This window comes from Schistocerca piceifrons, chromosome 9, assembly GCF_021461385.2.
Source record: "Schistocerca piceifrons isolate TAMUIC-IGC-003096 chromosome 9, iqSchPice1.1, whole genome shotgun sequence".
Classification (NCBI taxonomy): domain Eukaryota; kingdom Metazoa; phylum Arthropoda; class Insecta; order Orthoptera; family Acrididae; genus Schistocerca; species Schistocerca piceifrons.
The window spans coordinates 151,042,318-151,303,429 of record NC_060146.1 but is presented as its reverse complement, the minus strand read 5'-3'; the positions used below and the strand labels follow the sequence as shown (position 1 = coordinate 151,303,429).

General features: G+C 42.3%; 1 protein-coding gene across 3 annotated transcripts; it reads right to left on the bottom strand.

Annotated features, from left to right (window-relative positions):
• Positions 1–40,328: 40,328 nt before the first annotated feature.
• On the bottom strand, positions 40,329–258,725 carry LOC124717223 (nuclear RNA export factor 1-like). Of its 3 annotated transcripts, XM_047244011.1 has the most exons (16): positions 258,596–258,725; positions 257,472–257,527; positions 238,257–238,406; positions 233,705–233,973; positions 191,171–191,280; positions 183,205–183,294; positions 133,705–133,818; positions 119,953–120,079; positions 115,020–115,219; positions 107,498–107,604; positions 102,743–102,779; positions 86,442–86,668; positions 59,060–59,228; positions 57,188–57,358; positions 46,009–46,145; positions 40,329–41,228 (listed from the first exon to the last, which is right to left on the bottom strand). In XM_047244011.1, exons 2-16 carry the CDS (start codon positions 257,495–257,497, stop codon positions 41,123–41,125), a joined length of 2,040 nt encoding a protein of 679 aa, XP_047099967.1. In that variant the 5' UTR covers positions 257,498–257,527; positions 258,596–258,725; the 3' UTR covers positions 40,329–41,122. The 3 variants fall into 3 exon arrangements, with proteins under 3 accessions (XP_047099967.1, XP_047099969.1, XP_047099970.1); XM_047244013.1 differs by lacking the exon at positions 238,257–238,406; XM_047244014.1 differs by lacking the exons at positions 40,329–41,228; positions 46,009–46,145; positions 57,188–57,358; positions 59,060–59,228 and adding an exon at positions 68,533–68,777.
• Positions 258,726–261,112: the final 2,387 nt, after the last annotated feature.

The window sequence follows — 261,112 nt, the reverse complement described above, 5'->3', positions numbered from 1 at the left end:
ACGGTTATCAGAGAATAACTGGAACTGTGATAACGGTTACTCCAGAATAACCGTTTGGCCCACCTCTACAAACTACACTACAGAAACGTCAATTACCAGTGGTGCTGCCAGTGTTCGAAGTGCAGTGCATTGAACATTGCAGTGAACACAAGATGAACGACTTTTATGATCAAATCTACAGAATGGCCCTAGATTTGATCATATTTATTTGACGACAGGCGAGATTTTACAAAGTTCCCAATTACACGACAAATTTCTTTGACATAAATAATTGACATATCAACTCTGACAAAGAAATATGGTAGTGTAATAGCAGACTAAGTGACAGCCACAGCAACAACAGCAGTGTAGCAATTCACTCACTATGTTGCGTTAAGACTCCTACACATGCAACGACCTGTCTGCACAGATATCTGTGCAAATGTCTATGCATGAAATAGATCATTGCAAATTTGGTATGTTCACATGACAAAAGTTCCAATACACTGCTCGCTCATCACCTCTTGGTGTAGAAAAGAAATGTCATTGGCAAGCCACTATACTCTTGTACGATAATCTCAAAGAAGAAATGGAGGAAATTTCTATTATGGTCTGTGTCACACTTGTGTTAAAAAAAAAAAAAAAAAAAAAAAAAAAAAAAAAAAAAAAAAAAAAAAAAAAAAGTCTACACTGTGACTGCTAAAGTAAAGGCAGTTTTCAAATGGTTCAAATGGCTCTGAGCACTATGCGACTTAACTTCTGAGGTCATCAGTCGCCTAGAACTTAGAACTAATTAAACCTAACTAACCTAAGGACACCACACACATCCATGCCCGAGGCAGGATTCGAACCTGCGACCGTAGCGGTCGCGCGGTTCCAGACTGCAGCGCCTAGAAACGCATGGCCACTCCGGCCGGCTGGCAGTTTTCACATCTAGATTTACTTCACAACTTGCAGCATAAACTCGACGATTGAGGTAATTATTTCAGGATGAATGTAGAAACATATATCTTTTTTCACTCATAGCTCCTAGTACAATACAAAAAAAAAAAAAACCTTGTATGAGGAAAGCAGTTTCTCCACATGAGCAGCTGATGGTGACAAGATTCCTGGCAATAAGAGCTACTGTAATGTTGTGGACGTTTGGAGCTAAAAGACGCTCAATGCCGAAGTTGTCAGCGCCCTTACGCCTATTAAAATAATCGAATGTGGATAAAGTTACGAAAATTGTTATAACACACTGAGGAGAAAACCTATCAAGCGACACTCATTCACTCACTCTCACCTCACTTGCATTGACCCATACAACAACTCCAACGCACACGCCCTAAGGCAATGGAGAAAGGGTGAAAAGTACTATACATGGGATAAAATGGAAGTAAAACAACAGAATATCTGAAAGGAAAGCGCAAGGAAATGTGACTGGCTGACCACTTACAAAAAACACTCTGACCACATTTATTTGAATGTTACTTAAAATGGATGACAGATCAAATAGCAAATCTGCTGCAGCCTGCTGGTTGGAAAATACAGCACAATCCAATAAAATGTGACGCACGCTGATCTGTATGCCACAAGCACCACACACTGGAGGGTCATCTCACTGCTGGAGCTAGAAGCCAAGCGTCAAAGTGCTGTGGTCTATGTGAAGATGAAGGAAACTCTCGTCCAGTCAATATGGCTGGAATGAGGTACTCCACGGCCGCATAGTGGGCTTTAAAATGTGGAGCTTATTGTCTGGCAATTCCAGCTACTCTTCCTCCCACTGACGCAATACTCTGTATCTCAACAGTGAGGTGACAGCATGCATTGCGGTGATGCATCGAACTAACAGCATCCTGACATGCCTCCTTGGCTGCTACATCTGTCCTTTCATTCCCTGTGATACCTATGAGTCCTGGTACCCAGCAGAAAGACACCTCCACCCCCAGGTGCTGTAGTTGTAGAAGGGTGTCCTGTATATTCTAGACTGCTTTATCTGTTGAGTATAGGTGCTGTAGAGAGTGAAGGGCAATCAGAAAATCGGAACTGACAAGGAATTTAACAATTCTAATCTGCTCCAGTGCCCGCAAGATCGCATGTAATTCCTTGTTGAAGACAGTAAAGTCTTAAGGGAGTCAGACCTTGAGGCCATGATCAGGGAAAACAACAGAGCAACCAAGAGTCCCTCTGTTTCAAATCATCCATAAAGACAGCTGTACAGATGTGGTGCTCCGTTAAAATAGGAGAAAAAATGCGTTAAATACACATATAGGAGTACAATCTTTCCTGTACTACAATTAATCTAAAAATGCTCAGGGCCTATGCAGTAGCCAAGGTGGCAAACGGTTAAAGCCCTGGATTTGGAGCTGTATGTGGTCCACACCAAGTTACTCCAGCATACGCCACATGCAGATCTGACACGGCGTTGTTTCTTGTGAATGATTGGAGGAAAGGCGTTTTAAAGGCGGACAAGGAAAATTATGGTATGCGGGTGAAGATGGAGCTGTTAGTAACATGCTTGATGCACCATGAAGAGCTGCCACTGGATGGTGAACAGTGGTTCCCCTGTCTCAGCACAGCAATTGGGTACGATGCTGGTCCTGTAAATACATGCGGCCAGCCTAAGCCCTTCACTCTGGATGGTGTCAATAATCCTTAGGTAAGAAGGCCTCGCTGGCCCATACTCTGTTCATCCATAGTCTAGCTGTGAAGGCACAAAAGCCCTATAAAACAAGGGCAGACGCCCCCAGTCTGCTCCCCAGTACCTGTGGCTAAGGCATTTTACAATATTCAGTGTGTTCTGAGTTCTGGCTTTCAGGCCTTATAGGTATGGTAACCATGACAGTTTGGAGTAAAAGATGAGGCACAGAAAGCTCACTGAGGCTTTAAAATGTAGAATGGTGTCCCTCTCATGCAAGTCAGGTAAATTAAAAATAAGAAGAGAATGGTTAAAATTAACACACAAACACACTGATCCACAGAGAACTGAAAATCCATCTTTGCAGCTCACTCCTCTAACTGCTGCACTGTGAGCTGCAACTGACAAATCACGGTTGCAACACTGGAGGAGGAACAGAAACAGCAAAATCGCCCACAAATAAGGACCACAGGACTCGTTACCATAGATGTAATACCATTTATGGCTATGGCAAAGGCATTAACAATTAAAACACTATTCTGGGAACCACCATTCTCCTGCTCAAAAAGAGGCATCCATTGAGTGTATGAGGCGATTTTGACGTTTTTTCGCCCTCACCCTTCCCCCCTAATCTCACGTGAGAGTTTTAAAAATGTGTATTTTTATGTAACGTTCTTTAAAAAAAATAAAAGCCTTATGATTACTTTGAGTGGAAGTGTCACGTTCTATAAATAAGAAAACATTACGATTATGTTGGATGAATGTCTGAACTGTGGAATAGGTACTGAATTCGAATTATTATGTAGCGTGTTGTAAGTGCAAGTGGTGTGCTTACTCTGTGTTATTGTCAGCAAAATTTTATACGTACTGATTCAGCAATGCAACTCCCAATACATTAGAGAAGTAGAGTCACTGCAAAATACATTCAGCCCTTTAGGTAATGCATCATATGGCCCAGTTCAAATCTAATTAAACTGTCTTACCTCTACAGCAGCAATGGAGTAACGGAATATATTCTGGTCTCTCACAAAAAAATATAAATATGCTAACTAGAGGTTCAGCGATGTGTAATGCTGGTGGTATTACTTTGAAATGCAAATGAAGTCCTTTTGTCTGATAAACGAGAACATTTAACAGAATCCAACTTCTTTGAAAAACATGTGCCCTGGACAGTGAGGCGGTAGTGACTGTGGTGAATTACTAATGCTGATTTTTTTTTTTAAGCAAAATTATATCGCAAGTTAAGTTTGTCTTTTAAAAAAATATCAGACAATTGAAGTTACATTACTCACAACTGATTCACAAACAATGATATTTAAACATAAAGTATTATCTAACCTTACTAATCCAACATAAATGCAAATCATCAAATTACATATAGCTCTGTTAACAAATCTTAGAAGCATTACACAAGTGAAATATTTAACTAGGATTTTTATCAAAACAGTTTACATACATTCTGGGGTTACTCAACAATTACAAATTATCAGCCAACTCATCTATACTAACACACTGGCAAAAACAAAAATCATTATTATTTAACACCTTTACGTTGCTGGCATGAAGACTCCTGCTTCCAAATTCAACAATACTGAGATACCTAAATTAATCTAACACTTGGTGGATTCACACAGCTTACTCCATCGTGTTTTACTCACAGACAGTTACCTACAACTGTGTGCCAAGTGCTTTCTTCCTCCAACACTATAATAATCTCAGACCAGAAGCAGTATCTCTGGATCTGCGGTCTTACACAGTCAGCGATATAAAGCTTATCAAAGACATACATCGTTTATAAAATCATGTTTGGGTGCCACATACAAATGTCCCCCAGTAGACTCCTTTCATTTAGCATAAGTACGTTAATCTGTGCTTCACTGCATTGCAGTATATGCAATCAATCTACACTACTGGCCATTAAAATTGCTACAACAAGAAGAAATGCATATGATAAACGGGTATTCATTCAACAAATATTTTATACTAGAACTGACATGTGATTACATTATCATGCAGTTTGGGTGCATAGATCCTGAGAAATCAGTACCCAGAACCACCACCTCTGGCCGTAATAACGGCCTTGATACGCCAGGGCATTGAGGCAAACAGAGCTTGAATGGCGTATGTAGGTACAGCTGCCCATGCAGCTTCAACACAATACCACAGTTCATCAAGAGTGGTATATTGGCATATTGTGACGAGCCAGTTGCTCGGCCACCATTGACCAGACGTTTTCAGTTGGTGAGAGATCTGGAGAATGTGCTGGCCAGGGCAGCAGTCGAACATTTTCTGTATCCAGAAAGGCCCGTACAGGACCTGCAACATGCGGTCGTGCATTATCCTGCTGAAATGTAGGGTTTTGCAGGGATCGAATGAAGGGTAGAGCCGCGGGTTGTAACACATCTGAAATGTAACGTCCACAGTTCAAAGTGCCATCAATGCGAACAAGAGGTGACCGAGACGTGTAACCAATGGCACCCCATACCATCACGCCGGGTGATACACCAGTATGAAGATGACGAATACACGCTTCCAATGTGCGTTCACCGCAATGTCGCCAAACACGAATGCGACCATCATGATGCTGTAAACAGAACCTGGATTCATCCGAAAAAATGACGTTATGCCATTCCAGGTTCGTCGTTGAGTACACCATCACAGGCGCTCCTGTCTGTGATGCAGCGTCAAGGGTAACCGCAGCCACAGAAGCGTCTCGCGGGCCCCGAGGAATCATGATGTCATATCATGGCATGATGTCGTCTCTCATGCTAGCCAATATCGCTGGTAGTTTTCGAAACGCGGATATTCTTTGAGCATGACATGCTGATGCCTTGTGGATTTGTGTATGATGGCGGGATTTGTGTGCGTTAAAGCTTTTCAATCACGGAAAAAATTGATAATACTTGCTGCAAAAGCACATGTTCGCAGAGGAGAAAGGATAGTTTATATTCCAGACAATGGACGGTAGTAACTTCCATTAGTAATCTTATCATGCGCAAGAAAAGTAAAATGTATGGTAAATCTACAGAAATTTCATTCTTTGTGCAGATAGTATTCTGATGCATTATGTTGCCCAGTAAAGTTTCTTTCAATGCATCTATGTGGATTATTTGTGGTAACGGCGTATTCTCATAACAAATGGCTTCGATATTTTTTCCTGATCAAAAATTGTGTAGTAACTGTATTCTAACTTCAGTAACCTGCACATTTGAAAACTTTTGAATGTTCACAATTAATCATTGATCATAGTCAGTATTTTTGACAGTAAAATAGATATGAATTGCAGTGACTGAATCCAGATTTGTGAGTGGTGTAATGTGTTTTTGTAATGGATGTTTCAGAGTTTCAGAAGTGAAAGTCCAAGGAAGAGAAAACAACGAGAAGTAGCTTTTTTGTCTGTTTCATGGTTTATAGGCGTACTAGGGAAACTCGCCATGTAAAAAAATGAGTAACGCATCCAGCTTGGTACCTCTTTGGTGATGTGGAAATCCGAGCATCGTTAATAAAGAAATTAATTCTGTGTGTGTCTTTCTTTTGATTCATTTATCATGTTGCTTATAGTAGAGCAAATTTAATTAAAATACCCAGGTGATAATTTCAACATAAATTGGATTATGTGCATAGCTGCTTCTCACAGGCAAAGTATAAATATTCACCATCCTCTGGCATGCGTGTTCACTATTCAGTTATGGCAAAAGAAATCACTGACTCAAAGCATAATTTGCTTGGTAGACATAATTGGAAATGGCCTTTGTAGTTATAATTTTACATTATTAGATTATAGTACTCCCTGACAGATTATCTTCTGCATTTCCTGGCCCTGACATGATTAGTAATAGATGTTTCACCACCAGGTCTGGCATACAGCATTAAGTGTGCTGCTCTGCTGTCAGCAGCATGGTAGTCAATGTGTTAAGCAGTCATTTAGGAACTAGTGTGAAGTATATGCATCTGTACAGCCTTGGCTAAAAAGATACAGCTAGAATGCTAATTACTGTTTCAGGAATTATCCCTTACACAGTTAAATATCTTATGTTAAATATGTATCTAAAACTGAATTCATGAATAACTTTATAGTCATTTAATCATTTGGTTTTGTAAGATATTTAAATAAAAATACCGCAAACCGAAAAATCGTCTGGAAATGGTAAGGGATATCAAATATAAGTAAATGTTTTTCCTCACTAAGATTAAAGTGTAAAATTGCTGATACCTGGTTGTTACCATGAGATCACTGCTGGCCCCAGCAGAGCAATCTGCTTTGACCACCAGCTGTGACCACCAGCACCTTCATGCCAGCCAACAGGTTAATACACAAAACAGGGCAGTGCAAGACTTGGTCCGTAATTGTCATTGGTTGAAGCAACTAAAATTAATTTTCTGAGGTATGCTGGAAATGTGTTATTGGTATATTCCCCAGCATGATTTAAAATTTTTGCATTGAAATGGCACTGACAGTGTGTAATATATTTTGCAACTGAGAATAGATACTTAAAAATTTTTGTGGGAATATATTTCAAGAAAACCTTTCAAACCAAACCTGACAATTATATTGACACTGGGTTACACAAGCATTAGCTGTAGGTGTAGAATAGGTAATTTACACAGAAAACTTTTCATACAAATTTTATTGCCAAGCACACTAAAGTTAAGGGAAAGATGCAATGCCTAGATGAGATAAACATGGACACACAATAACTCGTTTTGCTCAGATACATGAAAAATTAACTGTAGTATTATATGACGTATGACATATAACACATCTGAGGTGCAAATTTGTGGAGAGGAGAGATTGCATTGAATCTGTTGTGTATGGTGCACATTTTGTTGCAGTGCTGGGATGATGTCATCCAGATTTCAAAATTAGGAGTCTTGTAATGAAACTGTCATCAGTTTTAATATTTAAAAATAAACAAGCCTGAAAAAGGAAGATGAATAGGACTTTAAATTAAATTGCAAAAATTTCCTTGTTTTGCACATTCATTGTGGCTGACACTTAAAAGCTCGTGGCTAGTAGCTCTTATTGACCTTTGTGTCAGCCACAGTGAACATGTTGAAGATTTTAAAGTAACAAAGTAGTTGTTGACATTCTGGTATTAATGGATGGCAGCAGGAAACACAGCAATGAAATAATGTGAATTACTTAAACCAGGAATTAAACAAGTCTACATAGCTATGAACACAGTCAAAAAACGGTTGGTTCAAATGGCTCTGAGCACTATGGGATTTAACTTCTGAGGTCATCAGTCCCCTAGAACTTAGAACTACGTAAACATAACTAACCTAAGGTCATCACACACATACATGCCCAAGGCGGGATTCGAACCTGCAACCGTAGTGGTAGCGCCATTCCAGACTGTAGCGTCTAGAACCGCTCGGCCACCCCGGCCGGCGAACGCAGTCATTTCACACTTCTTATTCACTGCATATTTGTGTGCTATATCTAATACAGTAACCTTTTATTTTCTCGTCTTTGAGTTGGACACGTGTCACATCTTACTTGTTTTCCTAGAGCAACTCTAGGTTTACAAGATCCACATTTTAGAATTCTGGTAATTGCTAGTCCTACCTCATGCTGAAAGTGTGGGTTGATAGCTGTCTCTTCAGATATGATCTCATCAACTGCCATTTCAGAAACTTGAAGCAAAAATGTGATTATTCAATTTTCTGTCAGTGGTGAATATATCACTAATGTATAGGTATGTTCATGATGGTATAGAACAGTGCAGGGCCATCTTCTGGAACACCTGCTGGGTAGACTAAACTGTGCACTTCACATCCAGTGCATCAATTTCTTCATAGATCTAACATTACTGATAGGTAATACAGGGTTCCCAGGACTTTGTACTGGGACAATTTCTTTTGTTGATTTGTGTAAATGACAAAATACTGCTCCTCAAATTCAAGGATCGTTCTGTATGCTGATGCTACACCCATTGCATGCAAGTGTAAAGATCATGAGCAACTACAAAAGCTATGAAACTGTATTACAAATGAAATAATTCAGTATTTCTATGAAAGTCATCTCATTGTCAGCACAAGATAGCAGCAGTAACAGATTTTCACCCCACAAGAGAGATTTTGAAATTCAGTTGGGCACTGGAACTGATATTGTCATCAAAGAAAACTACTGCTTGGTTACAGTTAAACTTTCTATATTTAACATGTTATAACATGGAAACTAATTACCGTACAAGAACATAATTTGGTAGCATCAATGACAAGGACATGTGGAAGAGAAATAATGCAGAATCAATTCAATTGAAACACTTTTAATGGGCTGTTAAAGTACACCATACCATTACATACCAGTACCATTACTGGTGATGGTGATGGAGGCTGTTATGAAAAGCTAGCGATATCATTCAAATCTGATATGGCAAGTTAACAGAACTTTTGATCCATGTGAGTAAAATTATTGTGTAAAATCGATAGTGCAGCTTCTTACAGAAGTCTCTTCAGGGCCTTCGGAGTCTTTCATTTACATGTCAACATATTTACTCCCTAATAGTATTTGTTGTTCATAATAGGGGTAATTTTACTCTGTTCAGTGAAATGAACTGGCAAAATATTGGAAGGAAAAACAATGTCCATGTAGACTATACATCCCTGCCTACGATTCAGAATGAAATTTCAAATTCTGATCAAAAGTCTTTAACAGGTTGCTGCTAGACATCAAGCAGAAAACTGAAAATCCTAAGATATTAAAAAAATACAGAGTAAAATAATTATTTTATTAGCCTCTCCTCAAGGATGCATATGCTAGTTAACACTAAGGTTCAAATTAACAGTGTTTTAATGTTACCATTATATGTCGGGCTGTCAGTACTCATTGTAAAATTCTGAAATGCTTTGCACGAAGTATGAGAGAAAAACAGCACTTGAATAAAAAAAACCATTTCTAGCTTTCAGGGTCAATACTTCCTTCCTCTGGGAAGATGAATATGTTTAGTGATTGGAAATGAGGGGAAGATCACTTAGACCACCCGTATAGAATACTTATGTGACACATTCATGAGTACTGCTCCAAAAATTTGAGATCCAGGTCAGATTTAAGCAACACATTGAAGAAACTCAGAGGCTGGATGATAGATAGGGTACCAGTAGTTTCAAACTGTGTGCGAGTATTATTTTGTATAACACTATTGAGAAAATTTAGAAGGCATGAGAAATCAGGGCTCGGATGATAGACAGCATTTCTTCCCTCTCTCTATTTGCGAGTGGAACGGGAAAGAAAATGATTTGTAGTGGTACAAGTTACTCTCCACCAGGTACCATTTGGTTGCTTGTGTAGTATGTACACTCCTGGAAATGGAAAAAAGAACACATTGACACCGGTGTGTCAGACCCACCATACTTGCTCCGGACACTGCGAGAGGGCTGTACAAGCAATGATCACACGCACGGCACAGCTGACACACCAGGAACCGCGGTGTTGGCCGTCGAATGGCGCTAGCTGCGCAGCATTTGTGCACTGCCGCCGTCAGTGTCAGCCAGTTTGCCGTGGCATACGGAGCTCCATCGCAGTCTTTAACACTGGTAGCATGCCGCGACAGCGTGGACGTGAACCGTATGTGCAGTTGACGGACTTTGAGCAAGGGCGTATAGTGGGCATGCGGGAGGCCAGGTGGACGTACCGCCGAACTGCTCAACACATGGGGCGTGAGGTCTCCACAGTACATCGATGTTTTCGCCAGTGGTCGGCGGAAGGTGCACGTGCCCGTCGACCTGGGACCGGACCGCAGCGACGCACGGATGCACGTCAAGACCGTAGGATCCTACGCAGTGCCGTAGGGGACCGCACCACCACTTCCCAGCAAATTAGGGGCACTGTTGCTCCTGGGGTATCGGCGAGGACCATTCGCAACCGTCTCCATGAAGCTGGGCTACGGTCCCGCACACCGTTAGGCCGTCTTCCGCTCACGCCCCAAAATCGTGCAGCCCGCCTCCAGTGGTGTCGCGACAGGCGTGAATGGAGGGACGAATGGAGACGTGTCATCTTCAGCGATGAGAGTCGCTTCTGCCTTGGTGCCAATGATGGTCGTATGCGTGTTTGGCGCCGTGCAGGTGAGCGCCACAATCAGGACTGCATACGACCGAGGCACACAGGGCCAACACCCGGCATCATGGTGTGGGGAGCGATCTCCTACACTGGCCGTACACCACTGCTGATCGTCGAGGGGACACTGAATAGTGCACGGTACATCCAAACCGTCATCGAACCCATCATTCTACCATTCCTTGACCGGCAAGGGAACTTGCTGTTCCAACAGGACAATGCACGTCCGCATGTATCCCGTGCCACCCAACGTGCTCTAGAAGGTGTAAGTCAACTACCCTGGCCAGCAAGATCTCCGGATCTGTCCCCCATTGAGCATGTTTCAGACTGGATGAAGCGTCGTCTCACGCGGTCTGCACGTCCAGCACGAACGCTGGTCCAACTGAGGCGCCAGGTGGAAATGGCATGGCAAGCCGTTCCACAGGACTACATCCAGTATCTCTACGATCGTCTCCATGGGAGAATAGCAGCCTGCATTGCTGCGAAAGGTGGATATACATTGTACTAGTGCCGACATTGTGCATGCTCTGTTGCCTGTGTCTATGTGCCTGTGGTTCTGTCAGTGTGATCATGTGATGTATCTGACCCCAGGAATGTGTCAATAAAGTTTCCCCTTCCTGGGACAATGAATTCACGGTGTTCTTATTTCAATTTCCAGGAGTGTATGTACATCAAAATATGGAAGAAAATTGTGACTGCCTACTACATTAAGAAGTAATAGTTGAACTAACCTAAGCTTTGTGATTTACTTCAAATGTTTTGTCCCACTGATATACTCTGACAATCAGTGACTTGCATCTATAGCAGTCTTACAATTTGGAGATGTCAGTAGGCTTACTGCTTGGATCTATTAATATTCCCTCATTGAGCTCTTTTTATCTTAAGATCACATAAACTGGATTTTTGAGAAACTACATACAGGAAGATGTGATTGGCATATAGCTGTTTGTTTACAGGAAAACAACGATCAAAATTTAAGCATATCGGTAACACACACATGGCAAGAGCACATATCTGGGCTAGAGCACTATACTGGATTTTGCTCCCTCCCCCCCTTTTCTCTAGAAACCTTGACTGGAGTAATAACTTTATTTGTAGCATAGTCTGAGGTCTACATTAGGTTGAAAAGCGATAATTTTGTTGGCAGTTGTGGAACACAGCGAATGAGAAATAAAGGTTGTGGTAACAGACAGACGTGTGTCTTTGCCTAATATTTGTTTGCGGCATATTTAAATGCACTTTCCCACATTTAACGCATTTCTCATAATAAAAAAATAAAACTACTAGGTCATCCCCAAAAAAGATATATTAGAAAATGAACAAGCATCCGACGCGTTTTGATGCATATTACGTACAGATATCGTACACAAACTGGAAAAATGCAATGGGCGTTCCACTAAGCATCCTTTACCATATTTGATTCGTTTTTCAGCATTTGCTACTCCTGGTATGGGTTCCAAGACAAATTCGTGCTCAAACGTCTCAGTGGTAGTTAGCCTACATTAGTAAGCTGCAGTTAATGCGTTAAAAACATTTAGACACATTGTCCGCAATGTGTAATATGTGTTATGCTATAAATCATTCTGCCTTTCGACCAATAATTTGTAATCAGTTGGCTTCAATCAATTACGTACGACTCTAATATGTAACTTTGACTACGCAGCGGATTTATCATGTCACCATAATCCAGATTATTCGCATTTAAACCTTCTTTCTACATTTTATTCTGTTAACGGAAGGTTCATTCAAACAATCTGGATTGCTTTGACATTCCAAAACAACAGCTGAAGGCAGGTCTGTATAAACCATGGAGGTAATTCTTACCTCCATGGTGTAAATGCTGTAGCCAACATGTGACGTCACTTACGTCAACAGAGTTGTTTACAGGTCTAGTCACGAGGCAGCACTGTCACGCCTTCAGCCTTTCTGATGACGTCATGAAGCGATTCCTTGGGGCCCGCGAGACGCACGTCCGCAGCCACGGTCTCCGAGCTGATAGTCCATGCTGCTGCAAACGTCGTCGAACTGTTCGTGCTGATGGTTTTTGTCTTGCAAACGTCCCCATCTATTGACTCAGGGATCGAGACGTGGCTGCACGATCCGTTACAGTCATGCGGATAAGATGCCTGTCATCTCGACTGCTAGTGATACGAGGCCGTTGGGATCCAGCACGGCGTTCCGTATTACCCTCCTGAACCCACTGCTTCCATATTCTGCTAACAGTCACTGGATCTCGACAACGCAAGCAACAATGTCGCGATACGATAAACCGCAATCGCGATAGGCTACAATCCGACCTTTTTCCTTACACGAGGCTTCACAACAACATTTCACCAGGCAACGCCGGTCAACTGCTGTTTGTGTATGAGAAATCGGTTGGAATTATTTGCATATCACAGCATCTTCTTCCTGTCGGTTAAATTTCGCTTCTGTAGCACGTCATCTTCGTGGAGTAGCAATTTTAATGGCCAATAGTGTAAATATACGCTGATATGTTGTAGCTGTATTTCCAGCATATCTCACTCAAGAATTTCACCATTGTTTTTTATTTTTGCCAGTATCTATTAATTTTTGATTTTAACAAAGAAATTTACGAAAACCAAGACTGCAGCCGCCCCCCTGCTCAAGTTCAAGAATGGAGTTCTTGCTGCTACTCCGCTACGATATTGTAGCAATAACAGTTTCGAGGAGACTTAAGCCAATATTATTAAACAGTTCAAGTCAGCTGCTGTGGCGTCGTGCCTTTCGTTAGTGCGTTAACACTTTCAGTCTGGTTACCAATCGTGTGTTTCTGTACAGGTATTATGGCTTAAAATTAGGATTGAAGTTTTTTTTAAAACAAAATATGTGACCCTGAAAGCGACAGTGATAAAGAAATAGACAAGAGAAAAAGCTGGGGGAAAAAAGCTGGGAAAAAAGAGGGGCGAAAGCTCAATGAAACTGCTACACAGAAACCAGAAATACCGAAAAGAATGAGAACAAAATCCATAAATCTGTGATTGGAGTCGACCTTTTAAAGACGATGTTTTTGTGGGCTGTGTGTGTTGTGCAAATCTGTTTTCACAGACGAACTGTCGGTGGCGATAACTCATGCGAAAAGTGCTTCAGTATTCTGCCTCCGTATTGTGATCGTGAGATGTCTTGTCTATAAAATCGAAAGCCTACGTTATTAAGGAATGCCAGAGTAGTCCAGACTTCTCTCTCTATCGCTTCTTTCAGGAGCTGTTGGATCTAATGCTGAATGTGCAGCACCAAGTCTTTCTTTTTTGGGAACTTCTGTTTAGCTGCTTTCGATAACTTTTTCACTTCTTCCTGCCAGCACTTCTTCGTCTTGTAGGCGTGTCTTTTCGCATATGCAACATAATAATCATTGTAACTCATTGTGAATGACTGACAGCGTTAACCGAGCTGTCGAGTGACGAAACATTTACGAGTGTAAAAACAGTTAGTTGGGACCTGCCCAAGTGGCACTGCCACCCAGTTCGCACTCTGCAGCTTTCGTTGAGCCGCACGTTTTGCTGAGGAGCTACTGTGCTGCTTTATGGTGTTCTCATAACGGTAATAAATATTATTGTGTAGGAATTAGTCATATTTTAGTGGAGAAATATGTAATACATAATTTAACACAGTTTTCTCTCCATTTTACACTGCTTCTTGCAGAAAGAAAATTACATGTTTGCTGAGCGGTCCCTCTCCCTCATGTGAGATTGGCTGAGATTCAACTAGACCCCCTCCCCCACCCTATGTGCCGCATGTAATTAATGGACGCCCCCAAACGATCCAACAGCATGTCACCAACTCTGGACATAAATTAGACAGGAAGACCATATGAAGTTGAGGAGGTGGCCACAAAACCTCCATTGATGCAATTGTGGTGCAAGATTATTATGCCTCCAAATGGTATCATATGCCTTACTGGTATCAAAGAATAGGCTGATGCAGTGGTGGTTACATTGGAAGGCCTGCTGAATAGTCACCTATAGCTGGGTCCGTTTGTCGAAAGTGGACCGAATTCTCTGGAATCCACACTGAGAGCTGTTAAGGAATTGCTTGATTTGGAAATTTGTGGTAAGGTTCCATGGAACCAAACTACTGAGGTCATCAGTCCCTAGGCTTACACACTAATTAAAGTAACTTACGCTAAGGTCAACACACATACACTCAAGCCTGAGGGAAGACTCAAACCTCTGACGTGGGGAGCCACGCGAACCATGAACAAGGCGCCCCAGACCATATGGCTACACCGCGTGGCTGCCTGATCTCCAACAACCAGACCAAACGACAGTTAACCATTTGTTCCAGGGTCTTTCCTGCACAGCTCGTTAAGGCGATACTCCTGTAACTACTGGGACACATGTGGTCCTTTCCTTGTTTGAGGAGAGGTGTCAGAATTGTCTTCCTTCCGCCGGTCTGCTACATAAGATTAAAAGATTTGAGGAGGATTTCCTTTGATGCTGACGGCAAAGCAGTACTTGATTGGTTGTGACTGGGTGCAGTATCATGAGTCTCAGACAGGGTCGATTCCAGCTCGCACATTGAGAAGGGGAAGTTATAAGACTCAGTATTGTGGTATCAGAAGTCTAACTTGCCCCCCTCTGCAGTCGTACAGTAGCGGCAAAGCAGTAGATCCTGGATGGCATCAGCAGCAGTCACTGCAAAAAAAATGCTGCCATTATCTGAGTGATATTTCTGAGCGCTGTTTGGAGACACCAATGTTTCAGCACCACTGCTATTGGTAAACAAACGTGTTTACTGGAAATCCTCCTGATGGCTTCCTATACTTCTGTGGAACAAGTGAAATGATTGATACAGTCCAAGAACGCTTGACATGATCTTTTCTTCTTTCCTTAATTACGCATGAAGCCATGGCACTTCTAACCGAAAAGGCTGTGACATTGTCTGCTGTTGAGCTGTACTTAAACCATTGATGAGCTGTACAACTGTTCCAAATCGTTAAGCAGCTCTCACTGGTCCACCAATCAACAGGCTGCCTCCCAAGATGACCTGAGGACATTGGGATTGATAAGTCAGTGACATGAATCACTTGTGAGATGCAGTCCACCCATTACTGGATGCTTCCATGGTGTTCAAATACAGCTAGCTGGCTGAACAGTGTCCAGTTAGTCCTGCTGACCATTCATTTTGGTGGATTCTGTGAAATTAATGCTCCATCCAGGGGATGACTGCGGAGTGGGAAGTGGGCACTGGAATGAAGGTCGTCAATGACTTCCCACTGAGCAGAAGCCGCAAGAGCAGAAAGAGAGGTCAATGGCTGAGAATGACCCTGTAGCAGCACAGAAATGAGTGGGAATGCCTGTGATGAAAGTGCACAGTTTGTGTGATGTTATGAGGCTCCTCAAAACCTGTCCCTTAGGGTAAGTAGATGTTGAATCCCACAATGTGTGATGAGCATTGAAGTCTCCCAGTAGGAGAAATGATTGGAGGAGTCGTTATATAAGATGTGTTAGAGCCTCAGAGTCAATCGCATCACATGCAGGTAAATGTAGCGAATAAACTCTGACATGCATGGACTGCAAAGCGACCACTTGCAGGTCAGTAGAGAGGGGGAGAGCAGAGGAGTGGTGTACATTATTGACAAACAGAGTGACCCTTCCTTTGACCCTTTCCACAACCAGGTCATCCTTGCAACAGAGTGTGTAGCCCCTTATGACAGGGGCATCTGACGTTTCAAAATGCATTACACACAAACACAACCACAAGGGCCGTTTAGGGGATAGCAATTTCAGTTCTTCCACATGTGTCCTGCACACATTAATGTTCCACTGTAGGATGGGAGCCATTTATTATGGGAGTAGCACTTTCATCATGACTTTCTGCCAAGGAGGGGAGTCTGCAATGGGAAGAGACTCAGTCTTGGGGAAGATGATTACCCCAGTCCAACATCAAGGTCCATCACTTCTAAAGAAGAATCGAGAGAGACATCAGAGAGGGTAATGTTGACATTGTCTGACCGTTTACTTCCCGATGCCATCAGTGGTGAACGCTTTGCCCCAGGCACAACTGTGGCTGTCGTTGTGGTAGCAGAGGACAGCGTCCCATACTGAATGTTTGGAGGGGCAGGGAAACGTCACAATGTCAGCAACCACGGCTTTTTCTGAAATTCTGTGGGGAGAGAGAGGTTTCGAGATAACTACAGCAGCACAAGTGCATGGACAAACACAGGTACTAGTGCTGACACTAGCTACCTCTGTTTGTGTAGTATCATTGATGTTTAAGGGCCGAAACAAAGGAGGTAGCGAACATTGGGCACAGCATGACTTTATACAACTTTTTGGCCTCATTATATGGGATGCACTTTGTAGTGTTAAGCTTTTGTATCTTTAGTTCTACAGAATATACGTTGCAGTCCCGACTCCAGACAGGGTGAGCTCCAAAGCAGTTCCATACCTCAAAGGAGACATACAAGCGACTCCTACATGGGTGGCCTTACCACGTTTGCCACAAGTGGCTTCTCCATGACACCCAAGAGTAGTATGCCCTAGTGCTGGCATTTAAAACAGCGCATTGGGTTGGGGACACAAGGCCACTCACTTAAGGGAAGGAAACCTGCCTTAACGAATGTAGGTAGTTTCATGTTATTAAATATCAGGATAAAGGAGTTGGACTTTACAAGATCTCATCCACCTTCGTCTTGATATTTTGCACATTGACTATACTTTCAGGAGCCCACTTATCTTTCAATTCTTCCTTGGGAATGTCCACCTGGTACTCCACCAGGTCCTTGCAATTCACAACACCTTTGCTATAATTCTAATTGGTGTGTAGCTCAGTTTCTCTGGCTTGTTCCCCAAGGCACTGAATTTTTTGGAAGTTATTAACTTGGTGAGAACTAGATGTTTCCACCAACAGCATCCCATTACTTTAACTTGATTAAAACTGCCAGCAACACCTTCTAATCCTTTCTGTATATAGAAAGGCGAAACCTTCTCGAAGCTGCCCCCTTTCGTTTTTACTGTTAAAAACAAAATCCGATTGACAGCATGTGTTCTGTTACTAGATCCAATTTTACAATTTACTCCTGAGTCAGGAGTATTGACTACACGAGCTCTCTTACTTGAATAGGTGCTAGTACCACCTAGCAGCCCAACCAGGTGAAAATCAGCACAGGATCTATCTTTGTTGATTTGGAGGAAAAAGTTAGAGACATAGGAGAACTAAGAGTTGAATCAAAAGTTGAAATGACTGTCCACATACATTTTTCTCCAAAATTAGCTGCTAATAAGTAGACTTGGGAAGAATTATTTAATTCTGATGCAAGTTTACAGTTAAACTGATGGAACACTTGACAGAATTTTGTCGTTAGTTTCATAGTGACTGGAGATTTAATTTGTCTGCTTACTTTTACCACCATAGTAATTTTAGTACAATTCTGGATGAACTATTTAATACTTTCACGAGATTAAGTTTAGGAGACATGAGATTGTTTTTACTGGAATCATTTGTTATGAAAAGAACGATGTCAAATTCACTTAAAGATGTAAGTGTAGATTCTACACAAACGCACTAAAATGTCAAGTGAATTTGTCACCTGGGCAGAGTAGCTGTTGCAGTTGTACATGCTATCCTATTTGTGGCTTCCTTCAACCATCAAGTTAAAAAAAAATTTATAACCATGAATAGATAAACATGTGGGAAGAGAAGAAATGAAGTAGAAAACTATTGAGTATTGAAAATCATTTAAATATACCTTGAACCCTTTTCATATGCAACCCACCAGTAAAAACATATATGAGCAAGGATGAAATCAAGGGGGAAGCCCGGACCTCCTACCACCAGCATGAAATTACTCACGACCTAGTTAACATGTGGAACTGAAAGATAATACGTATGCTTGTGTGGCCATATTCCACAGCAGCTGTTAACATCTGTTATTATAGGTTATCTGTGTTGAACTGACTGCAATGTAATTAAAAAGAACTACACCAGACGCGTTTCACTTTTATTTAAAAGCATCCTCTGTGGTATTCTGTAAATTGGATACACACGTTTGTACATTTATTTGATTCTTTTAGGTTAAAAACAGCGTTTTCTTTATGAGTTGGTCTGTAAGCTACCTACAGTGTTTCTTTATGAGTTGGTCTGTACCTTCCCCTCTTGCTAACAGTGGTTGACGTCGACAGGTTTCATTTCACGTCTGTAGTTTTTGGCATCTTGCATTGTTTCCTGTGCTGCACTATTTATAATTGACTTTTCATTTATCACTGCTACAGTTTTCATGCCTATCCATTTGTTTTCTTTCATGTTATGAGTGTCTCCAACCTATGAAATGATTTTGTGTGTGTGTGTGTGTGTGTGTGTGTGTGTGAGAGAGAGAGAGAGAGAGAGAGAGAGAGAGAGAGAGAGAGAGAGAGAGAGAGAAATTGCCTTGTATGTAGGTAGAGATGTGAGAGGGGTGGTGTTTTTTTCCCAAAGGGGCGTGGGGAGGAACAACAGGGATGGCCTGGACAATAATTATGGGACAAATCTGGGAGGAAAATAGTAGTGGTAAATGGAGCCGGTAGTTATATTTGTACTTTTAATATTATATTAAGTGGTCAATCAGTTTAAAGAGTGTGTGGTTTGACAAGTTGGTCTGATCATTTATGAGTTGTTTCTTTTCTGTTGTTGTTTTTTGGATGCTGTAGTTTTTTCGTAAGGTGAGGAGCTGTTTTTTGTTGTTGTTTATCCTTATGATTTCCATGTCAGTGTCTCTGGTTGTAATTTTATGTTGGTGTTGGTGTTGTAAGTGTTCTGCAAAAGATGAATTATTTGTCCTATACTTCCATGATCTTACATGTTCTTTGTATCTGGTGTCAAATGCCCTCATGGTTTGATCTATGTATCTTCCATCACATGTATTGCATTTCAGTTGGTATATTCCTGATTTCTGATGCCGATCAGTTTCTCCTATTGTTTTTGGGAAATATTTCTGAATTGAGTTGTTGGTTTGGTGTGCTATTTTTATGCCTTGTTTTTTGAAAATATGGGATCTTCTGTGTGTGTGAATGTGGTTGTATGCCATTGTGTACCATGTTTTACTTTCTGTTCTTTCACGCTTTGTGTTGTTTCTAGTCTTGTCTTTTGTGTATTTGTTCGTGTGTGATTTCGTCCTTGTGTTGGTGACAGCTGGGTGTTTGTTCTTTTCTGTTTCTTGTTCAGCTTTGTTACTAAGTTCTCTTTGTATCCATTGTTTGTGGCTATTTGTATTATAGTATTAATTTCTTTTTTGTAACTGTCTGTATCTAATGGCACTGTGTTTAGTCTGTGGAGCATGTATCTAAGAGCTGCCTGCTTTTGATAATTGGGGTGTTGTGAAGTCTCATGGATAATTGCATCTGTTGCTGTCGGTTTTCGGTGTATGACAAATGTGTGTTGATTGTTTTGAACCTTTATGGTGATGTCCAAGAAATTTAACTATTTTGCTGTTTCCCTATTGTAAAATGTATCCCATCATGAACAGAATTTATGTCTGTGTGTAATTGGTCAATTTTATAGTTTGGTTTGTCTATCAGGCACAAGGTATCAACCATATATCTAATCCAGTATAGAATGTTGTACCTATTTGGCATTATTTTGTTAAATATAATCTGTTCTACATGGTTCATAAATATGTTTGCTATGGTTCTGGACACTGGAGATCCCATTGGTTATCCTTCCCTTTGTAAACAGAATTCATTATTGAACTGAAAATAATTCTGTTCTGTTATTAGCTCTAGAAGCCTGACTGTTTCTTGGATGTATTCATATGGAAGTGTGTGTTTTAAGATTTTGTTCTGCAATGTTTATTGTTTCAGCTATTGGTATATTGGAATACATATTCCCTACATCAAATGACAGGAGGGTGGTTGTGTCTTTTATGTACTGAATAAATTGTGTGGTGTTACTTATAGTCCTGTCTTCTTATAATCTGTAGTTTTGTGATAAGATTTTCAACATGCATCTTGCAAGTGGGTAACTGGGAGCATTTCTATAATTCACAATAGCTCTGACGGAGAGATCTTTCTTGTGTAGCTTTGTAACTCTTTTTCCAACAAACAGCTCAGTTCCTACATACAATACCAGGAACAAAAATGATCTGCACAAAGATTTAAAAGCACTTACTTTAGTTCAAAAAGGGGTCCACTACTCAGGAACACTCATCTTCAATAATTTGCCAGCAAACATAAAAAATTTAGTTACAAATAAAGATCAATTTAAAAGGAGCCTGAAAGACTTACTAGTGGCCAACTCCTTCTACTCCACTGACGAATTTTTTAATAGAAACAAATGATGTATTGTATATATACATACTATTAGTATTGTTATTTCAGCTAAAAAAAGTTGACATGTTCCACATCCACGAGGATCTCCTCAGCATGGATCTATGGAACGAAAAACTAATCTAATCTAATCTCCTGTATGTCAAATGAAAGAGCAACTCAAACAGTTTTGTTTGGCACCAGTGCGCATGCGCAATTCGCTAGACAGCGGTAGTTTGCAAAGACCAAATCTGTAGTTACTGTGGAAAAGTGCGTTCCGGCTGTAGTTCGGTTGTGATCCTCCAAGTGATAACAACATTCGTAGATGGTATCATCAATTTGAAGATACCAGCTGCCTTTGTAAAGGGAAGAGCACAGGACGACCAGGAGTTAGTGAAGAGACTGTTGAGCGAGTGAGAGAGTCGTTCACTCGTAGCCCAAAGAAATCAGTCCGGAAGGCTAGTCGTGGATTACAAGTTCCCCTGTCGACTGTTTGGAAAATTTTAAGAAAATGCGTACAACTACGTTCTTACCGTTTACAGATATTACAGGCTCTAAAGCCGGCAGACCATGGATTACGTGCCAACTTCAGAAACAAAATGTTGTCGTTTCATGACGATGAAGATTTTCTGGATCATGTCGTCTTCAGTGATGAATCGACCTTTCACCTTAGTGGACATGTTAACACTCACAATGTGTGCATCTGGGGTTCAGAAAATCATCATGAGGTGGTACAAATGTAACGATATTCCCCTAAAGTGACTGTTTTTTGTGCCGTATCCCGGCGGAAAGTATATGGGTCTTTTTTATGTGAACCTACTGTAACTGTCACTTCTTTCCTTGATACACTAGAGCAATGGCTCTTCCCTCTGTTGAAAGAAGATGAGCCAGAGAACTTAATTTTCCAGCAAGATGGTGCGCCACCTCAGTGGCATAGCGAGTACGCAATTGGTTGAACTTCACTGTACCCAAGCGCTGGATAGGCCACAAGGGGCTCAATGACAGGGCTTGCTTTGCATGGCCTGCACGCTCACCCGACCTAACGCCATGTGATTTTTTCCTTTAGGGCTTCATCGAGGATCGTGTGTACGTGCCTCTGCTACCAGCAGACCTACCTTCAGAAACCAAAATGAAGCAGCTGTTGCTACAATCACTGAAGACGCACTTATCAATGTTTGGGAAGAACTCGGCTTGATAAAACTGTTTGAGTTGCTCTTTCATTTGACATATCATTTATAACTTCAAGTTTAATATAATAAATATTATAAAGCGTTAAAACCCCGATATTCATTTATAAACACCCGGTATATTACATACATACATGTTTACAGTCAGATTACGGAAACTTATGTAAACAGTGATCTTCCTCTTGTTTCACAGTAAAGTGTTCAAAATTTCATCAATATCGAAATAAAATTGTAGGTCTGTATGAGTTACACACACACACACACACACACACACACACACACACACACACACACACTGAGAGAGAAAGAGAGAGAGAATGAAATATTTTACAGATCAAATATTATTTGCATGAAGGCCTCGCGAAAGCAAATTATGTACATAAAAAAAAGTGTTTTCAGAATGGTTGAAAAACATGAGCCTTCCTAAAGTCCTCTTTAACAAATTGAGACCCCCTCCCAACCTTTTGACAAAAACTTGGCTATACCATTGGTGTGAGGAAAGTAAAAAAAACCTACATCATAGATAATAAATAGTACAGTCAACAATATCTATTCAACAACAGTTACAAGTGCTAGACGTTAGCACAGTCACATTCAGCTGGGTGGGTGGCTGGGTGGGTGGGGGGGTGGGAGGTGGGGAGGGGGGAAGAAGAAGGTGGTTACCCACATTGGGAAGTAGGTGATCAGTTAACATCTAGGTATTCACAGTAGTGGTGGTAGTATTAGTAGTAGTAGTAGTAGTAGTAGTAGCTTTATCCATACGTAGATCTCTTTTTACAAGGATATAGGACATAACAAAGTATTTGCAAGTTTAGAAAAATTTAAAATAAGCTAATTTGTATACACATAAATTTGCAGACTTCTAGTTACAGACAATCATTAGATTTACTCCTTATTTAATAATGTGATGCCACACTGTCCACTCATATCTCATGATCAGTCTCTGCACACACTATACACACATTGTTTCATAACATTTCACACACACACACACACACACACACACACACACACACACACACACCACTGGTGACCTCTAGGCCATTTTCTGTATCACAACTTTCCATTTGCTATCCCTCTATAATGAGAGAGATTTTGAGTTCAGAAAGAGGAAGAGGTGTTAGTATTGTGCAATGTGTAGCTTTGGGGCAAGTTTTTCTAGAAAAGGAAAAAAAAGAAGGGGAAAAAACATAGTGTGAAGGTGTTATGTGGAATGTTGGATGTTTTATAATCATTATTATTATTTATTTGCAGTGCAGTGCAAGGATAATGCACAAGTATAAGTCTGTAATGAAGTGAACTTGGGGTAGAGTACGATGGCAAGCTAGGCAGTCCAGAAGTAAGTTCTAGCTAAAAAGGGAGTAACGTACCTTGAGAAGAAAAAAAGTGACGGAAGAGAAAGAACTTCATGATGTACAAGGTAATGCACCTCAATATAAATTGGTTAGGTGAACCTCATAGAGGGAGGACCTATATCATAATGAAAGAGGAAGGAGATAAAGGACCATTATTGGTGTAGCAAAATAGGATAATATAGGAAGTATTTCCCTGCATTAAGCAGCCTGTTTAACAGTGAAGTTCATGTTTGACAAAATGAATGAATGAGGACATGTGTGCCAGAGCTTTGTTGTTCACATAAGGCACAGGGAACATGAGCAATGCGTAAGGGGCAAAAAGGATTGCAAGTTTCTTATGGCCTGTAACTCCTCAAGAGAATGATTTGGTTATGTAAGTAATGTCATGCATGTAAGACTTGGGTCACTTCCAACCATAGTGTAACCATGAATAGTTGTTGAATCTATAAAGTGTCAAAGAGAGGCACAAATTTATGAATATACACATCTGAATGGCGAAATGCATGTGTTCTGGCTTATTAGCTAACCATAATCTTGGTTACATGCTAGGAATAGAGGATTTTATACAGTTTTGATGAAAGTATGGGTTTTATACAATGTGGATAACAGTGCTGAATTACATGGTTGGGTTCATAAATGTCCTTATGGGAGGGTCTTTACTTTTAACACGATTATTCCTTTTTGCATTTTCAATGTGCTAGTGACTTTAAACAACCTGAATGACAAGATTAGTTTTTTATTCTGTGGAATCACCCTCTTTCATGAGTAACCAGGGTAACATTTAGGAGTTGAAACCGGAATGTATTTGATGAACTATATAGTGTGTGTATAGAACACACATTCCTGATACAAAACTTAAACCACACAGTGTGAAGAATAGTAGTGTGAAAATAGAATTTTTCTTACTAAATTTGCAAGTAGGTGAATATGGATTGGGGCTAAGAAATGAAACAGGAAGCCGCCTGATAGAGTTTTGCACAGTGCACAACTTAATCATAGCTAAATAGCTAACACTTGGTTCAAGAATCATAAAAGAAGGTTGTATACATGGAAGAAGCCTGGAGATACTGACAGGTTTCAGATAGATTATATAATGGTAAGACAGAGATTTAGGAACCAGGTTTTAAATTGTAAGACATTTCCAGGGGCAGATGTGGACTCTGACCACAATCTATTGGTTATGAACTGTGGATTAAAACTGAAGAAACTGCAAAAAGGTGGGAATTTAAGGAGATGGGACCTGGATAAACTGTAAGAACCAGAGGTTCAGGGAGAGCATAAGGGAACAATTGACAGGAATGGGGGAAAGAAGTACAGTAGAAGAAGAATAGGTAGCTTTAAGGGATGAAGTAGTGAAGGCAGCAGAGGATCAAATAGGTAAGAAGACGAGGGCTAGTAGAAATCGTTGGGTAACAGAAGAAATATTGAATTTAATTGATGAAAGGAGAAAATATAAAAATGCACTAAATGAAGCAGGCAAAAAGGAATACAAACGTCTCAAAAATGAGATCGACAGAAAGTGCAAAATGGCTAAGCAGGGATGGCTAGAGGACAAATGTAAGGATGTAGAGGCTTATCTCATGAGGGGTAAGATAGATACTGCCTACAGGAAAATTAAAGAAACCTTTGGAGAAAAGAGAACCACTTTATGACTATCAAGAGCTCAGATGGAAACCAAGTTCTAAGCAAAGAAGGGAAAGCAGAAAGGTGGAAGGAGTATATAGAGGGTCTATACAAGGGTGATGTACTTGAGAATATTATAGAAATGGAAGAGGATGTAGATGAAGATGAAATGGGAGATATGATACTGCGTGAAGAGTTCGACAGAGCACTGAAAGACCTGAGTCGAAACAAGGCCCCGGGAGTAGACAACATTCCATTGGAACTACTAACGGCCTTGGAAGAGCAAGTCCTGACAAAACTCTGCCATCTGGTGAGCAAGATGTATGAGACAGGTGAAATACCCTCAGACTTCAAGAAGAATATAATAATTCAAATTCCAAAGAAAGCAGTTGTTGACAGATGTGAAAATTATCGAACTATCAGTTTAATAAGTCACAGCTGCAAAATACTAACACGAATTCTTTACAGACGAATGGAAAAACTGGTAGAAGCCGACCTCAGGGAAGATCAATTTGGATTCCGTAAAAATACTGGAATACGTGAGGCAATACTGACCTTAGGACTTATCTTAGAAGAAAGATTAAGGAAAGGCAAACCTACGTTTGTAGCATTTGTAGACTTAGAGAAAGCTTTTGACAATGTTGATTGGAATACTCTCTTTCAAATTCTAAAGGTGGTAGGGGTAAAATACAGGGAGCGAAAGGCTATTTACAGTTTGTACAGAAACCAGATGGCAGTTATAAGAGTCGAGGGGCATGAAAGGGAAGCAGTGGTTGGGAAGGGAGTGAGACAGCGTTGTAGCCTCTCCCCGATGTTATTCAATCTGTATATTGAGCAAGCAGTAAAGGAAACAAAAGAAAAATTCGGAGTAGGTATTAAAATCCATGGAGAAGAAATAAAAACTTTGAGGTTCGCCGATGAGATTGTAATTCTGTCAGAGACAGCAAAGGACTTGGAAGAGCAGTTGAACGGAATGGACAGTGTCTTGAAAGGAGGATATAAGATGAACATCAACAAAAGCAAAACGAGGATAATGGAATGTAGTCGAATTAAGTCAGGTGATGCTGAGGGAATTAGATTAGGAAATGAGGCACTTAAAGTAGTAAAGGAATTTTGCTATTTGGGGAGCAAAATAATGGATGATAGTCGAAGTAGAGAGGATATCAAATGTAGACTGGCAATGGCAAGGAAAGCGTTTCTGAAGAAGAGATATTTGTTAACATCGAAAATAGATATAAGTGTCGGGAAGTCGTTTCTGAAAGTATTTGTATGGAGTGTAGTCATGTATGGAAGTGAAACATGGACAATAAATAGTTTTGACAAGAAGAGAATAGAAGCTTTTGAAATGTGGTGCTACAGAAGAATGCTGAAGATTAGATGGGTAGATCACATAACTAATGATGAAGTATTGAATAGAATTGGGAAGAAGAGGAGTTTGTGGCACAACTTGACAAAAAGAAGGGACCGGTTAGTAGGACATGTTCTGAGGCATCAAGGGATCACAAATTTAGCATCGGAGGGCAGCGTGGAGGGTAAAAATCGTAGAGGGAGACCAAGAGATGAACACACTAAGCAGATTCAGAAGGATGTAGGTTGCAGTAAGTACTGGGAGATGAAGAAGCATGCACAGGATAGGGTAGCATGGAGAGCTGCATCAAACCAGTCTCAGGACTGAAGACCACAACAACAACACAAATTTGCAAGTTAAATCCACAGGCTCATGTAAGTACATGAACATATGGCTCTGAAAACAAGGTAAGATGGTCAAAGATTGTTTAAAACTAATTCACTATAAAGTAAGGTGTTATGAAGTAAAACTTTTTGGTATTATTAGTGTGACTTATTGAAGATGTGAGTTGAAAATTAGTTAACATTGATTTAGTTTGTGTAACAGATCAATTTGACTTAAAGTGATGTGTTACACCTTACCTTTTCAATCTGACAAATTGTGACCCACCTTCTGTGTGCAGAAATTTTATTTGGTTTATACACATACTGTGTGCTGTGGGAATATAGCGTCTCTGTGAAATGGTAGTGGGTGGCAATATTATGGCGCATTGCGGAACTCGCTGCAACAAGAGATTATTCCGTGCAGTTTATGTCGCACCTATAAGATATACTCAGATCCATGGAACCCCCAGAGAATGGGAGACTTGGTTGACAGCTCTAAGAAGGTGAGTTGGTAATGGTTGACAGCCAGAGTATACAAGAGACATTATACAAGGCAAATGTTTTATAATTTGGAATACAACCAATTGTACATCTACATCTATATGGATACTCTGCAAATCACATTTAAGTGCCTGCCAGACAGAGGGTTCACAATAGTTCTCTATTATTCCAATCTCGAACAGCGCACAGAAAAAGCGAACATCTATATCTTTCCATGCAAGCTCTGGTTTCCCTTATTTTATTATGGTGATTATTTCTCCCTATGTAGGTCAGTATCACCAAATTTTTTAGCACTCGGAGGAGAAAGTTGGTGACTGAAATTCTGTGAGAATATTCCGAAAAATGCCTTTGTTTTAATGATGTCCACATTTTCTAAGTGTCCTGCAAATAAAACAAAATCTTTGGTTGTAAAAAATCAATGTAGTTGTTATTCGCTTGAAACGCAAAGTGGATGCATGTATAGCAAAGAAAGAGTTCCAAATCATTCAGCAGTAGTTGGCATCTTTATTTACTTTCCCGGCTGACACAGGCATTTGCAATGGGAGAGAAAGGAGAGGAGGAGGAGGAGATTAGTGTTTAACGTCCCGTCGACAACGAGGTCATTAGAGACGGAGCGCAAGCTCGGGTGAGGGAAGGATGGGGAAGGAAATCGGCTGTGCCCTTTCAAAGGAACCATCCCGGCATTTGCCTGAAGCGATTTAGGGAAATCACGGAAAACCTAAATCAGGATGGCCGGAGACGGGATTGAACGAGAGAAAGGAGCCTGAAGCTAAGATATCTGGGCCACAGTACTTCTGGAACTGCTTCCTAGAGCCAGAAGGTAAAGTTTATAACCTAAAGCAACTGTAAAATACATGCAAATGGACCATTACTGACGCATTATACATCACAAGATGTGACGCTACACATATTGTACATTTCAACTTTAATCTGTAGCTGTACTTATTCCTATGTAAAGTTCACTTTCTGGCTGTTTGCATTATCCAAGCATGGCCGTTTTTGCTGTGAAACACACAGTTAGAACAAGGGAAGTTTGCAAGTGTCTTCCTAAATAAAGATGCCTTGGAGATATAAAAGAACTCGTATTCAAGCTAGATAAGGACTTCATAAAAAAAACTCTTTTCACATATAGATAAAGAAAAACATTTCCTATAAGTTTAATAATCTTAGATTATAGTTTATCACCAACTGCTGCAAGATGACATCCAGACGAGCTATCAAGTGGCCACACTTCACTCTCACTCGGATATATACTCACCCTGCCCGGGGCTTCAGCTGTACATCCTATGAGCTTCTATTTACTCATGTTTGGCAATAATAACTGTACTGTCCCAAACAATACTAAACATATTTTATAGTGACATACACCAGTGAACCAATATACTGTGATCACCTGCTTAATCATCGGAACACCAGAGGCATTGCCCACATTTTGAAAATATTGTAATACAGTCAGTTTCTACAAAATTATTTTAAAATTTTGAAAAAATATTTACTGTTCTTAATGAATTCTTCTACCATATTCCATACATATTTTAAATTTTTCAGTTAAACTTAACACAAAAATTCTTGATAGGTAATTCAGTTTCCCCCATGAAGGTCGTATTCAATATTTCCAGGCTCAGGGCCATACTTACGTATCAATATCTCTATAAAAAGTATATTTAGAGTAAAAGTGAACAACATTAATAAAACTACATTTTTTATGTTGGTCACAAAGTTGGTAGTGCACATTATTGAAACCAAGTTGATATTGCTAAGAGTGTGCTAAAAGGTATTTTCAGATTCTGGACCCTGATTTCACACAAGTACCTCTTTAAAAAGTATGTTGTTAATATAACTCAACAACAATTAACGAATGTTTCAAGAAATTTTCTTTTTAGGGTATACTCCCCCCCCCCCCCCCCCCCCCCCTCCTCACGGCGATGCACGTTAAGGAAAATGCCTAGGCATCATTAGGGTTAATAGTGTATCATTGGTCAACCTTTAAATTCAGTATGGCAGGAATTGTGTGCAGCACAGATTCGATGAGTCACAGGTAGGTTGCTGGAGGTTCGTGGCACCAGATGTCTATGCTGGTAGTTTGTTGTCACGGCTGGGGCCCCATACTGTCCCACATGTGTTCCATCGGGTGCAGATCGGGTGAATTTGGTGCCCGAGATGTCAGCACGAGTTCACTATCCTGCTCCTCAAACCACTATAGCACAATTCTGACCTCAAAATACAAACAATAATCCTGTCAGAACGTGCCAGCAATGCCAGGAAAGACATCAAATACAGGTGGGTGCGTATTATCTGCAACAATGTTCATGCAGTCCACAGTTGTGGTGCCTTCAACTACTGCTGTTCATCCCGTGGAAGCCCAGATGAATGTCTGCTGTAGTGTAATACTGTCCCCACCTCCAACCGTAGTGTGATGCAGATTTCGAGCAGCCATTTGCCTGTTCGACGGTGCATCTGGACACGATCGTGGAAGTGGTGTAATGAGAAATGTGATTCTTTTGACCAGGTGACACATTTCCATTTGAAATAATGCACTGTAAACCACTAGCTGTACCAATACTAATTTATTCCTCTACTGGTTTTGCTTCACAGAACCATGATCTTGGAGGGCTGTAACGATGCAATAAACCCAATGTACAATAGACAGACAAATACATAAAAATGTTCTGAAAACTGATAGTTGGAAGGTTACTTACAATGCTGGACATTGATGATTCATACATTTGTATAAGTACAATGGCACCTCACAATAAACTTGCCCATGTTCATTCACACAATATTTGGTAATCATTATGGCAACTTATGTCAGTAAATCCTGATCAGAAACTTGAAATATGATAGACATAATTGTCAGGTTACATCTTATATCATGGCTGAGTGCCAGAGATAGTTTAAAACAAAACTCACAAAAATATATGATCATCAAGGATTAAAGACTGTGGTCAGGAATGACCATAGACCGTATAGTCTGCTACTCCATGTCAACAAATATGGCGTATCTATATAATTCCTAATCAGTATATAACTGGCAGTTAAAAAAGACAGCTGCAAAAAGTCAATACAAAATGATTTTGACCTAAAATAATCACAAACAGACTACCAATACATTTTTGACTATAAACAGGAACAAATAATTAACAGTATGCAATATCACAACTAGCTAATGCACCAAAGGAAAAAAAAAGAAAAAAGACGCACCACGGAAGAATAATGTGAATGGGATGGAAATTGGTAGATGTGATGTACACATACAGAGAAATGCTCCAAACGTTCTGAATCAGGGATAGAGATAGGCACTCTGCTCCTGAATTGATTCGAAGAGTCAGATCTTTCTAGTGGATAATGGATGATTCAGAAAAAATGAATGGTAGCTCATCTGATTACTAAATGCATTTCTGGTGGCTGCAATGAGTGGGAAGAAAATTCTGCAGCGGGCTGCTGCAATGGTGTCCCACATCACATCCTTAAGAAAGAAAACGTTTCCCAAGCTACAAAAAAAATGTGTTATAGACCATGTGGCAATGTGGATTTGCAAACCCTATTAATACATGAAGTTTTTCTCATCTATGAAAACAGAAAATAAAGAACGCTCCGTTTCTTTCCAATTTGTTGGCTGTCGGGCAGTATCCATTCAGCCATTTCAATAGTAATACTAATTATGGCATTATGAAAGCACAACGTAACACCCAGTCTGTGGGTGGAACAAAAATTTCTTGACTTTTCTGGGAATCGAACCTAGGAACTTCCATTTTCAATTCACCGCGCTGTCCACACAGCTACCGAGGCAAACAAAAGTCGAGGTCTTCAGAATGATACATTAATGCAGAAAACACCTCTGGCATGTGTCTGTTCTTGATTTCAAAAGAATATCAATTTACTTCAGATGCTCAATAAACGTTTACATGCTTTTGAGCAAGTTGCTACTTTTTATCCTTTGACTTAGCATTGCACTCATAATGTGTTGCCAGCAATCATAAAATGCTGCGGCCTTCAGCCACCGCGTGGTCGGAGCCTGTTGCAAAGCGATCCAGGCATCACTCCCCACCCAACAGCTCAGCGCTCCCCACCACTCTCACCGATCGGACCGTAGGATCTCTCACTAGCTCACTGCTCCCCAGTCTCAGGGATCAGATTGCATGGTAGCTCATTAGCTCACTGCTCCCCATGAAGGAAACTACCTCTCGTAACCATAATAGCACGGAGCAGACCACACGATGACTTGAGGTGTCAGTCTGTTCTCTGTGTTCTGGGCACAGCGAAACAGCTTGCAACTCACTTTCATGACTGAGCACTTCTCCATCCGAGTTCAGCTCTTAATTCTTTATATCCTTACTTGACCTGCTCTAATCGTCATCATCTTGTGTTGTGTTGTTGCTCTTCGGTTTTTTGTTGTGTAAGTGTTCTTATTAGGTTTACTATTATGCCTTCTTCTATGTCTGTTGTCTCTATAGTTGCTTTTGTTGGTTTGTCAATAGCCCCTTCTTCTTTTTTTTTTTTTTTTTTATGGGTGAGATACTGAATGTAACGGTTATTTTAACATACACGATAGTCCATGTATACAGGTTGTCTCAAGATTAATGGTCAATATTCGGAGATATGACAGGAACAATCATTTGAAGCAAAAAAACTGAACATGGACATACGCCCTATTCCAAATAGTTTCTGAGACAAAACATATTTAAAGCTCCTTTTTCTTGAATAACATGAAATCTGCAACCTCTAATGAAAACTTGTCGCAGTACAAAATTAAACTACATTAAATTTCCTTTTAAAAGGGTCCTATTCATTTTTTCTCAAGGACTTTTAGGTTGCGTGGAGAGAGCGAGAAAATATGGAAATTCTTGCACAGTGCACTTGTTTGAGTTGTAGGTAAGCCAATTTGAGGTAGTTTCTTGACCTGATAAACCAAGTGTCCTACATCAAATAATTCGTCTGCACTGTTATGCTAATGCTACATTGTAAACAATGACAATGTACTGAATAATAAAGAAAATAAGTAACAATATACATTAAATGTGTTCTATCTTGGAAACCATTTAGAAGAGCGCATATGTCCACATGAAGTTTTTTTTGCTTCAATTGGTCATTCCTGTCATATCCCAGAACACTGACCATTCATCCTGTCACAACCTGTATATTATGTTTATTTTTTTATTTATTCATTTAACCTGAACAGATTAATGCCCTCAGGAGTCCTCTTACATCAGACCAGATGTAATTACAAAACATATTAAAATCACAGTTACTTACAAAATCATAATATTTTTAAAATGATATCTCTTCTTCTGCTCTCTGCACATAGTAGGCATTTGCCTGTTACTCTTTCTTGGCTGAAGTTGTTGATTTTCCTCGGGCTTCCTAAATATCTGCTGTGCATTGAGAAATAATTATCAACAATTTTGGTAATCTTTTGTCTTCCATTCTTTTGACATAACCCTTCTAGTTGTTTCTGTATTCTTTAATCTGCTCACTTAAGTTTTTCACTCTCAGTTCTTTTCTTATGTCTACATTCACTCCCCCCTCAGACAGAATGTACCCAGCTACTCTTCTTAGCAATCGGATCTCTAGTGCTTCTATTCTGATGGGACTGAGGGTATCTACTGTGTTGTCCAGGAAAGAGCTTCAAGGTCTAGGGAGCAGTAGTTATTATGAGCAGTAGTGGATCAACAATAAGCTTGAGTATTTGGACTGCAATGCCATCCTGTACAGTAAATGCTGAGCTGAAGGATTTTTCGACAGCGTTGTCGGCTCAAGAAAGAATTTTTTTTGCAATTACCATCATTTACCTCTGTGAAATAATCAGTAAGACCATGTTTTGTTTACAGTTCAACGAAGTACTCTAAAGTACTGGTTTAGTTCCTTGGTTGGGACAATGAAATCAGCTGCAGCTTCTACTTTGCTTACTCTTCCCTAGATCACACAAGTTTTCCATAGAGCATCTGGTCTTTATGTTTTAGATTAATGTATTGACACGTCTTAGTTATCGTTCCTCTCTGTTTGCTTTCTGCATGTAATCAATTTTATTTTCAAGTTTAGGAGGTCGTTCGAGAGTCTGATGTGCAATGACTCCGACATTCGTGGACTGTTTTAGCTCTTCCATTAGCCAAGGTGCAGGTTTTCCCTTCAGGTTTCCTGTCTTTGGTGGAGCATATTTATTATGTAACAGAGTTAGTTTGGTAATTATGTTGTGAGCTGATATTACAGGTATGAATTTCTTTGGTTTGAGGGCCTGACTATAGGCTGCATTATGGGTAAGTGCAAGCTGAAATTTGAAGAAGAAATTACACAATTGAATTTCACAGTGAAGGGGCAAAATATTTATGTTAGTGTTCCTAGCATTATTTGTGCGATCCTGAGTCAAATTAAATTCTGAAAGGTCCATTTTGAAACAGGCAATCCTGCCTACTTTCAAAGATCTGTAGAGGACGCACATTAGGCAATTTTTTCTTTTCTTTTTTTTTTTTTTTCAAGGGATTTGATATTGACAAACATATATTTGTCTTGTTTGTCTTCAATAGTATTGGATGTGAGTAGCATGGTTGGTAATAAGTCAAAGTGTTTGTATGCCATTGCTCCGCCTTCTCATCTGTTACTTCTGTGATGCCTTAGGACAGTGGAGTCTATATTTAGCGAACTGGAGAGAACACTTGGCTTGAGCCAAGTGTCCAAGTTCATTAGAAGAAAGACATGGTTGTTGATATTCTGAAATATATGGTGGAATTTGTTGAAATGAGTTGAAAGTGATGGCCAACTATGTTCTACAGTAAAAATACAAACACACTGGTAGAAATAATGGCTGCACGAGAGGACAAGTTCGTAGTCCCTAAAGTACGGACTTTAGAGTTCATTTGCACTGTTTCTCTCCAGTCTTTATCTGCACCATTGTCCTGTCATCACTTGTTCACATCCTGTGTAGCCCAAATTCGGGTATCGCACGATTCAAAATTTTTATCCTTCAGCAGTGAAATCCTCGAATATTGTCAGGCTTGTCTTCATGAGTTTCTTAATCACCATGACTGTTACAGACCTTTTTGTCTATGATACAAACTTCACGACTGTCGGTCTAGGTTTCGCAGATCACAAATTCCTACATCCTACTCTATAACTTCTGATTATACTATGTGCTGCATGTATATTTGTTCTCACTTTAAGCTTTTACAATGTAGAATGGCTATGTTAATAACAAATGTTTTAACTTTACCAGTGTACTTTCAGTGCTACACAACAATATGTTATCCACAATGCCTTCACCTAGAAGAATTATGAGTGATGTTCAGTACCATTTTACCAAAATGGAAGAAAAAGGGAAGTGCCGCTAACTGTCAGCAGATAATTGTCGTGGCATCTGGCTTGCCATAAAACCTGAAGAGTCTCATAAAATCGAAATAGTCTTCAGTACCCCTGGAACAATGTGGGTCGTCACAAACCCGATCGAGATTGTCATCAATTGATGCAGAAATTCGAGAAATCATTTCTCGTGAACTATCCTCCCTCTCTGCTTCCACCTCGGGTGAAGGTATCCTCCCAATAAGGCAAACTGAGTCTCAAGCACTATCCAGCCCATCAGTGTTGTCAGATTCTGGACCAAGTCCTGATTTATCTCCTTTGTGGAGCCCTCACCCTCAAGTGCTTTTCATTTACAACAACCAATAGGTATTTTTTTAAATATTATAAAGCTGTTCACATTAAGTAAATGTATGCCATTAGATGTACAGTTTTTAAAAATGATTTGCAGTGTAAATTAAAAATTTTTGGCCACCGAAAAGGTAGTCTGCTGTACATCTGATGCGTGGATGAGTGCAAGTAACATTAGTTTGAGAAGCGTGAACTAAAGTCGTATCTTTTAGAGTTCTCATAATTCGAAGACAGACAGATTGCAGAAAACATCTCAAACTCAATAAAGCCTGTTATCCAAACACAATATCAATTTTAAAATCACTTTCATAATAACAGAAAATGTGTCAAATATTAAATTAACTACCATGCTTTTAAATTTACATATATCCCATGCTTTGCACATTCTTTAAATCCCACTGCACAACACAAATTTATAAGTCCATACAGAGGCCTGTTGATGAGCTCAAATGAGTTTTTGTGTTTCTTAAGGAGAAACCCTTTGTTTCAAGCAAACTTTCTGAAATGTAAGAAAATTTAAAGACCAACTGAAATTAAAACAAGATGTCTCAACCAGATGGAACTACTTACAAAATGTTGAAAAGATTCACTTTAAATAAAGATCTCATAATTTCTTACCTCACGATTTTAGGTGGAAAATCTGTCACCTTAAACTTAAAAGATACAGGCTGGGAGATAATGCAACAGGGTTTACAGATTCTGAACATTTTTGATGACGTAACCGAAGAGGTGCCCTCACACGAAACAGTCTCAGTTTCAGTAATGAATATCTTGCCAAGATTAATGAAATAGCAACAAAAAAAGAGTATCCTCAAGAAACAAACTCACTGGCTGATAATTTACTTAAGGGTTACCAGAGTGGTTTGGTGTTATTTCCAGCAACAAAATGGTCAGCCAGGCAGCATTACTTGACTCCCGATTCAAAGGCAAGGATTTTCAGATGACAAAACATTTCAGAACTGCAACATGATGGCTGTTGCAGAAATGAAAGTGTTGGTTGTTCAGTAAGAAAAAACAGAGCTCATGTCTCTACCAGTTACCACAATTACACACGAGACTTCTTCGATCTGGTAGGAGTACAGTGAAACTATTAGTCAACTTCTAGCAAGTCACAACCAGGAAAATGCAGATACACTTCAATTACAGTTGTTATAATGCTTATATAGTATTTTTCCAATAAAAATATCAAAATATAACAAGAATCAGTCTTCATTCTTAAAATTTTTCCACTTGATAAAAAATATTTATTATTTTGTTATAATATTTATAACTTTTGCAGCAGATGAATTTTAAAACTGTTGTATCTGAAAATTACTAGGGATGTAACACAAAATTATTGCTCCTCTTTATATGTTCTTTCAAAATAGGGCCAAATCAGAAAAAAATACAGGTTTAGTGGCTGAATTAAAAAGGCAATGTACCTTCCTTTTACTTATTTTTGTGAGTGAACGGTGAGTGGCTAATCACGAAAAAGAATTGGTTCATTCCAGTGAATGGCCAGTTCTGATCCAAACTCTGAAAAGAACAGTTTTGCCCATGTCTAATTAGGGAGAGATCTGGTGACATTGCTGGCCAAGGTAGGGTTTAGCAAGCTTAAAGACATGCAGTGGAAACTCCCACCCTGTGTGGACAGGCATTGTCTGCCTGAAATGTAAGCCTAGGATAGCTTGCCATGAAGGGCAATAAAATGGGGCACAGAATATTGTCCCTGTGGTGTAAGGGTGCTGCGGGTAACAACCACAGATGTCCTGCAATGGAAAGAAAAGTATGGCAGGCAACAGTGAGGTTGGTACCCCACCATTATTCAGGGCATCTCCAGATAGTTTTCAGCCTGAAATCCCACTGACTGGAGTAGAATTGTCTTCAGTGATGAGCCCCATTCGAACTGAGCCCTGATGACCGGCGCAGATGTGTCTGGAGATGACAACAAGGAATGATGGTCTGGGTGCAACTTCTTCCCATAGCAGGACACCTTTGGTTATCACCCGTAGCACTCTTATAGCATAGTAGTATGTCGACGAGATTCTACACCACATTTTGCTGCCGTTCCTGGCAAGCCATCCTGGGCTTATATTTCAGCAAATAATGCCTGTCTGACACAGTGAGAGTTTTTACTGCTCGTCTTGGTGCTTGCCAAACACTTTCTTGGCCAGCAAGGACAACAGGTCCGTCTCCAATTGAGAACTTTCTGAGCATTAAGGGCAGGGACCTCCAACCACCTCAGGATTTTGATGGTCTGACATGTCAATTGGACAGAATTTGGCACTACAGCCCTCAGGAGGACATCAACCAACTCTATCAATCAAAGCCAAGCCAAAATAACTGCTTGCATAAGGGTCAGATGTGGGTCAATGCATTATTGACTTGTTGGTTTGTGATGTTCTCCCTTTAAAATAAATCATCAAATTTTTCTGAAATTGTAATTGTTGGTTTGTCTGTACATGAACATCACTTTTACCAATTTCCACCCCATTCAGATAATTCTTTCATGGTGCATCTCTTTCCTTTTTGTCTTAGAATGTTTATCGGTTTATGGTCCAGGTATTATTTGACCAGTTAGTCTAAAATCTTACACATCTGTACTGCGCTCTCTGTCTGAAAATAAAAAACTTTTGTTTACAACTGTTCAATCTCGATGGTCCCGTTCCCACTGTAATCGTCAGGTAAATATGGAGATGTCGTCTGCTGCAGAGGTTCATATTTGACAATGCGCACTGAACAGAATGTTCCGAACCACTTGTGCCTGCTCCAGCACTGAACTCGGTCATCAGATCTCCTACAGATTGCAGCCGGTCCTGTTTTACAGAGGTGGGCAAGCTTCTGACCTCCACGTTCTGAAATGAGGCACACACATCCTACAGTTTTTCACCTACTCCTCATTTCACTGTCATTCAACCACTGTCCACACAGGCTCACAACAGTAGCAAGCAAACAGCTTTGCTGTTTCTGTTATGCTCATTAGAAGGTGCCTGGCCATAACAACTTGTTCTTTGTTAAAGTTGCTTATGTGTGTATATCTCCCCATTCGGCTCTGTTCCACTTACAAGATATGATCAAAAAGCAATGGGAATCTTTTAATTTCACAGGCTTTATACATCCTATTTTCAAATTCTTTTTTATCTTGTTGGTACATGTGTTCTTGATGTATCTATGCATTTTCAGCTGTTTTGAATTTTCAGTTTATTGTTGTCAGTTAAAAAGATTACATGTATTTTTGAGTGCCCAGCGAACTTTTACTTTCGAAAAAGATGGATCTGCATCTACATCTACATCAATTACCTGCAAATGACACTTAAGTGCCCCCGGCATAGGGTTCATAGAACCACCTTCACAATAATTCTCTATTATTCCAATCTCGAGCAGTGCGCCGGAAGAAGAAGAAGAAGGGGGGGGGGGGGTTCTCTCTATCTTTCGTCATGAGCTCTGATTTCTCTTATTTTATTACAATGATTGTTTCTCCCTATGTAGGTTGGCATCAGCAAAATTTTTTTGCATTCGGAGGACAAAGTTGGTGATTGAAATTTTGTGAGAAGATTCCAACATAACAAAAAACATCTTTGTTTTAATGATGTCGAGCCCAAACACTGTATCACGTCAGTGGCATTCTCTCCCTTATTTCGCGATAATACAAAATGTGCTGCTCTTCTTTGAACTTTCTCAATGTCCTTCGTTAATCCTATCTGGTAAGGATCCCAGACCCTGCAGCAGTACTCTAAAAGAGGACTGACAAGTGTAGTGGAGGCAATCTCTTTAGATCTGTAACATTTTCTAAGTGTTCTGCCAATAAAACGCAGTCTTTGGTTTTCCTTCCCCACAACATTTTGTATGTGTTCTTTCCTATTTAAGTTGTTCATAAATGTAATTGCTAGGTATTTAGTTGAATTTATTACCTTTAGATTTGACTGATTTATCGTGTAACCGAAGTTTAACAGAGTCCTCTTAGCATTCATGTGGATGACCTCACACTTTTCATTATTTAGGGTCAGTTGCATACACATATCTTTTATAAGTCATTTTGCAATTCGTTTTGATCGCCTGGTGACTTTACTAGACGATAATCGGTAGTATCATCTGCAAACATACTAGGCGATAATCGGTAGTATCATCTGCAAACAACCTGAGATGGCTGCTCAGATTTTTCCTAAATCATTTATATAGATAAAAAACATCAGAGGGTCTATAACACTACCTTGGGAAACACCTGAAATAACTTCTGTTTTACTTGATGACTTTCCTCCAATTAATATGAACTGTGACCACTCTTAGAGCAAATCATGAATCAGGTCACATAACTGAGTCAATACTCCATAAGCACATTATTTCCCTACAAGCCACTTTTTAAGTATGGGGCTATTGCATTAGTACACTCTAAAACTTGCAGTACAATTTGCTCAAAAAAAGGAATAAAGTGCAAGACACATTCAAAATGTTGACTGTGGCTTTTGGCAAATATACTATGAGTAAGACAATAGTTTACAGGTGGTATAAACATTTCAAAGAGGGTCGAAATGATGTTGAAGGCAATGATCAGCCTGGACGCCCTAACACATCAATTACTGGTGACAATATGGACAAAGTAAAGAATATTCTGGAAAATCACAATCAGAGAGGTTGCTGATGATGTCGGCACATCCTTTGACTCATGTAAAGCAATTTTTCAGATTTTTTGGGCATGAAACATGTAGAGCAAAGTTTGTTGTGAAATTGTTGAATTTTCACCAAAAACAATGTTGCACAGACATTGCTCAGGACTTGGTCAATGAGTCTGACAATGATCCAGAACTTCTAACAAAGGCTATAACTGGTGACTAAACATGGCTATAGAGGTATGACATCTAAACTGAGGCTCAGTTGTCCCAATGGAAACTGCCCGAAGAGCCAAGACTGAAAACAATTCGACAAGTTCGATCACATGTGAAGGTTCTTTTCACAGTTTTCTTCCATTACAAATGGACAGTGCATCAGGAGTTACTGTCTTATGGCTGTATGATCAATAAGGAATACTATGTGGAAGTTATGTGCCATTTGCCTGTAACAAAAAAAAAAAAAAAAAAAAAATGAGAATTTTGCAAAACCATTTGAGGAAATTACATCACAGTAATGCTCCCATTCACACCTCAATGTTTGTTTATGATTTTCTTGGAAGAAAACAAAAGTGTTACATTGCTTTAGCCACTGCATTTGCCAGACATGGTTCCTTGTGACTTCTTTCTATTCCTGAGGCTGAAAAGAACCATAACAGGACATCATTTTGCCACTATTGATGAGACAAAAACACAGTCACTGAAGGAGCTAAACACCATAACAAAAAGTGAGTTCCAGAAGTGCTTCCAGGATTGATAAAAGTGCTGCTACAAGTGTATGGTATCAGAAGAGGTTTACCTTCAAAGAGACAATGTTGATGTTCACGAATAAATAAAGAATCTTTAAGGAAAAAAAAATATATTCCCATCACTTTCTGATCATGCCTCATATACACTTGATACATTTCTTACCATGTCATGTGTCCGCACCACCACCAGGCAGCATTTGATTTCATGCTGGACAGTGGTCAGTGTTTCGGTTCATTAGTGTTAAGTGAACTTTATTCGCAAAATTATCTCTCTGCTCCGTGAATGACATTGCTCAGAAATATTGGATAAATTATGCAGGATGTGTGGAAAGACAGAGAGAGAGAGAGAGAGAGAGAGAGAGAGAGAGAGAGAGAGAGAGAGAGTGTTTACACACAGATAGTACAGCACAAACATAACTCAAAAAACTGGGAAATCAAGTTTTTTTTAAAGGATTTCCCAAATATATTCTTACGAACTTGAGATGAGAGCACTGGAATATGTTACACACACATTCATATACTATGAATGTGAGTAAAAAAACCAATCAATGTTCACACTAACACTTGCCACTTCCACATTATATACCAGAATTGTGAAATTACGTTTTCCTAAAGAGTTGTAGCTTAAGGACTCACCATTACAGACCAAGTGTCCACTTTTTCCTCCTAATTTACCCATTACTGAAAATTACAAGCATACAGACAGCTTAGTGTATAACCCACACTGGAATGGTTGTATTTAGAGTGTGTATGCCACACATAACTGCCACCCAACACCCAAACTTCTGCATACCTCGAAATACACACACACTCGCAGTCACAACAATGTTTTTTCACACGTACTTGCTTTCGTTGTATAGTCAACAACACATGCACACAGCACTTGATTGTTTTTGTAGAGCTGAGTAACTTTACTGTCTTATATTGAGTTGACGAATGCCGATTTTGGAATTTTGCTTGTCTCATAAAGTTCCACAAAAATTTCGAGGGCTTCCTTCAAATCCCAATCAGTATCCTCCAGGCATCTGAGAAAACAGGAAGCATTACTTTCTAAAGTCAAGCAAATCCAAACAAGGTTGAAAAACATCAAAGTCGCTACAGGATGAAAGCAGATCAAAATTAAATTTCAACAGACATACTCAAGAATGGCTAAATGCAAAATGGAGCAAGTAATATTCATAGCTGCCACATTGGAATGAAGCACAGCACTCAGTCCTCATCAGTCATAAGAGGGCAAGGTGAAAAGTTCTCAGATTTGCAGGGAAATTGTGTTTCTAGGTAAAAACGTACTGACTTTTCAATGTAGTTCTTCCCTAAGGCAATGCACTCTGTCTAGTGATTGGCTTCCACCACTGAGATGTTATGCTGAAGTTGGAAAGTGCTCCACCTGGTGAATGGGCAATAATAAATGATTCACTTGTGTAAATGTTTAGGAGTAAAGGAGACCATTCAACAAATAACTGAAGTACTGAAACATCAACAGACACAGAAACACCTTGTCACATTTCATCTTTCTGTCGAGTTAAAGTGTGTACACACACAAAACTAACTCTCCCACCCACTCTCTCTCTCTCTCTCTCTCTCTCTCTCTCTCTCTCTCTCTCTCTGTGTGTGTGTGTGTGTGTGTGTGTGTGTGTGTGTGTGTGTGTGTGTGTGTGTGTGTGTGTGGGCGCGCGCCGGCTGAACACACAGTACTGAGATTGCCTTTCAAATGCAATTTTGGCATCGTGTCTTCAGGCAGCAAAAAGCGTAAGAATGCAGTTGTGTGTGTGTGTTTTTTTCTTTTGTGTCTTCCCGTTGACGACTCACCGCTGCTTCTACTATGTGGTGACTGGGCTCCTTTATTCCTAAATATTTACAATCTACCAGAACCTTTCTTACTATATTAATACTTCACTTTTCATATTCCCAAAGCGTTTTTGAGTGTCAGTGAATTATCTTGTGATGAGATCTCCCTCCCCCTTTTAATTTAGGGCTCTTCTTAGGTATGTTTTCACACATTTCATGCGGAATACTTCTTAGTATATTATAACCTTTGCAAGGAAACTCTTTCACTAGCCACAGCCATTCAAACACAGTCTTTTTCACTGAAGATCCATCAGGTTAAAATTACATAGATTGCTGCTTCATTTGCGGTGCATAAAATCAGATAGATCTGCATAAAATGGTCCAAACACTGATTAGGTATTCACTTTATCACTTTCAACACATACCTTACATAAAGCTTTCTCACAGTTAGGTCTATTGAAAGCACTGTACTCTTTGTTTCCAATATCCCTCTGACATTAATTTTGCACACTTTCAACCCTGATTCTGTCCAGTTTCAGATTGTACAATATCTTTATTCTTTCCCAGTGTTGATGGAAAGTGCTGGATTGTTTCTCGGTATGAGAAAAATGATTTTTAAAATGGTGTTTTACGTGCCCATTTGATTGAGAGGTCCCACATTAGTCTACTGCGATACACACTGAGGGCTGAACTGGGAGCTAGCCAGTACCAGCCAGACCTCAACCGCCAACCACATAAATAGGCAACTAATAATTAAGGTTGAGGTAAACTTTTAGTTTTGATGCCTAAGTTAAAATTTCCTCCAAGTCTCTATCTTCATTCAAGCAGAAGATAAAGTCTTGTATAATAAGACCAATTTTTCAGAAACTGCCTGTACCTTCAACTATCCTCCTTCGAAAGCTTTTCCTACACCAAGGAATGTTTTCTCTGTGCACCTGGATTCTTTTCGTTTCAACATAGTTCATAGTGTCAATCTTTATTCTTTCCTAAATCCGGAAACAGATTCTAAATGATGTTTATTCTTAACATTTAACAAAGTTTATTACCACATGCTTCAGGACTGCTGCTAATCATGATGTTCCTTCGCATTTCCCTAATTGGCAACTATTGTACTTTAAAAAATCTTGCTGGTAGTGTTCCAGACTCACAGTAGAAACATAAAACACTTTACAGTTGTTCTTTCACCTAGTTCCAGAATTAGTTACTAACTCAGCAAGGATAATCATCTGTATAAATTGTGTTGAATACTGACCTGAAAATTGCTTCGACATACAAATTCATTTTACACATCCTATGCAACTTTTACATAATCTGAAACCTTTGCCCACCAGTCTCAATACTAATGCAGTTAACACCCTAATCTTATTACTCTTACATGCCACAGTCGAGGCCATCTGAGGGAGAGCTCTCGATGGCATTAAACAAGTGTGTCAGGAGGCTGTGTGTTGACATCTCTGCTCTGCCTACCTTAGCTGGACATTGTATCCCATAATACAAGTTTAAAGCCTAATCTACGAATTCCATAAAAAAATATTTTTTTAACATTGGTAAACTCATTTGAAAAGAACATCTATGAATGTAAAATAGCACTAGTGCTAAATAGTGCTAAATTCTTTGGATGTTAAGTATCATTAGGCTACAGTTAATCTTGACAAAGCAACAGATTTACACTTCATAGAAAATATGTTTTTTAATTCAGTGACATGTGCACGGGTTTTCATGTCTGCATAACACCAGCAACCTACATACTCTTGAATCTGCTTACAGTGGTGAAGCCTTAGTTTACCTCTGCAGTTATGAACACACACACACACACACACACACACACACACACACACACACACACACACACACACACACACACACTTCTTTCCCTTTCCAAACTGACTATTCCTCGACGCACCCTATCAATTGGTGCCTGCTTTTCATCCAATTGTGCCATAAGAGTCTTTTCACCCCAGTTTAATTCAGTACCTCTTTGTTATTTATTTGATCTGCCCATTTAATCTTCAGCGTTCTTTTGTAACACCAGCTTTTATTCCATTCTCGTCTGCACTCTTTATTGGCTATGTATCACTTCATCTACATCTATACTCCGCGAGCCACCTTACGGTGTGTGGCGGAGGGTACTTATTGTACCACTATCTGATCCCCCCTTCCCTGTTCCATTCACGAATTGTGCGTGGGAAGAACGACTGCTTGTAAGTCTCCGTATTTGCTCTAATTTCTCGGATCTTTTCGTTGTGATCATTACGCGAGATATATGTGGGCGGTAGTAATATGTTGCCCATCTCTTCCCGGAATGTGCTCTCTCGTAATTTCGATAATAAACCTCTCCGTATTGCGTAACGCCTTTCTTGAAGTGTCCGCCACTGGAGCTTGTTCAGCATCTCCGTAACGCTCTCGCGCTGACTAAATGTCCCCATGACGAATCGCGCTGCTTTTCGCTGGATCATGTCTATCTCTTCTATTAATCCAACCTGGTAAGGGTCCCATACTGATGAGCAATACTCAAGAATCGGACGAACAAGCGTTTTGTAAGCTACTTCTTTCGTCGATGAGTCACATTTTCTTAGAATTCTTCCTATGAATCTCAACCTGGCGCTTGCTTTTCCCACTATTTGTTTTATGTGATCATTCCACTTCAGATCGCTCCGGATAGTAACTCCTAAGTATTTTACGGTCGTTACTGCTTCCAATGATTTACCACCTATTTACCACCATATTAGGTTGCCCTCCAAACACTTATGTGAATGCATTTCTTACTATTGTGAGTCTAAATTTTATATCCTATCTACTTCAGCCATCATAAGTCAATTTGGTGCCATAACAGCACAACCCATCTTATTTCCAACTCTAATCAGCTGAGCACAGCAAGGCTTAACCTGAGAACATCACACTCTTTTTACTATGATTTATGTTCATACTGTAACCTCTTTACCCATTCCATTCAATTCCCCTTCTGAGTCCTTTGCTACTCCTTTAGAAATACATCATGTGCTACATGTCCCACACTGAAGGAGAATCTACTAGGATGTTGAATGAATTAAGAGAAGTACATAAATGTTAGAAACTTACATACTATAAGCAATGCTCATCCCAAATTAGTAAACACTGTTATAAATGCAAGACTTTTGCTTCATGAAAATTTATTCCTTGCAAATATTGTATAATATTTAAGATGTTGATATGAATTACAAGGTCATCAGCAAACTGTAAAGTTTTTATTTCTTGTCTCTGAACTTAAATACACTTTCCAAATTTCTCCTTGGTTCCTTTTCTGCTGGCTGAATGTACAGACTGAATAACATGGGTGACAGGCTTCATTTAGAATGTGAGTGCCCCCACCTGCACCCTCCCCAACAGAAAAAATAACATGCTATATAACACTTTAATATTTTTTTGCTGAACAAACTGATGATGTTTTCCTTTCTTACTCGATGATCCTAAGGCAAATCGTGTATGACATCTAATGTGAAGTGCCTACATTAGGTAGCTTACTATAACAGCATATGTTAGGTATATTGGGAAAGATGTTAATTTTATGTTAATGTCTTATGGCCAGAACAAATAATAAAATAAAAATCACCTGTCACCATGTATCCCAACTTTGTGCTTATCAAAGTAATACAGAGAATATGAACATTCCTTAAGTGTTTTATGGTTAACTTTGTTTGTTGAATAATCAAGCTTACTTTCTCTGCCTGGTGCAAGACTTTCCACTGAAAGACACTGTGGCTCACATGTAACCTGTACAATGAGTACATTTCTAGCCCAGTGTAATGTTTGTGTTTTTGATGACAATAGCAAAACAGAAACTTCGTGTCTCTGTCCATTTGCAACCACTCACAAAGATACCTTGATCTGAACAGGCTGCCTCCAAACCACTGCCACCACCACTGTAGGGGTGCCTATCAACAACTTTGCCAACAGAGGCAGAAAATATTGTATTTGTGATAATATTTCCCCCACTGTCAATGAGTTATACATAATATGATGTAAATTAATGGTACGTACTTTCGTGACCATGGAGCTGACATACTAGTCAGTTGCTGAACCATTTCGGCCATGGATTCCTTCTCACATTCTGACAAATTAGGCATCAATCGGTTTTTCTTTATTTTTCTAGATGGTCTTACAAACCTGAATGCCTCCTGTAAAAAACACACATATCATCTGATAACACAGTTAGCCGTTCAGTTAGTCATACATCATGTTCAACGTATCCCAGCTTGAAGAGAAGCTTCAATGACATGGGACAAATGAACAGAAGTAAATAAATGTAAGAAACTTACTATAAATAAAGCTCATCCAAAATTAGTTAGCAGTGTAATAAATGCAAGACTTTTACCACATCAAAAATTTCTTCCTTGGAAATATTGTAAAATACATAAAATATTGACACAAATTTTCAAAAATATATATCTTGTGCACCCTCAACTAATAATGAAAGCTGCACTAGCCACATGCAGTAGTACTGCTAAAGCCCCTCAGAATCTCAACTTTGACATTAGTTGTGATGTTGGTGAATATTGTGCACCTATCAGGATGAGTAAAATGCATGTGTCCTGATTGATGTACAGCTCAACAAAGTGACGTGGATAATCTTACAGTTACACCTACACTGTGGCATCCAGTGCTACCATAAATAGGCCCTCCCCATCACATATGCGTGGAAATATCACGAAGGAAGCAAGGAGTTTCCATAAAACTACTGACTTAGCAATCCACTAATTTCTACAGCTAAGTATAACCCTTAAACAGCAAAAGACATTTTTCATAGCTACAGACACTTGACGCTGACGTCTGGAAGTGATATTGACAGACAAGGAAACTACGCTGATTGATGATGCAACTCAGCAACTATCAGACTTTGAAATTTTCCAAAGACTGTTGGTGAATGAAGAGAGAGCTGGTGAATTGTATCATTGCCAAAGATCCAACATGGGTCCAAGGCGAGGCTCAGACAGTAAACCACTTTTTGTTATGTGCAGAAATTTGAGTATTGTGGATTTGCTTGAAACAGATTATACAAAAGAATGGCCGAAAAAATTAAAACTTAGCTTGTACTACTAATTGTCTATACATAAAACATAAAGTCTCAAATATTACATGTACTTCAAGGTGCCAAATTAAAATGTAGTATCTGACAATTTCTTTAGCAAATGTTACATAAAAATAACTGTCCAACTAATGACAAAATCTGATAGAACTGTGAATCGCACACAGGGTATTTTTAATGAGACTAGGACTGTATTTTTAATTCCTTTTCAGAAACAGAACAGAATAGCTATTTCAAAAATCTTACCATGGTTGAGAACATTAGTCTAGCCACATAATAATCAATTCTTAATTTTTCAGTACATATGTTCCACCAGATAGAAAGTGAAGAACCTGTACAATTTAGTTAGGCCAAATCCAAAATGCAGCATTTTCTACATAAAATCCAGGAAGTTCACAGCATGTGGTAACAAGAAGTTAACAAAAAACCTGCTGATGACACTGAAACTTCAGCAAAACATGTCTAGGGAATAAAAATAAAATAAAAAGGTGGACCCTCTCCAAAAACAAATCTATACTTACTCAGAGTAATTAATCACTGCAGATTTCATTCGGGTGAGTAATTTTATATACCTCAAGTGTGGGGTGAAAGACCACTGTAGTTGTCAAAGCAGAAGCAAATCCACCAAGATTTCCAGAAGACATTCCAAACTGCACAGTCATTAAAGAAATGTTCACAGCACCAATATTTGTATGGTTTACAGTGATCTCAGATAAACTATTTTGATCATTCATTTTGTAAAATTGGGCCACAAGTGATTCTGCTAGGAAACAGTGATAACTAGACCATGGCTTATGAGCTGTAGAGGAGCTGGACTGGTGAGGATGCTTGTGAGTGAGAAACAAGACAATGCTTCTGCAGCCTAACGGTAAATGCCTAAGAAATTTGGAGAGTTGCTCAGAACTCATGAAATAGGAGATTGGTTAGCAGGTTCAGCAGAACACAGAGCCAGAGAGTTCCACAAGTTTGACAGACAGCCTTCAACATTTCAGCACAGCTGCTGGTATTATTATTCAACTGCAGTTTTGAGTAAGATAAAGGAGCTAATAGTTAGCTAGAGGAAGTGCTGCTTCCTTGAAATAGTTTATTAAAGTAAGATTGAACTACACTCCTGGAAATGGAAAAAAGAACACATTGACACCGGTGTGTCAGACCCACCATACTTGCTCCGGACACTGCGAGAGGGCTGTACAAGCAATGATCACACGCACGGCACAGCGGACACACCAGGAACTGCGGTGTTGGCCATCGAATGGCGCTAGCTGCGCAGCATTTGTGCACCGCCGCCATCAGTGTCAGCCAGTTTGCCGTGGCATACGGAGCTCCATCGCAGTCTTTAACACTGGTAGCATGCCGCGACAGCGTGGACGTGAACCGTATGTGCAGTTGACGGACTTTGAGCGAGGGCGTATAGTGGGCATGCGGGAGGCCGGGTGGACGTACCGCCGAATTGCTCAACACGTGGGGCATGAGGTCTCCACAGTACATCGATGTTGTCGCCAGTGGTCGGCGGAAGGTGCACGTGCCCGTCGACCTGGGACCAGACCGCAGCGACGCACGGATGCACGCCAAGACAGTAGGATCCTACGCAGTGCCGTAGGGGACCGCACCGCCATTTCCCAGCGAATTAGGGACACTGTTGCTCCTGGGGTATCGGCGAGGACCATTCGCAACCGTCTCCATGAAGCAGGGCTACGGTCCTGCACACCGTTAGGCCGTCTTCCGCTCACGCCCCAACATCGTGCAGCCCGCCTCCAGTGGTGTCGTGACAGGCGTGAATGGAGGGACGAATGGAGACGTGTCGTCTTCAGCGATGAGAGTCGCTTCTGCCTTGGTGCCAATGATGGTCGTATGCGTGTTTGGCGCCGTGCAGGTGAGCGCCACAATCAGGACTGCATACGACCGAGGCACACAGGGCCAACACCCGGCCTCATGGTGTGGGGAGCGATCTCCTACACTGGCCGTACACCACTGGTGATCGTCGAGGGGACACTGAATAGAACACAGTACATCCAAACCGTCATCGAACCCATCGTTCTACCATTCCTAGACCGGCAAGGGAACTTGCTGTTCCAACAGGACAATGCACGTCCGCATATATCCCGTGCCACCCAACGTGCTCTAGAAGGTGTAAGTCAACTACCCTGGCCAGCAAGATCTCCGGACCTGTCCCCCATTGAGCATGTTTGGGACTGAATGAAGCGTCGTCTCACGTGGTCTGCATGTCCAGCACGAACGCTGGTCCAACTGAGGCGCCAGGTGGAAATGGCATGGCAAGCCGTTCCACAGGACTACATCCAGCATCTCTACGATCGTCTCCATGGGAGAATAGCAGCCTGCATTGCTGCGAAAGGTGGATATACACTGTACTAGTGCTGACATTGTGCATGCTCTGTTGCCTGTGTCTATGTGCCTGTGGTTCTGTCAGTGTGATCATGTGATGTATCTGACCCCAGGAATGTGTCAATAAAGTTTCCCCTTCCTGGGACAATGAATTCACGGTGTTCTTATTTCAATTTCCAGGAGTGTATATTGATTCTCTGGAAACTGATTTTGGTTTAGCTTTCAAAGCTTCATATTTCCAAGCTGTTATCAATGCTTTTTCTTTTTTTAAAATTGCTGAGGATGTTGCAAGAAGTCAGGCAGCAGTGAATGTTTCTATTGTAGTTGTTGGGCTTGGAACCTCTCTGAAGTCAATCGTGCTGCTTCAGGGTGTGATCAGTGTCAGAACTGTTATTTTTTATGTCCATCTTGTGGATAAATGCAAGGCACGTGACAAATCAAAACGTATTTAAGTGATGTACACTCATGCTCATAAATTAAGGATAATGCTGATACATGGTGAAACAATGCTCTGATGGGCAGTCTGCGGGTTTAAATCACCTCAGGGTATGACCATGCAGTGCATCTGACCTGCAGATGTTGCACGGTGGTGCTGGCAGCAGTCCACATACACAGAGGTGTGTTGGTGCATCTCAGAGTACGGTGCAGCGAGTACGTGTGCACACATTTTGAGACATGCTAATGGTGACCATGTATTGAAAATGGCTCAAAGATCACATATTGATGACATTATGAGGAGTAGAACGCTGGGGCGACTGGAGGCTGGTCAAACACAGCAAGTCGTAGCACGGGCCCTCCGTGTGCCGCAAAGTGTGATCTCAAGATTATAGCAACGATTCCAGCAGACAGGAAACGTGTCCAGTTGCTACAGTAGGGGACGTCCACAGTGTACAACACCACAAGAAGACCAATATCTCACCATCAGTGCTTGCAGACGGCCACGGAGTACTGCAGGTAGCCTTGCTCGGGACCTTACCGCAGGAACTGCAACAGTTGTCTCCAGACACACAGTCTACAGACGACTGAACAGACATGATTTATTTGCCCGGAGACCTGCAAGGTGCATTCCACTGACCCTTGGTCACAGGAGAGCCTGTAAAGCCTGGTGTCAAGAACACAGTACACGGTCATTGGAACAGTGGTCCCAGGTTATGGCCACGGATGAGTCCAGGTAGAGTCTGAACAGTGATTCTCACCAGGTTTTCAAATGGCGTGAGCCAGGAACCAGATACCAACCCCTTAATGTCCTTGAAAGGAACCTGTATGGAGGTCGTGGTTTGATGGTGTCGGGTGGGATTATGATTGGTGCACATACACCCCTGCATGTCTTTGACAGAGGAACTGTAACAGGTCAGGTGTATCGGGACGTCATTTTGCACCAGTATGTCTGCCTTTTTAGGGGTGCAGTGGGTCCCACCTTCCTCCTGATGGATGATAACGCATGGTCCCACCGAGCTGCCATCTTGGAGGAGTACCTTGAAACAGAAGATATCAGGCGAATGGAGTGGCCTGCCTGTTCTCCTGACCTACACCCCATTGAGCACGTCTGCGATGCTCTCGGTCGACATATCGCTGCATGTCTTCAAACCCTTAGGACACTTCAGGAGTTCCGACAGACACTGGTGCGAAAGTGGGAGGCTAAACCCCAGCAGCTGCTCGACCACCTAATCCAGAGTATGCCAACACGTTGTGTGACCTGTGTATGTGTGCATGGTGATCATACCTCGTATTATTGATGTCAGGGTATATGCGCAGAAAACAGTGGCGTTTTGTGGCACATGTGTTTCGAGACGGTTTTCTCAACTTATCACCAATACTGTGGACTTACAGATCTGTGTCGTGTGTTCCCTATGTGCCTATGCTATTAGCGCCAGTTTTCTGTAGTGCCACATTATGTGGCACCACATTCTGCAATTATCCTTAATTTATGAGCATGAGTGTAGGTTTGCCAATTAACAGTTCCTTTGCAGAATGTGCTGCTTTTAAGCAGATAGTGGAACTGTCATAGCAGCCCCTTATTGCTAGAGGGCCCGCATAAATGACACGCAAGATGGGTTGTAGGGTGGAGAGAAACATCTCCAGCAGACAGAAACAGTACCAGACTTTCAAAATAAACATGGAACTACTTCACCAGACAATATGTGACAGTGTTCCACCAATCGGAACTGATATGACTGATGTAGCACTTCACCAACACCTACACTGTCAGACAGGCAGTGTTTACCAACCCCTAGGAACAGCTCAGACCAGTACTTACGCCAGCCCTAGCCTTGTATTGACATGCTGTAGTCTTGCAGTAGCACTTTGTAGTTTGTAGAGTAGCTTTGGTCAGTATCTTCTTCCATTGTCTCATCTATTTTGCTACCACAGAGTTGTGTGTATGTTTTTTTTTTCTGCATTTAAATTTAGTGTATGCCAAGAAGGCATTTTCCCTTTAATTTAATGAAGTGTGTTCAAATTGACTGTTAGTTCTTTCCTACCGACCACAGGACACAACAGTTATTGATGACGAGGATCATTCATTTTCGAATGGAATGGCCTCCTCTGAGGAGCTTCTTCAGTCTTTGTTGGAAACTCTACAGCAGATTCAGGTAACGTTCACGCATTCAGAAATTTGCTCTCACTCACCAGTGTTGCAAGAAGTAGCCCATAGGGTCGATTCCATAGCAGGTAAACTGAACACGTTGCACGTGGCTACACTGAAGTTTCCGGCTTTCGATGGTCTGTCGAACCGTGGTCAAATTATGTCGAATGGTTGGAACAACATTTACTGGCACATGGGATCCACAACGAAAATCAAAGTTGGGCTATTTTTTTAGTGACAGTCAGTCCACAGGTGTATTGTTTAGTTCCGCAATTGAACCGTGAGCAGTCCCCTCGATATCTCTCATTTACTCCCATTAAGGGCTGCGTTAATTCAACAATTGAACCCTGAGCAGTCCTCTTGATATCTCTCATTTACTCCCATTAAGGGTTGCGTTTTTGAGTACTTTGACTCAAAAACACACATCACCTCTGCCTGTCAGACTTATTTTTCTTGTTGAAAGTCTCCAAGTCAGACTTATCGGGTCTCTCCCGCGATTGTAAATTCCGGTGCACCAACGTCGTCTGCAAGCAGTCTTACGCCTCTTCATTGATTCGTGATATGGTGATGGTTGGTTGGTTGGTTTGGGGAAGGAGACCAGACAGCGTGGTCATCGGTCTCATTGGATTAGGGAAGGATCGGGAAGGAAGTTGGCCGTGCCCTTTCAGAGGAACCATCCCGGCATTTGCCTGGAGTGATTTAGGGAAATCACGGAAAACCTAAATCAGGATGGCCGGACGCGGGATTGAACCGTCGTCCTCCCGAATGCGAGTCCAGTGTCTAACCACTGCGCCACCCCGCTCGGTATGGTGATGTTTCATGCACCAGACGAGGGTCTTCGGGCTGATATTTTGAAGGTAATGGACCCGTCCCTCAACACCTGTCTGCCGACCATTCTCACCAGCTACAACCACCGCGTCCAGCTATTTTTGCAGCTTGTCAGTTGCCTAACGCTGAGCGGGAGCCTTGTTCACCTGTTGACCCACTCTGTGACAGGAAGTCTTTCACCCGACTTCCACACTGTCCGGACTGTTTCCAGACTCACCAACAGTCAGATTGTCCACATTGGCGAGCAAGATGCACGGCTTGCAGCCGAACGGACCGTATTGCCTCGGTGTGTCAGGTTCCACAAAAACATTTTGTCGATGCCACGCTTCCTGCAGATGCACAGGCTCGTCAAGAATCATCACCTTAGGATCTGGAAGCCTCGAATTCCGTTGTCGGCCAAGTATTCTTCATCATTCCCCAGCTGGGTGCCTGTTTTCTCATTACCTTGGAGGTTAAGCATATTACGGTGGTCTTCCAAATTGACACGGCATCATCCGTCTCTATTGCGGATGATGCCACATACGAACATTTGGGCTGACCGGCTTCATCCCCGTACACTTGCACCTTGTGCAGTTTCAGTAATCACTTTATATCCGTAAATGGCATTTTTTCCACACAAATCTCTTACAGTGGTCATTTCTTCACTGTTCAGTTTCCCCTGGAGATACTAATCCTCTGGGTGTGGACATTTTTGGCCATCTGGGTTTATCAGTGCAAGATGCGATATAAGCTGTGTCGATTCCCTCATCAGATACCCACTTCGCCCCATTGCTCAGAAAATATGACTCGTTGTTCTCATCCTCCACACTAGGCGTGAAGGGTTTCACTGCACGTTCCTCTTTTTTAAGGCCCACCTGGACCCATTTGCTTTCCGAGGCAGGCTCCAGGTGGAACTTCGCCACTTACAGGATGAAGGCATTCTTTCTCCCATCGCACACAGTCACTGGGCGACGCCTGTCACGATAGTCGAGAAGCCAAATGGTGCTTTACGTATCTGCGGTGATGTTAAGGTCACGGTCAATTCTTAGTCCATCGTCGATGCCTATCCTGCCCCTTCGGTGGATGACATACTCACACGTCTTGCGGGCTCGACTGTTTTCACGGTCAATTCTCATTCTGTCATCGATGCCTATCCTGTCCCATCAGTGGATGACATACTCAATGTCTGTGGGCTCGACCGTTTTCGCCAAAATTCATTTGCGCGATGCTTATTTGCAGCTGCTTTTGGACGAGGAATCGCAGCAGATCCTAGTCGTCAACACCCAGTGTGGTCTTTTCCAGTACAACCGCCTCCCATTTGGCATTGCCAGCACTCCTGCCATTTTCCAATGTTATTTGGAACGCCTCACAAGCAAGGTGCCTGGGGTGGCCAATTATCTGGATGATGTCATCGTCAGTGTCTCGTCCACAGTGGACTTTGTGGACAAGCTGGACCGACTGTTTCATGTTTTTTCTGAGGCTAACCTGTGTTGCCGGAAAGAAAAGTGTGGCTTTTTTGTGCGAGATGTCAGCTATCTCGGGTTCGCAGCCTACACGTCTCTAAGGAGTATGTTAAGGTGATTCAAAACCTGTCTCCTCCGACCAACGTGAACCAACTGCACTCCGTCTTCGGTCAAATCAACTATTATAGGCATTTTATACCCTACGCCACAGAGATTTTGGCACCCCTGACTGGGTTATTGCACAAGGGTGCATGTTGGGTTGGGACATGGCACGTGAGCTGGCTTTCACATGTCTCAAGTCAGCTCTCTCCCACCCTCCTTGTCTGGCCACTTACAATCCTTCCCTGCCCCTCATCGTCACCACCCATGCCTCAGACTATGGCCTGGGTGCAGTCCCGTCACAAGTGGTCGACAGTGTTGAGAGGCCGGTGGTTTTCACATCCAAAAAATTGATCGACATTCAAACCAACTATAGTCACATTGAAAAGGAAGCTTTGGCACTGGTTTTTGTACTGACTAAGTTCTACAATTTTGTGTATGGTTGACATTTCATGCTGCAGACCGATAACAAACCTTTGGTTTCTTTGTTTCACCCGGGTGCTGCAGAGCCCACCTGGACGGCACACCACCTACAGCACTGGATGCTCTTCCTGGCTACGTTCGACTGAATGGCTTGCAAATGCTGGTTTTCTGTCCTGTCTGTCTGCAAGGGCGGTCTGTGAGTTTGATGCTTCCCCCTCGGTTTGTTTCCACATGGACCCGGCTCTGGACGCGCTTCCGTTGGATTTCGATTCAGTCCGGTGGGCTACTGCTCAGGATCAGACTCTGCAAGCTCTTTGCTGCCAAATCACTGCAGGTTGGCCAACCAGCCGTCATAGCACCCACAATACAGAGGTCCAGCACTTTTGAGATCATCGGCACAGTCTCTTTATCCGCAGGGGCGTTATCTTTTTGCATAGTGATTCTGACATTCCCCGGGTGGTCATGCCACATGCATTGCGCTGCCGTGTCCTTGACCTTCTCCACACTGGCTATTGAGACATCATCCTCACCAAACAGCTGGCCTGCTGACACCTTTACTGGCGTGGTATGGATAAAGACATTGCCTCCCTCTTGCCAGCCTGTACCACGTGCCAAACACTTCACACAGCACCCCCAAGCCAGTATTTTTCGTGGCCGGATGCTGCCGCTCCGTGGGAACGTATCCATTTGGATTTCGCAGGGCCATTTCATGGTTCCCAATGGCTCATACTGATCGACTCCAGGTCGGGATACACTTATGTCTCCAGCATGATGAACACCACTTCTGCTGAAACTATCAAAATTCTCCGGCGCCTCTTTGCCGTTGAGGGAATCCCCAAAATGATTGTTATGGATAATGGTCCAATGTTTACTCTGACCGAGTTTAAGCAATTCTGTACTGCCAATGATATTTCCCTAGTCCATACCGCCCCATTTCACCCTGCATCAAATGGCCAGGCAGAATGTTTTGTGTGGAAATTCAAGACCCAGCTCGATAAGCTGCTGTGCCATCACCCGCTGGAGGAGGCCGTGCTTCGTTTCTTGACTATGTACTGCACTGACCCCAGGCTGGTACAAGTCCAGCAGAGATACTTCATGGTCGACCATTCCGCTCCCCCTTATCTGTCCTGGTTCCCGAGGCTTCTCACCCTTCCACCCGCATGCCAAAGCACTTCTTTCAAGTTGGGCAGGAGGTCTGGGCACGGACCTTTTCTCATCCACTGGGTGCCTGTCGTCATCACCGAGCTCTGCGGCCGGGCGATTGTGTCTCTCCAGTGGGCCGACGGTTCCGCCGCCCGCTGGCACCTCAACCAGCTCCACCCCTTTCTGGTGGACCACGATGCCCCGGAGGAGCTGCCAGTGACAATTGCCAACCACACTGTGGTGGAACCTCCGCTTTTGCCTCTGCCTCTGCCTCAGCTGCTGCCTCCGCTGCCAGCTCCCCCAGCTGTGTCACTGCCTCCTGCCCCTGCCGGCCATGAGCCCATGGACATTGATCAGGATACCCCTATTCCTATGGACGTTTGTGGTGCTGTGCATTTTTTTCCCCACAGGGTGAAATGTAGCAGCCGCTTATTGTTAGAGGACCTACAGAACTGACACGCAAGATGGGTTGCTAACCCCCTTTCAGCAGCACGGAGAGAAACATTGCCAGTGGACAGAAACAGTAACAGACTTTCAAAACAAACACGGAACTCTTCGCCAGACAACATGTGGCAGTGTTCCATGAATCGGAACTCATATGACTGATGTAGGACTCCGTCGACCCGGCTTTTCAAGCACGCCTAGACCGTCAGACCCACAGTGTTTATGAACTGCTAGGAACAGCTCCAGCCAGTACTTATGCAGGCCCTAGCCTTGTATTCACTCGCCGTAATCTTGTAGTAGCACATTGTATTTTGTAGACTAGTTTTGGTCAGTATTTTTTTCCATTGTCTTGTATCCTTATATGTTTTGCTACCACAGAGTTGTGCCCCCCCCCCCCCCCCCCTTTTTTTTTAAATGCTGAGAAGGCATTTTCCCTTCAATTCTAATAAAGTGTGTTCCAATTGAATGTTAGTTATTTCCTGCCATCTGCAGGACACAACAGGAGTCACACAAATGTAGGCCTAGAAAGTGTGGATCTGGGCACATTTTTGTGACAATGCAGAGTTAAGAATAGGACAAATAGGTTTGTTAAAATTGTTTACTAACTCATTTGCACATTTTTTAAATGGTCGACAGTCTTGAGACATCAATATCACTTTAGAAGCTGAAGTTAATATATTTATATATTATATCCGCTTGTCACTGTATGATTGGAATAATAATAAAAATAATAATAATAATAATAATAAAAAAACAGTGATGGACGGACACACACACACACACACACACACACACACACACACAGATTATTTTGTGTCACACACTTACCTCTGCCTCTCGTGTACTTGCATTTGAGATATACAAGATATCATTAGTAATTTGATATTCTTCATTTTCTTGACCCTTAAGGACAAAAGTGCGTGAGAAATGTCTGTGAGAACTTTTCTCTTTGGTCATGTCACGGAACACACCTGTTACTGTCAGTATGGTGAACTTTGGCTGAGGGAGAAAGAACACAGAATTTTTCACAGAATTTTCATCATTAAATGGTTATTAAGCTTTAGAAAAATGACAAACCCTAAGTGTAGCTCATCAAAAATACACCAAGCCTATATCTACAGTAGCCTACATGTGTATTCTGTACACCACATACAGTGCACAGTAAACAGTATGTGTAACAATATCACCCACCCATTCCCATAGCATTCACAAATATTACAGGGCAAGTTTACGTTTTGATATTTCAGTTTGTAAGGTGGTTTTTCTCCATTTTTATTGTCACAGTCATTATAATAACTGTATATGGGATAAAATAACATCTTTATCATTTAGTCTCAGTTAATTTACCAGAGAACATTTTAGAGGCATATATGTTCCAGAGAATGAGCTTTCACATGATACATATGGTGCAGATATGTAAGGGGCATGAAAAATATAGTACCAACTGCACCACTGAATGAATGTTGCCACCACAAGGGTTTCACACACCACTTACCCTTTCAATGCAGTCTTATGGCTAGCTGAAAACCACAATGTGATCATCTAAACGACTACTCAACCACCACCACAGCCACCATGATGCTTTCACAGTTGGAAGAAATCTTTCTGGATTGTACACTTTCTTTGGTTATCTCCACATATAAGACACATTTTGTGGTTGGAAACAGTACTTAAGTAAACTCATCTGATCACATTACTCATGCCAGTGACTGACTGTTTATATTTTGTACATTTTACATGACCTCTTTCGTTAAGACTTGAGAAAATGGTTAACGGCTTGTTGTTATTTCTCTACTCCATGATCATATAGTAATCTCTCACCCCTCTAAGAGTTTTTCTTCAACTTTGTAAGTACAGACAATTCTTTACCACGAGCTCTGTACAGAGATACGACACTCCTAGCACATTATGAAATAGTTTCAAACACCGAACAGCTAAAAAAGTTGCAATAGAGTATACAGTTCCTGTCTTACTGTTTTACATATTTACACAGTGAAACATAGGAATCAACAGTTGTTGAAACCTGTTCCAATGATAGTAACTGTAGCTAGAATTGATGAACATAAGCTTAGGAAATGGTTAAGTATCATGGCACATAATTTAAATGGGGTTAAATTTCTGTTGTACTGTGGAAGAAGTAGTTATCATTGTAGCCACCAACTAGCCTGTCCAATGGCCTCAGAGCATAAGATACTGTCTTCAGTTATTTCGCAGCATCCTGAGATTACTTCATTATTATTACTAATTTCACACAAGTTCAAAGGAGGGGTGCAATTAACAAAACAGCTTTCACTTATTAATCTGCTTTATCTCGTAAACTATTTGGAGTGTACAAAATAAGTTTTACTGGAGAAAGTTTTGAAGAGTGATTAAAATACAAAAATCCGTAATAATTGGAAAAAGTAATAATTTGCAAGAATCCTAGATTCTATAGAGTTGCAAAAAAAAAAAAAAAAAAAGAGAGAGAGAGAGAGAGAGAGAGAGAGAGAGAGAGGGGGGGGGGGGTGGGATGCAGTCAAGTACTGATAGGTACTCCCACCCCCACCTCTCTCTCTCTCTCTCTCTCTCTCTCTCTCTCTCTCTCTCTCTCTGTGTGTGTGTGTGTGTGTGTGTGTGTGTATGTGCCATACTTCCCAAGAGTACAAGAACAAAAGGAGGCATGATCGTGTATAAACAAGTAAGTGGAGCTGAGTAACTCACCGTGTGCACTGTAAGATCCACAGCGAAGGTGCAGGGATCATGCTGTGTATTGGGTAGGTTTGATAATCTTTCGAGGATCTCCTCTGAGCCTTGCGTTAGTGCAGCCCTCACGTTCTTCATGTTGGAGCAACGTAACAGATTTCGGGACTCACCCAAGTAAGCAGACAATCTGGAACCAAGGAAAACTTGCTTCATTTCAGAAATAGATGCCCCAGCTAGTTTGATCATCTGATGGCAACATGGGCTTAAAATAGTAGTTAATTGAGCACTGTAATTGCAAGCAATGGGGGCACATAACAAATCTATTGCACAAAATTATTGAAGATAAACTCTGATTCACATTACTTTCATTTTATTTTTATTCAAATGGACCTCTATGTTGCTGAAAAATGTGCACAGAATAACCCATAAACTTATAAAGCCCATTTTAATTAGTAAGACTAATCAGCTGTGCAACTCTCAAATTTCTAAATTATAAGAATAAGAACAAAAACAATAACAAATAAAGAATCAGCCTTTGTCTGGGATGATTTGTGAAAAGCAAGGAATAACCCAATCAGTATGGCTAGATCACAAACAGCGGCCTACATATTTTTTTACATGACTAAATTCTGTACTTTCTAGTAATTTTATTGTAACAATCATGATATGTTTTTATTATGACCTGGGCCAATGATTATTTCATTCACTTCAATGAATTACATATCCACAATACAATTATTTGAATCTAAATTATCCCAGTAGGAATAAAAGAAGTTTTTTTTTAACTGAAAAAAAGGGTTTCAAAAACTTTAATTTCTCACTATAATTTTCTACTCTTCTGCAAGCCTATAGAGTCCTACATACTTTTTTGAACAGTGTCTCAGAATGTACCCACAACATCAACATTAAGGTTGTTTCACTGCATTGTGTTTAGTTTACCAACTGACTGCTGCTGTTCTATTTAAGCAAGGTCCTGTTGCCAGCCACAAATCTAATATGCAGATGTAGTGCACTGTCACTATAAGAATCCAACTTCTTAACACTCTGATTGCTATGTGGAAAACTGAGAGGCCATGTGTCAGTTTCTGCAATACAGAAGTGTAGGGTGCTCAATTCTTTTGACACACTTGCCATTTCTCAGCTTATTTTGTTCTGAGGTTCAGACAGGTACTGGGATGTTTGGGAGTATGAGTATTTACTGCATTAAGAAGGAATGGTATGATGCATGTCCAGAAAGGAAATGTGCCGAGTCTCCTATGCTTAAAGCAATTTTTTGACAAAGTTGGCAGCACTGCTTTCAACGGCAAGGCTTTGGCAATAGAATGTTCACTCATTTGTCTCTATCAGATGAAAATTCTTGTTGTGATGCAGTGTTGAAATGAGTGTCTTGGTTATAGATCTCTCTAACCACAAGTTGAGGAGGATAATTCAGTTTCTTACAACAACAGGATATTCTCCATTCTAGATTTTCAATGAATCATACTAATGTGTAAATGTATTATTGTGAGTTTAAAGTAGGCAGAAGGCTGAATGAAATAGTGAGCGTTCCTGAAGCATGACTGATGAGATGGCAAAGCGAAGAAATGACTTGTTGCGATGACTAGACTGCTCCGATCTGGCACCTTCAGATTTTCATCTCACTGAAGTTGCTTACGGATGGACGATGTGAGGTCTAGAATGCCATCATAAAATAGGTCAAAGAGGTGGCAGGAGACTTTTGATGAAGGTTTCACAAAGTTCATCTCTTGGTTCACAAAGTACATTGAGAACGAAAGAGAATGCAAAGAGAAATAGATTGTTATGTGAGTCAGTGAATATCTAAATGTTTATCGCCTTTTCAATTTTTAAACAATTTCTTACACTTAATTTTAGTGCATGCCTCATACAATCTCACAGCAAAGAGCACAACCCACAATCTACAGAAATAACAGGATATAAATGGGAAATATCATCATCTTTAAATTAACATCTGCTGGAATCTGATGAAATAATAAAGAGTGGTGAGAGTCCACCAGGAGGGGGGTTGGTGTGGGTTGTGCAACCTGACCCATCTCGTTGTGTTCTATGGTCATCCATGAACCATGCTGCACACACCCGTTTACAATGCCGAAACACTTGGTCTTACACAAGCAGCAAGTCCTGGGTGGAGTCGTCACATTCTCTCATGGTAATAATGCACCCTTTTTCAAACTCACTGATTTGATGGTACAGTTTGTGTAGATGTCTGTGAGACATCCTGCTCATCTGCTCGAGTCACACTGATCCGTTACCTTTAGTTTATAGTGACAATGAGAGCCGCAGGCACATTTTCCTGTTGGGTGGTGGTATGCCGTGATATCGATGTTGACCTTGAGCCATAAACCAACATTGTTCAAATGCTAATCATTTCTGCAGAACATATACAAGTATGTCCTGTGACTATGAATGCCCTGTCTCTAGTCGTTTGAGGTGTTCTGTTTTTTCTGAACATGAGTGTTTAAGCAACATATTGCCTCTCTGGGGACCTTGAGCCAACAATTGTTTAATGACGTTTCACTAGCACAAGTGGCTGGCTGGCAATATCAAACCTTCATCCTCCATTACCAGTATGTACGGGAAAAAGAGTCTGCGGCTGGAGACTACACATACCTCTTGTACCAATGTTGTGGGTTTCCTTTGGTCATTAGCACTGTGGTTTTTCCCTGAGTACCTGCAATGATCATTCACTGCATCCACGGGTTTCCACGAGATATTTACTTCAAGTCTTTCTTATTTTTTGTTGAAACTACTGTCACTTTTGTGAATTTCTAAGATTTCCCTGAACAAGCAGGCAGAGATGCTCTTCTCCACAGTGAGAATCTGTGTACAGGCGAATTTTACTATGTGATCAATCATAGACAGCAGGTGTTTCACCCCAGCCAGTTTCTCCACCAGTCTGCCACCAGCAACAAACAGTGAACCCCTGACTGCCAACCACTAGTTGGCAGTCAGATGAAGATCCCAAGACAAAAGCTGACAGGCAGTTCATCAACAAGTGGCCACAAAAGCCTCAACAATTTTGTGCAACATACAAAGTGGAGAAAAACAACTTGCTTATTTGAATTTGGCATCTCGAAGTGATGATTTTTTTGAGGAGGATTGGGGTAGGCACATTTGGGGGGACAGGGCATAAAGTTGTAGCTCCTTTCAGTTTAGTTAGCATCATGGAGTGGACAAAGGTAGCAAGCACATTCGCGGTTGAGGCACACTTTTCTAATAGTTGTTCAATCGTTGCCATGTAATGCGGCATCCGCAACCATTTCAATACTGCGCCCTGTGGGCATTTTCCTGGACAACAGTTGATTGTTTAGTGGGCAAACAGCTTAAGGGAAACTGAATGAATGAATGAATGAATAAATAAATAAATAAATAAAAAGCACACCACCACCAACAAAAACCTGGGGCTTCCATGAGCAGTAAGATCACCCCAAAACATTGACACACTGCGATTCTCTCAATGCTCTGCCTGCAAATGTGCAAATACTGTTGTACTGTCTGATCATTCTGTGAGGCAAATCCTTCAGGAAGAACTAAAATTTCATCCCTTGTTTTGGCAGTGGAACTTAATCAGCTCAATTTTGTTGCTCAAGAATATGCACAGTAGGCACTTCTTGGCATGTCTCATGACACTTGTTTTCTTCAGTGATGAGGCTCACATCCATCTTTCGGGATCTGTAAATAAGCATAACGTGTGCTTCTTGCGTCCTGATAACCCCTGACAACTTCTTCAGCATCCCTTACATTCACAACAGGTAACTGTTTGGTGTGCACTATCACGAGTTGGAATAATTGGTCCATGGTTTTTTGAAAAAAAAAAAAAAAAAAAAAAAAAAAAAGGGCAGTTTCGGTGACTTTTGAACATTATGTGCACATGATTTAGAAGTTTCATCAAGCTGTCACCAACACACCTGTCAATGTGCTGGAAAGAGTTGAACCAAACTTCTGAGTTCAATTAATGCAGTGTATTGAGAATAATGGATGCCATCAGCCTGGTATCATCTTCAAAACTGTGTAAATATAAAATTTAAATTTTGTACTTGATGTTGTTCACATAATTAAATAAATATTGGTATTACTTTTTTTGAAACTGAATTTTTAAATAAGCAGGCTCCTCTGCTCTATCCTGTGTAAATGCCTGTCGAAAGCTCTTTCTCAGGTACTCTCATCTACATACAGTAGGTTCCTGACTAGTGCACTCTGCACAGTTACATACAGTACAATCACAATGGGCAGATGAACAAACCACAAACCAGATGGAAGATATAATGGGAATGTTGGTGTGATTCGAGTGCAGCTGGCCAGCAGACACAATTAACTTGCAAGTAAATCTGAGTCTGATTGATGCCCTCCAACTATCAATGGAATTCTCATGAGAGATGGCGAAGAAGTGGACGATGCAGTTATTTTATGACGGGGAGTGGATGGATGACACTCTGCGTTCTAGTATACTCCATATGTTATACATAAAGCACATAAGTTTAAGTTTATTGTTAATTTATCTGAAAAATGATGTGTCGACAGAAGTGCCGACACAGTGTTATTTTGAGGGGGCCGATAGGCACGCTATCTAACGCAGACGGGTGTGAATTCTGGAACAAGATACGTTATGACTGCTATCAAGAAAATACGTAGCTTTGGGAATATACTTAACTTTATTTACTCCTTGTGATACATCTCTCTTGGCTATACAAATGAGACTCGTAAGATACATGCACTGTTACAATTGGCGCCTTGCTAGGTCATAGCCATGGACTTAGCAGAAGGCTATTCTAACTGTCTCTCGGCAAATGAGAGGAAGGCTTCGTCCGTATTGTTGCTAGCAATGTCGTCCGTACAACTGGGGCGAGTGCTCTATCGTATATCGAGACCTGCCTTGTGGTGGCGCTAGGTCTGCGATCTCACAGTGGCGACACGCGGGTCCGACATGTACTAAATGGATCGCGGCCGATTTAAGCTACCACCTAGCAAGTGTGGTGTCTGGCGGTGACACCACATTCCTCCCCCGCAAATCGGCGAACGGTCGTGTGATAAGGCTTCCGCCCGCCGTGGGGAAGACCCCATGTTGACGTATGCGATGAGGTGGGGAGCCTAACAACAGGCGAGGCTGTGCCACCCGCACCCGGCCATTCGGTCCGAGGGGATCTAGGAAACGCCTGAAAACCTAGTCCAGGGTGCACGTCAACATGCGGGGTATGCGCCCGTAATGAGACAGGAGGGGCCTAACAACAGGCGAGGCTGTGCCACCCGCACCCGGCCATTCGGTCCGAGGGGATCTAGGAAACGCCTGAAAACCTAGTCCAGGGTGCACGTCAACATGCGGGGTATGCGCCCGTAATGAGACAGGAGGGGCCGAAAGGTCGACCTCCATTGCGTTGGGGTACCCGACGCGCGAAGACGCCATGTGGTCCGGAGCGGGCAAGAGTTCCATGGCGGAGGACAGCTGGTCACGGGAAGCGATCGGCGGTGCGTGACCCAGGGAGGCGCTTGGCGGCTGCAGCGAAGCGTCGAATGCGGGCAGCGCCGGCGGGAGAACAGGCGGCGGCGGCTGCTGCTGCTGCGGCGCGTCGCCATGGGGCAAAATGGAAGGCATCGTCGGTAACACCTGGGGACGAGGCGAGCCAGTAGATGGGTCCCCAGGGCGCTGACCGGACGGCACCGTAACTGAAAGCAGATGGGGAGCGGCAGAACTCGTGCGACGACAGAGGCGCAGCTGATTGAGATGCCGACGCACCTCACCAGAGGCCCCCAAAACCAAATACATCGCGCGGCCGAGGCAGCGAAGAATGCGCCCTGCGAGCCAACGCCATGAACCTCGATAGTTGCGATAAAATACAACGTCGCCTGGAGCAAAAGCAGGAGTCCGCCGCTGCACAGGAACCTGATGCGGCGGATGCAGCAAAGACATCAAGGTGCGATGAGGACGACCGTGGAGCAACTCAGCCGGCGAGCGACCATCTCGGGGCTGAGAGCGATACGAAGACAAAAAGAGCAACAATGCGTCCTCCCGAGATTGCGACTCTTTCAATTTCAACATCTGTGACTTGAAAGTCCGGACCAATCGTGCAGCGGCACCGTTTGACTGAGGCGAAAACGGCGCGGATGTCAGATGTTGAATACCATTGGCCTGGCAGAATGACTGAAATTCTGCGGACATGAATTGTGGGCCATTGTCGGAAACAATAGTCTGCGGAAGACCTTCAATGCAAAAGATAGCAGACAACGCTTGGATGGTGGCGGAGGACGTCGTGGAAGACATCCGGACAACAAAAGGAAAGTTACTGAAGGCATCGACCAGAACCAACCATCGAGCATTCCAGAATGGACCAGCAAAATCAATGTGCAAGCGTTGCCAAGGGGAAGTGGCTTTTGGCCATGCAAAGACTTTCCGCGGTGGTGCGGATTGTTGTTCGGCACACGCCATGCAAGAAGAACACATATTCGTAATCGCAGCATCGATTCCGAACCAAGTACAGTGCTGACGAGCAAGTTGTTTCGTTCGCACTATACCCCAATGTCCGTGGTGAAGAAGCCGTAAAACAGAGGACTGTAACGAACATGGGACCACGACTCTGGACTGATCATTATCAGAATGCAACAACAAAACACCACGTCGAACAAAAAGTCTCTCCCTGTGAGCAAAAAATCTGCGAACCAACGGATCCTCGATCCGAGACTTTGACAAAGGCCATTGCGTAGCAACAAAACGCAAAACAGTAGCAAGGAGAGGGTCAGCAGCTGTGGCTGTAGCTACACGACGAAAATCAATCGGAAACGATTCGACCACTTCATTGGTTTCCGAATCAATGAACATGCAAGCAAGTTCGGAAGAATCGAATGCTTTATCCTCAGCAACAGGCAAACGGGAAAACGCATCGGCGTTTCCGTGCTTAGCAGTGGACCGATACAAGATATCGTAGCGGTACTGCGAGAGGAAAATAGACCAGCGAATGAATTTCTGCGCTGTACGTGGAGGTACAGGCTTGGTCGGATGAAAAAGCGATGTCAAAGGTTTGTGGTCCGTGATGATGGTGAAGTGACGACCATACAAGAAATCATGGAACTTAGTAACACCAAACACGAGAGCCAAAGCTTCTTTCTCTATCTGCGAGTAATTTCTTTGCGCAGACGAGAGCAATTTGGACGCAAAGGCAATAGGGCGATCATGGGAGCCAACTTTGTGCGCAAGCACAGCACCGATCCCGAAATCCGATGCATCTACCATCAACAAAAGGGGTTTCTGGGGATCGAAAGGCGTGAGGCAAGTATTAGAAAGCAACGCCGATTTCAACTGGCGAAAGGCGCGTTCGCATTCCGTCGTCCAGACGAACGGAACACCTTTACGGCGTAAGCGATGAAGCGGAGCTGAAATGGAAGAGGCATTGCGCACATATTTATGATAATAGTTAATTTTACCCAACACACTCTGTAGCTGCTTCACATTTTGAGGGGAAGGCAATTCTTGTATGGCACGGAGGTGCTCTGGACTCGGATGTATGCCTTGGGCATTAATGACATGTGCCAGGTATGGTAAGTCACGAGCAAAAAACAAACATTTGTCCTTCCTCAAGCGAAGACCATTTTGTCGCAAGACCTGAAATAATGTTCGTAGGTTCGCAAGATGATCTTCTTCCATCTGTCCGGAGATCACTATATCGTCCAGATAGTTTGCTGCAGTAGGGACCGACGCACAAATAGTTTGTAAATATTGCTGAAACAATGCAGGGGCGGATGCACACCCAAATGGCAGTCTTTTGAATCGGTACAATCCAAGATGCGTGTTAACCACCAACACGCGCTGGGATTTGTCGTCCACCGGTATTTGCAAGTACGCATCGGCTAGGTCCAACTTTGAAAAATATTTTCCTGGGCACAGTTTAGCAAAAAGATCTTCCGGGCGGGGCAAAGGAAAAGTAGCAGTCACTAGTTGTGGATTCACTGTGGCCTTGAAGTCCACGCAAAGTCTCAATTTTCCGGAAGGTTTTGGCAAAATTACTAAGGGTGAGGCCCAGAGAGAAGCTTGCACACGTTCAATTACACCTTGTGATTCGAGATCGTTTAACGTTCTTGTGACCTCATCACGCAATGCGTGGGGAACATTGCGCGCTCTGAAAAATTTCGGTTGCGCATTTACTTTCAGTTCCAAATGTGCTTCATAGTTTTTAGCGCAACCTAAGCCCGGTGCAAAAATGTCTGCAAATTCGTCACATAGACGAGAAACACTGTCTGAAGGCACAGTTTGATTCACTGATAGGACCTGATTTACAATAGACATGTTAAACAACTGAAATAAATCTAAACCAAACAAGTTCACTGCAGTAGAAGAACGAAGAACGTAAAATGACACAAGTTTCGTTTGTCCCTTGTATGTTGCAAGAAGGCTGCACTGTCCTAACACAGGAATTTTCTGTCCTGAATATGTGGTTAGCTTAACATTTGCGGAACGCAACGGAGGTTTGCCCAGTTGTTTGTACGTGTCGTGATTGAGCAATGAAACTGCAGCTCCGGTATCGAGCTGGAATGGTATGACCTTGCCATTAAAGTCCAAATCTACAAAAAGTTTATTGTCCTGCTGACGACAAGAGCGACTGTCTTGTGCAACGTGAACAGACACTGGTACAGAATCACTTGCTAATTGACGTGATTTCCGGCGACGTCGACGCACACTGTTTGTGGGACGAACACAGTCACCGTTAGAGAAAGTGTCACTGGACGAAGTGGAATTAACGACATGAATGTCCATGGGCGAAGGTCCACGATCCTGAGTGTCCTTGGTTCGATTCCGGCGCGAAGCAAAGGGCCTGGAATGATTGTGATTGTCTGATCTGAGCTTTTTCTGGCAAACACTTTGAACATGTCCTTTCTTATTGCAGAAAAAGCAAATAGCTTGGCGTGACGGGCAATGTTCACGCGAATGTCTAGTAGCACACCGCGGGCATGATTTCACTGCCTTTGTGTGCAGGCGCGGCACACCTGGCTTAGCGCGCGGCGGCAGCTGCGTGGACGTGCGCGAGGGCAGTTTACAGGTCCGTGCAGCGCGTCCAGCGGGCCGGTTAATGTTACACACGGCTGGCGAAGTTTCAAAAGATTCCTGAGCACAGTCAAGTGTGTCTTGTCTATCCAATATGTCTATCACTTGTTGAAGGGAGGGATTTACTAGTTTCAAAATTTGCTCCCGTATGCGAACATCAGAAACGTTCTGTGCAATTGCATCACGCACCATTGTATCTGAAGAAGAAAGGCCACAGTCACAGTCAAAGGCACAGTCCCTAGTAAGTCCTTGCAATGTTGCTACCCACTCCCTATTAGTTTGACCGGCCGTACGTTTTGTACGAAAAAACGTATACCGTTTTGCAACCACATTAACTGTTTCTTTGAAATAGGCATCTAAAGCAGACAAAATCTCATCGTAGGACAGAGTTGCTACGTCGCGTCGGGGAAACAATTTCACTATCACACGGTAGGTGGACACACCGACACAAGAAAGCAAAAACGGCTGCCGCTCATTACCTTGAATTCTGTAGGCGGCTAGGTGAAAGGCGAACTGGCGGGACCATTCGGTCCACGACTCGTGCGCCAGGTCGTAGTTCCTAAAAGGCGGTGCAACTGCGAGTTGTGGCTGCGGTAGCGGTGAAGCGGCGGCTGCCGCATCGGTTTGAATGGCACGTTGACCCTGGACGAGCTGTCCAAGGGCATCCAATAACGCCTGCGTCTGCTGATTCTGCAAGCGATAAAATTCGGACAGTACATCTGGAGATTGTGGCGAAGCCATGACACAAATAAATGTAAGCAATCAGAAAGAACACTTTACTCGTCGCCAAATGATGTGTCGACAGAAGTGCCGACACAGTGTTATTTTGAGGGGGCCGATAGGCACGCTATCTAACGCAGACAGGCGTGAATTCTGGAACAAGATACGTTATGACTGCTATCAAGAAAATACGTAGCTTTGGGAATATACTTAACTTTATTTACTCCTTGTGATACATCTCTCTTGGCTATACAAATGAGACTCGTAAGATACATGCACTGTTACAATTGGCGCCTTGCTAGGTCGTAGCCATGGACTTAGCAGAAGGCTATTCTAACTGTCTCTCGGCAAATGAGAGGAAGGCTTCGTCCGTATTGTCGCTAGCAATGTCGTCCGTACAACTGGGGCGAGTGCTCTATCGTATATCGAGACCTGCCTTGTGGTGGCGCTAGGTCTGCGATCACACAGTGGCGACACGCGGGTCCGACATGTACTAAATGGACCGCGGCCGATTTAAGCTACCACCTAGCAAGTGTGGTGTCTGGCGGTGACACCACAAAAAAAATGCATGATGAACACAGTGATGTCTTGTAAATTATTAGCCCTTTGCACTCCATAAGGCAGACACAGAGTGGCTCGGCACATTCTTATGTAAATTGCCATTATCTGGGCAGCGAGCGTGCTACAGAGAATAGTACAGTCTCTCTGTGGAAACAATGAGGTCACTGTCCAACAGGTTGGATATACATTAAAACAAAAAGTACACTTTCATTCAAATATATTTCCAAAACTATTACAGTACAAAACTTTTCAGTGTACGATATTTTTTGAAACCATCATCAGGATGAAGAGCTGGGTTTTGTCTGCATGTTTCACAGCAAAACAGTGTTTCACACTTTTCTTTTTTCTGTCTGAACACACTGCACAATCCTTATGCTTGTTCCCAGGAAGCTTGTTGATAATGTGCAACTGTCCAGTAAAGCATTCTTCACCATCAGAAGTTGAACGACATGCCCGTTTCTACCCTGGATTTATTTCTTCACCAACAAAAAAATACTTAACTCTGCCCGAATATGCCACGAAGGCCCAATGGTACCGACCGGCCGCTGTGTCATTCTCAGCTCACAGGCGTCAGTGGATGTGGATGTGGATGTGGATGTGGAGGGGCACGTGACCAGCACTCCGCTCCCCAAGCCGTATGACAGTTTATGAGACCTAAGCCGCTACTTCTCAATCGAGTAGCTCCTCAGTTTGCCTCATAATGGCTGCGTGCACCCTGCTCAGCAACAGAACACGGCACACCAGATGGTCACCCATCAAAGTGCTAGCCCAACCTGGCAGTGCTTAACTTCGGCGATCGGATGGGTACCAGTGTTACCACTGTGGCAAGGCTGTTGGCTCTTCACCAATCGAGTATCTTACAAAACTTTTACAGAATACTCTGTGAGACAGTTTTTTAAGTTGTTTTTCTTGCGGTGATTCTTGTATAGCAAATAGCTGTTTACAAGTCCTATTTCCCACAACCAGAAGTACAGTTTTCGCCACCATTTCAGATCTTTCATTAGAGAATCGTAACTGGAAATAAAATGTCAGATTGATATACTGCACCCATCTCTGACATATATCAATAATCACATTTGGTTTCACTGTTTCTTCCCTTTTGTAGAAAGCATTAGAACAGTTTGTTTATTTTGCCGTGCCAGAACCATAATTTTGTTATTGTGGATGGTTCTTCAGATGCAGAACTTGTTTCTTGAGTGCAGCTGGAAGGTTTTTGTGGCTGGCCTGGACCGCTCATGTGAGATGCACATTTTGTTTCAAAAGTTCATCATCTAATGCAACAACTGTATAAAAATGGCCAGTGTACGAGTGAGACTCTCATTTCCCTTTAGCATTTCTGATATTAGCTATCAATTGAAGAACTATTCCCTCAGAAAAATTCAAGTCTGACAAATCAACGACTATGGTGTTACTGTGTCAAAAAAGGGTATCAAACTGCAAATATAACTGTTTGATAAATTTCGAGAAACTTGCCCGACAAGTAATCCGACACATTCTTTACTTTATTCAGATGTGACTGAACCTGAGTTTTGATGTGTGTAGCACTCTCTGGATTAGAAACATGAAGTGCCCAGAAAGTTTTCATATATTGTCTACAAGTAAAACAGGCTGAAAAGAAGTCAGATAATTGTAACCATTCTCTTGAAAAAAAGTCTTGCAAGTTCTTACACTTTTGGTAATGTCATATTTAGTAGCACATCATGGGAGCATTTCATTTCTTCCTTGGTAACGTTTCTCCAATCCCATCATGCAGAACATTGTGGAAATGGTGTCACTTTACATATTTTTGCTATAGCATACCTGTTTGTTTGGTCTGCTACTTGTGTTTGTTTGGTCTGCTATTTGTTGAAATAGGTTGTCTGTAAAAATTAACAGAAAGAAACCAACTGGCGATAATGGAACATTACCAGTTTCAGTGATAAAACCACACTTTGAATCATCAAAAGAAGAATCTGTAACTTCAGAATCATTTTCACTCCACATTTGCTTCGAATCTTCTGCTGAATCACCAGAAAAATGCACATTTTCAAGGTTTTCATTGTCATCTTCACTAGAATTGTTAATAAATGAACCACTCTCATCATCATCATCATCATCATCATCACTGTCTCTATAATAGTCACTTAGAGATTCCCTAAACCGAATGCTGTAAAATCTCTTACTCAGGAAGAACTGAATGTGAAGAATTAGCCATTGCACATGCGCAAACTTGAATGTAATAATTCTAACATTTGTTTCAACACAGTTGCAACAGTTTGACACTGAGTTAACACAGGTTCCTCTAAATGGCTGCACTAAGCACCATTGATGCCTAGTACTGTCAGAATTGAGCATGTGAGAGCCGTGAAACATCACGTCAAATGAAGTATTTGTTTTATTTAAAGCTTTAAGAATTTTCACAAAAAAATTTGGACATTACTCTTTAGCATGCCCTCTTACACCACTTTTGTTGAACAAGTACAAAATTTACAAAGTCTTGGAAGAAGAATTGAGTGATTCTGGTTTGGAGAGAAGGAAGTGTTTAGCATTCTGTTGACAAGTTGATTGAAGACAGACTACAAGCTCAGTTTAGGGTAGGAAATTGGTTGTGCCCATGTCACAGAAACATTCCTAGCATACAAGCTGTAGTACTCTGGGAATAATTCTAGTCCACTATTTTTCATTAGTAAGTTCACCCACGAGTTTGGAGCATTTTACTCTGTTTACTGACTGCTGTTCAATTGCTACATTAATTCTTGGTATGACTCTGTTTGCTAAATATGGCCACAATCGAGCACTGAAATGAATTCTGTGGCTACAAGTGAAAGTTTGTGCTGGACTGGTTCTCAAAACCAAATTTTCCGTTTTACGTGAGCAGTTGCCTTAACCATTTTGGCCACCCAAGCATGGTTCCTGTCCACCTCACACTGATTATCACAAAAATTTGGGACAGAATGTGACCTGCATGGGAGTGATCTTAATAGCCATCAACTCATATATTTATGAATGTGTGTTGTCTGTTCTCTAGAACATGTCAGAAAAAACCAGCAGGGCATAGCATTCTTGAAATTGGTCTCTCCCCAAATTTTGAGAAAACACACTATATTTATTTATATATGTGACGTGTCTCTTCTTTCTCACATGGCCAAAAGAACACACATAACACATATATCAATGATTATAGTGTGTTTTCTCAAGATTTAGGAACATGATATTGAGTGGCGAAGTAAAATCTGATCAGGAGCTGCCACTTGCTTCACGCAGTGGTCCGTGTCCGATTGTTCCACTTGTTACAGTTCTGGCACCACTTGTTAGCAGCAGACACAGTGGCTGTGCCAAAGACTGAGGCGGCGTGGAGTTTTACAATTATTTATTGAACTTTCTTTACAATTTCTCCCTCGATGTCGCTGCCCAGCCCTGCGGATCCCTCCGCGCCGCTGATTGCACTCGGGAGCCTCAGGCCACCAGTGCTCCGCTGAAGCCAGGATGCCCTGTGGTTGAGACGAACTCGTCAACCCAGTACGGGCACGCCCACGGAGCCGCGTCGCTGTGAGGTCAGCTGCTGATGCCTGCTGCACCAGTGGCTGGGAAGCCGTTAGTCGCGATGTCCGCAAGGTCCCGTCACGGGCGGACCACGCGCCGTGGGGCCGGGTTGCCGAGAAGTCCGGGCGTCAGTCCCCTGTGACCAAGGCCTTGCTGCAGCCAGTCCTGCTGAAAGTTCTCACTGTAGTTAGTCAGCCATGGTGCCAACCGAACTCGGCCCAACCTCCAGAGCTGAAGTTGACATCTGATGGCGAATGGATGACTCCTGCAAGCTGGAACAGACTTCTGGAATCATCACCTAGGAAGATTGAACATTCCGACATGGATCATGTCTGTCCTCAGATCCGAACAGCTTCCCAATGGCTTCTGTCTGTTGCTGCCTGCGCTCCACTATTTATATCCAGCAGGAGGTCGTTTTTATCCCCTCGGTGGTAGCTTTTTGTTATTACTCCCGCAGTATATTGCAGCATAACTTAGCGTGCTGGCCCTTCCCCTTACTCAGCACTCTCCAGGCTTCGCTCGGTCTGTGTGCATCCTTGCATCAGCCTGTTGGTAGACTGCTGCTGTCAGCAAGGCTATCTGTGCTTGCCTCCTTCGCAATGCCTCGGTCACCGGCATGCCTCTGTTTTGCCATTCTCCTCCACTGCGTGAATCAATGCTTACTACATGTGGCCGCAACGATATCTAATGTCTATATGATGTATAATCACAGCTGTAATTGTATCTAACTTGTAACAAATATGCTTATTCATTTTATTATACACTGAATGTCCCACAATGAATAGTAATACAAATAAATTACCAATCATAGGCATGTATTTGTCTCTACTTCACTTTGATTAAATTTCTCAACATTTCTGCCAAGTACTTATTCTTTTACTATGGAGAGTATTTCTGCTAGAAAGAGCAGAGAGACAGTTGTTAGCACCCCACTTAAACAATGAACTGACATCATTTAGCTCCAGTATGATGGACATAGAGCAATTATAGGTAAAGATTAAATGGATTGCACATCATACTCTGGAGAAGCATGTGCCAAGTAAGTGGATAAAGGATGGAAAAGACTCACCACAGTTTAACAGAGGAGGAGATTAGTGTTTAGTATCCCGTTGACAACAAGGGCATTAGAGAAGGAACACAAGCTTGGATTGTGGAAGGACGGAGAAGCAAACTGGCCGTGCCCTTTCGAAGGAATCACTGTGGCATTTGCCTTGAGCGATTTGGGGAAATAACGGAAAATCTAAATCAGGATGGCCGGACTCGGATTTGAAGTGCTGTCCTCCCAAATGCAAGTCCAGTGTGCTAACCACTGCACTACCCTGCTCGATCACGGTCTAACAACAAAATTCGAAAAAGATACATAGGAGGCAAAAGCTGTTGCAGTCTCAGTCAAAAACAGAATGCGCAATGGTTCAAAACAAAATGCGCAAAGGACAACAGGCAAAAGTTAACAGAAATTCATGCATCTGCAAAAAGATCGATGCGTGAAGCTTAGGACAACTGTCACTGTAATACTTTAGCAACAGATCTTGCCACTACGTAAAATCATTAAGTGGGTCTGCAGCTTCTATCCAGTCAATTGTTGACCAATCTGTTGAGGCAATAAAAGGTAACATAAGTAAAGCTGAAGTTTTAAATTTCACATTTAAGAAAAGTTCACACAGGACATAGTAATAAGCGTCCTTGGTGTAGAGAAATAAGGAGTAGAAAGGAAATAAGTAGCCAGATCCTAATGGAATCCCAATTCGGTTTTTTGCACAGAGTACTCTATGGCAGTGGCCCATTACTTAGCTTATATTTATTGCAAATCTCTCACCCAGTGCAAAGTTCCAAGTGACTGAAAAAAAAAGTGCAGGGGACTTCTGTATATAATAAGCATAAAAGAATGGACCTGCAAAATTACAGACCAGTATCTTTAACTTCAGTTTGTTGTAGAATCCTTGAACATCTTCTCAGTTCTGATAAAATAAATTTCTTTGAGAGGGAAAAGCTTCTACCCACAAATCAGCACAGCTTTAGAAAGCATTGCTCGTGTGAAACTCAGCTTGCCCTTTTCTCACATGATATTGTGTGGACTATGATTGAAGGGCAACAGGATGACTATACATTCCTAGTTTCTGAAAAATAATTGACTCAAGCCACACTGAAAACTGATAATGAATGTACGAGTATACGGAATATGTTCCCAGATGGGCAAGTGGCTTGATTTCTTACATAAGGTACCCCGTCTGTCGTTCTCGACAGCGAGTGTTCACTAGAGACAAGGGTATCATCAGGAGAGCACCAGGGAGGTGTGATAGGACCGCTGATATTTTCTGTACACATATATGATCTGGCGGACAGGGTAAGCAGCAGTCTGCAGCCGTTTGCTGATGATGCTGTGACGTATGGGAAGGTGCCGTTGTTGAGTGACTGTAGGAGGATACAACTTGACTTAGAGATGAATGATAGCTAGCTCTAAATGTAGAAAAATGTAAGTTAACACAAGTAAGTAGGAAAAACAAACCAACGGTATTCGAATACAGCATTAGTAGTGTGTGTTCAAACACAGCATTAGTAGTGTGCTGCCTAATACAGTCATGCCCATTAAATATCTAGATATAATGTTGCACAGCAGTATGAAATGGAATGAGCATGTAAGTATTGCAGTAAGGCGAATGGTCGACTTTGGTTTATTGCAAGAATTTTCGGGAAGTGTGGTTCATCTGTAAAGGCGACTGCATAAAGGACACTAGTGCAACCCATTGCTGGGTACTGTCCAAATGTTTGGAGTCCACACTAAAGGAAGACATCAAAGCAATTCAGAGGTGGACTGTTAGGTTTGTAACTGGTAGGTTACAAGTAACTGGTAGGTTACAAGTATTATGGAAATGCTTTGAGAACTCAAATGGAAATCACAGGAGTGAATGCAACTTTCTTTTCGAGGATCACAGTGACAAAATGTAGAGAATTGGCATTTCAGGCTGACTGCAGAATCATTCTACTGCTGTCAATGTAAATTTTATGTAAGGCCACCATGGCTCGCACAGAGGCATATAGATAGTAATTTTTCCCTCACTCTGTTTCTGAGTTGACTATTTGTGAATGGAACAGATTTGACTACATAGTAGTGGTACAGGGTGCCTTTTGCCATGCACATATGGTGGCTTGCAGAGTATATATGTAGATGCAGATGTTGATACAGGATCTTGGTTAACAAATATTTCATACCAACATTGCTCATTAAACTGTTTTACAATGTTTCTTTGTTTTATCTAATGAACTACTCATCATTACCAGGATCTACAGTCCAGTAGCCATTTAGTCTAATCGTCCATGTTTCATCTAATCAAAGATATTTCTTGCAGGATTCAGGCTTTTCCAGCCATCCTCATAATATTTTCGGGAATCACTGTACTGCTACGCCCTAGGCAAGCCTGTGAATAAAGGTTTTAATAAATAGACCCCAAAGACTGATACTCCCTCTCCCCCACTCCCTCCAGCCCACAATTCCCTTCCTAACAGCTTCTTTGCCAAGGAGCTGGAGAATGAAGATGTTTGGCATACCCTACACAACAATCTTCCCCAGTTTCACCCATACAGTTCCCAAAAACTAGTCCTAAACATCTTACTACTGAAGCCAAGTGAAGAAGGTAGCAACATGACGCAGTAATCACGTATGCCTTTGTAAACTCTACATTCAAATTAAACAAATTCCATGGACTAAATTACCCAAAACTTCCCATAGAAAACTCTTATAAACCTAACGATATCATTTACCATCTCAAATAAAAATTAAAAAGAAAAAAAAAGGGGATTCCTCTAAGAAGAGTATATGAGACTACAAAATATGGAGCTATACTCGGATATTGCCCTGTGTAGTTGTTACAGAGAACACCACATCCATTATTATATGGCAGTTTCATCATCAGACATTTTCAGCATTCATAAAACTGCCACCGAGAAAGAGGAGTTACACACTTTGAATGGTTAAGAACCATTATTGTTGGGCATTCTATAGTCAGTTACCTATTTTTCCAAACCTGAAGAATAGCATGAAAAGTTCACTTCTTTATTATGTCATCTTCAAATGGGTATATGGAACACATCAACAAACTCAGGCAAATTCAACTACTCTGCAACTTTAGAGAAACCTTGAAACCAACAGTATCAATGAAAGTACAATGGGCATTTGAAAAGTCCATGCAAAGTCCGAGAAATGGCACCACTGGTGCGTATCGAGGTCATGTTCAGTTAGTAGCATCTTTGGAAAGAACGCACACCAAGTTTCAGCCATATTGGTCTATTTCTTTGTGTTTGGCATTCGTGTGAATCAAGGAAGTCAAGTGATTGTGACTACTTTATGAAAGGCAAAACACCTCAGGAGACTAAAGAGAAGCTTTATAAGCATTACGGTGACTGTGCACCTTCGATTACAACAGTTTATAAGTGGTTTCAAAATTTTCGGAGTGGTCATATGGGCACAAGTGATGTTGAACTTTCTGGACGCCCTGTGGAGGTTACAACTCCAGAAATCATTGATATGGTGATGGATGACAGAAAAGGTAAGGTGCATGAGATTGCTAGTACTGTGGGCATCTCAAATATATGGGTACATAATGTTTTTCATAAACATTTGGACACGAGAAATCTATCGGCAAGATGGGTTCCACGATTGCTCACACTTGACCAAAAATGGAATCGTGTGAAGTGTTGCAAGAATGGTTTGCAGCTGTTCAGGAAGAATCTGCAGGACTTTAAGCGTCATTTCATCACTGTGAATCAAACGTGGTTACATTATTATACTACTGAGACCAAATAACAATCTAAACAATGGTTTACCAAGGGAGAATCTGCACCAAAAAAGGTGAAGACCATTGCTTCAGCCGGAAAGGTTATGGCGACTGTCTTTTGGGATTCGCAAGGGATAATCCTCATCAACTAAATGGGAAAGGGTGAAACTATTACAGGTGCATATTATTCATCGTTATTGGACCGTTTGAAAACCGAGCTGCAAGGAAAATGCTGGCGATTGGACTGCAAAAAAGTCCTTTTCCATCACGAAAACGCACCAGCACACACCTCAGCAGCTGTGGTCGCAAAATTAATGGAAATAGGATTCCAATTCGTTTCACATCCCCCCTATTCTCTAGACTTGGCTCCCTCGGACTACTATTTGTTCCCCAATTTGAAGAAATGGCTGGTGAGACAAAGATTTTTTTCAAACGAGGAGGTGATTGCAGCAACTAATAGATATTTTGCAGACTTGGACAATTCCTAATATTCAGAGGGGATCAACAAATTAGAACAGTATTGGACAAAGTGTATAAGTCTCAAAGGAGACTATGTCGAAAAATAAAAAAGGTTTACCCCAAACACGTAAGTAGTTTTTATTTTTGCACAGACTTTTCAAACGTAGTAACCATCAAGATACACATCTTTCCACAGTAATAGTGTATCTTCCTTTTCCTTCTTTCCCACACACCATACATACTTACACACAAATTAAAGTACAACATCGTGTTAACAGCATTTATAACTCTACTTTCTCCTTCATACATGTATATTGAGATAAGCTACTCCTACCATAGGCCGTATTCATAGTAGGTTTTCAATCTGTCTCATGTACTGTACTTATTTTACTCCTCTGCACAGTCACTCACTCCTGTAACTCTAAACTTTGTATTTCATCAAATGCCCTCCTCTTTTAGCTTCAGTAGTCATACCTGGATGTTAGCCCATTATCTTTATATTTTTCTCATAGCTAAGAGTTTATCCTCTTTGATTCCCCCTTCCAAAAGTGATGGAGCTAACACCCACCACCACTTGCACAGAAAAAATAACTCACCTAGGTTCTACAGTCTACAGCATGGTTATAATTAAGCTTTTGCTACCTGAGGGTATGGGTAGGAATGATGTTCAGACAGTGTGCTGCAGGATATGCATTGTTAGTAGTATTAGTGACACAACTTGCCGTTAGGAGCCGGTGCTAGTACTCTGATGTAGGTAGCATCAGTGTGCATTACAGCTGCAAAAGGTCAACATGGCTCTGGACAAGGTCAGCAAGCTTTTACTCATAAAGCGGATTTATCAAAACAACGGCAATAATGCTGCTGCTCTTCATGAGTATCAATGCACTGAAGGAATATGGAGAGATCCTGTTTACGCACCGGGACTGGAGAACATGATTCAGAATTTCGAATTAACTGGCAGTTCGGGATTGCTCCAGGAAGAGGCAGACAGCCAACTGCACCACAAATTGTTGAAGAAGTTACTGTTCCCATAGCTGAGAATGCTGGGCACGATGTGTAATCTTTAAGCTGTTCATTGGCAGCATCACAACAGATAAATATTCCACTGTCCACCATTTGAAAAACGCTGTCGGCAATGTTGTTGTTGTTGTGGTCTCCCCCTACGATTTTTACCCTCCACGCTGCCCTCCAATACTAAATTGGTGATCCGTTGATGCCTCAGAACATGTCCTACCAACCGATCCCTTCTTCTGGTCAAGTTGTGCCACAAACTTCTCTTCTCCCCAATCCTATTCAATACTTCCTCATTAGTTATGTGATCTACCCATCTAATCTTCAGCATTCTTCTGTAGCACCACATTTCGAAAGCTTCTATTCTCTTCTTGTCCAAACTATTTACCGTCCATGTTTCACTTCCATACATGGCTACACTCCATACAAATACTTTCAGAAATGACTTCCTGACACTTAAATCTATACTCGATGTCAACAAATTTCTCTTCTTCAGAAACGCTTTCCTTGCCATTGCCAGTCTACATTTTATATCCTCTCTACTTCAACCATCATCAGTTATTTTGCTCCCCAAATAGCAAAACTCCTTTACTACTTTAAGTGTCTCATTTCCTAATCTAATACCCTCAACATCACCCGACTTAATTCAACTACATTCCATTATCCTCGTTTTGCTTTTGTTGATGTTCATCTTATATCCTCCCTTCAAGGCACCATCCATTCCGTTCAACTGCTCTTCCAAGTCCTTTGCTGTCTCTGACAGAATTACAATCTCATCGGCGAACCTCAAAGTTTTTATTTCTTCTCCATGGATTTTAATACCTACTCCGAATTTTTCTTTTGTTTCCTTTACTGCTTGCTCAATATACAGATTGAATAACATCGGGGAGAGGCTACAACCCTGTCTTACTCCCTTCCCAACCGCTGCTTTCCTTTCATGCCCCTCGACTCTTATAACTGCCCTCTGGTTTCTGTACAAACTGTAAATAGCCTTTCGCTCCCTGTATTTTATCCCTGCAACCTTTAGAATTTGAAAGAGAGTATTCCAGTGAACATTGTCAAAAGCTTTCTCTAAGTCTACAAATGCTAGAAACGTAGGTTTGCCTTTCCTTAATCTTTCTTCTAAGATAAGTCGTAAGGTCAGTATTGCCTCACGTGTTCCAGTATTTCTACGGAATCCAAACTGATCTTCCCCGAGGTCTGCTTCTACTAGTTTTTCCATTCGTCTGTAAAGAATTCGTGTTAGTATTTTGCAGCTGTGGCTTATTAAACTGATTGTTCGGTAATTTTCACATCTGTCAACACCTGCTTTCTTTGGGATTGGAATTATTATATTCTTCTTGAAGTCTGAGGGTATTTCACCTGTTTCATACATCTTGCTCACCAGATGGTAGAGTTTTGTCAGGACTGGCTCTCCCAAGGCCATCAGTAGTTCCAATGGAATGTTGTCTACTCCGGGGGCTTTGTTTTGACTCAGATCTTTCAGTGCTCTGTCAAACTCTTCACGCAGTATCGTATCTCCCATTTCATCTTCATCTACATCCTCTTCCATTTCCATAATATTGTCCTCAAGTACATCGCCCTTGTATAGACCCTCTATATACTCCTTCCACCTTTCTGCTTTCCCTTCTTTGCTTAGAACTGGGTTTCCATCTGAGCTCTTGATGTCCATACAAGTGGTTCTCTTATCTCCAAAGGTCTCTTTAATTTTCCTGTAGGCAGTATCTATCTTACCGCTAGTGAGATAAGCCTCTAGCCAACCCTGCTTAGCCATTTTGCACTTCCTGTCGATCTCATTTTTGAGACATTTGTATTCCTTTTTGCCTGCTTCATTTACTGCATTTTTATATTTTCTCCTTTCATCAATTAAATTCAATATTTCTTCTGTTACCCTAGGATTTCTACTAGCCCTCGTCTTTTTACCTACTTGATCCTCTGCTGCCTTCACTACTTCATCCCTCAAAGCTACCCATTCTTCTTCTACTGTATTTCTTTCCCCCATTCCTGTCAATTGTTCCCTTATGCTCTCCCTGAAACTCTGTACAACCTCTGGTTCTTTCAGTTTATCCAGGTCCCATCTCCTTAAATTCCCACCTTTTTGCAGTTTCTTCAGTTTTAATCTACAGTTCATAACCAATAGATTGTGGTCAGAGTCCACATTTGCCACTGGAAATGTCTTACAATTTAAAACCTGGTTCCTAAATCTCTGTCTTACCATTGTATAATCTATCTGATACCTTTTAGTATCTCCAGGGTTCTTCCATGTATACAACCTTCTATCATGATTCTTAAACCAAGTGTTAGCTATGATTAAGTTGTGCTCTGTGCAAAATTCTACCAGGTGGCTTCCTCTTTCATTTCTTAGCCCCAATCCATATTCACCTACAACGTTTCCTTCTCTCCCTTTTCCTACACTCGAATTCCAGTCACCCATGATTATTAAATTTTCGTCTCCCTTCACTATCTGAATAATTTCTTTTATTTCATCATACATTTCTTCAATTTCTTCGTCATCTGCAGAGCTAGTTGGCATATAAACTTGTACTACTGTAGTAGGTGTGGGCTTCGTATCTATCTTGGCCACAATAATGTGTTCACTATGCTGTTTGTAGTAGCTTACCCGCATTCCTATTTTCCTATTCAATATTAAACCTAGTCCTGCATTACGCCTATTTGACTTTGTGTTTATAACCCTGTAGTCACCTGACCAGAAGTCTTGTTCCTCCTGCCACCGAACTTCACTATGGGCAATAGTGAAATGATATCTCTACTGGAGTTCCAGGCTGTCGCAGATGCAGGTATTTGCCACAATGAGCAATATTTGTAACCTGGAACATAAACGTGGTATGCAATTAACAAATGTTACCCTCTTGTGGGGAAATTAGAATGTGTATTTGTTATTTCTTTCCCACATGTCCTTAGAATGTTTCAAAAAAATTTCAGTTTCCTACAATCACTCGTTCTTCATGAAGGCCCTCCAAGTAGAGAAAGTTAATCACTCTGTAATTTCCGGCTAAAATTTGTTAATTTCTACTGTTTGCCAGGTAGTAATGCATCACTGCATCAATTGTGAAATATAGGATAGTTAAGAGTAATTACAGTTCTAAAGAAGGTACGAATTGAATTAAGAGACTGCAATACAGAAATCTAAAGCTGAAAGCAGTTCCCCACTCTACTGCGCCACCCTCTAAATAACTTGGTGTGAAATAAATCCTCTTTGAATCATCCCATCACTTGTGTACAGATTTATTAAATACTGTTAACAAAAAAATATGTAGGATGAAACTCCCCATCTGGTTTAAATTTAGGAAATTGTTTGCATAGACTAATTCCATTTCCTAGCTGCATCTCCCCTATCTTCTCAGCTGACAGTCCACTGTCTCCACTACACTTTTCTTTTATTAAATCCTCCTTAACCTTAGTTAATTTGTCACAAATTTTCTGTAGTTCACTCTCTGTTCTGTGTTTTCTGCATTAGAATGTAAGTGTATCTAAAGACAATTCAGTTCATTCCTGTGCTTTATTACTGACTAAGTCAACTACACGCTCCTCCAAATTAGCATGTGAGGAGCCTGGAATAGTGGCTACATCTGAATCTTTGCTTTGTTCCAATGTGGTTATCCTTACTAGAGACCCTAAAATTTGTTTGTTTATTTTGTTAATTTTCTGCTTAACTAATTCTTTCAAATTTTTCAAGTCCCTGTTCACATCTCTAACTGCTCATTGTCTTCAGTTCGAACTAAATCGTAATGTTTCAGTAGTTTCAATATTTCCAAATTTAGGTCCTCTGGTAAGGTGGAAAGCGTCTTCTATAACTGCAGTATGTTACATTTGGATTTCTTGCTTTTCATTACGTGACTCACTGATCTGCTGTCAGTGTTGTATTTTGTCATTTTTATTTCATTTCTAAATACTGATTTTATTTTCTCAATAGTCACATCCTGATTTTGTATGGAACATCTGCATCCATTCTTCTCATCACCGCAGCATACAATGTCTACAATAACACATGTTAAATTAAACTCAGCTTAATACTGCCACACAGCTAGTCATGACACTCTAGTATGCCCAAAAACTCTGCTTGTAAAACCACTTGCAGTTTACCCCCACAACATAAGCACCACTACACTTTTTCATTTTTTTTTTAAACTAATGAATTCGGATTTTATACAGCTCACCAGAATCTTGCCACAAATAGATTTTGACAGAAAGCTGGCTCAGTGTGTAGGTCACGCTGTGTCGCTACAAATGAGTGCGCTACAGACACTGCTGTTGTTGCAGGTTGATGACTCACAGCTGCAATTCACAGCGGCTGTTGTAGACTCGTTGTGGGATTCATAAAATGTCATCCCCTGTTTGGGAACTACATAACGTGTGTACAGTTGCAGGTAGTAATGCAGAAACGATGCCATATGGAAGTTTAGGTCTGGCTGTGAGTTGTGCACGCATAGCCAACGCAGATAAGGAGATCACTTGCATAAAGTAAGAAATCCAGTTTTGAGTCTCAGTCTGCCACAAATTTTCATTGTCGTCATTTCCTTACACAGCTGCTGGTTGGTTGTATTTGCAACTGAGAATAACCTATAATATGAGCCCCTCTGACTGCAGTAGGGACTGGCATTTTACTTAGTGGGCTTGTGCCCCCCCCCCCCCCCTTAAACTCTCTGCAAGCTACTCAGTCAATCTGTCCTTCCCCTCCAATTCAGGTGCAGGCATCGAGTTGTGTATCACCATCTCCCAATTGCAGCAACAGGTGCAGTACATATACAAGACTTTGTTTCAGTCGAAAACAATCCACTCGCTTCTACACAGCTGACAGCTATGTTAACCTAAGGTTGGCCATAGCACTGCACAACCACAACAAACCCCATTTGAGAGAAAGCTGCTTCTGCTCCTATGTCCTTCATGCCACCTTCAGTACCACACTCTATGCCGAGTAGATTGCATTGGTTACACAGAGATAAAAAGTCCCGCACAAAGTGCACTAACCTGATGAACAACATTAAACTAATCTTTGGACAGCTGACCACAACAGCTACTAATCTCCTGAAGAGGTGATAATTGCCACAGTATGTGGATGAAAAAAGAACTGATACTGCATGCAAAAGATTGCTTTCATTTTATACAATGAGATGCCATAATCACACCAATTTCCCAAGTATATACACTACTGGCCATTAAAATTGCTACACCAAGAAGAAATGCAAATGATAAACAGGTATTCATTGGACAAATATGTTATACTAGAACTGACATGTGATTACATTTTCACGCAATTTGGGTGCATAGGTCCTGAGAAATCAGTGCCCAGAACAACCACCTCTGGCAGTAATAGCGGCCTTGATACGCCTGGGCATTGAGTCAAACAGAGCTTGGATAGCGTGTACAGGTACAGCTTCCTGTGCAGCTTCAACACGATACCACAGTTCATCGTGAGTAGTGACTGGCGTATTGTGACGAGCCAGTTGCTCAGCCACCATTGACCAGACGTTTTCAGTTGGTGAGAGATCCGGAGAATGTGCTGGGCAGGGCAGCAGTCGAACATTTTCTGTATCCAGAAAGGCCCGTACAGAGCCTGCAACATGCGGTCGTGGATTATCCTGCTGAAATGTAGGGTTTTGCAGGGATCGAATGAAGGGTAGAGCCGCGGGTCGTAATACATCTGAAATGTAATGTCCACTGTTCAAAGTGCTGTCAATGCGAACAAGAGGTGACCGAGACATGTAACCAATGGCACCCCATTCCATCACGCCAGGTGATACGCCAGTATGGTGATGACAAATACATGCTTCCAATATGCGTCCACCGCGATGTCGCCAAACGCGGATGCGGCCATCATGATGCAGTAAACAGAACCTGGATTAATCAGAAAAAATGACGTTTTGCCATTCCAGGTTCATCGTTGAGCACACCATTGCAGGCGCTCCTGTCTGTGATGCAGCGTCAAGGGTAACTGCAGCCACGGTCTCCGAGTTGATGGTCCATGCTGCTGCAAACATCGTCGAACTGTTTGTGCAGATGGTTGTTATCTTGCAAATGTCCCCGTCTGTTGACTCAGGGATCGAGATGTGGCTGCACGATCCGTTACAGCCATGCAGATAAGATGCCTGTCATCTTGACTGCTAGTGATACGAGGTTGTTGGGATCCAGCACAGCGTTACATATTACCCTCCAGAACCCACCGATTCCATAATCTGCTAACAGTCATTGGATCTCGACCAACGCGAGCAGTAATGTCGTGATACGATAAACCGCAATCCTGATAGGCTACAATTCCTTTATCAAAGTCGGAAATGTGATTGTACGCATTTCTCCTCCTTACACAAGGCATCACAACAACGTTTCTCCAGGCAATGCTGGTCAACTGCTGTTTGTGTATGAGAAATCAGTTGGAAACTTTCCTCATGTCACCACGTTGTAGGTGTCGCCACCAGCAGCACGTTGTCGGTGTCGCCACCAGCGCCAACGTTGCGTGAATGCTCTGAAAAGCTAATCATTTGCATATTACAGCATCTTCTCCCTGTCGGTTAAATTTCACGTCTGTAGCACATCATCTTCATGGTGTAGCAATTTTAATGGCCAGTAGTGTATTATGAAGTAATATATTTTGTCTAAAATTTCACAGTGTCCAGAATTTTTGCAAAGACCTTCTGGAAAAAGAAAAGTAATATAAAAAACAAGGAAAATAATGGAAATGCAAGATTTGACAAAGCCACAGACACTTTCATAATGGGAATAAGTCAGTCACTAATCAATAAAGGATGAGATGGAAATCGACACCAAATGAAACCAGAGGGACTGGACTATTTTAGCACAATCAACGATGTTTTAAAAGTATTACCTTGAATATCACCACCTTCATGCATTCATGTGAAAATTATAATCTTGCGGTTTCTTGTATTGAAACTATTATACTCAGCCTCCTTCCTAAAAAATAAAATAAACACCCACCGTGATGTCCTGCAGTGGTTAAGGCATTGACTCATACCTGGTCATTCAAATTTCTGGTTTCTGTGGTTTTCCTAAGTCACTTCAGGAAATTCTTGGATAGTTCCTCACATAAAGCATTCACAGTTCTTGCCCTATCAGAATCATGTATGGAGAACTCTGTTACTGGAGTATTTCACAACAGTCTCAGTTCTTTGTTTTTCAATAAGAGAGACAATAATGCAAAAATTTCTTTAATTTTATGTATTTATTTTTTTTGGTTGCTTACCATGGGTTGAGAAAGAGAGAGAGAGAGAGAGAGAGAGAGAGAGAGAGAGAGAGAGAGAGAGAGAGTGAGAGAGAGGGGGGGGGGGCAGCTTACCTTGCATTTGGAGTTGTCATTTGTGCATCCAAACACAAACAGCACAATGAGAAGTAAGCATTCTTGTGGTACAATCCACGGAGTTTCATTCGATCGCTGTCATCATAGAGTGTGAAAAAGTGCTCGATGAACTGGTCAGCAAATTCACCCGGATCACCAGCACCATTCACAATGAAATTCGGCTTCCAGTAAGGTATGCATGCTGAGGTGTGTAGGTAAGTCCCATCCTTAACACAACATAAGAAATATTCAATTACAAATGCTACACTAAAACATACACTTTCTAACTACATCACACTACATTTTTTGACATTTCAAATACTCTACAATAATTAAACCTCAAAACACAACAGCATGATTATTAGGTCCTTGCCGTATGAGAGATTTTTGGCCTTCATCTACAGGGTGGAAATCAGCATGGATACATCTTCATAAATCTGAAAGTAGCTTGGGAAAAGGTAGAACATAATTTCAAATAAAAATGGAGGAACATTGAGTGGCCACCTATTAACTGAGAGACCTCTCACAGCTATTCTCATGGCAGAAGAGTCGTGGAACATGAATACTGAGAATGTCTACAACAGTGTGCGACTAACATATGATTAATCCTGTAACTGACAAGATTTCTGAAGCAACACTGATTTCCAAAAGCCATGTATGAGCACCAAGAGTCCACACACACAAACTGGCAGTGCTGCTCACAGTCAGGCATTAGCTGCATTCAGATGCTAGCTTCCACACTTGAAGAGTGGTGTTATGTAGGCAAATTACAAAGAAATTTTGATAAAAAAATGGGGGAAGAAACAATACAGATTTCACAATGTCACATCAAAAATAGCTGTTCTACAGGGGAATGAATGTCAGACTTTGAACCAGCAGAAACATGGCACAAATGAAACTTTTACATTCTCTATGAAATGTGGGACAGAGTGAGAAGTGAATACACAGGAAACTATGGTACATAAAAGAAATGGTACATAATGTACAAATTCACCAATCTAAATGACACCAGTATGTTCTGAGGATGCTAGAGAATATGCTGCCAGGCAGAGTGCTACAATATCAACCATTGGGAAGACCACACTGTCTCTGGATTGAACCATCAATGTAGTCACCAAACATCAGATACTCAAAGCTGATGATGATGATGATGATGATGTGGGGGGTTGTAAAAGAATTATGAGCAGCCAGACAGTACAAACCTAATACCATTTTTTTTCCTTCAGTCACCACAAATTACAAAAAAATTTCATGCGGACTATGTTGGTTCACTTTCCATAAAAGATACACATACATTTACAGTTATTTACATACAAAGTATTATGGAAGGTAATGGAAGGGTTTAATTTCTTACAAGCAACATCCTACACTTTCCAATATAATTAAAAACAAATTTATAAAGATATTTGATTGCATACAGGAAGCAACAGTCCTTTGAGGAAGGAAAAACTTTTTTTTCCAAAAATTTTAAAGCAGTCTTAAATAAATGATTAAGATTAAAGTCAGCTGGACAGAGCACCACCTTCTCTCTTGTGACTGAAAACATCAGCTTTGCACCAAGCTCAATCAATGAACAAAAGAAAGAATGATTAAGCCATGTTGGAGGTTAAAGTTATGATTCCATTGGAGCTGTAAACTTTGTGTCAAAATCAAAAATTTCTTGACATTTACTATAGACCCATTTCAGACGTGATTCTTGCATATGCTTTCTACAAACATATTACCACATATTTTTGAGTAATATCAAGAATTTGCAAACACAATGGAAAATAAACACAAACTGCATACACTATTGTTGCAGAGGTTTATTTGCTGTATAGTCTACATTAATTCAGGCATAGGGGAGTGAGTGTGTGTGTGTGTGTGTGTGTGTGTGTGTGTGGGTGCGCATGCTTGTGTCAGGGGGGCGGGGGGGGATGGGTGTTAGTAAGAAAGCTGCATCATACTGTCTAATCCAAAGCAGATTCCTGGTACACAGATGGAAAAATGTTGACATTTTTCCATATATTAAACATTAAAACACGCTTTCTCTGGAATGGAGAAAGGTATTTTATTGCCTTTTATATTATTTGAAAGATGAAAATATTCTGATAAACAGTGTAGGTGGGGGAGATAAATGTTTCATGTCCTATCAACAATGAGGTCATTAGAGATGGAACACAAGTTTGGATTAGGGAAGAATGGGGAAGGAAATCAGCTGTGCCCTTTCAGAGGAACCATCCCGGAATTTGCCTGAAGCGGTTTATGGATCCTGATGTGAGTTTGAACCGCCCCCCTGCCGAATGTGAGTCCAGTATGCTAACCTCTGTGCCAACCCACTCAGTGACAAAACTGTATCTTCAGGTTTAAAATATTGCCCCCATTCTTTTTATGTAGTCACCTAATCTTTTTATTTGAATTCCTTTTTTTTTTTTCAAAAATTGACAATCCCAATTTCTCTTACATTCTCTGAAAAAGAGATATTAAATTTTTCAGTGTAACAAGCTCTAACAATGTTTTAAGTTTTAACTTCTGTGTCAAGTATCTTTATTGCAACTGTGTTATAATTTTTCATCTTAAAAGCATCAATCTCAAAAAATCTAAGAATTTTACAGGAGTTGTATATCTGAGGATATTTTTTTAAAAAAAAAATTTCTTCACACAAAACCCTCCAAATCAAGAGAGGTTTTTTGAACGATGTGACAATGTGGAAGCTACAATGAAAATAATGCATTTATTATTAGTTTCATGTTTTTTTTAAGTATTTCCGGAATGTAACAGAACCTCAAGAAAAATCTGAAACCATCCAGATAAACAGTATGAGTTTGGCCTAGCATAAAAGCATGAGGATTCACAAATTGACAGTTCCATTGTTAACAGATAAATAAATACAGAGGTTTACTAAATTATTTGTCCAATATTTTTCTATCAGTCATAACAAACACTTACATCTTGTCTCCTGCTGATATGAAACTTTCTGGCAGATTAACATTGTGTACCAGACTGGAACTCAAAACTGGAACAACAGATTTCCAAATGGTTGGATTCGCAGGAATGTGCCATTTCCCTGGCCTCCAAGAAGTCCTGATCTTACCCCCTTCTTTCTTCTTTTCTGGGGCAACATACAGAACACTGCCAATGCAGAAAAAATTTGAAATATAAGACATTTACCAGAGCGAATTTTGACAGGCATCACCACTGTAGCGCCAGAGATCCTACAAAACATACGGCAACAAATCGAGCATTGTTTTGATGCCTGCAGAGCAAGAAATAGAGCTCACATTTAAACTTCTTAAGATATGAAGAAAATTTTATCTCTCTCTCTTCAATTTGACATTTAATTGTTGCATTATCTTGACCTTTTTTTCGGTAGCACTTTTTCAAGATCTCTTCATTCATTTTGGAACAGCCTGTACTGTGGTTAGGCCAGAGTAGTAAACAGCAGGTTATAATGTCATTTGAGCCCTCATCCAGAAGGGTGGGTGCTGAGAGGCCGGGACACTGGGCAGGGTTCCCGTCTCCATTGGCACTCATTCCTTTTGCAGACTGTTCAGCCAGTGGCAGGGCCAAAAATTATACAGCCACTGCAGGTAGAGCCCTGTTGTCAGTGGAGGTGGGGTCAGGGTGGCCTTATGCCTGCCAATTGGGCTACGGATATGCCTGGCAGTAGGACTGTGTCTGTCGATTGCTCACCAAGTTTGATGAGGTGGGGGGGGGGGGGGGGGTGGGTGGGAGGGGGGGAAGGGAGGGATCTTGTCTGCAGCTGTGTCCAACATTCCCATTCAGTCTAAACTTTGGAAGCAGGGAATGCCTGTTGCTTGTCATATCACCTCAAATCCACCCAGTGGATCGGCCAATGGTGTGAACCCAGATTCGGGATGCCCACACGATAGTACGGTGCACATGACCAGAGGCTCTGAGCTCACAGTCAGATGCAGAAGGTCAAATAATGGAAGGGGTCTGCACCTGTGAACAACTGCAGAAGGGCTAGGTCAATTAATGGTGCTGGGTCAAGACAAGTGAAATAAGCTATTGAGAACTTCCTCAGAGGACATAATTTGCACAGTCTTCCACAATTGCATCTCAAATGTCTCGATCTCTGCTCCCCCAGGCAGAAAGGGGCCAACGGTCAGGTGTTCGCACCACTGAGCTGGCAGAAGTGTCTGAATGTGGAGGCTATAAACTGGGAGCCACCGTCAGATGCAGTTTCTAGGGCATGTTTGTCTGGGTTTAAGCCAGGTTCAGAAATGCTGCAAAGGAGCCAACTGGTTTTGCATCATTTCTATGCTCTCCTGAAACACAAGTCCTTTCATTCTGGACATCCCAGTGGAATGTGGAAAGTAACTGGAGGATGCAAGCCAAGCATGAGGACAGAATGACAACTCCGCTATAACGGAACAGCCTTAGATTTCATACTTATTAAGTAAGGATGTATACAATATGAATTTTGTGTAGGAGCAAGTGACAGACAATTTTAATTTATCGATGCTTTATCATTTTCTTTATGCTGTCATATATTTATGTTGTAATTAGGTGTAAGGACAACACGACCAATAGACTGAACACAACTTTATGCCACGGAAGCATTAACAACTTGAACACAGTATTTAAGTAACATCCAGAAGGAAAAAACAATAAGCTGTGACAATACACATTGAGAACTGTGGTTGAACATAGCTCGGCTAGCATTCTCTCTCTCTCTCTCTCTCTCTCTCTCTCTCACATACACACACACACACACACACACACACACACACACAAACATACACACGACAGGTGCCCTCTGCGGACAACATAATACTTCCGCACATTTGGCGATGAAAATTGTGTACCATTATCAGATACATATGTTGTGGTTAAGCCTTTGAGTGAAAAAATTTTGAACAAGGCTCCGATGCTGGCAGTTGTGGATGTGGAAAGACAACGAACGACACATTGAACACAAGAATGTGCGTCAACAACCAGCAGCCAATAAGTGTTGAGAAATGGGCCAGTGAGTGTATACAGCCCCATGCATGTAATGGTGTGGGCCATGGGGACAAAGGTGCCTGAGAGCTGCCTGGTGCGCCGCACATTGTGAACAGGAGGCACCCAAGCAGGCAACGTCTCTGTCCAAGTCCGGGCAAAGCCCATGTCGACGGGTCAATGCTTTAGTGTGTGATACACCCCAATGATCTGCATGTAATAAACAGAGAACATCTAAACAATGCACTGGGGGATCACTACCCGAGGGGCTGCGTGTTCCATACATAAGAGCAGAACACCATCCACAACAGAGAATCGATGTCGAAAGATGGGATGAACACAGAGGTTAGGTGTACGATAATGTGGTGCATCCAGCCAGCCAACCAAGTTGTACGAAAGTTATGATGTTCTACAAAACAGGGTCTGAAGCAACAGCCTCCACGATCTGTGTGCTAGTTAACACGAAAACCATCAACTGCCTGTTGTGCAGTGACATCAATGTGAAAACAAAGCAATTCCTCATGATCAAATCCTGGGTCCGGACCAGCTGGCAGGCAGGACAGAGCATCAGAATTTGCTTGTTGATCGTAGGTCGGAAATGAATCTCATAGTTGTGACATGACAAGAAAATAACCCAACTGTTGAACATGATGTGCCGCTTTATCTGGTAACAATTCAGAAAGACTGAATAACTAAATCAATGATTTATGATTGGCACCCGGTGGAATTTGGTACCACAGAGAAAAACATGAAATCTTCATACCTTTTAGTTCTGTCTTTATTAATCAGAGTACGGTTTAGAATAGCTCCTCCTCATGTTTATCAGTCACATTGTATTTAAGAAAATAGTTTCATATTTGTCAGAATATCCACAAAATCAGTTAACATTTCTCTGTGCACACGACACAGTCGTGTGTTATGGGTTGCATTTGCATGAGTGTGTGCATGCGTATGTGAGTCTATTGTTGACAAAGCCCATTGGCCGAAAGCTGTAAGTGTGAAAATCTTTTTGTTGTGCCTATCTGTGGCTGAGCATCTCCGTTATGTGGTGAGTAGCAACTTTCCTTCTCATAATATTGTTACATTCCATCGTGGATTTTGATTTTAGACTGTAATCATTTCCACATATAAAAACTTTCCCTTTAAGAAACAAAAAGAGGCCTGCTCTCCACTTCAATCATTATATCCTGAAATTACTTTTTACTTTATCTTTAGGTTGGTTCATATAGATTATATTTCTCTATATCAAGAAGACTATCTTTCTTGCTAAGCCATCCAACTTTTAATGTACCAACAACTTAATGTCATCAGTTAGTTTAGCCAATCCTCTGTGTAGTCCGGACCACTGTACATGTCAAAATACCCTATGAAACCTATTCTCATTACCTTACCTTACTCCAATACAAGGTATGTGGATTACTTCCATTCACCTTAGATAATATCTTCATTCTACATATAATAATGTAATCGTGCTAATTCAAGGAATGTGAAATATTCTGCAAGATTCCTTTTGCTTTGTCAGCTTATATTCATGATCGCATACTGTGTCTCTTTTGTACAACAAAGGCAGCCAGTGGTACTTCACTCCAACTCAATAAATGCATACACTAGATACATACCTACTTTTATGCACCCAAGGAGCTACAGGCTGATCTGTAAACTCAGTCTGCGATTGCTGACTGCAAATCCCAAACATTCATAAAGTCAAGCACGCCTCCTTTGACAATAACCAGGTTAAGTCTCTTTACAATGTACAAGTTTGGAGAATATTTCATGAATGGTAACAACAGTTACTTGCTTCTACACCACCTTCTGCAGGCAGATACTTCTTAATTACCTTTCCATTTAAGATGGCAGTGTACTCTTACAAACACCTCCCCCCCCCCTCCCCGCTCACCAAGTTCAAGTCATCAAGTCATTCCTCCTGTGGATTCATCACACCTAGGTGTAGGTCATCTCTTCCATGTGTCCGCCTACCCTTCACTCTCCAACAAATTCATTATACTTAGTACACTGCATCAAAAGCACTCACTTTTCCATCTCTTCCTGGCCACTATACACTTGCATTTCCACACTCCTCTAAATTTACATTCATGCCTATACTTCTTTTTATTTGATACCCGAGTGCTGGTATTACATAAATTTATCACTTTTATTACTATTTTCTAGACCACTCATTTTAGTACAGTGCAATAACATCTGTAAACTCTTCACTACTCTGTGCTACCTTAAAATATTATTGCTCTAATTTTAAATATTTTAAACTTTCCTAGCAAGAACACATTCTGTTTTCAAAACTCCAAGGAGCAGATGAGTAAGATGTTATATCTTCTCTTAATCTCTCATCCCTTCACATCCTTAGATCATTTTATATAAGTATCCACAACAGGAGTTCATCCAGGAACAACTCTACATTCTAGTTTCCTCCTCTTCAATACAAAGTTATGGCTGCTCACAACATGTTAGCACATCAAAATCACATTTACGGAATAGTTTACCTTCCTCTTCCCTACATTTATTTGACTTTGGTAACATATTTTTAACAATAACTTGTTTAGTATTCATTTAATAGGCAACTCCAATAAAGTGACAATGATATATTGTTTTAACGTCAAGTTGAACACATATATTTCAAAACGATACAACACATACATTTCACAGAGCAAGTTGGCAAGCAATACATGTGAACACGGTAACATTCGAATGAGCACTGAGTCCAAGTCTAGCGGCCGCTGCCTGGCTGACCGCTTATGTGGCGCAGCTGCTGCATGGCTGGCAGACAGCGCCACACATATAGGATGCGCGTAATTGCGCGGCGGCACTTTGAATGATTGGCGAGTCACAACACTTTTTCCCCCTTTGAAATTGTTGCACTGGTCTTGATGGATGTGGCCTGGAGATGGCTAACGTCCATAGGCATCGTTTGACTGGCTGTAAAGTCTCGAGGAGGAGGCTTCCCGTACGGACGGAAGTGTCCCCGATGATAACGGGTCGAGATGACAGGAGACGTAGGGGTCGAATCTGCTGGAGCCCCGTGCACCAATCTGCGCATTGCAGCAAGTCCAGTTGATATAACAGGAGATATGGGTGATGTGTCGGCGTCTGTAGAGAAGGAGACGAGTAGATTGGCTCCGACAGATGATGGTCATCCGGTTCCTGCATGGGCACGTCTCCTGGTGGCGTCCGTTCTTGTGCTGGCACCGATATGATGGTGAGAGGGCTGCGGTGTGAGTAATGAGAGATGCCAAGATCCCGAGTGTCAGATAGAGCCGAAGGTGGTGTAGCGGCATTTGGAACAGGCGTTGCCGGCACACGAGGCCGCATCTGGTCCGAATGACGCACTGCAACACCAGTGTCCGTCTGGATTTCATACAGGTGTCGGCCACGGTGTCGTAAGATGCGGCCCGGACTTCATTTTGGCCGCCTGCCATATCCCCGTACCCAGACAAGGTCGTCAGCGGCGAACTGGCCAAGCGAAGGCACCCGCGGCCGTGAGGTGGAAGGCCGCAGAAGATGAAGTAGCGTGTGGGGCTGTCGGCCATGTAAGAGCTCAGCCAGGCTGTGCTCGCCCATGGGGGTGAAACGGTAAGACACCAGAAACTGGAGAAGCGCATCATCAGCAGCAGAAGAAGTCAGAAGTATCGCCATCTGAGCCTTAAATGTGCGGACCAGTCGTTCAGCCTCACCATTCGATTGTGGATGGAATGGTGGGGTTGTGACATGCATAACGCCGTGACGAGCACAAAAATCCGCAAATTCGGAAGAGGCAAATTGCGGACCATTATCAGTAACGAGAGTAGAGGGAAGGCATTCCAAAGAAAAAATGCGGGCGAGAGCACTTGTGGTTGCCGCAGTGGTAGGCGACGTGCAACGGACAATGAAAGGAAAGTTAGAGTAGGCGTCAATTACGAGGAGCCAATAAGTACCGCGAAGTCAGCATGAATGCGCTCTCAGGGCTTCTCAGGCGAAGGCCACGGTGACAAAGATGACTTCGGGGCAGCAGCCTGTGACACACAAGGGAAACAGGCAGCGACCATGTGAGCTATTTCAGAGTCGATGCCAGTCCAGTACACATAACGGCGCGCCAGAGATTTTGTGCGAGACACACCCCAGTGCCCCTGGTGAAGGAGGCGCAAGACCGAAGCAAGCAAAGACGCAGGTACCACAACACGCGGCGAAGCATTGTCAGTGGAAAGGAGGATAACCCCATCCCTAGCCGTGAGGCGGTAGCGCAAAGAGTAGTAGTTCTGCAACGGATCAGAAGTCTTAGCAGATGGGCGATCTGGCCAGCCCTTCTGAATACAGCGTAAAACCCAGGAGACGGTAGGGTCAGAACCCGTAGCAGCCGCCAGCCAGTGCCCGGTGATGGGGAACCCGTCCACAACCCGCTGCTCGGCAACATGCAGGTGGGAACACAAAAATTCATCCCTATCAAATGCCAGATCAGGACCCATGGGAAGGCAAGACAGAGCATCAGCATTCGCATGTTGAGCCGTCGGCCGGAAATGAGTCTCATAATTGAAACGAGACAAGTAAAGAGCCCAACGCTGGAGGCGGTGTGCAGCCTTTTCGGGAAGTGACGTTGATGGATGAAACAAGGAAACAAGTGGTTTGTGATCCGAACAAGATGAAATTTGGAGCCATAGAGAAAAACACCAAACTTATGAAGAGCATACATAATGGCCAAAGCTTCTTTTTCAATTTGAGCATACTTTTGTTGGGCATCTGTGAGCGTTTTGGAGGCATAAGCAATGGGTTGTTCCGAACCATCAGAAAAACGGTGCGCAAGGACTGCACCGACCCCGTATTGAGAGGCGTCCGTGGCAAGAACACGATGTTGGCCAGGTCGATAAGTAGCCAGGCACGGGACCTGTTTCAGCATAGTCTTCAATTTCTGGAAAGCCGCATCGCATGACGTGGACCAGTGAAAAGGCACGTTTTTATGCAACAAGCGATGCAACAGCTGAGCCACCGAAGCCGCAGACGGTAAAAACTTGTGATAGTATGCTATTTTCCCCAAGAAGGCCTGCAGTTCCTTAACAGATGTAGGGCGAGGAAGGGCATCGATCGCAGCGACAGTTTGCTGAAGTGGACGAATACCATCCTGAGAGAGTTGAAACCCCAAGTACGTGATAGAGGCCTGAAAAAATTGTGATTTCTGAAGATTACACTCAAGACCGGCAGTCTGTAAGACATGAAAAAGTGTGCGGAGATTTTGAAGATGTTCTTCAGTGGTGGAGCCAGTGACAACAATGTCGTCCATGTAATTTATACACCCAGGGACAGGGACCAATAATTGTTCCAAGAATCGCTGAAAGAGAGCAGGCACGCTAGCAACCCCGAATGGCAAGCGTTGGTATTGATAGAGGCCGAAAGGCGTGTTAAGGACCAGAAACTGCCGAGAGGAAGTTGATAATAAGCTTCTGACAGGTCAATTTTAGAAAAATACTGGCCTCCAGCAAGTTTAGTGAACAATTCTTCAGGTCGGGGCATAGGATAAGTGTCGATGAGGCATTCAGCATTTACAGTGGCTTTGAAATCACCACAGAGGCGAATATCACCATTTGGCTTAGCAACGACAACAACAGGAGAGGACCACTCACTGGAAGTGACAGGAAGCAAGACCCCTGAAGTAGTGAGACGAACCAGCTCCCGTTTTACCCGATCACGAAGGGCTACAGGAATGGGCCAAGCCTGAAAAAATTTTGGCCGAGCAGTGGGTTTGAGCATGATGTGAGCTTCAAAGTCGTTTGCACAGCCTAACCCAGGAGAAAAAAGGGACGAAAATGTCGTCGACAAGATATCCAACTGAGCATAAGGAATAGCATCAGAGACAATATTGACAGAGTCATCTATGGAGAACCCAAAAACGCGAAAGACATCGAAACCAAAAAGATTCTCTGCATTACTCTGGTCAACCACAAATATGGGAACAGTTCAAACGACGTATTTGTAAGATACCTCAGCATTAAATTGTCCCAAGAGAGAAATCTTCTGTTTATTGTATGCCCGTAATTGCCGAGTGACAGGTGACAGGAGTGGAGGACCCAACTGAAGATACGTCTGAGAATTAATGATAGTGGCAGCAGAACCGGTATCCACCTGAATGCGAACATCTCGACCAAGGATTTGGACAGTGAGGAATAACTTCCCTGAAAGGGAAGAAGTGCAATTGACAGACAACACAGAATCAGAGTCATGTTCATGAAGATCATGTATGCGGTTGGATTTGCAAATGGAAGACACATGACCTTTCTTTTTTGAAATTGTGACACACAGCCCAACGTTGGGGACAATCCTCGCGTGAATGTTTCGTAAAACACCGCAGACATGAAGGAAGTTGCCGGGGGTTTTACTGCCGTTTCTTAGTGGATTGTTTACGGCTAGGCTGAGGCTGCGTGTGGGAGTGCACTGCGGCCACATCGGCCGGGGGGACGCGCCGCACGCGGCGTCAACAGTGCACAGAGGTTGTATTTCCCCGACATCACCCCACGCCTCTATCTGCGCCCCAGCAGCGCAAGAAATTTCAAAAGACTGCGCGATGGAGAGGACTTCATCTCGAGTCGGATTTGCCAACTGAAGGGCACGTTGCCGAACTTCTTTGTCGGGCGCCGACTGGATAATAGCATCCCATGCCATGGCATCGGCATAGGATTCTTTGTGAATGTCAGTAACAAATTAATACTTTCGACTGAGGCCATGAAGTTCAGCAGCCCAAGTGCGATGGGATTGATGAAGTTGTTATTGACAATGATAAAAGGCAACACGAGAGGCTACCACATGCGTTTGCTTTTGAAAATAGACAGACAGAAGTGAGCACATTTCAGCAATGGACAAAGACGCAGAATCTTTCAAAGGAGCCAATTGCGACAACAACCGATACATTTGAGGTGAAATCCAGGATAGGAACAGAGACTTACATGTTTGTTCATCCGTGACATGAAATTCCAAGAAGTGCTGTCGAAGACGTTTTTCATAATCACACCAGTCTTCTGCCGTCTCGTCATAAGGAGGAAAAGGAGGTATAGCCAACAACGAGAAACGCTCCGCATTTGATGTCACAACGAAATTGCGAATCGCTGATGTTAGAAGCGTTTGCTGTTCAATGAGATCTTGCAATAGTTGCTCGACAGTAGCCATGGAAACCTGTGGGTCAACGGTGAAAAGGAAAAAATCCACTACCTCGTCACCAATCATTTTAACGTCAAGTTGAACACATATATTTCAAAACGATACAACATATATATTTCACAGAGCAAGTTGACAAGCAATACATGTGAACACGGTAACATTTGAATGAGCACTGAGTCCAAGTCTAGCGGCCGCTGCCTGGCTGGCCACTTAGGTGGCGCAGCTGCTGCATGGCTGGCAGACAGCGCCGCACGTATAGGACGTGCGTAATTGCATGGCGGCACTTTGAATGATCGACGAGTCACAACATATATATTACACAGATGGGCAATTCTGCCTGTGAGAATTTAGTTTGACTTCGAACACATGCTCTCTTACGTGAAGCCCACAACTCTGTTTAACAACTAAACTTTCAACTGCCACAGTTGAAAACAAATGGAACACATAACAACACTTCCTACATTATATATTTAAACTCTGCTAAGTTCAAATGTATATACAAAGGTAACTTCATCTCAGGTAAGTAATTAAAATGAATATAGTAAATTGTAAAAATTCAGTCTACAGCTTTAAAATAAACCCTAGGGCTTTCTCCCATTTGATGACAGTTTAACTTAAGGCACACTGCATCCGTAATGATCTTTAGGTGCCCTCAATGTAATATATCAACAATGTAGGATAAGACAGACTGGCACTTACCGTAAAGAAGACAAATTAAGATGCAGGCAGTGCCTGTCTGCAACTTTAAATGTCTTCTTTATGGTGAGTATTAATCTGTCTTTTCCTGTGCCTGTTTGCAGCTTAATGTGTCTTCTCTCTTTTCCTACATTGCTGATATTCCTACCTGGGGTTTCCATGGTTTGATTTTGCTCAACATGATATATGATAGCCCCCTCCAGGGTCAGGAGAACCTTAAGTTTCTTCCTGCTTCTCTGCTAAACCATTCACTACTTTATAAGTATACACATACCACCTACATTGTGCAAAATGCTTCTCATAACAAGGCATCATAGACCGAAGTAAATGAACAGTGTGACCTAGTAAGAAACAAAGTAAATAAGGACTTTAGACACTAGATGATCAAATTTCAGATATAAGAGGACTGGTTTTCACGAATGACAATAGTTTACAAAATAAGTTAAAAATACACGTCTACAGCTTAAAGCTTCTTTTAAATACTTGCTGATGTTTACACTCTTACTAGTACAAAATTTAAATCCTGTACACATACAAATACCTCAACCAGCAAGTGTACCCATATGCCCATCAGTAAATTTCAATCTCATATCTTCATCTGTACTCAATACAAGTTAAATATATCAGACTTAGGTTTACACTTTGGTAAGCTCACTCAGGCACCCAAATTCTCTCTTAATGGCTCCACTGAGCTGACAAAACGTTTTAAAATTGTTCTGGTATTTGGAATCACATTCTAATTCTTTCCACAACTATTGAAACTCTTTTCTGTGTTCTTCTATGTCCTCCACAGAATTACGTGTAGCACTCGCACAATCTACTGTTACTCATACTTTCTGCTCCATTAATTCCTGTAGCTGTCCCTCCAAGCTAGTCAATGTGTTCTGAGCACCCAGTGTTCTGTTAAATTCTTTATCTCGCTCTAACACCTCTACTTGTCGTCACATATCTGAGATTTGATCATTTAATGCCTCGAGTCCTCATTCACTTCATTTTGTACTAAGTCATAGTTTCTATCTATTCAGTATGTAAATCCTGAGGTAAATTTGATATTTCGTTTCAAAAATAGAAATCTTAGCTCCTTGTTTATTAATGTTTGAATTTAATTCTGTTTTTACTGTTTCTTATAAACCTTAATACCTTCTGTCTTAATCTCATTCATAAACTCCTCTATTTTTGCCAATATGGCTGTTACAGTCCCTTCCATTTATTGTGTGACTGCAGGCATACAATACAGACCCAAAATAAATATTTGGCTCTAAAAATTACTTCAATAATGTCACATCACTTCTTATTTACTTTTACACACCAATTCAAATCTTTGGGAGTTTAAATACAAAAAAAGCACACAAAATCACAGTTCTGGGCTGAGTTTATGCTCACCGGATGATGGAAATAGCTCACTGTGCTGCAATGCTGGTGAGCAGCAGTTGTGTAACTGATGCAGCATGTAGGTGACCTGCATCATGGACAGTGTGTGTAGGTGAGCCGCTGTCATGTCGACTGTCAGATGCTGTAGCGCCGCTGCGGACAACTGAGTCAGTTTTAGCCCTCCGACCCGAGACAGGAAATCATCTTAGTCAAGCAGTGAAATGTTCTAGTATTTGAGTGTCTGATTTGACTTGAAAACAGTCGTCGTCGGAATCGCTACAGACAACAAAATATAATCTCAAACTTCCATGTTTTGTTCAATCTTCCTAAATTATTCTTTCAGATAGTATCTCTTCTTCTTTTAGTTCAATTCCTTCTTGTAGTTCTTCTTCTTCTATTCTTTCTTCTTTCTTTTTGTAGTTCAATTTATTAGGCTACACCGTGTAACTTTATTCTTCTTTACTGTCTGTTGTTGATGCCACATGTCCTTGACAGCAACTGATTTTCTTATTCTATCTTTCTCCAGCAACACTAATCCAAGTCCTGCACTTTGGTTGCCATAATGGAATATAATGTCGACTGGTACGGCACCAATGTTACATTTCCTGTGTTTGATCTGTAACCCTTTGATGTTCGATGTTAATAGATTTATTTAGTGAATTTCTTTTGCCCACCTTTCTTGATTTTTGCTGAGGTGGCCTTGCTAGTCATTTCCACCCAACCACATTGCAGCAATCTTCACTAGACTTAGTCCCTTAGTGTGTGGACAGGTGCTGAAAGAGAGTGTTAATTCTCTTCCTTGCTATGTGAATGATGTAAATGACTGAACTTTAAACCTTTTGTATTACTTGGGCAAGATCAAGACAAAAAGTTTTTTTTTTTTTAAACGTGCCAGTTTGACAGTCATTTGCCACAGCGTCCAATGCAGTCATGACCTTTTCTCTTTTTGTTTTTATCTTGTAAAAACCTTCAAAGCATGACACCAAGGAACAAGTGGCTCCCCACACAGCAGGGTGAGACACTCACTCATTGTCTTGTCTTGTTCAAGTGATGGGTTCAAGATGTTCTCCCATCTGCACAATGTATAATAATATCTCCCACAGAGGGATGTCCCAACGCTCACTACCAAATGTCACGAACATCTTTTGTCAACATGGAAGCCTGGAAGTGGGACGTGTTATTTCATAAAAATGTCATGTCACACTTCACAACAAATGTTAATTGATGTCACTGATGCAATTCTTTTACAATATTCTTGCCTTTTTTATTCAGTTTTGAACTGGATTATTCCACAGTATATATATGTGTTTTATATGTCACTGCCAGTGGATTCCATTTGTGTCTTGAGTGACTACAGCACATGCGACATCTTTCGTCTGTGAGGAACTACGTTCATTATACTTTACCAAAAGAGTCTCGATGAGGTCTGTAATAAACTTACTGGACACTTCTTCCATGGAGTTTTCCAGAGAAGAAGGAGCACATACTTAAAAATGGCTCCAAAAGGAAATGATCTGAGATACAAACTCGGACTTACAGAACTTACTTTATTGTTTCTTTACGAAGAGAGAAAGGTATCTAGGATACAGGAGGGTGTACAGGCAATATGTTCTGGAGACAGAAGGGGCATGTTGTAATGGATTCTCTGATTTGGTCCTTCTGCTTCTACTCTTAAAGTTTTGAATCATGTGCTTAACCACCAACTATGCAGAAGCAGCAGTTTCATTGGAACACTTATTTTCTTAAATGCTTGTGTGTTCAGCAATGATACAAAACATGCTACTGTCAAGTTCCCTAAAAATATTTGATTTATAGCAGATCTTACAAAAACCTCTTGCAATAAGTTAGCACTGAGGTACACAAGACATGGCAAGAGAGACTCAAAACACAGAGTAAACTTATAACAAAGTAAAATTTGATCAGAGGACTGGTGCCTCCTACATGGCAGTGCTCCTTGTCACACAGTGTTAAGTAGTGGGAAGCCTTATGACCTACAATAAAATGCAAATGGTTTCATATTTACTCTGATCATATCTTTACCACTAAGTAAGATGTTTAGTGCCACATTCTATAAAAACATGGCAGTGTACCAGATAGCAAGCACAACAAACAATTACTGTAAATTAATATATTATCAAATGCACATTTTAAACACTCACCAATTTTGCAAGACGGGGAAAGGTCGTCTTGATGGCACTAGAAACGAAGAAATAAAAGACATAATTTTCTGCTACATAGATTGCTAACATTATCATATAGTGATAAATAAATTATAAAAAAGTTGGAAAATCCGATAATACTTTTCTGGCAATCTCCGCGACAGTGAGACTCCAGGGCAAGCTTTGTCCCAATTTCTCCAATACAAATTCCAAAGGCAGATTCCACTTTTTGCTAAAACACCAGTCACATTTGCTTTAAGACATCTACTGTTGACCTGCATCTGGTGCATCACCAACGGTTTCCAGTCCACCCTTACCTTTTTATTTTTTAAAAAAGGTGGGGGAGGGGCAACGTGATGTGAAAAGAAATACTATTAACAGCTTCTGTTACATAAACTCGCGCGATGTCATGTGCCTATCTCAGTTACTGTTCCTCACAATTTATTGAAAAACTAGGCTGTGTGTTATGCTGAGACAAGTGGTTTCACCCACACTGCAGCTTCCTGTGATTGACACTAAAAGGCACTTTTCGACATGCTTCTCCACATGTGAGTGCACGTGTCGATTTTTAACACAGCTTTTCATTTTCACAGTTTTAGGATACCCCTACCACTACTTTACTTGAAAAAATACAGCAGACAGTAACTTTTTTGACAACTTCATTTATGCTGACACACATATCAGATTTGCATCCATCTTCAATTGCATACCACAATTATATATTCAGCATTACTATGTGCATGCCAATTGAATTTTGAATACTGTAGTTGCCCTTTGCAGAATACCTGGTCTCTTTGCTACCACATATTTCAAGTTACATATTTATGTGTATTGCATGCAGTTACTTTTATTTTTTATTCTATAGTTCTTTTTTTGTACATTACACACACACACACTTTTCCGTACAGAGGCAGTACTGTTTTTACAGGAGAGTGGAAAAAGGTAGAAGCTGACATTGGGGAAGATCAGTTTGTGTTCCGGAAATATGCAGCAACTCGCAAGATGAAACCAACCCTATGACTTATCTTAGAAGATGGAGTTAAAGAAGACAAACCTGAGTTTATCAGATTTGTAATTTACAGAAAGCTTTTGAGAATGCTGACTGGAATACACTCTTTCAAATCCTGAAGTTAGCACAGATACAATATGGGCAGTGAAAAGTTACCTACAAGTTCTGCAGAAACCAGATGGCAGTTAAAACAGTCCATGGACATGAATGGGAAGCAGTGGTTGAGAAGAGAGTAAAAAAATATTGTAGCCCATCCACAATATTTTTCTATCTGCCCAATGAGCAAGCAGTAAAGGAAGCCACGGATAAATCTGGAAAGCGAATTAAAGTTCATGATGAAGAAACAAAAACTCTGAGGTTTGCTGGTGACATAATTCTGTAAGCAACAGCAGGGACTCAGAAAGTCACTCAAAAAGAATGGATAGTGACTTGAAAAAGAGATTAGAAGTTGAATATCAACCACCATAAAACAAATGTAGTTGAAAGTAGTTGAATTAAATCAGATGGTATGGAGAGAATTAGACTATAGTATGAGACACTAGGCCCCAGGAGTAGACAACATTCCATTAGAACTACTAACAGCCTTGCCAGAGCCAGTCCTGACAAAACTGGTGAGCAAGATGTATGAGACAGGTGAAATACCCTCAGACTTCTAGAAGAATATAATAATTCCAATACCAAAGAAAGCAGGTGTTGACAGATGTGAAAATTACCGAACTATCAGTTTAATAATTCACAGCTGCAAAATACTAATGCGAATTCTTTACAGATGAATGGAAAAACTGTTAGAATCCGATCTTGGGGAAGATCAATTTGGATTCCGTAGAAATGTTGGAACACGTGAGGCAATACTGACCCTACGACTTATCTTAGAAGAAAGATTAAGGGAAGGCAAACCTACGTTTCTAGCATTTGTAGACTTAGAGAAAGCTTTTGACAATGTTGACTGGAATACTCTCTTTCAAATTCTAAAGGTGGCAGGGGTAAAATACAGGGAGCGAAAGGCTATTTACAATTTGTACAGAAACCAGATGGCAGTTATAAGAGTCGAGGGACAAGAAAGGGAAGCAGTGGTTGGGAAGGGAGTAAGACAGGGTTGTAGCCTCTCCCCGATGTTGTTCAATCTGTATATTGAGCAAGCAGTAAAGGAAACAAAAGAAAAATTTGGAGTAGGTATTAAAATTCATGGAGAAGAAATAAAAACTTTGAGGTTCGCCGATGACATTGTAATTCTGTCAGAGACAGCAAAGGACTTGGAAGAGCAGTTGAATGGAATGGACAGTGTCTTGAAAGGAGGATATAAGATGAACATCAACAAAAGCAAAACGAGGATAATGGAATGTAATCTAATTAAGTCGGGTGATGCTGAGGGAATTAGATTAGGAAATGAGACACTTAAAGTAGTAAAGGAGTTTTGCTATTTGGGGAGCAAAATAAATGATGATGGTCGAAGTAGAGAGGATATAAAATGTAGACTGGCAATGGCAAGGAAAGCGTTTCTGAAGAAGAGAAATTTGTTAACATCGAGTATAGATTTAAGTGTCAGGAAGTCGTTTCTGGAAGTATTTGTATGGAGTGTAGCCATGTATGGAAGTGAAACATGGACGATAAATAGTTTGGACAAGAAGAGAATAGAAGCTTTCGAAATGTGGTGCTACAGAAGAATGCTGAAGATTAGATGGGTAGATCACATAACTAATGAGGAGGTATTGAATAGAATTGGGGAGAAGAGGAGCTTGTGGCACAACTTGACTAGAAGAAGGGATCGGTTGGTGGGACATGTTCTGAGGCATCAAGGGATCACCAATTTAGTACTGGAGGGCATTGTGGAGGGTAAAAATTGTAGAGGGAGACCAAGAGATGAATACACTAAGCAGATTCAGAAGGATGTAGGCTGCAGTAGGTACTGGGAGATGAAGAAGCTTGCACAGGATAGAGTAGCATGGAGAGCTGCATCAAACCAGTCTCAGGACTGAAGACCACCACAACAACAACAACAACAACAACAACAACATGAGACACTAAAAGTAGTATCTGACTTTTGCTATTTGGGCAGAAAAGTAACAGGAGATGGTCGAAGTAGAGGGGATATAAAGGCGTACTGGCTACAGCAAGAAAAACTGTTCTGAAAAAGAGGAATTTGTTAATGTTTACCGTGCATTTAAGTGTTAGGATGTCTTTTCTTACAGTATTTGTCTTGTGTGTAGTCTTGAACAGAAGTCTTGGACAATAAGGAGAGTGGGCAACAAGAGGATAAAAGCTTTCAAAATGTTATAATACAGAAGAATGCTGAAAACCCGATGGGTAGTGTGAGTAACAAACTGAACTGAAGAGTGAAGTTGAGAGGACAAATTTTGAGGCACCAAGGAATTGTCAATTTAGTGTTAGACACGTGAGAGGTAAAATTTACACAGGAAAACAAAGTGATGAATACGGAAAGCAGATTCAGGAGGATGTAAGTTGCGGTAGTTATGCAGAGGTGAAGAGGGTTGCACAGGGTAGAGTAGTCTGGAGAGCTGCACCAAACCAGTCTTTGGAATCAAGGCCAGAACAGTGACAAATGACGATGGTTAAGATATGCATCAACATTTCCGAAACATTTTAATTCTTGTATTTCAGTTCCATAAAAGATTTAGTTTATAATCAGGGAAATGGAGAGATCTGTTGGGGGTAAAAATTGTAGAGAGAGGCCAAGGAATGACTACAGTAATTAGGTTCAAATAGAATGTAAGAGGGCATGCTGAAACCAATGTGTCTTAATTTTTTATTCCGTTTTCAATATCAGTTGAGTTATTACAAGTCACGCATATCACTCGGTCAACTTTCACACTTTCCTGACGCAAGTTGCAGCCCTTTGCTGCTAGAGGATTCCAAATTGTAGCATGTAATGTAACGCTCCTTCAACATAGTCAGCCATTTTACAGTGACAGTGGTGAAGACCACAGCAACGTACTGCTGCAGTGTGAAATTCGCCTCACAGTTGCATTACACATTTGTTTATAACCTAAGTAAATTTACAAGTTTTATGTCTGGAAATTGTTTTTCACAGTGGAACCACAGCTTTTACAATGTAGTCATCATAAGCACAATAATGCTGACTGTGTTATACATGACTGGATAGCTGCACATGTTACCACACAGCTTCTAGGATTCAGGCAGGTGTGCTGGCATCGGTTCGAATCCACACAGTGGATTAACAATAAGGGCCAGCATGCCAGTCAACCCGGATGTGATTTATAGACAGATTTCCATGTCCAAATAGGTGAATATCAGGCTCGTTCAAAAGCTCTTCCTCAGTTACATGATTCAGAGACATTAACAAAAAGCTTGCACATTTTTACATGGATAACACTACATGCAGACAGTTTTGGGTACACATATTTCACACTGGAGTGTAATGGGGTGGTGACAGGAAGGGAATCTAGCCACCCCTTAAATTAACAGTGCCAAATCAAATAGTAAGCATGCCGATCCCAAAGATGTACGATAAAGGAACAGGAAAAAGAAGAATGATGACTGTATTATGCCAACTGCACACAGACAATAACCTGAAACACGCATTTGAATAAATGCTGTTATAAAAAAGGGGGGGCTGGCTGCTGTATTGTTTTCATGTAATTTAATCCACATTATTATTTTAAAAGGCTGTTAATAAAGTCACTGTAATGTCACATTACCTACTTTGAAATGATACATTACTACATAGTAATGTTATGAAACTCGTGTTGTCAAAATGCAGCACTCACCTAATATAGGGACCCTTGTTATGCATTTGACATATCGGATTATGATCCAAGTATACTTCCGAGATTTGCAAAGTGCAAGGTAGTGAAACTGTACCAGTGCTCTTTATCTGTGAACAAAAACATGCTATTGGTACATTATTGACAAAATGTAGTAGTTTGATGTAATGTTAAAATGTTAAGTGTTACTTATTTGCTAATACTAGACAGAATGCACATTACATGAAGTGTAATGTAACATTAGCAATGTAATACGCATTATACATGAAATGTAATACAATTCTACATGACTTCTGAAATTCCTCAACTTTACAGATGAACAGTGTGATGTTCATTGCCCATCTTTGATTTTGTTCAAATATATTTAAATGACTGACAGCACTGCCAGGTGCTGAGAGCAACCTGTTCACTGACTGGACTGCAAAAAGACTACGAGATACTGCTGCCGTCACACTGCTATTTACATCGGATCTCTAGCCCTTACATTCACAATACCACTGGATGCATATTTCTTCTCAAGTTTCAGTAATTATCAGCTTCCACCTAATCCATACCTTTCAAACATCAGAAGGGAACAAAAGACCCTCGTTTGAGAGTGACATTAAAAAAAAAAAGTATTTCCTGGGAGGTACAATACTTCCAGTTGAAAGGAAAAAACTTCTTTTGAATTTATATATTTTATGTCCAAGACAACATAGGAAATCACTAAATGCCACCTATTCACAGTAAGTAGAATGGTTGTGCTTACCGCACACAATCAGTTGAATTTGGTTGTGAACGGTTTCTTGTTTTTTCATCCAGCACACCTCAGGTGTGTACAGAGGATATGAGCAGTACAGCCTTATGTTATTTTTATATTCATGCCATCTGCATTACTTTCTTCTAAATTATGAAATGAAATGCAATAAGACTGGAATCAGGAGAAAGGCTGTAAGTTTCTGGGACCACGCCTCACCATTGGGTAGTTCTTGTGACTGGATAACTTTGTTTTCAATTAATATGGGCATTATGGGGCTGTATAACTGTTTCTCTCTCGTAACCAGATCGTCCTTCAATTTCTGCTTATCAGCTGCAACCAATTGTCTGACTTAATTTTTCCTCCATATAAAATAACGACTTTTTCTATTCTCTATATTACAAAAGATAAAATAATTTTATTCAGTATAATTACAAAAGAGAAAATAATTTTCTCCAGTACAATTACAAAAGAGAAAATAATTATCTCCAGTACAATACATTTGTCCACAAAGATGCTCTGGCAGTTGCAAAATAGAGGGATTAAAAGTGCATTTCCAAAATAACCACCATATTCCACACCCTCACACCTGAGGAAATTTATGTGGAAAAGGTTTTGAGACCAATGGAAGGGTTACGGTAACAATACATGATCCAGAACTTAATTTCAGGGATTGATTCTACTAACTGCAACAATGTCGGAGACAGTATGCGGTATTCTGAAAATATTTGCTATGCAAAACCAAACTTGCACTTTCTCACATGGCATTCTGAAAGAAATGGATCAAAGTAATCAGGTAGAAGGAACATTTCTCGACTTGTAAGAAGCCCTGGAGTCATAGCACACCAATGCTTATTAATGCAAGTACTACAATTTGGGATATCAAGAGAAATTTGTGTCTCGACTGAGGGTTACTTATAGGGAGGATGCAGATAGTTTCATCAGTTGGGCAGTCATCGACAGTTGTAGATGTAACTTTGGAAGAAAAAAACAAAATTGTTGCATGATCTCTCAAATTAAAAACAGTAAATCCCAGATTCTTTAAAGAATCTAACTCCCATATACAAAAAAGCTTCAGACATCTGATTACTTCAGAAATGAGTTAATATGTGACTTTTAAGAATCTAAGCAAGAAAAAGTTTGGGAAAGATTTGAAATTATGCTTTGTTTGTTGGAAAGCACTATGTGCTCTCATTATGAAACAGTCGTCAAACTAACTTCACAATAATTCTCCATTATCTTCTTCTTCTTCTTCTCATGGAATTACAACCCTGTGTGTGTTTTAGCCTTCTCAACCAGTTTCCTCCATTCTACCCTCTCCTGCGCAATTCTCCGCAATCCTTGGATTTTATATCTTCTTCCACTTCCTGAACTGCCCCATAGATCTTGCACAACACTCTGTGTTCAAATATCCTGAGCTGTTGCTCATCAACACTCGTTACCATCCATGTTTTGCATCTGTAGGTAGCAACTGGCCTGATCGTGACCTTATATGGTTGCAGAGGTCAACAATTTCTTAAACATGTGGAAGCATCTATTACCACTTAGGATGTGCAGTTTTATTTCAGCTGACATGGAATTTGTGTTGTTAATACTGGAGCCCAAATAGTTAAAGTTCTGCATATGTCAAAAATTGAAACCATCTGCTGATAGTATATCCAAGTTATTATTTTCCTTCTAGGAGAAATTCATGTGCTTAGCCTTTGTTTCATTTACAGAAAGGCCTCTTTCAGCTCACATATTGTCCTCTATAGTAATATCCTCCTCCTACTAATAATTGCTACATCATCAGCATATGTGCTTATCTGAGTCAACTTTGTGCCTATGTAGCCAGATACCTGAAGCTTCAAATGGGTGCTTCAAGAGTCAGATTGAAAAGCATTGTAGAGAGTGTGTCCCCTTGTCTGACTCCTCTACTTATGCTAAACCAATTGCTCAGTTCTCCATCCACTTGCACTGCAGCCTTGGAACCAGCTTATGTTGCTTGGATAAGTGAGACATACTTCGATGGTATACCAAGCAGCAGCAAATCATTTAGCATTTGTGCTCTACCGAGACTAGCAAAGGCCTGCTTGAAGTCTACGTAGAGGTTATGAAGCTCAATATTATAATCATATGCCTTTTCATGTATTTGCCTTAACACAAACATCTGGTCTGTTGTTGATCTATTAGGCCAAAATCGACACTGATACTCCCCCAGAATCTATTCTGCATACGGTACGAACCTGTTGCAGATAATACTAGAGAAGATCTTATAGGTTACGTTCAGCAGGGTAATTCCTCAGTAATTTGAACAGCAGGCCTTGTCTCCTTTCTTGTGTATTGGTTGAATTACCCTAAAGTCCATTCTTCTGGGATTATTTTCTGATTCGATATCAATATCTGATTACTTTAGAAATGAATTAATGTGTTAATATGTGACTCTTAAGAATCTAAGCAAGAAAAAGTATAGGAAAGATTTGAAATTGTGCTTCGTTTGTTGGAATTCGCTAAGTGATCTCATTATGAAACAGATACTGAAGTTTTAGTGCACAAACAGCAACAGCATCTACATCTACATCTACATCTACATCTACATCGATACTCTGCAAATCATATGTAAGTGCCTGGCAATAATTCTCCACTATACCACTGTAGAAAAGTGTGCGGAAAAAACAAACATCTATATCTTTGAAACTTCCTGGCAGATTAAAACTGTGTGCCATACCGAGACTCAAACTCGAGACCTTTGCCTTTTGCGGGCAAGTGTTCTACCTCTTGGTAGAGCACTTGCCCGCGAAAGGCAAAGGTCCCAAGTTTGAGTCTCGGTCCAGCACACAGTTTTAATCTACCAGGAAGTTTCATATCAGCGCACACTCCGCTGCAGAGTGAAAATCCCATTCTGGAAACATCCCCCAGGCTGTGGCTAAGCTATGTCTCTGCATATCCTTTCTTTCAGGAGTGCTAGTTCTGCAAGGTTCACAGGAGAGCTTCTGTAAACTTTGGAAGGTAGGAGACGAGATACTGGCAGAAGTAAAGCTGTGAGAACGGGGCATGAGTCGTGCTAGGGTAGCTCAGTTGGTAGAGCACTTGCCTGCGAAAGGCAAAGGTCCCGAGTTCGAGTCTCGGTCCGGCACACAGTTTTAATCTGGCAGGAAGTTTCATATTAGTGCACACTCCGATGCAGAGTGAAAATCTCATTCTGGAAGCATCTATATCTTTCCTTGTGAGCTCCAATTTCCTTTATTTTATTATGAAGAGCATTTCTCCGTATGTAGGTTGGCATCAAGATAGTATTTTAGCATTCGGAGGAAAAAGTTGGTGACTAAAATTTTGTGAAAAGATCCTGCCGTAACGAGAAATGCCTTTGTTTTAATGATGCCCACCCCAAATTTTGTATCATGACCATGATGCTGCTCCCCCCATCCCCCACTCCGCCCCCACCCACCCCATTTCTCGATGTACTCCGTTAATCGTATCTGATAAGGATCCTGCAATATACAGCAGTACTACAAAAGAGGATGCACAAGTGTAGTGTAGGCAGACTCTCAAGTAAATCTGTTACATCTTCCAAGAGTTTTGGCAATAAATCACAGTCTTTGGGGCGCCTTCCCCAAATCATTTTCTGTGTGTTCTTTCCAATTTAAGTTGTTTATAATTGTTATTCCTAGATATTTAGTTGAATTTACGGCCTTTAGATTATTGTGTAACTGAAGTTTAATGGATTCCTTTTAGCACTCAAGTAGATGACCTCACACATTTCATTATTTAGGGTCAATTGCTGATCTTTGCATCACACAGGTATCTTTTCTAAATCATTTTGCAGTTTGTTTTGATCTTCTGACGACTTTATTAGATGATAAATGACAGCATCATCTGCAAACAACCTAAGAAGGCTGCTCACATTGTCTCCTAAATCATTTATCTAGATAAGGAACAGCAGAGATACTATCACACTACCCAGGGGAACATCAGAAATCACTTCTGTTTTACCTGATGATTTTCCATCAGTTACTATGAACTGTGAACTCTCTGACAAGAAATCACAAATCCAATCACATAACTGAGACAATATTTCATAAGCACACAATCTGATTACAAACCACTTGTGAGCTACAGTGTCAAAAGCCTTCCAGAAATCTAGAAAAACAGAACCAATTTTAAATCCCTTCTCAATAGCACTCAACATTTCATGCGAGTAAAGAGCTTCTTGCGTTTCACAAGATTGATGCTTTCTAAATCCATGTTGACTGTGTATCAATAGACCGTTATCTTTGAGGTAATTCATAATGTTCGAACACAGTACACATTCAAAAATCGTGCTGCATATTGACGTTAACGATATTGGCCTGTAATTTTGTGGATTATTCCTACTGCCTTTCTTGAGTATCTGTGTGACCTGTGGGACTTTCCAGTCTTTGCGTACGGGTCTTTCATTGAGCGAGCAAAAATTCAGTAAGTGATAACTTCTTTCCTTTTATGATTTTGTGGATGGTGGTGGGGTGGGGTGTTCCCTGAGGATTTGAGATTACATGTAAACTTCATCCTCAGATACTGAATGAATGAAGTCAGTGTGTTTGTGAGCCATCAGTCACATTGCCTCAAGAGAAACACACAGTTGCTAACTGTGATTCTTGTTTTATTGTGTTAAACTTTAACATAAGATTATATCTCTTAAAGAGTATATTATGCCAGTTTTTTAAATTTTTTAAATTCCATCAGTAACCACGCAAAATATTGAAAATTGAATTCTTGTTGCCCTTCACTGCAACTGGTACCTGTTTCAGGAAGAGCGATTTAGTAATAAAGGGGATAGTAAAATGGGATGCTGAGTGTATACAAAGAAGGGCAGCAGGAGTGGTCACTAGTTTGTTACATGCACATGTGAGCACCACTGTGATGCTGAAAATCATGACCTGGTATATTACTTTAAGATAAATGCAAACAACTTTGGAAAAACTTTTTTACAGTTTCAAGAAGCAGTATTAAGTGTGGACTAGGAAAACGCTACAGCCTGCGACCTATTACTCTTGTAGGATCCGTGAAGAGTAGATCAGACTAATTACCGAGTGCACAGTGGCATTTCAGCACTCTTTGTTTCCACATTTCGTACGTGGGTGAAACTAGAAGAAAACCTAACATGTGGTCAACTGGGAAGTATCCTCTGCCATGCACATCACAGTGGTTTGTAATGTAGGGATACAGATTTAGACCCAAATGCATATTAACATAATCCTTCCAGAGAAAAATGAGAGGCTGTGGAGTTGCACATGCTATATGAACTTGCCATCTCCACCCTGCTACTGCACATTGCACAGAAGAAAAAGCAAGTCTAAAGTTCATGGTCTTTCTCGAGATCAGAGTGACTTTGAATGTGGACTAGTCATAGGATGTCACCTAAGTAACAAATCCATCAAGGACATTTACATCCTTCTAAAGCTACCTAAGTTGACTGTCAGCAATGCAATTGTGAAATAAAAATGCGAACAAATGACCAGGAAGACCTCAGGTACTGACGGCCAGGGACGGTGAGTATGTTCGAGAGTGACTAAGAAAATCTCATGAAATTGGCAGAATGAATTACTTGTCTTGTGGAAAGACCTACCAGCAGTCCATCTAGCACAATAACTGTGCTTAGGGAGATACAAGGAGTGGGGAACGATGGTTGAGCAGTTCCTCATACGCCACACACTTCTGTAATAAATACTAACCGACATTTGAGGTGCTGTAAAGAGTGCCACCACTGGACAGTGGATCAGTGGATGACAGGAGAGATGCAGTCATGAATCCTGCTGTACCCTGTGACAATCCAATGGAACAGTTTCAGTTCGGTGCTCGCCTGGAGAAAGTCCGATAGCTGGAAGGTTTTCTTCCTTTCACGTGTGCCTATCGGCAACTTGGTGCTTCTGCTTTTTGGTGAGTGGTTTCCTTTAATCCTAACGTATTTACATTCTTCTAGAACTTCCCACAACCTGTATTACAATAGTTAACTATGAAAAACTATTTCTTTAACTGTAGTGTAATACTGGCGTAATCAATTTTTGGTGACTAACGCCGATTGCCTGTGAAGTGCACACAGGAGTGAAGAGATCCGGAGCAGATCCGAGTAAGTGGATGCACAAAATGAGCCTGGCGAGTTTGCAAAATTTTCAAATACATTCTGCACAAGGAAATAAAAGTCCAATCAGATTATACACTTTAGCTTCACATCTCATTGAAGCCTCAAAATCACAGATGGCAGATTGTTCTGTAGCACTAATTAGCTGCATATTTTCAGAATGAATCTGTTGCTCTGCAGTGGAGTGTTCTGTGCTCTGAAACTGATTAAATGTGCATGACAGACAGGGACTAGAGCCTAGAACTTTGTCTTTCATAGACAATGCTCCGACTGACTGAGTTATCTGGGCACAAGGCACAACCCAACCTCACACACCAGTACCTCTATCTTACTTCACAGAAACACTCCTGTGCACTTTGGTGGAGTAGCGTACTCGGGAGAAAGGATTTCTGAATACAGTGAGTTTTTAGGTTCCAGCTCCAGTGTGGCACACAATTTTAATGAGAGACATATCATTTGCATGTCGCATATAACAAATTGGTGGGATAAGGCCCATTCGAGTCTCACGTATTGGTTGCGGCACTGTAGTTTTCACTCTTGTTAAGTCTGTTCTCTTACTTCTATTGTAGAATGTCTTAATCTTTATGTCTGACTTTACTGATCTCAGTTTGGATGAAACTTGCTTAAGCTGTTCAGTAAATGGAGGAAATACAAAGATTGCCACTTTGAAACTTTAACTGATTTAAACTTGCCTTATTGTCCGACAAATCCAGAGTTCGCAGAGACTTCCACTTGGTATGGGCCAGCAACTCCCACAGGGCAGTCAGTGAAGTGATCCCGTTCCCTGCAAGCCCAAGGGCTATGAGCCCGGGTGCCACGACCTCTGCGACCCTCAGCATCTGGTCCAGGATGTGCCAGTTCTCAGTCGGGTCGTACAGCATTTCCTGGACCTCTTACCGATGGCAGAAACGAGAATCGTGAGTGTGAGGATTGACGTATTTCAAATCTCGTGAATGTATCTTTGTGCAAATCTAGATTACCACTATTACTTCTGAGGCAGTAGCTACAAAATACAGTTTCAATGTATTAGGAACTAGATACAGGTGCACTAATTCTTTACATTTAACAAACAATTTCATTTAGTTTTAAGACCATCTTCAGGTTTTTTTTACCAGAATGAAAAGCCATCACAAACTGTTACATAACACATTAACCACCCTGGCAGAATGACCCTTATGCTTCAAGATCCATGGGTTTGGACACTACTGACTACTGATGTTGTCTTTATTATTTTGTATGCAGCCACGTAAAAAAAGAGACCTATCTTATAGTTTATACCGCTCACCGCATTACTGAAATTAACAATACAAGAACGTGTTCAAATACCAAAAATAATTTTCTGCAAGAGTTTTGTTTACAGTACAACAGAATGACTTACATTCTTCAACAGAAATTTTAAGATGATGACAGTCAGTTAATTATAACTTTGGTCCACTAAAGTGCTGTACATCAGTACAAATGCTCACACTTATTTGCAATGGCAGCTTATATTAAACTATGTTACACGTCTTGTTTCTCGAACACAATGCACGAGAACAGTTTACACGAAGCACCAAGTGTGGTGCACAGAACCGAATCCACACATAGTTGTCAGTGAATGGCAAATGACAATCCAGTCTCATATCAAACTGAAACAAGTTGCCTGGCATAAAAGTAACCTTCATTCTTGAAGCAGCTGGATCACAAACAAGTGAATCTGCAGCTCATTCACTGGGCTTCTTATGCAGCCCCGGAGACTCTGGATCCACGTACCAGATACTAAATGTGTGGGGAGGGCATATTGCATATAATATCACTATCTGTGCTACTGTGCCGAGCCAAAAGCCTTTGGCGGTGTCATCTGTCAAATTGTGTCATCTGATTTGCTGTCAGATACCGCATTTTATTTTGGTACAGATAATTTGGTCTTAAAATTGATAAAAATCAGTTTTTAAAATGAAGAATAACTACAGTTGTGTAATTGTATGATGAATAGATGGAAAATTTACTCACCAAACGGTAGTAGGAGAACACACGATAAAGGTATTGAAATTTGCAAGCTTTTGGAGACCCAAGGCTACTTCTAATAGAACGGTGGGAGGGGAAGGAACATGGATGAAGGGAAAGACTGGTGAGATTTAGGAAATGGGAACAGTTTGGAAAAGTCACCCTCAACTTTGTGTCAGGGTGACTTATACAGACAGGTCACAAAATAAAAGGTATACAAAATCAAAACGGAGTGAAGAAAGGAATAGTTACTGAGAACAAATGCTGAAACCAGAAAAATTAATGTAAATTAAGACCAGATGGGTGGTGAGAACCAAGGACAAGTTGTAACGCCAGTCCCCGCCTGCATATTCTGAGAAATAGAGTCTGGAGGAAGAATCTAGATGACACTTGTGGTGAAACAGTCAGCAAGGCCATGACTGTCATGTCGTAGAGCATGCTCTGCAACAGGGAATCGTATGTTGTCAGCCTCTGCCCGATCATTGGTGGTATTCACGCCAATGTAAAAGGCCAAACAGTGTTTATATAACAGCCAGTACGTGACGTGTTGTTTCACATTTGGAGGATGGTGGGAGGGTACACATTGCAAGTCTTACAGTGGGGACAGTCACAGAGGTAGGAGCCATAGGGTAGGGAGATGGGTGCAGGAGGAGGATAGGGTCCGACAATGATATTGTGGAAATTGGGAGGGCAATGAAAAGCTATTCTAGGTGCGGTGGGAAAAATGTCAGACAGAATGGATCTCACTTCAGGGCACAATTTTAGGAAGTCATAGCCTTGTCGAAGTAACTGATTATTAATATATTCGAGATCAGAGTAATACTGAGGACAAGAGGTGTACCGGTACTCCTAAGTTGTTGTTGTTTTTTTAAGTATCAGCAGTACCAGGGCCGGATACGATCGGCCAGGAAATTTTCTTTTGAGCGAGGCTGGTCGAGTAATTATGTCCAGTGAAAGTTGAGGTGAGAATGGTGATGCAATGATGTAAAGAGTCTGAATATGAACAAATATGTTTGTCTTGAAAGCCGGAGCTGTACGGAAGGGAACATTTGACATGGTAAGGATGGGAACTGTCAGAATGTAAGTGCTGTTGTTTGTTAGTAGGTTTAATGGGAACAGAAGTGTGTAGCTGGCCCTCTGTGAAGAAGAGGTCAACATCGAGGAAAGTAGCACAGTATTCAGAATAGGAACATGTGAAATTTAATTGAGAGAATGTATTTAGAGATTCCAATAACAACAGGTCAGCCTCACCATGAGTTCATATAGTAAAGATGACATCAATGTGTGTAAACCAAACCAATAGCTGAAGCCTTATGAATCCCAGAAAAGCCCTATCCAAGCGAACCATGAAAAGGCTGGTATAGAAAGGAGCCATTCTGGTTCCCATGACCGTGCCCCTGATCTGCTTGTACGTCTGTCCCTTAAACGTAAAGTAGTTGCTGATAAGTACAAAATGGATTAAGGTGAGCAAGAAGGCCACCGTAGCTTTGGAATCAGGTGTGTATTGACTGAGGAAATGTTCAGCAGTAGACAGAACATGTACATGGGGGATGTTGGTATACAGGAAGGGGGCATCAATGGTGGCAAGTGAGGTATGGGGGGGAGGGGAATTTTAGATTATGGTTGGTGGCTTTAATATAGGAGAGAAGTCTTTGTACTATACATTGTAGGTGTCGATCTACTAATTCAGATATACATTTGGCAGGTGCTTTGAAGCCAGCAACTAGGGGACAACCAGTGTAACTGGGTTTGTGGGTCTTAAAAAGCAGGTAAAAGGTGGGGGGAGGGGGTGGGGGGTTGGTTTGGGTGGGGTAAGAAGTTCTATGGACTGAGGTGTTAGTGCTTGTGATCATGAGTTATCATTGCTCTGGGAAGCAGTGGTGAAGGCTGCGGGATGTTGAGTACGTAGGCTAAGCTCGGTTTGCAGAAGATGAGTGGTAGCTGGTGGTGTGGCTGTCGTGTAGCTGGAGGTAGCTGGAGAGAGAGAGAGAGAGAGAGAGAGAGAGAGAGAGAGAGAGAAAGAGAGAGAGAGAGAGAGAGAGAAATCGCTTTTGAAAGAGTTTAGGAGAAGGTGGGATAGCTTTTTGTTATGAAATCTGGCCTGTTTTTGCAGTTTGAAGCTGGTTTAAATATGGCACTTCTTTATAATGTACCTGGATAATCTGTGACGTACTTGCCTCATCTGTCAATTTCCACTCCATCAGCCTTCTCTCATTCTGCAAAATCCTGCAGTGTTATCTGCCCCTCATGTTTCCTATGATGGTATAATCTGCCAATCCAACTTCAAAATGTAACAAAAGCTCAGACATCGCCAACCCCTGATCAATGGTTCTGGTTGGCTTTTGTGAACTCGAGCCATTTCCTAAACTTTACCAGTGCTTTTCCTTCACTACTCTTCCTTCCCCTTCGAGCCATCTGCCACAGAAGGCAGCCACTGGCTCCAAAAGTTTGCAAATATCGATACTTTTGTAAGTGTGTTCTCCTGCCACTGGCTTGGAGAGTAGGTTTTTTATCTAGCCAATTACATTATATTTTCAAAAACTGATTGTTCCCGTTGATACAACAATGAAATTTCTTCAATATCTAAAAGCTGTCGAATATCGCTTTTACAGTATCCAGGAATTCCAACATATTTCCAATCTGTTCACAATTTATGCGCACACAGTTCATAATGTGTATTCTGTGAGAGATGTTACAACAGTTCTTGGCCAAAATAAAATAAACAAATTTTCGAAAATGCAACATGTAAGAGAATGTACATCCCCACCTTCACACTTTTAAAATCAAATTTCTCATGAAAGCAAACCAAGATCCCAGCAACAGCGTGAACTAACTTGGTTGTGTGACCAATTACGTACACATTCTGTAGTTATAGAAATTGAAGGATATGAAAGGGAAGCGGTGGTTGAGAAAGAAGTGAGACAGGGTTGGAGCCTATCCCCCATGTTATTCAATCTGTACATTGAAGAAGCAATACAGGAAACCAACAGCACAGAAAGCCAGTGCCAGTTCACAAGGACGTCAGAAACACCAAGGATGTAAAAAAATATAGAACAAAAATAACACTAAACCGAGCTGTTCCAGCTGGAAAGCACTGCAGGCTGAGTGGGGAGGGGTAAGAAAACAACTGACACGTGGCCAATGAGTGGGCTGGGCACAGTGTATGCAATGCTACTGTTCGAGCTGAGTGGCTCGCAAATGCATAGAATGCATGCAATAGGGCTACGTGGACCGTAGCCTATACTACTCACTCCTCCGTGCAGGCAAGCTGACACGTGCTCGTCAGCCCTGTGGAGAGCACTGGAATAGCCTACTCTAAACTGAACACTGAAGTCTGTAGACTCTAACTTCAACAAATTTTGGGTAACGTTTGGCACGTAAATTATAGAGCTTTGATGCTCATTGAATTCAGATCAGTTACGGTTACAGGACCAATTATGTGGATGACCAGATAGACATTTCTTAAATCTGCAAGCTCAATATCACAGTCAGTATAACAATCACAAGCGAGTAGTGAGAACAATGCTGGAATTTAATACAAATTCATGAGAGAGAGAGAGAGAGAGAGAGAGAGAGAGAGAGAGAGAGAGAGAGAGAGAGAATATGAATACAACTAAAAACGTTTTATCTTTTACTCACCAGGAATATCATTTATACAAGAGAGATCCAAGAACTTTTTCTGACTGTCCAGCCTTCTGGAAATAATTTCTTTCAGGGCTTCTGATAGATTGAAATTTTTACTAAACAGTTTGATCGTCATTTCAATCTGTAGGGTTAAAATAGCACAATTTTATCAATGAAGCAGAAGGAACACAAAATGTTATAATGACTATACTACTTACAGACGAATGGAAAAACTAGAAGAAGCCGACCTCGGGGAAGATCAGTTTGGATTCCGTAGAAACACTGGAACACGTGAGGCAATACTCACCTTACGACTAATCTTAGAAGAAAGATTAAGGAAAGGCAAACCTACGTTTCTAGCATTTGTAGACTTAGAGAAAGCTTTTGACAATGTTGACTGGAATACTCTCTTTCAAATTCGAAAGGTGGCAGGGGTAAAATACAGGGAGCGAAAGGCTATTTACAATTTGTACAGAAACCAGATGGCAGTTATAAGAGTCGAGGGACATGAAAGGGAAGCAGTGGTTGGGAAGGGAGTAAGACAGGGTTGTAGCCTCTCCACGATGCTGTTCAATCTGTATATTGAGCAAGCAGTAAAGGAAACAAAAGAAAAATTTGGAGTAGGTATTAAAATTCATGGAGAAGAAATAAAAACTTTGAGGTTCGCCGATGACATTGTAATTCTGTCAGAGACAGCAAAGGACTTGGAAGAGCAGTTGAATGGAATAGACAGTGTCTTGAAAGGAGGATATAAGATGAACATCAACAAAAGCAAAACGAGGATAATGGAATGTAATCTAATTAAGTCGGGTGATGCTGAGGGAATTAGATTAGGAAATGAGACACTTAAAGTAGTAAAGGAGTTTTGCTATTTGGGGAGCAAAATAACTGATGATGGTCAAAGTAGAGAGGATATAAAATGTAGACTGGCAATGGCAAGGAAAACGTTTCTGAAGAAGAGAAATTTGTTAACATCGAGTACAGATTTAAGTGTCAGGAAGTCATTTCTGAAAGTATTTGTATGGAGTGTAGCCATGTATGGAAGTGAAACATGGACGATAAATAGTTTGGACAAGAAGAGAATAGAAGCTTTCGAAATGTGGTGCTACAGAAGAATGCTGAAGATTAGATGGGTAGATCACATAACTAATGAGGAAGTATTGAATAGGATTGGGGAGAAGTTTGCGGCACAACTTGACCAGAAGAAGGGATCGGTTGGTAGGACATGTTCTGAGGCATCAAGGGATCACCAATTTAGTATTGGAGGGCAGCGTGGAGGGTAAAAATCGTGGAGGGAGACTAAGAGATGAATACACTAAGCAGATTCAGAAGGATGTAGGTTGCAGTAGGTACTGGGAGATGAAAAAGCTTGCACAGGATAGAGTAGCATGGAGAGCTGCATCAAACCAGTCTCAGGACTGAAAACCACAACAACAACAACAACAACAACAACAACTTGTGAATCTAAAGAACACCAATTACACTGTTATGCTTGATATTAAACAAAATTTAGCTTTACAGCTGGTTTTTAACCTTTCGGAACAAAATCCCTCCGTACGAACTTAGTGACCTTCCCCTACCTATGTCCTTCTGTCCTGCCAAGGATGGGAACTTACAGTTCCACGATGTAGAAACAGTTATGCAATTGTCTGTTGACAGTAATGGAATTTTCCCTCCTGGAGCTAAGTACTAGTTAGCAATTCTGTCTCTGTAATGTTGTATTTATTACACAACAACTTCCCATTAGACTTAGTGTTTGGCAGAGGTTTCACAAAACCAGTTTCAGACTATTTCTCGCTCATTCCACTCTCTAACAGCACGTGGTGAAGAACTAAATCTTTCTGAGCACACTCCAATTCTCATATTTTATGACGATGATTTCAACCTATGTAGGTGGGGGTTGATAAAATATTTTCATATTCAGAGAACAAAATTCTCTTGAAATTCTGTGAAAGATCTCACTGCAATGAAAAAGCCTTCATTTTAATGACTGCAACAGTGACACTTTCTCCCCATCTCACGATAATATGAAATGAGCTGCTCTTCTCTGAACTTTTTCGACATCCTCCTTCGAAAGGATCCTGTATCGCACAACAGTACTAAAGAAGAAGACTGACAAATGTAGTGTAGGCAGTCCCTTTAGTAGAGATGTCGAATCTTCTAAGGGTTCAGGCAATAAAATAGTTTTCAGTTCGCTATCTCTGTGACATTTTCTATGTCAATCTTCCAATTTAAGTTTGTAATTGTAATCCTGAAATGGAACCTAGTATAGCTTCAGTATTCCATTTCTTGTGTGTAATCTCCAACTATCTGATATTTTACATCACCAGCTTTATTTGATAAGATTTGTTTTGGTTGTGTTTTCTTGGTGTTCACTGGGGTAGACTTGCAAGTCAGTTCCACCCAGCCATCACCTTGTGCACGGATGGGTGCTGAAAGTGAGTGTTAATTGTCTTTGAGCTACTTGAATGACCTAAACAACTCAACTTTAAACTTGCTGTAGTCACACCTTCTTTTACAGTAACAAAATCTCATATAACAGACAGTTTACATATTGACATATCGTTTTATACGTATGTAACTCGTGCAAAAATCAAGACAAGAAGTAAACTATATGTTGCACAAGCGAATCTGAAAGTAATTTGTCATGGCATCCACTGCAGCCATGATCTCTCCTCTTTTTCTCCTCGTTTTCTAAACGCCTTCAAAGACTGCCGCCAAGCAGCAAGTGGCCCTATACAGCAGGTCAGATGCTCAGTTGCCGCTTCGCATTACAGAAGTGATGGGTTCGAGCTGTTCTACCGTCTGAACATATTGTAATAATATCTCCCACAGTTAGATGTCCCAACATCCACTCATTACTAAACGTAACAAACCGCTTTCGTCGTCACATAAACTCTCATATATATGGCATATGCCATAAATACTCCCTTTGTCAGAAAAGTTCCAGGATAAGTTTTTTTATTTCTGAGTTTGAATACTCAAAAGGAACAAAGATAGTTTTTATGTTACCTGTATGTGTGCATCCTTGAAATGACCTTGGCCATGTTTCTGCACAAACTCACTAGGATACAGGGCTCTGATTGGCAACATACTGTTTGGGTTCTTGGCGTATTAGTTACAGTGACACAATGGATGCTGATTGTGACCAAAGAGCGAATATTAAGCTCTGCATTAAGCTCGGGAGAAACCCCTAGTGAAACGTGGACAGTGATTAAGCGAGCTATGCAGGTGAGGCACTTTCAAGAAGTTGTGCTTTAGAGTGGCGCGAAAGGTTTTGTCGAGGCAGAGATTCAGAATGAGATAATACCACATTGGTCACCCATCAACAGCGCATACTGATGTAAATGTGGAGCGTGTAAGACAGTTATTGCAAGGAAACTGTTACTTTTAAATTCGTTATGTAACTGTGTGTGTTCTATATCAGAACAACTTAATTTGAATCGTGATGCGTGTCGTAAGATTTTACACGAAGATTTCAGGAAATGGAAACTTAATGCAAAACTCATCCCTCACACACTAATAGATGAACAAAAAGAGGAAAGGCAAAGAATTTCTGCTGAACTACCAGGCAAAGCCAGATGTGATCCCACATTTCTGTCAAAGACTATTGTTGGGGATGAAAAGTTGGTGCTACCAGTATGGCCCTTACATGAAGCATCAAAGTGCTGAATGGCAGAGTCCTGGATCACCAGCCTCGAAAAAGTCAAATGACAACCTTCGACAATAAAGGCAATGTTAATCACATTCTGTGATAGTAAAGGATTAGTTCACCACGAGTATGTTTCTCCAGGTCAAACACCGAACTAAAGCTATTCGATGTTGCTGCCATGATTCGTGACATGCTCGCGACTGGTTCTTACTGCATGGCAATACAAGACCCCCTACTGCTTTATCTGTTACTGTATATCTGGCCAGACATTCTGCTGTTGCCATCCCACATCTGCCACATTCGCCCAACCTCTAACCTTGCAATTTTTTCTTGTTTCCTTGAGTGAAGAGGCTCCTAACAGGAAAGCTTCATCAAGATATCATAAGCATGCAATGGTCTATGACAAATGAGCTTACAAGCATCACAGTTGAAAATTTCTCAGCTTGCTTCCAAGTCCTTCAGAAATGTTGGCAACTGGGCATATATAGCCAAGGCGACTACTTCATAGGAGCTGGGATCATTACTTAGTAAGTGCAATTTCCTATTTTTGAAAAAACCTGTCCTGTATCTTTTCTGACAAACGGATATGCCATCCTAAAATGTCGTGTCACACTATAATCCCTAGGTTTTTAGTGAAATTGACAACCTCTGAAGTCATGTTATGTATCGAGTAACCAAAATTTAAACATGTTGTTTCAGCATTTGTGTGAGGGACCTATTCGTTATGGACAGCTGCCACTTTTCATACCATGCAGATATCTTGTGTAAATCATTTTAATTTGATGACATTACTTGATGGTAAATGATAGCACATTATTAAACAATCTAAGAGGACTGCTCAGATTGTCTTCTAAATCATTTATGTACATTAAGAGCAGCATGGGACCCATAACACTTCCTTGGGGAACCCCAGATATCGCTCCTGTTTGACCCAACAGGTTCCCGTCATTACTACGAACTGTGACCTTTCTGACAGGAACTTATAAATACAGTCACACAACTATGACAGTGCTTCATAACCATGCGATTTGCTTAGTAGCCGGTTGTGAGGAACACTGTCAAAAGCATTCTGGGAATTTAGAAATATAAAACCAGCTTGAGATCCCTTGTTCATAGCACTCATTACTTCATACAAATAAAGGTCCTACTGTGTTTCACAAGAATGATAATGAGTGAAATGCTGGTGGCAGCACTTTTGAGGAGAAAAGAGAGAGTTGTCAGGTACCAATCTGTGCCACGTCAGTGCCAAGTGGCCAAGAGAACTGTGTGTGCCGCACAAACGATGAGTCAGGATACTTGGTCAAAATGTTTATAACATGATTCAGTGTCAACAGGTGTCACTTATACTGTTACACAGGGACTTGAACCCCATTTTTGTATGGTGGCTTCATAAGTTTTAACACTTCAACCGATGTCGCCACCACTTATATATTAAAACTGATTTTGCACTGTGCATAAACTGTTGTTTTAGCCTGGCAACTCATGTTTCCTGTTGTGGTTTGCTAGTTGTGGCCATCTGTAAATGTTTCACCTGTGCAGTATTATACACTGTGGAAAATAGCTGATGGAGATTGGCAGACTTGACGTGAGTCTTTGTGCAAATGTCTAGACTGCTAGCTTCCTACCTTTGGTGCATCTGTCTGTGCCTGAAGACCTGCCGTTTGACGTACACTACTTTTTAAAGACCAATTCCAGTCTTCTCAAAGCCTTACAGTCTCCAGCCACACCTATCCTCATCATTCACTTTCATTTTTTTAATGTCTTATATGTGCCTTCTGTTAGATCATCATCACTATCTTAGTTCTCTTTCTCAGAACTTGTCAGAAAATTTCCCTATTCCAGCCACCATTCTCTCAATTGTCCACATACCCTGCTACCTCCACTTTGCTGCCATTACAGCGATACTTTAGCTCGTTTCCTTACCCATTTGTTTGTTGCACCGCTTCACCTCTCGTGGTAATTCTCATCGAGCACATATCTATTACTCACAGAGCACCTCTCAGTTTTTGAATCATTTCTGTAGTGTTTCACTTCTGTATGATGAAACTGGTAATACACACTGAATGTAAATATCTGACATTCTTTTTGATAACCCTTTCCTTCACTAAAGCTTTCCCTTCCATTCCTGATCTTCTGTTCATTTCTTTTAATGTCAATCCAGTCACATTCAGCTGCCCCAAATAAAAAAACTCATGAACTGGTTACACAATGACATTATTCACCCAAACAATTTTCTTTACAACATGCTGATTACACATCATTGTAGTCCTATCTTAGCTGATCTTCAGTTCTGTTTTTAAGTGTCTCCTGTTATGCTGTTCCATCAGTTTCCGAAGTTTCATCTGAGAGAAGCAAATGGTACGAGGTTTTCAGCAAAGTGAAGTAGGGTTCAGATATGCATTCCTCCTCCTCTTTTTTCAGTTGATAGATCTGCAGACTTCCTCAAGGGATGCTGAGAACAGATTTGGTAACGTGGAATCTACTTCTCTGGCTCCTCTTTCAAATCTGAATCTCTCATAGTCCTGCTGAGGTTAAAGGAAGCAGTAGGATAGATGCACATATTCTTCAGCTTACTGAAGTGGGCCTCGTTTCTCAAAGGCCGTTGGCGCAGATTTTGTTGAAACTGACAGGTGGACATTATGGATGACCTCTTCAGTTTTGTTAGCACCTTACAGGTTTTGAAAGTTATTGTCCAGACACCAATATCCTACAGCACTACGGTCTGACAACTGTCCAATTCAATCATATGCTGGTAGATGTTTCTCCTTCTTGCAAGTGCGTAGCACAATCTTCTCAGAAACAACTAATATTTAAACTTCCTGCCATGTTGAAGCTGTGTGCTGGACTGGGACTCAAACTTGGGACCTCTGCCTTTCATGGGCAAGCACTCTACCGACTGAATTCCTGAGCACGTCTCACAACCTGTCCTCACAGCTTTACTTCTGCCAGCAGTACCTCGTCTCCTACCTTCCAAATTTTACAAAAGTTCTCCTGTGAAACCTGTGGAACTAGCACTTCTGGAAGAAAGGAAAATGTGGAGACATGGCTTAGCCACAGAGAGGCAGATGTTTTCAGAATGAAATTTTCATTCTGTAGTCGGCAGAGCACTTGCATGTGAAAGGCGAAGGTCCCAAGTTCGAGTCTCAGTCCGGCACACAGTTTTAATCTGCTAGCAAGTTTCATATTGGCGCACACTTAACTGCAGAGTGAAAATTTCATTCTGGAAACATCCCTCGGGTTGTCGCTAAGCCATATGTCCGCAATATCCTTCCTTCCAAGAGAGCTAGTCTCGCAAGTTTCACAGGAGAACTTCTGTAAAAGTTTGGAAGGTAGGAGACAAGGTACCGGTGTAAATAAAGTGGTGAGGATGGGTCGTGACTTGCGCTTGGGAAGTTCAATCAGTAGAACACTTGCCCTCAAAAGGCAAAGGTCTCAAGTTTGAGTCTCGGTCTAGCACACAGTTTTTATCTGCCAGGAAGTTTCATATCCCACTTAACTGCAGAGTGAAAATTTAATTCTGGAAACTGATATTTAAATCTGATTTCTGAATCAGAAATCCACTCGGCAATATTGGTTTACGTACAGAATACATGATTCCTATCTACTTTTTGCAAAATACTAATCACTTGTATATATAAGTATATACTGCACTTTGTGCCAGATTGACATCTGTGGCACGTCACATTCAGGGTACTGCAATTTTAATAGCTGGCAGTGTACAACTTCCAGTGCTCATGCAAGACTCTGTGATTCATTGGTATAAGTTAACTGAAGGTTTACAAATGAGTGTGGAGGACCCCTTTCCCGACGTGATTCTCGATGTTACTTACACTTTGTACATCTTTTTAGGAACAGGGTGCTCTCTTCTTTCGGCGTAGACCATTTCCTGCAAGTTTGAAATCATTAGCAATATTGTACTCTGACTATCTTGAAGTGCATGTTGAAATGGTGAAGAACTGTACTTACATCATAACAGTGTGATCGTATGCTTCCTTTTCATATGAAAGAAGTGCGACATTCCACTACTCTGTCACTGCTATGAAGGCATTCATCCTGAAAATGTACTGTACCAGCTTTTTAACCTGATTACGAGTATTTGCAATATGTCAGGTTCCCAATGTCTGCTCTGTACTTAAGGAAATCTGACACAGAGGAGGTGACTCATATCTACTTATTTCTGTCTGAACCATTAATATTTTCTGTCCAATGGTGTGCAAAGTCAATGATTATTCGTAAGTACCTCAGGTTTCAGAAGACAATTCTGTGAAAACTACAAGACGTACAGAAAAATGACACTTGTCAGTGGATACCAGCATCTCTCCAAGGGTTAATTTGTGATTCCATTTTTCTTTGCAGAGAAAACTGTGACTTGTGTCACAAACAAAGGTATGCTGCAGCAATAGCTAATGCCACAGTTACAGAAAGATAGCGGAGACCTCATTTTGCAAAAAGATGCTGCTCGACCAACTTTCTTTCAGGAGTTCCGTGACTGCCTCAATGACATATTACCCCAGTGACAGATTGGACTAACTTCTTTTTGTGACACTTCTCTTCTTCAGTGACCTCCATAGTTACCAATGTGATTTCTTCTTATGGAGTTACATCAGTGATCATGTGTTACTGCCTTCACTGCTACTTGAAATGGTTACAACAAAAGATAATTAATGCAGTCACTGAATTTCAGTAAATTATGATGTTTGAGCTGAGTGACTGTAACATAAACCATCACAAAACGTTCCGCTAGACTTCACAAGATCAATCAACGTGGTCTACCAATAGACAGAGACACCATGGTAGTGTCAGTTCTACTGTAATAGTTAATTCTCACACTGTTTAATGACAGTCTCTCATATACTATTTGCTCTAGACCCCCCACGTCAAATGCCTCTGTGACTGAAGTCACCTAAATATATGTGCAGGTTAAGTCTGTAAGCCTCTGAAGTACTACAAAGCAATTACACAGAGAGTGCCATGGTGGCTGCAGTGTAACACGTGTTAAGTTCGGCTCGCGAAATTTAGTTGAATTCGAAGGTGTTCTCGCAGGTAGTGTTGTCTAGTACAAGTGGAAATTGTGTAAACAACAGTGTTCTGTGCAGTAGTGCTATTTTTTTTTCTGTGCTCTGCCAATATCTCCGAGAAAATGGCAAACAGAAGAGTCAACAGCAGGCGTCCAGCAGCGAGGAAGCAGCAGGTGCGGCGGGCTCGCTCTTGGCGGAAAGTGTGGCCGCGGCTCCCGGTATAGCGGAGCTGGTCTGCTCTGAGGTAAACGCTGTGCTTCGCGATGAAAACAATCTCGATCTGATAGCAGGCACTATATCAGATACTGTAACGGCAGCAGTATTGGCCAAAATGCGTGAAACTGTTGAGGCCAATACTGCCGAAATTACAGCACTAAAAAAGTCTGTGTCTGAATACGAGAAAAAGGCACGAGAGTTGGAAGTGAAACTATCTGCCGCAACAGACGAGCTAGAACAGTACCAAAGCCGAAATAGTGTACGACTGTTTGGAGTAGCAGAAAATAAGGAAGAAGACATTGACAGTAGCCATCGGGTGGGACGAAAACTACCAGGTGCTACCACACCTTGTCCAATAATAATTAAATTTGTCTCATACCGAAAAAGGGCAAAGATCTTTACCCAGAAGAAGAAGTTAGCAAGGACAGGGCTTACAATAAGGGAAGATCTAACACACGAACGGCTAAAGATTTTAAACAGTGCCATATCCCATTTCAGTCTTCAGAATGTGTGGACTTAGGATGGCAGAGTAATCATTAAGACAGCAGCTGGAAAGAAGACAGTCACAAACATGACAGAACTGAATAGTATTAAGTGAAGCTACTCGAGCCAAAAGTGCAAACTTAACACCATCTGCAAATTGTAACAGCCCTATACTCAGATATAGTCTTGTAATTGTATTAACTTTTTAATTATGCCCATATTTGTACCTTCAACTAACTGTTTTTGTAACTGTATTAACTTTTTACTATTTTTTGTATCTGTAGCTGTAACCATTACTTAATTTTAGTTAATGCTAATACTTTTTTCATTTTCTCAATTTATTCTCTTCCATTCTGTAATAGTTCAATTGCAATTATTAGTCTCTCCTTTAGTTCATTAATCACCCATCTCTTCGGTTTAAATTGTTCATAACAAAAATCACTATCAGTATCACTTCAGCAAATTTCAATCCAAGTGTGGCTTCCTACGATAATCACTACCAGTATCACTTTAGTAAATTTCCTACAATAATCTATTAATTATTAAGCTTACTTCTCTCTGCTGGCAGCATCAGCCTCTTAAATCACTCCCCTTTCCTTTATTTCCACCCTAAGCTGTTTCAAATACGCTAATTACATTTCTCCTCTTACGACATAGGATACACAGTGACACACAGCCATCACTATTTTGGTCATATTCTCCTTGCACCGAATACCACTAATCCATTTTCTATACTCCTTCAACATCAGGAAATCTCTTGCAGTCGCCTTTCTTTCGGCACTCGCGGAGTCACAAACAGGGCGTGCAAAATCTCGGACACCCCTATGTTATGTCACTTGGTGGAAGCAGCGGCCAGTGCCCCTCGCGGCAGGTAGTGCCTAACAAAGGGACAAACTGGTCTGCCACCCTACTCCAGGCTGCTCAGTGGAATGCGTCAGAGCTTTTAGCAGCTCACTGCAACATCCAGTCTTTACCTGCACATTACGAAGAACTTAGCCTCCTCTTCAACCAACTAAACTACCACGTAATCCTCTTATCCGAAATGTGGTTAAAACCACACATATCCTCTGCATCTATTCATCTCCCAGGGTACACATTTCTTAGGGCAGACAGATCAAAAAAGCGAGGTGGCGGGGTCGGCGCGGATATACGAACAGATCTCAAAGCGAAAGTCTTATGTTCGTCAAACCCTGCTGAAGAAAAAGAGTTTGAATTCATGTTCATTGAAGTAAATATACAAAGTCGGAAGTTCTTGACTGGCGTTGTGTACAAGCCGCCAAAAATAAGCTCAACGAGTTCCTTCCCTCCAGTCGGAATTACATTCACTTCAGTGTCAATACGAACATGTCATCGTAATGGGTGACTTGAACATAGACCTGTTAAGAGACACTTCCTCTGCAATAAATCTACAAAGACTGTTTAGTTGCAATAGCATGAACATTCTTCCATTACAACCTACACACCATACAGTGCACAGTCATACTCTTATAGCACACGATGTAATATTACTGGCCTACTCTGTGCAGCCCCCAAGGATCAAATTGCGTTACATAACTTGTAGGAGCATGAAACGTATTGACCTTGATGCTCTAACAGCCGATTGCACAGAAATCTCATGGCATCAAATAATCAGAGAACCTACAATCAATGGCAAAATTAATGAACTTGGTGATAAACTCACTGCCCTCTATGACAAACGTGCACCTGTATGCACAATCCGTGTAAGAAAATCTCCTGCTCCATGGCTGACAGCTGAATTATGTCAAATGATGATTAATAGGGATGCTGCCCACAGGCGTTTCAAGGCAGATCTGAAACCCAAGCGTTTTGAAGAATATAGAAAGCTATGGAACAGAGTGAAACAATGCATTCGCAATTCTAAAATCATGCACGCTTGCTCCCTTGTATGCAGCGATCTGACGCCCACGACTCTATGGAAGAATCTCCGTAGCTTGGGGGTCGGGAAGGCAAAATCGGAAACTACTTTTCATGTGTCAGCTAACGAATTAAATGAATTCTTCTAATAATTTCCGGGTATGCAGCCGGATCCCGTCGACATTCTGCCACGATATTTCGGCCCAGAGACGTCCGGCCATCATCAGGTGAGTACACAACTACTGAAGAGCCCAGGTGCAGTCGCGGTATTTGTGCCGAATCTAACATACTACCTGCTGTTTCCAAAGCACTTGAATATATTATTCATGACCAAATCACTGAACATTTGCATGAATTCAGCCCATATGACAAATTTCAATCCGGTTTCCGTAAACATCACACCACAAGCACTGCTCTAATTAAAGTAACTGATGACCTGAAATATGCCATTGACAATCGAAAGGCAACAATATTAACGCTACTGGACTTCAGCAAAGCTTTTGACACTGTTAACTTTGACATATTGCTCAGAAAAATGCAACAGCTTAATTTCTCAGATTGTGCAATGAGATGGTTTGAAAGCTACTTAAAAGACAGACAGCAATGTGTTGTCTGCGTAAATGAAAAATCTTCCTGGAAACATGTTTCCTCAGGAGTGCCACAAGGATCAGTCTTAGGACCACTTTTGTTTTCTTTATATGTCAATCAATGATATTTCGTCGGTTCTGTCCTCCTGTAAATATCATTTCTATGCCGACGACCTCCAGCTCTACCTAAGCGTCAGACCTGAAGATGTAAACACTGCAATCGCTCAGATGAATGACGATCTGTCTTCAGTAGTGACATGGGCGAAAAACCTGGGGCTTAAAGTAAATGCAAAAACGACGCAAGTAATCTTAATAGCCCATCAGAAATTAATAAGTTCAGATTTCCGAGAACGGCTACCTCCTATTCTGCTCGCTGGTACTCCAATACCATATCAGAAAACAGTTAAGAACTTGGGTGTAACTTTGGATGAGCATCTCAACTGGGCGGAGAATACAGTCGCAGTGTGCCAAAAGACGTCTGCTTGTCTCTATGCTCTCAAAAAGTTTCAGAACATATTTCCGCAGGACTTGAAATGCCAGCTCGTGCAAGCACTCGTTCTACCGAACTTCCACTATTGTGATGTAATTCAACAAGGCACAAGTATAGAAAACAAAAGACGGCTAGAACTAACCATGAATGCCTGTGTGTGTTACACCTGCAACATTAGCCGATATGATCATGTTAGTGCTTCATACTCCGAGCTAGGGTGGCTGCGGACAGACAAATTGCGTGACTACCACACTATATGTCTACTTCACCGACTCCTCGTCGCGCAAGCACCCCAGTACCTTGCTTCAGAGATTAAAAACCTGTCATGCCATCATAATCGAAACACGAGGTCACTCTTATTTGGTATCCTAACTGTGCCCACTCACAAAACAAAAACTTTTGCAAACTCCTTCTCAGTTGCTGTTGTCCGCCTCTGGAACAAACTGCCCCTTACCTTGCACAAAATTCAATTTCCTGCTGCTTTTAAGAAGAAGTTGAAGCATTTCCTACTATCATCCTCATAACGTTCTCCACAAAATTAATGTACAAGGCCAATCCTCTCATCTGTCAAATAGCAAAGCTAGTGTCTCCTATCTTGCTCCTGAGATGCCTTCCTCTTCATCTATCTCTATTAGCCACACAATCTTCTTTTCCTTTATATTTCCTTAATTATGTTTCATCATGTCTCTCTATTCTTCTCCTCCCTTCACCATGAGTCTCCCTCATACTCCCTGCTGCCAGCACTTCTATCTAAAATCTGTCTCTTCAATAATGTCTAAATTAACAGTACTTATGATCTACGGATATAAACTCTATATGTATGTATTTTTCCAGGTGTGCCTTTCTAATTGTTTATTTCACTTTTTGCACTAGATATAGTTTACCATGCCTACTAAAGCATATGAATGTAAAATAAGTAGAATGCCTGGTTAGATGTAAGAGAGGGCCTGACGGCCCTAATCTTGCCAGGTTAAATAAATAAATGAATAAATACTGTTCACACTACACTCAGAATGAACATAGTAAGGTGGCAGCATAAATCAAGTATCTGTAATTTATGTTACAGTAAGAAGCCATTTTGAAGGACTTACATTCACAGAAAATGACATCTCAGAGTTACAAATTAACCGTTCTTTCTAGCAGCTGATAAATTTCCAAAACAATAATTTTTAGACATAGTAGCTAGGAATTGAAACAACTAACAAAAACTGATCTTGAAACAGTCCAAAATGAAATATTTCTTGTATACAATAGACTAATATATACTATAAAGTGTTACTTTGATCAATGTTACCAACCCTCTCACCTCACCATGGGCATGTTTGTTCGAAACTGGTTATTTAAGCAAAACCAGTCACCAAGCCAAACTAAGGAGAGACTTGGACTGATTTAAGGTCAGTTATTAAATTTACAAATAACTAATAAAATTACACTCCAGATACTAACCTCCACAAATTTGTCGGAGATGTACGGCACTTTAAGGTCTTGCCTGCAAAGTGTTTTCAATGCCAAACTACACATGTTCACAAAGAACGTTATGCGGTTATTTTCCATACGAAACTGTAAGAGAAGTTCAAAGTACAGTCATGAGAACAGTTACAAACACAACAGTATGAAACTGTACCGCAAATTTTACAAAGAATCTTTTAGCAAGCGGTGGCAGACACACACATACAAAACACATCAGAGGCATATATTTGGGGGGGCAAAAAAAATAAAAAAAATAAAAATAAAAAAATAAAAAATAAAAAAAATGAAACAATCCCCTACACTCTGGCTAAGTAAGTGCTCTGCAATATTCTTTCTTTCAGCAGCACTAGTCTAGCAAGGTATCCAATAGAACTTCTGTGAAGTTTGCATGGTACAAGGAAAGGTAATGGCTGAAGTACACTGATGTGGCAAAAGTCATGAGATACCTCCTAATATTGAGTCAGACCTTCTTTTTCCCAGGACAGTGCAGCAACTTGACTTGGCATTAACTCAATAAGTTGTCGAAAGTCCTCTGCAGAAATACTGAGCCACGCTGCCTCTACTGCCGCCCACAATTGTGAAAATGCTGTCACTAGAGGATTTTCAGCACAGACTGACCTCTTGAATATGTCTCATAAATGTTGAAAGTGATTCACGTTTGGTGATGGCTGGTCATAATGTTCTTCAAATCAACCACAAACAACTGTGACCCAGTGACATGGTGCACTGTCATCCATAAAAATTCCATTGTTGTTTGTGAACATGTAGTCCATGAATGGCTGCAAATGGTCTCCCAGTAGCTGAATATAACCATTTCTAGTCAATGATCCATGTAACCGAAGGATGGAGTCATTCCAGGTCATTATGACGTCATCACCAGCTTGTGCTCTTCTTTGTTGAAACTTGGGTCCGTAGCTTCATGGGGTCTGCACCACACTCGAACCCTACCACCAGCTCTTACCAAATGAAACTCAGACTCATCTGACCAGGCCATGGTTTACCAGTCGTCTAGGGTCCAAGCAATATGGTCATGAGCCCAGCAGAGAGCAGGTGCAGGTGATGTTACCAAAGACACACACGTCATTTGTCTGCTGCCATACCCCATTAATGCCAAATTTTACTGCAGTGTCCTAATGGATACATTTGCATATGTCCCACATTGATTTCTATGGTTATTTCATGCAGTGTTGCTTGTCTGTCAGCACTGACAACCCTGTGTGAACCACAAACAACTGTGGCCCAGTGACATGGTGCACTGTCATCCATAAAAATTCCATTGTTGCAGGATGGCCATTGGCCACTGCAGTGTCCGTGGTGAGAGGTAATGTCTGAAATTTGGTATTCTCAGCACACTCTTGACACTGCGTATTTTGGAATATTGAATTCTCTAAAGATTTCTGAAATGGAATGTCCCATGCATCTAGCTTATGACCATTCCACATTCCAAGTTTAAATTCCCATCATGTGGCCATAATCACACTTTTTCACATTAATCACCTGAGTACAAATGACGGTTCTGCCAATGTGCTGCCTTTTTATACCTCGTGTACGCAATACTACCGCCATTTGTATATGTGCATATTGCTACTCTACGACTTTTGTCACCCTGAGTGCAGATCGTGGTCGTGGTCAGATAGCTCCAGTGGCGGTACGTTTTCCCCCGATAGACAAAGGTCCCCAGTTTGGGGCCCGGCCTGGCACACAGTTTTAATCAGCTCTGAAGTGTCAACTGCAGTCAGTATGGCTCTGTGTAAGATCTTTCATTTTACTGTTACCACTGGTTTAAATGTATGTAGGAGGCAATAACATACTGCTCTACCATTCTTATAATACCTTTGCAGGCAAGCATGTGCAAATGCACACACAGAGTCTTCCTGTTCCATTTTTCACAGCATTGCAACCTCCCTACATTTGATAACCTCATCAACAAACAGCCTCCCGAAATTTCAAATTACCCACTCGACTGATTATACATATATATAGCGGACTAGGTCTGGGGGGTAGTGCCTGTCTGTGAAGCCCTCGGTAAGACCCTCAGTCTACTGAGCAAGGGAATTTTTGTCACTGCAGATACATACGGATATAAAAAATCCACGGCACACTCATCGGCACTCGCACGGCACCCTCCTATGCCAACCTTTTTTGGGCCATCAAGAGGAGATCTTCCTAGGCCCAGAACACCAACCCCTAGTCTGTTTAAGGTTTGTTAATGATATCTACATGGTCTGCACTCAGGGCCACGGCACCCTATCTTCGTTCCTTTACAACCTCAATACAGTCTCTCCCATCCGCTTCATGTGGTCCTCAATCCAGCATGCCACCTTCGGGCATGTTGACCTCCTCCCCTCTGATGGCTCCATTTGCACCTCTGTCCACATTATACCCATCAACTACCAACAATACCTGGATCTTGACATCTTGACATCTGTTATCCCTTTCATACCAAAAAATGCCTCCCATGTAGCCTCGCTACCCGGGGATGACGTATCTGCAGTGACAAAAACTCCCTTTCTCAGTATGTTGATGGTCTCACCGAGGCCTTCACAGACAGGCACTATCCCCAGACCTAGTCTGCAAACAGATCTCCTGTGCCATTTCCCTCACACCCTCAATCCTCCCACCACCCCAAGAACCAGCCACAAAGGAGTGTCCCCTCCATCAACCAATACCACCCCCGACCAGAAAAACTGAACCACATCCTTCACCAGGGCTTTTATTAACTGTCATTGTGCCCCGAAATGAGAGACATCCTGTCTGAGATACCTCCCACCCCTCCTAAAGTGGTATTCCGTCACCCACCCACCCATCACATCATCCTGTGCCACTCCAAAACCTAACCCCTTGACACAAGAATCATGTGCCTGTGGAGACACATTTCACAGACCCAGGGGCAAAACCTCTCCAATCCACCAACACAGCACTTCCTCCTCCAGTCCTGTCACAGGTTTAATCTACCCCATCAGGGCCCTCGTCACCTTCGTGAAAGCAACCGTGTCATATACCAGCTCTGCTGCTCTCACTGCACAGCATTTTATATTTGCATGACTGCCAACCAGCTGTCCAGCAGGATGAACAGCCATCACCAAACTGTGGCCAAGAGCAAAATGCACCACCCTGTGGCACAGCACACAGCTGAACGTAACACACTCAATTTGAGTGTCTGCTTCACCAGCTGAGTCATCTGGACCCTTCATACCACCACCGGCTTTTCTGAACTGTGCAGATGGGAGTTATCCTTACAACATATACTCTGCTCCCAAAATTATCCCAGCCTCAACCTAGAGTAACATACTATCTCCACATCCTCCACCCAACAGTTTCCACCCCTCTCTGTCCTATCATCTCCCACCTTGTTTATTTGCAGCCCTCTCTCCACCACTTCTGCCCATCTTTCCCCACTCCTCTCTATTTTTTGCCTTTTTTCCCACGTCCCTGCCCCCAACCTCCTGATGCTGTGTGTGTGTGTGTGTGTGTGTGTGTGGTGTTTTGTGCCACATTTACTGATAAAGACTGTGGCCAAAAGCTGTATGTGAGTGTCTTTTAACTGTGTCTGTCTGCAACTTGACAGATCATCTTTACGGTATGTAGCACTCTGTCTTTTCCTACATTGTTGATTATACATATTAACAGTGATGGTATATTAATAGTGACTCTTGCTTGTGTATGTGTCAATTGACTGCTGCATCTACTTCCTTCTGAGGAGCATAGAATATTGATCTATGGCTGTTACAAAATCTCCAGTCTCATCAAAATGCTGGTCTAATACCCTGTAAACTTTTACTCTGTATCTGAGTTTTACTGTGTTTGTAGTCAAAAGAGAAACATTTCACACTGTAATGGATAAACACGATCTTCTACAATCACAAGACTTTGATATCACTGTGTGTGGTCACTTAAAAACTGTTCACACTTGTCAGTATTACCTTTACAAATCATTACTGAACGAAGTCTCTTTAGCGGCACCTTGAAGACAGCGCAAATAATTTCGTGCTCTGCCTGCAAGCATTCCAAAGTATTTCATGACAGTCTGTTTGTTTTAGGTATACGCAAACTCAATCAGCAGTGTCACAGATTACTGCCAGTAACACTGTTGTTTATTTCACCTGAATGATAATGGGTAAATATTAATATTTTCAATCTACAGGGCGCGTCAGAAGTCATTGGACACCTTCATAAGTTGGAAGATTAAAGGGAAAATTGAAATGTGATGATGGGAAAATAGGTTTGATGTGGGGCCGCAACTTTTGGAGTGAATGTCATTCATGGCCGCCATTTTGAAATCCGCCATTTTGGATTAAAGTCATTTTTTAAAAATGGGAACAGGGGTGTATGACACATCAAATAACACTCGTTTGAGCTCTGGAATTTAGTGGCGTAATTTGTTTTTGTCTATATTGTACAGTTTAGAGGTTATTAATGTTCAAAGTCGGGAAATTACCTTAATACTGACTGCTACAACACATGTTCTACGTGTTGTCGATCCCGTGCAATGCACAACTGTAGTCGCCACAACCACATTAATAACTTCTAAACTGTACAAGATAGACGAAAACAAATTACACCACTAAATTCCAGAGCTTAATCGAGTGTTATTTGATGCGTCATACACCCCCTTCCCATTTAAAAAAAAAGACTTGAAAACGAAATGGTGGATTTCAAGATGGCGGCCATGAATGACATTCACTCCAAAAGTTGCGGCCGCACGTCAAACCTATGTTCCCATCATCACATTTTAATTTTCCCTTTAATCTTCCAATTTATGATGGTGTCCAAGGACTATCGACTAGCCCTATATTAACATATTTGCATCATTTAAGTTTCAGTCTATTTTTCTTAGTTTCAAGAGTTGATAGGAATTGTGATCTACATTTGAGGCAGACTTTTGCATGGCTGAAAGCTAACAACTGTGATGGAATGGGGGCCATTTTCCCAAAACATCCAATGTTTTTACTTCAACTGACATATTATGAAACGATATTTTCCCCAGGCAACTGTGTATCTCATGATACTCAATTTATGCCATTACTGATAACTTACAACCAATGTTTCTGCAGTGGTTCTGTAAAAGTATTGCAGAACCATTCAAACAGGCCTGGATGCCAAAACTGATTGCGCAAAAAATTTAATATTCTGCCACAGACAGTCACTCAGCAAATATTTTGTTGTTGTATATATCCAATGATGTTTACAGTAAAAATGGAATAAAGGAGCTATTCACTGTTAACAAACTTAGCAATGTGATGTACAGAAAATGTTAGTCCTTATCTGTCAGTCAAAAAAGTAAAAATAACTCATTGCATTGTAGCAAATGGTGACAAAAGCAATTGTTTGTAATAGAAGTTAATAAACTGTTATTGAATTTGAGTCATTTGAGGAAAAAGTTTTTGGCACTGAGTATTCTTATTTTCTCAACTAAATAACTGGTTTCACAAAACAGAAAATGTATGAAAATTGAAATGAAGGAAAATGAAATATGTGTGAGCGAAAGAGTTGAATTTTTATTATGGTGTGGCACAGATAATATATTATAAGCAATGTACAGTGGAATAAATGACAACTGTTCTGACTTCCAAAAATTATGAAATTTTTTCCTATATCAAGGAATTATAGACTTTTTCAGAAGCAGCCTTTCTTCCATATTAAATAACACCAATGCACCTGACTTTCTAAAAAAGAAAGAAAACAGAAGAGTCTGTAAACAAATTGTCTTATTTTGTTTTCATGTCCTGTAGCTCGTATCAGTGAAATCCCATAAGCACACAATCACAGAAACTTCAGAAAATCGTCTTCTTCTTCTTCTTCTTCTCCTTCTTCTAAGTGTGTTCCTGTTAGGACTGGGTCCACTTTCTGGGTCAATCAGCACCATTTGTTATGGTCTAACACTTCTGTGGATTTAGGCTTCTTGATCTAATATCTGCATTTGTAGTGGCTAGCCACCCTAATGTAGGTCTTTCACAGCGTATCTGGGCTTTGACAGTGAGCTGATGGGCTGAGGTGGTGATAGAGCTCGGTGGTGCAAGTGCAATGTGCCCTTACCAATTAAATACCAATTCCTGGATCCTCACACTGATTGGAGCCACTCCAGCTAGTTGTCAAACAGTAGTATTGTTTATATGGTGCAGCACGGAAAAGCCTAATGACCTCAGTACCTGCATTTTCTTGACATGTAGTGAGTGCCCACAACTCGGTACCATGTAATGCAACTGGTCTCACCACTGTATGGTATATTGTTGATTTCTGGTGGATAGGTATCTTCTTATCACAAACACCGGAGGTGTCTCTGAATCACATCCAGGCCACTTTGATTATTGCTCACTCATCCTCAATCTCAAAGCCTTAATTGTGTAGTCGAAAACCTAGGTATAAAAATGTACCCACCTCAGTGAGAGGTGTTGAATTAATTTATATAGTCCCAGGAGATGGAGTTCTTCTGAGGTACACGGTCTTGTGGATGTTTAAATGGAGGCCTAATCTTCGCAGACAATTGTGCCACGTTTGGACTTGAGTTTCAAGATCCTTCCTGGTATCTACCACAAGCATCAAGTCATCAGCGTATAGTCCACAGTACACACTTCTGTAGGTCGCGTGTTACAGTATCCGTTACGGTAACAAAGAGCAACGGAGAGAGGCTGAGCCTTGATGAACATCAACTGCCACAGGGAAAAATTTAGAAAGACAAATAGAAAACTTTTACTCACATGAATAACACTAAATGCAGAAATTGAGGTACACATATTCTGTCCTGGGGGTAACAGGGTGGTGACAGTCAGCCATTAAATGTACGTGCCAACTCCATTAATAACAATGCCAGCTCTGCGCTGATGCGGGATAAAGGCACAAAGAAAGAAACCCCACTACTGTAGTGGATGAAATCTGGTTTGATGGAATGAACCACCTAATTGTGAAAATACAGGATCTCAGGAGAACTGAAGGAACTTTAAGACATCAGCAGGTATCCAATGCAAGAAATACAATGTGGGACTGTGTGTTGAGTGTCCTGCTGACCATCATTCCCAGTAATTAGTTGGTTTTGTTTTTAATTTTTTCTTTCTGTACAAGAATGTAATCTTTTCATATAAGTGTATGTTTGGCTCTTGGTAGTGCTATGTATTACATATATGTTATGGCACATTATATCAAAAAAAGGTGAAAATTACTTTTTCACTTTAAATGCTTCATATTCAGTATATGAGGGAAATCAGAAAGTAATGCATGATAATTTTAGTAGCAAAAAGTTTAATAGGTAACAAAAAACACAAATGAACTTACATCTTACTCAGTTATCTACATAGTTATCAATGCTATCAACACATTTCTCCCATCAGGGTACCAGTTTCAATGTTCCCTGCTTGTATAAGTCTGTCTAGTCAGAGCACAGCCATTTGTGGACTGCTGATTTCACTTCTGCATCTGTTGCAAAGTGTTGGCCAGCCATGACTTTCTTCTGGGGATCAAACAGATGAATGTCTGATGTTGCAAGTTCCAGACTGTATGCTGGAGCATCTCCTATCCAGATTTGGTCATTTTCTCACGAACATGAGGGAGAGCACTGTCATGAAGAAGTTTGACACCCTCGGCATTAATGTTATGTTTGTCACGAAAGGCACAACGCAACTTAACCAAAGTTTTAATGTAGACTGCAGCATTCATAGTGGTCCTGTGTTCAGCAAAGTCCACCAGTAACCCACCATGTATATCCCAGAACACTGTCACAAGCACTTTCCTAGCAGACTGCATCATTATAAATTTTTTTTGTATTGGGAAACCAGCAGGGTTCCACTCTATAGAGGCCTGCTTGGTTTCGTGCGTGTAGTGGTAGGTCCACGACTCATCACAACAGATAAATATTCCACTGTCCACCATTTGAAAAACGCTGTCGGCAATGTTGTTGTTGTTGTGGTCTCCCCCTACGATTTTTACCCTCCACGCTGCCCTCCAATACTAAATTGGTGATCCGTTGATGCCTCAGAACATGTCCTACCAACCGATCCCTTCTTCTGGTCAAGTTGTGCCACAAACTTCTCTTCTCCCCAATTCTATTCAATACCTCCTCATTAGTTATGTGATATACCCATCTAATCTTCAGCATTTTTCTGTAGCACCACATTTTGAAAGCTTCTATTCTCTTCTTGTCTAAACTATTTATCGTTCACGTTTCACTTCCATACATGGCTACACTCCATACGAATACTTTCAGAAACGACTTCCTGACACTTAAATCTATACTCGATGTTAACAAATTTCTCTTCTTCAGAAACACTTTCCTTGCCATTGCCAGTCTACATTTTATATCCTCTCTACTTCAACCATTATTAGTTATTTTGCTCCCCAAGTAGCAAAACTCCTTTACTACTTTAAGTGTCTCATTTCCTAATCTAATTCCCTCAGCATCACCCGACTTAATTCGACTACATTCCATTATCCTCGTTTTGCTTTTGTTGATGTTCATCTTATATCCTCCTTTCAAGACACCGTCCATTCCGTTCAACTGCTCTTCCAATTCCAAGTCCTTTGCTGTCTCTGACAGAATTACAATGTCATCGGCGAACCTCAAAGTTTTTATTTCTTCTCCTTGGATTTTAATACCTACTCCGAACTTTTCTTTTGTTTCCTTTATTGCTTGCTCAATATACAGATTGAATAACATCGGGGATAGGCTACAACCCTGTCTCACTCCCTTCCCAACCACTGCTTCCCTTTCATACCCCTCGACTCTTATAACTGCCATCTGGTTTCTGTATAAGTTGTAAATAGCCTTTCGCCCCCTGTATTTTACCCCTGCCACCTTCAGAATTTGAAAGAGAGTATTCCAATCAACATTGCCAAGTAATTCCCACATATTTTTTCATATATCAAACAATGGAAACTCCAGGTAGGAATATCAACAATGTAGGAAGACAGATTGCTACTTACCGTAAAGAAGATATGTCAAGTTGCAGACAGACACAATTAAAAGACACTCATACATTGCTTTCAGCCCCAGCCTTCATTAATAAAACAAACAAAAACACACACACACACACACACACACACACACACACACACACACACACACACACACACACACACAAAAAGCAAGCAAGCACACCTCATGCATACACAACCACCAATTCCAGCATCTTGGGGTGGAACTCAACATTACATGGGGCAGCAATCTGGAGGGGGGGAAGGGGAAGGGATAGTAGTGTAAGGATGGGGAGAGAGATGAACTCTGTCTAGTGGAGTGTGCAAGGTCAAGACTGCCAACAGGTGCAGTGTCAAGAGGTTGTGGGGCAGAGAAGTGGGGGGAAAAGGATCACAAAAGGAGAGAGCCGGTAAAAGAAGGGCAGATGTATTGCAAAAGAGCTGCAAATAAACAGGATGGGAGATGAGGATGAGGAGGAGATGACAGGACGGTGGGGGTGAAAACTGTTGGGTGGAGGGTGTGGGGGACAGTATGTTACCATAGATTGAGGCTGGGATAATTACGGGAGGAGAGAATGTGATGTAAGGACAACTGCACCCCTGTAATTATCCCAGCCTCAACCTATGGCAACATTCTGTTCCCACACAATCCAACCAACAGTTTCCACCTCCTCTGTTCTGTCATCTTTTCCCCATTCTCATCTCCCACCCTATTTATTTGCAGCCCTCAGCCAACGCATCTGCCCATCTTTCCCCACTCCTCTCCTTTTTGGCTCCTTTTTTGCTCCACCTCCTTGCCTCATGACCTCTTGATGCTGCGCCTGTTGGCAGTCTAGTGCCTACACACTCCAACAGATAACGTTTGTCGTCCCCCCCCCCCCCCCTCCCATACGCTACTATCTCTTCCCCTTCCCCTTCCCTACCCTCTCCAGACTGCTGCTTGCATCCTAAGTGATGTTGCATTTTGGCCCAAGATGCTGGATTATTATTTTTTTTTTTTTTTTTTACTGCCAAAGGCTGTGGCCAAAAGCTATATATATTTTTTAATTGTGCATGCCTGTAACTTGACATGTCTATTTTACCATCTAGTCAGTCTACATTAATTTCCCAGCATTCAGCAGATGCTGTTTTACTCTTTGCAAGGCAACTGATGAGAAAAATCCCTTTTTCATTCCAGGAAACACTAGCTGTAAATTTTCAGAGTAATTTTCTGAGCAAATAAAAGCACATAACATATAATGATGCAGGACCAGTTTTGACTATTTTTTTATTGCTGTTTTATTCTCCGGTGTAATCGTGGACATGTGTCTCATCCACTGTAATTAAATAGCACACAAAAATAGTTGCATAATTTTTAAAACACTTCAAATATTGCTCCAATACTTTTTCCTGCATTTGAGTTTGTCCAGTAATCCATAATGTTCATCCGATATGCTAAACTAAATTGGAATCCAATGGATCCTGATGGTACACAGTGACCGTTGAATACTCAGATGTAAAGAAGGACAGCAGTCAGTCACAGAATCCGTAATTCACTGCATTTCTAGATTTCGACTATGGCGCGGTCATCATTGGTGTTTTACCAGAAGAGCCATATAGCTAAAATCACATCAGAGCATAAACATGTGATAACTGAGGCTAGCATTTACATTCCAGAAACAAAATGCTAGTGTCAATTGTCACATGTTTATGCTCTGACATGTTGTAGCTCTCTGGTTACATGAATGATGCCTATGCTGCAGTCAAAATCTAGATCTGCTCTAAATTATGGATTCTGCAACTGACTGCTGTCCTTTACATTTGGGAGAAGCTTGGGACAATGACTATTTTGCACATCTGTAATCACCCACTGTACAGCACTATAGTCAGCATTTCTTTACATTTTCATCTGTGGTTGTAGTAATTCTCTTCTTCACTGCTGAAAGTAATGAGGAACGAGGTAAAATTACTTTAACTTCAGATGAATTTCAAATGTTAGTAAACTATCCAACAAGAAAGATTATCTACATTAATTTTATTGAATGTAACGTCACAAAAGGACTACTTTGGAAAGCTGTCTACTCTGCAGATCAAATTGACATGAAGAATATCACTGTCCAACTTGTATCAGTATGAAGAAAAAAAACTTCATCAGGGAGTGAACCACATATTTTCACCGTTACCTTCTAATTAACAACTTATAAGAAGTGATATTGCAAGTATTCCAAAGCCTCGTCTCAATAATGTGGTTTTTTAATAATAAACTGATCTCCGACTGGCCGGGTTTTGTTCTATGGCATTAGGTGCTCCAATATTCAATGGATACATTATTGTCTGACGATATATTTTTGAAAACATTTATAAAGGAGCTGAGGTTGTAAAATATCACAACTCCCCCAGATGTGATAAAACTCTTTCTGTCCAGTTTTGTGATATTATGTAACATTATTGTCAATACTTTTTTCATCAAGTATTCTTTATTGTCTATTATGTGCTCACTGGAGCAATTTTCTCTATGCCACCCTCATTTTCAGTTGTCTTAAATTAAATGAAAGAGAGAGACAGATGTATTTTGTCCCCTCCTGGTGGATATCAAACTGAGCAGATGGAAAGAGAGAGATACACACATTTTTGTAACAGTTTTGACAAAATGAAAAATGGTGAGTGTTAAGCTGCCTTGGAATAGACTACATTATCAACCTGTCCAATTATTTTATATCTGTGTCAGAATATAAACACTGCTAGAGAACATATTCAAAAAGGCGAGGAAAAGATTTCTGCAGCCAGTCACAATGAAGATAATTGGAGAAGGTGTAAGTAATAAACAACAGTACCCATCAGAAGATTACCCCAAATTCTTTTATAAATCAAATTCACACGTATAACACAGTTTCGAACCTCTGATTACTTTGAAAATTAGTTAATGTTTTAAATATACGAAGTGAAGTGTGAAAGTGAGAAAGTTTGTAATTATGTACAACCCACTGTCACCACACCTTCTATCTAATAGTTTTCCCATCTTCTGTTCTGAAACCCCCTTTCAATCCACCACACCTTACTGGCTCCAGTACCTGTGTAGCACTTGCCTAACCCACACATTTGTCACCCTCGTCTCCCACATTCCTAGACGGCAAACCTGCCGCCTCCTTCTGAGCCACTAGCTACTCATCCCCAACTCCTCTTCCTCCCTCCTGCCTGTCTTCCCCTCTACACCCCCCCTCCCATCTGACACAACCCCCACCTCACCAAAGGCCACCTGCTGAAATGCAATCCTGGAATTGTGTGTCCAGCTGCAACACTGTAGGGGCACAGAGGTGTGTGTGTGTGTGTGTGTGTGTGTGTGTGTGTGTGTGTGTGTGTGTGTGTGTGTCTAAGAGAGAGAGAGAGAGAGTGAGTTTCCTAGCTCCTAATTCTAAAAGACTAAGACTAGTAAGATTTCTCTCTCTTTCATGTGCGCCTGTCAATGACTCAATGATTCTGGTATTCAGTGAGTGGCCTTGTTTACTCTCAAATTATTTATGTTTAAAGTCTGTTGGAAGTTGCTAAGTGCTCTCACTATCAAACACTGGATGACCACAGTCTGTGTAATATGTGCTCTGTTTTAAGTAAAAGCTAGTTTTTGAAGTATATCAGTGATTAAGATGCTGTATTTCCTGAGCTTTATATCGTGCAATGACATAATTTTGCATACGCATTCAGTGGTATATGAGGATAGAACCTGCAAATTGTGTTGCAAAGAGAGTTAGTATAAAAGAAGTAATAAATTAAAATGTCATTCCTGATGCTGAAGTCTGACAGCATGAACAGCAAAAATGTATTAAAAGTAAAACTTTTTTACTTTCATTATTTTATGGATCTACATCTACATCCACATCAATACTCTGTAATTTCTTGTACCTTATCTTTGTGGTCCTTGCATGCAATGTTATGTTGGAGGCAACAGAATCTTTCTGCAGGCAGCTTGAGATGCCAATTCTAGTGTTTCTTGAAAAGAATGCCAACTTTCTTCCATGGACTTCCAACTGAGTCCCCAAAGCATTTCCATAACACTTCCATGTCGTTCAAAGCTACCAGTAACAAATCTAGCAGCCCACCTCTGAATTGCTTCAATTTCTTCTATTAATCCGGCCTGGTACAGATCCCAAGCACTTGAGTGGTACCCAAGAATAGGTCACACCAGCATTCTATATGTGGTCGCCTTCACAGATGGAACACACTTTGCCAGAATTCTTCCAACGAACCGAAGCTGACCATTCGTCTGTCCTACCACTATCCTCATAGGCTCATTCCATTTCATATCGCTTTGCAACCTTACGCCCAAATATTTGAACAACATGACTGTGTCAAGCAGGACACTATTAATGCTGTATTCATTCGCATTAACTTACATCTTCCCACATTTAGAGCTAGCTGCCATTCATCACACCAACTAGAAATTTTGTCTACATCATCTTGTATCCTTCTACAGTCACTCAAGTTTTTCACCTTACCATGCACCACATTATCATCACAAATAACGACAGATTGCTGCTCGCTCCGTCCTATCACACTTCCCTCGGACACTCCTGATGATACCATGATACCCTTGTCTCTACTGAACACTTGCTGTCAAGGACAACATACTGGGTCCTATAACTTTCTTCAAGCCACTCACATATCTGTGAACCCCTTCCAAATGCTCGTACCTTCTTTAATAGCCTGCAATGGGGCACTGTGTCAAATGCTTTCTGGAAATCTAGAAATATTGAATCTGCCTAATGCCCTTCAGCCATAGTTCACAGTATATCATGTGAGAAAAGGGCAAACTGAGTTTCGCAGTGACGGTTTCTAAAACCATGCTGATTTGTGGCCGTCAAGAAAATTTATTATTTTCGAAGTGAGAATATGTTCAAGTATTCGGCAGCAAATTGATGGTAGTGATTATAGACCTGTAATTTTGTGAGTCCGTTCTTTTGCTCTTCTTATATATATATATATATGAGTAACCTGCACATTTTTCCAACTGCTTGGGACTTTGTGCTGGGTGAGAGATTCGTGATAAATGAAAGCTAAGTGAGGGGTCAATGCTGTAGAGTACTATTTGAAAAACGGAACTGGGATTCCATCTGGACCTGATGACTTATTTGTTTTCAACTCCTCCACTTGTTTCTCTAAATCAGTAATACTTATTGCTGTGTCACCCATAAGAGTGTCTGTTTGATGGTCAAATGACGGTATATTTGTATGATTCTCCTGCACGAACAATTTCTTCACCCTGAAATTTAAAACTTCTGCTTTTGTTTCACATCTTCAAGTGCCACACCAGACTGGTCAACAAGGGACTGCATGGAAGCTTTAGACCCACTCGGCAATTTTTCATAGGACCAGAATTTTTTCAGGTTCTCTGCCAGATCTTTTGCTAAGGTATGATGGTGGTAATCGTCATATGCTTCGCACATATATCTTTTCACAGATGCACGAATCTCTAATAACCTTTGCTCGTCATCATTTGTGCGTCCTCTTTTGATTTGAGAGTGCAACAGCATCTGCTTCCTCAGCGTTTTCAGAATCTTGTTATTAAACCAATGTGTGTCTTTTCCATCCTTAATATGCTTACTAGGCACATAATTCTCTAGACCATAATTTACAATATGCTTAAACTTTGCCCATAATTCCTCTACGTCCATCTTACTGGAACTAAGTGATGCCGATTCACTGTCTAAGTAAGATTCTAACACTGCTTATCGCTCTTTCTAGCAGAAACACTCCACACTCTACTAGCCTTCCTACCTGATTTATAAACTTCCACAAGTATAGTTGCTGTAATGACATCACGATCGCTAATCACCATTTCTATGCTGATGTTGTCAATAAGGTCCGGCCCATTTGTAGTTACAAGGTCTAAGATATTTCCATTGTTGGGCTGTCAAAATAGCTGCTCGAGGTAGTTTCCAGAAAAAGAGTTCAAAAGTATTTCACATGAGTGTCTGTCTGTATCCCCTGCATTGAATCCATAGACATCCCAGTCTACGCTTAGTAGGTGAAAGTCGCCACCAACTAGTAATGCACGGTCTGGGTATTTATGTGCTACTGACCATAGACATTCGTTAAATGACTCTAGGACTGTCATGGCGAAACAGGTGACAGGCAAAAACATCAAACATATAACTTGGTTTCACTTAGAACTGATATACGTGACCAGATAGCTTCACTGTTAAACTCAACTTCGACAGAGACAATATTTTTGTCAACTACAATGAACACTCCCCTCCGACAGCCTCTAATCTGTCTTTCCTGTGTATGTTCACTGACTTGCTAAATATCTCAGAGCTTTTCAATTTGGGTTTCAGTCAGCTCTCAATTCTGAGAATAATTTGAGTGTGAGAACTTCCCTGCAGGGCAGTAACCTCGGGAACTTAAGTTACGAATATTTTGATAATTTACTGATAAAATTTTGACTGTCAAAGTGTCTTTACTCTGAATGCAGTCTGACTTTCCTCATCGAGTCTGACTTCCCTCGCTGCACATCGACTGGTGAGTGTTCATTAGAGTACCTTAAACTACAGCCTAGCCTAAAAAACCTCATGTACACTCCATAAGTACTCTGCTACCCAAGTAGCTGCTTCCTTTGTATAGTACACCCCTGATCTATCAAGGGGAGCTCAACAAATCCCAACTGATAATGCAGGTCTATAAATCTGCAGCCAAGACTGTCACAGTCGAGACCCTCCACTCACCTCCAAACTAAAGGTCAACGATAAATTCTGCAAACAACCATGCAAATTGCGAGCTCTGCTTGCAGCCCCCGCATGAGGCCATCAGTCTTCGCCACTTCTGCCTGTACAAACTGAGGATGGGCTCAGAACTCATGTGACAGGCGTTGTCGGAGCTACAACTTGCAGATGATGCCCTCTGCATGCTCGGTAGCTGCAGGCAAGGCCGCCTCCATGTCTCAGATGAGGCCCCCTTGGCAGGCATACTGAGTGCACACTGGCTCTCTTTCCAGCCCCGATTGCTATCTGCCTAAGGGGCTCCATAACACGCCTAACAGTGGAGCTTCTAATAACTAGTAAACCCTCTCCACCCTCCTCTCCCCACATGCCCACTCAGATCCTACTGAAAAAGCAGCCACCCGTTCACTTACAGTCACTTACAGGGTGGACGGTCGAGGCCAGACAAACAGTCTCCACATCGGCCCTCCACCTCGAGCAATGCAGACACGTTACCGCTCACCAGTTGTTCTGCTGTGAAGGAGTATCCACCGCATCGGGTACACTAGGAGGTGCCTCGGTATCAATGCCCGTTGGCAAAACAAACGACATCCGAGGTGTCCCGTGCAATGTGACAGCTTCTCCGCCACGGCTCCTGAGGCAGCAACCTGAAGGTGACTGACCGTAGCCAAAAGTGCATTCAGCTGACCACTAACTGCAGCCAGCTCCCCCTGCGTCCGCACACTACATGCACTCATCCCACCCATTCTAGCAAGACTAACTGAAGAAGTAAACTATAAAAACAGACAGAATCATAATATGCAACTTGCCACCCTCCTGACTTATGTCACCAATGGACACTACTGCCTCAATGAGCTATGTAGCTGCTTGTTCTAAAGAAATGAAAACTACATGAATTTACAATTACAAAATGCGAACTTACACCTCTTAAATGGAAACACACTTGAAATTTAGTAAATAGTCTATGAGGAAAAGACAGGAAAAGATAAACACTTAACTTGCCACTCAGTAGATGTGTATCAACCAAGAGATGGAGCCTCACTGACTGGCTTGCTCAACGGACAGTCACTTGTCTTCAGAACAAAACAAATGAGCAACTATTGTGCTACAGATTGAATGAATTTGCACTTATAAAACGAGAGATTTAACCTCTTAAACAGAAAATATGCACAAAATTTAGTAAATATACTATGAGGAAAATACGGGAATAGAGAAACACTTAAACTTGTCGCTCTGTAGATGTGTATCAGCTGAGAGCTGAAGCCTCACTGGATGGTGCCAGCAAGAAAAAGTTTCTATAGGTTTGAAATTATAAGTAAAGTTTGTTGCAAGTCAGTAAGAACTCTCATTCTCAAATAGTAGACGAATGCAGTCTGGATAATTTGTATGTGGTGAGTTATGCTGCCTAAAGATATACACACTGTAATACTCATCTTACTGTGTTCAACGATTAACATAATATTATACTTGATAATGAGGACATTATGACAGTATTTTTAAATTTTTACATTTTGTCAATGATTATATAAGATAATGAAAACCTGTAAGCTGTTAGATAGGCAACCTGTAACATGAGGCATGAACGGGGTTAGTAATTTAGTAATATAGATGTTCACACCTGTTAATGTCCCTCTCAGATTCTACTCAAATGCAACTCTTGTTCTCTTCCATAGATTCACTTCTCATCAGGAGAAATTTCATCAACAGGAAGGGATCCAAAGTATGCAAATATTTTCTATACTCCAGCAATGAAAACCACTTTAATCATAGCACTGTGGTCAAGGTATGTGTCACTTTGTTAAATGAATAATAACTGAACATTAAGAGTGATAAATATTTGTCTGTGTAACACAATTTCTGACCGCAAATAATGGGACCATATGAAGGAAGCAGAGAGGATATAACATGTATACTGCCAATGGCAAGAAAACATTTCTGAAGAATGCGAACACATGAAGGTAAGTAGAGAGGATATAAAATGTAGACTGACAATGACAGGGAAAGGATGTTTGAAGAAGAGAAATTTAACATCAAGTATAGCTTTAAGTGTCAAGTATAGATTTAAGTGGCAGGAAGTCTTTTCTAAAAGTATTTGAATGGAGTATAGCCATGTATGGCAGTGAAACATGGACAACGAACAGTTTCGACACTAAGAGAATAGAAGCTTTTGAAATGTAGTGCTACAGAAGAATGCTGAAGATCATGTGGGTGGGACATATAACTAATGAGGAAGTACTGAATAACTTATGAGGAAGTACTGAACAGAATTGGGGAGCAAAGAAATTTAAGGCACAAACTGACTAGAAGAAGGGATTGGTTGGTAGGACACATTCTGAGACACAAAGAGGCCACCAATTTAGTACTAGAGGGAAGCGTGGGGGCTAAAAACTGTAGAAGGAGACCATGGATTTATACAGTACGCAGATTCAAAAAGGCGAAGTGTTGCAGTAGTTACCTGGAGATGAAGAGGTTTGCACAGGACATATTACCTTGGAGAACTTCAACTGAAGACCTCAACAACAAAAACAACAACATGAAGAAAGGCGATTTGGTGATGGTGAGTTATTTTAGTGACCAACCCAAAATCTGCCAGCAATGCTTTGTGAAAACACTGAATACCTTATGTGGAATTGTCAGATGAGGTAAAATTCACATACACCTGTAAATAGGGGATAAAGATTACAATATTGTTATTAAGTTTGCAAAGCAAAATTATTTTAGTCACTTTCATATTTTGAGTAGTTGTGATAATAATACTACAGACTCAAGTTGTCAGTCCCACTTAATTGTGAGTATCATTTGTGTTAAGTTGCAAAACTGCACAAAAACAACATTCTTGTAAATGTTTATAGTTTTGATTACAAGAATATTGTGCTCTTAGCATTGTAACAATTATTATTTATGCAATGCCTAGCATCACATTTAAGCGACTTAACTGACCCTGACCAGGCCAAATGTTACTCACCCTCTTAAAGGAACACACTGTCACAACTACTGGGCAGTCATGTGACACCACTGCTGGTGTAAGTTAAGGCAGTGAAGTGATCCATATGGGCCAGTTGGCTGTACAGAATCAGAGCAGTGAAACAGTTCTATGTGGAGACTCAGAAGAATGGCAGAAAGAAGTTATCATGTTTGGACATGCCTTGACCACACTGAGAATGAGGTTGTGCTGGCATATGCTGGCACCAGCACACCATGTGGCATGGAGGTTACGAGAGTATCGATAGAGGCCAACAACAAGACTCACTGGAAACACACCGCCAATGCCCTCTCAGCTGCCAGTATTTAGAATCGCCGCCACAAACCGGAGGGCCAGTTTAGCCAGTTAGTTCACGCCTGTTACGCCAGTTAGTTCGAGTCCGTATGCCGTGGAGTTCCAGCGTGTCACCGAGATGGAGACACAGACTTAGCCTCTATCACAGAGACCGGCAGCACACAGTAACCTTATAGTGAACATAGCAGACTTCTACTTCAACAGCATTGAGACTATGTGGACTATACAGAAGAGAGTTTGTACCACAGCACATGGAAACTTAAGTTAAGTAGCTCTTTGTTTATGAATAAAGAACCCAGTTATTAACTGCGTGCAGTTTGCATTATAGAACAAGGATACAAGCCACCAACCAACATCCTCTCCTAGCTCCTCAAGGTACAGTCCTACAGAGACAATGAGACAACATAAAAGTGGCTAAAGAGAATACAACAGAGGTTGCCCAATATGTCAGTGTATCAGTGCAGAGTGAATTGTGTGCCATTCACAGCCATGTAGCACAGCTCAACAAGAGTTATTGTAAAAATGTCCTAATTGTCTGAGTTTGGAGAAGTGTCATGCCTTATCAGTGACAATTTGTCTCAAACCTAGCAGGAACTGTTTCTGTCAGTAAATATGGGCTCTGTCCAACCATTTTTGAGAGAACACTAAAAGGAACTGTAAACTGCACATAAATTGACATTTGGAAATGAGTACATCACAAAATGCCATCGGTCACTGCAGCGCAAAAGGCTGCACATTCTGATGAGCCAAACAACACAAAACCAGTGTTCAGTGTAGTCTGTCAAATTGTGTTTTTGTCATTTTTCAAATGACACAAGGTGCCGGGTGCACCACATGCCACCAAAGGCATTTAACCCTCAAAGTGTGGAGGCTATAGTTTGCACTAAAGGTTGTTCTGCATTGTTTGGGGTTTTTTTCTCATACCATAGCTTGGACTCACAGAGTCAGGTTACTGTGAACAAGAACCAGGATGTTTATTTCAATGTTCTTGTCAACTACATGTTGCCCATTCTCCTACATCTTTGTGGCGAGTATGTTGTGAAATTTCATATCTCAATGACAGCCAAGTTGGAGGGCTGCACACACAAATGTACATTCCCAGTTTGACAAATTGAGGCACCATATTACATCTTGATTGCAAACTGAATTGCCCAATGTCAGTCCCGTGAATAATGTCTGAAACTATAAGGAATGGAAGGTGAAATGTAGCAATCAATATCTCTGAAATTTAGTAGCTGTGGGGGATCTAATCATCAGTCAGTAGTTTCAGATGGATGTGGCATACCAGAAGAAACTTGTAAATTCTCTTCCATACAAAATCGAGGCTTCAGGTTCAGTGTTACAGGGTATTAATGTGATATCTCCTGAGGCTGATAAATTTTCTATCCGGTGTCCTTATATGGACCATATCTACTGCTAAGAACTAAATTCACACACAATCAGGGAGAGAACTACACTGAGCTGACAAAAGTTATCGGATACCTCCCAATATCGCGTCGGACCTCCTTTTGCTTGGCATAGTGCAGCACCCCTGCAGAAATATTGAGCCATGCTGTCTCTACAGCTGTTCATAATTATGAAAGTGTTGCTGATGTAGGATTTTGTGCACGAACAGACCTCTCGATTATGTCACAAAACCTTTGCCGGGATTCATGTTCGCTGCGAACAATTGCAGCCAGGTGACATGGTGCATTATCATCCATAAAAATTCCATTGTTGAATGGCTGCAAATGGTCTCCAAGTAACTGAATGTAATCATGATTGGTTCAGTTGAACCAGAGGACCCAGTCTATTCCATGTAAACACAGACCACACCATTATGAAGCCACCACCAGCTTGCACAGTGCCTTGTTGACAACTTGGGCCCATGGCTTTGTGCAGACTGTGCCACATTCTAGCCCTACCATTGGCTCTCACCAACTGACTGACCAGGCCATGGTCTTCCAGTCATCTACGGTCACGAGGCCAGGAGAGGCGTTGCAGGCAACGTCGTGCTGTTAGCAGAGGCACTCGTGTCCACCGTCTGCTGTCATAGCCCATTAACAACAAATTTCGCCACACTGTCCTATCGCATACATTAATATTTCCCACATTTATTTCTGCTGTAATTTAACACAGTGTTGCTTGTCTGTTAGCACTGACAACTCTACAAAAATGCTGCTGCTCTCGGTCATTAACTGGAGGCCGTCAGCCACTGGGTTGTGCATGGTGAGAGGTTATATCTGAAATTTGGCATCTGTGGCACACACTCGATACTATGGATCTCGGAATACTGAATTTCCTAATGATTTCTGAAATAGAATGTCCTCTGCATCTGTCTCCAACAACCATTTTGTGTTCAAATTCCCACTGTGCAGCTGCAACTATGTCAGAAACTTTTTCAAATGATCATTTGAATATAAATAACAGTTCTGCCAGTGCACTGCCCTTTTATACCTTGTGTATGTAGTGCTACCACCATCTGTATAAGTGCATATCACTATCCCATGACTTTGTCACCTCAGTATACAAGCCAAAGACAGTAGCAAACCATTCTAAGCATTTTTTAAAATATAACCGGATAGACAAAAAACACCTACTCACCATTTACATCAGCCCTGCAACTTGCAAAACATATACTATACACGGGAGAGACACCTGGTAAACAATACATCTCATGCACCAGCTGTTATTTAAACATGTTCAACTTTCTACATTGGTATGACTACCACAGAAGTTATCAGTTAGGATGAATGCGCATAGATAGAGGGTGTTTAATGGAAACACACATCATTCTGTTGCAAGCTTGCTCTACAGCATGACAGTCGTGACCTTGGGGCCCGTTTCATTACATTTGCCATTTGGATTCTTTCCCCTGACACCAGTATCTCGCAACTCTGCAGGTGGGAACTGGTGTTTCAATGTGTCCTCAGTTCTTGTCGCCCACCTAGCCTTAATATACGTCAATTCCTTTGGCCTCAGCATTTCATCTCAGTAACTATTCCTTTCTTCACTCACTTTTAGCTTCCTAAATCTTTTATTTTCTGAACTATCTATTTTTCCCTGCCAGGCCATTACGCTAAGTGGTCTAACTTTAGAAAAAGTTCCCACAAGACCATCATGGATTTTGCTGAAATTTTGTGTGAATGTTTGCACATGTTCCTAAGGAACATTGGTAAAGTTTTACAATCATTATTTCAATACTTCCACAGGTATAGTTATTTGTTTGATGCCAAAATGCAGTTATCAACAGCACACTTTCGAGTTTTTGGCAACTTTGAGGCATAATATTTCTGGCAATATTTTCTTGAAAGAAATAAAGCTAGACCATCCTACACACATTTTTGCATTCTCTTAAGCAAGATAATAAAAAAGATTTCCTGGCTTTTTGCATCTCCTGAAGCAATTGTGGGATACACCTTATAGCGTCCCCAGTGCCAAATTTTTATCATGTAGCCGTAAAATAATAATTTCTCTGTGTAGGTTTAGATTGCAAAGAAATAATTTATGACAGAATGATCTAAAGAGATGACAAGTTACACTCTTTTGTTAATTTTTTAGTCGACCTTACTTCCTCTTTTGTCTTGAATGTGGATAGATGGTCATCGTGCGAGTGCTGACAAATGTAAGCATATTTGTATGAGTTAAGCATATAATATACTGATTTAATATTATTGTGCACTTTTAATTTGTAAGAGGTGATCCCGATTTCATGTCCGCCTTCCTTGAATTAACCTGCATTCAAGTAATTCACAGCTCAACAATCGCAGCGGCCGATGCAGCCAACGACGCCATTACGTGGCGATATTAACTTATGAAAAATTAGCGGAAGCAGAAAACTCGCCCGCTATTAGCATAATAATTTTTCTCCACAGCCACACGAAGTTGCAGAAATACTTAGCTTTAAGATTCTTATTTTCAGTACCATAGCCGAGACCCAGAGCCAGGACTCTGACTACAATACAATGGTTAACGGAGGTAAGAAAAATACTCTCGCGCGTGTGTGGGCCGCAATTTAATAACTAAAGATCTTATGCTTTAAGGTGAACTGACTAGCCGAGGAAATTAATATAAAAAGTTTATTACATTGTTCAACTTAAATATCATTTTTATTAAGGCCCACCACGTAAGTCGGCAAAAATAATAATAACAATAATAATATATATATTAAATTACGACGGCCGACGGACGCGAGATTGGCGCCCAATGTGGGGCTCGATTAATATGATTCTATTGTAATGAATGTAATTATGTATGTGTCTAATTGTTGTAAAATATTAATGCTTGTATGAATTCTTTTACATGTACAACAACAAAACCACACCCTGAGGAGATCTGGAGAGGAAACAGTGTAGAAAAGAAAAGGATTGCGAGAAAGAAAAATAAGTAAGGTAAGGCCTATTGTGCAAGCATCCTGTGTAGCTCTGTGCGGAATATCGAACCCATGTGCACATGAGATACCTTCGGTGTTTTGTGAATTTATATGTTTATTTTTGGAGGGATAATTATTCGTTTTGTGTATTTATGTGTTTATTTTTGGAGGGGATAATTAATCGTGTGTGTATCAGTGTTAAAGATTCATCAGTGGCTTAAAGTGAATTTAGTATGGGTAAGATAGGACAACCTAAAGCATCCGTACCAGAAGAACAAAATTCTGTTAATATGGAAAGTGAGGATCATTTGCAATACGTAAACGAATCCCAAGCCACCGCCTCGGATAACATAATTTCCGGAGCGGGGGGCGAGGATCTGTGGTCGGTGAATGACGCTCCACAGCAGAATGGGAATAGAGTAACAACTCCATTGCCTGGGCAGGGGGGCCAATCGAGTGCTAGATTAAGTGGGGCACCAGTATGCTCACCGATTGCAGACCCATTTGCAGAATTTCTGCGCAGGTTAGAAGAAAGAGATAGGGAAAGAGATCAGAAACTGGCTCAGATGCTCTATGAGCAAGAGCAACAAAGAGAACAGAAACAAAGGGAAAAAGAAAGAATGTCAGAACAGAGGGAAAAACAAACAGACGAAAAATTTGCTCGGATGCTACGTGAGCAAGAGCAGCGCAATGAAGCCAAACTAGATAGGATCCAAAGCGAACTTGCCGAGATGCGGGACGCTTGCAGAGAAATCCCCGATCTTGTGCAAAGCTTAGCCGGCGAGATGCAGAAATTACAGATATCGCAGGCTAGGCTTGAAGACAATGTCCAGACTTTAACCAACCGCGTGGATAATGTGGAGATAGATGCACGGAAAAGTACTGACGCATATTTGGAAGTGCAAGCTCAAAAAGTAGAAAAAGAATTAAATGAATGGCTAGAAGTAAAGGATCGCGAGATATCTGCAAAGATTGAAAGCGACGTAAAAACAGCTGTAGAACAAGCGACTGCGGCCGCGAGTGTAAATATTGACGCTAGCGCGGCTGCACTACATGCCGAATTCACACAGATCAAATCCCGTGTGACAGCGGAGTTGCCAAATTGGCAACAGGAGGTCGCGCGGAGACTGTCTGCGTTGGAAAGCAATGTAAACAGTGGCGGACAGATCATGAATCCGACTCCGCGTACTGATTACTGTAATAACGCTGACGGTAGGCAGGGCGCGAGCGCGCAACCGCAACCTAATGCGAATTATGAGCACGAACAACATGCGATACCGTGCAGCGCACATCACGAAGTGATGAATGTCCCAGAATGTAGCAATCAGATATGCAAAAAAGAGGACAATGTAATAAAACACAGGACATTTCAACCCTTCAATAGCGAAAAACAAAATGTCCACCCTGTTGTATTTATTAAGAGCTTCAGGAATGTGTTTCCCAGGACATGGACGGAAAGATAAAGAATACAGTTCGTGGTCTCCTTTATTCAAGGTGACGCGGCACTGTGGGCCACCGACGTGTCCGAAAAATGTCTAACGATGCAACAGTTTGAAGGTGCCTTCTTGCAAAAATTCTGGTCCGATAGTGTCCAAGAAAGACTACGAAAGGAGTTGTACAGTCCAGAAATGTACAATCCTAAGATGGGAACGTTACGCAAATATTTCGAAAAGTATATAAACAAAACCAGGTACTGGGACGAGCCAATGTCCGATCGTGACATAATCAGATTGATAAAACTGAAGTTGCCCAGTTAAATTAAAAGATATTTCATCAATGTGCCGGAATACGATATAGAACAATTCATGGAAATAGTGGATTCTGTTGACTTATTGATCGAAGATATGAAAACCGAAAACAAGTGGAACCATGCAGGCTGTAATCAACAAAAAGCCGATTACAATAGCAGCCACAGTAACGGTAGTAACAACGGGAATAGGCAAGAGCACCGGCAACAGAATCGAGGCACAAACAATGGCAATGGTTATAACGGCAATGGTTATAATCGTCAAAATCGAAAGAGACATCATGATGGACGCATGAGTAATGGATATAATGGTAACGGCAATCCGCAATGGCGGAACAACCGAAACCAGTGGCGTGGTTGTAATGAACCGACACCACAGTGGCAACAAAACACAGCGCCACAATGGAACGCCAACCCAGGTCCATCACAGAACAAGTCAGGGAGTTACAACCGACCACCGCAAAACCAGAGCCATACACAATATCAAAATACACCATCGGGGAGGCAGGGCGGCCAACCCAACAGTAGCAACAACAACAACCAGAACCACAATGTGAGGTTAGTGGAAGTGACAGACAACTGTCAACCCACTAATGCTCATCCGTTAAACTAAAGACAGCCACAACACGCTCTCCGTTGTTGGCTGCAGGATGGTGTAGTGAGGGCACATTCACGGATGACAGCCATAAACTTTGTATGCTGAGATACAATGAAGGAACAAAAATAGAAAAGGAACTTGTAGACATACCGCAGAAGTGTAACCGAACCGACAAAAGTGTTGTGCAGGCTATATTGCAAGCAGATATGTACGGAGCACCAATACAGATAACAGTCGATACTGGTGTGTCAACCAATGTCATGAGTGCAAATTTTTACAAGTACTTGAGTCAAAATAATAGAATACCAGTATTGCCAGTGAAGAATTGTCGTGTAACAGGTGCAATAGGTGCACAATCTCATATCATAAAGCACCAGGTGCAAGTCGAGTTTACGGTAGGAAATGAAGCAATGAAAAGCTCGTTCCTAGTAGTTAAGGGATTAGGTGTTGCTTGCATCCTGGGGATTGAATTTTTACGCCAGAGGGACGCAAAAATCGACCTCTTGTGCGGGGAAGTAAGCCTTATGAATGAGGGTAGACGTGTAATTTTGCCATTGTTGAGGACACGGGAAGTGCACGGTAAATATTGCCGGAACTTTCAGTCGAGATTCGAAGGAATACAGGTAATGAATTTATATTCTGACTTAAGTACAAGACAAGCATATTATAAAGAATTTATTACTGAAGATAAAGAGGAAAAACGAAACTGATAGCCATGAAAGTCAGGGAGTCAGAACATTTGACTGAAGCACAACAAAACGAATTGAGTCAGCTACTTACAGATTATGAGAATGTGTTTTCGGAAAAACCCGGTGTTATCGAGGGCTACACCTATAACATCGAAGTGGTACCTCACGATACTTTATGTCACGCAAACTACATCATCCCGTGGTCAAATAAGGAGGCAGTTACCAAGGAAATAAGAAAAAAATACTTACAAAGACTTAAAGAAGTTAGCTTAGTAGAGCAACTGTTACATATGAATAATAGGTTAAGTTTATAGTATATTTTTTTGTGAGTAAATGTTCAGATTTTAGTGTAACATTTAAAGACAATGAGGCACACAAGATTAGTGCGATTCAATTTTGTAGATGTTAAGGAATAATAGTATTTTTAAACAATTGCATTTTGAAAAAAAATGAACATAGACTTAAGAATATTTTAAAAATTTCATGTTGAAAAATGCTAAAAAAAAATATTAAAAAAAAATTTTTTTTCAATAGCATGTAATGATGACAGAATTTTTCATTAGAGTGTCATGAATATTTATGAACTGTAGTAGTAACGCAACTTATGAAATTAAATATTATAGTGCATATGTTGTTCCACATATTTATGTCTATACCGATCTTGAAATATGCTCAAGCATAATTTACTTAACAATATGAGTGCAGGGTGTACATCACCCAAGGTACCTCATGTGTTGTGGACAAGGTACAAAGCAAATCAGTAAACGCAACTACCGCTTAGCACTGTTAAAATATATTGCCATCTGCTAAGGCAGGGATTTACACGAATTTATCGTGTAAACAAAAGTCACAAATCAAACACTAATCTAGGAACTTGCACGCTAGGCCTAGATTATAAAATGTGTACGATAATGCGAGAGGCAAAGTTTTGTAAAGTCGAGCCTGGCTCTGGAGGGCAAGTACGCAATGAGTGGGCAGACATGACATGGGGACTTACCTCAGATGAGACGGAAATACAATTGTATAGTCAAAATAAAAAAAAAAAAAACTGAAGGCAAGTACGACTCTACGGGGAAAATGAAAAGAGATAATTAGTGCGAGAGACTGGTAAAATCCAGCACTAGCCAAAATCCAGTTCAGATTGAATGAAATACATTAGTGTTTGTGAACTAATCGAAACAGTTACTTCAAGCAGTGTGAAAAACTGTGAAGGTGAAACTGTAATACGGACAGTGAAGTGGTAGTATTGAACGTTCAACAGCGGTAAGGACGCCAAACGCCAATATTACGCACGAAAAACTGTGAATTTGCTTATAAAAGTAAACTGTTAACATGAAGTGAACCCACAGTCAATATTTTTGGGACAGACTGTAGTTTCAGTGAGCACAATAATGCGAGATTAGAATGCGATGCGTGGACTGTTGCAAAACAGCGACCGCAGAAACGGCGAATGTTTGTGCTAAGCTCGTATCGGGACACTCACCAGTGCCTGCGAGTGCGGCGAAAACATAAATAATTTTATCAAGACAAAAACTGACGTGTAATGGAAACAGTGGCGCATCAAAACTTCATTCACGGGAGAAGATCCATGTCATGTATTCTGCAAGACAGTGCTGGCTTGACACTCGGAAACTGGCGAAAGCTTAACAACAACTGCCGCACTAATAAATGCTTCTTCCCCACTAGCGTAACCATCTGCAGCGGGAAACAAATATTACGTTGGTTGTGTGTATGTTTCATTTACTATGTCGGAGATGCGTAGCTGAGCTGACTCCTGCCAACAAGCGCGGGAGGCGGATATCATCCCACTCCGCCACGCCTGGGCTCGACAGAAGCGCATCACCAACGGTTCAGCCGATCAGCTGATTCTGACGTTCCGCGACGGCGAGAGACACGCTGGCATCGAGCGGGCGTTGACCTCTCCGCAGCCGCCTCGACCGCCGAGCACCGAACACACCAACCGACGCCGTCGCGAGCTAAACGTCGCGGCGTAGATCATCGACGACACCGCAATCAATTGTTATAATGACCTCATTTTTTGCATAGTGCAACAAAAATATTTGTATGCACATCCTGTACTCCAATGACATTCCAGAAACAATTAAATGAAAGTGACCAAAGCAGTTAGTCTGTCGCTCCGCCGAGGTTTTCCCCAGGTTTCCCTACGGCCGCGCCAAATGGGGAGCGAACAGTTGACACCCCTGGGACTTCAAATATTCCGGACTAACTCGTGGTTGTATACCTTGAACCTCATCTCTATTACACGTGGTGGGCAACACACCTCCGTAATTTAATGATTTAAATAAACGATGTGACATATGCAAACTGTGAAAGAAAAATCTGCGTGTGGACACTGTGGACATGAAAGTGGAAATATTTATGTCAAAAAACAAGAACATTTTTTATGACATAAACATTTCGGGGGGCAATATAGCGTCCCCAGTGCCGAATTTTTATCATGTAGCCGTAAAATAATAATTTCTCTGTGTAGGTTTAGATTGCAAAGAAATAATTTATGACAGAATGATCTAAAGAGACGACAAGTTACACTCTTTTGTTAATTTTTTAGTCGACCTTACTTCCTCGTTTGTCTTGAATGTGGATAGATGGTCATCGTGCGAGTGTTGACAAATGTAAGCATATTTGTATGAGTTAAGCATATAATATACTGATTTAATATTATTGTGCACTTTTAATTTGTAAGAGGTGATCCCGATTTCATGTCCGCCTTCCTTGAATTAACCAGCATTCAAGTAATTCACAGCTCAACAATCGCAGCGGCCGATGCAGCCAACGACGCCATTACGTGGCGATATTAACTTATGAAAAATTTGCGGAAGCAGAAAACTCGCCCGCTATTAGCATAATATTAATTTTTCTCCACAGCCACACGAAGTTGCAGAAATACTTAGCTCTAAGATTCTTATTTTCAGTACCATAGCCGAGACCCAGAGCCAGGACTCTGACTACAATACAATGGTTAACGGAGGTAAGAAAAATACTCTCGCGAGTGTGTGGGCCGCAATTTTAATTAATAACTAAAGATCTTATGCTTTAAGGTGAACTAACTAGCCAAGGAAATTAATATAAAAAGTTTATTACATTGTTCAACTTAAATATCATTTTTATTAAGGCCCACCACGTAAGTCGGCAACAATCAAAAAATAATAATAACAATAATAATATATATATTAAATTACGACGGCCAATGGATGCGAGAACCTGATACTTTGCATGCTACAACTTGCTAATAAAAGGTCTTAGAGAGCAAATTTCATTCTCTTACTGCTTTCCATAATTTACAATTAGTGAATTTTCTACAAATTCCAAAACTGGTTATTTCTAGCCCACTTTTACAAAAAAAGCCTCTCCTTCAAACACTCTAAACCATTGTCACTTGAAAGATCATATTCTAACCACTTCAAAAATGTTTTGAAATGTGAGAATATAAGGCCCTAAGAAAAGAACAACATGGTGGAGGTGCACTGAAAATGGGCCCATATTCCACTGGTAGTCGAATTAAATTTGACATCTTTTATTATCTTGTACAATCATTTAACATTCTCTGTGGAAGATAATTTCAAATGCCCTGATGACTAGTGTAATGGATCTGGGAGATGTTATTTTTTTTACCGTATTTGTCGATACTGAATTGAAAATGCTTTCTTATATTTTTGTCAGAATTTATTATAATTTGTCTTATTATATGTTAATTTACTTCTCTTTTTGAGAGTAAAAGCATATTGATTACTATTAGAAAATGTATCGAAGAATAGCAAAGAAATTGATTGTGTAAAATATCTTTGACGTTGGAGTAGTCTTTGACTATAGTCAGTCCGAGTCGGAAGCTAACTCTTGGTGTGTGTTGATGGAAGAACAATGTGAAGGTCGCAGTCATAAATAATTTTGAATTATATTACTATTATTTTTGTATTATCTGAAAAGAAGAAACTACATTGGAAGAAACTGTATTTGAAACACCAAAATGAGAGAAACACGCTGAACCACGTCATTTTCTGCAGCCGACAACGATGCATTGTGGAATCATACTTAGACAACTGAAGCCAAGACTTATATTTGCTTGCAAACGTCTAATGGAAAAGGTACTGTCACGAAATATGGCAAATTTAAGTTTATAAAAAAAATAGTGACCATATTTTCAACTTGTGTCTTAACCGGGATGCCATATTTCAACTGGGGACTGTAGCCGGGATATTGTGTTCATGAGATCTTCAACAGTGCTACGAGGAAGAAAATTTTTGTGTGTTAATACCAGTTTCTTCAGAATGTGTGTTACAGTGTTTGTGTTCATCAGGAAGTAAAAGTTTTGGAGAAGAAATGTTTCGGCAAAAAATATAATTTTCGACAGAAGAAAATACTTCAAGAATTTTGGTCAACAATCACATGGATGGAAAACGTGGTTTTGCTACAGTAGAAGAGTGTTCCAGATAAGTCACGAAACCCTCGTATTTTGTTAAAACAATATTTTTATCTTGTTTTGTATTGTTGTGTATAAATTTTTGTTCTTCACAATGACTTATGAGATTTTCGAGAGTATTGTGCCTAAAGTAGAAAGTAGTAATTTAATAGACTTCGAACATCAGGACAGGTCAAATGAAACAGAAAGAACCGATCAATTTGATTTAAAAAGTTTTCTTGTAAATTTCACGAAAGAAATTAAACAATCATTTGACGACAATAAGACTTACTGGGATGAAAAAATTGATAACATTTTGTTGCAAGTCCAAGCAGTCAATACCCAAGTGGGTGAGCTTTCGAACAGAGTTGGCAGTGTTGAGGAAAAAATTGAATCTGTGGAAGCAAAAGTAAATGAAATTGATGCTAAATTGAGCGGTGAAATTAATACTGTAAAAAATGAGTTACTGGTAGATAGGGAAAGAAATTTAATTGATTTTAATGAGATAAAAGGGGAAATTAAAAATTTGGATGAGAATACAAAAGTTTTAGTTAAAAATGTACAACAAGAAACTGACAATTGTTTGGTTACTCTAGAAGAAAAAGTAGAATGCAATGATTTGGAAAACAAAAAATCTGTCAAAGAACTTAGCGAAAAAATTGAAAGTTTTGACATTGAATTTCAAAGCAAAAATTACAATGTCAACACGTGTAATCTTATATCTAATATTCCAGTGAAGCACTTTTCGGTAGATGGACCCTTACATCCCGTTGATTTTATGCAGTATTGTAAGGATTGTTTTTTACCTCACTCACCAGATGAAATAAAAATTAAATTTGTGAAAAAATTCTTGGAAGGGGAAGCTTTGACTTGGGCAAACCAGATTGTAACTTTGGGGATGACCTTTTCAGAATTTGAATCAAAATTTTTGGAAAAATTTTGGGATGATCTTAAACAAACTAGAATCAAAAGTGAATTTTTGAATGGGTGAAACTATAGGGAATCAGATGGGAACATGAAACAATTTTGCAAAAGTGAACTTCAAAAACTTATTCATTTAACAAAACCTTTGGATGACTTGATCAAAATTGATACCTTAAAGAGAAGATTGCCATCAGCAATGCAGTTGAGTTTAGTTCATTGTCCTGATAGTAATGTAGAGCAGTTTCTCAATTATATTGAAAAGCTGGATAGGGTAACAACAAGAACACACAGTGGGTTTACTCAGAAAGGTAATGGTCAAAATTGGGGAAATGACAACTTTCAAAAAAGGGAACAAAACAATTATCATGGTGTCAGTCAAAATTCAGGGGGATATAGCAATTTTGAAAAGAAGGACCATAATTTTTATCCAAAACAAGAACAACATTTTCGCGTTAATAATCAACAAAATAGAGAACACTTTAGGGATCAAAATCACAGAAATTTTGATAGAGGTCAGTACAATAAAAACTACGAACAATCAGGTAATGTTTGGCATAGGAATGGGATCAGAAATGTTGATCAGAGACATTGGCAGAACCATAATCAGCAGTTCAAACAGGAACCGGAAATAAAAAACGAGTAGACGCCCCCTTGAAGGTCCGCAAGGTTGAGGCAGAAGGTGAGCATGATGAAAGGACCAATGGATGTGACTATCATAAACCCAAACAGGTCAGTTCCAAACCTAAGCTGTCACATGAGGTCATTAGTTGTTACTTATTGAAGAAATTTCAAGAGGAAAATAATATTGATAAAGATAAAATTTTCAATACACAAGAACATACAGTAGATAAAAGTAATTGTGATTCATTTAACTTAACAGAGTTTTACACTTGGGCAGAAAAGAAAAACACTTTGTCGGATGATGAAATTTGCAGTAGTTCAGAGATGTGTGTGAATGAAAGAGAGAATGCATGCTGTGAGAATGAAAATGTTGGTGAAAGGGATCTGGTAACTTTAGAAAGGGGAAATAATATTTTGGGGAATAATTTGAATGTGTATGACCTGAATATGTGTAATGATAATGATGTTGTTGATAAAGTTGATAATGATGGTAATGGTATTGATGATGATGTTGAGGAAAGGTATTTCATTAGTTTAAATAGGGAGTTGGGTATACACATGGTTGAAAATGGATTAAATAGTGAGAATATTATAGAAATTCCCAGGGATGTTACCAGGATGAATAAAGCTCACAAGCTGGATGTATGTGAAAGTGTGAATTTTGATGTTGTTGGTAAAGAATCTGACTACACAAATAACGATGACACATGTATAACTTCTAACCTAAGTGAAACTTTTATAGATACTAATGATACACACACATTTCTTATGAATATATGGCTGAACAGTGAAACTATTTCTTTTGACAAGAACTTCAGAAAGATGCTTATTAATGTATGTGAAACTGTATGTCCTGAGTGGTGGAAAAAGATGAGATATTTTATTTTTGAAAAGCTGAAGGATAAGTACTTCAATAGTATACAATGTGATTTGGATGAAAATTCTTGGCTATTTGAGATAATAGAGAGTACTCATGACAATTTTGTGTCTTGTGCAAATTTTATAACTGTGACAAATAATACATATAATGATATACCATATGATTCTGATAAGTATAGGTTTGGGGAAATTGAAAGTGATTTATTACATGAGGATACAAGTTCTGAGAAAAGTGATCAATTTTGCAGTCCTTATATAAAAGTTCAAATTGGGTCATGGATTGGTAAATGTTTTATTGATACAGGAAGTGAGATCTCTGGAATATCTGAAAGGTTAAGCAAGAAATTGAAAGTGGGGAAAGATTATGTTGAAATGCTAGTTGTTGGGGTAAAGATAAAAGGTGCTACTGGGAAGAGCAGTAAATTGGTAAAAAGCCAGGCTTTAGTGACATTTTTAATTGAAGGTAAGTTGTTCACACATGGATGTTTTGTAATTCAGGAATTTAATGAGGATTTTCTTTTGGGTATGAATTGGATAGTAAAAGTAAATACAGCATTTGATTGGGTTGGAAGAAAACTTTTGATAGAAACTAGTGAAAGGGAATACATTCAGACAAATTTTGTGAACACACTTGGTGATCAGAGTAATGGAAATTTTGACAGTATCAATTTACTAAAAGAAAATAGATTGGAGAATATTGAAATTCATAGATTTGATACTGATGAAGTTGAATTTGGGAATTTGGTAAATTTGAAAATTTCAGAAACACAAAATTTATCTGGGGAGCAAAAACAACAGTTAGAAAATCTGCTGTGGGAATACAGTGATGTTTTTAGTGACATACCTGGTAGGGTAAAGGGTTACCAGTGTGAGCTTCAGGTAAAACCTCATGAACCATTTTTCATAAAACCATACACTATTGCAATATCAAAAAGACCTGCTGTTGAGAAAGAGCTGAAAAAGATGGAAGGATGTAATATAATAGAAAGGAGTATCAGTGCATATAATAATCCTCTAGTAGTAGTTTCGAAAAAAGATGGTGGAGTAAGATTGGTTTTGGACTCTAGACACTTAAACAAAATTTTGTTCAGACAGACAGACCATCCTGAAAATATTGATGAGTTACTCTATAAATTTACAGATATAAAATATATGTCAAGTTTGGATCTAACTTCGGGTTTTCATCAAGTACCACTTTCGGTTAATTCTAGAAAATATACTGCTTTCTTGTACAATGGTAAGAGTTACCAATATTGTGTTGTGCCATTTGGGTTAAATTCTTCTGTTTCCGAATTTATAAGAGCTTTGGATCATGTACTGGGGCAAGAACTTGCGTCTAAACTGATAATCTATGTAGATGACATTTTGGTTACAGGAAAGAATTGGGAGGAACATTTTTTGATTTTGAAGTCAGTTTGTGAAAAACTTAGAAAAGGGGGGATGACATTGAAATTAGAGAAATGTAAATTTGCAGTTTCTGAAATAAAATTTTTGGGTCATGTTGTCACAGACAAGGGAATTTTGGCAGATCCAGAAAAAATTAAAGCAATTTCAGAAATTCCTATTCCTAAGACTAAAAAACTATTAAAGTCGTTCTTTGGGTTATGCGGTTATTACCGAAAACATATAAGTGATCAGAGTCTGAATGCACCATGTTTAAGTCAGTTACTTAAGAAAAACACTGTTTGGGTTTGGGATAAAAGTTGTCAGGAAGAGTTTGATAAAATTAAGCAAGAGTTGAGGAAGCAACACTTATTACACAGACCTGATTTTAATTTACCATTTTTTTTTAACACTGATAGCAGTAATTATGGGCTTGGAGCAGAGTTATTTCAAGAAAGAGTAGAGAATGGAGTTAAGATACATTGTACTATAGCATTTGCAAGCAGAATGTTGCTCAAGCATGAAAAAAGTCGTAGAAAATCCACACCCTAATGCTTATCGTTTGGTGTATCCTAAGTCAAAGAAATTATTTGGTCTTAGGAATGTTGTCTCTTTAAAACTGTATAAACAGAAATCATAATTTCAAAATTTAAATAACCTATTATCATCTAAAACAAAAGTCCTCCACTGGAATGTGCTTGTTAGAACAAAACTACCTGTACAACCAAGTATGTATATTTGCATGTATAAATTAATAATTTGAAGTCACATGTTAATTGAAACTGATAAAAAAAAACACTGATGTAACAAAGAATGAGAGAAAGATTTATTTTTACTTTTTTACAAAAAAAAAGTCTCCCTAGTGAGCATTTCTGAATTTTTCTAATTTCGGAAGCTAATTCTTCCCTGTGGGTGAAGGCATGCATGTGAGGACATGCATGCAAAGGTATAAGTTTCAAAACCAATTTTAGATAAAACCTCATGATATATGAGCAGTTTATTGTTGTTTATACTGATGTTGTGGGGAGCAAAAGTACTCTTCATAAAAATGTGACTTGTAGTAATATTGTAGTAGAGAGGCAAGTGTATATAAACAATTGCAAAAATTTAGATAATACTGATGTATCTTTAGCTGTACTAAAAGAAGAAAATCATAAGGAAAAAAAATATACAAAAAAAACCATGACTAATTAAAAAAATATAAAAAAATCAGAAGTTAAAAAAAATATATATATATAAAAGGCAAATATAGAGAAAAACACATTACACTATATATGTCCAGTATCATTTTTACTGTACAATATGTAAGCATAATGAAATTAACATTAATATTTAAAAAAAATTAAATCTTATTCTAGGAAATGAGTTTTACCTTCCTATTATTTTCAATCTGTATGTTACAATATTTCTCATGTATGTTTTATACCATGTATATTTGTCATGTCAAATAATTTCTTTACTTGAATTTTTTTGTGTATGAGATTGATGGGGAAGTATCATTGCAACAACAGCCAGTAACAAGTCCACAGATTCAAAGAGTCCAAATTTGGAAGAGGTTATCAGACTGCATCATTAGTGTACTAATTGTGTAATACAGATCCATCACTGAGTGTGGTCGGGATTTTGTTGTATATGTCCATAGCAACAAAAGCCCTGGGGAGCAGTTGTAATGGATCTGGGAGATGTTATTTTTTTTACCGTATTTGTCGATACTGAATTGAAAATGCTTTCTTATATTTTTGTCAGAATTTATTATAATTTGTCTTATTATATGTTAATTTACTTCTCTTTTTGAGAGTAAAAGCATATTGATTACTATTAGAAAATGTATCGAAGAATAGCAAAGAAATTGATTGTGTAAAATATCTTTGACGTTGGAGTAGTCTTTGACTATACTCAGTCCGAGTCGGAAGCTAACTCTTGGTGTGTGTTGATGGAAGAACAATGTGAAGGTCGCAGTCATAAATAATTTTGAATTATATTACTATTATTTTTGTATTATCTGAAAAGAAGAAACTACATTGGAAGAAACTGTATTTGAAACACCAAAATGAGAGAAACACGCTGAACCACGTCATTTTCTGCAGCCGACAACGATGCATTGTGGAATCATACTTAGACAACTGAAGCCCAGACTTATATTTGCTTGCAAACGTCTAATGGAAAAGGTACTCTCATGAAATATGGCAAATTTAAGTTTATAAAAAAAATAGTGACCATATTTTCAACTTGTGTCTTAACCGGGATGCCATATTTCACTAGGAAATGAGCTTGAGTCAGAAAAACTGAAAGTAAGTTGTCTTTTTTGTTGTTTTAATACTTCTGTAGCACATTCAGCTCAAAAAAATGCTTTTAATAAAAAATTAAATGGAATAACAAGAAGAGGAGAGCAGAAGAGGGGGGGGGGCACAAGAAGAGGAGAGCAGAAGAGAGGTGGCCACAAGAAGAGGAGAGCAAAAGAGGGGTGGCCACAAGAAGAGGAGAGCAAAAGAGGGGGGGGGGGCACAAGAAGAGGAGAGCAAAAGAGGGGGGGGGGGCACAAGAAGAGGAGAGCAAAAGAGGGGGGGGGCACAAGAACAGGAGAGCAAAAGAGGGGGGGGGCACAAGAAGAGGAGAGCAAAAGAGGGGGGGGGGCACAAGAAGAGGAGAGCAGAGGAGGGGGGTGGGGCACAAGAAGAGGAGAGCAGAGGAGGGGGGTGGGGCACAAGAAGAGGAGAGCAGAGGAGGGGGGTGGGGCACAAGAAGAGGAGAGCAGCGGAGGGGGGTGGGGCACAAGAAGAGGAGAGCAGCGGAGGGGGGTGGGGCACAAGAAGAGGAGAGCAGAGGAGGGGGGTGGGGCACAAGAAGAGGAGAGCAGAGGAGGGGGGTGGGGCACAAGAAGAGGAGAGCAGAGGAGGGGGGTGGGGCACAAGAAGAGGAGAGCAGAGGAGGGGGGTGGGGCACAAGAAGAGGAGAGCAGAGGAGGGGGGTGGGGCACAAGAAGAGGAGAGCAGAGGAGGGGGGTGGGGCACAAGAAGAGGAGAGCAGAAGACGAGGGGGGCACAAGAAGAGGAGAGCAGAAGACGAGGGGGGCACAAGAAGAGGAGAGCAGAAGACGAGGGGGGCACAAGAAGAGGAGAGCAGAAGACGAGGGGGGCACAAGAAGAGGAGAGCAGAAGACGAGGGGGGCACAAGAAGAGGAGAGCAGAAGACGAGGGGGGCACAAGAAGAGGAGAGCAGAAGACGAGGGGGGCACAAGAAGAGGAGAGCAGAAGACGAGGGGGGCACAAGAAGAGGAGAGCAGAAGACGAGGGGGGCACAAGAAGAGGAGAGCAGAAGACGAGGGGGGCACAAGAAGAGGAGAGCAGAAGACGAGGGGGGCACAAGAAGAGGAGAGCAGAAGACGAGGGGGGCACAAGAAGAGGAGAGCAGAAGACGAGGGGGGCACAAGAAGAGGAGAGCAGAAGACGAGGGGGGCACAAGAAGAGGAGAGCAGAAGACGAGGGGGGCACAAGAAGAGGAGAGCAGAAGACGAGGGGGGCACAAGAAGAGGAGAGCAGAAGACGAGGGGGGCACAAGAAGAGGAGAGCAGAAGACGAGGGGGGCACAAGAAGAGGAGAGCAGAAGAGGTGGGGGGCACAAGAAGAGGAGGGGGGCACAAGAAGAGGAGAGCAGAAGAGGAGGGGGGCACAAGAAGAGGAGAGCAGAAGAGGAGGGGGGCACAAGAAGAGGAGAGCAGAAGAGGAGGGGGGGCACAAGAAGAGGAGAGCAGAAGAGGAGGGGGGCACAAGAAGAGGAGAGCAGAAGAGGAGGGGGGGCACAAGAAGAGGAGAGCAGAAGAGGAGGGGGGGCACAAGAAGAGGAGAGCAGAAGAGGAGGGGGGGCACAAGAAGAGGAGAGCAGAAGAGGAGGGGGGCACAATAAGAGGGGAGCAGAAGACGAGGGGGCCACAAGTAGAGGAGGGGGCCACAAGTAGAGGAGGGGGCCACAAGTAGAGGAGGGGGGCACAAGAAGAGGAGGGGGGCACAAGAAGAGGAGGGGGGCACAAGAAGAGGAGGGGGCACAAGAAGAGGAGGGGGGCACAAGAAGAGGAGGGGGGCACAAGAAGAGGAGGGGGGCACAAGAAGAGGAGGGGGGCACAAGAAGAGGAGGGGGGCACAAGAAGAGGAGGGGGGCACAAGAAGAGGAGGGGGCACAAGAAGAGGAGGGGGGCACAAGAAGAGGAGGGGGGCACAAGAAGAGGAGGGGGGCACAAGAAGAGGAGGGGGGCACAAGAAGAGGAGGGGGGCACAAGAAGAGGCGGGGGGCACAAGAAGAGGAGGGGGGCACAAGAAGAGGAGGGGGGCAGAAGAAGAGGAGGAGAGCAGAAGAGGAGGAGAGCAGAAGAGGAGGAGAGCAGAAGAGGAGGAGAGCAGAAGAGGAGGAGAGTGAGAATGGAAAAGCAGAGTGAAGGAAAAGGAGGAGAGCAGAAAAAGAGAGAAGCAGAAAAGGAGGAGTGGAAAAGAAGTGGAGCAGGGGAGGGGAAAGGACGGACAGGTATGGTGGCAGAGGGCAGCACACAAAGAGGACAAGGAGATAGGATAAGGGGCGAAAACTGTTGTGTGGAGGGTGTGGGGGCACTAGGTTGAAGGGGGGGATAATTTCAGGAGAAGAGAATTTATTGTAAAGATAACTCCCATCTGCGCAGTTCAGAAAAGCTGGTGGTGGATGGCCCATGTTGTGAAGCAGCCATTGAAATCAAGCATGTTATGTTCCACAGTATTTTGTGCAACGGTCTGATCAACTTTACTTTTGGTCACTAGATGACAGTGGTATTTCATTCCTAGTAGATAGCAGGTTGGTAGTCATACCAATATAAAACGTGGTACAGTGCTTACAACCGAGTTGGTACACAACATGGTTGCTTTCACAGACGTCCCAGACTGTGATGGAATAAGACTAGAACAGGAAGTGGTCAGTGAGCGGAATGGACAGGTTTTGCACCTAGGTCTTCCACAGGGATATGATTGCTGTGGCAAAGGTTTGGAATTATTAGTGGTATAGGGATGGACTAGAATGATGTGGAGGTTTTGGTGAGCAGCAGAACATCACTTTAGAGGGGTGAGAAGGATCTTAGGTTGTATTTCCCACTTTTTGGGGCATGACGATAGATAATCAAAGCCCTGACAAAGGATGGGGTCAGTTGTTCCAGTCTGGGGTGCTACGGGTGATGAAGGTGGCACCCTTTTGTAGCTGGCTCTAGGGGATGGTGGGATGATTGGAAGTGTGGGGGAAGAGGGTGGGGGGGGAGAGTGTGGGGGGAAGAGGGTGGTGGGGGGGAGAGTGTGGGGGGAAAAGGGTGGAGGGGAGAGTGTGTGGGGGAAGAGGGTGGGGGAAGAGGGTGGGGGGAGAGTGTGGGGGGAAGAGTGGGGGGGAAGAGGGTGGGGGGGAGAGTGTGGGGGGAAGAGGGTGGGGGGGAGAGTGTGGGGGGAAGAGGGTGGGGGGGAGAGTGTGGGGGGAAGAGGGTGGGGGGAGAGTGTGGGGGGAAGAGGGTGGGGGGGAGAGTGTGGGGGGAAGAGGGTGGGGGGGAGAGTGTGGGGGGAAGAGGGTGGGGGGGAGAGTGTGGGGGCTGTTGTTTGTTGTTGTTGGTTGTTTTTTGGGGAAGGAGACCAGACAGCGAGGTCATCGGTCTCATCGGATTAGGGAAGGACAGGGAAGGAAGTCGGCCGTACCCTTTGAAGGGAACCATCCCAGCATTTGCCTGGAGGGATTTGGGGAAATCACGGAAAACCTAAATCACGATGACCGGACACGGGATTGAACCGTCATCCAACCCGAATGCGAGTCCAGTGTCTAACCACTGCGCCACCTCACTCGGTGAGGGTGGGAGGGAGAGTGTGGCGAGAAGAGGGTGGGGGGAGAGTGTAGGGGGGGGAGAGTGTGGGGGGGAGAGTGTGGGGGGAGAGTGTGGGGGGCAGAGTGTGGGGGGGAGAGTGTGGGGGGGAGAGTGTGGGGGGGGAGAGTGTGGGGGAGGGAGTGTGGGGGGGGAGAGTGTGGGGGAGGGAGTGTGGGGGAGGAGAGTGTTGGGGGGAGAGTGTTGGGAGGAGAGTGTTGGGGGGAGAGTGCGGGGGGGGGGGGGGAGGAGCGCGGTGGAGGGGGGCGGGGGGGTAAGAGAGCGGGGGGGGGGGATAGTGCGGGGAGGAGAGTACAGGGGGGAGAGTGCACGGGAAGAGTACGGGGGGGGAAGAGTGTGGGGGGAGAGTATGGGGGAGGGCAAGAGTGTGCGGGTGGAGTACGGGGGAGGGGAAGAGTGTGGGGGGGGAGTGTGGGGGGGGAGGGAGTGTGGGGGGGAAGTGTGTGGGGGGAAGAGTGTGGGGGGGGAAGAGAGTGGGGGGGGAAGAGTGTGGGGGGGGGGAAGAGTGTGTGGGGGAAGAGTGTGGGGGGGAAGAGTGTGGGGGGGAAGAGTGTGGGGGGGAAGAGTGTGGGGGGGAAGAGTGTGGGGGGGAAGAGTGTGGGGGGGAAGAGTGTGGGGGGGAAGAGTGTGGGGGGGAAGAGTGTGGGGGGGAAGAGTGTGGGGGGAAAGATTGTGGGGGGGAAGAGAGTGGGGGGGGAAGAGTGTGGGGGGGAAGAGTGTGGGGGGGAAGAGTGTGGGGGGGAAGAGTGTGGAGGGGGAAGAGTGTGGGGGGGAAGTGTGTGGGGGGGAGGGGGGAAGAGTGTGTGGGGGGGAAGAGTGTGTGGGGGGGAAGAGTGTGTGGGGGGGAAGAGTGTGTGGGGGGGAAGCGTGTGTGTGGGCAAGAGTGTGGGGGGGGGGGCAAGAGTGTGGGGGGCGAAGAGTGTGGGGGGCGAAGAGTGTGGGGGGGAAAGAGTGTGGGGGGGAAAGAGTGTGGGGGGGAAAGAGTGTGGGGGGGGAAGAGTGTGGGGGGGAAGAGTGTGGGGGGGGAAGAGTGTGGGGGGGAAGAGTGTGGGGGGGAAGAGTGTGGGGGGGAAGAGTGTGGGGGGGAAGAGTGTGGGGGGGAAGAGTGTGGGGGGGAAGAGTGTGGGGGGGAAGAGTGTGGGGGGGAAGATTGTGGGGGGGAGAGTGTGGGGGGGGAGAGTGTGGGGGGGGGGAAGAGTGTGGGGCGGACAAGAGTGTGTGGGGCGGACAAGAGTGTGTGGGGCGGACAAGAGTGTGTGGGGCGGACAAGAGTGTGTGGGGCGGACAAGAGTGTGTGGGGCGGGGAAGAGTGTGTGGGGCGGGGAAGAGTGTGTGGGGCGGGGAAGAGTGTGTGGGGCGGGGAAGAGTGTGTGGGGGGGAAGAGAGTGTGGGGGGGAAGAGTGTGGGGGGGGGGAAGAGTGTGGGGGGGAAGAGTGTGGGGGGGGGAAGAGTGTGGGGGGGGAAGAGTGTGGGGGGGGGGAAGAGTGTGGGGGGGGAAGAGTGTGTGGGGGGGGGAAGAGAGTGGGGGGGAAGAGAGTGGGGGGGGAAGAGTGTGGGGGGGGGAAGAGTGTGGGGGGGGGGAAGAGTGTGGGGGGCAAGAGTGTGGGGGGCAAGAGTGTGGGGGGCAAGAGTGTGGGGGGCAAGAGTGTGGGGGGGAAGAGTGTGGGGGGGAAAAGTGTGGGGGGGAAAAGTGTGGGGGGGGGAATAGTGTGGGGGGGAATAGTGTGGGGGGGAAGAGTGTGGGGGGGAAGAGTGTGGGGGGGAAGATTGTGGGGGGGGGGGGGAAGAGTGTGGGGGGGAAGAGTGTGGGGGGGAAGAGTGTGGAGCGGAAAAGAGTGTGTGGGGCGGACAAGAGTGTGTGGGGGGGAAGAGTGTGGGGGGCAAGAGTGTGGGGGGCAAGAGTGTGGGGGGCAAGAGTGTGGGGGGCAAGAGTGTGGGGGGCAAGAGTGTGGGGGGCAAGAGTGTGGGGGGCAAGAGTGTGGGGGGCAAGAGTGTGGGGGGCAAGAGTGTGGGGGGCAAGAGTGTGGGGGGGGGCAAGAGTGTGGGGGGGAGAATGTGGGGGGGAGAATGTGGGGGGGAGAATGTGGGGGGGAGAATGTGGGGGGGGGGAGAATGTGGGGGGGGGAAGAGTGTGTGGGAAAAGAGTGTGTGGGAAAAGAGTGTGTGGGGGGGAGGAAGAGTGTGGGAGGGGGGAAGAGTGTGGGGGGGGGGAAGAGTGTGGGGGGGAAGGATGTGGGGGTAAGGATGTGGGGGGGAAGGATGTGGGGGGGAAGGATGTGGGGAGGAAGGATGTGGGGGGAACGGTGTGGGGGGGAAGGGTGTGGGGAGGAACGGTGTGGGGGGGAACAGTGTGGGGGGGAAGGGTGTGGGGAGGAAGGGTGTGGGGGGGAACGATGTGGGGGGGAAGGGTGTGGGGGGAAGGGTGTGGGTGGGGGGGGCGGAAAGGTGTGGGGGGGGCGGAGGTGTGAAGGGGAGGGGGGAGGGGGGGGAAGAGTGTGTGGGGGGGAGGAGTGTGGGGGGGAGGGGGGAGGGGGGGGAAGAGTGTGTGGGGGGGAGGAGTGTGGGGGGAAGAGTGTGTGGGGGGGAGGAGTGTGGGGGGAATAGTGTGGGGGGGAGTGTGGGGGGAAGAGTGTGGGGGGAAGAGTGTGGGGGGGGAAGAGTGTGGGGGGGAAGAGTGTGGGGGGGAAGAGTGTGGGGGGGGGAAGAGTGTGGGGGGGAAGAGTGTGGGGGGGAAGAGTGTGGGGGGAAGAGAGTGGGGGGGAGGAGTGTGGGGGGGGGAAGAGTGTGGGGGGGAAGAGTGTGGGGGGGGGGAAGAGTGTGGGGGGGAAGAGTGTGGGGGGGGGGAAGAGTGTGGGGGGGGAAGAGTGTGGGGGGAAGAGTGTGGGGGGGAAGAGTGTGGGGGGGGAAGAGTGTGGGGGGGAAGTGTGTGGGGGGGGAAGTGTGTGGGGGGAAGAGTGTGGGGGGAAGAGTGTGGGAGGGAAGAGTGTGGGGTGGAGGGGGAAGAGTGTGGGGTGGAGGGGGAAGAGTGTGGGGGGGAAGAGTGTGGGGTGGAGGGGGAAGAGTGTGGGGTGGAGGGGGAAGAGTGTGGGGTGGAGGGGGAAGAGTGTGGGGGGGAAGAGTGTGGGGGGGGGAAGAGTGTGGGGGGAAGAGTGTGGGGGGTGAGGGTGTGGGGGGTGGGGGTGAGGGTGTGGGGGTGAGGGTGTGGGGGTGAGGGTGTGGGGGGTGAGGGTGTGGGGGGTGAGGGTGTGGGGGGGAAGAGTGTGTGAGGGGAAGAGTGTGTGCGGGGAAGGGTGTGAGGGGAAGAGTGTGTGCGGGGAAGGGTGTGGGGGGGAAGAGTGTGTGAGGGGAAGAGTGTGTGCGGGGAAGAGTGTGTGCAGGGAAGAGTGTGTGGGGGAAGAGTGTGTGGGGGGAAGAGAGAGGGGGTGTGGTGGAGAGAGTGGGTGGGGGTGGGGGAGAGAGTGGGGGCAGGGTGGGGGGGAGACAGTGTGGGGCAGGGTGTGGGGGGAGGATAGTGGGGGGCAGGGTGTGGGGGGAGAGTGGGGGGCAGGGTGTGGGGGGGAGAGTGAGGGGCAGGGGGGAGAGAGTGGGGGGCAGGGGGGGAGAGAGTGGGGGGCAGGGGGGGAGAGAGTGGGGGGCAGGGGGGAGAGAGTGGGGGGCAGGGTGTGGGGGAGAGAGTGGGTGGTGGGAGAGAGTGGGGGGCAGGGTGTGGGGGAGAGAGTGGGTGGTGGGAGATGGTGTGGGGGAGAGTGGGTGGGGGAGAGGGTGTGGGGGAGAGAGTGGGGGGAGAGGGTGTGGGGGAGAGAGTGGGGGGGGCGAGGGTGTGGGAGAGAGGGGGGAGGTCAGTGGGGGGACTGTGAGTGAGGTGTTTGTGAGTGGGGGGGAGTGTGTGTGGGGGGAGCGAGGGGGGGAGCGAGGGGGGGAGCGAGGGGGGAGTGTGTGTGGGCAAGAGAGTGGGGAGGGGGAGAGGGAGGAGGGGGAGAGTGGGGAGGAAGAGAGTGGGGAGTGAGGGAGTGGGGATGGGGGGAGTGGGGATGGGGAGAGTGGGGATGGGGAGAGTGGGGATGGGGAGAGTGGGGAGGGGATAGCGGGGATGGGGAGAGTGGGGAGGGGAGAGCGGGGATGGGGAGAGTGGGGAGGGGAGAGCGGGGATGGGGAGAGTGGGGAGGGGAGAGCGTGGATGGGGAGAGTGGGGAGGGGATAGCGGGGATGGGGAGAGTGGGGAGGGGATAGCGGGGATGGGGAGAGTGGGGAGGGGAGAGTGGGGAGGGGAGAGTGGGGAGGGGAGAGTGGGGATGGGGAGAGTGGGGAGGGGAGAGTGGGGAGGGGAGAGTGGGGATGGGGAGAGTGGGGATGGGGAGAGTGGGGATGGGGAGAGTGGGGATGGGGAGAGTGGGGATGGGGAGGGGAGAGAGTGGGGATGGGGAGAGTGGGGAGGGGAGAGTGGGGAGGGGGAGGGGAGAGAGTGGGGATGGGGAGAGTGGGGATGGGGAGAGTGGGGAGGGGAGAGTGGGGATGGGGGAGAGTGGGGAGGGCGTGAGTGGGGAGGGCGTGAGTGGGGAGGGCGTGAGTGGGGAGGGCGTGAGCGGAGAGGGGAGGAGGTGGGGTGGGGAGTGTGTGGGAGAATGAGAGGGTGAGAGGGGGAGGGTGTGGGAGAGGGGGAGGGTGTGGGAGAGGGGGAGGGTGAGAGGGGGAGGGTGTGGGAGAGGGGGAGTGTGTGAGGGGGAGGGTGTGGGAGAGGGGGAGTGTGAGAGGGGGAGGGTGTGGGAGAGGAGGAGGGTGAGAGGGGGAGGGTGTGGGAGAGGGGGAGGGTGAGAGGGGGAGGGTGAGAGGGGGAGGGTGAGAGGGGGAGGGTGTGGGAGAGGGGGAGGGTGTGGGAGAGGGCAAGGGTGTGGGAGAGGGGAAGGGTGTGGGAGAGGGGGAGGGTGTGGGAGAGGGGGAGGGTGTGGGAGAGGGGGAGATTGGGGAAGGGAGAGGGTGTGGGGGTTCAGTGGAGATGGGTGCGGGGTGTGGAGGGCCAGATGGTGAAAAGTGCGGGGAGGGGGGAACGGTGCGGGGAGGGTGGAAGGGTGCGGGGAGGGGGGAAGAGTGCGGGGAGGGAGGAGTGTGCCTGGGGAGTGCGGCGGGGAGGGAGGAGTGTGCCTGGGGAGTGTGGAGGGGAGTGTGGGGGGGGAGTGTGGGGGGGGAGTGTGGGGGGAGAGTGTGGGGGGAGAGTGTGGGGGGGGAGAGTGTGGGGGGGGGGAGAGTGTGGGGGGAGTGTGGGGGGAGAGTGTGGGGGGGGAGTGTGGGGGGAGAGTGTGGGGGAGAGTGTGGGGGAGAGTGTGGGGGAGAGTGCAGGGGTGAGAAGGAGGGTGGGGGGGAGATAGTGCGTGGGGAAGAGTTACGATGTGGGTGGGAGGATAACAGTGTGGGGGGAGGGTAACAGTGTAGGTGTAGGGTAAGAGTGTGTGAGAGTGGGTAAGAGTGTGGGGGGGGGTAAGAGTGTGGGGGGGTAAGAGTGTGGGGGGAGGGTAAGAGTGTGGGAGGGTGGGTAAGAGGGTGGGGGGAGGGTAAGAGTGTGGGAGGGTGGGTAAGTGTGTGGCGTGGAGAGTAACAGTGTGGGGGGAGGGTAAGAGTGGGGGGAGGGTAAGAGTGTGGGGGGAAGAGTGTGGGGGGAAGAGTGTGGGGGGAAGAGTGTGGTGGGAAGGGTGTGGTGGGAAGTGGCATAGGAGGTATGTTTATAAACTAGATGTGAGTGATAATGCCTAACTGTGAAGGGCTTTTTGAGACTTCCAGGAAACTGGGAAAGGGAGTTCTTGTCACTGCAGATATGCCATCCCCGGGTAGCATGGCTGTATGGGATGTTTGTTATTGGATTGACAGCTGCTGTCAAAATGGAGGTATTGTAGCTGGTTGGTGGGTTTAATATGGGTGGAGGTGTGGATGGAGCCAACAGTGAAGAAGGTGGCATGCCGAGTTGTGGAGTATGAGGTGAAATGAGTGGGAGAGGAAGTGCTGGGGCTGTGAAGGCATGAGAATAGGGAGCCTTGGCCTTGAGTCCAGATTATGAAGATATCATCAATGAACTTGAACCAAGCCAAGGGTTTCGGGTTCTGGGAAGCTAGGAAGGTCTCCTCTAAATGGCCTGTAAACATATTGACTTAGGAGGGTGCCATGTGGGTGCCCAAGGCTGTGCTGCAGATTTGTTTGTATACCTTCCCTTCAAAGGAGAAGTAGTTATGCATTACAATAGAGTTAGTTAGGTGAATGAGGAATGAGGTAGTGGGTTTGAAGTCTGAAGGACACTGGAAGAGTTGGTGTTCAATTGTAATAAGACCATGGGCAGGGAGGATGTTAGTGTATAGAAAAGTGGCATCAGCAGTGACCAGGAGGTAAAGGGGTGGGGATGGTGGAGGGTTGATGAACGAAATGGTTGATATGTTTGAAGTGGGCGCTAGATTATGGGCAATTGGTCGGACGTGTTGGTGAATGGGGATTGAAATGTTTTCTGTGGGAAAACAATAACCAATTACAATGGGTCATCCAGATTGTTGAGTTTGTGAATTTTGGGGACCATGTAAAAGGTGAGAGTGTGGGGGTTATCACAGGGGTGAGGAGGGAAATGGATTGAGGGGAGAGGTTCTGAGAAAGACCTAAGGCCTTCAGCAGGGATTGGAGGTTATGTTGGATTTCCATGATGGGATCACTCTGACAGAGTTTATAGGTGGTATTACAACCAACCTGCTATCTATTAGGCTGAATAGCCACAGCCAAACAGTGGGCAAATGCAAAGTTGACCACCCTGTGGTACAAAATGCTGTGGAACATAACATGCTTGATTTCAATGGCTGCCTCACAAACTGAGCCATCTGGATCCCCCTCTCCCTTCCACCACCAGCTTTCCTGAAGTGCACAGATTAGAGTTATCGTTACAATAAATCCTCTGCTCCCGAAATCATCCCAGCCTCAACCTACAGTAACATCGTGCTCACACACCCTCCACCCAACAGTTTCCAACCCTTGCCCTATCACCTCGTCCCCTCTCACATTCCTTCATCCTCTTTGTGTGCTGCCCTCTGCCACCGTACCTGTCCGTTCTTTCAACTTCCTTGCTCCAGTCCTATTCCGTTCCCCTCCTTTTCTGCTGTTCTCCTTTTCTGCTCTCCTCCTTTTTTGCTTTCCACTTTTTTCTCTCACATCCTCTCCAGAGCTGCACCTGGCAGTCGCTAGTCCCTGAGAGCCCTGCCAGACAGTGCTCTTCTCTCATCCCACCTGTACCCAGCTATTCTTCCCGCTTCCCCGCCCCCCTCCAGATTGCTATTCACGTGACAATCGCATCCTGATCGGAGCTGCCGGTTATGGCGGCTGAGTATGCATGAGGTGTGTTTGCTTGTGTGAATGCATGTATGTTTTCTTTGCTGAGGAAGGCTTTGGCTAGTACCTGCATGTGTAACAGTCTTTTGGTTGTGCCCGTCTGCAACTCAACGGGTTATCTTCACAATTAGTAATAATCTATCCTATTCCTGATACTGTTTCTAACACTAAGTGTGCTAAACCTTAAACCATAATTAAACTAGCACAACAATAGCATTATACAATAAAAACAAGTACTAATTATTCTCTATAACATCCATCTAATCCAAAAAATTTACACAATGTGACAGTGGCATAAAATCTGCGTACTATTTATACAACGTGTATTGCAGCTGTCAAGCAACAATTTTACTACAATGGTCTCCACTGTCTTGGCAATGCAAGTTAAACTGTGAAGCTTAAAACCAATTTCATTCTATAGTTATAGCATAAAAACTAAAATACGCTATGATGTGTTGCCACAAAAGACACTCCTTCTTTGAAATTTTTCAAGATATTCAGCTTTTATCTCACTTCCTTGTCAAGCAGATTTTTTGATATTTCCTTCCCCAGAGTGTAGTAAACAATTATAGAACATAATAAAATATGACAGATTTAATTTCAGTACCAGTGGAATATGGGCCCATTTTCAATGCACCTCCACTTTGTTGCTGTTCTGTAGAACCTTATATGGTCACATTGCAAGACCAAATATAGTTTTTAGGTGGTTTAGAACATGACATTTCTAATGTTCTAATGAAAATGGTTTACAGTGTTTGCAGGAGGCTATTTTGTAAAAGCGAGCCAAAAAAGGCAGTTTTGGAGTTTTTTGAAAAATTGTCAACTAGTAATCAATTTTAATCAGTAGAAAAACAGAATTTTGTACTCTAATACCTTGTATTGATAAGTATGCAAGGTCTCAGGGGTATCCCGCAGTGACTTCTGGAGATATAAAAAGCTAAGCTCCACATTTTTTTGAGCATCTATTGTTTTTGGCTGACTTTGCTTCAAATTATCCAAATGTACATTGTCCAGGAAATGTTTTATTATTATTATTATTTCACTAAAGGGAGTGCAAAAAGTTATACAAGATGACCTAGTTTTGTTTCTTTCAAGAAAATGTTTTGGAGGTATTATGTTTCCAAGCTGCTAAAAACTCACTGATGCACTGTCGATAGCTGCACTATCGAGTCTAACAAATGATTATACCTCCAGAATGATCATGAAATTTTATCAATGTTCATTAAGAACATGTGTGCTTGTTAAAAAAAATTTTTATCAAAATCCGTGACAGCCAATCGCGAATCTCTAGACCCCATGTACAATGCAATTAGCTTTCCACTCTTATTAACTTTTGCATGCTGTTTTGTTAGTTATCTCTGTCTTGATTATTACCCTATCTTCCACCTCCAAGCTCATACATTTTCAAATCTCATCTGGTGCAGTCCCAACATTAAGCTTTTCCTTCTCATCCTGTCTGGTGTATAGCCTCTGACCTGGGCTCTGGTTTTCCTAAACCTTGCCAATTCTTTTCCTTCTCACCTCTTCCTGCCCCTTCAACCCTTTTCAGGAGAATAACTCATTGGCTGCGATGGCCTGCGCATTTCCTTAGCAGTTATGTGTGTTTTCTCCCACCCTCCTTCACGAGTAGACTTTTCATATGTCCCACTATATTATGTTTTCAAAAAAATGTATTGATATATACTAATTAGTTTGCTACAGTGTCTAACTACAATAATAGTTTAAGAAAAATGTGTCAACATACAACTGAGATATAAAAGACAAGGCCTACTTACAAAATACGGATTAATTTTCAGCGGCGATATTCTTCTGTTAATGGCCATGAGGACATATTTTCTCTTGCTTCCTTGAACAGGAGTTTGGATCTGGAAATAAAATGAAGGTTCATAAACAACAACAACAACAACAACAACAACAACAACATAGGAAATGGAAAAGTGACTTTATTTTAATTTCTACCAAATGAAACAGAACAGGCTAACAAGGGGACCATACCTACTCATCATTACCGATTTCGATCAGAATTATGGTATATGCAGGGCTTGGCCAGAAATGAAAGAGGTAGGAGTGGAAGCTCCAGATGGTCAGGCATTTAGAAAAAAAAAAAGCATTTTTGGTGTGCTTTGGGCAAGGCACAAGGCTTTTATGTTAGCGTGATTTCCAGGAGGTTGTCAGTGCAGTGGGAATGTTAGAGAACAGTAATCCTAGGGTCTTGGTATCAAGTGTCTATGTGGAAACTTTTTTATTTTTTTTTCATTCTCAAATTTTACATTACTTACACAGCAATAAACTTAAATAATGCTAAATACATTGTATTTATTGATGTTTTCATAAAATGCATGAAAAGGAAAGGCAAAGGAAAATTTGGGACTGGAAATAAATTTCGAAGGAAAGGCTGTACTTACGATGTCCATGAGGACTGCAAATAACATTTTGAAAAGGGACTGTAATTAAAGTGTTTTGGACTTGGTACTGCAGTAGTTTCATTTTGAAGTGTAAGAGGACTTTTTCAAAATACATTCCATTGTACATCACTATCTATCCTTCCCAATATTTGGCAAAATTTTGCATTATGCATTGTTTGCTGCCAAACGGTGTGATGAGAGAGAAACTTTTATGAATGGAAACCAGGTCTGTTTTTCATGAGAAACTTTTATGTAATTATGCTTTCCCTGTTTTTATAAGTATCACTCCAGCATGCATACGTCAACTAAAAAATTATAAAAGGATCTAATTTTGTATAAGAAGTTCTCATTTATGCATTAAAATCTCTGCACATAAATTTATTTGCAAATACCAAAATTTCCTTTGTCTTCTCTTTTCATGTCTTAGGAAAATGTTAATAAATTCTGAGCATTATTTCAGTTTATTTGCAGTGCAAACAACATAAAAATTAAAAATAAAAAATTTTAAATGTCAGGTTCGATCTCATAACCCCCTGACTACTGTTCTGTACTCTTCCTACTGCACTAACCACAATGTACAAACTGTGCTAAAATAAATGGCTCACGTCTTGCCTGACCTGTGCAAAAAATGCTACTACTTTTTTCTACATGCTTGACCACCAGGAGCTCCCAAACCTGTCAATTTCCTTTCTTATCAAGCCCCGCACACATCATAAATCTGGACGAAAGTGGTGGTGATGATGAGGTGACACAGCCCCTTGTATGAGATCAATTATTTCTGGAGGAAGATATCAGAAAAGAAACATCATCAAAAGAATAGAAATAAGGTACATACAAATACTTTTACAATTATCATACTTAATAATTACTGTTCCTGTTGCTTCTGCATAATGTTTCACTGATTGTATCAACACTCATTTGCATTGTGATATATATTGTGAAATTTTGAAAATTCTCGTGTGCCACGATAAAGTTGTACTGTTACCATCAATTACAGGCTTAAACTTATTTGTGCCATTTTTAAATTTTTGAGAACAGTAAGCCTATCCTCATTCAAAACATCCATTCTCATTTCATTATGCCATTACATGAGAAACAGGTTATTTTTGAGAATTTTTGGTCACTTACAAAACTATATTTTTGTTAATTACCAGTATGAGTGTTTTGCATACAAACTTATTTTGGAGTAAATCAGCATGTGGGGTTACAGTTCTGCCGAAGAAATCATCACCCCAGAATTTCATTGTATATCAATGCAAATAAATATGCGTTTTTGAGAATTTTCAGACACTACCATTGTCCTCTGCATAACCTACAAGCAATTTGTAGGAAATTGGCATTTGTGATTTAGTTACTGTACTAGATATTCTAACATATTGTATTACATGTAGTTTTCCCTAAAAGAGAAGTAGCTCTATATATTGTCTGCATTTATTGTAAATTAACTCTGTTTTCGAGTTTGCTAACAACAGTAATTAACCTCAAAACATTTTAGAAAACTAGTCATTTTTACCACAAATTCTTGTGTTGCCTTTACAGAAATCTTGTTTTCTGTATTTGCTTCAATTCTTGTAGGAAATTAGCAACTTTTTAGCTCAACAGATTACAAGATAATCATTGGAGTTAATTTAGTTATTTGTTTACTGCCTTGTCATACATTACTCCAGCCAAAATGCTGTCCTACTGTGAATGCTGTTCTCGAACATGGGATGAGTTGGTTGACATTCATAAGCAGCTGGAAATCACCCTAATTGTTGTCAAATGATTGGCAGCTGCTGCAAATCTGTGTGCTGAAGAGCACACGAGTGTGTTGAAGAGCTCCTGAGAACGTGTACCTGTGATAATGGTACCAGGCACCCTGTACAGGGTGGATGGGGACCAGGAAGGACTCAGGGTGTTGTTCCAATCCACCTACCCAATAAGTTTCAGGTACTGTCTTCCACTGAAATTGAAACTGAGCCTGTTTTGGAGAAACCTGTTTTATCCTATGTCAAGAGGAGGCAAGCATGAAAGGGTAGGGGTCTATTAATCGTTGGTAATTCAAATGTATGGTGAATGATGATAGCCCTTAGAGAAATGTCAGGAAAGGATGCCAGGTACACTCAGTGTGTGTGCCCGGGGACCTCATTCAACATGTTGAAGAGGCTATTCCGGCAGCCACTGAGGGAACAGGTTGCAACCAACTGCAGATTGTGGCGCACATTGGAACAAATGATGTCTGTCGTCTGGGCTCCAATGTCATTCTCAGGTCATTCCAGTGTCAGGCAGGAGGAGGTTGAGAAGACCACCCTTGCGTATGGAGTTTCAACAAAGTTCACAATTTGCAGTATTGTCCCCAGAACTGATTGTGCCCCTTTGGTTCTCAGTTGAATGGAAGGACAGAACCAGAGATTCTGAAGGTTCTGTGACAAGATAGGCTGAGACGTCCTGGACTAGTGCTATAGGGAAGTCACACAAATCCGTGGGTGAAAGGAGACTTGTCACATAGGATGAGAAGGAAAGGAGACTTTCCCAAAATCTACCCCTTTTTCTAGACCTCTCCAGTCATTTTCCTTCACCCCTCTTCCTTCCCCTTCAACCGTTCTGCCTGAAAAAGCTTGACTGATAATAATCTTCTTTTATGTGTGTGTTCAGCTGCTGCTTGGTGAGTAGATTTTATATCTATCCAATCAAATTATTTAATAATAATAATAATGTGCTATATAGGACAGGGAGAGGTAGCACCTTCCACTATGTAAACTTTCAACTACAGACCGGTCCTCATCACCTCCCCTACCTCTTTCTCCCTCAGAGAAGTGCAGTACAGAACAAACGCAATTTATCCCAAACCCTCTCCAGCCCTACATTGCTGTACTTGATGAAAAGTATCATACTGCGTGAGGCAGTGCACGCCTCAGCAGAAAATTGCATATTGAAATGAGTAAATCTCCAAAACAATTCTCCAATAAATGTAAATAATCACACTCAAGTTACCAATGACAGCAAATCAGTTAGACTGTAACAATGCACTGCAGCTATCAAGCAATGTCCAGTTGTATGTAGCGGTAATATAGCAATATGGAAGTCCACTGTAATGAACCTTCTGCAGTAGTAATTGTAAGGAATTTTCACTATTCTAATTGCAACAACTTGCACCATAGCATGCACTGCCCTGTGAGGTAGGTCGAGTGGCTAAAGCACCTAACCTCACCTTTCTGCTGTGCCCAGACAGAGTACTGCTGGGCCTCAACTTAAATGCACTTACTGAGGCATTTCGTACCATCCCACTGACTGAAGGGCTAAAATTCTGCAACACCTACCCAGTTTTCATTTACAAAAAGCACAAGAACATGAAGTGCTGCCTATGTAATACAAGTAAACAGAAAAACACTCGCTTTTGTTAAGAAAAGATTCAAATAGACGGGCTAACTGGAACAAATTTATCTTTTGACAGGAAATCATTTACTTTGAAGTGCAGTGGTTTCCTAAAACAATACAAAGAACAAAGCACTTCCCCAATTAAGACTGTGCCTAGTACCAAAGCAGAGTGTGCCAAATCTTAGAACAGCACATTACTTACAGTGGCCCACAGACCGTCAGTGATTTTCTTTGCTAACTCATGTGACAAGCGAGGCAAACTGCGGCATTGTCTCTGACAATAAGGAATGGCCCTATAGCTGCTGCTGCAATGAACTGCCAGTGCTGAAGCTGCCCTCGGTGTAGTACAAGTACAACAATGCAAAGGAGTTGGGTGGCTTCCCTTAGCTCCAGAATATATACTCAGCTATGTCATTTTTTATGAAGTACTTGCTCAGGCTTCTGTCAAGTGCTCAGTCGTAATTCCCTCCCACCCACCAAATTCAGAAGGTGACCCTACTTATAGCCTCGATTTCATGTGGAGTGACTACTAGTTTGATTAGATCTTTTGCTGTAAGTATAAAGGGAGCTTTATATTCAAAGGGAGCTTTATATTCAAAGAGAGCTTTGCCCCCCCCCCTCCTCCCCCCCCCCTCTCGCCACGATATTGCTGCTCTTGTTCATGAGAAAATTACCAAATTTTGGTGGTAGGTGCTCCAGCATGCTCCATACAATCCAGATCTTCCACCATTGGACCTTCATCTGCTCAGCCCCAAGAAGAAATTCCTGATCGGCCAACGCATTGCGACAAATGTGGAAGTAAAATTGGCAGTCCCTACGTGGCCATATATCATCCAAACGCAAACTGATACCACTCGTGGAGAAATGTGTTGAGAATGTTGGTGAATATGTAGAAAAGTAAGTGAAAGATTTAAGTTGATTTGAGATTTCTTTTGTTTTGTTACCTATTAAACTTTTTGGTATTAAAATTATTGTTCATTACTTTCCAATCTTTCCTCATACATCTATGTGAGCCACAAAGCTCGCATATTGCTGACAATACATCCTGACAATGTTATCCAATGACATGTCCTCACACATATTGCTGCTCTTTGTGCTAGAACATATATGGCCACTAGTGCCGAGCAATGTATAAAACTCATATAAAGGTATTGAACTGAATGATCACATTATTGTGAAAAGGATAGATTGCTACTCGCCATACAGTGGACATGCTGAGTTTCAGACCAGCACAAAAAGAAGACTGCTAAACAAGTAAGCTTTAGGCCAAAAGGTGTTCTTATGAATTAGACAAAAACACACACACACACACACACACACACACACACACACACACACAAAATTACTGTCTTAGGCTGCCGAGGGAACACTGCTTGGTCTCAGCAGCCAGAGCCAGTAGTCTCGTGTGCGCGCGTGCATGTGTGCGTGTTGTCCAATTCAGGAAAAGGCCTTTTGGCTGAAAGCTTAATTGTTTAGCAGTTTTTTGTGTTGTGCCTGTCTGCAACTCAACATCTCTGCTGAATGGTGAGTAGCAACCTATCTGTTTCATAATATTGTCATTATTCTATTCTGGATTTTTCATTGCTTGAACTGAACAACCACTCTTTCCTTCTCATTTTGTCCAGTAAGTCTCTCCTGACCCCTGGGTTCCCCATTTCCTGAAACTCACTATTCATTTTCCTTAACCCCTCTCCCTTTGCCTCCACTCCTTCTGCCAGGAGAAGGAGCCACTGGATCTGAAATCTTGCAAATTTGAGTACTTTTGTACACGTTTTTTCCTGCCGTCACTTGCCAATTACATTATATTTTTGATAACTGATCATTTTCATTCATGAGGAATAAAGTTAGAAACAACAAGAGAAATCAGACTTTGAAGATGCATTCTTCTTAAGTAAGCACATGCTACGGAATATTTAAATCACAAACTCATATCTTTACCTAGAATTTTACCAGAATGTTGAAACACGATTCTGAATATCTCATTCGAGCAACTGGTTTGAGAATTGGCAAAACTGATACAAGTATGAGAGAGTATGTACCAGTTACAGCCCGACTGGCACCCACTCTTCTGATTTCAACTACTGGTGATTCATACAGAAGTCTAAAGTATCTTTTCGAAGTGTACTATTCACCAATAAGTCTCTTGATACCAAAAGTATGCAATGCTTTTGTAGAAGGACAGAAGGACTTCATTAAGGTAAGTTTGAAATAAGAATACAATTTTTAAGTATATTTTATTTTTGTTGACCAGACCAAAGTAACACACATGAGAAGCTAAAACCAAAATTGAACACAATTCAACCTCATTGCCAACAGCTTGCCGACTGTTCTTTTTCAGACCACGTGTACCTTACTTTTGTCATCCCACAGCTTGGTTGTAGATGACTTGCATTGAAGAAATTCATACTTATCTCGTTTGTCTGCTTTCCCATTGTTGTATATATCGTACTCACAACAACAACAACAACAACAACAACTACAGAGTGAGAGGGAAGCATTTACAGGAATGACAGAGATCAATATTGTAGTACAATAGAAAATACACTCGAACCTCAGTGGTGAACTCCGGCAAACCCCTCCGCGTATGTTGGCAAATACCTGCGACATCAGCAATACTGCCTGACCATATCTCTAAAATGTTTTGTATTGCAGCCACATTGCAGCAATGTTGACAGCAATTCTATTTGATCCACATATTGCATAAAATGTTGCCAGTGCAACTGTGTCCTCGCACAAAATCTCCACTGTAAGCTAAGGAACCAGTGGCAGTATTATTCGACTGACATTTCTGGAAGCTTCCCGACAGCTGTATACCAATTTCTAGTGTGAATACACTGTAAAGACATGTATGTCAGCTCTCAGTGTTTTCGTGCATAAACGCTCTTCTGATACATAACTGAAGCTCAGATCAGCTCACGATATCAGTTACATACAAACAAAATATTCAATAAAGGTGCCTGTCACATTCTCTTATTGAATTTAAATAATTTGGGCTCACATTAGCTCATGAAATCAATTCTTTAATAATCATTACTAAAGTGGAATGGGACTGAATGAAGCACAGACCCCATCTCGGTGCCACACTACAAATTTTCCATTTTGTCCACCTGGGCAGCCAATTCTAACCCATAATAGAAACTTTAGGGATCACACTGGTACTATCTAAGTACAATTTGTTACTTTAGAGCTTTATCTCCTAATGCTGCAACCAACTTTCTATTTATTTCACTGGCACTTTTTACCTTAAAAAATACAAAATGTATCTTTGTTGAAGCTCCCAATTGCTCAAGATGGTGCATCATCTTGGATTTGGCAGGGAATCTTACAGTAGCCAGTAACTTCTTAGAATAAGTAACTGCTTTTCTCATCACACTGATCTGCTATGTTAATTTCTGTTGCACAAGGCCCAGATCGACTTGATAATTACTCTCACCAATCCTTAATTAAGTTAGGAATGTGAATTCGTCCTACAAAACAAACTGTTTCTGACAATATGTCATGCTTCCCCTTTGTCCCCATCTGCTCCTCCATTTTTTCAGGCATAAGTGACAGGTTGGTCTCAGTGTGTGAAGTAACTGATGTGTGCTTTGTAACCCATCGAATCACATTCAGATTTTTCCCTTTCGCATCAGCGTTTGCTTTGTTGCACTCTTTAAGGGACATGTAAATGGGCACTAAGTTTTCTTGTCAGTGAATAACACAAATAGTCACAAATCGGTGGCCGGTTGTGTTATTCACCAACAACTGTTAATAGCCACAGAGTTCACAAGTTCCAGCATGGATAATATAGCACACAGTATTCTGTTAAGGTTATTCTAACCATATGCATGTATAGTCATTCTGATTGCCCTATCACCTGATGTAGTATTTATACAATTACAAACTTTAACTTCCATCAACATATTACAAAAATTTTGTAAAAAAATTGTTATCAATGTACTATCACATAGCTTTCCATATCAAAAACTGTCATACTTACAGTGATTTGATGCCACTGGCTGGCAGAACTTCCTAGGAGAATATCACTATTAAGTGCCACTATCGTTGCTGCATTTGAGCTATTCAGTTCCAAGAAATCTTCTGAAATTCCTGTTTGTAACAGAAGTAGACATTTTATAATGACATACTTTGATAGTTGGAATTGAACAATCACATATTAAGAGACATATGCACAATGGCTGCCTGTTTCAGTACACAACTATCAACAAAAAGTGAGTCTTTGTTGAGACAAGGAAAAGTTGCTGATTAATGGAACGGAACCCATTACAATTTGAGGATACAGAACGACGCACAAACAGAGGATGCATACATTACTGAACAATCACAGCATATTCTCTTTTCTGCATAGTGTTGGCAGGAAACGACTCAAGACGGTTGGACAATAGGCTTCAGACATACATTTGAGAGGAGTGAGCACAAGATCAGGAGAGGAGGGACAAGAGATGATCCAGTTGGAGAGGGTAGGAGAGCAGAGGATGGACTAGAGGGCTGGGGGAGGTGAGTGTATGGGCTGGGGAGGGGGAGGAGGAAATGCGTAGGCAGGGGAGGGGGGGAGGCGAGTGCACGGGAAGGGCGGCGGGCGAGGGCACGGTTAGGGGAGGGGAGGGGAGGGGAGGGGAGGCGAGTGCAAGGACAGGGAAGGGGAGGGGAGGCTAATGCACGGCCAGGGGAGGGGAGGCGAGTGCAAGGCCAGGGGAGGGGAGGGGAGGGGAGGGGAGGGGAGGGGTGGGGAGGCGAGTGCAAGGACAGGGAAGGGGAGGGGAGGCCAGTGCACGGTCAGGGGAGGGGAGGGGATGGGAGGGGAGGGGAGGGGAGTGCACGATCAGGGCAAGGGAGCGGAGGGGAGGGGAGGGGAGGGGAGGCGAGTGCACAGCCAGGGGAGTGGAGGGGAGGGGAGAGGAGGGGAGGCGAGTGCACGGCCAGGGGTGGGGAGGGGAGGGGAGGGGAGGCGAGTGTACGGCCAGGGGAGGGGAGGCGAGTGCACGGCCAGGGGAGGGGAAGGGAGGCGAGTGCACGGCCAGGGGAGGGGAAGGGAGGCGAGTGCACGGCCAGGGGAGGTGAAGGGAGGCGAGTGCACGGGGAGGGGAGAGGAGGGGAGGGGAGGGGAGGGGAGGGGAGGGGAGGGGAGAGGAGGGGAGGGGAGGGGAGGGGAGGGGAGGGGAGGGGAGGGGAGGGGAGGGGAGGAGAGGGGAGGCGAGGCGAGGCGAGGCGAGTGCACGGCCTGGGGTGGGGAGGGAAGGTGAGGGGAGAGGAGGGAAGGGGAGGCGAGTGCACGGCCAGCGGAGGGGTGGGGAGGGGAGGGGAGGGGAGGTGAGGGGAGAGGAGGCGAGTGCGCGGGCAGGGGGGGGAGGGGAGCGGAGGGGAGGGGAGGCGACTGCACGGGCAGGGTTGGAGAGGGCAGGGGGGCGAGTGCGCGGGCAGGGAGGGGAGGGGAGGGGAGGGGAGGGGAGGCGAGTGCACGGGCAGTGTTGGAGAGGGCAGGGGAGGCGAGTGCGCGGGCAGGGAGGGGAGGAGAGGGGAGGGGAGGGGAGGGGAGGGGAGGAGAGGCGAGTGCACGGGCAGGGAAGGAGAGGGGAGGGGAGGGGAGGCGAGTGCACGGCAAGGGGAGGAGAGGGGAGGGGAGGCGAGTGCACGGCAAGGGGAGAAAAAGGGAGGGGAGGGGAGGGGAAGCGAGTGCACGGCCGCGGGGGGGAGGCGAGCGCATGGCCAGGGGGGAGGAGGGCGCACGGCCAGGGGGGGAGGAGGGCGCACGGGCAGGGGGGGAGGAGGGCGCACGGGCAGGGGGGGAGGAGGGCGCACGGGCAGGGGGGGAGGAGGGCGCACGGGCAGGGGGGAGGAGGGCGCACGGGCAGGGGGGAGGAGGGCGCACGGGCAGGGGGGAGGAGGGCGCACGGGCAGGGGGGAGGAGGGCGCACGGGCAGGGGGGAGGAGGGCGCACGGGCAGGGGGGACGAGGGCGCACGGCCAGGGGGGGAGGAGGGTGCACGGCCAGGGGGGGGGGAGGGGAGGGGAGGGGAGGCGAGTGCACGGCCAGGGGATGGGAGGGGCGGCGAGTACACGGCCAGGGGAGGGGAGGCGAGTACACGGCCAGGGGAGGGGAGGCGAGGGAAGGGGAGGCGAGTGCATGGCCAGGGGAGGGGAAGGGAGGGGAGGCGAGTGCACGGCCAGGGGAGGGGAAGGGAGGGGAGGGGAGGCGAGTGCACGGCCACGGGAGGAGGAGGGTGCACGGCCAGGTGGGAGGAGGGTGCACAGCCAGGGGGGGGAGAGTGCACGGCCAGGGGGGGAGGGTGCACGGCCAGGGGGTGAGGGTGCACCGCCAGGGGGTGAGGGTGCACCGCCAGGGGGTGAGGGTGCACCGCCAGTGGGTGAGGGTGCACCGCCAGGGGGTGAGGGTGCACGGCCAGGGGGTGAGGGTGCACGGCCAGGGGGTGAGGGTGCACGGCCAGGGGGTGAGGGTGCACGGCCAGGGGGTGAGGGTGCACGGCCAGGGGGTGAGGGTGCACGGCCAGGGGGGGGAGAGTGCGCCGACAGGGGGAGGAGAGTGTGCCGACAGGGGGGGGGAGAGTGCACAGCCAGGGGGGCGAGGCGAGTGCACGGCCAGGGGGGCGAGGCGAGTGCACGGCCAGGGGGGCGAGGCGAGTGCACAGCCAGGGGAGTGGAGGGGAGGGGAGGGGAGGCGAGTGCATAGCCACGGGAGGAGGAGGGTGCACAGCCAGGTGGGGAGGAGGGTGACGGCCAGGGGGGAGGAGGTTGCACGGCTAGGAGGGAGAAGGGTGCGCGGCCAGGGGGGGAAGGAGGAGAGTGCGCGGCCAGGGCGGGGGGTGCGCGGCCAGGGTGGGGTGAATGCGCGGCCGGGGGGGAGTTCACGGTTGGGGGGAGTGTGCGGCCGGGGGGAGTTCACGGTTGGGGGGAGAGCACGGCTGAAGTGGGAGTGCACGGCCGGGGTGGGAGTGCACGGCCAGGGGGGGGAGGGTGCACGGCCAGGGGGAGGAGCGTGCTCGGCAAGGGGGGGAGGGTGCAAGGCCAGGGGGGCGAGGCGAGTGCACGGCCAGGGGGGCGAGGCGAGTGCACGGCCAGGGGGGCGAGGCGAGTGCACGGCCAGGGGGGCGAGGCGAGTGCACGGCCAGGGGGGCGAGGCGAGTGCACGGCCAGGGGGGCGAGGCGAGTGCACGGCCAGGGGGGCGAGGCGAGTGCACGGCCAGGGGGGCGAGGCGAGTGCACGGCCAGGGGGGCGAGGCGAGTGCACGGCCAGGGGGGCGAGGCGAGTGCACGGCCAGGGGGGCGAGGCGAGTGCACGGCCAGGGGGGCGAGGCGAGTGCACGGCCAGGGGGGCGAGGCGAGTGCACGGCCAGGGGGGCGAGGCGAGTGCACGGCCAGGGGGGCGAGGCGAGTGCACGGCCAGGGGGGCGAGGCGAGTGCACGGCCAGGGGGGCGAGGCGAGTGCACGGCCAGGGGGGCGAGGCGAGTGCACGGGCAGGTGGGCGAGGCGAGTGCACGGGCAGGTGGGCGAGGCGAGTGCACGGGCAGGTGGGCGAGGCGAGTGCATGCCCTGGGGGGGGGGGAGGAGAGTGCACAGCCATGGGGGGGAGGAGAGTGCACAGCCAGGGGGAGGAGGAGAGTGCACAGCCAGAGGGGGAGGAGAGTGCACAGCCAGAGGGGGAGGAGAGAGCACAGCCAGGGGGAGAGGAGAGTGCACAGCCAGGGGGAGAGGAGAGTGCACAGCCAGGGGGAGAGGAGAGTGCACAGCCAGGGGGGAGGAGAGTGCACAGCCAGGGGGGAGGAGAGTGCACACCAGGGGGGGGGAGAGTGCACACCAGGGGGAGGAGAGTGCACACCAGGGGGAGGAGAGTGCACAGCCAGGGGGGAGGAGAGTGCACAGCCAGGGGGGAGGAGAGTGCACAGCCAGGGGGGAGGAGAGTGCACAGCCAGGGGGGAGGAGAGTGCACAGCCAGGGGGGAGGAGAGTGCACAGCCAGGGGGGAGGAGAGTGCACAGCCAGGGGGGAGGAGAGTGCACAGCCAGGGGGGAGGAGAGTGCATAGCCAGGGCGGGAGGCGAGTGCATGTGCCGGGTGGGGGCGAGGCGAGACCATGGGCTGGGGGCAGGTGAGTGTACGAGCTGTTGGGGGTGATTGTCGGGCTGTTGGAGGCGAGTTTGAAGGCCGGGATAGGTGAACAGCGTGCCACGCAGGGAGGGAGGTTGGGCTAAAGTGAGCCTGGGGATGGGAGCAGGTTAAAGGGCAGGACATGAAGGGGATAAGGATGTTGGATAGACTTTAAAGAGAGGTGAAGGTAAGAGCCAGATGGGAAGTGAGAGGATAGGGCAGCGAGAGGGAGGGGAAGGTGAGCCGATGCCAGGGTTGTACATGAGGGGATGGGGCAGGGAGCAAGCAATATGATCGGAGGGAGCAGGTTTGATAGGGGGCAGATGGCAGACAGGATGGGGGGTGACGCGACTGGTGGGCCGGGGGGAGGTGGTGGGCAGTACAGGGAAAGCCGGCTGGCAGTGTGTGGGACGTGGGACAAGGGAGGCAGTGGGGAGCGGTGAGAGTACAGGCGGGTCGTCGAGGGCAGTGTACGGGCGGGACGGCGAGGGCGGTGTACGGACGGGATGGCGAGGGGAGTGTACGGATGCGATGAGGGGAGGGGAGTGTATGATCGCCGAGGGGATTGTACAGATGTGATGAGGGGAGGGGAGTGTACGATCACTGAGGCGAGTGTACGGATTCAATGAGGGGAGGGGAGTGTACAATCGCTGAGGGGAGTGTACAGATGTGATGAGGGGAGGGGAGTGTATGATCACTGAGGCGAGTGTACGGATGCAATGAGGGGAGGGGAGTGTACGATCGCCAAGGTGAGTGTACGGACGTGATGAGGGGATGGGAGTGTACGATCACCGAGGTGAGTGTACGGACATGATGAGGGGATGGGTGTGTACGATCACCGAGGTGAGTGTATGGACACGATGAGGGGACGGCAGTGTACGAGCGCCTAGGTGAATGTAGAGATGCTGTGAGATGAGAGGAGTGTACGAGTGCCGAGGCAAGTGTACGGACATTGTGAGGGGAGGGGAGGCAATGAGTGGCAAGGCAAGTGTACAGACACAATGATGGAAGGGGAGTGTATGAGTGCTGAGGGGAGTGTATGGATGTGCTGAGGGGAGGGGTGTGTATGGACGTGATGAGGGGAGGGGAGTGTACAAGCAACGAGGTGAGTGTACAGACAGGACGAGGGGAGGGAAGTGTATGATCGCCGAGGGGAGTGTATGGATGCGATGAGGGGAGGGGAGTGTACGATCGCCGAGTTGAGTGTACGGATGCAATGAGGGGATGGTGGTATACGATCGCCGAGGTGAGTGTACGGACACAATGAGGGGATGGGAGTGTACGATCGACGAGGTGAGTGTACGGCACGATGAGTGGATGGTAGTGTACGATCGCCAAGGTGAGTGTACGGATGCAATAAGGGGACGGCAGTGTACGAGCACCTAGGCATGTGTCGAGACACTGTGAGATGAGAGGAGTGTACGAGTGCCGAGGCAAGTGTACGGACATTGTGAGGGGAGGGGAGTGTATGAGTGGCCAGGCAAGTGTACAGACACAATGATGGAAGGGGAGTGTATGGACATGACGAGGGGAGGGGAGTGTATGGACATGATGAGGGGAGGGGAGTGTATGGACATGATGAGGGGAGGGGAGGGGAGTGTACAAGCACCAAGGCGAGTGTACGGACAGGACGAGGCGAGGGGAGTGTACAAGCACCGAGGCGAGTGTACGGCAGACAGGACGAGGGGAGGGGAGTGTACGAGTGCCGAGGCAAGTGTACGGACAGGACGAGGGGAGGGGAGTGTACGAGCACCGAGGCAAGTGTACGGACATGACGGGGTGAGGAAGAGTACGAGCGCCGAGGCGAGTGTACATGCGCCGAGGCGAGTGTACGAGCGCCGAGGCGAGTGTACGTGCGCCGAGGCGAGTGTACGATCGTCAAGGCAAGTGTATGGACACGTCAAGGGGAGGGGAGTGTACGAGTGCCTAGGCGAGTGAACGGACGGGACGAGGGGAGTGTATGGACGAGACGAGGGGAGTGCATGGACGGGATGAGGGGAATGCACGGATGTGACGAGGGAACACAACAAACGTGATGAGGGGAGTGCATGGATACGACAAGGGGAGTGTATGGAGATAACGAGGGGAGTTTACGGACGTGACGAGGGGAGTGTGAAGATGTGATGATGGGGATAAAATATATGGGATGTCATTGATTTAATATTATAGATATAATTTTTTTCTAAATTACATGGATAACAATACATTTGTATTATTAAATGTAGTCAATTGTTGGAAGATGAGAAGTCGTTTGATCATCATTGTTTTTGTGTTCTGTTCGACAAAGGCTGGACTGATGCAGCTCTCCATTCTACTCTGTTACGAGCAAACCTCCATCTCTGAATAAGTACTGCAACATAAATCCTTCTGAATAAGCTTACTCTATTCATCTTTTGGTCTCCTTCTAAAATTTTTACCCTCCATACTTCCCTTCAATACTAAACTGGTGATCCCTCATTGTCTCAGAATGTGTCCTAAAAACCAATCCCTTTTTTTAGCCAAGTTGTGACACAACTTTCATTCCTGCTCAATTCCTTTCTGTACCTCCTCACTATACTCTGTTCATCATAAGAATAAACCTGATGTAAACATTAAGCCACGTATTATTCTGTGTTTGGTTGAATTTCATTGGATTTCATTACACGTGGACAGCACTCCAACAGAGAAGTGAGAAGTTGCAGTAAAAGGTGTTAAAAAGAGACGAGTAAAGAAACAACATAGCTTCAAATGTTATTCAATTTTTGAAGAAAATTAAATAATATTCAGCAAAACTACAGCACTACCCTGCGCTTCTCAGGTGACCAGACAGAAAGCATAAATGCTTTCATTCTGACCTGACATAGTATTCTAATTACGAACAAGAGTGATGAAAACTCCTAACTTAAACACAGGATAATTTTTCTGAGTGAGCTATATGGGAGGCAAAAGCATACTGCACGGAATTCACCATACTTTTGAATACCAAAGCCACTGAAGGTATCAATTACAGTTAGTTGTCGTAATCTCTTAGCTCCTTCCCTATCTGAATCCAGGAAATACGTTTCAGTTCTGGACCTATCATCTGCTTATGTTGATAACGAGTTGGTCAACAACAAAATCCATGAACCCGACTAGGTGCCACATTTTCTCCTTTTCTTTTATGATGCACCATTCTATGATCCACCAGCGTTCAGCAGTGACATGCATTTGCTAGTTCCATTATGTCTGGCAGCTTAACAGTCTTATTGTTTTTCTGGCCAAATCCCTTAAATTGGCTACAGAACAGTTCTGTTGGGTTCATATTGTTATGGTACAGTGAAAAAGTAAAAATGCAGCTTTTGTATGCTGTGAAAATGATTGTTTTTCACATAGTCCAAATAAAAAATATTTGGTTTTTCATTTTTGCCTTACAAATTAAACTGTTATGGTTCCTTTATTTAAGCAACCTTCAGTCTTTCATAAAATATCAATAATTAAGAATTTATCTTTGAAATGAAAGAAAATTTGGTGTGCAATATGTAACTAGAAACAAGAAGGCATGCATTATTCATAAAAAGGATGACAAATTTTACAATTATGAGATTTAGGTATTTCAAATTGAATGAGAAAAGACTATCTCTGTTAATTTATTAAAAACATTAAGAACTACATATTTCTTGGCACTTTTTAACCATGTTCCACACATGTGTTTCACTACGGAACAGGAAGCAGCCTCAGCCATTTTCATACTGCATACTAACAGCATGACAATCAGAACACAAAAGTGCAGAGGCTGTGACTGTACATGATTTTTTATATAAAAACTATTTAGCTAAAGCATTATTAAGAAAAATGTTGATGGCTATTACCAGATTTGAGTATCTTAAAGTTTCATTTAATGTAACTTAGTAATAATACATCTAACACATAAGCAGAACCAACGTCCAAGAGCACAACAACACCAGTGTTCATCTGCTGCGACTTCTGGCCAATCATCACATTTGTTTGTTTACATCAGGTTTATTCTTATGGTGAATGGAGTATAGTTACATGACGTACCAGGTGTACCGGTATGAAATGAGTGTTTTTTTGTGAAAATGAAACACTAATTTTTTATTGAAGAGTAAAAACATTTTATTCAAAGTACTGGCCATTGCTTTCTCTACATTTTGACCACCTTTCTGGCAATTTGTGGACACCACGCCAACAGAAATGTTTGTCACAGTTTCACCAGGTTTTAGAAGCTCATGATACACCACACCTTTCTGATCACACCAAACACAGAGCATTTTCTTCTTGCTGAATTGATCTGGTTTTGCAGTCGATATTGATGGTTGTCTTGGATTAACCCATGATTTTTCCCATTTAGGATTCTTAAAATAAATCCATTTTTCATTGCCAGTAACAATTTGATGCAAAATTGATTTTCTTTCATGTCTTTTGAAGCAAAATTTGACAAATGGTTTTTCAGTTTTCCATCTGTCTTTCATTCAATTCATGTGTCACCCATTTCCCACACTTTTGGATCTTTCCCACAGCTTTCAAACGGTCAGAAATTGTTTGTTGTGAAACACTTAGCATTGCTGCCATTTGCTTCTGACTCAAAATATCATCTTCATCCAATATTGCTTGCAATTCGGCATCTTCGAACTTTTTTGGTGGTCTTCCATGTTCTTCATTTCTTACATCAAAATCATTATTTCTGAACCGTTGAAACCATCTTTTGCATATTGCTTCTGACAGGGCATGATCACCATATGCCTCGACAAGCATTCGATGCGGCTCTGCAGCACTTTTTTTCAAACAAAAAATTAATGCTTTCCGCAAATCATCACTTTCTGGTACAAAATTCAACATTGTTAACACGATGAAAACATATGGTATTGTTTGTTCCATGGCTTAATGTATACTAAATATCTTTGACAGATGTCACATCAACCAAACAAACAAAAATTAAGGCTCGTTGACAACAAATGTTCCCTATCGACACATTTGTATCTTAATGCTCATTTGATACCGGTACACCTGGTACTCATCTTTTCTTCAGCATTTTTCTGTAGCACCACATCCAAAAGTTTATCATCTGTTCATGTTGAAACTGTTTATTGTCCATTTTTCACTTGTATACATGGCTCCACTCCATACAAACACCTTCAGAAAAAACTTTCTAACACTTAAATCTATATTCGATGTTAACAAATTTATCTTCTTCAAATATGCTTCTTCTGCCATTACCAATCTACATTTTTATCCACTCAACTGACAAGGCTGCTTTCGCAGCGGCCTGGTCTCTGATGGGGTAGGAAAAGTGTGACAGGACTGGGGTACGAAGTGCTGGGTGGGTGGATTGGGCAGATCTTGCACCTTGGCCCATCACAGGGATACGATCCCTGTGGCAAGGGGTTGGGGGTGGCAGTGGCACAGGAAAGGACTAGAATGTGTGGAGATTGGGTGGGAAATGGAACACCACTTTTGGAGGCAGCTCCTGATTTGTAAAGGAGAGAGAGAGAGAGAGAGAGAGAGAGAGAGAGAGAGAGAGAGAGAGAGAGAGAGAGAGAGAGGAGGTTCCAGTATTCGGGGTGGCAGGTGGGAGGGAGGGTGTTTGAAACTTAAACTTCTTAAAACATCATTTTAATGCTTTTATGTGCTCTGAAAAGGGTGAATACTACTTCGGATCTTGGGTAGGATGTCCCTTTAGATCATGGTGAGAACCATTTTCCTTGTCAAGGTTTTGCTTATGTCTCATCATGTCCTGAAATGAGGACTGTCCTACCCAAGGGCCTCCCCACCCCTCCTACAGTGGTATTCCATCACCCACTCAATCTCTATCCCTATGCCACCCATCGTAGGTCATCCCTATGCCACCCACACACACAACCCCTTGTCACAGGGCAAGATCTGGCCAATCCACCTACCAAGAACTTCCTGCTCCAGTCCTGTCACAGGCCCATACTACCCAATCAGAGGCCAAGTCACCTGTGAAAGCAGCCACACGGTATACCAACTCTGCTGCAAATACTGCACTGCCCGTTACATCAGAATGAGTACTGACCAGGTGTCCAGAAGGGCAAATTATCTCTGTCAAGCTGTTACCAAGAACAAAGCTGACCACCCAGTGCCTCAATTTCAATGGCTGCTTCACAACCTGAGCCCTATGGATCCTTTTCTCCACCACCACATCCTCTGAACTAAACAGAGAACAGTTATACTCGAAACACGTCCTACACTGACATAATTGTCCTGTAACCTAATGTCCCGAACTTCCTCCATCCAACAATTTCCTCTTCTCTGTCCTGTCACCATCTCCCGATTCACATCACTTTTGACGTACCGTATTTACTCGAATCTAAGCCACACTTTTTTTCCGGTTTTTGTAATCCAAAAAACCGCCTGCGGCTTAGAATTGAGTGCAAAGCAAGCGGAAATTCTGAATAATGTTGGTAGATACCGCCACAACTAACTTCTGCCGTCGAATATATGTATATGTAGCGCTACACAGGCATGCTTTGTAGACACAAAGATAAATACTGGCGCCAAAACCTCTGCGTCAGTAAATAAATTTTAAAAAAAGGGTGGAAGACGAGCTTTTTTTCTCCGCCCCGAGTTTCGACCACTGCATTTTCATACATTATCCAACGAAGTAAATACAAATTCCATATTGTTCATCTTCGAATGTAGCAGAATTTCAATGTACTTTGAAAATCCGACGGGCAAGACTGTTTGGGATGTTTGTGAATATGGCCAACTCTACGTTCTGAATTTTTTCCTACCAGTGAGAAGAGATGGTTGCTAATAGGAACCTGATGAAATATGAAGCACATGCAGTATTCTCTTCACCATAAGAATAATACGAATATAAACATTTTGCCATGTATTCTTTCGTGTTTGCTGCTATCTCATTTAAATCCTGTCTGCCTAATAAACTACGAAACTAGAGTGAGACAACAGCAAACGCGGAAGAATATACGTATCGTGTCATGTTTATATTCGTATTATTCTTATGCCTAATAGTGATACAGACAGAAATGAAGCACGGCAATTTACTAGATTTTTAAATCAAAGATTACTCTAATTTCTGTGCAGAATTTGATGTACTAGAGAAGCGGCCGCAAAGATTTTCAAACGGAGAAAAATGTTCGCCTAACTCTCGTTCAAAACATGTTCTATCATACGCAGTCTATTATTTGGTTCTTGTTGATCATTATCAAAGAAAGCAGCAGTGTAAGTAACAACAAATAGCAGTCTCCTGCCATTGTTTTGCTAATGAGACGATTCATCTCTCTTTTTTTTTTTTAATTGTAAGCGGCGGTAGCGCGCACAAAAGGAAGCCATGCCGCGAGCGGCGACAGGCCATAAACGCACACTATCAGAATGAGACAAACAATGCATGACACAGTACAGTAATGCATTTTCGGCTTAGAGTGACGTAAACACCTATAGCAAAGAAAACGGCACTTATCAGATCAAGGCAAAATAAGCAATCACTTCAAACCAGACGAAGCACGTGAAAAAGGAAGGTTACCCGTATAAATACGGACGGAGCGCCTGACGCATAGCAATGGCTACCTGGTAAAGCTTAACTGCTAAGCTTACGACTCGAACCAAAGTACTGTAGGTGAATCGTCATTCATTCGACCTAAATTGTGTCTCATATTACAATGGACCAACTTTGTTTCGATTTGGAGGTATGGCCTAAAACTTTTCTCTCCCCTTGAATTTCAAATCTCAAATTTCAGGTGCGGCTTAGATTCGGGAAATTTTTTTTTCCTTGATTTCGAGTCTCATTTTTCAGGTGCGGCTTAGATTCGAGTGCGGCCTAGATTCGAGTAAATACGGTATGTCACTCCCCTCTGGCTCCAACAACTGTTCATCACCCCTCCGTCCTGTATTTCTAGCCACCAAAGAGACTGTGTCCCTCCGAGCTGCTAGCCAACCAACCAAACCCCTCTCAGTGCCTCCATCTTCTCCCCCCCCCCCCCCCTCCACCCACCCCACCCTAACACACCTGATGAAAAGCAGCACTGGCACTGTCTGACCAGAAGGCCCCTAGTAAGGAGTGTGTGTGTGTGTGTGTGTGTGTGTGTGTGTGTGTGTGTGTGTGTGGGCGCGCACGTGTGTGTGTGTGTGTGTGTGTGTGTGTGTGTGTGTGTGAGACCACTTGGTCGGGTTCCATCAGCGCCACGGGTGGTGCTGAGGATGAAGATATCGACTTTGCCTCAGCAGACTGCCAGCTAAGTACAATCTGTCAATGACCAGACGACAATGGACAGGAGACTACTCAGAAGACAGAAGAGCAGGTCTCGCCCACTCGGTTATACATCATCGTCCACAGCTGACTTAGACAAGAACGTCATTTAGTGAACTCTTAGAACTGAACAAACAGTTGTTGTATACTGCATTTGCTATGTACTGTGAAGTTTACCTACGATTATTTGCACTTAGCCGTTAAGGGCCTTTTTTGTGTTATATTACAAGCAGCATTGCAGAATTCAATAAATCACAAAGATAAGTAAACCTTTTTAACTACTTTGTGTGAATTTGTTACTAATTTGTTGGAGTGTTGTAGAACCTTCATTCTCCTATCTTGTTACCTGACCCTGGAGCATAGCTGTATCACAGTGGCAGGGAGAAATTGTGGTGTACTGCACCACAAGCCATTTCACGAACTCGGCCTACCAAAACTACAGTGGCAACTCGGCCTCCACAGCAGTAGCAACGAGACCTTTACAAAACTGGTGACAAAGTGGCAGCTTCAGAAGCCAGAAGCAGTGGCGTGACTTTTGCGTCAAATTTAAAGTGTTCTTATTTGCCTTGTTTCTCCTAATCCAACACTGCACATTTGAGAATTTTTTTTGTTCTAGTTGTGGTAGCACTTCATGTATGTCAAAACTTTTGCTTTTGTGTCATTGCTATTGTCTAACTAGTTACGATGTCAACCCCACCCACTACCCAACCACAATTTATAATTCACTATCCCATGATGCAACCGTCCTTATGCCTGCACCGACTCTGGCTCCAAATCCATAAAATCTGCCAATTGTATCTGTTCCTACCAAACCATTGCCTAATGTGGATGTACAGTCGCTGCAGGAACTTAATGCGTTCCTTCGATTTCAGATGCAGTCATGTCACAGTTCCTGCCACCGTATCACACCTTTGACGCGGACGCAGAAGACTGGACGGAGTATATTGTACAATACAAGGGCCCCCTAGCAGCCCACCAAATATCAGGTATTGTGTTGCAGGTTTACTTCCTTTCCATCGCTGGTGTATCAGTGTATAGGACTTCTACAAAACTCTTCCCTACATCATGGCCTGAAGACATCCCTCATGAGGCAGTCAGTGCATTAAATGAATACTATGAAGAGCATAGCAACATTGCAGCTGCAGAGGTTTTAGTTTTTTCGTTTTAAAGAAGCAACCAGGAAAAACATACCGTCAGTGAGTGAATGAATTACAAGGCTCAACGCAGAAATGCAAGTTCTGTTGGGAATGTGGACAGTATTACAGTGACTATATGATCAGGGATGCAATCACACAAAATGTGTCAGACAACAGAATCAGGGAACACATTGTGAAATAGTAGTAGTAGTAGTAGTAGTAGTAGTAGTAGTAGTAGTTTGTTCATCCAGAGACAACGTACATTGCATGGATTTCGACAAAAAAAACATAGTATATATCGGGTGATCAAAAAGTCAGTATAAATTTGAAAACTTAATAAACCCCGGAATAACGTAGATAGAGAGGTATAAATTGACACACGTGCTTGGAATGACATGGGGTTTTATCAACAACAAAAAAAAAAAATAAATAAATAAATAAAATAAAAGAAAATAAAATAAAATTAAAAGAGAGAGAGAGAGAGAGAATCACAAAATGTTCGACAGATGGCGCTGAACAGCAAAACGTCAGTGACTGCGCATGACAATCGTGTTACAGAATTGCATCATACCCAGCCTGGCTGATAAACACCTGCTGGAATGTACAATGTTTATGCAGGATGGCGCTCCACCCCATATTGCTAGACGCATGAAAGATCTCTTGCGCGCATCATTTGGTGATGATCGTGTGCTCAGCTGCCACTTTCGTCACGCCCAGACCTCAGTCTGTGCGATTATTGGCTTTGGGGTTACCTGAAGTCGCAAGTGTATCGTAATCGACCGACATCTAGGGATGCTGAAAGACAACATCCGATGCCAATGCCTCACCATAACTCCGGACATGCTTTACAGTGCTGCTCACAACATTATACCTCAACTACAGCTATTGTTGAGGAATGATGGTGGACATATTGAGCATTTCCTGTAAAGATCATCATCTTTGCTTTGTCTTACTTTGTTATGCTAATTATTGCTATTCTGATCAGATGAAGCGCCATCTGTCTGACATTATTTGAACGTTTGTATTTTTTTGGTTCTAATAAAACCCCATGTCATTCCAAGCATGTGTGTCAATTTGTACCTCTCTATCTACATTATTCTGTGATTTATTCAGTTTTCATATTTATACTGACTTTTTGATCACCCGGTATATATACATAAATGGTGAACATACTCTACACAATACAAATGTGCATAGTAGAATAAACAACATCAGACCACATTGAAATAGCATGTACAACCTTGATTAATTACATTAATGTATGAGAAAGAATTTTTACATGGAATACACAGTTGATATTTAGATATAACACATAATAATTCTAACATTTTTTTTACATAATATTTATTTAGATCATAACAACAGTAAGATAAAAATTACTATGAAATGAAATGTCGTGTGGCTAGGGCCTCCCGGCGGGTAGACCGTTCGCCTGGTGCAGGTCTTTCGAGTTGACGCCACTTCGGCGACCTGCGCGTCGATGGGGATGAAATGATGATGATTAGGACAACACAACACCCAGTCCCTGAGCGGAGAAAATCTCCGACCCAGCCGGGAATCGAACCCGGGACCTTAGGATTGACATTCTGTCACGCTGACCACTCAGCTACCGGGGCCGGACAAAAATTACTATTGGCACAGAGTACATAAATCTAATTGTTTTGTATGCAGCTATTCCAGGTATTCATTTACACTATAATAGCAGTTGGTCATTAAAAATTTGAATACTGCTTCTTTAAATGAAGACAGTTTTTTTATTTCTTTTATCTTTACCGGTAGTTTGTTATACAATCTACTTCCTTGTACGTTTGTTTGTTTCTGCGCCAGAGCCTTGTTAACTCTTTTAATATGAATGTCATTGCACTTTCTTGTGTTGTAAGTATGTAGATTCGAGTTGGATTGGAAATTGTCAATATTTCTTTTTACATTAATTATGCTTTTTCGTATATAGAGGCATGATAGGGGTAGAATATTTAGCTGTTGAAATAATTGCTTTGAAAGAGTTAGCCTTGAACTGTTGGTAATTATTCTAATAGCTCATTTTTGAAGAGTGGAGATGGTTTTGAGATTTTTCTTTTATGACCCCAGAAGGTGAGGCCATAGTATTAGCAGGATGTATATGAGCAAAGTATCAGTTCTGCTACATTCCCTACTACATACAAAGCTATTCTGATCCTGCTCCTGAGGAGGTATTGCGGATCACTGATCACCAAGACTCTTGTGATTTTGCTATAGACAGTTTTGTGCTGTAAAACAAAAAGGCAGAAATAGCTCTAGTGGTACGTGGTCCCATAAACAGCCACACTTAACGGCACACAAAAAGCCTCGTGGACAGAATGCCGTGACACATCAACAGCTTACGCGTAAGCTGCACTTGCTCACCGACAGCGTGGTACAAAATCTTGCCCCCCAATGCTATACGGCACATAAACATGAACATTGCCCATCCTACCAAGCCACTTGCTACTCCTGCCATCGAACTGGACACATACATAGTGTTTGCTTAAAAAGAAAAAAATCTCCAGGTCACAATGTGAAAATATTGTGCCCAGCTACGCACGTGCATGTTGTAAATTCAGAACAGGTTGCTCCCACAGAACTATTGTGTGCATTAATTCAGACTTCTAATTCCCCTGTACAATGTCTTTCTAATAAACTGTATGTACCTTTAGTGATTGCAGGCCACACAGTAAAACTTCAATTACATACAGGTGCATCAGTTCCTTGTTAAACTATGAAACTTATGAACTGTTAGGCATACCAAAACTGTGTCAATCTACAAATACACTTACAGCATACAATGGCCAGAAACACCTAACATTGTGGCCACATATCACAATCTGCAGAAGACAGTTTGCTTCCAAGTGCCATGAACTAGACAATCAGTTAATAATTTTTAATAATTTTTGTCTTGACTTATTTGGGCTAAACATTGTGGCCAATGTGCTAGCTGTGTCTCATTTCAGTTCAAGTGACAGTGTTGCTAAGCTTTGTAACAAATTTCAAGAGTCGTTTGCTCCTGGTGTAGGTAAAGCGAATAACTTTGTAGTGCAAAAGACGCTTAAAGACAATATTAAGCTGCACTTTTTCAAATCATGTGGAGTGCCTATTGTACTTTGTGAACAGGATGCAAAAGAACTGGCTCACTGGCAAGAAAAGGGCATCATTGCACCAAACTCTGCAAGTCAGTGGTCTTCCCCAGTAGTTTATGTTCACAAACCATCAGGCAGAATTCTGATTTGTGCTGATTTCAAAGCCACTATCAATCCTCAGGCAGTTGTGGATACTTATCCGCTGTCTCACCCTGACAAACTCATGGATAACTTAGGCGCAGGTCGTTATTTTTCAAAAATTGACCTCCGTGATGCCTACCTTCAGACTCCTCTTGATGAATCTTCGCAAAATGTGTTTGTCACCAACACACATTTAGGGCTTTTCAAGTTCCTTCATTTGCCTTTCGGTACCACATCAGCACCTGCCATTTTCTAATGCTACCTACAACAGCTGACTACTTCTGTACCTCCATGTACAAATTACCTGGATGATATTGTAGTTGCTGGTCGCACAGCAAAAGATCATTTTGCCAACTTGTGCATTTTATTTAAAGTTCTGTCTGAGGCCAGACTCAAGTGTAATAAAGAAAAGTGTCTCTCTCTTTCCTGATATAAATAGAATATTTAGGTCATGTTATCAATTCTCGAGGTGTTCATCCGACATGGGCACATTTGCAAGAAATACGTGATCTCAAACCACCTCAGAATGTCAAAGAATTGCCCTCTGTCTTAGGGAAGTTCCATTATTACATTCACTTCATATCTAACACAGCTCATATAGCAGTACCCTGCATCGTCTCCACCACAAAAATGTTCCTTTTGTTTCGTCCCAAGATTGCGAGATAGCCTTTCAGAAACTGAAAGCATCACCACTCTGTGATCGATGCTTGGTTCATTTCGATCCAAACAAACCTGTCATTTTGGCCACGGACACATTGTCCTGTGGAATTAATGCTGTTTTGTCACACCAGGTTGGTTCATCAGACAGACCTATTGCCTACGCTTCCAAGCTTCTGAACAACAGTCAGCAGAACTATTCCCAAATAGAAAAGAAAGCTCTAGCCATCATTTTCAGAGTGACTAAATTTCACCAGTATTTATATGGTCGAAAATTCTATTTGGTCACGGGCCACAAGCCTTTGCAGCCACTCTTCAATCTAGCCAAATCGATTCCTATTCGTACTGCTCAGTAATTGCAACGTTGGGCTCCTCTTCTCTCCCACTACCAGCACGAGATCATTTATCGGCCCACTTCTAAGAATGTGAACACAGACGTACTCTCATATCTACCTATGGGATCTGATGCTGACTTCGACATTTCTGAAGCAGCATCTGATGCACAAAAAATTGACATTGTCAAGCAGTTTCCCCTGGATTACTGCAAAGTAGTGCAAGACACTTCTGATCCCGATTTGCAAATTTTACTCCGATTCATTCATACTGGATGGTCATCTTCTATCAAGTTTATTGTTAGCTCCATTGTTCAACAACATTTTGCACGTCGACATGATCTTTCTGTTGTTCAGGGTGTCATTTTGCTTCACAAAGAGTCAGGACATTTGCATGCGGTGATACTGAAAGTGCTTCAAAGACATGTACATAGCTTACTGTATCAAGGTCATTGAGGTGTTGGTCACACAAAACAATTGCCACATAGACATTGCACACGGTTTGGCATGAGCGCGCAAGGAGAAAGGCTGTCCGAACAGTGTCAAGCATGTGAGGAACATCATCAGGTTACCCCTCCACAATGTTTTATTTGAGTGGCCAAGGCAGAAGCACCTTGGCAGTGTGTGCATGTCGATTTTGTTGGCCCTTACTGGAACACACACTGGTTAGTAGTTGTTGATGCATAAATTCCCCTTTGTTGTTCCCATGTCATCGACATCATCTCGCTCCACTTTGCAAGCACTTCAGTCCACATTCTGAACTGAAGGTCTGCCTGAATTGCTTATCACAGACAAAAGACCTCAAATCACCTCTGCAGAATTTTAAGATTTCTGTGTAGCGAACGGCATACGCCATCTCAGCTCAGCACCATTTTACCCACAATCAAATGGTGAGGCTGAATGTTTTGTTCGCATGTTCAAACAGCATATGGACCAACTTTGCTTGCATCATCCACGCGAACAAGCCTTGCTTTGCTTCTTGTCCACTTATCACTCCAAGCCCCCGCAACAGCTCTTCACCCACAGAATTGCTACACGGTTGACGCCAACGCACACTATTGCATTTGTTCCATCCCCTGCTGTGGTCAGTGCCTACGAACTCCAGTCAGCCAACATATCAGATTAGCCAACCTGTGTTTTACAAAATCTGTGGCAGAAAGAAGTCACGGGAGTGCGGCATCATTACTAATTCAATTAGTAGGTATATGTTTCGAGGTCCCGATCGAATGCAGAAGTGGCATCTAAATGAAATTCGCCCTTGTTGCTTGAAAAGTTCTGCCACTTCTCACATGTCTGCAGACTCCTGGTCTTCCAGGATGATGCAACCTGAGAAGCATCCATCAGAGTGGGGTCACGGAACACTGTTTCTGGACCTCGAGCCGATGGATGTCAATCCGACACCACATCCGTCCAGTAGCGGACGTCCAGCAGCACCTCCCACGCCACAACCGCCAGTTCAAACCTGTGCAGAGGCCTACCGAGGGGTTTCCAATTGGGAAATTGCCATTGTGGATTCATGCCATCAAGGAGATGCCCTGCCAGTGGGCATCAGCTATGGCAATGGCCACTGCTTCAACACTGGTTCCAATACCCAAGCCTCCTCCTCGCCACCAGTATGGTGTTCAGCCATACATGACGACAGTGCTGGGGCTGAACTGCACAATAACCCAGGGTGTGTTGTGGGGCGGCAGTGGGGTGGGTGGACTGCCGGAGCCTGTTGTGGGGTTGTGTACCACTGAGGGCTACAGTGGGGATGAAGCCTCTCCATGTTTTCTAGGTCCCCAGTTCCATACAATACCAAACAATACAATAATCTTATGTTAAACAATAACACATATATCACAGAGAGAAACTGTGTTTTTCTCGAGGCAGTGTGACTGACTGTGTGCATATACCCAGACTTTCTTCATCCAGTATCTGAGAATGAGAGCATGTAGAGACTTCCAACAAACTTGATACATAATCTTGAACCTTTGTAGAACTTTTTATCACTTACATGCTTAACATCATATACCTAAAAACACAGATGATAAGACTTACCAAACAAAAGCGCTGGCAGGTCGATAGACATACAAACAAACACAAACATACACACAAAATTCAAGCTTTCGCAACAAACGGTTGCTTCATCAGGAAAGAGGGAAGGAGAGGGAAAGACGAAAGGATGTGGGTTTTAAGGGAGAGGGTAAGGAGTCATTCCAATCCCGGGAGCGGAAAGACTTACCTTAGGGGGAAAAAAGGACAGGTATACACTCTCACACACACACACACACACACACACACACACACATATCCATCCGCACATACACAGACACAAGCAGACATTTGTAAAGGCAAAGAGTTTGGGCAGACTGGATCAGACTCTGAATGTGGCTCTCCAGCAGGGATACGACTTCCTCAAATCCTGCCCTGAAATGAGATCCATCCTTCATGAAATCCTCCCCACTCCACCAAGAGTGTCTTTCCGCCATCCATCTAACCTTCGTAACCTCTTAGTTCATCCCTATGAAATCCCCAAACCACCTTCCCTACCCTCTGGCTCCTACGCTTGTAACCACCCCCGGTGTAAAACCTGTCCCATGCACCCTCCCACCACCACCTACTCCAGTCCTGTAACCCAGAAGGTGTACACGATCAAAGGCAGAGCCACGTGTGAAAGCACCCACGTGATTTACCAACTGACCTGCCTACACTGTGAAGCTTTCTATGTGGGAATGACCAGCAACAAACTGTCCATTCGCATGAATGGACACAGGCAGACAGTGTTTGTTGGTAATGAGGATCACCCTGTGGCTAAACATGCCTTGGTGCACGGCCAGCACATCTTGGCACAGTGTTACACCATCCGGGTTATCTGGATACTTCCCACTAACACCAACCTGTCAGAACTCCGGAGATGGGAACTTGCCCTTCAATATATCCTCTCTTCTCGTTATCCGCCAGGCCTCAACCTCCGCTAATTTCAAGTTGCCGTCGCTCATACCTAACCTGTCTTTCAACAACATCTTTGCCTCTTTACTTCCGCCTCGACTGACATCTCTGCCCAAACTCTTTGCCTTTACAAATGTCTGCTTGTGTCTGTGTATGTGTGGATGGATATATGTGTGTGTGTGTGTGTGTGTGTGTGTGTGTGTGTGTGTGTGTGTGCGCGCGCGCGCAGCGCGCGCGCGCGCGCGCGCGCGCTAGTGTATACCTGTCCTTTTCTCCCCCTAAGGTAAGTCTTTCCGCTCCCGGGATTGGAATGACTCCTTACCCTCTCCCTTAAAACCCACATCCTTTCGTCTTTCCCTCTCCTTCCCTCTTTCCTGACGAAGCAACCGTTTGTTGCGAAAGCTTGAATTTTGTGTGTTTGTTTGTGTGTCTATCGACCTGCCAGCACTTTTGTTTGGTAAGTCTCATCATCTTTGTTTTTAGATATATTTTTCCCACGTGGAATGTTTCCCTCTATTATATTCATGCTTAACATCAAGTACATATCTGGGAATCTAAACCATACGCTCAGATCTCTGTCAACAATCTGCAGTGTGGCACCACGTCGAATGCTTCCCGGAAATACATGAACATGGAATCTGCCTGTTGCCCCTCCCTCCATGGCTTGTAGGATATTGTGAGAAAACTGCAAGCTGAGTTTTGCTCGAGTGATGGTTTCTAAATACTTGCTGAGTTGTTGACAGAAGCTTTTCAGCCTCAAGAAAATGTATTATATTCAAACTAAGAATGTGTTCAAGAACTCTGTAGCAAACTGATGTTAAAGGTATCAGTCTGTAATTATACACGTTAGTTCTTTTGCCTTTTTTGTATACAGTAGTCATCTGTGCTTTTCTTCCATTTGCTTGAGCCTTTTTGCTGGATGAGGATTTGTGATAAATGTAAGCTAAGTAAGGGGACAACACCACTGGGTACTCTCCGTAAATCCACTGAACTGGGATTCGATCTGGACCAGATGATTTATTTGTTTTCAGCTCTTTCAGTTGCTTTTCTACAACACAGATGGCAATTCTATGCTCTCATGTCAGAGTCTGCATGAGATTCAAATGACGGTATGATTGTATGATCCTCTTGTGTGAATCATTTCTTAAATCTGAAATTTGAAACTTCAGCTTTCCTTTTGCTGTCTTCAATTGCCACACCACAACGTCTGACAAGTGACTGGATAGAAGCTTTCAACACACTTAGTGATTTTATGTACAACCGGAATTTTCCTAGGTTCTCAGCAAGATCTTTCGCATTTCTGTTCTTAATGATGCATGGATTTCTACTCATTTTTGCCTGTCAACATCTGCACCCTCTTTTTTGAAAGAGTGTAACAACCCCTGTTTCTTCAGCTTTTCCTGAATTTGTTTAATAAACCATGGAGGATCTTTTCCATCCTTAATCCACATACTTGGCACGTAGTCCTCAGAGTGTGATTTACAATCATTTTAAACTTTACCCACAATTTCTCTACGTCCGTCATACTGATACTAAATAAACTAAATGATGTCCATTCATTTTCCAAGTGGAATGCTAACAACTGCTTATCTGCTTTTTCTAGCATAAACACTGTCCTGGCGTTCTTAATGGAACTATTAAATTTAGTAACTGCTGTCACTATGATGACATCATTATCACTAACACCTGTTTCTATTCTAACACTATCAATAACATCTCGCCTGTTTGTAGGTACTAGGCCTAAGATATTTCCATTGTGTGTGGGTGCTGAACTAGCTGTTCATAGTAGTTCAAAAGAACTTCACAAGACTGTCTGTCTCTACAAACAGTGATTCTCCTCACCCCCTCCCCCTCCCCACCCTCCTCTGCCGCAATGGATGCATTAATGTCCCAGCCTTTACTCGGAAGTAGGTTAATGTTGCCTCCAACTACAATCTGGATATTTACATGCTACTGACCGTGGATTTCCTTTGAATGCCTCTAGAGCTAACACAGCAGAATCAGGTGGCTGATAAAAGCATCCAACAGTTAACCTGATTTCACCTAGACCTGTTGTTATTATTTGTCATGTGACTAGGGCCTCCCGTCGGGTAGACCGTTCGCTTTGTGCAAGTATTTCGATTTGACGCCACTGTGGCACTTTGGTGACTTGCGCAACGATGGAGATGAAATGATGATGATGATGATGATGATGATGATGACAACACAACACCCAGTACCCGGGCGGAGAAAATCTCCGACCCAGCCGGAAATCGAACCCGGGCCCTAAGGATTGACATTCTGTCATGCTGACCACTTAGGTACCGGGGCGGACATCTAGACCTGTTATGTATGACTAGATAACTATGCTGTCACACTCAACTTTGACCTCAATAGACACAATAGTTTTTTCAACAGCAATGAGCACTCCCCCTCTTATGACAGCTCACCTGTCTTTTTGATAAACATGCCACGAATTGCTAAATATCTCAGAGCTTTTGAGTGTGAGAAATTTTCTGGGGGTCTGTAAGTCCAGGAGCTTTATCATGAATAATTCAACAATATACTGTTAAAATTCTGACAGCCGAAGAGTTCATCAGAGTACCTCAACCTATCACGTAGCCTATAAAACCCTCATTGCACTCCACAAGTACTACACTAGCAGAGAAGCAACTTCCTTTGTGTAGTGCATGCCTGACCTATCACGAAGAAGCCTACAAATCCCCACCCGATAATTCAGGTCCATAAAACTGCAGCCGAGACTATCACAGAGGCGACAAAGCCTTCGGTTGCGGCCCTCCATTCGGCTCCATAACAAATAATCCCCATCAACTCTGGGAACAATGCTGTAAATTGCAAGTTTTGCAGTCTCCACATGAGGCCAGCATCTTTCACCACCTCCACCAGCCACCTGTAGGAACTGAGGACGGCCTCAAAAACCACGCAAAAGGCTTCACTGGTGCCGACACGAGCAACAACTAGAAGACTACTGCACTCTACATACTCGACAGCCACAGGCAGGGCCTCCTCCACATATCGGCAGAGATCCCCCCAGCAAAAACACCGAGTGTACGCTGGAATTCTTTCTAGCCTGGACATTATTTTCCTAAGGGACTCCATAACTTGCCTAACACTGGGTCTCCCAATAACTAGTAAAGCCCTGCCCCTGTGTGCCTGCACAGTCCCTGCTGAAGGAGCAGCTACCTGTCCACTAGTAGGGTGAATGGGCGAGGCTAGAGAGCCAGCCTCCTCTCACCCAGCAGTGAGCATGTATTCTCCAAATAGGATATGGCAAAAGGTGTCTTTGACAGCTGAGCCCATGGGCAAAACCAGTGACATCTGACATGTTCCGTGCAGTGTGCCATTATCTCCACTGTCGAGGCACCCCGACACGGCATCCCGCAAATGGCCGACTGTGTCCATAAGCATCTTCAGTTGTCTGTTCCTGCATCCGCACACAGCACGCACATACCCTACCCGTCCTAGTAGTAGTAACCTGAGAATTAAACTATGAAAACAAACATAAAAAGTTAAACATATGGCTCTCTAGTCTTCTGGTACTTCACCAATGGAGGCTGGCAGCTGACTGACCTGTAGTCAGTGGTTACTTGTCATCAAAAAACAAACAAATAAATGACGATTGTGGGAATGTACACATTACCAATGTTAAGCTAAATGTACTTCTTGCAAGCCTACTGGTGCTTCACACACAAAGGCTGACAAACCACTTATCAGTGACTGTAATACATGGTTGACTATGGGGTAATGGAAGAAAGGCATTGGGTCAGATAAGTCTTGTTGCACACTATTTCCAACTTCTGATATAGATTATATCCCAACAGCGAAACATGGCAGGGGTCCAGTGATGTGTTGAGAAACCGTATCACAGTTTTCTAAGGACCCCATAGGTACTGAGAAAGGTCACATTACTGTCGAAGATTGTGAGACCATTATGGCCGATCGGGTCCGTCCCACAGTACAATGTTCGTCCCCCGCCAGTGACTCTGTGTTCCACCACGACATGGCCCCCGTCCATACAGCTCATGCTGCCCCGGACCAGTTTTGTGAGCATCGGGATGAACTTTCACACCTCCTGTCACCACCACAGTTGTCAGATCTCAATATTATTGAGCCATTGTGGTCTACTTTGGAGAGAACAGAGCGTGGTCACTAGCCAATGTCGTCGTAGTTACCTGAACTTGCCACTATTTTGGAGGAAGAATAGCATAAGATTTCCTCATAACATGTACAGGAACTATATTTATCCATTTTGAGACAACCAGAAATTGTTCTAAGTGCCAACAGTTTCCTACACCATATTATGGTTTTGGTGTTTCTATATTTTTATCCTACCTCTGCATGTCTGAGAAGACAATACACGAGTTAATAATTGAACTTGGACTTCATTCATTATTCAATTGAAGTTTTAAATTTGGTGTAACCTTTCTTAATCACACAAAGGATTTGTCAATGGAGAAGTCTGATTAGTCTTAAAAGAAAGCTAAAGAGGACCTAATTAATAGTGCACGTTACAATTCAGGATGAATACTATAAGAAGGTTTGAACAGACGTAGGTCACAGTAGTGTTTCAGAGATGAAGAGGGATGCACAGGTCAGAACAAAGAGGAGAGCTGCAGCACACAAGTCTTCAGTTGAATACCACAATGACAAACAGTGCACTTCTGCATACAACAACTTACACGTACAGATTTTGACAAGGTTATGTTCACATTACAATCGCTACAAAAATGAAAGGATGCATGACAGGAGCCTGCTGTACCCTGAATGGCTAACTACAAATACAAAAAATAGTGCAGACACTTTACTGTAACATATCAAATGTCTTCAATTTAAGCACAACCGCTAGCCAGGTGTTAGCCTGAACTGTATGAGAGTTGTGGAGCGCTCTCTCTCTCTCTCTCTCTCTCTCTCTCTCTCTCTCTCTCTCTCTCTCCCCCTCCACCAATCATCAGCCATCTTCTCTCCCATCCTCCCTCCATCACCTTTCACTTTTCAGACACTCCACACTGTACAACCTCTCTTATTCCAGTTAGCCTGCAGTGCCACTTCAAGGGAAACTTAAGGGTGAACGTTACTTTTGCATTCCGTTCATTGCCAAGTAACATAGCTCAATGAAATGTGGATTGTACATAGAAAGAACTACTGCAGTATAGTACAGAAGATAAGTGAAAGAAATACACAATCAGACAAACAGAAATGACATATTTATTAGGAGACAATAACTACATCAAAGTCACAGCAACTTACGATGGTCTCCTGGACATAAAATATGGCAGGACATTGTTCTTCATAAGCTGTCTCATCACCACAGACAGTATGTATGCTCTGCAATGTGGTCTAACATTGGCCACAAAATTGGTAAGGAGTTCTCATGGTAGGGCATTTCATCCCTGAAAAGGATGACAACTGCCGGAAGGTCATCGGTGCGGGTGCATGTGCTGCAATACGTCTCCCCGACACACCCCACATGTGCTCGACAGGATTTAAATTGGGGGAATGGACAGGCCAATCCATCTGCTGAACACCCTCTCATTCTGAAGGCTCCTCTACCTGCACAGTTTAATGTGGTTGTGCACTGTCATTAATAAAAACAAAGCCAGGGTCGAACGCACTCCTGAGAAGACATAAGTGGGGAAGGAGTACAGTGTCACAATAATCCTGCTCGGTGAATGTACCGGCTTCAAAGATTTGGATGTCGCTATGCCTGTGCGACATTATGCCTACCCCTGCCTGATAACACCTGGAATGCTAAGAACATCGTGTTCGACAATGTCCCCGGTTGCATTACACGTTCCAATCTCTCGCCATATATGTGGCTTTTAACTTGAGGTGGTATGCTATGTCTGAAAACAAATCTAATAGCCATGCTCCAGGTAGGCAAGCATACAACCTAGAAAATCATGTGACTCGTCATTCGATACGGCTTTGATTTTACACTGTCACCTTTGGCCCAAACATCAATAATCTCAAAAATTCCTGGCAGATTAAATCTGTGTGCCGCACCGAGACTCGAACTCGGGACCTTTGCCTTTCGCAGGCAAGTGCTCTACCAACTGAGCCACCCAAGCACGACTCACAGTCGTGAAGTTTGGAAGGTAGGAGACAAGGTACTGGCAGAAGTGAAGCTGTGAGGACGGGGCGTGAGTCGTGCTTGGGTAGCTCAGTTGGTAAACCACTTGCCCATGAAAGGCAAAAGTTCCGAGTTTGAGCCTCGGTCCAGCACACAGTTTTAATCTGCCAGGAAGTTTCACACCAGCGAACACTCCGCTGCAGAGTGAAAATCTCATTCTGGATCACAAATCTCATGTGGCTTGCAGAATAATCTGTCAAATTGTAAAACTTGATAACTAAGCTATTATGTAAAAATAAAATAATGGTGTAGGAAAATGTATCCCATGGGATAAATAATGTTGGCAAAATGCACTGAATTAAATATCAACCTGCAGTGTTTATTTTAAGTAAAGGAATCCAAAAGAAATCATGTCCCAACTGCAGCCATGCAATCCTATTACCGATAAGAGTTTTCCAATCACATACAAAAACAAACAAAACAATGAGTAGCGAGCAGAGTGATAGGTAGTGTTCTGTGTGCTACTTTTATCATTAAGTATCACACTGCAAAATAGTCACAATCATAATCACCAGTTCTGTCCATAGTTAGACAGTTGATATAGGAGTCTGTCGCTAACAGAAGTACTACCATTTGCACAAAGAGCCTTAAAATTTCAGTGCAGTAACTGAAATTTACAATGAACCAAAAGTAGCACAAACACTAAATACTCTAAACAAGTGTGGCACTCTGACTGCCCAACCTCTCACCAATCTTACCACAAACCACCAGCAATGCACTTTGGTAAAATGACATCAGCCAAAAAGCCTCGAGATTCACTCTGGCTGCTTATTTAAAAGCCTCAGTCTTGTGACCTACTCTGTATACAATATACGAGCTTCCCTTCACCACAGTATCATAACATTTTCAATTTTTTATACTCCATTTAATTTACATATATATAATAAACATACTCAATTTCTTGCATTTCTACATCATGTTCATTATTCAAATAGTTATAGTTTTAAACAAAAATTATATAAATTACATTTGTACTGAGCTGATGGCCCAGCTCGAGTCAAATGAGTGACACTTCCACGTAGTGTTGCAGTACCGTACTGGTCAAATGAAACATGGCTGTCATTAATAATTATAACACAGTCTATTTTAATTAATAATTTCTCCATGGTTTTTTACTGCAAATAGAACAAGCTGCTGCTAATAATTTGTGTAAATTTGTAGAACTCTGTTTCAACAACAATCAATAATAATTTGTTTAATAATTTAGATATCCAATAACTGCAACACAAAGCTGTCTCACCCTGTAACTGACATCAATACGTTTTCATTGGTGTGCTGTATGTATCCTTAATTTGTTCATAAATATTTTAATGTAGTTATAAATAATAAATGTTTAAACAGTAACAGTTCTTAAACTGTATGTTATATGACTTTGGTGACAAGTTTGTCGGATTCTAGAGTTTCTGTAGATTTTAAAAGTGTCTTTGGATACTCTATATCACAGCTGCAACAATTTTAACAGTTTATGTGAATATACAGTATTTTCAGCCTAATATTTCAGTCATTACTCCACAAAAATATAGTACTGTAGCAGAAGAAGACGAGTAGTGCAGTCGCTGTAGTGTAGTGGTTATGATACTAAATTGTTGCATGGAGGGTCGTGAGATCAAAACTCACCTGAATTGAAACATTTTCATTTCTATCCTTGGTTCGAGTACATTCTAGAAGTATCCACAAATGGCAAGAATCATTGTTCTGGAACATTCTGTAGCTGTATTTATACCATATGCGTTCTGGCCGGAGGCAGTTCGCTCCGCGCTCTTGTATGTGCAAGTGCTGAATAAACCTCCGTTAAGTGAAGTTAGTGTTTGTCATTCATCTACTTACACCTTCTTCTATGTGACATTAGTCTGGTGGAGGTACTGGTATTGGAACTTGTGAAACCGCAAATTATCGACACCACAGTGGCTCCCATCAGGCCACGAGAGAGCTGCCGTTTACGTGGCGAGAAACCCGAGTTCGAGCCGTATTCAACAGATTGCAATATATCAGAGACAGAAGACGAGGACAACATCACGATGACAGCAACTGTGTGCCACCACAAGAGACAGCCTTCTGGGTTCTCTGGTGACAATGGCAAAGATCCAAACAAGTGGCTGAAGGTATATGAGCGTGTAGCCAAATTTAACAAATGGGATGACACCGTGTGTTTGGCTAACGTATTTTTCTACTTGCAAGGCACTGCCAAGCAATGATATGAGAACAATGAGGAAAAGTTCACAACCTGGGAAGTATTCCAGGTGCAAGGCTGAAGATAAATTAAAGTGCAGGGCACAGTGTCCAGAGCTGTGTAAAATAGTGGATCCTCGAATGAAGGATGAAGATTGTCATATTGATGTCTGTGATGGAGGAAGAAACTGATTTCACAAGTGTTCTTCTCCAGATAGTGAGAGAGGAAGTTCAGAAGGCACAGCGAGCAAAAAACAGAGACGCTTCAAGAGGTCATAAGGGAGGAAGTGGAACAGACATAGAACCCAATCTCTCGTCCTTCATTTCCCTTTAAAATGGTAAAAAGTCAAGACTCAAGTGAAGTTACGTTCCTACAATGCTGCATGAGGAACCTGCTTGGGCACCAAAGAAGATTGACGTCTGGAGGACCCAGGATAACCAACCAGTATGTTTCCACTGTGGACAAATGGAACATGTGACGCGCTATTGTCGAGAAAGGCGGCGGATATTTGACAACGCCCGTGCCAGAAGACAGCATACCGATCTTAGTCGACGCCAACTCCGGGACGACGAAGATGAGCAAGAAGATGTGGGTGCAGGATGACGTAGGTCACCATCGCCGCAAGCTAGCTGCTGGAGATGACACTTCCCAACACGCCGATCAAAGTCTCCATCACTGCTTAGAAGCTCCGGACTATCACCTAGCTGCCGCAAGCTGGAAAACTAAAGGGTGCGACCTTCCTTGGAGGTGATGCCGCTGAAGAGAAAAATCCTCCGCCGTCGATCACTACAAAAATGATAGGAAACTACATCGATATCCTCATGGATGGCCGACCAGCCCAAGCTCTTGTGGACTCCAGAGCATCATATTCAGTCATTTCGGAGAAGTACTGTCGCCAGTTGCAAAAATTTGTTCAAATGTGTGTGAAATCTTATGGGACTTAACTCCTAAGGTCATTAGTCCCTAAGCTTACACACTACTTAACCTAAATTATCCTAAGGACAAACACACACACCCATGCCTGAGGGAGGACTCAAACCTCCGCCAGGGCCAGCCGCAAAGTCCATTACTGCAGAGCCTTAGACAGATCGGCTAATCCCGTGCGGCTGCCAGTTGCAGAAAACCATATTCATCGACAACAAAACATCTCTGCTGGAGGTGGCTAATGGGAAATATGTAAAACCTACAGGAAGATGTACCATTTGTGTGGATATAAGTGGCCATACACAGCCCTTAGAACTCATCGTCTTACAAGAGTGTAGTCATGACGTCATTCTCGGATGGGACTTTTTGAAGGCTTCTCAAGCAATTATAGATTGTGGTTGCTCGAAGATTATGCTAGATGAGATGAGATACTGTGGACAGGAAGATGCGTATCAGGGTATGTGGAGACTATGTGTACTGGATGAAGTGATCATTCCTGCAGTCAGCGCTATAAAGGTAGCTGTCATGTGTCATGCCATACATCAACCCATGGCTCTTGTAGTGGAATGTAAGAGAAGCATACCACTGGAGATTAGCTTGGTCATCCCAGCCTCCACCATCTCGTTTACTAACAGATTTGGTGAATTGTGGATAGTTAACTGTCACCGAGAACTGCAGATCCTTCAAACACATGTGCATAGCAAACGCTGAGCCGTTAACTGCAGAACAACTGAGCGTCATAGAAACCTCCCATGCCCAGTCTGTGGGCTAAATTAGTGCTACCATTACAAGACAAGATCTTCTAGCACGACTATCACCAGATCTCACTAAGGAACAACAGAAGAAGCTACTTACCATTCTTCAAGAGTTCTCTGAATGCTTCAATCAACAGTGAAGAGCAAATTAGACAAATCGACAGTGAAGCAATGGATTAGCACTGGAGACTATCAACCAATAAGCCAGAGAGCACACCGTGTGTCAGCAACGGAACGTTGCATAATCCGCAATGAGGTAGAGAAAATGATGAAGAATGATGTCATTCAGCCTTCGCAGAGCCCATGGTCGTCACCAGTGGATCTCGTCAGGAAGAAGGATGGTAGTTGGCCCTTTTGTGTTGATTACAGGAAGCTTAATAAGGTAACTAAAAAGGACATTTACCCTCTTCCACAAATTGACGATTCACTAGATTGTCTGAAGGGGGCTAAGTTTTTCTCAACCATGGACATGTATTCGGAATACTGGCAAATCAAAGTAGATGAGGCTGATTGTGAGAAAACAGCATTCATAACCCCTGAAAGCCTGTATGAGTTTAAGGTAAGGCCATCTGGTTTGTGTAATGCACCAGCAACTTCTGAGCGAATGATGGAAAATCTTCTAAGGCACCTGAAGTGAACGATGTGTCTTTGTTATATAGATGACATTATAGTGTTCTCAGAGACATTTGATGAACATGTAAAAAGACTGAGGGCCGTTCTTAAGTGCCTCCAACAGGCCAGACTGAAAAAGTGCCTCCAACAAGCCAGACTGAAACTTAATACAAGAAAGTGTCTCTTTGGAGCAAAAGAAATAAAAATACTTGGGCACCTTGTGTCAAACGAAGGTGTGTGACCAGACCCAGAAAAGGTGAGAGCTATAACGGAATTTCCTATTCCTAAAAGTATTAGAGATGCGAGAAGCTTCCGCAGATTGTGTTCTTATTACCGTTGTTTTATCAAAGACTTTTGTATCAAAGCCAGGCCATTCCAAGAGTTGTTAAAATCTGATGCTAAATTTATCTGGGGTTGTGCTCAACTAGATTCTTTCAATGTGTTGCGAAAAGCTCTGACAACTGACCCTGTACTTGGTCTGTATGATGAGAGAGCACCTACAGAACTACACACAGATGCCACTGGGTAAGGGATCGATGCTGTTCTGGTGCAGATTTTGGATGGAAAAGAGAAGGTTATAGCCTACAGAAACTACTCAACTACAGAAAGAGAATGTCTTGCCGTGATCTGGGCCATGTGCAAATTTCGACAGTATCTCTATGGAAGGCCATTCACAATTGTTACAGACCATCATTCAGTTTGTTGGTTAACTGGTCTTAAGGATCCAACAGGACGACTCGCCAGGTGGGCAATACGTCTTCAAGAGTATGACATTACCATAGTGTACAAAAGTGGAAGAAAACACCATGATGCCGACTGTCTCTCAAGAAACCTTGTGTAAGACTGACTGTCTCGCTGCACCCCAGGATCTCTCTGCTGAGCAGAAGAAGGATACCAAGATATCTCAAATTACGCTTGCCTTAATAAAATCAATCAGAGGATGTGAAAGTTCAATTTAAGGTAGTTAATGGATTACTTTGCAAGAAAAACTTTGATCCATTTGGAAAGAGGTGGCTACTAGTGGTTCCTAAACACATGCGCTTAGATGTTCTACAGAAATTCCATGACACACCTGAGACATTTAGGATTTACTAAGACATACGATAGACTCGCAAGAGATTTTTCTGGCCATGTTTATTTGGGAGTGTCCGTCACTATGTGTCACACTGTCGAGAGTGCCAGAGGAGAAAGACAGTTCCTCAGAAACCACCTGGCCAACTCATACCAATTCCACCAGCCGAAATGCCTTTCCAGCATGTTGGGATTGACCTCCTCAGACGATTTCCAACGTCTACTAGTGGCAATAGATGGATTATGGAGTTTGCACTGATTAGCTGATGCGCTATGCCATTACAAAAGCCATGAAAACATCCGAAGCATCCGAGGTAGCCAAATTCATCGTAGAAGACATTATATTAAAACATGGTGCCCCAATGTGATTAATTATGGATCGAGGGAAAGTATTTCAATCGAATCTTGTGACAGAGATCAACTGTCAGTGCAACATTACTCATCACATGACAACTGCCTACCATCTGCAACTAACGGGCTTACTGAATGCCTTAATAAGACCTTGGCCGACATGCTATCAATGTTCGTCAATGTTGAGCAGAACAATGTTGCTAAGTTCCGTGATGTTTGCCTACAACACCGCCAAACGAAACACCACAGGATTTACACCATTTTTCCTGGTGCATGGGTGTGAGGCGACAATGACGATGGACACTGTGTTTCCATTACATCCTGATGACGTGGACGCCGACTACATTGGCCAGGTGTTAACCAGAGCTGAGGAAGCTAGGCAGTTAGCTCAACTCCGCACGCTGCAGGCTCAAGAAAACGATCGCCGAAGGTATGACACGAGCCACAGCCCTGTTGTCTACCAGCCTGTTGACCTCGTCTGGATCTTCACTCCTGTTCGGAAGGGTGGTCTCTCTGAGAAGCTCCTCAGGCGCTATTTTGGACCTTATAAGGCTGTAAGACAGTTGTCTGACGTTACATATGAAGTTGAAGATTTCGACCCCGACGCAAGACGACGAAAGATCACAGATACGGTCCACGTCCTTCGAATGAAACCCTATAAGGATCCTGCAACCCAGGGTAAATTCGAAGCTCTAGCGACAGGCAACAAGCGGAAAGGTAACGAAGAACATAGTGGCAAGGGAAGTTCTAAGAAGATCACCGCCAGGGCGAACATCTGTCATTGGGAGTCGGAGTACGCAGGAATGATGACTCGTTCCCAGACTAGGAGGACATAACACCGAGACGCTGTTCTTCTAAGGAGGGAGCAATGTCACAGAAGAAGACGAGTAGTGCAGTCACTGTAGTGTAGTGGTTATGATACTAGATTGTTGCATGGAGGGTAGTGAGATCAAAACTCACCTGAACTGAAACATTTTCATTTCTATCCTTGGTTCGAGTACATTCTAGAAGAATCCACAAATGGCAGGAAGTTCTGGCCGGAGGCAGTTCGCTCCAAGCTGTTGCATGTGCAAGTACTGAATAAACCCTCGTTAAGTGAAGTTAGTGTTCGTCATACATCTACTTACACCTTCTTCTACGTGACAGTATTTTCAGTGTTATATTGAAATTGTTAGTCCACGATGGCTTCCATTCCTCACACACGTAGGCCCTTCAGGCCGAGCTACTACCTGGAAAAACCCCACGGCTGCTCAGTGGCTGATCGTTTTCTTCCTCATGTCTGCCACACCGTCACCTCAACAGACACCAATTTCCTAGCCTGACAGTATGTAGCAATTGCCAGCTCTTGAAGCTTGCGATGTCATCATGCAAAATAAATTGGTCGGGCCACTGATAATGTCGTAATTAGAGCCATCTTATACACAGAATGTCCCATTTACTTTGGCCACATCAAATATCTTTTTATCCAGAAGCAGAATAATGTATCAAGCAAAAGTTGTTTAGCTATTTTAACAGGGAGATAGTATCCAGCATGATTACCTTTCTTCTAACATTGGTGACTACAAAGATACGAACAGGTATACAGTATTTTTAATTTACATGCTAGTCCGCAGCTCATGGTCGTGCGGTAGCGTTCTTGCTTCCCGCGCCCGGGTTCAATTCCCGGCGGGGTCAAGGATTTTCTCTGTCTCGTGATGACTGGGTGTTGTGTGATGTCCTTAGGTTAGTTAGGTTTAAGTAGTTCTAAGTTCTAGGGGACTGATGACCATAGATGTTAAGTCCCATAGTGCTCAGAGCCATTTGAACCAAATTACATGCTATGTTTTTTATTTGGTATTCCACTTCCTCTATCCAAGACCTGTTCAAAACCATACCACAATAAACATGAAGTTACCAAAAAGTAACACAAAATGGACTTTGACTCTCCTGAACTAGCAAACAGTGCATGCATACTAGTGTCCCACAAACAATCAAAATAAAGTATGTATTTTTAATATTTCTCTTAGGTAATACAGGGTGTCCCAAAAAGAATGACCTGATTTTAAATAGAATTATTTATTAGGAAGAAGGGCTTAACACCCACAAATTGAAACTAAACTACTCAGAAAAGACAGAAGTTTATAAAAATCCATCATAAATGTTCAATATGTCCTCCATTGGCTGCACGGATGACATCTAGCCGATAAACAAATTCATCCCTAACTGAGCGTAAGGTGTCTTCTGTCACTGAAGCTACAGCAGCTGACATTCTGGTTTTTCGTTAATCAATGTCATGAGGTAAGGGAGGAACAAACACATTGTTTAACATATCCCTACAGGAAGAAATCACATGGTGTTAAGGCAGAGGACCTACAGGGCCAAGAGTGTAAAGCCTGGTCTCGCAGTCCTGTACACCCTATCCAACATTGAGGCGTGTCGGCATTGAGGAAACTGTGTATGTTGTTGTGCCAGTGCGGTGGTGCTCCATCTTGCTGATAGATGAAATTATCAAGAGTCAAGTTGTGGGAATAACCAGTTCCGTAGCATTGCAAGATATGATTGTCCTGTTACTGCTTCCTCCTCAAAATAGTAGGGACCGTAAACATTGCTTTGCGAAACAGCACAAAAAACATTCACTTTTGGTGAAACAAGTTTGTGTTCAATTGTTTCATGAGGATTTTTGAGCCCCCCCATATACGCACATTATGACGGTGAACCTTCTACATGGTTACTCTGCAATTCACACTTAAGTGCCTGGCAGAGGGTTCATCGAACCATTCATACTACTTCTCTACCATTCCACTCTTGAATGGCGCGTGGAAAAAAGGAACACCTAAATCTTTCCGTTCAAGCTCTGATTTCTCTTATTTTATCATGATGATCATTTCTCCCTATGTAGGTGGATGTCAACAAAATATTTTAACATTCGGAAGAGAAAGTTGGTGATTGAAATTTCATAAATAGATCTCACCGCAAAGAAAACTGCCTTTGTTTCAGTGACTGCCACCCCAACTCTCATATCATACCAGTGACACTCTCACCCCTATCGCACGATAACACGAAACAAGCTGCCCTTCTTTGCACTTTTTTGATGACCTCCGTCAATCCTACCTGGTAAGGACCCCACACTGTGCAGTAATATTCCAGCAGAGGACACACAAGTGTAATGTGGGCTGTCTCTTTAGTGAGTTTGTCGCATCTTCTACGTGTTCTGCCATCAAAGTGCAGTCTTCGTTTCACCTTCCCCACAATATTATCTATGTGGTCTTTCCAATGTAAGTTGCTCGTAATTGTAATTCCTGGGTATTTAGTCGAATTGACAGCCCTTAGATTTGTGCGATTTATCATATACCCAAACTTTATCGGATTTCTTTTAGTACCCATGTGGATGACCTCGCACTTTTCTTTGTTTAGTGCCAATTGCCACTTTTCGCACCATACAGAAATTCTCTCCAGGTCATTTTGTAAGGTCATCTGCAAACAATCTAAGGGGGCTGCTCAGATTATCACCTAGATCATTTATGTAAATCAGGAACAGCAGAGGGCCTATGACACTACCTTGCGGAATGCCAGATATCACTTCTGTTGTACTCGATGATTTACTGTCTATCACTATGAATTGTGATCTCTCTGAGAGGAAATCATGAATCCAGTCACATAACTGAGACGATACTACATATGCACGCAATTTGATTAATAGACACTTGTGAGGAACGGTATCAAAAGCCTTCTGGAGATCTAGGAATATGCAATCGATCTGAGATCCCTTGTCAACAGCACTCATTACTTCATGGGAATAAAGAGCTAGCTGTGTTGCACAAAAACGATATTTTCTGAATCCATGTTAGTTATGTATCAATAAGTCATTTTCTTCAAGGTGATTCATAATGTTCGAGTACAGTATATGCTCCAAAATACTACTGCAAATTGAGGTCAGTGATATGGGCCTGTAACTCAATGGGTTACTCCTATTTCCTTTCTTGAATATTGGTGTGACCTGTGCTACTTTCCAGTCTTTAGGAACGAGGTCTTTCGTCAAGTGAGCTGTTGTATATGATTGCTAAGAAAGGCACTATTGTGTCTGCATACTCCGAAAGGAACCTGATTGGTATACCATCTGGACCAGAAGGCTTGCCTTTCTTAAGTGACTTGAGTTGTTTCGCAACACCTAAGATATCTACTTTTATGTCACTCATGCTAACAGCTGTTCTGGTTTCGAATTCTGGAATATTTACTTCATCTACTTTCATGAAGGAATTATGGAAAACTGTATTTAGTAACTCCGCTTTAGTGGCACCATCATCGGTAATATTTCCATCGTTATCGCACAGTGACGGTATTGACTGTTTTTTGCCACTGATGTACTTTACATACGACCAGAATCTCTTTGGTTTTCTACCATATTTTGAGATAATGTTTCATTGTGGAAACTATCAAATGCATCTCTCATTGAGGTCCACATTAAATTTCGAGCTTCCGTGAAACTTAGCCAGTCTTGGGGATTTTGCGTTCTTCTGAATTTGGCATGCTTTTTGCGTTGTTTCTGCAACTGTGTTCTGACATGTTTTGTGTATCATGGTGGATCAGTCCCGTGTCTTATTAACTTATGCAGTATGACTCTATTTATCACTGATATGGAAAGTTACCTCATCACTGAATATCAACTGCGACATAAAAGTGTCATCTTCCATGTCCTCTAGAATAGCACTGCTCAAGTCCACTCGCTTCACTCTGTCAGTATCTCAAAGAGCCTGCACTAGTTGTAATCAGTATGGTTTGAGGGCTAAACGACACCGTAACACACGCCACAATGTCATGCACGGTAAAGCAAGTTCTCCGCTAGCAGGACGCGTAGACTTGCAGGGACTCCGCTCAATTGCTTGTCGGATTTGTTCCACTGTTTGTTCAGGAATACGTAACTGGCCAGGACTTTTCCCTTTAAGGCACCCTGTTTCTTCAAACTGTCCCTGTTTCTTTAAACTGTTTAGACCACCGTCGAATGTTCTTTGGTGATGGTGGTTTAGCATGAAATCGAATATCAAATTCCTGCTGAACTGCGATCACTGATTGAGTACGACTAAATTCAATAATACAATACGCCTTCTGTTGTGCAGATGCCAAATTGCGCGAGACTGGCTGCACGTTCCAGGTCAGCGCTCGTAGAGACATCTAGCGGATTTTTTCTGAAACTCTAGACCATGCTGATTACATCTAGTGCTGTTTCAGTTACCTAGTGACATTTGTCTCAATATTATTACAAGTTAAAATCGGGTCATTCTTTTTGGGACACCCTGTATAACAGTATGATTTTTTATGTCCTTTGCCTACGTGGATGGACACTTGGACAGTATTGGACTAATTACTTCTTGCAAAGTTTCTCTCAATTTCTTGATGGGATACTACAACTCATTTACTAACAAACATTTAGTCACATAATCAACAGAGGCTTCTGACAATCACTGAAAACAGAACATCTAGATTTACCTTTGCTTTTATTCACAATGTCAATGGAACTGAGTGCCATAACATAGTCACATCATATTGCTTTCACAGATCAGTGGATAACTGTGCTGCTTTACTCAATAGCTTTTAGTACTACAATAATGAGAGCTGATCAGCTCAATCTTACATCTAACTTCAAGCTATGCTAACCAGAAAAAGATACGTACTCTCTTTCTTCCAATTTAAAAATGAGCTTACATTGATGACAAAAGTAAAGATGACTGGTGTAAAACAATCATCAATAAGAGAGGATATTCTGGATTAACCCATATGAAAGACTGATCATATTTTTCTCAGCAGGAATTCTGTAAAAACATTTATTTCAAATCTACTGTCTGGGCAACTGACATTACAGTAGCCGGGGTAATGTGATGCTTCCATTTGCTGGAACTGACAATAAACAAATGGAAACACAAGGAAAATATGCTCCCTTAATAATATTCAGTTGAAGGTTTGTGCAATCACAATGTACACTGATGGAATGAAGACAGAAGTGCTACTCATCTATGGAGAATGTAAGTTAGTGGACCACTTATTGCAATAATGTTTCTCTTATTTACAATAGAGGCACATGTAGTACACTATCGCAGTAGACAATATTTTGTGTGCAGTAAAAGACGTCTTTGATTAAAAACTACTTCATCATTACTTTTCAAACAATGGAAAATCCAGGATGGAATAATGACAATATTATGAGAGTGATTGATTGCTGAGTCACAGAGAGCAATCTATCCTTTTCATAATATAATCATTACTTTTCTTTTATTTTGGTTGAATATAGACATAACGCTACTCTGACAGAGCAACTGTACACAGAGAGCAATATTCTGATAACAACCCACCTTCCTGATGAATGTTTTCTCATGTCGTCATATCACTTCCATAAATGAGAAGTTTCAACCCAAGTAACACACTCATTGTACTCCCACAAACCTTAAATTGAACAGATGTCAGAGAGTGAAAATGTGATTTTCCCTCATGTTTCCATTTGTTTACTGTCCATTCCAAGTCAATGAGTTACATTACCCCAGTTATCTGTTGTGGGTACTAGGACAGGAGAGTGAAAGTAAATTTTGTGGTACATTTTTAAAAAATGTCATGTTGATGTGAACAGTACAGTGTTATACATTTTTTGAACAGGTCTTGAGGAGAGCATGTGGATTACCAAATAAAAACTTTATGGTGCTATTTAAGAAGATATACTGCTATTCATAACTTCATGATGAACAAAACTACAAGAAATAGCTCCAGAAGGCTGCCAACTGCGAGCCAGGAGTTCCTGACCAATAGACCATTTCTTTGGCAGAAATCCAAGTTTGTCACCTTCCTAATTTTGACTGCCACAACCCTATGGTTCAAGCACAATGTCATACCCTCGTCTTTCTCTTTCCACATGTATGTTTAAATGCTCCATAACTGTAGCATGCTTACTTCCCATCTTTTTCTGTAGTCCACCTTCAAATTCTTATTCTGCTGCAGAAGGCTAACCTACCTTTATCTGCTTCATCCTGTCACCTGTTCCCTCCACTTCCTCTGTTAACCCATTACTCACTACTGCACCCATTCCATTTCTCCTTCTACCATCATTTCCACTCCGTTGTAATCAACAGTCTTATCTAAATTCTCTGCCTCCTACTCCTTTCTACGTTGTTTGTGCACACCTCAACAAAACTAGCTTCCTTCCTTTTTTGCAACTTTTGCTGGTAATATTCATATAATTATCTAATTATGTGACACTGGTGATCAGCACACAAATTTTGATATTGTGCAATAGCCAATGGCTGTGTGTTTTAAATCCAAAATTAAATGTTACCACTAGCATATAATTAGATAATTATGTGAATATTATCAGCAACGGTATCTGATACATGCTAAGAAATCAGTACATTGGTTGTCCCAATTATCTTCATCACTCTAAATAAGTTTTTGTTGAGGAAAAAAAGTGCGTCTAGGATATGAAAGGGACAGAAAATCAGGATAGGTATATATGAGTATGGAACCTGAATGAAGAAGAGAACACACTATAATACCTCAGCATAGAGAAAGAAAATCTTCAAACAGATGAAACAAAAATGTGGAAGAGAAATGGGATACATTTAAGAGGACTTTAATAAGACCAGAAGTAGTATGTGAGAGGACCAGAAGATGGAAGGCACACCACAGTGGAATAAGACACAAAAAATATAGTGCAGAAGAAGAACAGAATCTTAAGGCTGTGCTTCCAAAATATGACAGTAGAAACAAGACATGAGTACCAGACAAGGAAGAAAGAGGCAAAAAGAGTGGTGGCAGAGGAGAGAAGAAGATAGATGGAAGAGTCTATTAAAATGGAGGAGGAGGGTGCTGAAGATTCAGGAAAGTTTCTCTAGGAGGCAGAATAGTATGACAGATTGTGTGTAAAATGTTAATAGAAGTGTCCTTGTGGAGGGAGTATTTAAAAAATCTCAAACCCTAATGGAGAGCTGGACGAAAAGGTATTAAAAGCAGAAGAGGATTTAATGCAGTGAGACGGGGAAGATGCGCTGAGGAAGTGAAAGGAAGCAAGGCATCCGGTTTGGATGTGGTTTACTGTTAAAATCCTGAGAGTGTATGTTCCTAGGAGACACAACTGACAAATCACTTCCTCATATGCACAACTCACAAAAAAAACTACGAAGCTAAATCAGAGGCACTCGAGCTCTCACACGGGCTTACCAATAATCGCTTTTCCTGCAAACCGTACCCATCACCAGAAATAGCACACCTCACTAGCCCAAAAAGTAATAAGAAGCAACAAAGAAACAAATGTGTCAATGGCTACTGTGAGAGGGTGTATACATGGACAAGAAAAAAAAGTTCCCAGGTTTTCCCCAGATAAAAATATACTTTTTCCCGGGTGAAAATACATTTTTCCCGTGTTAAGTGGCAATATACATTCCCACAGAGCAGCAGAACTTATCAAGGCTTTAATCGGTAAAGGTTTTATATACCAGTGCAAAACTTCCAGGCCCGTTTAGAAAATGAAACCCAGCAAAAGAACAACATGTCATGGAAAGATCTTTGATACGTAGCAACATGAACGCTGCATATTTCTCTGCTGCGAAATTATACATATGAATTCCGCCAAATACAGCACGGTAGCTTCTGATGCACTGAAATTGAGCCTGCACTGTGTGGTGTACTTTTGTCAGTCGAACATAGCTCATGTTACATGATTTCACCAGCCAATGACAACTATTCTGAACATGTGAAATGTGATGTTATCAGCCAATAACAAAATCACTGTTAAGTAATGCAAACACACAAATTGGAAAAGTTAATGGTTTAAATTCATATACATAAGGTATAGCTACAAGAAAATTTAAGTTTTCACACCAAATACTGGCTGTCAAAAATTTTTTGCTGTTTTTTTTTCCGAGGGGGTGGCTACTCAGGATCCTGAGAGCACAGCTTAAATTGCAACAGCGGAATATTTCTGATAAGCACAATTATAAATTTTACTGTTGTGCATCAAATATTTTTTGGGGTATCTGTCTGACTGTATGTTCCAGCAGCACTTCGACTTTACCACAGAAAAGCCAATTACGTGTGAGATTGCTCAAGAAAACATCTCTCACTTGTTTTGATGGATAATTATAATTTTTGCCTCTCTTATTGCATAATTTGTAATCTATGAAAGAACTAAAATAATTATAAAAAAAACTAACATTGAAGCTTGGTCTTTTTAGTGTGTGTTACTCTTGATATATATCGAACACAAATGTACCTGTAAAATTTTAAGTAATGACATGAATGGCTGGTCTCCTGGGCCCAAAATTTTTCTAAGTGACTGGTCTCAAAGTGTATAAATTTCAAACGAGAGTCAAACTCTCAACAATTTAAGTAATTTATCGCATACTCTCACATGCAACATAATTCATTTTGCGTAAAAAGAAATTTACTTCGAAGTAATGCTTCTCACCGTCATTCGCAATATTTTCCCGCAGACTGTTAGAAATATAAACAGTAGTGATGTCATGCTACTCAAAAGCAGTTTTTTGTTACGAAGTATTGCACGGTCTTCATCCTAAAGCCTTTGACACACTTTGCTGTCAAGAGATGCTCATGTGTGCCCTCTTTTGTTGTTGTAAATGGTGAATTTTCTTTGAAACTTAAGTTTTATTTTGGTACTATTCTCTCATTTATGTTTTATTGCTGCAGTAGCAAGCTAATGTAATATTCTTTGTTGGAGTATCAGTTCTTACCAATCAAAAATACAAAAATTTTGCTGGCACCAAAAACAATGAAAAAATTGCAGAATTCTGAAAAATTCCCAAAATTCTAAAAAATTCCAGGGTTTTTGTTGGATGAAAAAATTTTTGCAATTTTCCCATATATTTCCCAATTGTTTCAGGGCATATGCACCCTGTGAAATACGGAAAAGTCTATTCACGAAGCGTTCACTTACCCTCCTTTGTGTGCACGTCCGACACTTGTGGTACTGCCTGGGCTGGCGCGGCACCTGTTGTCAGGGACTGGTAGTGGCTCTGTAGCACCAAGGGCGGCTGCGCCACGGGCGGCTGCGCCACAGGTTGCTGCACCATCGGTGGTGGTAGGTCCTGCTGCTGCTGCTGCACCACATGTTGTCCTGCTTGGACTGGGGCTGTGGTATCGTATAGCGGTGGCCCACTCTCCACAGTCGGCTCTGGGATGACTTGGACTTGGGTAAGCACCCGGCTATTACACACAGCACATAAGATATTAAATCAATGAGGCTTCGAATTATATCAAAACAAAATGTACAAGCAATTTGCTATAGGGGGAAAGGTAACGACTCGGTGTATATTTGGGGTACTGAGTGGGTGTCAGACAGGCGAGAGGGATTCAGAACATTACTGTTCTACACAAATATGCAATATAATCAGTTACATACGCAACAGTTCATTATCGTAGGGGATATTCCCAGATTGACTCAAGTATCCTATTTTTGGAAACAGAAACAATCAAACAGCCACACGTTTTCAGAAGTTGTAATTTTATTTACGTTACCAGTTTTGGCTTCTCATTAAAGCCACCTTCAGGTCCCTATACACTCACTGTACAGAGAATCGGATATGTTGATATGGGCATAACCAGAGTCATCAATACCTGGATTCCGTGAATTTTTTGTGGACTGTGTACTCCAAAGACATGACCTGACCTGACTTGACTTGCTGTCAAGTCTTAAAACCCGCCTATCTGTTACTCGGCATCACTCCACGAATAAATTCACAGAATCCTGTTATCGACAGCTCTGGTATGCATACATCAATGTATCTGATTTTCTGTACATGGAGTGGATAGGGGTCTGAAGATGATATTGATGTGATGCCAAAACTGGTTGTGTAAATAAAGTGACAACTTCTGAAAACATAAAGCCGTTTGGTGGTTTTTCTTTGGCAGATATCTGACTGGCTGCTGTCCCGTATCAGTACACACTCCCATGGGTTAAACAAACCAATAATCTTAGCAGTGAGTGGAACAGATGAATGCTGCATCAACCTTATAGTTCCACTGTTCTTTTAGCACTGTAAATAGCAATTATTCTTCATGTACCATAATTGCCCACAATACACATTGTTGGTTGGAATACCATACCAGACTAACACAGCAGAACTACTTTTATTAGGAACATAAAATAAGGGATTAGTAAAAATTGCAATATAGCACCAAGAGTGCACTTACGCCATCAATAGTCCTACAATGGAAATACAAGAAACAACTCAAAATGGATAATGTCACTAACAACACAAAATCATCATCAACGCAAAAACCAACATTCTAACAGAACCTTCACAAAAACAAAAGCTTCTGCATGAAGAAGAAGAGCGAAAGAGAGAGAGAGAGAGAGAGAGAGAGAGAGAGAGAATATGAAATTTAGCTAATTGTAAAATATAAGTTAAGACTTATCGACTAAGAAAATACAAAACAAAATTTATATTTTTATACTGATGACACTAGACTTACAGAGGTATGAATGTGTTTAGAGTCTAAATAAGAATTTTGAGAATTACTACTTTCCTCCGCTCCAAAAGAATGAATACAGCCATGTGTTATTATATACTTTCTGGCCTCTAAACTGTTTATAAAATCTTTGTACTTCATTGCTTCGACGAATTTATTGCTTTTCCTCTGAAACTGGGTGGCGACACTGCCTGACCAATTCAGTTGTTTGTGATGCGTTCTTTGCTGTGTTATTATTAACTTCTTACACATTTGTCTTTCATTAAAACGTGATCTAGGTATGTTACACAAGTAAAGCAAGTTTAATCAATTCAGAAAACATAGTATCAATATTTCATTTATATATTTACATTTTAGGGGCTGTTCTATTTCCATTTCCATTTTTGAGATTAAGGGCTGAGAAAGTGACATAGAAAACTTGCCTTTACAAATGTCCTATTACAAGAAAAATGCTGTTCTGAGAGAGACAGAATCAGGTGAAAGGTTACAAATATCTATAAGGCGTGAAAATCAGGTATTAAATAATGGGAAAAACTATCATCTTTCTCCACAAGGAGGATGTGGATGAAAGAGTACATTCAGCCCGAAAATTGTATGCAGACTCATCCAAATTGCCAAAGACAACAGGAGAGTCACCATTAATATTTAAAGAATTGTCTGTAAAACTATGAAGTATCCACTTGTGCCTCCACCGGATGCAGAAAACTCTTTACTTTTGGACAACTGAACTGGGCTGATCCTGCCAAAGCTGCGTCCCCTCCCACTTCCGACCCCCACAAACCTCCTCATAAAAAGTCTTTTGACACTTTTTATATAAAGATTTAGATAATCACACACTTTTGTAAGTCAATTTAACAAAAATGAAGCATTACTGAAAAATATTGCTTGAATGAACCAGACTGATAAAAATACTGTACACAACAAATTAAATGTATCATTCCAGTAAAATTGTAAACTGACTAGAAAAGTTTAAAGTAAAATAATATTTTATTGAATTCTTTATGGCATCTACTACACATTGGTTTTAGTATGATGTATAATAACAATAGATTTTAATTTGTTCCTGGGATGAAACATACCACTTCACTGAAGTGATGCGTTGCACAGTGTTCATAGTACCGATGAATAATGATCGCCAAATGAGTAATTACTTTTTATTAGGTGGTTTAGTTGCTGATTTGTAACACTAGATGCAAATTACTAATCATAATGGCAGACAGTTATTGTACTGGATGTTCCGAGACTGTATTTGCTGGATCAACATGTGTACATGTTCAAAGAGTGGCTTCTGTTATGCATTATAGTTTACTGGAAACAGATAATAAAAATTCCACTCCCCGAACAGGCCAAACTGCACAGGAGATGAAAGGAAGAAAGAAGATATCTAGAAGGGAGATGTACTCCTGATAACCAAGTAATTTCTGAATCCGTACACATTAGCATCAGAATCAGTACACGAAGCCCCTCAGACCGTCCAAATGCAGCAGGAAACATCTCAGTGCATAAATTACTAATACGAAATAAAAGAAAAAGCACTACAAAGTTAAGAATTGGGAAATATCCCTTTCCAGAAATTGTGATTTTATTATTTTATTTTGCATCTCCTCATTCAGAATGCAGCAAACTTACGGATTATGTTGTCGAGATCCAGTTTAGCAATCGTTTCACATTCTATCTACAGTAAACAGTTTCTATCATCTTCAATATTCTGAAACTGCAATGGCGAGATGTTGTAGCCTGTAAGGATCCTGTACCATAACATGTTGAGTTATTTGCTATTATTTCTAAGACTTGAAAGTCAAATTGGCGAACTGCTTAATCGCAGTGACTGTACGGCAGCTACCTCTGGTTTTGTCGAGGTAGAATTTGAAAGTAATTGCTACCAGATGATAATGTTTTAAAATAAAGTCTGACTGTTGTTGCCAGGTGCCAGTGCTAGGTGGCATACAGCAGTCTACAGTCAGTAAGCAGTACTATGTCACATGAGCTGCGCAGTCGGGTTGAGGACATGAGCAGGCCGGCACTGTTTTGTTGAAATTGCTAATCCATTAGTAATACAATTATTTGCACGGTGTTAATTCGTTTGAGAGTTCCAGTGAGAAAAATTGACAAGGTATAGAAACTCGCAGAATATTAATTAGGTGTGCATATTCAGAGGTGTTCGCCCTGAATCGCACTTACGACAATAGATCATACTGTTCACATTCCACTAACAATAACTATCTTTCGTAATACTTGATATGATCCATTTCTTTCAATTAACAATCACTGTATTACATTTGTTTCTTAGTTAACGGAACTGAGAGTGGTGGCAGTATCACTGTAATAAAGCCAAGCCACCACCGTCCTGTTATAAGTCGCTAAAACTGTCATGTTTGGACAAACACCTCTAAAGCTATTCTTTGAAAAACCTTCCAAATATCCAAATGGAAAGCACTGCCAATGCTCTTATCAGCTTTTTCATCCAGACATAGAAAGCAGCTATTTTGTTTACCGGTTCTGCTGTATCGATGTCTCTACTATCTTTGCCACCAAAATCAGCTGCAAGTTTTTCAAAACAAGATACAGATATTGTGACTCATGACGAGAAATTAAATTCAGATGAAATGGTGTGATATCTATGAGACTTTCACTTATTATTCGACAAATTATACTTCCAAAATTTCTAGCTCAAACAACCTCCGCTCCAGTCCTCAGCTGGCAGAATTTGAAAGCCTTCAGGCAAACAGTATCTTTATTTTGGCACCTGCTCGCAGACCTCCGAGCCCCTACGATACTGTAGCAAAGTAGCGTCAAGAACTCTGTTGCCAAACACGAGAGAGACGAGCAGGCGGCAACTTTATTGCACATAACATGCATTAAGGCAGACATTTACTCGGTAGCAGTCATTTATTTATAATGCTACTCGGATGAAATGACACTGTGACTACAGTGTGCGTTTGCCACCACAGGCCGAGAGAAAGGCTTCTTCTCACAGGCAGACGAGTGGAATGTGAGAAGTAGGAGAATTCACATACCTTTGATACATTTCCTCCTTAAGTAGGTGTTCTTGCAACTTTCTTGCTTTTAGCTTCTGACGACTTTTACGTCCTCTTGACCTGCGCACACGTGAGGGACGTATCGTGCCTTTCTCTGGAAATGGTGCTGACTGTGGGTCTCCTGGCATGCTGCCAAGAATGAAGGACTAATTAATGCTTTCAGTGGCTAAGGAAAGGTGCAATTGGGCTGATAATGACAAAACTCTGTTTGGTAATGACTGGATCAGGATTAATAAAACCTATTTTGAACTTCCTAGCATTCTTAGATATCAGAAAAAAATATTTTTTTAACAAAAAAGAAAGAAAAGAAAAAGAAAGAGACATTTTTGTCAGGACACACATGAGCCATGACATCTCGTCTCAAGTTTTCCATAGCTGCTTGCGTATCTCTAGTTTGGTGTCACGCAGTGTGGTTACGTGGCACTCCGGAGCTGAAGGCGAGGGGGATTTGGCATTGGGCAGTGAGACGAGTGCATCAAACTTGGCTAGAAGACTTACAAGGAAGCGCACACCGATGGTAGCCCAGAGGGCTGTGGGGCCTCTCAGCATTACGGTCATGCCCTATTTTAGTCGCACGTTGGCCAGTAGGCAAAACTTGTTTTGTCCATTAACGTCATATTTACAGAGAACAAAGCCGATCTCCTGGAGTGAAGCAATTACTGATACGAACTCTGGATCCGAGCATTGTTATTGCTTCCTGCTGCATGTGTATAGGCAGCATGGTTGGGAGCTGGCTTGAGACTGTATTTTAAAAGACTGTCTTCACATACATCATCTCCGGCTATGTGCAATCTGACACAGTTAAGCTTGTGTGTGAGTGATTTGTTTTAAATTCATATACTTATTTGTACTGAAACTGATGGAAAACCTGATGTGTTCCACTATTGCTCATGTGGACTGTTAACTTTAAACAACAGTTCCGTCACTGGAAGGTGTTCTCCTGGGTGTACCTGATCTGTATTTACTTGTTATTTACTTGTAGGCTCACTGCTGGAACTGTGATAAACTGTAAGCTACTGAAGCTTAAAATTGCAAATTATATGTTTAAGATTTCTGAAATCTATTGTGCTGTTTACTTAGCAGAGTAATTGCATTTTCTTGTTTTTGTGAGCTCATTCATGATACTGAGGTTTCAAGATAGTGAATTCCAGGTATTTCAGGTGATTGTTTAAATGTGTCAGTCCCAAGCACAGTGGCTTAGTGCTATGTTTTGCTAATGAAAATTTAATATTTTTACTGTAGTCCTAATTTTGCCTACCCTCTTGTGCAGTTAGCACGAGTTTTTCTGTGTACTTCAACTAATAAGTTTTTGTATCCTCAGTCTGCCTCCTACCCCAATTGTATTCCCTCACTCGTGTACAGCTACCTTGTTTGTGTTAACTGTATGAGCTTTGGTCACTGAGAAGGTCATGCTACGCAGACTGCACACCTTCAATCGACAAGGGATGCCAATACATTGGGTGACACACCTTGTTGTGTGATCCTCCCAGGCAGTCCATATGTATATTGTACCTGTTGCAACCATTCCATGAAACTAAAGTCCAAAGTTGAGTTTTTCTTCTTTGTGGTTTGAAACTGGCCCTGGGCCTGTAATATTTCATGTAATAACTAAAACTTTAGTTTCCAGGTTCCATAAGTTATTTATTGTACTGTTTCATGTTCTTATATCTGGTCTGTTACTGTGTTGATTAACAGTTTTATGCACCTAGTCCTTCCTTGAAAATATGTTGTTCTGGCTCGTGTTTACCTAAGACAACACTGTTTGTCAAATGTTAATTATTCTAATAAATTTCATCCAGTTAAATTTTGTAAAGCATCCAGCCTTTTTATTTAGTTGTGCCTCAGGGGGGAGAATGTGTTGTAAGGATAACTCCCACCTGTGCAGTTCAGAAAAGCTGATGGTGGAGGGAAGAATCCAGATGGCTCAGGTAGTGAAGCAGCTATTGAAACAAAGTGTGTTGTCTTCAGCTGCATGTTGTGCCACACAGTGGTCTACTTTGCTCTCGGCCACAGTTTGGCGGTAGCCATTCATCTTGGCGGACAGCTGGTTGGTAGTCATACAAATACAAAAAGCTGTGCAATGATTGCAGCAAGGTGGTAAATGACGTGGCTGCTTTCACAGGTACCCCGGCACCCGATGGAGTAGGAAAAACCTGTGACAGGACTGAAATACGAAATGCTGGATAGGTGGATTGGGCAGGTTTTCCTAGTTCTTCCATAGGGATATGATCTTTGTGGCAAGGATTTGGGATTGGGAGTGGCACAGAGATGGAATAGGATGTTGTGGAGGTTGGGTGGGTCATGGAACACCACTTTAGAAGAGGTGGGAAGTTTCTTGGGTAGGATGTACCTCATTTCAGACCATAATGATGGGTAATCAAAGGTAATGTAGTCCAGTTGTTCTCGTCCAGTGTGGTATTGGGTGATGAAGGGGACACACTTTTGTGACTGGCTCTTGGGGTTGGTGGGAGGATTGGGGGTGTGAGGGGAAATGGTACGGGAGATAGGTTTGCAGACTAAGTCTGGGGGATAGTGCCTGTCTGTGAAGACCACGGTGAGAACTTCTGTGTACTGAAGAAGGGAGTTTTTATCACTGCAGATAAGCTGTCCCAGAGTGGCCAGGGTGTATGGGAGGGATTTCCTGGTGTGAAAGGGAAGACAGCTGTCAAAATGCAGGTCCTGTTGGTGGCTGGTGGTTTTAATGTGGACAGAGGTGCGGATGGAGCCACCAGAGAGGAGGAAGTCAACAGCTAGGAAGGTGGCACACTCAGTTGAGGAGAACTACATGAAGCAGATGGGAGAGAAGGCGTTGAGGCTGTGAAGCAATAAAGGTAGGGTTGTCTTGGCCCTGAGTCCAAATCATGAATGTATCATCAATGAACCTGAACTAGACTAGAGGATTGGTGATTCAGGAGGCTAGGAAGGTCTCCTCTAGATGGTCTCCTTGGCTCTTGGGGTTGGTGGGAGGATTGGGGGTGTGAGGGGAAACGGTACAGGAGATAGGTTTGCAGACTAGGTCTGGGGGATAGTGCCTGTCTGCGAAGGCCATGGTGAGAATTTCTGCATACTGAAGAAGGGAGTTTTTGCCACTGCAGATATGCTGTCCCAGAGTGGCCAGGCTGTATGGGAGGGATTTTCTGGTGGTATAGGAAGGTGACGTGTGAATGCCCATGGCTGTGCCACAGATTTGTTTATATACAGGGTCACAATTATTGAACTATATTAAATAAAATCATCATAACTTCCAATTAGTTTGCGTTATAATGTTCAAACTGCATGATTGGCCATGGGGCATAATACGAATTAGTATGCGCATGCTTGGTTTGGTTTGGCAATGAAGCCAACTTTCACTTGGACGAGTCAATCAATAAGAAAATTGGCAGATTTTGGGGGACTGAGAATCCGCATTTCGTGATTGAGAAGTCTCTTCACCCTCAATGGGTGATTGTGTGGTGTGCAGTGTCCAGTCACGGAAGAATCGGTGTGACATTCTTTGATGGCACGGTGACTAATGAATGGCACGTGAAGGTTTTGGAAAATGATTTCATCCCTGTTATCCAATGTGACCCTGATTTTGACAAGATGTGTTTCAGGCAAGATGGACACTTGACCCCATCGAAGCAGGAGAGTGTTTGACATCCTGGAAGAGCACTTTGGGGACTGCATTCTGGCTCTGGGGTACCCAGTGGCCACTGGCATGGGCCTCAATTGGCCATCATATTCTCCAGATCAGAACACATGCAACTCCTTTTTGTGGAGCTATATTGAAGACAAGATGTGCAGCAATAACTCTAAAAACATTGCTGAGCCGAAAACAGCCATTCAGGTCATCGACAGCATCAATGTTCTGACACATCAGAGGGTCATGCAGAATTTCACTGTTTGTCAGTACCACATCGTCGCTAATGATTGTAGGCATACCGAGCATGTCATAACCTAAATCTAAATAACTGTAGTGACGTTTAATATTGAATCAAGTATGTGCATGCCGTAATTTGTAACTAATTTACAATTTTTTCATCTAGTTCAACAATTGTCACCCTGTACCTTCCATTCAAATAAGAAGTAGTTGTGGATTAAGATCAAGTTAGTAAGGAGTATGAAGAATGAGGTAGTGGATTTGGAGTCTGAAGGACATTGGAAAAGGTAGTGTTTAACAGCAATAAGACCATGGACATGAGGGATGTTGGTGTATAAGGAGGTGGCGTCAACAGCGACGAGTAGGAATCCAGGAGGTAAAGGTTGGTAGGTTGGTAGGTTGGTTGGTTGGTTGGTTGGTTTGTTTTGGGGAGTAAAGGGACTAAACTGCAGGGTTATCAGTCCCTTTTCCCAAGGTCACACAGGTCTTGGATGAAACCATTCCCCAAATGAATCCTATCACTTCAAATCGTGGAAATGAACAAAATGCATAAAAAGAACTGTATAACCACACAGAAGGAGAAAATGAAAGAAGCAAGTTAAAAGTGAGCCAGCCACTCTGCAACACACTAAAATCTCTGACCTAAAAGCACAAGCCAAGAGAAACATAGATGGTAAAAATATGAAAACAAAGTCAGACAGACAGCACCACGGAGAGGGAGGAAGAGTTAAAACTGAAGTAGGGTGAAGGTCTGGGAGAGAAGGCTACACACCCACCCTTAGATTGAGTGATAAAAACACCCCTCTTGAATAAAAGGTAAAAGTAGATCAGCCATTGACGTATTATCACCTAATAACATAGGTAAGGAGTCAGGAAGGTTAAAAGACAGCCTCAAGGTGGCTAGATTAGGACAGGCCAAAAAAATATGGACTACTGTCAATCAAGAGCCGCAGCAACACTGGGGTAGGTCATCACGATGGAGGAGGTGACCGTGATTCAGCCAAGTATGGACGATGCAGAGCCGGCAAAGGACAACAGAGTCACTGTGAGTGGCTCACATGGATGAACTCCACATATTGGTTGTCTCCTTGATAAAATGTAATTTATTTGGTGTACTTAGTGTGTACCACTCAGTATTCCAGATCCCGAAAACTTTACAGCATAAGACCGATCGGAGATCGGTCTCCAATGTCCCGATCTCCAGAGATGGTTTACCGGTAGCCTGGGATCCACATGAAAGCCACTGAATGTCCATGGTTTTCAAGGGGATAAACAGACCCATGGATAGTAATTACCAAAAGATGTTGAGGGAAGCACTGGTGGAGAGCTTGCAGGTTGCTTAAGGATTCACTACAGGTGAGGAAGGACTCACCTGCACAGGAGCAAATACGCTCAAGAGCACGAGATATGGCCACTGACTCTGCAGTGGAAACACTGCAGCTATCCAGCAAGGACTGCTGTTCAGTATGTCCAGTGTGAGCATAAGTGACGCCAGTGTGACAATGAACCATCAAGCCATCAGTGTAGACTATTTATGAGCCCTGGACATTGCCAAGAATAGAGAAAAACTGGTGGCGGAGGGCCTCAGGAGGACCTGAGTCTTTTGGGCCTTGCGTTAGGTCCACATGAAGCTGTGGCCAAGGCACGGACCATGGACGTGGACATGAGTGGATTCGGAGGAAAAGGGGGAGAGGGAAAGACTCAAGTTCAGTGTAAAAAGACCTGACATGGACTGCAATTGTAACTCCTGATCTGGTTGGTTGGTTTAAAATTGAAGGGAAAGGGACCAAACTGCAAGGTCATCGGTCCCTTGTTCCCAGCAGAACAATTACCCAAGAGAAAGAAGAAAACAAAGAAGACATACGGCACAATAACAGGAAATAGAAAGACGTAGAAGAATGACAGAAGGACAACACACACTACAATGGGCAAAACAGGACAAGAAAATCACAGAGAGATGCAAGTAACAGTGAGAAGAGATTAAAAACAAGAAAGCAGACAACCATGGCTGGCTGACCATGAGAATAAAAAAGGGGAATCCAGCCACTCTGCAACACATTAAAACCTCCACCCTAAAAGTCCTAGGGTGGAGGACACAGACGAACAAAGGACATGCACTAAAACTCAGATCAGATGATAAAAACCACCCTCACGAATAAAACATACACCTAAAGCTGCTGTTGAGGCATTGTCCCCCAACACCGAAGGTAGGGTGCTGGGAAAGTTAAAAGTCCGCTGCAGAGCAGCTAAAAGTGGACAATCCAGCAAGAGGTGGAAGATTATCATTTGGGAGCCACAGCGACACTGAGGTGGGCCCTCACGACAAAGGAGGTAACCACGTGTGAGCCACATATGGCCAATGTGGAGCCAACAAAGGACAACTAATTCCTGTGAGAACCCCACAGGGAAGACTACCACACATTCGCAGTCTCCTTAATGACACACAGTTTGTTGTGCATACTGTTATGTCACTGTATCCCAAAGCCAAAAAACCTTGCGGCGTAAGACAGAACAAAGGTCAGTTTCAGAGGTGCCCATCTCCAGGAAAAGTTTCCATGTAGCCTGTTTGGCCAGCCTGTCAGCAAGTTCGTTGCCTGGGATTCTAATGTGTCCTGGGGTCCACACAAACACCGCTGAATGACTGGGCTGTTCCAGGGCGGAGATAGACTCCTGGATGTTTGCTACCACAGGACAGCGAGGGTAGCACTGGTTGATAGCTTGTAAGCTGCTCAGGGAGTCAGAACAACGAACAACTCACCAGAACAGGAACAGATGTACTGAAGTGCATGAGATATGGCCACAAGCTCTGCAGTGAAAACACTGCAGCCAGTGGGCAAGGAATGCTGTTCAATATGGCCTCTGTGGACATAGGTGAAGCCAACATTACCATCAGCCATTGAGCCATCAGTGTAAATGACTTCAGAGCCCCAGAACACATCAAGAATCAAGAGGAAGAGCCAGCAGAGAGCGGCAGGGTTAATGGAGTACTTAGGGCCATGCAAAAGGTCCAGACGAAGTTTCGGCCAAGGTGTACACCATGGAGGTGTACAGGAATGGACCTCAAGTAGGGATGGTAAAGAGAAGGACTCCAATTCGGAGACAAGGGATTGCATGGGAACCGCAATCGTGAGCCCTAACATGGGCCGCTGATGGGGGAGAACTGCCATGGGTGGGAAAACAAGATGGTAATTCGGAAGCTCAGCAGCCAGTCAGCATCTGGAGGAAGGTAGATATTGCAGATGTTAATTTCCTGCATTGTCTTTATCCTGACAGCCGCCACTTCTAAAGGTGTTTGAAGGGGTAGATATTCGCTATGTACAGAAGTAAGGACAAATATGCAGAGTCCACATGACATCCTGTTACAGTCATTACATTTTTGTAATACTCTCAACAGCCACGAAGGGAGTAGGCCCGCATTGCACGGACCAGGTTTCCTGAAAAAGAACACAAAAAGCAGGTGTAATGCTTAAGAGTTGTCGTAACTCAGCCGAGTGGAGGAAAAAACCACTGCAATTCTACTGGAGGATGATGCTGGAGATTGAGGATCAAGGTCCCTGGTGGGTGGGGAGCCAATGCCCCCAAAGGGGTGTGGGGGAAAACAGTAGGAAGGGGTCCCAACCACCATGGGAGCAGCTGTAGTCAAACAGCCCCAAGGGCCTGACATAAAAGGCACAAAGGGCGAGGGTAACATCACGAGAGAGGATGATTTTGTTGCAGCCATAATAAATGTCATCATCATAGCAACAGGCTGTGAATGATCGTATTTCTTCTCGGCCTCGCGACAACACAGGAGTTGGTCGAGAGTCTCATATACTTGGGTTTTCTTTCTCCTTTGGAAAATGGTGCTATGCAGGGAATTGGAGGGGGGGGGGGGGGGGGGGGATGGTTCAGCCCGCAGCTAAGACGGAAGGAGGGCCACGAGGAGTGTTCGTGTACAATGGACATCCACAATTCCTCTAGATAGGACAGGCATTCCGATACGACATGTGCCCAAATCTCATGCATCTGAAGCACCACGTGGAAGGGGACCATACAGTTTCACAATGCATTGATACATCATCACCCTGACCTTTTCATGTATGAGTTATCTTCAGTGGCCAAGATGAAGGGCCCAGTATCAACCCTGTTGATACTATGGCCTGGGGCATTGTGAGGTCACATCTCTCCACATCGTAGTACCCCTTTCCTTCAAAAAGAGACTGCTGGGGCCACGCCACCATCTACAAAAGAAAGTTTGATCCGCTTCATTTGCGAGTCACTTACTCCAGATGGGGGCTCTACCCACGGCCGCCGCCCGACCACAGCAAAAGCTACCTTGCGCCGAGTTCGTGTGCACTGGCCAAGATGCGCACATACTACTCGGTGTATGCACGGAGTTTACAGCTCAGGTGCAAATAGTGTGATCCTTGTGTGGCCAGGGGGCTACCACTCTGCAGCTACTCGATCACCCCCACACAACAGATGTCTACCGTGCTGGGATTTGGGTGTAGTACTGAACAGTAGAAGAACGGACTTGCAGCACAGAAAGAGAAGTAGCGCTGCAAGGCCTAGAGTCCTGTGTTGGCCAAGCACGTATGTACAAAAATGATAAGAGCCCTCTTGGGATTGTGGGGGGGGGGGGAGGAGACAGGTATGGTCCGGACATACTACAGCAGATTAAGGATTCAAATGTAATGATTAGTCCCAACTCTACTATAGCTAGTTTGGAGGAATGAATAAATCAACTAGTTGAGCAGAACGTGTAAGAGAGAACTGACTCAACTGTAAGTACACCTAATTCTGTAGTTGATTTAGTTAAAATGAAGGCAGATTTAAGAGATTATATGAAGAACTCACAAAAATGGAAGAAAAAGCAATTTAGGGAAAATACTGGACTGTCAGTCAAGTTAACTGAGGTGCTGCAACTAGGAAACAAGACTAATTTGTTTAAATAACTAATAAATAACTAACAAAATTAAAACTAGATCAATGAAGACCTCTACATGCTAATAAAAGGTAGATACATTATACATATGGAGAAAACAGAAAAGAATAAAGGAAATAATTATCCATCCACATTCTACAGAAGAATTGGAAGTAAATTTTGTAAAGTACATAAAGAGAATAATGGTTGGTTAAATAGTCTAAGCCTGGGAGTAAACAACCAATTAAGTACTCTCAAGTACTTTCGTTTTATAGTGTAAATAATCCCAATAACCATGTCAATTCCAATTCCACTGTTGGGAAACAGAGAACACTCTGGTGCAGGGGCCAGGCTCTAGGATATTACAAGACAGTCACAGTCCATTATGTGGAACATACAGCTCCGACACAGGAGTAGTTGACACACGAAAACAAAACTTAAGTTGAAGAACACATTAAACCGGTAGTAGTCAGGATGATACACAAGCAAATATTCACCTACAGTCAGGTAGTGAAATTTCAATAATATACCAGACACTACTGACAACAATGTGATGTAAAAATGTTTGTCCAGTATTGCCAGTGACCGGTATCTATGTAGATGGAATAACCAGGAACAAACAGAAGAAACTAGCTTGCCTAAAATAATAAATAATTTTACATTAATACAGACTTTATTGATAGTACATAATATAAGGTTGGCAATACTATTTGGTTTACAATGGTTATTAGCTCATAAGGTATTGCTAAATATTAAAACCAAGGAAGTATACCGGAGAAGTGAAGGCTTTACATACAAAGAACCATTTAAAATTACTCAGTAACTGTTAAGCAGAATTTGCAAATTGATCTCGTTCATCTTCTAGCTACAGCTAAGGTACTGGAGACACATTGGAGATGCTGAATAACTTCTGAAGCAATTACTGTTGAAGTCTTGGCAGTCAAATCCCTTAAACTCCAAAAAGAACATGAGTTACATGATATTTTAGATAGATACAAAGAAGTATTTTCTGATAAACCAGAAATTATTGTAGAGTACATACGCAAATTTAAAGTGAAGGATGCCACACGGTTCTTTTCTAAGCTTTATCCAGTACCTATGAATTTAGGATCAGCACTGCATGGGGATGTCCAAAATATGGTTACAAATGGGATTATGGAGCGCAGCGCATGTGTGTGTACAGTAATCCACAGTTAGTTGTAAGAAAATCAGCCTGGGACATACACCTTATACTCGATGCTCAGACTACAAATAGATAAAAAAGAAGAAGAAGAAAAAGAAAATAAAGAAATCAAGAGAGAGAGTCTGGTCGGTACTGAAGAACTGTTGTCCAGATTTGAACAAGCCCAATTCTTCCATTCAACAGACAAAGACAGGATTCTGGCACGTGCCATTACACGATGACTTGACGCCATGTACTGCATTTCTAATTGAAGTTAAGTCTTACCACTTAAAAGTACTTTCTTTTGAATTGTATACCCCTGTACTTGTGTTCATATGAGATGTAGACAAAACATTAGGAGATGATTTCGTGCAAAAACTAACTATATTTGTTGATGTGATATTAACAGTTTCAAAGGCCTGGGAAAAGCACTGTGCTTTGTTAAGCAACTAAGGTTTCCCAGTTAGTGTTCCCAGTCCGGTGGCATGGAGAAACAGTTTTTAGGGAATTTATGTATTCTTTGGACACAAAACTTTTATTCCATGACAATGTTGGGGTATGACCTCAGACGGTTATGTGATTTTATTTGTTACACTAGATGATTAAACTTTAAGTGTTCCAAAACTGGTAGTGTATGAAGTAAAAGATTGATCATTCAGCCAGTTTCTTTGCTTACAAAATGAGCTTGTACAGTTGCTATGAACTCCTTATGTAATCAAAAGGGACTTCAAATTACAAGACATTCTTCACTATAGTAGGTAAAGCCATACATGACTAGTATATTCACTCAAATGCTTCGGCACACGTCTAAACTCCCATGTGAAATGAATTCATGTAGATTAATGCTCAATTCACAAGTGATAATGGTGAATAATGAGAATTTACCCACTGAAGGAAAAGACAAAAACCGGAAGTAACAAATGTTCTTTAAGTGCCACATTTGCGTACAAATTTACTTCCTGTAAGTAACATAGCTGAAAAGGTACTTTCCATCACTTTGATAAATGAGGTTGTCCCATTTACAAGACACAAATGAATTTACCTGGAACAGCAATGCTTGATAATAGCATATACAAATTGGATCAATCATATAACTGTTCAGTTAAACACAAGTCTGTATCATTATTAAAGGACGCGAACAAGTGGAATAGGAGATTAGGACATTTAAGCCTTGAGAGAATGGACTGGCCAATGGTATTAATTATAAAGGAACTATTGATTTTCCACATGTAGCGTGCTTGGAAGTCAAACAGACAAGATTACCTTTCCAACCCTCCGAGTCAAGACGAAAAGGTATCGTTGAATTAATAAATTCTGACTTGTGGAAACAAGAGCAACTGAAGGCGCCAGATATTTCCTGACTCTAATAAATCATTATTCAAGGGAGATATTTTTGTACATACTAAGTGACAAAATCAAATACAAGAAGGTATTAGAAATTTCAAGAAGCTAGTAGAAAAATGAACTGACTGTAAAACTTGTGTCTTATGCACAGTCAATGGGAAGGAATATGTGCCCCAAGAACTAGAAACCCTAAACTCTGGAACAAAATGGAATATCAGATATGTATAAGAGAATATTCATGTTTATTATCTGATGAAGGCTTACCAAAAAGTCATTAAAGTCAAAGGCGCATTTACTGGAAGGAAAAAAAAAAAAACCTTCAGTATTTAACAATATTTGCCAGCAAGGCATTCATTTATCATCCTAAAGGAAGACGGCATAAACAGGATAAGAAGGATACTGAATGAGTGCGGGTATGATATTGTGAACAGGGCAGGGCATATTGCCTATTTAAACCCAACCAATGAAAATTAATAGTGGTGAGAGATGTGATACTTAAAGAAAATACACCACTGGCCATTAAAATTGCTTCACCAAGAAGAAATGCAGACGATAAACGGGTATTCAGTCAACAAATATATTATACTAGCACTGACATGTGATTACATTTTCACGCAGTTTGGGTGCATAGATCCTGAGAAATCAGTACCCAGAACAACCACCTCTGGCCGTAATAACGGCCTTGATACGCCTGGGCATTGAGTCTAACAGAGCTTGGATGGCGTGTACAGGTACAGCTGCACGTGCAGCTTCAACACGATATCACAGTTCATCAAGAGTAGCGACTAGCATATAGTGACGAGCCAGTTGCTCGGCCACCATTGACCACACGTTTTCAATTGGTGAGAGATCTGGAGAATGTGCTGGGCAGGCCAGCAGTTGAACATTTTCTGTATCCAGAAAGGTCAGTACAGGACCTGCAAAATGCGGTCATGCATTATCCTGCTGAAATGTAGGGTTTCACAGGGAACGAATGAAGGGTAGAGCCACAGGTCGTAGCACATCTGAAATGTAACATCCACTGTTCAAAGTGCCGTCAATGCGAGCAAGAGGTGACCAAGGCGTGTAACCAATGGCACCCGACACCATCACACCAGGTGATACGCCAGTATGGCGATGACGAATACAAGCTTCCAATGTGCGTTCACCGTGATGTCACCAAACATGGATGCGACCATCATGATGTGGTAAACAGAACCTGGATTCATCCGAAAAAATGATGTTTTGCCATTCGTGCACCCAGGTTCGTCATTGAGTACACCATCGCAGGCGCTCCTGTTTGTGACACAGCGTCAAGGGTAACCGCAACCGTGGTCTCTGAGCTGATAGTCCGTGCTGCTGCAATCGTCGTCGAACTGTTCGTGCAGATGGTTGTTGTCTTGCAAACTTCCCCATCGGTTGACTCAGGGATCGAGATGTGGTTGCACGATCCATTACAGCCATGTGGATAAGATGCCTGTCAACTCGACTGCTAGTGATACAAGGCTGTTGGGATCCAGCACTTTCCGTATTACCCTCCTGAACCCACCGAATCCATATTCTACTAACAGTCATTGGATCTCGACCAACGCGAGCAGCAATGTCGCGATACGATAAACCGCAATCGCGATAGGCTACAATCCGACCTTTATCAAAGTCAGAAACATGATGGTACATGTAGTGTCACCACAAGACACCACACTTGCTAGGTGGTAGCCTTTAAATCGGCCGCAGTCCATTAGTATATGTCGGACCCGCGTGTCGCCACTGTCAGTGATTGCAGACCGAGCACCACCACACGGCAGGTCTAGAGAGACTTACTAGCACTCGCCCCAGTTGTACAGCCGACTTAGCCAGAGATGGATCGCTGACAATTACACTCTCATTTGCCGAGACGATAGTTAGCATAGCCTTCAGCTACGTCATTTGCTAGGACCTAGCAAGGCGCCGTAGCATTTGATATTATTTTATGAAGCATGTGCAATCAAGAGCGATGTTCTACAATTGTGGATTAAAGTTAAGTATTATATCAACTACGTACTTTATTTGCTACTATTAATTCCCTTAACTGTTCCAGACCTCGCGCCAGCCTGCGTGAGCTTAAGCGCGTGCCTTTCGGCTTCCTCTCATTGTGACTTGGCTGTCTTGCCAAGTCACAACAGTACACACTTCTCCTCTTTACACGAGGCATCACAACAACGTTTCACCAGGCAATGCCGGTCAACTGCTGTTTGTGTATGAGAAATCGGTTGGAAACTTTCCTCATGTCAGCACGTTGTAGGTGTAGCCACCGGCGCCAACCTTGTGTGAATGCTCTGAAAAGCTAATCATTTGATTATCACAGCATCTTCTTCCTGTCAGTTAAATATCACATCTGTAGCACGTCATCTTCGTGGTGTAGCAATTTTAATGGCCAGGAGTGTACTAATCAGAAAGATTATGATACAACGGTGCCTAAAAAGTCTCAGGAGCTGAAAATTATTCCCAGCATTAAGCCATACGAGTAAGAAATAGTTGCATCTGAGCCAAAAACTGATGAGAATAATGACAACTCAAGATGTGTTTTAGCCAAACAAAGAACCTCAGAAGATTAAAATTCATCAGACGCAAATAAAAGACACTTTACAAAGTAAAGTTTTGCACAATTGGCTTCAGGCAATTAAAGAAGAATTGCAGTCAGATGCTGAAAATCAGTCATGGGAAATGACAGTTTAAATCTCAGATATAAATATAAGACACCAAACTGATTTTCAACACTAAAAACAATCTTCAAAGACACAATGTTTTGGTACATCCATGGCTAATAGTTAAAGGATGTGCATAAACTTTAAACTATAAAGAGACATATGTCTTAGTGATCCTCTATATTTCATTAAGTTATTTGTTTGGAACACTTAGGCATTACTGCAGCATTCTTACAAGCCAATCTGAATGAGGAGATTTATGTCAGAGTCCCAGATGTTGATTTTAACATGAGAACTGTTAAGGACAAATGGATGATGAGGTTTATAAAAGCAGTTTACAGATTAACACACAGTAACAGCAACTGGAGCATTAAGCTACGTGAAGCACTCTTGAATTTTACAGGTAGTACAGAAGATCCATGTATTTATCAAAAGAATCATGGAAATTACATAATGTATTAATTGTTACAATTTATGCCAATGATATGTTAATTTTCAGTGACAACCAAGAATCAAACTGCTCAGGCATCAGAGTAATAAAAGAATGCACAAGGGGGCTATTACAGATGGATCAATCTCAATAAATAGAACAATTATTAAATAAATACAACATAAGGCATTGCAATCCAGTTCTGACACTCTCGAACAACAATGAAGTACTTACACATGATGTGAGCTCCAAGACAGACCGAGATAGAAATGCTGTGAGAAATATTCCACGCAAAGAAGCCGTACACGGTCTGATGAACGCATATCTCGGAATCGTACCTGATCTCACAGATGCAATCAGAGTTGCAAGCCACCGCAACAATTATCCAAGCATGCCTGACTGACATGCTGTTTAAAGAATCGTGAGATATTTGAAAGGGACTAATAGCTTGGAGTTGCAATTTTCTAGGAAAGAGAACCACGAGTCACAGGATATACTGAAGCAGACTGTCAGGAGGCAAAGAGGACAGAAAGTCAGTCACTGGTTTCTGCTTAAATTACAAGAAAAGGTTACTCCCGGAGCAGCAAGAAACAACCTAGAGTACCTACGTCAACTACTGAAACTGAATATATGGGTCTGCCCTCAGCTTGTCACGAGGCATTCTGGGTACGGGGAGATCTCTCCCTGCCCTGAAAGTGATCCCATCAAACTTTATTGTGGTAACAAAGGTGCAGCTGACTACAGTGGAAGAACAAAAACATAATGATATCAGACTTCCATTCTACTAGAGAAAATACAAACAAAAAGTGGTAAAAGTCTGGAACAGGGTACGCGGTGTAGTTACGTACTTCGTGGAGGATTGTTGTCAGTGCTTTCCATGAGGTATAATGGGAACAAAAGAATGTGGCTCAGCTGTTTGTGTTACTCAGCCAACGAGAAAGCAGAAGGCAGACAACGTGTTTCAAAGTAATGTGTTCAAAAGAAAGGGTGAAACATTGCTGTAACTGAGGATTATAAACTTTTATTGCTCCTCGATCTAGACCTTAGCCGACAAAGCTCGAGATGGAGCAGATGCTCACCGATATGTCAACTGAGTCATTTGCAAGAACAAGATGTCATCAAATCATTAAGGAAAATGGACTGATTTCATAAATTTTTTTCGTATTTGGCATTGATTCTGGTGAGAATGTTATAAATCAGAATCTATGCCTCTACTGATATATATACTCTTTGCAGTAAATTTCTGCACATTCTTTATTCTTGCTCATATGTGTGTTCTGAATACTACGTGCACGTAACAGTAAAATGCTTCTTCTGTGACACTTTAAACTGTGATCACTTTACTTAATTGCATTACTGAGTATTACAGCAAAAAATTAAAAAAAAATGTACAAATAGAACAACACTGTTAATTAATTTTAGGAACACAGCAGCCTAGATCTTTTTTTCTCACTTTTATTTCCAATTTTGGCCACTTCATATTACAAGTTAATGTACATCAGGATTGTTGCTACCGCTGCTATTACCCTGTGACTGGAAAACATTTCTAGGATCAAGTGTCTCTGGTTGGAAAGCAAAAATGGGAATAGTCAGTGTGGCTATCCACTTATACCTTACCGAGAGGTACGAGGTGCCGCACCGTGTCAGTAACACACCTGAACCTGTGAGGGATGCCTCATCTATTGGGCCTGCAGCCAATTTTCCTGCAAGCCCAGACATTCACAGAGGGTGGGTTTGTTCACCATCAAGAGTTCCAACGTTAGGCAGGTACCACAGCCCCTCAGGGACAGCAGCCAGGTTGGGAAAGAATGCTACTATGCACTAGATTTGTTTGCTGAGAGGTCTTACCTGAGATGGGAAGAAGCCTCTGCCACTGACTACTGAATGCACAGAGAATTGTTGGCTGGAAACAGGAGCTCAGGTCAGCACAAGTGACACTTGCCACGTGGATTCTCAGTTACTTGATATAGCTGGCTGCATTAATGAATGCATTTAGCGTCACACATGGAGTGCAAACACAGCTCACTACTTGCAACATCGTACCCAGAATCACTCGTGGCCCTCCATTTGGACCTGAGTGGAAGGTCTAAAGCACACACTCAGCATTCTGTGGTGCATATTTCTTGACTCTGCTATCGGTTGGAGATTTGAATGGGCCCTTTAACAGATCTGTGATGCACTGCATAATGGAAGTGATTACACAGGTAGCAGAGTATGATTGTGCACACATGTGAGTTTTTTAGATTAGTGGAAAACCTGCTCAGTATCAATGTTGAATTGCCTGGCAAAATCAAATACAGATCAGCTACAGAGGAAAACTTTAGTCCTTACATACAAAGAGAAAGTTTTAACGTGACATTAGTCAACTGTGGGAACATCCACGGTAGGGTCCCAGAGTCAATATTGTTCTCTAAAGGTAATAATGTCCACATAGAAAAAATTAGGAACTGTGACCTCGGTAAAATTGGAACTGACTTGCAGTGAAGTCCTAAATTCAGATTGGAATATAAATCACAAAGATAGATTAAGTACAGATAGTGGCAGCATTTTAATTGCTGATGAGAACTCTTTAGTATCTGCTGAATATAATACATAAATATGAAATAATTTGGGTGAAGTTAAGCATCAAAGGTGGATCAAATGTTGTTAATTGAATGCTTTTATAGACTACCTGCATCAGGAGTTGTAGTGTTGAAACATTTCAGAGACAACTTAAAGAATAGCTTGATTAAGTTTCCTGTTCATGCTACTGTAACAGTGGCAGACTACAACTTGCCATCCACAGAGTGGAGATTCAAAATGATTAAAAATTGTGCCGGGCACAGGGATTTGAGCAAGACTATTTGGACTGTGTGGTAGAAAAATTAACAACTAATAGACAAGCTTTTTGTAACAGTTAATGTAGACCATCTTATCAGAGACGATGTGACTGATAGCCTCAATGAAATGGGTGTTACAGGGGAGTATCTCAGTAGTCAATCAGCTCTGGTCATGAAGATGTGGAGCACAAGAGAGTCAAATTCAAAAGCATCGTACAACACACGTTACAAAGTATATACTGAGGAAGGTTATGAGGGATGAGAAAGACCCACTGCAGTTCAATAGCCATGTGGGTCATTCCACATAAGTGGCCTAAATTTAGACAAGCTCCCCACTCGACCATCTCCAATTTTGATGAAATTTTTACAGGATGTACATATAGACCTTACATGAAGCACTGCCAAATTACAGCTTCATAAGCAGTATGGTGGGGCAACTAGCCACCTTTTTGTAAAGGCTCGTTTTCTGACATTGCAACTGAAATGAATAAATGATCAACTTTGTTTTACCATTGTTCAGGATCTAAGAGACCTGTCATGCTGAAACTTTGTGATCCTGTTCAGCTTTTTGGGTACAATAGCTTAGATGCAGTACAAAAGGTCAAACTATGTGCTATAAAAGTGGCTCATAAAACTTGTTGTATCAGATTTTTGCTATACTTTATTGCCTTGTATCTACTGAAAGAGTAATTTTCTGAAGCTAATACTTTAGTTATCTGCAGCCTGTCAGCATGTCATAAAGCTCTGCAAGTGGCACCCAGACTGATCAAATAATAACTGAGTCATCAAAGTTCATAGTGGGCTAAAAAATTTAATCAGTCAATTTTGGCTCACTTTCAACAGGTCATATCTCAAAAGTGATCACTCAAATTTGATTTTTCTCAGAACATTGAAAAGAGCTCATCTTGTTTGATCAGAGTACGTTGTTTTTATTTTGGAGACTCTGCATTTAAGAACAAATAAACTTATATTTTCATTAGATTACATTTCTTGACATTGCGACTTAAATGAATAAATGATCAACTTTGATTTATCATTACTTAGAGTCTAAGAGACCTCTCATGCTGAAACTTTGCAATCCTGTTCAAATTTTTGGGTACAATATCTTAGCTGTAAAACAAAAGGTCAAAGTATGGTAAATTCATCATAGTGTGCTATCAAAGTGGTCCATAAATCTTGTTGTACCAAATAAACTTACATTTATATTACATTAAAAAATACATGTACCAGTCATACTCTTTATGGTTCCCAAGCCAAATATTTCAATTCTTATAATTCATTTGTTGAAATTTCATACTAATAGCAATTACAGTTGATTCTAACAAGCTATAATGTCAGCCCATTCTTGTTACTGATGGCGCTGGAATGACAGAAATAATGTGTTGATTTGGAATCCAACAAGCATTCTCCCTAGCTGGCCAATAGAATGAACATGTAGATCCATTAGGGTGCATGAAACTGACTAAAACATCATTTTCTTCTTCTGAAACTTCAGACACATTATCAATCCACCATTTTCCATCATATATACAGGCAATGTATTGGCTCAGTTGTAAGGCGGTAATATTTCTGAATGAAACTGTTGCTTAACTTTGGTCAACATTTGCCAGAAAAATATTTGTATCATTCGATACTCTTCTAATAGAAGGGTAGGTGGAGGAGAGGTAGAGGGGTGAAAGAGGAGAGGGGGAAGGGGGAAGGAGGGGGGAAGGGGGGGGGGAGAAGATACACTAGGAACAAAATTTTTGGGTGAAAGTCCTGCTGCATGTCAATACAGTCATTACCAGGAACCACATACAATTTACATGTGTGGTTGTATTGTTGTCACTTCTTCAATTAACATTCACAAGTCAAATTACTTCTTTGTTAACACCACAATGCAAATGACAACTTTTAGCACTACTGCAGTATGTAAATAAAGAAAAATAATAGGCTTTGTTTGTATAAGAAATATAATTTTCACTGCAGATTAATATAGTACACCATAGTGAATCAAGCTGAAATCAATACTCACTGATTATATGGGACTCTCCAGTCCATGACTCAAAACTCAGAAACACTGCGCGCCACCTGAAGCAAAAAATAAGTGTTCTCTATATCACTGCACGTATGTCATTGTACACTTTCATTCAAAGCAATTACGAAGCTGTTAATGCTGAAATCCTACAGAAATAGTAAATCAGTTTGTATTTCTATATCTGGACGACATTGACATCACTGTGAGCAGAGCACTATCTCTGATGAACAGTGTTGACCCCAAAGGGAACATCACTCGTATGATCCAATCTGAGGAAACCACAAACTTGAATAATATGTTGGAAATCAGGATCCCAAAATCGCACATACCATCTGTTAACCATTGTAACACTTCAACTCATGCTGCTCTTCAATATTCCAACTTAAAATTCAAAAAATGCAATCCAGCAGTTTACTAGAAGCTAGGCCTATATGCTTGTCATGAAACTCAACTACGCAGTAATTTGTTTATATACATTACAAACAGATGCTAGTAATGAAAACAGCCGTAAGGATAGACTTCGTTGTAACAGAATCAGCAGTATTTCGGTGGCGATAGTAGGGAAACCCAAATCATGTACTCTGGAGGATCTGAGAGGCTTAACCATTAAAGGTACGGCTTCACCCTCGAAGAGCATTTCCGTGATCTTTTAGCTGTTTTGCACCGGGCAGGGTAGCATTAATTTTTAAAACCTGTGTAAATGTAAGTACTTGCAATAACAAAACAAGGTGTGCATTTACGAATGTCATAGCTTCACCAAAGAAACTGTAATCGCGCAGCAAACTCGCCTTTCTTTTCCGGTGGCCTATGCATCCTAATCCCCCGGTAGCTATTATTTAAAGATGAATATTTCAAAACTTTTCTAATTCAGATACATTAATAGCTCTACACTATTACCTACTGGTCGAGTCATAGTTTTTGATTACAGAAACCTCATTTTATTTGGTTTCTCGTCCTTTTTCACACCCTGGATTTGTTATAAACTATGCCATTCAACATCCAACTGCGCTGTCAAACTGAAGGGAAAACGCCCACTGCGCTGTCATACTGAAGGGAAAACTTGACAAGCCAATGTCGACCTTTAAATGACTTTCACAAAATATACAGGCTCTGAAACTCACCCGAAAACTGAAATTAGTATGTGTGGGGTTTTGCAACTGACGTAACTCACGCATCCCTCCCCCACTTACTACTCTCACCAAAACACTGAAGCGTAAACACAAAACAAATACGACAAAGATCTTAGGCAGCTCGACGGGCAGTTCAGTGATATTCCTAAGGAGGTTTAGGGGCCTGAACACGTTCAATATTTATTGACAATACTAGTTCGTCAAACCTTCAATGTTATTGAAACGACCCCACACTATCAATAACATTGACAAAAATTGTCAGTTGACAGCGCGATTTTAGAAGGTTAAGATGTCGAACAGCCAAAAGAAAGCGTGTGCTGCAAAAATATTATCTATAGCTTGAGAGCAATAGAAAAAAGCGAAAAAGAGGAAATGGATCCGATATTGGTCGAAGAAATGAGCGAATGGTCGCATGTTAATTTACTTTCTGAAATCAGAACCACGGACCCTGCATATTTCATAAGTTATTTTCTGATGAGTCCTTCATCATAAAAGTTACTAGTGTTCATACGAGATAAAATAGAGAAGCAAAATATATTAATGAGAGAGTCAGTCGCGTTCGTCAAGATATTAGGAGTAACTTTGAGATGTTTGACGACAGACAGCTCGTTCCAGTGCTCAGAGTTTAGTTCTGTAATATCAGCAAGCGAGATATTAGTAAAATTCTATGTAAATCAGTGAAGTAACTGCATCTGCCCGGCTAGGACCAGTTCAGGCAATTAACGTAAACCTTTTTTTTTTTCATGCTTTGTTCTGGTCCGGATTTGGTGGGGGGGGGGGGGGGGGGGGGAGCAAACCGGGGTATCTGCCCGGCGATAGTTTCAGGGGGCGCCAAATTGTATTCTTGAAGCAAAATACCTTGTTTCACAAAGCGCCTAGCACTCGGCGCACGTTGGTCTATCGATTATACATATGATTTTTAAACGCATCCCAGTTTGATTTTCAATATGTATGAAGACATTGATTTCTGAACGAGTCATTAAGTGATTTTTGAATGTGTGCATAGCATACGTGATGTCTCTGCCAGGTGAATTCCCATCACACCTAGAGATTAAAAAGCTTTCCCGCAGACAGAAGGGGACGGGGCAGTACGAACTGAGCCGAATAAACGCGAAAGGGTGAATGCCAATTGCTGTTTGTTTATGTAGTTCATTGAGTGTACGAATGATAAGTGGTGTTATAATTACTAGTGAAATCTATACATGTCTCGGTCACCTCTTGTTCGCATTGACGGCACTTTGAACAGTGGACGTAACATTTCAGATGTGTTACCACCTTTGGCACTAACCTTCGTTCGATCCCTGAGAAACCCCACATTTCAGCAGGATAATGCACGATCGCATTTTCCAGATCTCTCACCAACTGAAAACTTCTGGTCAATGGTGGCTGAGCAACTGGCTTGTCACAATAAGCCAGTCACTATTCTTGATGAACTGTGGTATCGTGTTGAAGCTGCATGGGCAGCTGTACTTGTACACGCCATCCAAGCTCTGTTTGACTCAATGCCCAGGCATATAAAGGCCGTTATTACGGCCAGAGATGGTTGTTCTGGGTACTGATTTCTCAGGATCTATGCACCCAAATTGCATGAAAATATAATCAAAAAATGATTCAAATGGCTCTATGGGACATAACTTCTGAGGCCATCAGTCCCCTAGAACCTAGAACTACTTAAACCTAATTAACCTAAGAATATCACACACATCCATGCCTGAGGCAGGATTCGAACCTGCGACTTCCAGACTGAAGCGCCTAGATCCGCTCATCCACATTGGCCGGCAAATGTAATCACATGTCAGTTCTAGTATAATATAATTGTCCAATGAATACCCGTTTACCATCTGCATTTCTTCTTGATGTTCGAGAAAAGTCGCGAATTTTCTACTGTTTTCTTGTACACATCGTGATTCTGTTATGCAAGCGTTGTCTGTTTGTCCTAGAACTGACTATCCTACTTGGCACACTTTGTACAAAATATTTTCTTGTCTACCTGCATCTACTGCTACAGTAGAAAAAAGTTTTTGAACATTGCGGCATACAAAGATATGGCTGAGGTCGACAGTGAAGGAGGATCAGCTTATTGGCTTAGCTCTGTTGAACACTCACCCTGACATTGATGGTCCTATTGACGATGTAATTAACCAATTTGCGAGGAAGAATAGGCACATAGAAATCACTATTTAATGAAGAGAACAATAATTGTAACTTTTTTATATCATAAGACAGTATCATCTTGCATATGTATATAAACAGTTTAAATGAAACTTTCGTAAAACTTTGCATGTGACTTGTAACGTAAATAAAATTACAACTTCTGAAAACATGTAGCTGTTTGATTGTTTCTGTTTCCAAAAATAGGATACTTCAGTCAATCTGGGAATATCCCCTGCGATAGTGAACTGTTGCCTATGTAACTGATTATATTGCATATTTGTGTAGGACAGTAATGTTCTGAATCCCCTTCGCCTGTCTGACAACCACTCAGTACCCCGGAAATACCAGGAAAGG

Bases quoted from the DNA above. Each gene is read 5' to 3' on its own strand.
- LOC124717223 (XM_047244011.1), bottom strand. From the start codon at position 257,497: ATGGACTGGAGAGTCCCATATAATCA. The intron at 238,407-257,471 runs GTGAGTATTGAT...CATTCTTGGCAG, and splicing joins TGGAGAGTCCCATATAATCA to CATGCCAGGAGACCCACAGT. The intron at 59,229-86,441 runs GTAAGCTGCCCC...CCTTGGTTCCAG, and splicing joins ATGACAACTCCAAATGCAAG to ATTGTCTGCTTACTTGGGTG.